Below are 288358 nucleotides of genomic sequence, written 5' to 3'. Positions count from 1 at the left end.
ACCAGAGCAACTACAATAGACCTGTGTTCTCATCCTTGAGTACTCATTTTGAACAAGCACAGCTTGTACATTGTGATGTGACACCAGAGAGCCTGCCACCTAGACACTAGTATCATTGCAGCCCTAGATTAGACAGTCATGCTTTCAAGCTTTAACGCCCATTGTTCAAGATGAAAATCAAAATGGAGTAACATTGGTTTGAAGCACTCTAAGTATCTTGGGAGGCTGTGTATGCTAGGTTGTTAAACAATCTGACTGTGTCCATGGCTCTGGGATCTTGCACATGAGAAGGCACATGGCTGGTTTGAAGCATAGATAATTGCTGAGTGACTGTGACCTGTGGGTAAGAAATACATATGAGTTTATATTTATAGCCCTGGGTCCCTGATAGCCTAGTTCTTCTTAGAAAGCTTATCCGGGCACCTCTTCACCTCTGGGCTTCTGCAGCAAGAGAAAAGGCCGTTGATTATCTCAGTATGAAAGATGGAGTGGCCTCTATGAAACAACCTCCAGCAGAAGCTGATAGCTGGGATTAATGGACTCTACTGTTCTTTCCATTCCTAGCCCCCCATTCACCCGGGTGAGCCAAATGTAATTGTGATATTTTCACCAGATGCGCGCCCTCTCTCTTTATTCCGCTAGGATGCTGTGCATTCTCAAAATTTCCATGACCCCACACAATAATAGTAATTTCATTGATAAAAACTACAACCATTAGATTACTTTCCTCCTTTCAGGGGATGAACACTGTTTTCAATTTAGCAAATACTATGCTATATGTCTTTAAACATTCTATTCCACATACTATAGTGTATTCTTATTCATCAATAAAAATGATAGCACTTTCAATGGGATTAGAAAGTAATGCTATTTAAAATATTCTTTGGTGTATGTGCTTAAACGCGCAATAAGGCATTGGTCTGGCTCGGGGTCTCTGGCGTCTGTCACACCATCAATATCGGATCCTCTTCTGGACTTCACCCAGTTTTCCTACTGTTGCCTTGTGTCCTGGAGATCCCATGGGTTTGGATCAGCAGGACCAGATCTTTAATGCACCTGAACAGTTCACTGATGATGTAGATTTGGGGGTAGGCCAACTCAGAGCCCTGGATCTGGGCAGCCACCTGGGTGGCAGCTGAGCTGGTCAGCCTGCTATTGGCAGGAGGCAGGCTCAGCATTCCCGCTCTCATGACCTTGGGCCAGCTCACCTGCTGCTGTGATGATATCCCTATGAAAGCAGTTTACCTGAGAAAGGACAGTTTATGAATCACTGCAGGAGGTGAAATGCTTCATGATGTACGTTTAAAATGTTTTTTAGCATCCTAATCACAGACTGCACTTAGATATAATAGTCCAGAGCCAGGATAGCATGACAAAACTGGAATGCACGTAGTGTTTAGTGACAGTTTTTAATAATGTTTCTCAGAATACTATTTACATACTGTGGTGGTTTGAATGTAAGCTGCTGCCCACAGACTACCTATGTGAACATTTGGTCCCAAGATGGTGGCATTGTTTGGGAAGGTAATGGAACCACTAGGAGGTATGGTCTTGCTGGAGAAAATGTCTCCAGGGGTGAGGCATGGGGTGGGATAGCCTGGCCCCACTTCCTGGTCCTTCTGCTTTTGGACTTAGGATGCAATATGATAGACCATCCTCATGCTCTGGCCACCATGCCATTTCTCCCACAATGAGCTGTAAACCAAAATAAACCCTTTCTCCGGTAAGCTGGTTTGTCAAATCTTTTTTTTTTCCTACGGGGACGATAATATTTGTTTTATTCCATTAATTTGGTTTGGCACATTTATTGTCTGTGTATTTGAACCCACCATCCCTTTTGGAAAATTATCCACCATAGTTCAGTATTATTTTCATTGTAATTCAGTTCAGCTCATTAGTATTTTTCTGAAAATTGTGCGTTATTGTTCCTCAGGGAGTTTTGTCTGTAATTTTCACTTTATGTTTCCCTCATTGCTTTTGGTATCAGTGTGTTACTAGTTCTAGTAAAATGAACTATTCTTTCCGTTGTGTTTTTGGATGTTTTGCATTAATGTTAGTTGTTCTTTAAATGTTTGGTAGAATCCAATGTAGTACAAAATATGAGTCAGAAATATATATGATATCAAATAGTATAATTATTTAATATATAATATAAATAATAACAATAAAATAATTAATGTGACTATATATCATATGCCATATGGTATGTAACACTATGTAATATATGATGTAATATAAAATACATAACATATATTATATGTATTTCTGGCTTATGTTTTATACTGCACTGGATTTTACCAATGTATACACACACACACACAACTTTTTATTATCTCCCCTCCAGACATCTTCTTCCCAACAAATCCTTCTTTATATTTTCTGTCTTTTTTGGTGCCTCATTGCATTTCATTAAGGTTGCTTGCTTGAGGCTGGGTGGGGGTTTATTTACTAAGGCCAGATAGCTCCAGGCCAAAGCTACACAGTGAAATCCTGTCTTAATCTGCCAGGCCCCCTCCCCATTAGAAAAGTCATGTCAATGCATGCTTAGAAAAAGATGCATTTTAGTTTGTGTTTCCCAAGAGGACTGGAAATGTGCCAAACTGGGAAGTCTCTGAAAATGCCCTTTTCCCATGCTTAAAAAAAAAAAAATTCTTATTTTCCCATGATAGCTTATGTTGATTGACAGCTTAATGGGACCTGAAGTGTCCCGGGATACTAACCTCTGGAAATGTCTGTGAAAACATTTTCAGATTGAATTAATTGATGCAGGAAATCCCTTCCCACCCAAATAAAGAGGAGGAAGTGGGCTGTTTTCAGCATTCTTTACTTCCTTTCTGTAGACTGTCTCAAGGTCCTCCTGCCACGCCTTCCCCATCCATAAACTGTAAGGCAATATACTCTCTTGCTCCCTTAAATTAAGTTGCTTCTCTGGGGCATTTTGTTGTAGCAAGGAGAAAAGTAGCCCCCACAGGCCTTTTAGAAACCTGAGTGGAGAGCAGGTGAATAAAGTCATAGCACCCTTCCCCCTACACTGTTTACTGTTCTTATTGGCAGCATTAACCGGGAGAGCAGGGTCTAAAGATGAGTTGGACTGGAGTCTCTTGCAAAAGCCACGTTTATTTGGAGCTCAGACAATTTATATTCTGAGGGTTAAGAAGAGTCACCTGAGTACAATCACAAGGACAAGCTGCACACGGCAAAACATGTCTTTCCATAGAGGTATAGACAAATGACAATAGCCAGCTGTCATGAGTAGTCTTAAGTATACTTGAATTTATCCTCTGTACCAGGGAGGGGAATGAGAATAGATTTCAAGAATGACCAGTGTTATGGAGTTTTCTCCGAAGGTCTCAGAACTCTCCTCACACAGCTTCATTCACGGACCATGTCCCAACACTACACAAACTCTGCACACTGTCTTCCCAGAGACTCGACCTCTACTGGATACTGCACTCTGCAAAGGTGTCTTTTCCACATTGCTTTACAGGGTCTTCCTAGTACATGGAGACCTTTTAGAGGCAGTACACAGACAGTTTCTAAAGACAGCAACTAGAGTGTGCTTTGGAAGGATGGCATTTGCACTGCTCCCCTTGCCCCTTCTGGTAATTCCCAAACATGCTAAAACTGTCTGTTATTGGGGTTAGTTCTGGAACTCCACATGTGGACCCTGTGGAAGCAGTGTCTAGGGAATGTTCGGAACAATGGATCAAAGATGCTTCTGAAAAATAGCATTCTGAACTGTCTTTGTTAATTAAATGCTTTACCAAACTGAGCCCATCCTACTAAAGTCTTCCTTGGTTGTGGTTCACAGTGGTTTTTGAGCATCAAGCCCCTCAGCGCTACCTCTTGTAATTATAAAGGATCTATTCTGTACTTTTTTCCCATGACCTGAAGGCTAACAGAGAACTCTTTGCAAAACATGTCTGTGGCTATGTGACCCTGAACTTGCATGATCTTGTCTCAAAAATGTGTTCTTTGGTGGCATTTAAGAACAATTTGTGAGACTGTATGTGGTTCCTGATGAAGCAGTCTACTAGATCTGATGGAGACATGAGCTCGGGCAAAATGACTCACCATCTCTGGGCCTCCATTTCCTTAGCTGTAAAATGATGTCGATTAAGTACAGAGTTAAAGTGGTCTGTCATATGAATATACCTTTCTTTTCACTAGCATGAATAAATGTACATTTCCAGAGAAAACTGAGAAAATACAGGCACAGATCGAAAGTAACTTAATAATGAGTCAATTAAGTTGTGTTTGTCTTGTCATTGGAATCGTTGTCATGTTTGCTCAGACTTTCTTCCTTGTTTCCTGAATGTTACAATAGCTTCTGCATGTTTCCTCAATATATTTCTCTCATCTGTCACTGCACTCCTGGTGACTGCTACTAAAACACTATACTTTTCTTAGCACATGACTGCAATGAAGATAATTTTTAGGTTATGCTTGACTTACAGAATGTCAAATCCCCTTGCTTATGCTCGGGCTCTTTTAATCTGTTCACAGGCATCTTTCTGCCCCATTTTCAGGTACTTTCTGTCATGTACTGGAGAGTCCCGCTCCCTTGGCTTATTCTCATCTGTGTCAAGGCTTAATAAACCCTTATCTTCTCTACAAGATGAAAACATCCAGTTTTCAAGGGTTAGATACATTAGGGTTTTTTTTAATCCTTTAAATTAAAAGCATGTGTATACAAGTAGCAGCATATGGACTGAGTAGATTATATTTTTATATTTAGGAATATATAGTTTTTAAAAAGAGGCCAGAGGCCATGAATTTGAATAAAGAGCATGTATGTGTATGTGTGGGAGGGGAGGTTGGGTTCATGGAAGGGTTTGGAGGTAGAAAAAAGAAAGGGGACCATAACATAATTATAATTTAATTTTTAAAAAGAATTAAAAAGCAAAAAGCCTTCATATCCCTGCTCAGACAAAGCCCATGGTAGCTCAGAATCCAAGTGGGTTCCCTAGTAAGGGGGACATGAATTGTTTACGACATGAACTCATGAGCTTCTCCTCCCCCCTGAGGGAGGAGCAGCCTTGCTAGGCCACAGATAAGGACATTGCAACCATCTTGAAGATACCTGATAAGCTAGGGCTAGATGGAAGGAGAGGAGGACACTCCCTCTCAGTAAACTCAGAAGAGGGCAGGGGGGAGATGAGGGAGGGAGGGGAGGATTGGGAGGGAAAGAGGGAGAGGGCTACAGCTGGGATACAAGTGGATGTATAAAATTATTTAAAAATAAAAATTATTAATAAAAAAGTTTTAAAAAAGCCTTCATATCAACATTCTGTCTCATCTCTCACACCCACAGATGTCCATTAAAACCATGTTTATATACATAAAGCCTTTGTTTAGTTTCCTACAATTGTGTAATCCAAACCTAGGGCTGATGTTTTTTGTTTTTTGTTTTTTTGTATCTTTCCATTTCTTTTAATGACACAAAATGTCTTTTTCTTTTTCTTTTCTTTTTTTTGTACTTAATAGGATTTTTTTTGTATTTAATCTTTGAGTCTATTTTTTTTTTCTTTATTATTATTATTTATTACAATTTATTCAATTTGTATCTTGGCTGTAGCCCCCTCCTTCATCACCTCCAGCTCCTACCCTCCCTCCTTCTTCTCTCCCTCTATGCTCCTCCCTCAGTCCACTGATAGGAGATATCCTTTTCCCCTGCCATCTGACCCTAACCTATCAGGTCTCATCAGGACTGGCTGCATCATCTTTTTCTGTGACCTGGTAGGAGGAGATAATCAAAGAGCCAGCCACTGAGTCCATGTAAGAGACAGCCTCTGTTCCCCTTACTAGGGTACCCACATGGAGACTGAGTTGATCAGAACCAAACTTTGGCCACAGTGCAGGGAACCTTCTGGAAGAAGGGGGAGATAGAAAGACCTGGAGGGAACAGGAGCTCCACAATGAGAGCAACAGAGCCAAACAATCTGGGCTTGTTCAGGGGTCCTGAAGAGACTGATGAATCCACCAAGGACCATGCATAGAGAGGACCTAGACCTCCTGCTCAGGTGTAGCCCATGGGCAGCTCAGTTTCTTTTTATTTTTACAACTTTGTATTACTTCTTTGAGAATTCCACTTACTTGATCATATTAATTTCTTTCATCCCCCAAGTCCTTCTAGATCCATTACCTCACCCACCCAACTTTGTGTCTTCTTAAGAAACAAACCAGGTGCAGTTTGCCCCCTGCACGTATCCTCGATGGCCTTGCCTTCCACTGGAGTGTGGCTGAGCTGTGAACGCTGCACATCCTTAAAGACATGGACTCCCTCTCTAGCGGCTATCAGTGGTTCATAGCCCTTCAGTTAGGGTTCCTGTTCACCTCCTCTTTCTATGCTAGGATCTGGTCTGGTTTGAATCTGCACACATGCTGTGACTGTCACGTGAGTTAATATGTGCAGCTGCTCTGCTGTGTCATTAAACACAGTTTCTTTGTAGTCATCTACCACTTCTGGCCTGTACATTCTCTCCACCCCCTATTCCACGGTGATTCCCAAGCCTTAGGAGGAGAAGGCACAAATGTCCCATATAAGGCTAAGAATTCTGAGGTGTCTTATTCTCTGTACCATGACCAGTTATGGGTCTCTGCTGTAATCGTCATCTCTTGAGGAAGCAATCTTTTCTGATGAGAGTTGACACAGGCACGAATCCATGGTAAATAAGTCATTGGTTGAACAGTGTGGTCATTTTGCAGGGTAAGTTCTCCCCTAAGGCCTATGACCTGTCCAGCTCTCAAGGCCCTTTACTTGTCTGACTTCTCTGCATATTCCAACGAAACTCACGTATTAGAAGACCCAAAGCTAACACCTTTGTCTTCATTTGTGTGTGTGTGTGTGTGTGTGTGTGTGTGTGTGTGAGTACCTGCAGAGACCAGAAGAGAGGATCAAATTCCCTGCAGCTGGGGTTGTGAGCTGCCTGGTGTGTATGCTGGGAACCTAACTCTGAATCTCTGGAAAAGCAAGTGCTCTTAACCACAGAGTCATCTCTGTAATCCCCTACCCCCTTTAAAAGATTGATTTCCGGATTTCGGCTGATGAAATTTTGTAACAGCGGTATTTGGCCTCTGTGTTCCTCATATCCAATGTGTGGTTACATCCTCTCCCCACTTTACAGGTTTAATTTGGGTTCTAGGATGTCGGTTTTTTTGAAGAAACTCTACTTTACCTCTGTTTGTATCATCTCTAATGTGTAGTTACATGTATGTTTTCATCAAGCCCCTTTTACAATTTATTCTCTAATTCCTTGTTAAAGGTGTTGTGTACACATTTTTGATATACATCAGTCTTTATATCACATTTTATGCTGATGACTTGTATTTAACTCATTATTTTTAGTTACAATCTAGGTGAATGACTTCTGAGAAAAAGAGCATAAGTGGAAAAAAAATGTGGCAAGTTGTCCCAGACTTCTTTGAGGGACAATGCAGTTCTGTACTCCTAGGGTGAGTGCTATAAAGGTGATGTGTAGCATCATTAAAAAGTGAATCTTAGTGGAGAGGTGATTTAGTGGTTCAGAGTACTTGCTGTGCTGTGCTCACAAGGACCGAGGTAAGAGTCACACACTCATGTAACAAGCTGGAGTGGGTGTGTATGCAATCCCCGAACTGTGGGAGTCAGAGACAGGGGCTCTATTTGGGTTTGCTGGCTGCCAGCTTAGCTAAAACCTGTTAATTCCAGGTTGGGAGAGATTTTGCCTCAGAGGGGTAAGGTAAGGAGTGCCTGAGGAGGACAGCAGACACTCTTCTCCTGCCTCCCGGAGTGTGTGCTCAGGTGTGCACACTCATACACACACAAGTGCACCACACACACAAACTAACAAAGATCTCAAAACAAGTAATACGAGATATGATGTATAAGGCTATTATCCATTAATCTTCTATATTGTCAGAAATTCGGTAGGTTTAGTCGTGAATAGTAAATGCTCTCCATAATCATGCTTTTTGAATACTTTGCTAAGCACACTTTTAATCTGATGAAACATTTAGGATTAGCCTCTAAATAATAGTTATGTAAATCTGATTAAATATTAGGAAGCATTTCCAGAAAATAGGATATATTAAAAATCAAACAGTTCAAGCTGGGCATGCTGGCTCGTAACAATCACCAAGGAAGTAGGATGGCTACAAGTCTGAGGCTAGCTTCCAGTTGCAAAGAGAGTTTTGGGCCAGCCTGGGCTCAGTGAGATCCCACCTAAAAAACAAACCAGGAAAAACATACAAGTGAAACTCATATAAAGCAAAACCGTAAAATAACAACTCCTGAAAAACAAAAACAGCATGGCGTATTCACGTAGGATGATTACCACATTTTGTCAGTCAAAGAAACATTAGTATTTTATTTTATTTTTGGTACATAGATTCACACGTATTAATTGTACAGCGTATGCATTTTTCTTGTTGTTTCTGGACGTTTTGGGGGGAGTACTGCAGACTCATCATGCTGCCGGGGATATCGGGTTCCTCCCTGGGATCCTGAGTCTCATTAATAAGATGATTTCAGAATGGCTCAAAAGGAAGTCTGAGGGCAGCACTGTTAGAGTTTAAAAAGAGGAACTGTTGGGGAGGCAGGGCACAAACATCAGCTGCTATCCAGAGGAGGAAGGGGGAGAGGAGAGAAGAACAAGCCTCGCACTTGGTTTAAGACAGCATGGCACTCAGTCTCCTGGTGAACAAGCAGCCTCGTGATGGGGAGGGAGCGCTTTAGCAGGAGTGTCCAAAGAGCTAGGGAAAGCATGTTCATGAAAGAGATAGAACAGCAAGAGTCATGCTTGCCTGGCTAACTCAGAAAAGCGGGCAGACTAACTGCTCGTGGTTGCAGCTCTATAAATAACTGCATTGGGAGTGAAATTCTGGGAAGAAGGTTTGCTTCATTACTGGCACAATTATTCCTTTATCTCTTTAGTGTGGCTTGTAGTGAGCCCACCAGCCTAGAGAATGGTCCCAGTTGATGGACCCAACTGGATTAATTCCTTTAAATTCTGGGACATTTGGAATGTTAGGTCTCTACGCAGGCCAGAGAAATTAGTATCCTGGAAAAGCCTCCACAGAGCCCTGACTGAGGCTATATTATGACATTTTTATATACTTTTATCTTTTCTTAGGTGCCTTTTCCATTTATCATTGTTTTCCTTCTATGACTCCACTAGTCTTCTTTCCACTGTCTTCTATCTATTTAACAGGGTTTCATGGTTATTTTCTCAAAATTCAAGTTACAGTCCGATGGCCAGGAAGTCTAGAGCTCCTGGTGACTCTTTCAGTTCTAGCTTTTCTTCTACTGTAGACTGGGTAATTAGCCAGGATAATGCCCAAGACTTCAGAGAATCATGTGGTTATGCCAGAGATAATTCAGCCATTGTGTACAGCCTTTCTAAATGACACATGCATCCTCCACCATCTACACAACATTCTATAAGAATTCCTGGGTCGTCTGCCTGTCTTAAGGTTTATTGCTGGGAAGAGATACCATGACCATGGCAACTCTTACAAAGGAAAACATTTAACTAGGGCCTGGCTTGTAGTTCTGAGGTTTAGTCCATTGTAATCATGGTGAGAAGCATGGAGGTGTCCAGGTAGGCACGGTGTTGGAGACGTAGCTAAGAGTTCAACATCTGGATTGGTAGGCAGCAGGAAGAGAGAATGACACTGGTCCTGGCTTGAGCATCTGAGACTTCAGAGTCTGCCCCAAGAGACACACTTCCCCCAGCAAGGCCACACCACCTAATAATAGTGTCACTCCCTATGGGCCTACAGGGGACATTTTCATTTAAACTACCACACTACCCATCCTGCAACTAGATGTGGCTTCTTAAATATGACCTAGAAATTTAGGTGTAGAAATGATTTATTAAATAATCTCTGTAGCATTGGTAATAGAAGAAAAGACTACAAGAGTGTAAACTGTGGCGATTTGTTTATCTAATTCACTTATTTTATTTTACTTCTGTGGCTATTTGTAAATTCAGAATTCCTCTTGTCTTATCTATTAATTCAAGACCAGGATCCAAGACAAAGGATGCGAGGCTTTTACAAGCTAGGGCAGCAGAACACTTGTGCCTTTGGCTTAGACAGAGTAGCATGTGGCTGTGCAATCATTTCATGGAAATGAAGATAAAAGCTGGGCAAAAATGCAAATTTATTCTTTTCTTGTTTGTGGGTTTTGGTGTGTTTGTTTAAAGGGAGCACAATACTGTAGAAATAATGATAAAACAGCTATATAGGTTGAGCAGCTGTTGTTAGCTACTTTTGGAATTTTGTGCTTTGGGGTCTATGGAAAGGTAAATAGCTTTATTAAGAACAACGAAGAAAACCTTTAAAGTCCTGCCTCCCCCCCTCTGTGCATCTTATGTCTATTATCCCCACAGCTCAGAATTAAGTTAGCATTATTTATTTGGTGTTTACAAACCCGTATACTGAAGAACTTCTGTCACATAATCACAATATATTCCTAATATTGCACATTATTACTACTAACCAAGACAATTGACTGAGAAATGAAGCTGCCAGAAAAATAATGCTCACCATGGAGAAAATGGCATTTTTCTATCAAAATATTTAACACTTTCACTGTTATCATCAAAACAACCACCCCTGAGCCTCATTATCTCCTTCCTGGTGTTAAATGGGTTGAAAAAATATAACTTTTGCTTTTAAATGCACAATTACAAAAATGGTCACAGTAGAAGAAAGTCATTACGGACGTGTCCTTGAATGACGCCGGAGCCCATCTGAGCGCGGTTGTTGCTGAAGCGAATCTGCATAACTGGCTTTGGGCTCCCTCAGTCTCCTTGGCAGAAATAGTGGCCGGATTGTTTTTCCAGAACCAGGATGACAATGTTCTTAAATAAAATTGTCGCTAAATTTCCTTTCACATTCTGACAGCATGATTGAATAAATGTTGCCTGCTGAAACTGGCTTTGAAGATAAGTATTTCATGACAGATAATATATTTTATATGCAAATGTTTTGGCCTCTTTTTATATTGAAAACAAGGAAGAAAAATCTTGTGATCTGTTTAATTTAAAATGTACTAACAAGTTAGACGCACAAGGTCCTGAAATTAAATAGCTGTTTTATGGTATCCTACAATGAAAATGGTACATTTTGTACAGAAGATCACTGATATTATATTGATTGCAGTATGCGTGAGGTACAAGCAGAAAACATGTTTTATTAAATATAAATTATTCAAGTCAAATTTAGAGTCATAATATACGCACAGGCATATGCACAAATCCATGTGTGTAACCTGGTCTGAGGCTTTTTGCTTGTCTTAGTTTCCATTGATGCTCTTGATTGTAAATTTTTACTCGAGCTTCTCTCTCCAACTGGAATCTTAAAGCCTCTTGCAATTTATAATAATAATTCTTGAGTTTCTTGAAACATTATAAACCTATAAATTAGTTTTTATCTTATATGGAATATGTTGATTTTTAAAATGTTATTTTAATTATACAAATATATGAGGTGCTATGTGATAATTTTATCTATCTATCTATCTATCTATCTATCTATCTATCTATCTATCTATCTATCTATCTATCTATCTATCTATCTATCTATCTATCTATCTATCTATCTATCTATCTATCTATCTAATCTATCGTGTAATTTTTAAATCAAGGCAGTAAACATTCTAATTTACTTAAACATTTCTTGTGTTTCAAATTAAACATAACACATACGGGGTAGAATTGTGGTATTGCAATACATAGGTAATGTATTGATCAAATCAGAAAGTTATCGTTTGAGAGATAGAGAGAGGGAGAGGGAGACAGCGCAAGAGAGAGAGAGGAGAAAGAGGGAGAGATAGACTGTATGAATTTGTGGACTAGTGTGTAGTATCCTAAAGTGACCGGCAGAGGGCGCTGGATCCTCTGACGCTGGAGTTAGAGATGGTTAGGAGCTACCAGGACGAGGCTGCTGGGAACCGACTTCAGGTTCTCAGGAAGAACAGCAAGCATTCTTTAAACTCTTAGCCAATTCTCCAGCCCATAAATACTTCGTATTTCTTTATCTTAAACAGAATGAGTCTGAAAGTGCAGCAGTGTTGTGCTACATACAGCCTACGTTATTTGACTTAGAAACATTAAGTCTTTGATAGAAAAAACTGGCAGTGGGGAAGGTGAAGGGTCAAGGCTCCGAAGGGTGAGAGGGAAACACTCATTTATTTATGTGATGGAAAGTGGATAGAGGGGAAGCAAAGAAAGGAATTGTCGGATGTAAACAGATTCAACGAAAACCTTATGTCAAGTGTGACAAGCTGGAGAAATGGAAGCATAAATGACAGTAAACCAAACAGCTTCATAATGTTTCTTCAGTAGTTAAGTTCTATGAAGCCCCCAAACACTGCTAACCCTTTATCTGGAAGCTGTACTCTACCCACTCTTTTCTAACCGACATGCTCTTATTCCAAAATAAGTGTGTATTTTAATACCCTTACTTTTCTGTGCTGTAAATAACTGAAAGAAAAAAGTCACATATAGTATTATGCTACTCCATTCTCAGTAGTCACAGCTGGGGTTAAATAGAAAGCTGAGAAATTAAAGGAGAATTTCATGAATGTAATTTTAAGTCACCTCAGAGTGTAGCCCCTTGCCATCATAGAGCACCCCGCGTCAGTGAGAGCCCCCAGCGAAACAGCAACAGCCGCTTATGCGGTAGCTTACCAAGAGGAGTCTGTGTGTGCTCAACAAGAACACACATGAACATCTGCTTTCAGCTCCTCCTCAGTCTTCCTCAAACATAATCTACTCTTATGAATATATCTACGAAAGGCACAAAACTCACAGGAAAATAAAATAAATATTTGGTATGCTGTAGCTAGAAGAGAAAGAGAAACTGGGGCAGATAAGGCTGAATTAAAAAATGTAATAAACAATAATTGAAGAGGCGTATTTTCAATATCTACGAAGAGATAAGGATATTGGAGCAGGAAGAAGGCAAAGAAGTCATAAAATTTAAATGGGAAATTATTTTTGAAGAGCAGCAATTGAGACAAATAACTGAGCAGATGGGCTGAGGGTTAGAATAAAAACAAGAGAAGGGTGAGTTACTGGTTTGCAACGTTTGGTAAGGTGGTTCTTACAGAGGTCAAGGAGAGAATGTTAGATAGAAAATTAAATGTTTCATCAGACTGCATACTAGTTAAAGCGGCTGTAAGGAATGATATGCTAAAATTCTACCATTGTCTTTTCTGTTTGGTAGAATGAGTACACCCCCTTCATCCTCAAAGTTGTACATGAGTTAACACCTGTTTAAAAACTATTATAAAACTTAGGTGAAAGAGAAAAATATACTTTGAACTGAAATAATTCTTGTTAACCAAACAGAAACATGTTAAAAAATAAAACCTAGTTGCTTTTTGGTGAAAGATATTAAATTCCTTTTAACTTCAGGCTATTAATTGCAAAGCCTATTTTCATGAAGTTACAACAAAAGGGTTTTGATGAAAATACTAATGTGGAACATACAACAAAACAGTGAGACAAAATAAGATGAAAGAATAATTACAGGTGTAAAATAACTTACTAAAAGAAGAAATACACATTTCCAGTGGGTATTTGTATCTGTGTTTTGCTTTCCTAGAAATGGAAACACTGGTTAAGTTAGTTACAAAAAATATTATTTCTCCTGTCAAGAAAATAAATTTTTATTAGTTGACAAGACAGTGATATAATTACCACCAGTACAAAGTATTAAAAGATGAAATTAGCCCTTTAAGAAACCTATTTAACACCCTATTTGTCACTTTCAATAGAGTAAAACATCAAAATAAAATAAAAGTCTAATAACGTGTTTATGATTAGTACAACAAGAAATTATACAATTGAATATTATACAATAATTTAAAAAGGTGAGATGGGGCTGGGAAGATGGCTCAGCCAGGCAAATGCTTGCCACACCAGCGTCAGAAGCTGGGCTTGGCTCCTTAGCAACCATGGAGAAAACATGGTAAGACTTTATTGCCATATTCAACAGATGGAGAAAACAGAACTGTTGACTACCTACATCTTTCTTTGTTCATTCCAGACTGAGTGTTATTCATAGGCCACTAGGAAATACTTGGCTGATAAGATGGTATCTTTTTTACTGCTTATTACTTTACTCTGCTTGTTAAAGTTCATCCTACTTAGAAATTAAATTTCAGTGGTGAATCATTGCTACCACTTGTCCCAGATAAATAACCATGAAACATACAACGCTATAAACTGAAGTATGCAGTATGTTATTTTTTTATCCTATTCAAAAATGCAATACTTCAAGACATTATGTCTGTATAAGCTGAGACCTGTCTTCTGTGTCTACCCAGTCTTTTTAAAAAGAAAAAAATCACAAATAAAAATGTAATAATCAAAAATAAAAATGTAATCCGTGCTAGCAGATACAAACTTGTGGTTTTGAAAACTAGCAGACAATATTAGTAAGAGTAAGCATTACTCTTCTTTAGAGTTATATACTCTAAATAAAAATTGGGGCAGTAGCCGTACATTTACCATACTCGCATGATATAATCCTGTGTGTTCCACATGTGAAAGCCAGGGCAGGATTCTTCCTGTATCACTTCAGGACAGGGTTTCTTTGTTAGATGATTCAGCTAGGCCAGCTAGCCAGTAAGCTTCAGGTATCCATCTTCCCTGTTTACAAAATGCTAGGGTTACAAGCTGAACCATCTCCCTAACAGCACTACTCCACCCTGCACAATTGCATACTTTTTTTAAAAATTAGTTTATTCACTTTACATCCCAATTGTAGGCCCCTGCCTTGTCTCCTCCCAGTCCCACTCTCCCTCACTTTTCCTCCTAATCCCCCTCCCCTAGTCCTCAGAAAGGGGAGCCCTCCTTCCTACTAACTGACCCCAGACTATCAAGTCTTTTCAGGACTGCCTGCATCTTCTAGTGTACTTTCTTAACAAGGGCCCCTAAGAGCAAGGAAAACAAAGACTGAAGAAAGGAAGAGGGCAATATTCTATTGTGTAGATATACCACAATGTCTGTATCCATTCCTCAACTGAGGGGCATCTGGGCTGTTTCTGAAAGGGTTAGACTAACTTTGTAACCTGTATGTCTTCTAAAGTCTATAGTTTTGAGTTTTAGGTACAGGTTAAGCTAAAGCCTCTTAGTACCTTTCCAGAGAATGGAAAAATGTGACCCTATCTGTGAGGGCAGATATAAAAAAAAAAGAGAGCAAGCAATGACTTTCACTCAGCAAAAAGAACAACCAGACCCTTGTCTTTGAGATAGTGTTTCTTTTTCTTTTTTCTTTCTTTTTTTTTGAAATAGAATGCACCTTTATCTGAGCTGCATATACAAAAAAAATTTCTAATAACAGAATACACTATAGGTCATAATGCAAGTCTTAATAAATACAACCAAATCAAAATCATATCATGTATCTGATCAAAATGTAGAGAAATGAAACTGAATCAATAATAAAAGAAACTGCACAAATACTTGAAGGCTGAACAGAACACTTATGAATGAAGAAATTTGAAAATCCCTTAAAATGTGATGAAAATGAACAGCTTTGCTGGAATCATTTGGATACAGTGGAGGCAGCTGTAAAACTTACAGCATGAATGTTTATAATTAAAAATCCACACCCCGAGATCTATAGAAAATTCAGGGTTGGTGGGGTCTGCTGCTGGCACCCAAGGGACCTCCGAGCAGCTCGGAGAGTATAGGATTGGTATGGGAACATTGCTTCAGCGGAACAAGAACATGTTGCTACAGAATAGGACCGGTCCTCGGCATGCATGCAGCCACCACCGCTACAGCCCACGCCAGTCATGCTGCCGGAAGAAGAGCCCGGGGTTGTGCTGCCCAGACTGCAAGCACAAGGCAGTGTAGCTGGCACTGAGGGCAGGCAGCTGTGTGATGTCCTGGAGCTTTTGAGGATCCGGCCATGTTGATGCCTGGGCAGGGGAGGGCAAATGGCATGTTCGTGTCTGTGTTGTGTGCTAAACCCTTGTGTTTCTTAGCAACCAACCCAGACGGCCCCAATTCTTCTGAGTAGCTCCTGACCTCAAGCCAAGAGCCCACAGCCCTAATCTTCAAGGATGAGCTAACCACCCCCACCTTAAATTGCAGCTGCATCCACACTTGGCAGGACTGGCCAAGCTTGAGCACCTAAGACTAACCAATTATCTTACTTTATAGCTTCCTCATCCAATCCTAAATTGCCAAAACTGAAACTTCAAATTTCCCACAGTTTTTCTTTTAAAAACCTAAGGCCTTTTGTCTCCCGGTGCCACTCTTTACTGACCGGCAGGGGTGACCCCATTGCACAATGGTTAATAAACCTCTTGCTTTTGCAAGGAGTCTTGGTCTGGGGGAGTTTCTGGGAAGGGCGCTATCTTGAACTCCTGAACTGTGAGACCCCAGGTCTTACATTTTCAGCTTCTGGCTATTACAAATAAAACTGCTACAAACATGCTTGAACAATTGTTTTTGTTGTATACTTGATCGTCTTTTGGATATATGCCTAGGAGTGGTATAGGTGGGTCTTGAGGAAGCACTATTCCTAATTGTCTGAGAAAGCACCAGATTGATTTCCAAAGTGGTTGTACAAGTTTACATTCCCACCAGCAGTGGAGGAGGATTCCCCTTTCTCCACATCCTCTCCAGCATGTGCTGTCACTTGAGTTATTCATCTTAGCCATTCTGATGGGTGTCAGGTGAAATCTCAGGGTCGTTTTGAATTGCATCTCCCTGATGACTAAAGATGCTGAACATTTCTTTCTTTAAGTGTTTCTCTGCCATTCAGCAGTCGTTTTGTTCTGATGACAGTGTCCTTTGCTTTACAGAAGCTTTTCAGTTTCATGAGGTCCCATTTATTGATTGTTGCTCTTTAAAAAAAAAAAAGGAAATCATGAAATTTGCAGGTAAATGGTGGGAATTGGAAAAGATCATCCTGAGTGAGGTATCCCAGAAACAGAAACACACACAGGCTATATCACTCATAAGTAGATACTAGACATATAATATAGGATAAACATACTAAAATCTGTACACCCAAGGAAGCTAATCAGTAAGGAGGACTCTGGCTAAGATGCTCAATCCCCATTCAGAAAGAGGATGGACATCAGAGGAGGGAGAAAACAGGAAACAGGACAGGAGCCTATCACAGAGGGCCCCGGAAAGGCTCTACCCTGCACGGTATCGAGGCAGATGTTGAGACTCATAGCCAAACTTTGGGCAGAGTACAAGGAATCTTATGAAAGAAGTGGGAGATAGTGAGACCTGGAGAGAACAGGAGCTCCACAAGGACAACGACAGATCCTAAAAGTCTGGGCACAGGGGTCTTTTCTGAAACTGATACTCCATCCAAGGACCACTTATGGAGATTGCCTGGAACCCCTGCACAGAGGTTGCCTATGACAGTTCAGTATCCAAGTGGCCTCCATAGTAATGGGGACAGGGACTGTCTCTGACATGAACTGATTGGCCTGCTCTTTGATCACCTCCCCCTGAGTGGGGAGCAGCCTTACCAGGCCACAGAAGAAGACAATGCCGCCACTCTTGATGAGACCTGATAGACTAGGGTCAGAGGGAACGGGAGAAGGACCTCCCTTTTCAGTGGACTGGGAGAGGGACACGGGTGGGGAAGGGGGAAGGTGGGATTGGGAGGGAAGGAGGGAGGAGGTACAGTGAATAAACTGTAATTAATAAAAATAATTAATAAAAAATTTAAAAAACAAAGGAAGAGGGTGTCAGAAAGAAAGGCAAACAAAGCAAGTAGAATCACAATCAGCCAAATTCCCAAACAGCTAGAAAAAATGCTCAGTCATCTTCATCATCAAATATTTGAAAATTAAAGCTCAAAACAGATCAGCCCATTGGAGAGAATTGACAAAGTAGCCCACCCTGTGCTGCAAGGGTGGAGATAAACTGTAAGTGCTTACGTATGGCGGGTGGAAGAGAACGTTGTAACCCCCCCGATAATTGTTCAGTGTCTCTCAGAATTAAGTGACACATCCACAGGGCAGGGCAGTACAGTTACAAGAGCATTTGTTGACTATTCAGTGTGACAGAAAAGTGATGGAAACAACATGGACCTTTATCAGTAAGTCCAACAGACACCCTGGGGTTCTGAGCACGTGGTGTCACATGCGGCCACTAATGTAGCCATAGGTTAATTATGGCACATTAAATGAACCACAGAGATTCCATGGAGCTGTATAATAAAACAAGACAGCGGAATGTGATGACTGGAAGGCACACCGTCGTTAGAAACAGAAACCTCCCTTCCAGTCTCTAGTTTTTTCAAAAGAACTAAACTAATGCTTGTCTAATCCTGTCCATCTCTCTGGCTCAGAAAACTCTCAAGTTAGTTCTTGCAAGCAAAGCTCCCCAGCAGCAGTGGAATGAAGAGTAAGATAAGCAGTGAGGGTTTGCTCACCAGAGCCACAGAGCCTTCTGCTCCGACAGCTGTCGCAAGCTATGCTTCAGCCCAGGCAACAATGGAAGACAGGCGTGTAACACACGGCGTCGCTTACTGTTGGCTGTTGAAGGCACATATGTGAAAGAGCTGATGCTGAGACACCAGACTGCACGCTGAGGCCCTGAAGGAACCAATGGAGAACGGTGACTAACAGGAGAGACCATATTGAAGAGGGGCTCCGAGTCTTTGGAAGGAAGCATTTTGAAGCTGTATGGGCTTGCCCTAAAATTCTTCCTCAAAAAGTTTTAGAAGTAAAACTAGTGATCATAATGAATTCTGATGCTCTTTGTTGCTGACCCATGCGGTTTTGTCATTGTTTTTGATGACATACTTAGCCCACACCATCTAGTCATAACCATGGTCTGTGGCTGCTCTACACTCTGACACTCCATTGAAGAAAATGGATTTTCCCTTTCCCAGCAGTATCAGTTAAAATAGCTTATTGGTTAGGGGTGGGGTTTTGTGTCTGTTTTCCCTTCTCAGGGTGTTTTTTTTTTTTTCTTTAAAATTTTATTTGTTTTAATTTCATGTGCATTTCGTGTTTTGTCTGCATGTATATCTGTGTGAGGGTGTCAAATTCCCTGGAATAGGAGTTACAGACAGGTGTGGGCTGCCATATGGATACTGGAAATTGAACCTAGGTCCTCTGGACAAGCAGCCAGTACTCTTAATAGCCACATACAAGCAAATACAATGTGATCTTTCTCTTTCTGGGTATGAGTTACCTCACTCAATATGATTTTTTTCTCATTCCATTGATGTACTTGAGAATTTCATGTTTTTTTCTTTAGAGGTTGAGTAATACTTTGTTGTGTAAATGTACAACATTTCCCCCATTCTTTTGCTGAGGGGCATCTAGGTCATTTCCACTTTCTGGCTATTATGAATAGAACAGCAATGAACATGGGTGAACAAGTATCTCTGCAGTAATATGAAGTGTCCGTTGGCATATGCCCGAGAATACTATAGCTGGATCTTGAGATAGATTGATTCCCATCTTTCTGAGGAACAAGCACACTGATATCCATAATGGCTATGCAAGTTTGCACTTCCACCAGCAGTGGGTGAGAATTCCTTTAACTCTGCATCTTTACCAGTATGAGCTGTCACTTCTATTACTGAACTTAGCCATTTTGACAGGTATAAGATGGAATTTAAAAGCAGTTTTGATTTGTACTTCACTGACGACTAAAGACTTTGAACATTTAAGTGTTTCTAGCCATGTGAGTTTCCTCTTTTCAGAATTCTCAATTTAGATATGTACTCCATTGTTAACTGGGTTATTTTTTTGATATCTAGGTTTTTTTTTTAGTTCTTTATATATTTGGATATTATCCCTCTATTGGATGTTTAGTTGGTAAAAAAAAATCTTTTTACATTCTGTAGAGTATTTTGTTTGAATGACGCTGCTCTTTTCCGTACAAAAGCTTTTCAGTTTCATGAGGTCCTGCTTATACATTTTTGATTTTAGTTCCTGTACTACTGATGTTCTATTCAGAAAGTTGTTTCGTGTGCATTCAAGACTATGCCCCACTTTCTCTCCTACCAGGTGCAGTGTATCTGGTTTTATGCTGAGGTCTTTGATCCATCTGCATTTGAGTTTTATTCAGGGTGATAAGTATGGATATATTTGCATTCTTCTACATGCAGCTACCCCATTTGATGAGCACCATTTGATGAAGATGCTGTCTCTTTTTCTAGTGTGTACTTCTGGCTTTCTTTTAAATAAAAAAGCAGGTGTCCATAGGTATGTGGATTTATGTCTGATTATTCAATTTGACTCCATGGATCAGTGTTTCTGTTTTTGTTCCAGTACCATGTTGCTGCTATTACTATGGCTCAGTAGTACAACTTGAAATCTGGGATAATAATACCTTGGAAAGTTCTTTTATTATTCATAATTGTTTTATCTATCCTGTGTGTGTGTGCGTTTCTGTATGAAGCTGAGAATTCTTCTTTCAAGATCTGTGAAAAATTTTGTTGAAATTTTGGTAGGGGTTGCATTGAATCTGTAGATTGCTATTAATAGGATGGACAGTTTGCCTATATAACCCCACCAACCCATTAACATAAGAAGACCATTCTGTCTTCTGATATCTTTTTCAATGTCTTAAAGATTTTATTATAAAAGTCTTACACTTGCTTGCTTAGAGTTGAAACATTTTATATTATTTGAGGCTAATGTTAAAGGTGTTGTTTCTCTGATTTCTTTCTTAAGCCATTTGTCATTTGTGTATAGAAGGGTTACTATTTTTTTTTGGTTAATTTTGTATCCAGCTTGGTTGCTGAAATTCTCTTTCAGTTGTAGGAGATTCCTGGTGGAATTTTTAGGAACACTTATATATACAATCATATCATCCAAATAAAAACACTTTGACTTCTTCTTGCTAATTTGTGTCTCCTTGTTCTCCTTCAGTTGTCCTATTGCTCTAGGTAGGACTTTAAGCACCGTATTGAATGGTTATGGAGAAGGTGGACAACCTTGTCTTGTTCCTGATTTTGGTAGAATTACTCACTACTTTGAATTTCTCTCTATTTAACTTGATATTGGCTATAGGCTTACTGTAAACTGCCTTTATTATGTTGAGGTATGTTCCTTGTATCCTGGATCTCCCCAGGACTTGTCTTAAAGGGGTGCTGGATTTTATCAAAGGCCTTTTCTGCATCTAATGGGATGATCATGTGGACTCTCAGTTTGTTTATATGGTGGATTACATTTATCCATTTATGTATACTGAAATAGCCCTATCTCCGAGATGCCTTCTTGATCATGGTAGATGGTATTTTTGATGTGTTCTTGCATTCAGTTTGCAAGTGTGTTATTAATACTTGTTTTATTTTTAACTTTTTATTATTATCATTTATTACAGTTTATCCAATTTGTATCTCGGCTGTGTCCCCCTCCCTCCTCTCCTCCCAATCCCACCCTCCTGCCCTCTTCTCCACCTATGCCCCTCCCCTAGTACTTGTTTTAAATAAAAAAAGTTCTAGTTATTCTATTTTACCAGTGAAGACTCAGGAGCCAGATATTGGGGTGAAAACCTACTAGTTCAGAGAGTCAGACAAAGCACCCATCTGACCTTCCTACTCAGCAGATGTCCCAAAAGATAAAAGCTTTTCTACTTAGCTCACATCCCCTCCAAAAAAGGGAAAAGCCAAAGACTAAAAAGTCCCTTCTCTTCCTCCACAAGGTCTTAAATGCCCCTCTCTCAGTGTCCCTCCTTTCTGTTTAATCCTTGTCACCTGGTTTCTTGATCTAGGGTTTGACTTTATTTAGCTCTTAGATTAAAGGTATGTGCTAGGACTGAGCCAAAATCACAAGTATTTGTTTACAGTAAACAAGTAAACAGAAAGCTCTTCTGTTAAAGGTATGTATTAGTCCTGAGCCACACCAAACAAGAAACAGGTGGTTTTTAAAATTTATTTATTAATTCAATTTTCATCTTGATCATAGGCCCCTTCCTCCTTTCCTCTTTTTCACCCTCTGTCCTGCATCCCCTCTCCCGTATTCTGGAGAATAGGAAAGTCCTGCTACTCAAACACCCTAGCTCATGTATTCACAAGAGGACTGAGTTCCTGTTCCTCCTCTGTGGCCTTGTAGGGAAGTCCCATCAGGGGGAAGTGATCAGAAAGCAGGCAATATAGTTCATGTCAGAGATTTCCTCTACTCCCCTAACTAGTGGGCCCACATGAGGCCTAAGCCTTGAACTCATTGGCAGAGGAGATAATTTTGTGAACAGAACACCAACAGCTCAGGCTCCAAAGATCTACAATTAATAAAAGGGACCTTTTAAAACTGAAAAGCTTCTGTAAAGCAAAGGACATTATCAATAAAAAAAATAAAAAGAGCAGTTAACAGTTGAAAAAAGATCTTCACCAATCCTACATCCAACAAAAGGCTAATATCCAGAATATATAAAGAACTCAAGAAATTAAACACCAACACACCATATAATACAATTTAAAAATGGGATACAGAGTTAAACAGAGAATTCTCAATAGAAGAATCTCAAATGGTGGAGAATCACTTAAAGAAATGTTCAATTGAAAGGGTTAGACTAACTTTGTAACCTGTATGTCTTCTAAAGCTTATAGTTTTGAGTTTTAGGTTCAGGTTAAGCTAAAGCCTCTTAGTACCTTTCCAGAGAATGGAGAAATGGGACCCTATCTATGAGGACAGATAGAAAAAAAAGCAAGCAAGCAATGACCTTCACTCAGCAAAAAGAACAACCAGACCCTTGTCTTTGAGATAGTGTTTCTTAGCAACAAACCCAGACTTCTTCTGAGTGGCTCCTGACCTCCAGCCAAGAGCCCACAGCCCTAATTTTCAAGGATGAGCTAACCACCCCCACCTTCAATTGCAGCTGCATCCACACTTGGCAGGACTGGCTAAGCTTGAGCACCTAAGACTAACCAATTATCTTACTTTATAGCTTCTTCATCCAATCCTAAATTGCCAAAACTGCAACCTCAAATTTCCTGCAATTTTTCTTTTAAAAACTTAAAGGCCTTTTGTCTCCTGGTGCCACTCTTTGCTGACCGGCAGGGGTGGCCCCATTGTGCAATGGTTAATAAACCTCTTGCTTTTGCAAGGAGTCTTGGTCTGGGGGAGTTTCTGGGAAGGGCACGATCTTGAACTCCTGAGCTGTGAGACCCCAGGTCTTACACAATGTTCTTTGCTATAGGAAAAACAAATCAAAATGACCCTGAAATTCCATCTTAACACCCATTAGAATGGCCAAGATCAAAAACTCAAGTGACAACACATGCTGGAGAGGATGTGGAGAAAGGGGAGTCCTCCTCCATTGCCAGTGGTAGTGCAAACTTGTATAACCACTTTGGAAATCAATCTGGAGCTTTCTAAGAAAATTGGGAATAGCCATACCTCAAGATCCAGCCATACCACTCCAGCTACACCATATAACAAGGACATTTGCTTAACCATGTTCATAGTAGCTTTATTCTTAATCATCAGAAACTGGAAACAATCTGGATGTCCCTCAACTGAGGAATGGATAAAGAAACTGTAGTACATTTACACAGAGGAATACTACTCAGCAATTAAAAACAAGGAAATCATGAAATTTGCAGCCAAATGGATGGAACTAGAAAAGATCATCCTGAGTGAGGTAACAGAGACCCAGAAGACACACATGGTATGTACTGATTTGTAAGTAGATTTTAGTCATAAAGTACAGGGTAGGCATACTACAATGCATAGGCCCCAAGAGACAGTTTTTTTACAGTTTATTATCTTAGGGTGCACAATGGAATCAAATATCCTGCAGCAGTATTTTTGTATTTATATTCATAGGGGAAATTGGTCTGTAGTTTTGGTGGTCTTTATGTGGTTTAGGTATCAGGATAGCTGCAGGCTCATAAAATGAATTGGGCAATGTTCCTTCTGTTTATATTTTGTGAAATAATTTGAGAAATATTAGCAATAAGTGCTCTTTGAAAATCTGGCGAATTGTGTACAAAAAGCACTGGTCCTGGGCTTATTTTTATTAGCAGAGTTTTAATGACTGCATCTATTTCACTAAGGGGTTATTGGTTTGGTCTGTTTAAATTGCTTATTCAGTCCTGTTTTAACTTTGGAAAATAGTACCTATCAAGAAAATTATCTTTTTTTTTTTTAGATTTTTCAAGTTTGTGGACATACTTGAAAAAGTATGTCCTTGTGATTCTCTGGATTTCTTCTGTGTCTTTTGTTATGTCCCTCTTTACATTTCTGGTTTTATTAATTTGGATATTCTCTCAGTCTTTTAGTAAATTTGGGTAAGGGTTTGCCTATCATGTTGATTTTCTCCAAGAATAAAAACTTTTGTTTAAGAAAATTCTTTGTTTCTTTGCATTGTTCTCTTTGTTTATATTTTATTGATTTAAACTCTGAGTTTAATTATTTCTTGCCATCTGCTCCCTTTGGGTGTGTTTTCTTCTTTTCATTCTAGGGTTTTCAGGTGTGTTGTTAAGTTGGTAGCGTGAAATCTCTCCAGTTTTGTATGTAGGAACTTAATGCTATGAACTTCCCTCTTAGCACTGTTTCCATAGTGTTCCATAGGTTTGGGAATGTTGTGTACTCATTTTGATTTGATTCACTTTGCTTCAATTCTAGAAAGTCTTTAATTTCTTAATTTCCATCTTGGCTCGTTTTTCCTTCTGTAATGGGTTGTTTAGTTTCCACGTTTGTAAGCTTTCTGTTGTTTTGCTATTGTTATTCAGCTTTATCCCCCGAGGTCTGATAGGACGCAGGATGTTATTTCAATCTCACTGTATCTGTTGAGACTTGCTTTGCGTTACAGTATGTGGTCAGTTTTGAATATTGTTTCATGTGGTGCTGAGGAGAAGGCATGTCCTTTTGTATTTTGCTGAAATGTTTTGTCAGTATCTGTAAATATTTTCAAAGAGATCCATTTGGTTATAATGTCAGTTCCAGGATATCTCTCTCTTTCTCTTTTTTCTCTCTGTCTGTCTGGATGACTTTTTTTTTTGGAAAAGTGTTATTTTGAAGTCTTTCACTATTAATATGTAAGGATTAATATGTGATTTAAGCTGTAGTAATGCTTGTTTGTTTCTTAAACTTGAGTGCCTTGTACTTGGTGCATAGATGTTATGAAGTGCAATGTCCTTTTGGTAGATGTTTCCTTTGATGAGTGCATTGTGTCTTTCCCCATCTCTTTTGACTAGTTTTTGTTTGAAGTCTGTTTTAACAGATACTAGAATGTCCATGACAGCTTGCTTCTTAGGTCCTGTTGCTTGGAATTTCGTTGTCCATCCTTTTATCTTGAGATGATGTCTATCTTTGATGTCAAGATTTGTTTCTTGAATGCAATAGAAGAATGAGTCCTATCTTCACATCCACACTCTCGGTCTGTGTCTTTTTTATTGCAGGAATTAAGAGTGTTGATATTAAGAATGATAAACATCAGTGTTTGTGTTTCCTGTTATTTTGTTGTTTTGTGGTCTATGTGTTTCCCCTCTTTTGATTTTCTGTTCTAGCTTTGTTTATTCCATGTGTTCTTTGGATGTAGTTAACATTTTGGTTGAGTTTTTGTACTAGCACTTTCTTCAGGACTCAATTTGTAAATAGATGTTGCTTAAATTTAGCTTTATCATGGGGATTTCTTATTTACTCCATATATTATGATTGAAACATTTGCTGTGTAGAGTAGTCTGGGCTGGATTTGTGGTCTCAGCGTCTGTAGAACATCTGTCCAGGCCCTTCTGCCATTTAGTATCCTGATGAGAAGTCAGGTGGTATTTTAATAGGTCTGCTTTTATAAGTTACTTGTTCTTTTTCTGCTTCTGCTTTAATATTCTGTTGTTATTCTGTATACTTACTGTTTTGAATATTATATGCCAAGGGTACTTTTTTTTTTTTCTGTTATTGTCTATGTGGTGTTCTCTATGCCTCTTCTACAATGATAGACATCTTTTTCTTTAATTAGGAAAATTTTCTTCTATGATTTTATCGAAAATATATTTTATGCCTTTGACCTGGTTTCCTTTTCTATCCTAATATTCTTAGATTTTGTCTTTTTATAATATCTCAGATATCCTGAATGTTTCTATCAGGAATTCTTCAGATTTAACTCTTTTTTTTTTTAAATTAGGTATCAATTTCTTCTATTTTGTATTCAGTGCCTGAGATTTACCCTTCCATCTCTTGTATCCTGTTGGTAAAACTTGCCTCTGAGTTTCTTATTTGAGTTCCTAAATTTTTCATTTCGCAATTCCCTAAGTTTGGTAATTCTTTATTGATGCTCTTTCCACTTTCAGGTGTTGAATTGTTTTATTTATTTTCTTTGTTTGTTTGTTGTGCTTTCATAAAGTTCTTTAAGGGAGTCATTCACTTCCTCTTTATGCATGTCTATCATATCCCTAAAAGCTATTTTAAGATCATTTTCCTGTTTTTTAGCTATATTTATTTCCATGCTCAGGACTTGCTGTGGTAGGGGTGCTGCACTCTAGTGGAAAGATATTATCTTGGATTTTATTTATTGTGTTTTCACACTGGCCTCTACATATCTGAGTTTTGGAAGATTGTAATTTGGGAAGATTGTTGTTCTCTGGTCTCGTCTTTGTTGAATGCATGCTTTGTTCCCCAGTTTCTGTTGCCCGTTCTGGATCTTAGGAGAGTGTTGGTTGTATGCTGCCTGATTAGACATTTTTTCTTGGGTCTGAATAGTGGTGACCACTGGGGGTTCCAGATAAAATGTGTTTATAGGTATTGGTACCTGACATTAGGAAGGGAGATGGGCTAGGAAGCATAGGAACCAGGGTCCGCTTAGTCCCCTGGGAATAGGGGCAGAAAATGAGAAGGAGCTGAAGCATTAGGTCTAATACAGAACTACGGATGGGACAGGGGCTTGTACTTGGAGGAGTGGAGGAAGAGGTGAAGATCTTCAATTATCCTATGTATTTAGCTGGCAGCAGTGTCCTGGAGTTTACAGGAAGACCAAGCCAGGCTTGGGGACCCGGATAAAGCAGTGAGTGTGTGAAGGGAATTTGGAGAGGAAGATCTATGTGATCACTGGAGATGGGGGTATAGAGGAAGGGGAAGCTTCAGCAGGTGGTCTCCTACAGAACTGGGGAGAATAGGGTATTGACTTTGGAGGAGCTGAGAGAGAGATGATAATCTGCAATTTTCCTATTTGCTTCACTGGCTGGAGTCAATATAAATTCAATTTTTTTGGTGTTTTTCTTTCTTTTTTTCTTGTCATTTAATATTTATTTTTTCCTTTTTTATTATTATCATTTATTACAGTTTATTCAATTTGTATCCTGGCTGTGCTCCCCTCTGTCATTTCCTCCCAATCCCATCCTCCCTCCCTCTTTTCCCTCTATGCCTCTTCCTTAGTCCACTGAAAGGGGAGGCCTTCCTCCCCTTCTATCTGACCCTAGCTTATCAGGTCTCATCAGGACTGGTTCCTTTGTGGACTTGCAAGGCTACACCACCCAGGGGGCAGTGATTAGAGAGCCTGACACTGAGTTCATACCAGAGAAAGTCCCTGCTCCCCTTACTAGGGAACCCACTTGGAGACTGAGTATATGGGCTACATTTGAGCAGGGGTTTTAGGTCCTCTCCATGCACTATCCTTGGTTGGGGTATCATTCTCTTCAGGGCCCCTCAGGATTCAGTTTTTATGGCTCTAGTGATCTCCTTTTGGAGCTCCTGTTCCTTCTGGGTCTATCTGTCTCCCCTTTCTTTCATAAGAGTCCCTGCACCCTGCCCAAAGTTTGGTTATGAGTCTCAGCCTCTGCTTTGATACCTCAATCAGTAGAGTCTTTCAGAGATGACTTGTGGTAGGCTCCTGTACTGTTCCCTGTCTTCTCCTGCTTCTGATGTCTATCACATTTGTCCTTCCAAATAAGGATGGAACATCTTTCCTAGGGTCTTTCTTGTTTAGCTTCTTTAGGAGTGTAGATTTTTTAGTATGTTTATCCTATATTATATGACTAATATCCACGTATGTGTGAGTATACACCATGCGTGTCTTTCTGCTGCTGGGCTACCTCACTCAAGATGATCCCACCATTTGCTTGAGATTGGGAAAGAATCTTCACCAACCCCATATCTGACAGAGGGCTAATGTCCAGACTGTATAAAGAACTGATAAAGTTAACACCAGCAAACCAAGTCATCCAATTAAAAAATGGCTACAGGGCTAAACAGAGAATTCTCAATAGAGGAATATTGAATGGCAGAGAAATACTCAATGTCCTTAGTCATCAGGGAGATGTAAATCAAAACAACCCTGAGATTTCACCTTATACCCATCAGAATGGCTAAGATCAAAAGCTCAAGTGACAACACATGCTGGAGAGGATAGGGAGAAAGTGGAGCCCTCCTCCATTCCTGTTGGGAAGTTAAACTTGTACAACCACTTTGGAAATCAATCTGGCTCTTTCTCAGACAGTTAGGAATAGTGCTGCTTCAAGATCCAGCTATACCACTCCTAGTCATATATCCAAAAGATGCTCAAGTACACAACAAGGACATTTGCTCAACCTTGTTTGTAGCAGCTTTATTTGTAATAGCCAGAACCTGGAAACAAGCCTGATGCCCCTCAACAGAGGAATGCATACAGAAATTGTGGTTTATTTACACAATGGAATACTACTCAGTTATTAAAAACAAGAAAATCATGAAATAAATTCAATTTTAGTATGTTTAGAAGATAAACACGAAGAATAGATAAGCTGAGAAATTTATTTATAATATATATATATATATATATATATATATATATATATATATATATATATATATAGTGTACTGTGTACACAAGTGCCTTTGAAGGCCACAGAATGGTCTCAGATCCTGGAGATCTGAGGTAAAAGCCTTTGTATGCCATCTGAAGTAGGTGCTTGAAACTGAACTTGTGTCCTCCGGAAAAGCAGTAAGTAACGAGCTCTCTCTTTAACCAATGAGCTCTCTCTTCAGCTATGAAAATAGAATTATGAAAATACTAATTTTCTTGGGTTTCAAATAATATCTAAATAAATGAATAATGTTGATCAAGGACTTTGATGATTAGATCTGAATTCTATTCCAGGAAAGAAAATAATATTACAGAAAGTATAAAGGCTTTATAATAATATTCTTAGATTAGTTATAATTGGAGAAGAAGACACAGACTATGCCCAGAAAATGGAGAAATTTGCATGAATCACTGTCCAGCTCTTTAGCCTAGATGCTGGATCCACTGACAATGGAATCATGAGTATGCATGCCCAGAGCGGTGAAGGATACCACACGTCACCCGGGAGTATTTCAGGGCGTTTCTAAGGCATTTCCCTGTCTGAGCTGAGGTCAATCTCTCTTTGCTGGGGTTTAAGATGTAAGTGTCTGGCACTTTGTTAACTGTACTCTGTAAAGACTGATGACACAGATATTCAGAAATAATATTCTACAATGTCCTCCTTTCCCTTTTTTTCTCCCCAACATTTTCTATGTATCCCTCCTTGATTTCTCTCAGATTCATGAGTTCTGGCTTCTTAGTTGTTTGTACATATGTATACATATTTCTTTTTTTTAATTTTTTAAAGTTTTTATTTTTATTAATTGCAGTTTATTCACTTTGTATCCCAGCTGTAGTCCCCTCTCTTGTCCCCTCCCAATCCCACCCTCCCTCCTTCTTCTTCTCCTATGCCCCTCCCCCAGTACAATAAAAGGGGAGGTCCTCCTCCTCTTCCATCTGACCTTAGCCTATCAGGTTTCATCAAGACTGGCTTCTTTGTCTACCTCTGTGGACTGGTAAGGCTGCTCTTCCTCTCAGGGGGAGATGATCAAAGAGCCAGCCACTGAGTTCATGTCAGAGACAGTCCCTGTTCCTATTATTGGGGAGCCCTCTTGGACACTGAGCTGCCATGGGCTAGTTCTGTGCAGGGGTTCTAAGTTATCTCCATGCATGGTCCTTGTTTGGAGTACCACTGTCAGAAAAGACCCCTGTGCCCAGATTTTTTTGGTTCTGTTGCTCTCCTTGTGGAGCTCCTGTTCCCTCCAGGACTATCTGTCTCCCGCTTCTTTCATAAGATTCTCTGCACTCTGCAGAAAGTTTAGCTATGAACCTCAGCATATGTTCTGATACCCTGCTGGGTAGAGTCTTTCAGAGTCCCTCTGTGATAGGCACCTGTCCTGTTTCCTGTTTTCTCCCTCTTCTAATGTCCATCTCATTTGTCTTTCTGAATGAAGATTGAACATCTTACCCAGCCTCTTCCTTCTTGATTAACTTCCTTAGGTGTACAGATTTTAGTACACCACTACATACCACTCACTTATAAGTGGATATTAGACATATAATATAGGATAATCATACATATTTCTAAGTATATAAATACAACCCACTCAGTCCTTTCAATGCTACTTCTATGTACATGATTTCAGGGATGATTACTTAGTGCTAAATAATTGACATGTTTTTTAAACTTTTTATAAATGGAGCCAACTGTAAACTTATGTTTTTTTTCTCCATCACGCTGTAGAAACAGGTGAGTGTCTTCATTGTGTGTGTGTATGTGTGTTTTAGACATAAGGTTGCATAACTACTCTATCCTTCTATTAAACTAATTTCCAGGTTTGTATTAATCCAACAGTGCTGCCTATGATATTTTAGTTCACTTTTCTGGTGCATAAATGTGGGTATTTTACAAAGCAAGAATGGCAAATTTCATATAAAGAGCAAACAGTAAATGTCTCAGGATTTGTGATCTGTATGGTGTCTGGCACAGCTACTCAACTTTAATACTGTGGGGCAAAAGTAGCCTTGAACAAGACGAAATAAGTGCATGGAGGTACCGATAAAAGGTAAATTAAGGCAATAATGGATTTGGTGTGAGATTTGTGAGCTCTGATGTGCATTATGTCAGAAACAGAAGATCACATCAGTTCACAATATGTAATTTATTGATAGCTGTAAATTTATAGGCCAGTTTCATAGGCAGCAATTTGCCACATGGTTCTAATTATCAGTTAGCTGAGGAAGCCACAGGTTCCTTTATTCTAAAATCTTAACTACTAATACCAACTCTTAGATCATATATTATATGTAACAGAGGAAACATTTGTATATATATGTCATAAAACATATATGTTACAAAATTGGCAATAAAGAGAAAAAAAGGCTGCAGCTCAGTTGAAGGAGTTCTGAGAGACGGGGAATGACATAAATACTGAGGAGGTATCTACATGGACGTTTGCTGAGGGCAACTCTCCAGTCAAGTTCCAGGGCCAGAGCTGAGCTGAGGACTCAGTGAGGGGTCAGGCATGGGGGCTGTGAAGGCAAAGTGAAGGACCAGGACTAGACAGGCAGCAGGAGAGGTGGCTGATAATTCAAATAGGCCCTGTCAACTCTGCCAGGCTTCTCTGAAGCCCCTGGGATAATTGAAAGTACTCTGCCTATTGGTCCTTCATGCATATATCCGGTGGTCAGATGATAGGCCAATGAGGTCATTGCCATTGCAGGGTTCAGCTCTTCATGGGGTCTAGATGACAGTGTTCATTCTTTCCCTGGTGTGGTATGTTTGATGAGCCTGGTTTGGATGATATGATTTTAATAGATTCATGTTCTTAGATGCTCTCAATTCACTTTGATAAATTTACAAAGTGGAGCCCTTTTATGGGTCAATTCTAACTGTCAAAAAGACAACCTAGAATCACCTCAGAAAATAATCTTAATTAAGAGTTATGTAGATAAGATTAGTCTGTGCTCATGTGTGTGGAGGTTTGTACTGATTATCAATGGATGTAAGAACACCCAGCTCACCGTGGGCAACCCCATTCCCTAGGCTGGGCCTCAGCTTGTGTCATAATAGAGAAAGCTAGAGAGCAAAAGTAAGCAAGGACCCGTATATTTATTTTCTTTCTACTCTTGCCTCTGGTTGTGATACTTTGAGCTCTTGCCTTGGTTTCCCCACAATCATAGACTACAACTGAGAATTGTGAATGAAATAAGCCCTTTCTATTCAAAGCTGCTTTTTGTCGGGGTATTTGTGAGAAATGAAACTAGAGGAAATACAGAGCTTCATTTTACTAGTTAAGGCTAAACTCTTTTCAAAGCTACTTTTATGAACTTATATTTTCACTAGCAATATCGTGGCAGGAGAGTAGAGACTAGAGAGCGTGGCATCAAGATCAACGCATACAAGGCAGTTGACAACAAAAAGGGAAAACCCATCCCCACCCGGGCTGTTTGCAACAAAAAAAGCATGAGAGAGAAAAGTGTGGGATAAATACGATCACTACAATCACAGGAAAGTGACGGTTCTGTGCAAATGCCCTATAAGGAGCCATGAGCCTCATATCCCTGGAATTTGAACAGAGACCTTTCTTCAAATCACGAGCTCACACCATTCTCAGGATGCTTTTTCTCTTAACAAACTGTCTCTGTTTCTGCTGTTTATTTTTACATTTAAAAAAATTTTATTACTTACATTTTATTCACTTTGTATCCCCCCATAAGCCCCTCCCTCTTCCCCTCCTGATCCCATCCTCTCACCCCCTTCTTCACGCATACCACCCCCCGAAGTCCACTGATAGGGGAGGGCCTCCTTTCCTTCCTTCTGATCCTAGTATATCAGATCTCATCAGGAGTGGCTGCATTGTCATCTTCTGTGGCCTGGTAAGGCTGCTCCCCCCTCAGGGGGAGGTGATCAAAGAGCAGGCCAATCAGATTATGTCAGAGGCAGTCCCTGTTCCCATTACTATGTAACCCACTTGGACACTAAACTGCCGTGGGCTACATCTGTGCAGGGGTTCTAGGTTATCTCCATGCATGGTACTTGGTTGGAGTATGAGTCTCTGAGAAGACCCCTGTGTTCAAATTTCTGGTTCTATTGCTCTCCTTGTGGAGTTCCTGTCCTCTCCAGATCTTACTATTTCCCACTTCTTACATAAGATTCCATGCACATTGCCCAACAGTTGGCCATAAGTCTCAGCATCTGCTTTGATAGTCTGCAGGGCAGAGCCTTTCAGAGGCCCTCTGTGGTGGGTTTCTAGCTTTTTTCTGGTTTTCTTCTTCTTCTGATGTCCATTCTCTTTGCCTTTCAGGATGCAGATTTAGCGTTTTAGTCAGGGTCCTCTCTCTTGATTAGATGTACAGATTTTAATAGGTTTATCCTATATTACATGTCTACATGAATGAGTATATATGGTGTGTGTCTTTCTGCTTCTGGGACAGCTCACTCAGGATGATCCTTTCCAGGTCCCACCATTTACCTGTAAATTTTATAATGTCCTTATTTTTTATTGCTGAGTAATATTCCATTGTGTAGATGTACCACGATTTCTGCATCCATTCTTCAGCTGTTTCCAGCTTCTGGAAATAGCGCTGCTACAAACTTGGTTGAGCAAATGTCCTTATTGTGTACTTGAGCCTCTTCTGGATATGTGCTTAGGAGTGGTATGGTTGAATCTTGAGGAAGCGCTATTCCTAGCTGTCTGAGAAAGCGTCAGATTGCTTTCCAGAGTGGTTGTACAAGTTTACATTCCCACCAGCAGTGGAGGAGGGTTCGCCTTTCTCCACAACCTCTCCAGAATGTGTTGTCATTCGAGTTTTTCATCTTAGCCATTCTGATGGGTGTAAGGTGAAATCTCAGGGTCGTTTTGATTTGCATTTTCTTGATGGCTAATGACTTTGAGCATTTCTTTAAGTGTTTCTCTGCCATTCAATATTCCTCTACAGAGAATTCTCTGTTTAACTCTGTTCCCCATTTTTTAAGTGGATTACTTGGTTTGCTGCTTTTCAGCTTCTTTAGTTCTTTATATATACTGGATATTAGCCCTCTGTCAGATAAAGGGTTGGTGAAGAATCTTTCCCAATCTGTAGGCAGTCGCTTTGTTTTGATGACAGTGTCCTTTGCTTTACAGAAGCTTTTCTGTTTCATGAGGTCCCATTTATTGATTGTTGCTCTTAAAGCCTGTGCTGTTGGTGTTCTGTTCAGGAAGTTCTCTCCTGTACCAATGAGTTCTACAGTCTTCCCCACTTTTTCTTCTAATGGGTTTAATGTGTCTGGTTTTATGTTGAGGTCTTTGATCCACTTGGACTTCAGTTTTGTGCAGGGTGATATGTATGGATCTATTTGTATTTTTCTACATGTAGACATCCACTTGGACCAGCACCATTTGTTGAAGATGCTATCATTTTTCCATTGTATGGTTTTGGCATCTTTATCAAAGATCAGGTGTCCATAAGTGTGTGGGTTTATTTCTGGGTCTTCTGTTCGGTTCCATTGATTCACCATTTTGTTTCTATGCCAGAACCACACAGTTTTTACAACTATTGCTCTATAGTACAGCTTGAGATCAGGGATGGAGATACCTCCAGAAGATCTTTTATTGTAGAGGATTATTTTAGCAATTCTGGGTTTCTTGTTATTCCATATGAAGTTGAGAATTTTTCTTTCCAGGTCTGTAAAGAATTGTGTTGTTAATTTGATGGGCATTGCATTGAATCTGTAGATTGCTTTTGGTAAGATGGCCATTTTTACTATATTAATCCTGCCAAGCCATGAACATGGGAGATCTTTCCATCTTCTCATATCCTCTTCTATTTCTTTCTTCAGAGATTTGAAATTTTTTTCATACGAGTCTTTGACTTCCTTGGTTAGGGTTACTCCGAGGTACCTTATGTCATTTGTGGCTATGGTGAAGGGTGTTGTTTCCCTAATTTCTTTCTCAGCCCTTTTGTCTTTTGTATACAGGAGAGCCACTGATTTTTTTGAGTTAATTTTGTATCCGGCCACTTTCCTGAAGGTGTTTATCAGCTGTAGGAGTTCCCTGGTAGAATTTTTGGGGTCATTCAGATATACTATCATATCATCTGCAAATAGTGATAATTTGACTTCTTCCTTTCCACTTTGTATCCCCTTGATCTCCTTCAACTGTCTTATTGCTCTAGCAAGGACTTCCAGAACTATGTTGAAGAGAGTGGGCAGCCTTGTCTTGTCCCTGATTTCAGTGGGATTTCTTTAAGTTTCTCTCCCTTTAGTTTGATGTTGGCTATAGGCTTGCTGTGTATTGTCTTTACTATGTTTAGATAAGTGCCTTATATCCCTGATCTCTCCAAGACTTTAAACATGAATGGATGTTGGATTTTGTCAAATGCTTTTTCAACATCTAGGGAGATTATCATGTGGTTTTGTCTTTCAGTTTTTTAATATGGTGAATCACATTGATGGATTTCCGTATATTGAACCACCCTTGCATACCTGGGATGAAGCCTACTTGGTCATAGTGGATGCTATGTTTGATGTGATCTTGTATTTGGTTTGCAAGTATTTTGTTGAGTAGTTTTGTGTCAATGTTCATAAGGGAGATGTGACCCTGGTGTAATTCTTGCCCAGGAACACAAGAACCAGGAAACTTCACTGGGTGTCCATCCTCCTGCTGAGAGCCATGTTTCCAACAGTATGAAAAAAGTATTGTTTCACACGCCACTAATCTTTTTTTGTTAAATGTTTCGATTTATTTCACTTATTTAAGTTAATTTGATTTTAATAGTTACATTGATTGGATTCAAATTTTTTTTTCCATTAAGTATGTTAGACATTGTGTTGATTATTTGTAATTACAACCCTGGATCTGTGGCATTTCAGTCCCTCCATAGTCAGGGGAGTTGTAATCAGCCTGTGTAGAACATTCCTGGACCTCTGTTTGCCCTCACTTTCAGTGACAGTGTCTTTCTTGTGTTATTAGACTTTTTCTGTAGGAATATTTGCTTTTTTAACTGTTACTAGGATCACATATTCTAAGTACTACTTTTCTTCCTTCACTCAGACTGCTATAACAGGATATTTTAAGTCAAGTATAAACAGGAGACATTAGTTACTATTCTAAAAGCCAATACTGAGACAGATTCAATATCCCATCAGGAGTCTTAGTCTAATTTGATGCCACCAGTCCTGTGCTGAAGTCCTTGTCTAAAGGAGAAATGCAAAAGAGAGATGCTGAAATCTCTTCCTGCAATTGTGACAGTCTTCTTTTCATTTGTAAAATTAGTCTGTTTATCAAGGATGCAGGAGACTGAAAGCAGCAGAATGCCAAAGGAGGGAGGCAAAAGTACTTATCATTTCCAGCAATAGGGAAATGCAAATCACCTCTATATTGAGATTCCATTTTATCTCAGAATGGCAGTCATTAAGAAAACAAGAGCAAAGGCTGACAAGGATGTCGACTCTTGGTGGGAATGCAAACTACTCTTTTTATTGGGGAAGTTGGATGGAAGTTTCTTAGAAAACTAAAATCATTTCTACCTATGACTAATGTCTATTATCCCTGGGTAACTAAACGAAAAACCCAAGTCAGCACATCACAGAGACACTTGCACATTGGTGTTTGTTGCAGCTCTATTCATGGCAAGCTGTGGAACAAATCTAGGTGTCCAACAGAGGAGTCAATAGAGAAAATATCCTTATTTTTCTACATGTATTATTAATATATATAAAGTATATGTGAATTATTTTCACTGCAAAAAAGAACAGTTATATCATTTGAAGGAAAATGGATGCATGTCATCGATATAATCATGTTAAGCAACTTAAACTAGTCTCAGAAAGACAAATATGAATTTCTCACATTTCTGGACTTTATATAGATCTATTCATATATATGATATTTGAGTAGTATTCCTAAGGGGAAGAGGAAGGGGGAAGAAAAAGAAGACTAGAGACTTGTGGGAGAAAATATGGCCACCATGTAGCATGCTTTTGTGAAAATGGTCTACATAACTATTGTGCTGTGAAGAATGACCATACACAGTGAACACTGAAAATAAGGGCAGAGAAGATGGCTCTAAGTGTGAAAGCCCAAGACTGATGACCTGTTAGATCCTTGGAGCCTACAAAAGGAGCCAGATGCTGTGATGGCATCTCTAATCTCAGCACTCCTGTGGTGAGATGGGAGATGGAAACAGTTTTCTTTTGTTCTCTACATGCATATTGTGACATGCATGAACCTCCATACCTCACAGGCACACAGTGAGTAAGAGTTCTTGGAAAGAATTTCATCTTATAGTAATGTAAGGTTGATGAGCTTACTAGAACTTCAACAGTGTGGAGAAGTTGAAAGGCAGCAAGTCTGTCATGGCCATCTTTGGGCCCTCTAATAGCCTTTTCTTACTCACCTCTGTACAGGGCTTTCACAAATAGACCACAAGGTTCCACCAGCCAAAAGGCTAAGGAGGAGATCTTCCTGCAGTTCAGTAACCTGACTACCTGATGATTCCACCAAAGTATTTTCAAAGTGTCCAGTTTATTATTTTTATTTCTGTTATTAAATGAACTTCATAAAACTGTTACCACATTGGGACATGAAATTTCCACTGAAACCTGTGCTCCTTGGGCCATGGCCATTCATATTCCGCTCCAGAATAAGCTAAATGAAACTGCTTTTGTATTAACAACACACACTGCCTCCCCCATAGTAAATAAACTGACCTAGGTAATCGATGAATTAGGTAATCAAACCTTTTCTGTACTAAACATGGAGGGCAAAACCATATGAAGTTTCCCTGCCTCTCCTATCAGTAGTGGATGTTTAGAAAAAAGCTCTGCCAGACTCAGAATGTGTGGGGAGCTTGTTTCTCACAATAATCCAAGATTCTTCTCTCATTCAGAAAGTGAGCAACCATTAAGAACTCATTTTCTTTAGCCTACATTTGAGTAAAACTGTCTATATCGCAGAGAACACTGAAAGCATAGGACCCAAACCCCTTTTCCCCCAGGAAAGAAGAGCTCTGATATCTCACAACTAAATTAGGATTGTATCCTTCAGCTCATGACTTTTTAAAATAGCATTTTTTTCTCTGAAAGTCCCATACGTTTATACAATCTGTTTTGATCATACCCACCCACTACTACCTCCTTCCAGCTCCCCCTACTTCCTGTCCTTTCTCTTAGTGATCCAATCTATTGCAGATTTCTTCTCCGTATTTCTGTCTTACGTTTTCATTCTGTATCATTTTTCTAGTGAATATACTCATTTTCACATTGACACATTTATGGACCTTCTTCTTGTGAGCTGAAACTACCATTAAAAAGATTCACTTGTGTTAAATATCCTGCAAGGCTGATTGACTTGTGAGAACTTTATGATTATGAAGAACTGAAATGTGCATCCAGAGCCAATTTATCTTGGATGCCCTCAACACCTAGCTAGCACCAGCTTTCTGTCCCCAAGCCAGCATGCCCGACTATCAGGTAAAAGTTTCGGAGTCTGTCCTGCTTCAATGGCTATAACAAAAAGAGGGAACTGTAGAGAGCTGCGTAATGCCGCGCCTTAAAGATGGAGCTGGTTTCCGCCTTCCACTTTCCCGATGGTGAGTCCTTTCTGTCACGAACAACTCCACATTTGGCTAAGGCCGAGTATCTGGCTTGCTTCCATGTATGTGGACCTATCCGCATTGCCCACATGGCACGCTGGGGTTGGCTACCCAGAGGCTATTTAAGCTGTGGGCTGGCTTTCCCCAGGGTCAGATGATTGTTCAAGGTTCCTGAATAAACTGCATTGAAAAAAAAAAGTTTCAGAGTGTATTCTTAGCAAATGCTGGCTTCCACCAAACCCAACGCCAAAAATGCCATTGGATAACACCTGGAACCTAAGCAGAATTTCTCTCACTTTGCTGCAACCCCACCTGCCTGTGATTGCTCCCAGCATGTTTGGTAGATCCCTTGATATGTGATTTTCTTCTGTAACTATAAAATTGTTTCCATATTGGAGTATGATTTTTCAGCAGATAGCAACCCAAATGCATGTTAATGGGTTATGGTCTCTCTTATTCTATTTGAATTGAGAGCTATGGTTTAGGACAGCACCCTTATGGCTTGTGGGTTTTATGTGTATGTGTCCTCTTTAAGAGCTGTTCTTTACTGAAGCTCATTTGATATGCTTTTGTGCCAGGTTAGAAGGATGTTATTATTTTTATTCACCCAATATTTAAGAAATACACAATACTCTAATCAGATGCCTAGGTTCTTGAAGCTCTCCAAAGCTAGTCTTAGCCACATATTCCTCAATAATCCAATAAAAGAAAAATAATGATAAAAATAGAGAAAGAACTTTTATTCAATATGGCAACATTGGGAAGAGGTACAGATAAAGGTCCAGTGACTCCCAGTTAATCTTTTGGGTACTGACATGTTATAAATATAGGATGAAATGGGACAGAACATCAGGAGGTAGACATAATTAAACAATCCTGATAAAGATGTGATCTGGTTGTTCACTGTCAAAATTTTGATTCTGTGATAATGGTCCCAAGGGGCCCTTATATTTGTCATCTTAACCCAGGCATCAGAAGATGGTCATTTCTCCTGCAGCCTCACTGTCACATGTGATTGTCCTTATGTATCTGTACGTATGCTGCAGGTTGAGTTCTGTTCTGTCAGGGTCTGTTTATGGAACCCAAGGTGACTCAAGAGGAAAGGTTGATGACAGTGAATTACCTCTGTTCCTTCAGCCAAAGTTAGGGAGACAGACAGGCACAAAATGAATGCAGAGATGTTGATATTCCATCCTGCATCTAGTTAGCCTGTGGGCTCAAGTGAAGCATAAATGCTTTTTAGCCAAATAAGCATCTAATTGACTGTTTCTGTAAGATGTTGACTATTCTCATATGTAATATCATATCAGATTGCCACAAGAGGAGAGTTTTCATTACGGCACTTGTGTCTGTCTAACTAGTCTACGCATATACTCTACAGGCTGTACTCTGATATCTTGCTTACTACTCATTTATTTATTTATTTTTTTACTAGTCATTTATAATACACTATAAAATTATTCAACTGGATTATTCATTTTTATACTTTTTCCTCATAATTCTATTTTTTTATAATTATTCTTATCTATCTATATTAGTTGTAGCAATTGAATCAAGTTAAGGAAGGGAGTTATAATTATATGCTGTGGACTAGTATATCAAGAGTAATGAAAAGTCAACTGACTTCATGTCAAAGGCAGCCCCTGCTCCCCTTACTAAGAAACCCACAGAGACTGAGCTGCCATGGGCTACGTCTGGGCTGGGAGTCCAGGTCCTCTCTATTCATGATCCTTGGTTGATGCATCAGTCTGCATTCCTCCCTGGGCCCAGATTTTTTGGCTTTGTTGGTCTTCTTGTGGAGCTCCTGTCCCCTCCGGGTCTTTCTCTCTCCCGCTTCTTCCATAAGGCTCCTGTGGCCTACTAAGGCCACAAGGGAAGAAGATCCAGGCAGTTCTGATGAGCTCTGATAAGCTAGGATTAGATAGTAGGGAGTACAACTTCCCTATCAGTGGGCCAGGGGAGGCAGTGGGGGAAAAGGGAAGGAGGATGGGACTGGAAATAGATGAGAGAGGGGGCTACAACCGAGATACAGTGTGACTATATTGTAAAATAATAATAATAATAATAATAATAATAATAATAATAATAATAAAAGAGTGATGAAAAATCAAAGGCAATTTAGAAGATGCTTCGGCAAAGTGTAAGGGTGTAAACCATGATAGATTTGAATAACAACAAATGTTTTACATTATATTTCACCCACTGAAGAGTGAGTCTAGACAACCTCATAGTGAAGTTTTTTTTGAAAGGGGAAACAGGGACATAGCACAGTTGACCAGAAAAGTAATTTTCTTTTTGCTTTCAGTTGATATATTACATAATAATTCATGCTTAACAGAATGATTTAGCAGGAAATTATTAGATTGCTGATCTTGAATAAAAAGAGAGCATTGAATTTTATTAGGATCCTGAGCAGAGGTGGAAGGAGAGGAAGTCTGTGCTTAGATTTGAGGCTCATAACTTTCAGATGTCCTTTAGTGATTTAATTAATTTTATGAAGGAGATGAGCAAGATAAACAGCTGAATCAAGACCTAATACTCCACTCGTAAGAGAAAGAAAATGAATAAAATTCTCATCTAGGTAATAAAATATGGTAACAATGTTTGAAAGGCTTAACCTTGGAAGAAGTTTAAATTCAAAGAAGAACCTGAAATCTAAGTTAATGTTACAAATATCCTGAGTACTCTGCTTTGAGGAAAACACCATGAAAAAACACTGTGAGGAAAACATCCAGCATCAATGTTATTCCCACCAAATGAGAGCAAAGACCATTATCCAGATTGTTTTAGTTTAATTAAGCAACCCTTATTTTCTGACAGACAGGGCTAGCTAGCTCCCTGAAGTGGGGTTTGAGAAAATAGTAGTGAACACAGGAGATAGTGGAGTTTATCTAGCTTAAAAAAACTGTGAGACTAGAGAATTTCCAAGGGTTGGAGAGTCTTCTGGTTTTGTGGGAATTTGGCTGAACATTAAAAAAAAAATTGGCAAAACATATTATCAGGTTATAGGGTGTGAAACAGGGTGTGAAACATGTCAAATCCGGGAAATGGGTCAAGACATGATCAAACCCCAGTTTTACAAAAAATAGGAATGAACTTATTTTGAACGTATAAGAAGATGGTTTCTAATCTTAAAATGGAGTCAGGCTGGTCCATTAGCATCTATCTCAGTTACAAGGGAAGATGATGGATGTGAGGATACAGAGATACACCAACTAGTAGTAGAATCAAAGACTTGGACACCAGAGTTTGATTAATAATAATCAGAGTTTGGGTAAAAAGGAGTTTTTAACTTGGAGAAATAAGGATAGACTGGTGGATAGAGAGTAGGTGTCTCCAAGACTGCACTATTGATAATGATTTATCCATGAACACAGGTGCAAGTGCCTGAGCTAGTGGTAAGGTAATAAACATTGAAAGTAGGAGAATTTAAAAACAAATGTATAAAATCATTTTGTGAAAATGGAAAAAAAAAACTTCAAGAAATATGGCAGCAAAGTTTGAGAATTAGAGCCTAGGGTACTTATAGGAGAAAAGTGGAAAAACAGGCTTAAGGTATAAAAGTGAATCTAGAGACCTATCACACCTCCAGGTTAATGGTGTGTTGGGTTCTAGTAGGGCAGCCCCCGTAAAAACACCAGAACTTTACAGCAAATATAAATATGATATGGGGTTGTTGATATAGAAACTGAGTTCTAATGTGCACAGTGAAAAAGACCAGAGCTGTGAAGCGGGGTTGAAGTGAATGATGAGCAAAGCACAGAACTTCAAAGGGAGTTGAGCTCCTTCAAAAAGGGGGTTCAGGGTTCGGGTCTTGCCATTCGCTGGGGAAACACAAATGGCATAGTGCTCATCTCTTCAGATAACTGTAGTGATAATACTGGTTGTGTGGAGGTTATTTTTAAGATAAACAGGAGTTGAGAAGTTGGCACAGAAGAGAAAGCATCTACTGTGTGAGCACTAGGATCTGAGTTTGGAGGCCCAGCATCCACGTTAAAAGTTGAACACGATAGTGTGTGGCTGAAATCCAAGTGCTGGAGCAATAAAGGAAAATCCCTGTGAAGCCTGACCAGTCAGTTGAACTAAAGCTGTGAGTGAGCTCTAGGTTTAGTGAGAGACTTGGTCTCAAACACTAAGGTGGAAAGCAACTGAGGACAATGTCAGGTATCAACCTCTGGTCTCCATATGTGCCCCCACACACACTAGTACATGCCGAACAACACATACACACATAACTAACTTGCTGTGCAAGTGAAAAAAATGCCAGTTCTAGGAAAGACTTTGATTGCATTGAAATGATAAGTTATATATACAAATACTCAGGAACAACCAATGCTGTTAATTCATTCTAAACTGGAAAATGAAGTATTCAAGTTTTAGTAAAAATTGCAACTACCTTAAGTCTTCTAAGAGCTAAAATTTACTTCTTCGTTTTAGCTAAATCAGAATGCCAATAAACATAAATATATCTTTAAGCTTTTAAACCCACGTAAAACCAGCAAGCATTAAGTCTAAGCAGCAGGCTATTTAGTGACTTCACTAATAAGCTCAAATGAATTATTTGGTGATTGAGTATTGTGAGCTTTGGTGCTAATTTTTAGGATAAAAGAGTATTCAATGCTTTGCTTTATTTATTTAGTTACAACCTGCCTTATTTCACGAGTGTTTGGGATTCCAGCGCATGCTATGAAGATTTTTAATTTTGTGAACCGAATCTCTAAATCCCAATGGAAAATGCTAATTAACTCAGAGGAGTCTGTGCTCATGGTATTTTTTTTTCAAAGTGGACACAAAATAGAGGTCATGTGGTGGTTAGCACATGGAAGAAAAATGATTTCCACAGAAAGAGAAGGCTGTCTGTTTCTCTAGGGGTCACGCTTGCTGACTGCCAGTGAACTGTTTGCTTGCTCAGCCATTATTAGCACATCTCAGATACTGTGTGAAATTTATCCTAAACAGTTCAAAAAATTATGAGAAGTTCTTTAAGTCATTATTTTTAATTTAAGGTATTTTTGGAAAAATATGCTAACATTCTTGAGGCAGAGAACAGGAATCTCAGAGAATGCTATAGAAGTGACAGTAACAATGCTCACCTGAGGATACAGGTGACTCCGATGTCAAGGACATACTTAGAGAGGAAAATAGAAGTTGTGATTGCTCTTTGAGCATCCACCTGTGAATTCACTGCACCTTCCAAAACAGACACCACATCTGCCCACAATTAGATCAGCCTTGTCCATCCCAATAGTGTCAATGAAGGGACCAGGTGAAGGAGCACCGAAAGCAGATCTGTCCTTCAACTTCCACAAGAGTTACATTTGCATCTTCAAGAGGAAATTAGCAGCAGAGCAGTAACAACAAACAACTTACTCTATAACCCTCACATATAAGCCAATCCTCCGCTACGCAATTGTAAGATGTGTCTGAACCCCTCAGAATCACTATGTCCTATTATGTTGAAGTCGCCCTAAACATCTGCTCTCAGGCCATTGTTGATTGAGCGCTAGCAGTGATGGCTTTTGTTTCAAAAATCTTAGAAATCTGAATTCTGATGTTGAAACCCTTGAGGCATTTTAGTTTGTCTCAGGGAATTTTCTTATCTAAAGTTCTCACTAGATGACACTGTTTTACCATTAAAACTGCTTCGGGCTGCACAGAAATACTATCCAGTGCTTTCCTTCTCTCTAATGAAAAGAGCTAGTTGCGTTTCGGGGGAAATTCTTGGGAAATTTCAAATTATACCAAATCTGAAATGAAAAATGTTAGTCTTTCAGACCCTGAGAAAGCAACTGTAGTGTATTTAGTTGTTTGCAGTGTGTGAAATGCTGTGGGCCTTTTCTTGCGTTCATCGAGGTAATATTCACAGTATTAAGTCCTTAGTCAGGCAACCATTGCTATGTTTCAGAGCTAGTCTTGTAGTTCTCATGGTAACTTTAAAACTCAAACCAATTTATTCATTAACTATTTTGACAGAACTAGTGCACAAATAGTTTTTGAAAAGTAGCATAACAAATATTGTATAAATGAAACACAAAGCAGCTAATAATTGTACATATTTTTTGGTCGATACCATCAGCTCTCTTAGTCAGGTCCAAAGGGTACCCAAATTCTCCTAAAAGAGCAGCCCCACTGACCTGCTCCAAAATTGAGTATAGGCCCAGATCAAACTGTACTATCGAAGTATTTCTGGTAATTAGATAAAAGCTAGCCTTCCACAGGAATTTGTGAAATAGATTTCTGTCAAAAAACAAAACAAAACAAAAACAAAACAAAGGAAACAAACCAGTCATTTTCTTTGCCTCCAGGAGAAGGGAAATATGGCTCTCCATTGATAAATATCTGTGGTTTCATATCAAAGGCCATGCTGGCCTCCAGTTCCCCTCAGTCCCTATTCATAAATTTCCATGAGATTCTGCCCTTCCTACCTCCTCCCCTACCCTAAACTCCCAGGCCTGCTCCCTCTCCTCAGCTATTTGTTCTCCTTAAAACACACATGATTTTCCACACCCTCTTTCTCCAGCCCTGACCATGTTCAGTCTCCCTCTTCTTCTGTCTGCTCTGGACTCTTCCAGATGCTGCTGAAGATTTTCTCTTTCTTATTCACAACAAAACCTTCCCTTTAATCATGGAGCAGACATCCCAATGGGTTATTGAGTCCACATACCGTCTATACTCAATAACTTGTAACAGGCCAATATCACTTATTCCAATTTCTATCTCATTGGTCTAATACTCATTTACACTGTTTTTGTTTTTTTGTAGACATAAAGTCAGTATCATATCAGGAACATAAAGTCAGTATCATATATGTCAAGTGTCAGACCAACTGACGTGAGATCCAAGCTGTGTCTTTTCCTGCATATTGGTCTTAGTCAAGTTATTTCTCTTTTTCAAGCCTAATCATGAGGGTCTCATGATCTCATTGACTACTTATAAGTAATCAATGACATGATTACTAGGCAACACAGCGTTATCATCTACAATATTTATGCTTAAGACATGCAGAATTGAGTTGCAAAAATTTTACACAAAATTCCCCAAATGTTTTCAGTACATGTATTCCTGGCTTATTCTGGGCTTCCTTCACATCTATCCTTGGCTGCAAACAGCCTTACTTCTTCCTCTAATCAAAACGTCTGGAGCACAGGACATGATTATGATTACCTGCGATACTGTTCAAGCCAGCTGTAATTCCTCTTAGATACCCTTCCAGAGCAATGGCAAAGGATTTACTACGGGTGAAGAATAAACTCGTTTGATGATAAAGATGCATTATGGAAAATATATTTAAACATCCATGAACCCCTACCCTCAATAATTCATTTAGTTTTAGCAGAGTTAGTTTATAGATACAGATAGATTTGTTGGTACCTCTAACAGAAAATCAAATCATTTTACTTCCATGTAATTAAGACCAGGCATTTTCCTTTTACAGGACAGGGAGTGAATAGTAACTACATTCTCAAGATGTTAAATTATTCTTTCCCTCCCCTCTGTCAATAAGCCCTCCAGAATTTCTACTTCATTCTCAGCAAACTCTCAGTTGCTCTTCTTAAGAGACGCACTCTACCTTCTGGCCTTGGAATGCACTCTTTTAAAGCAAAAGCTATTTTTGTTGTTATTGTTTTCTTTCTTGTCTATGTAACTTAGAATGAGGTTGTAGGATTAATGTCACCCTGTTCAGATCATTTCTTCATTTTTTTTTCTGTATTTAAACATAAAACCTGCGTCTCTGAAGCTCATGTCCCTATACTTTGTCATTAAAACTTCAGACATCCTATTAATTCTATCATATTTAAAATACATATACTTTATATTATATAAGTATGCAAATACTTCTATATTATATGAATAAAATAATAACATCCAACCTTTAGCTTAACATTGGCCTAAGCTCTAATGACCCATCCACTTTGCTCCACCTCTTTTCTCCCTCTCACATGCTTGGACTCCTCAGAACCTGTGCCTAAACCAAGTATGTGACTCAGACATGCTAACCAGCCATACATACCTTTTTCTTATTCTAAAATTTAGCATCTAATCTTCTATAACATTCAGCGTTATAGAAGAACATTCTTCTGTGCACTTCGTACTGCTGATTCTCCTACTTATTTCTTTTCTAACATTTCCCATAGTGCCTCATTTATCATGCAACTTATTAGGCTGAGTTTCATTATTACAATCAGTGCCCATTTTCTTCTGTCTCCCATTAGATACAGTGTGGGGGTCTCACCTATCTGAGACATGTGTTCCCATATGCATTCTCTCTCTCAATAACCTCTCCCTCCCATTTGTTCAGCATCATTTCCATTAGTAAGCAAATGCTGAAGTCTTTTAGAGTTTCATTAATTTGTGTAGTTATATCATACCAATATCCTGTAGGCTACAACATAAACCTGCCATGAATAGAATAATAATACGAAAAACATTTTAACCATCTGGAGTTTTTTAAAAGACGAAAAGCTAAACATTAGTAGGCACCAAGAAAGCATTATTCATCACAGAGCCTCTTCCTGCTTCACTGCAGTACCCATATCTCTCAAAGGAATGACACAAATGTTTTCAAGTGACAACCAACTTCATTGCACATGCATAATGTATAGATGAAATAAACGACGTGCTAGGAGCTTTAATTGCTTTGAAGGGCAGAACTAAAGAATTAGGATAAAGTACTGAAACAAGATTGCATTTTTTTTTCTATTTAGCTTTCGGTTCTTTTGAAATTGGATATTTTATAAATATATATCTTTTCAAATCAAAATAAGTAAAATACACTTTTTAAAGAACACCCCTTTTTGTTAGCAGTTAGGCTATTTCTTATCCTAAATATTTGTGACAGGTGGATAGATGAATGTCTCAGTTTTAAAATTTTGTTTAAATTATTTTGGTAATGATTAAAAATTTGGTATTTGTTAATCATTCTTTGAATTCCAACATGCTTACCATAAGCAAAATCTGGGAATCACATTATTTTTTTTTTCATTTAATATGACAATGTAAGTCATTATCCTCAATGAACTTCCTAAAAGATATGAAAAGGGTTCAGATTACTGATCACACTAAGTTCTTTTGATGATTGAGGATGAAGAGGAGGTTAATTAACAGAGTGCAAAGTGGGTTTTCTAGCTCTGTCCTGCTTTCAAGTTAAATTTGTGTCTTCAAAGACATGTTTGCTTTTCTCTTGTCTCACAAGTTAAGTAATTTCTGCTCATTTGTCTGAAATGATCCTCAGTGACTTATGTATACCCACTGTTAATTCATGTTCCCTTTTGATCTTCTGGAATTTCCAAATCTGAAAATTCTCTCAGTATTGTAGCTCTCTTTTAAATCTCTCTCTCTCTCTCACAAACACACACACACACATACACACACAGATGTCTCTCTCTCTCTCTCTCTCTCTCTCTCTCTCTCTCACACACACACACACACACACACACACGTGTGTGTGTGATGCTGCTGGAGGGCAGAGGAACTGCCAGATGCCTTGGAGCATTATCATGCGTGGACTGACATGGGTCTGGGAACCAAATCTAATCCTGAGAAGAGCGGCAGGCACTCTTAAGATAACCCACTCCTTCCATCCCAGTAGCCCCAGTTACAAACAGACTCAGCGTTCACTGATTCCCCTTTTCTCCTCAGTGAAGGATGTATCTCTAATGAGAAAGCAGACTAACTCCAGTCCTCATGTTGTCTTGCAGATTAGATGTGGTCAGTTTTGAGTTGTCTGTGACCTGTGCCACCGCCTTCTAAAGAGCAATGTGATATGATATTGTGTTTTTCAATGAAGTAAAAACATTTTTTTTTGGTACAAAAAATTAGCCTGGTTATAAGTTGTTCCAAAGCTAATTAATCTACTGAAGCTAAATTAGCAATTTACTGTGAAGAAAGAATACCACATCTACCAAGTTTTGCCAGAAAATAAGAGCATTTCAGAGTGTTTCATTAGCTTCTCCTTCAAAAGCTGAAATAAGTACAAGTCCATAGACATTGCAGCTACCCAGTGATCTGGGTTCATTGTCAAGATGTCACAGCACTGTGAGTTACCCTGCCCTTAGTAGCTTTATATCATGATAATAACTAAGAGACTGGCAGGACAAATGTTTATCTAATTTATGTGTTAGAACACCATGTTTTAATAATGACTTAATAAAAATAAGAGCAGTAAGTTGGAATTCATGCAAAAAGAAATTGTTTTGATAGTGTACTTAGTTTTAAAATGTGGCTGCAAGGGTTTCCAGATTTTTTTAAAAAATCATATTTTTCATATTTTTTCATATTTTTCTTTTATTTTAATATAGTAAAATCAACAAAATATCAATTACCACTGGCCAATACACAATAAAGATAGGACAGTACGATTTAGTCCATAAAGTATTAAACCTGAAAATCGCAAGGAGAAAGACCAGTTCCACAATTATCCAATGAAAGCAGGCTGTATTTGATACTGGCCAGGAAGATGGACACCAGCCAGACTCATACCCGGTTTTCCAGAGAACGGCCTGAGCGACACTAGCCAGATGCTTACAAGGCAAACCCGCAAGGCTGCGGGTACCCAGTCTTTGTTCACGCAAAGGCAGCCACGCATCCGGCCACGCACCTCCCGCCTGCATGTGAGCAAGCACGCCTGATGCGGCCGGGTCAGCCAATCTGAAGAGAAGAAATGTCAGCGAATTTATGCTGTGGTTTTAGGATTAAGTAAAATTTAAACTGTAAGACAAAGGTGTGTAGAAATGTCTCAGTGGAGAATTTGAGCCAAACACCCACATCAGTGGCTCAAAACAGTGACTCCAGCTCCAGGAGATCTGCTGTCTTCTTCTGGCCTCTGTATGCACAACCCCTCTCCCTAACACATACAAACACCCACTCCCCCTACCCCCCCACGTTACAAAACAACAAAAGTAAACTAAAGTATACTAAAGTATTCAGACCAGTACTTTCATTAGTAGAGAAAGGAGAGATGGACTCAAAAACTGATCTAGAGGAAGGAATCTATTCACCACAAGATGAGTGAGAAGAAAGTGGTATGTGGGTATGCGGACTTCATCTGTTAATTCAGTTAGAGAGAAAGTCCTTAGGACATTAGCTTACTCATGGCACCTGCAGTGACTAACACTTTAGAAGAGTCTCCAGATAAAACTATATATATGGGAAATCCAAGTAGTGCTCATATCATTACAGTATCACAATCCTTTTTCTTCATCATTGCAGCTACATCCATTTCCCTTTCCTTATGCTTCACTTCAACATGATTTTAAAGGAGGTGAGGAGTCAATTTGTATTTTGTTGTTTCTGTGGTGATGAGTTGGCAAATTAGTCCTCATATAGTAACACTTTAATTAAAGAATTATTATTATTATTTCAAAATAGAAAAATGCAAGATTATTTGCTTAAAGAATTTTATAAAGATTACTCCCCAAGAGAGGAATCTATACCTGGTTTCAAAAATTGAGCGGCCAATCAATATTCATTCACTCATGTATTCGTTTATTCATTTATGCATGTTTGCTTAATAGTAATAATAATGGAATAGCTGTCCTAAGACAGCCAAGGGTTACATTGGAACTCCAGGTTTTTTTTTTTTTTTTTTTTTTCAATGCAGTTTATTCAGGAACATTGAACAATCCTCGGACCCCGGGGAAAGCCAGCCCACAGCTTAAATAGCCTCTGGGTAGCCAACCCAGGCGTGCCACGGGGGCAATGCAGATAGGTCCACATACATGGAAGCAAGCCAGATACTCGGCCTTAGCCAAATGTGGAGTTGTTCGTGACAGAGAGCACTCATCATCGGGAAGGTGGAAGGCGGAAACCAGCTCCATCTTTAAGGCATAGCATTCCACAGCTCTCTACAGTTCCCCCTTTTTGTTTTAGACGCATCAGGCAAGAGTAGAGGTCTGATCTCTGATATTAGAAATAAATTGGGACTTTGTACAGATGTTCATTTAGGTGTCATCCACCCAAAGAGCATCAGACCAGTCCGATACCTTTTTCTCAGAGGCGGGACCTGGGGCATCAACCCGCATGCAATCAGACATGCTCTTCTCTGGGTCCAAAGCGGCTGACCCTGAGTGCAGTGCTTAGCCTCGCATCCTGAGCGTATCATTTTAGCTTTTTATGGTATCCAACCATGCTTGGGGAGAATGTCCTGCTTCAATGGCTGTAAAGGCCTGAATGATCATGGCTGCATCACACTGTTGTGAGACTCTAATCTTGCATATATACCACAGGCAAACCAAGGAGACCAACACCAGAAGGCCTGCTAACACTCCCATGCCCGCCCATTCCTTCAGATGATTCATGGCTGCAGCAATCCATGTTGATAATCCTGTGGCTAGTCCTGCATCCACTCCGGTAGAATTTACTGTGACAATGGCCACTCTCAGCTGCTCCATCGTAGTATCGAATTCTCCAGTCCAATTACCTAAAATATAGCTCGACAATTGTTTAGACAGATTTGCAGCACAGGAAAAATTCTCATGTTGTATGCTAGTGACACAAAGTCCAGCATAGGTTTTAACAGGAAAAAAGGCAGTTGTTTGCTGTATTGAAACTTGAATTCTACTGAGAGAAAATAGCAATGGACAGATAATTTGACATATGTTAATGCAGAGAAAGAGAATCTATCAGGGTACAGACTGGAGGGTAACTGGGAGTAGGAAGGGATGCTGATGAAACAGAGTAATTACAGAAAGGCATGTAAGTGGGAGGTGCTGGTGAAACAGTGATAAGACAGTGATGATGGAGAGATACTATGAAACAGGTTAGTGAGAAAATGGTATGGAGAAAACAGAATGCTAATGGCAGCTGCTTCTGAATAGAAAGTAACTGAAAGGATGAACTGTGAACTGAGAACCTAAGAAACCAAAAGGAGAGAGCTATGAGGATGTCTGGGAGAAGAATGCTCTAAGGTGAGGAAATAGAGATTGTTGAAACACTGAGGCAGAAGGGAAATGAATTTGGAAAGCCTGGCTAACAAGGGAGACTGGATGATAGTGAGGAAGAGAGTCAGAGGCAGACAGAAAGACTGCACCTGCCCTGCCTTTATATGGAAGACAGAAGATCCAGTTACAAAGAAGCTGCTTGCTCTTAGTTTCCACATCATTTGCTTTTTTCCTAAGTGAGCGTTTTAAGGGAGACCCCTTCCAGAGGCTGCATCTGAGATCTGTTGCATTATTAATAAGCTGCCTGGCACATTCAAGCGGGGTGGTGTGTGAAAGGAAGAAAATAGGAATAATTTAGCTAACAGCTGTTTGTGCTCTCCAAGAGTATGCCACCTGTAAGAGTGTCTGATACTTGAACAGTCTCAAATTGTTTTTATTTGGCTACAGCTAGTAAATAAATCAATGTGTTCAATCTCAGAAGCTTACCAGTCAAATTATCAGTAGTTCAGTAGTTGGTATAATTGCTGATACATACGTAAGAAAACCTATACGAGTAATCTTTTAAAGATTCTGTGTGGATCTGGTGTTAGGCACTTTAAAGCGTTTGCTGTTCTTCCAGCGGACTCACTTCTGTTTCCTAGCACCCATGCTGGGTGACTCACAACCTATAACTTCAGCTCCCAGGGGCCTGACTCCCTCTTCTGGCATCTGTGAGCAATGCACTCATGTGTGCATGATGTATGCATGTGTGTACAATCACTAGTTCATATGTGTGTGTGATGTAACAATGTAAAATTAATGTAACAATACATTAATTAAATTCTTTAATTATTGTATAGAGGATGCGAAGCAATATAAAGTTTTTATCATGTTATATATGCTAGATAGTTCTGTGATTTAATTATTTTTATTGTAAGCACTTAGTAGTTTTTTATCAGCACTTGTGCAAAATACTTCTGGCAAAAGCAATAAAATTAAGCACCATTGTTTTGTACAATACAGTGCAATGTGTTTACCTAACAAGCAATTATAAAGTCCTTTGGCTGTTTCTTCCTGCCATGAGTGAGTCGGTTTTTCTAAGTTCATCATCTAAACAATTTCAAAATGGTTCATGCATGTATGCAACATTTAAAAACTGTACATAAATTTTTGAAAAAAAATTACATTTTTTTAGGAGAATATAATGTTTTTTTTTTTTGGTAAGAAATATTTAAGGTATTTTCACTGAAAGTGGGGAAGTTAATCTGGAGAACGTTAGATAAGAATCTAAATGGGGGGCAGGACAAGATGGCGGCGCTGGGAGGACTCTCATTCTGACCATCAGCACAGCAGGATCAGCACAGTGACCAGCAATCAGAACTCGAGGCCATAAAACACAGTGATTGTGTTTCCCAGGTGAGAGGATACCCCACAGTGGGGGATTCAATCAGCTTTTAACTCACCCGGCTAAACCTCGGAAGAGATCCCTGTTCCGCTAGACGCTTGGCTGCAGGCCTCTGGTCACGGTCCCAGACTGAACCGTGTGCACCAAACTATCAGAGACTGGAATTTTCAGTCAAGAGATAACCCCACGGTGCAGGAAACAATTGGGACTGACCATAGGTCACCCAGACATCCCCTGGAAAAGACAGGCGCCCCAGGAGCCAGCCCGAGACCCGAGACCCAGGCTCCAGCACAGAGCCCTGTCTGCCTGAGCGCCTGATTCGCCGCCTGAGATAGAACTGTGGGCACCAGGGCGCCAGCGAATGAGTTTCACTGTCCGGTGCAAACAGGGAGGAAAACGGCTGGCCTGATCTCAGAGCACTCAGCCGACACCCCGAGCCTGAAAAGGTCCCCGGAAAATTACCCAGTTTAGGCAGACTCCCAGGCTCCCAAAGGCCGGAAAGGCAGACACAGACAGTTTCTGCGCACCAGACAGCTGGCGGAGACTGAGCCACCATCACTCAGTTGTGCTCCAGACACAGGCAGTTTCTGCCACCAGCCAGCTGGTGGACACTGAGCAGTGTGCACCAGGGCAAAAAAAGACACTGGGAGTCCCTCACTCCAGAGAATCCACAGGGAAGGAAGGAAACTGTACTGACTCAAATCACCCAATCCTTCCCTGGAAAAAGCCTAGCAGACCGGAGGGGCCAAGCCGCCATCACTCAGCTGTGCTCCAGACACAAGCACAAACAGTTGCTGCACGCCAGAGGTCCAACTGGGTCACAGCAGCTGATCATTAAATTTACAGCAAGAAACCCAGAAACAGGGCAGCTGTCCTCAGGACTTCCCTGGGTGAGAGAAGAACCTGTGGTCACTAACAAAGACCACAGTTACCACTCAGGTCTCTATCCCTGAGGTGAGCAGCAGCAACTCCTGAAAAAACGCCAGCCATCCAGGGACTATACCCAAAAAGCTGAGAAGATATCCTTCAGGAAAAACCAGCTTTCTGCAAAGGGGATTCTCTCCACCACAGGATCCTCAGGAACCACCAGAAAATAACCCCAAACACCTAAGATAGCACAATGGGTAGAGGTCAGCGTAAAAGCTCAAGCAACAAAAGACAGAGCAATATGGCATCTCCAGAATCCAGTTACCCAGGGGCAAGTAGCCCTGGACACCCCAGCATAACTGAAATCCAAGAAGATGACCTAACAACTATGCTCAAGAAGATGATAAGAGAGGAAACAAATAAGATCCGTAAAGACATAGAGGAAGATAAACTCAAACAGAATATTGCCATCCATAAAGAAATAGAGGAAGCTGCAGCCAAACAGTTTATGGCCTTTAGAAAGGAAATGCTTAAAGTACTGAATGAAATAAAAGAAACAGAGTTGAAGGAACTAAAAGAAAAACAGGAAAGTACAATCAGACAGGTGAAGGAAGTAAACAAAACAACTCAACACCTGAAGATAGAATTGGAAAAATTAAAGAAAACACAAACGGAGGAAATAATGGAGAGGAAGAACCTAGGGAAGAAAACAGGAACTGCAGAGGTAAGCATAACCAACAGACTACAAGAGATGGAAGAAAGAATCTCAGGTGTAGAAGATACAATGGAAGAAATCGATGTATCTGTCAAAGAAAATGTTAAATCCAAAAAATTCCTGACACAGACCATCCAAGAAATCCAAGACAATATGAAAAGACAAAACCTAAGAATAATAGGTATAGAGGAAAAAGAAGACTCCCTTCTCCAAGGCCCAGAAAATATTTTCAACAAAATCATTGAAGAAAATTACCCCAAGTTAAAGGAGAGGCCAATAAGAATACATGAGGCCTACAGAACACCCAACAAATTTGACCAGAAAAGAAAATCCTCCCGCCACATAATAATCAAAACAGTAAGTATACAGAACAAAAAAAAAAAAAAAAAATACTAAAAGCTGCAAGGAAAAAAGGCCAAGTAACATATAATGGCAAACCCATTAGAATCACACCTGACTTTTCAACAGAGACTATGAAAGCCAGAAGGACCTGGATGGATATCATGCAGACTCTAAGAGAACACAGATGTCAGCCCAGGCTACTATACCCTGCAAAGCTATCAGTCCTCATAGATGGAGAAAATAAGATATTCAATGACAAAAACAAATTTCAACAATACCTACACACAAATCCAGGATTACAGAAGACATTGGAAGGGAAAATACAACCCCAAAAAATTAGCTTTCTTCAAGAAAACACAGGAAATAATTAACCTTACTACAGTAAAACAAAAAGCAACCAAGCACACAACCTGATGACCACAGCCAACATCAAAATCAAGGGATCTAACAGCCACTGGTCATTAATCTCTCTCAACATCAATGGACTCAACTCTCCAATAAAAAGACACAGATTAACAGAATTGATACATAAACAAAACCCAGCAATCTGTTGCATACAAGAAACACACCTAAGGCACAAAGACAGACATTAGCCGAGGGTAAAGGGTTGGAAGACGACTTTCCAAGCAAATGGACCCAAGAAACAAGCAGGAGTAGCCATTCTAATATCTGATAAAATAGACTTTCAACCAAAATTAATAAAAAGAGATGGGGAAGGAAACTTCATACTCATCAAGGGAAAATTCCACCAGGAAGACATCACAATCCTGAACTTCTATGCCCCAAATACAAAGCACCCACATTTGTTAAAGAAACATTGATAAAATAAACCACATATAGATCCCCACATATTAATAGTGGGAGACTTCAACACCCCACTCTCAATAAAGGACAGGTCAACAAAACAGAAATTAAACAAAGAAACAATGTCTCTGACAGAGGTCATAAATCAAATGAACCTAACAGACATTTACAGAACTTTACACCCAAACACAAAAGAATTTACCTTCTTCTCAGCACCTCATGGAACCTTCTCCAAAATAGACCACATAGTTGGTCACAAAGCAAGCCTCAACAGATACAAGAAGATTGAAATAATCCCTTGTATCTTGTCTGATCACCATGGAATAAAGCTGGACCTCAACAATAACAGAAATAGCAAAAAGCCTACATACACATGGAAACTGAACAACTTGTTACTAAATGACAGCTGGGTCAGGGAAGAAATAAAGAAAGAAATTAAAGTCTTTCTAGAAATCAATGAAAATGAAGACACAACATACCCAAACTTGTGGGACACAATGAAGGCAGTGCTAAGAGGAAAGTTCATAGCACTAAGTGCCTTCAAGAAGAAATTCGAGACAGCACATTCAAGCAACTTAATGGCTCACTTAAAAACCCTAGAAAAAGAAGAAGCAGACACACCAAGAAGGAGTAGATGGCTGGAAATAATCAAACTCAGGGCTGAAATCCATCAATTGGAAACAAATAAAACAATTCAAAGAATCAATGAAACCAAGAGCTGGTTCTTTGAGAAAATCAACAAGATTGACAAACCCTTAGCCAAGCTAACTAAAAGGCAGAGAGGCAACACCCAAGTCAACAAAATCAGAAATGAAAAGGGGGACATAACTACAGACACTGAGGAAATCCAAACAATCATTAGGACTTACTTCAAAAGTCTATATGCCACAAAATTTGAAAATCTAAATGAAATGGACAATTTTCTTGATTGATTTGACTTACCAAAGCTAAATCAGGACCAGGTAAATCAACTAAATATTTCCTATATCCCCCTAAGAAATAGAAGTGGTCATCAAAAGTCTCCCATCCAAAAATAGCCCAGGACCAGATGGCTTCAGCGCAGAATTCTACCAGACTTTCTTTATTTTATTTTATTTTATTTTATTTTTATCAGTTACATTTTATTAACTCTGTATCCCAGCCGTGTTCCGATCCCTCATTCCCTCCCAGTCCCTCCCTCCCTCCCTCCCTCATCTCCACCGTGCCCCTTTCCAAGTCCACTGATGGGGGGACCTCCTCCCCATTCATCTGATCCTGTTTTATCAGGTATCTTCAGGACTGGCTGCAAAGCCCTCCTCTGTGGCCTAACAGGACTGCTCCTCCCTTCGGGGGTGGGGAGACCAAAGAGCCAGTCATCGAGTTCCTGTTAGAAATAGTCCCTGTTCCCCTCACTTTGGGAAACCAATTGGTTACTGAGATACCACAGGCTACATCTGAGTGGAGGTTCTAGGTTATATCCATACATGGTCCTTGGTTGAATGTCAGTCTCAGAAAAGACCCTGTGCCCAGATATATTTGGTCCTTGTGGAGCTCCTATCCTTTCCCCATCAGACTAACTCCCCTTCTTTCTTATGATTCCCTGTACTCTGCCAAAGGTTTGGTCATGAGTCTTTGCTTTGAAAACACTGCTAGTTAGAGTCTTTCAGATGCGCTCAGTAGACGCCTGTCATACGTTCAATGCACATCCCATCTGTCTTTCTAAATGAGGATTGATCATCTTACCCCATGTCCGCTCAATTGATTATCTTTTTTAGGTGTATAGATTTCATTATGTTTATCATATCTTATATCTACCAGACTTTCAAAGAAGAGCTAACACCAATTCTCTTCAAACTATTCCGCAAAATAGAAACAGAAGGAACATTACCAAACTCATTCTATGAAGCCACAGGCACCTTGGTACCTAAACCTCACAAAGACTCAACAAAGAAAGAGAATTTCAGGCCAATCTCCCTTATGAACATTGATGCAAGAATACATAACAAAATACTTGCAAACCGAATCCAAGAACACATCAAATATATTATCCACTATGACCAAGTAGGCTTCATCCCAGGTATGCAGGGGTGGTTCAATATACGGAAATCCATCAATGTGATTCACCATATTAAAAAACTGAAAGACAAAACCACATGATGTTGAAAAAGCATTTGACAAACCCTAGATGTTGAAAAACCCTAGATGTTGAAAAGCATTTGACAAACCCTAGATGTTGAAAAAGCATTTGACAAAATCCAACATCCATTCATGTTTAAAGTCTTGGAGAGATCAGGGATACAAGGCACATATCTAAACATAGTAAAGGCGATATACAGCAAGCCTATAGCCAATATCAAACTAAAGGGAGAGAAACTTAAAGCAATCCCACTAAAATCAGGGACAAGACAAGGCTGCCCACTCTCTCCATATCTCTTCAACATAGTTCTGGAAGTCCTTGCTAGAGCAATAAGACAATTGAAGGAGATCAAGGGGATACAAATTGGAAAGGAAGAAGTCAAATTATCACTATTTTCAGATGATATGATAGTATACGTGAGTGACCCCAAAAACTATACCAGGGAACTCCTACAGCTGATAAACACCTTAAACAAAGTGGCCGGATACAAAATTAACTCAAAAAAAATCAGTAGCACTCCTGTATGCAAAAGACAAAAGGGCTGAGAAAGAAATTAGGGAAACAACATCCTTCACAATAGCCACTAATGACATAAAGTACTTTGGTGTAACCCTAACCAAGCAAGTCAAAGACTTGTGTGAAAAAAATTTCAAGTCTTTGAAGAAAGAATTAGAAGAAGATTTGAGAAGATGGAAAGATTTCCTATGCTCATGGCTTGGCAGGATTAACATAGTAAAAACTGGCCATCTTACCAAAAGCAATCTACATATTTAATGCAATTCCCATCAAATTGCCAACATAATTCTTTACAGACCTGGAAAGAAAAATTCTCAACTTCATATGGAGTAACAAGAAACCCAGAATTGCTAAAACAATCCTCTACAATAAAAGATCTTCTGGAGGTATCTTCATCCCTGATACCATCCCTGGTATCTCCATCAAGCTGTACTATAGAGCAACAGTTATAAAAACTGCATGGTACTGGCATAGAAACAGAAAGGTGGATCAATGGAACAAAACAGAAGACCCAGAAATAAACCCACACACTTATGGACACCTGATTTTTGACAAAGATGCCAAAACCATACAATGGAAAAAAGATAGCATCTTCAACAAATGGTGCTGGTCTAACTGGATGTCTACATGTAGAAAAATGCAAACAGATCCATACTTATCACTCTGCACAAAACTGAAATCCAAGTGGATCAAAGACCTCAACATAAAACCAGACACATTAAATCGGCTAGAAAAAAAAGTGGGGAACACCCTAGAACTCATTGGTACAGGAGAGAACTTCCTGAACACAACACCAACAGCACAGGCTCTAAGAGCAACAATCAATAAATGGGACCTCCTGAAACTGAAAAGCTTCTGTAAAGCAAAGGATACTGTCATCAAAACAAAGCTACTGACTACAGATTGGGAAAGAATCTTCACCAAACCTTTATCTGACAGACAACTCATATTCAGTAATCTGACAGAGGACTCATATCCAGTATATATAAAGAACTAAAGAAGCTGAAAAGCAACAAACCAAGTAATCCACTTAAAAATGGGGAACAGAGCTAAACAGAGAATTCTCTGTAGAGGAATATTGAATGGCAGAGAAGCATTTAAAGAAATGCTCAACCTCATTAGCCATTAGGGAAATGCAAAACAAAACAACCCTGAGATTTCACCTTACACCCATCAGAATGGCCAAGATCAAAAACTCAAGTGACAACACATGCTGGAGAGGTTGTGGAAAAAGAGGAATCCTTCTGTACTGCTGGTGGGAATGTAAACTTGTACAACCACTCTGGAAATCAATCTGGCGTTTTCTCAGACAACTAGGAATAGCGCTTCCTCAAGATCTAGCCATACTGCTCCTAGGCATATATCCAAAAGAGGCTTAAGTACACAAAAAGGACATTTGCTCAACCATGTTTGTAGCAGTTTTGTTTGTAACAGCCAGAAGCTGGAAACAGCCCAGATGCCCCTCAACTGAAGAATGGATGCAGAAATTGTGGTACATCTATACAATGGAATATTACTCAGCAATGAAAAATAAGGGAATCATGAAATTTGCAGGTAAATGGTGGGACCTGGAAAGGATCATCCTGAGTGAGTTGTCCCAGAAGCAAAAAGACACACACGGTATATACTCACTCATATAAACATACAACATAGGATAAACCCACTAAAATCGGTACAACTAAGCAAACTAAGCAAAAGAGAGGACCCTAACTAAAACGCTCAATCCCCATCCTGAAAGGCAAAGAGCATGGACATCATAAGAAGAAGAAAACAGGAAACAACCTAGGAACCTGCTACAGAGGGCCTCTGAAAGCCAGAAGAAGAAAACAGGAAACAACCTAGGAACCTGCCACAGAGGACATCTGAAAGCCTCTGCCCTGCAGACTATCAAAGCAGATGCTGAGCCTGATGGCCAACTGATGGGCAGAGTGAATGGAATTCTATGTAAGAAGTGGGAAATAGTAAGAGCTGGAGAGGACAGGAACTCCACAAGGAGATCAAGAGAACAAGAAAATTTGAACACAGGGAACTTCCCAGAGACTCATACTCCAACCAAGGACTATTCTTGGAGATAACCTAGAACCCCTGCACAGATGTAGCCCATGGCAGTTTAGTGTCCAAGTGGGTTACATAGTGATGGGAAGATGGACTGCCTCTGACATAAACTGATTGGCCTGCTCTTTGATCACCTCCCCCTAAGGGGGGAGCAGCCTTACCAGGCCACAGAAGAAGACAACGCAGCCATTCCTGATGTGATCTGATAGACTAAGATCAGAAGGAAGGAGAGGAGGACCTCCCCTATCAGTGGACTTGGGAAGGAGCATGCATGCAGAAAGGGAAGGAAGGGTGGGATCGGGAGGGGAGGAGGGAGGGGCTTATGGGGGGATACAAAATGAAGAAAGTGTAATTAACAATAAAAAATAAATAAAAAATAGTGAAACAAACAAACAAACGAAAAAACTATCTAAATGGGTTGGCTTTGGTTTGATATTTTTATGTTTGATTACTTGTTTATAAACAATAGACCCAATGAGCTGCTTAACACCCTCCTTGAGGCAATAACTGTGGTAGCCAAACTTCGGAACACTGGCTGGCTCTTTGATCATCTCCCTCTGAGGAGTGAGGGGCAGCCTTAACAGGCCACAGAGGAAGACAATGCAGCCAGTCCTGATGAGATCTGATAGACTAAGGTCAGAAGGAGGGGAGGAGGACTTCCCCTATCAGTGGACTAGGGAAAGGAGAAAAGAAGGGAGGAGGGCAAGATTGGGAGGGGACGAGGGAGGGGGTTACAGCTGGGGTACAAAGTGAATAAGTTGTAATAAATAAAAAAAATTACACCAAGACTCTATTTTCTTTCATTACAGTTATTTATTTACTTAATGTGCTGTGTGTATGCATGTGTGTGAGACAGACCACTTGTGGAGATCAGACAACAACTTTCGGGAATCATTTCTTCTTTTCTAGCATGTGAGTCCTCCATTGAATTGAATTCAGGTCAGCAGATTTTCCAACAAGTGTCTTTATCCATTGAATCCTATGATTGGCCTCAAGTTATATTTTCATATTTATCAATTTATGAAAACATTCATTTTCTTTTTCTTTCATTTGAATATTTGCCAGAATACTTGCAGATAGGGAAGAATATTAACTATATCCTTATCGCTATGACAAGTACCTGAGAATAATAAGGAAAAAACAATTATTTTGGCTATGGGTCCCCAAATTCCTATTTGCTGGTTTCTGGGTCATGGTAGGGCAAAAGTATGAGAGAGGAAAGGCACAGGGGAAAAAATTTCTGCCATGGTAGCCAAGACACGAAGGAAGGAAACTGGGAGGAGAAAGGACAGCAGATAAGACATAGCCTTCAATGCTATGTCCCCAGTCAATTTCTTCTTCCAGTCTGATTCTATCGTCTAACCCATCCATCACCTCACAATAATATCATCAGGTTATGAATTTATGAATAGATGAATCTATTTAGGTATTCAGTGCTTTCAGGATACATCACTTCCCCGAAGCCCCACCTCTGAACACTGCTTGCATGGGGACCACAGCTTGAATGTGCAGCTTCTTATGGGGAATGCTTCATATTTAATCCCTGACAGGTTCAGCGAAGTTTACTCATGTATTATCATCATTGTTTGGTTAGTTAGTCAATTTTGGTTGGAAGTTGATGGGTTCAAGGTCTTTGACTGTGCACATAAAATTGCTCCCAAACAGCATCAATAAATAATGAAGTTTTGAAAGCTGGCTTTATTATTAGAGAGAATGGAGGGAGGAAGAAGAAAAAGGGAGGAGGAGAAAAGAAAGATAAATAGAAAGAAAGAAAGGAAAGAAGAAAAGAAAGAAAAAAGGTGCATGCATGCAAAAATGCAGACTGCAAACATTGGACTGATTTTTAAGGCATATTTTTATGTGGACTTTTTTTTTCTGTTGCAAAACACAGGAGGATCTTTTTATTACAAATTATTACAAGCTGCAGCTTGGGCTCACACCCCCCAACGCTGAAGCACTGAGAGCCAAGAGCCCCGTGCTCGGGTTAGTTGGGTGATTTAAACATTCTGGTCCCTCCCAGCGTGCCCAAAGGAGGGGGGATTCCTGCCTGGCAAACATCTATTGGTCGAAACGCAAAAAGGTTGTTGCATTTTGAAATGATTGGCTATAGGAAGGTCCCCAAACCATTAATAATCTGGTGTCCCTCCTAGGGGGATGGGCCAGTTCCTAGCAATTATATGGACTTTTTAAGGAAAGAGTCATGATAATGGTATAGCTATTGAAGTAGTAACTACTTTAAAATTTTTATTTGCTTACATAATTTGATGCTATAGAAAAATTTGCAGTGATGTTAAAGAGTACTTTCAAAAAAGAGAATATTAGTCATGTGCAGCTCTCATGAAATGATTGGCATTCTTGTGTGTAGGTGTATCTCAGTCTTTGGTGAATGCTGGAATACATGCAATTATACAAGATGAGTATAAACTGGCAGAGGAGAGACACCAGTTATTTTCCTGAAAATGATTTAAAAGTCTTTAGGAGACAGAGCCCCTAGGGACAATCATCGATTTACTTAGGGGAGGGGAACATGACACAGATCTACAATTTGTAGAATGAACTACAGATAGCTCAAAGCTTCCCTTCCATATAGATAGCCTGATGTGAAATAGCAATTTAATATCATTTTCAGAACTGGAAATACTACAGAATGCAACAATAGAGTAGACAGTAGGGAGATGAGCAATGGAGAGCCAAGGGATGCCAGATGACTATAGGTTTTGAACAACCTTTTGCTGGCGATAAACTTTGCAACAGTGACATCTTTCTCAGCATATTTGCAGTATTTATGCCATTCCACATAAGTTTAAGTTTGTTCGATGGAAAGAATATTGTATAACTTAAGGGCGTCTATAAATCTATAAAGAATATTGTATAAACTTAAGGGCATGAGGGAACACCACACCTAATGATTAGGGGTGATGGAAAGAACTCCTCAGGGAATTGGAGTATCTTGAAAAGGAATATAAAGAATGCCATGGCAGCACCCAGTGCCCTTTCTCTCTTGGCCAGCTTGCCCTTAAGATCTGAGGCTATGCTTCTTTTTTCTTCAGTGAATCCTCTTTCTCTGGCTTTGTTACTTCTTTGTCTTCTTTTAATTTATTTCCAGGAGAGCATAAGAACTGGGGCACAGAGAGCCTAAACCTGCTTTCTGTTCCTAGAAACTTCAGGAATAGTAATAGCAATGAAGAAAAATCTTTATGGATGTACAGTCCAGGAGTTCCTGCTTTGGTCTGAGACAGCTGAAGAGGGGTAAATACACTATTCTATATAAGGCATAAAAAGGAGAAAATGTATTAAATTCTATCTCTTTCTGTTGAATATCTGGTGATAGAAGGTGGCAGTCTCTGAAAGCTGGAATGAGCAATGTCTAGGATCTATCCCTTCTGATTTGTATCTAGAATACAGCAGAAGCAAGGAAGTACACACACTCCATGTTTGAGATCTAGAGATTAGGGAATCTGGGTAATCTGAAACACATAGGGCACAGCAATGGGGGAGAGAAGGCTCCACACGGGGACACTGTCAGAGACATGCAGAGGGTGGTGGAAAGTGCATGCAAGAACTTATCTACACATGTATGGGGAAAAGTCACCCAGCTTAGAAAAAAAAAAAAAAGGGCACTGTGACAGAGAACTAAGGAAATCATGCCTGAAGTTCACACAGGTGGAACTGGACAACTTCATAATTTGGGAGTATCAGCAGATGGAAGATTCATTCCGGTTTAAATGCTACCCAGAAGACTTGGAGAGGGAACACAAAAGGATTTCACTGTTAACCAAGAGACTAGCAAGACAAAGCAGAAGAACCCGTTTGAGACTATGAAAGTACTCACTATCTCACACACAGCAAATACAGTGTCTGGAATCCAACCAAAACTTACCCAGGGCTACCAGGAGGATACCGTTTATAAGGAGAAAAAATTAGTTGATCACTATGACTTAAATGATATAAATGGTAAATACAGTAGACAAAAAATTTAAAATAATTATTACATTTTAAAGAAACTGTATCATAAGCACTAAAGATGATGGAAGTTATTTTCAAAAGCACAAATGAAGATTCTGTGTATGAAAAATTATAATTTCTGAAGACAAAAGTCTACTGGAAGGAATTATATACAATTTGGATTATGCAGAAGAAAAGGTTAACAGATTTGAAGAGAGTCATTGGTAGACAATGAGACAGAAAAAGAAAAGGCACACACACATCCACACACACACACACATACACACACAAAACAAACAAACAAACAAACACAATCAGTAAGGTATGGAAAAACTCCAGATATGCTCAAAACCAAGTATGTCTTATCTGTAATTTGAAATAGGCTAAACAAAGGTAATTATTTGAACTATGGTCCAAATTTATGAAAATTATTAGCTCACAGATCTAATGTTTAACCAGGCCAATCACAAAAACTAAAGAAAAAGCATTCAAAACATACACTATGTACAAAAGAATGATGTTTTAAAAATGAGAGTGAATTTTCATTTAAAATATCTTTAAAGTGCTGAACTGAGAAATAAATCAAACACCAAGTTGTCAGCCTAAAATTCATTATCTAGAACAAGCAATTTTCTCAAAAAATGAAGTGGAGCACTTTTCAGAAACATGGAAACCAAATGAATTCAGCAACAGGCTTACACGACAAGAACGTCAAGAAAAATTCTTCAGACAGATAATAATTGGCATCAAGTATAAATAAAGAAGTAATGATGGCCAGAAATGTAAAAAAGATGGGTAATAAAAAATAATTTTACTCTCAACATTTCAAAACTTATGAAGACAATAGGACTTGGCTTATAGTCTGTTGGATAGTATAGCAAACACTTTTTCTAGAAATGGAAAATCCAACCATGAATCATCCAAGGTAATGGTCTTTCAGGATCCCTTAAGTGAACTAATTAAAATCAGATAGTACCAAGGTGATCAGGATGCAATGCTGTAAGTTAGCAGGCCATTTGGAGAGCTAAAACCCTTAAAGTTAGAAACTGAAATAGATTCATTCCCCCTTCCTCAGCTACGGGGGGATTACCACCTCTCATCCCTTCTGGGATTTGTCTGGCTTTGTCTTGCACAGGTCTTGTGCGCGCTGTCACAATGGCATTGAGTTCATGTGTCTTACACTCCTTCTCCAGTGATCCTCAAGCCCTGGGAGGATGGAGCACAGTGTGTATGTAAGGATGGCTGAGCATCCTTACAGTTCCCTGTTCTCTGCATCCTGACCAGTATGGTCTCTGCTGATCAGCATCCACTGCAAACATAAGTTGCTCTGATGAGGGCTAAGAAATGCATTAATATATGGGCAAAACGATAAGCCCCTCAGCGCAGGTTTAATTCCACGCCCATTTAGCAGAGTGACAGTGGGAGGTTTCTCCTGGAGCCCATGACTTGTCTAACCACAGGTTCAGGTCCCAATAATGGTACCAGGTATGGATTTCATCTTGTAGAGCAAGACTTACATTTAACCAGAAAGTGGTTGATTACCTCCATGACATTTTTTTCACCTGTATTAACAAAAACATGGATGATTCTCTTCTTCCTTTTTGAGGTGAAGTAGCCCCCATAAAGGAAATTTGAATGATACCCTTAACTACCAGGGTGTCTTCAGCTAAACCTTATTGAATCAAAATATTAAAATCGAAGAGATAATTCATCTGGTTTTATTTTTACTCTCACAACACCTTCAAGATTTTTGTGTGGTAGAGCTAGGTTGCATTGATTCATTATGGATGGATTAGAACAATCTGAAATGTCAAATAGCAGGGATGCATTATGAATTGGCAAGAAGTATTTCCTACCAATCAATTGTGCTTGTTAAAATTTAATAATAATTAAATGCAGCCACAAATTGGTAGAATCCATGTTCTTGGCAAAAAGAAAGAGTCCCAAAATTTATTGCTTGAATATTTCCCTTCAAGTATGCTTTCAAATTTTTAACTGTCAGAAAGTAAATGAAATGAAAGCATAGGTCCCAAATTCAGAGGACAGGGGTCTACTATTTGTGATATTTTCCAAAATGGATTTTTCTGTGTTTCAGTGAAAGTAATTGCTCATCGCCTGCTATTTTTTTATTGTAATATAGAACCCAGAGCTAGACATTACAGCTCCTGAGCAGATGTCAAGGATGGCAACTGTCATGTGACAGTTTTTCCCTTTTGGCAATCTTAAGTCAACCATCAGATCTGGAGATCAAGGAATTGATTCATATACTCAAATGTACCTAAAGTTCCTTTGATTCAGGAACAGTGAGACAACAGACAGAGCGACAATTGCATTTGGATGTTGAGTTTCTTGCCTGTGGCTCCTAAGAGGGGAAGACAAGCTTCATGCTGCAGCAGTGAAGGGAGGACCAGGGTGGCCAGGAGTCAGAAGGCATGGAGAAGACACCACAGCCCAGTGTGATGATTTCTATGCGAAAGGATGAGGGGGAGAAGAGACAAAACTGAGCCAGATGAGGGTTGGATAGCTTTTGCACTCTCATGGCTGTGGGATATAGGGATAACCAAAGCTGTCCACTTTTGGCTATGGGGTGATTTGGTGCAGGTATGATTTTTCTCAGTTAAAGAAGATAATCATGTGATAAGTGCTTTTACGTAGACAGGTTGTGACACTGAAGGATTGTGGTCCACAAAACTGGCGTGACACAGCTATAGCTAGAAAGGAAGTCCCCAAACCTAGCAGCAAGCTCTCTATATCCTTACCAGGAACCAAAGCACGAACTAAAGAATTAAACCAAAGAAATAAACTAAACTAGAATTTAAAAAAAATTAAAAAGACACTAAGCAGAAAGAACACACTTTTTCAAGCTCAGCTGGCTGCTCCTGGATGTCAGGGAATTGGGTTGTGACTCCAGAAACGATCTCCTCCATGAATGAATTTGTACCCTTCCACATTGGAGTACAACTTCCTGGAATTAAATTTTGTTGCTCTCCAGCCTAAGCTAATAATCACCTTCTCAGATAAGTAAAGTCAGAATCATTGTTAATTTCCCCTGCACATCTCTTCATGTTTCTGCAAAAAGAAAAAAGAAAAAAGAAAAAAAGGAAGCTCCCACTTCACCTGATATGAGTCACATACTCCTTCATACTTCCTCTTTGAATGAATCTAAAATCAAAGGGCAGGAGAAGGGAAAGCAAATAATTGTCTCAAACCCACCCTGGGGATTACACACAGGAAAGATTGTTTCATAGAAAACCAACCCTTGCTACAGCAGGTCCAGAAAACCCCATTTTCCTTCTCTCTTTGAACAATGGGCAAGAAAGAAAGGGCATTGTTTACTGTGGCAAAATAGGAATGTTCAAAGTGGACATAACCGACCTCGAGATGTTAAACACCTCGCCTATGCCGTTCTACCGATGATCATGATATTATCTAGAAATAACACTGTTTGGGTTTGTGTGTGGTTTCATTTGGGAAGAAGAACACCGAAATTGTTCCTAGGCAGAAAGCAGCGCAGTGAGCACCCTTCTATTAACTCTGTGAGCTTAGTCATAGCTGGCGCTAGCCTCATCACCGGGCACATTCCACAGCCTTGGTTTCATCCTCCCACCTGCCCGAGCGTGTCTGCATCAGCACCTTGTGCTTGTTCTCTCTGTCCACCTTCTTATAATGAAGTTTTATAAATGGTGGATCACTTGCTACCCTCTCACCAAGCACGCAAACCATTGTCCCAAAATGTCCGCAATCCAGGGATCCAGAGAAATTTGAATGGAAAAAGAAGACAGGGTGATAGTGAGGAACTGTGGACTGGGAAGATTTATTTTGTTTTTAATATCAGCAGCTCATGTAGACCCTCATGTTATGACAATTTACTATAATTGAGCATACTTTGATTTTACTCATCACTCACATATGTAATTCTACTATGTTATAGAGTAAGGTATCAGAAAGTTATCCATCTAGCTTCACTGACACTGTGTGCACATTCCGGCCTTCTAAAAATGATGTATTTCCTCATGGAATTTTATTTATCTTTGTAATTTCTGTTTAACTGCTCTCCTTGCTTTTTTTTTTTTAAGAGGTCTAATTATTTGTTTCTCCTAAATACTCAGTGTTCACTGGACTCAGACATAGAAGTAGAAGCTCTCCAAGAAAACAATCTATGTCTCATGAGAATATGATCCTGGTATTATTATTATATTATTATTATTATCATTATTATTATTGGTGTATTGGTGTCCTTTAACTCTCTTGGCCAAAGTTTAGCTTTATTTATTTATTTTTTTGCTGCCTCCTCTTTTTTCTCGTAGTGTTGTTTCTTCAGAGTACTATGTCAGCAGGACACATGGAATGACAAGATAATGAATCTTGGGGGGTTTGGTTCTAGGCTTCTCATCTCTTTATTTCAGGGCTTTCTGACAACATTTTGGCAGACATCATCTTCCTTAGAGAGACTAAAAAGCTTTCAGATTCTGTTAGCTCTTTTGAGGCCAACTGCTAAGGCACAATAGTATCTGTCAGTCTAGAAATATATCTTTCTTTCCTCTTTTTTTTCTTTTTTAATTTTTTTTGAGAAAGGTCTCACTGAATATTTCTGGCTGTCCCGAAACCCACTTCATAGACCATGCTGGCCTCAAATTCACAGAGATTCACTACTCCTGCCTCCCAAGTGCTGGGATTAAAGGTATGCACCATTGTGACTGATTGTATATATCTATATATTATCTATATATCTACATATCTATATATCATCTATATATCTACATATCTATATATCATATATATATCTATATCTATAATATCTATATCTATAAATCTATATATCTGTATATCTATATCTATATATCTATGTATCTATATATCTATATATCTTATATATCTATATATCTATAATATCTATATATCCATATATCTATATATCTATATATCTATGTATCTATGTATCTATGTATCTATGTATCTATATATCTATATATCTATCTATATATCATCTATATATCTATATATCTTAATATCTATCTATCTATATCTATATCTATCTATCTATATCTATCTATCTATCTATCTATCTATCTATCTATCTATCTATCTATCTGTATACGATTGGCTGATTGGCAATCCACAGTGTATCCATAAACAGACTTGTACTCTCTGTCTCCAAGTTCTTCTTGGTCTGTAAAGAGAATGCCCCTTACTTAACACCGGGCTCACTCTGCCATGGGTCAGGATGCCTTGTTCATGGGAAAACTTGCTGGCCATTGCCACCACTGAGTGAACCACACAGCCCTTCCACTCTTCACCCAGAGAGCATCAGCATCTGCTTTTGTGACCATGCACTTCTTATCAAACATATAAAGTTTGTGTTCATCACCCACTTCAGTGAGTTTCTGACAGCTCCTTCTGGGAAGGAGATAGTTCAGCTTCATCTTGACACAGCTGACAGCCTAGGAGGCACCACGAAAAAAGCTTTCCTTGTTTATTAAGGAGCCATCACCACACCATTGATTATTTGGTTTCAATAGCTAGTCAGTCTAATCTTTGCTCTTTTAATTTTTCTCTGTTTGTTCTTGCATTTCTTTCTTGTGTACGCTATAGAAATGTCAAGAAAATTGTCTCAGCATTTTTGGTCATTTTTATTACTTTTATTTTATTTTTTTAAAGGTTTGTTTACTTACTATGTATACAATGTTCTGCCTGCATGTATACCTGCATGCCAGAAGACGGCCTCTGATCTCATTATAGGTGGTTGAATTGAACTCAGGACCTCTGGGAGCAGCCAGTGTGCTCTTACCCCCTGAGCCATCTCTCCAACCCTATTGTTTTCATTTTAATGTTAGATGAGTAATGGAAAAAAGAAAATACTGACCCATTAATAATACTGACTTCTTCCTATCAAAAAAGAAACCACTTGTTTAGTTTTTTAAATGTCTTACATAGAATTTAACTTTTTAATAGCTAATTAGTTTTTATTCACTCTACATCATGGTTGTAGTCCAATCCCTCCTCCCCTCCCAGTCCCACTCTCCCTTTCTGCCTCTTTTCCCCTCACCTCTTCCTCAAAAACAGGAAGCTCCTTTTCCCATCCACCCTAGCTCATCCAGTTGCATCAGGATTGATCATGTCCTCTTACCCTGTGGCCTGGTAGGGCCGTCCACCGCGGGATCTAAAAGATAGAAAGTGAGTCTGTTCCTGATGCAGTCCCCACTTCCCTTACCAGAGGACCCACTTGAAGCCTAGCCTGCCCATCTGCCACATCTTTGTAGGGGTCCTAGGTCCAGTCCATGTGTTGTCCTTAGTTGATGCTTCAGTCTCAGAAAGACCCCTGGGCCCTAGTTAGTTGTCCCTGTTGGTCTTCTTGTGAAAGTCCTGTCACCGCCAGACTTTTCTTTCCTTTCCTTTCACTTTTCCATAAGACTTTCTAAGCATCATCCAATGTTTGGCTGTGTGTCTCAGCTCTGTTTTGAGGTGCTGCTGGGTAGATTCTCTCAGAGGACAACTCTTTCAGGCTCCTTCCTGTCTACAAGCTTAGCACAGTATCGTTCATAGTTGTCAGGGGTTGGCACTCTCCCATAGGGTAGGTTTTTTGTTAGACCAGACTTTGGTTGGGCATTCCTTCAATCTCTGCTCTGTCTGCTCTATTTTTATCCCACATCTTGTAGGCACTGTAAATTTAGGGATGAAGTTTTTGTGGGATAGTTAGAATTCTACTCCCTCTACTGGGAGACTAGACTAGTTAGGTGGCCTCTTCAGTCTCTATGGCCTCTTCTACTAGGAGTCACTGCTTGAATTTCCCCTCACGTCTTCCCAGGGGAGAATTTAACATTTTTGTTTTGTTTACTTCATGTTTTATATTGTTAAATATAGACTTTTCTTTTACAGAATTTTTCATTATTAATATAGAATCCATTATTAATATAGAATCATATAATGTGTGAATTACTGATATTTAAAGATTTATTTTCTTGGGGCTGGAGTGATAGTTCAATGGTTAAGAGCACTGGATGCTTTTCCAGAAGTCTAGTGTTCAATTCTCGGCAACCACATGGTAGCTCACAACCATCATAACGTGATCTGATGCCCACTTCTGGCATGCAGGTATACATGCAGATAGAGTACTCATATAAATAAATAAATCTTAAAAAGACTTCTTTCTTGTATTGTCAAGGTAATAAAAATACATATAGATATTGATAATTTTAACTTAATCTTCCTAATTGTTATATTGTTATAATTGCACTGGCTATTATTTAAGATAGTAAAATGAGTACTGAATATTAATATTAAATAAAGTATCAGTTAGCAATAGCCTTATCTTTCACCTGATGTTAGTGCACATAAATGTGCCCATTAAATAAGATACTGGTTTTATATTGACAAAGAGAAGCAACGTTTTATTTATTTATTTATTTATCCACTTTATATCCCAATTATAACCCCCCTTCCTCTTCTTCTCCAGATCCACCCTCTTTTCTCTTCCCTGAATATCCTTCTTCCCCCCCACCTCAGAAAAGAGGAGGCCCCCTATCCACCCCAGCACAAGAAGTTGTATCAAGACTGAACACAGCCTCCAGGCAAGGCAGCCACACCAGGGGGAAGTGATCAAAAAGCACACAAGCGAGTCCTTGTCTGAGACAGCCCCCGCTCCCCTTGCTAGCAAACCCACATGAGGATCAAGCTGTCCATCATGTACATATGTGTAGGGGGCCTAGGTCCAGTCCATACATGGTTCTTAGTTGATGTTTCAGTCTCCAAAGCCCCCCTGGATCCAATATACTTAAATGTTTCTACTTAAGTAATTATTAAATTTGAATACAATTTAAATTTTATTAAAATGTCATTGAAGTAGGGAACTGGGTTGTACTCTACTCATGATAAGAGCAACACGTAGTTTATACAGGAACTTGACAAGTTTTAAAACATTTGATTAAAATGTTAAGGGATGGAGAGAAATCTCAGTGGTATTACTGTTACCTACTTTCTGTAAGGGGTGGGCACAAGCATTCTGATTTGAATCCATTTCTTCACTTCTTGACTATTATTTGTATACATACACTCTGTTAAGTCAAAGCAATAAGACCATAACAGTTAAGCATGCAAAAACATTTCATCTATATTAACAACCCAACAGACAATGATTGAGTAGACATTCTTAGAATTATCAATTTTAATTCCTTAGAATAAATTTAATTTATGAAAATATTCTATTTTTAAAACAAATGGGTGTTTTTATGATTATGAATGATGACCATGTCTCTTTAACCCAGAAATAACATTTTTCAGGTTTTTTATTATTTTATTTATCTGATACAATTAATATGTTCATCTTCCTACAGGGTAGTGGAGTGAGCATCAATCTATTAACATTTGTGACCTTTAAAGACTCATCTTCAGACATTTATGTTGTTAGTTAAGCATTCATTTATTCCCTCATGATAACTAAGGCAAAAATTCCGGGAAACAAAGAATAATTCTTCAGCGATGGAGAAAATCCCAACTCCCAATGACAGATAAATTTAAATCTGTCTTTTAGGAACCCTTCTTCAAATGTTAGACTACTCAAGCAATTCTGTTGTGAGGTTTCCAAGACCTAATCCCTAGGATAATTCTTTGGTTCCTTGGCTGAGTTTAGTGAATTTATATAATGTTGCATCTGTTCTGACCGTGTGTGTGTGTATGTGTGTGTGTGTGTGTGTGTGTGTGTGTGTGTGTGTGTGTAAAAGAGAGAGAGAGAGAGAGAGAGAGAGAGAGAGAGAGAGAGAGAGAGAGGGAAAGAGAAATAGTAAAATGCAAATGCTCATGCTGAGATTTTGCTGCATTAGCAGGCTTGTGATCTTGGGTTAATTTTGGAAAGAAGAGTGCATGCCAAGTGACCTTGGGAGGTCAAAGTCAGAGCCTTGGTTTTCCTTTGCTTTCTGAAGTTATTTATGAGCTCATTTTCCTTTTGTTATACTCACCTTAATAACAACCTAAGACCTTATTGTATATCTATTTAGTGAATATTCAACATATCATCCACTGTAGTTTTCATGGATATTCTGAAGTAGTGTTTAGCTCACTAAGAAGATGTGTCTAAAGCTATTTATCCTGACAGGGCAACTGGTCAGTTCTCACCCAGTGGAAAGTCTGATTACCTGAAACCAAACAGATCAACTTCTCTTAGGAGGAAATACATAAGTTGTTGAGTACAAGACACTTACTTATTTACTTAAAACTTTGTTTTCCCTTAGGGTCTTATTTTCTGGCTTGGAACTCTTTCTGTAGATCAGGCTTGCCTCAGACTCACAGAGATTCACCTGCTTCTCTGAGGGCCAGAATTAAAGGCATCACCACCATACACAGCTCCTAAAAGATAATTATTTCATTATTTATTTTAATTTTAAATTGTAGCCCCTTGAGTGACTCTGAGTATGGACACGCTAGTGTGGGTGTCCCAGAAGTGGGAAGAGGACATCAGATCCATGCAGCTAGAGTGGGGTTGTGATCTTAAGTGCTGGGATTTGAATTATGTTCCTCTTCAAGACTCAAGAGTAAATGCTCTTAACCACCAATTCATCTCTCCAGTAATTAGTAGAAATTAAAAAAATTTTTTTTTGTCGTATCTGATACTTGCTTGCAGTTAAAAAACAAAAGCTATTTATTCCATAAATTATAAAAGCAAGGACTAACACTAATACATGCAATGTGGTTGGAAACAGAACAATTGCGTGACATACATAAGAGCTTTCAGTTACTACATGATGGGCGATGCTAACCTATTTACAGCGGCACGCACCGCCACACTGCGGGCACATTCTTAAATCTGTGTTACAAAGGGAAAGCTGAGCGGTGGACCGGAAGAAAAGAGGAAGTGAGGGTGCAGAAGAAGCAGAGGTGGGAGGAGAGAGATGGAAGAACAAGACGTTTTCAGAACAGATTTAAATAATGAGTGTGGAGAAGGTTCTCCAATTCCAGAGACTCAAAACTCCATTTTAGGATGAAGCTCATTTAGAACAGTGCTGTAGTTCCTTGAGTCCATTACAAGAAATTCAGGAACAAGTGACTTACCCTGGGAAAATAAACTATTTTTTGAATAGGTTGCTGAATTCTTGAAGACCTTGTAGCTCAGTGAGACTCTGTGGTGTAGCTCACACCACAGCTCCTGTGAATGCTGACACAATCCACAGTAAAATAAGTAGAGAAATGAGGGCCAATGACTGAAGCAGGTGAATCCGTGAACCAGCTGCTTGTTTGATAGAGTTTTATTAGAACACAGACACACCTATTAACTTACCTGTTATCTCTGGCTATTTCTGAGATCCAGTAGCAGAGGGTAGTGTCAGAGTAAATGGATGGTGCACAAAACTTCAAATGTTAATTATCCAGCCCTTCACAAAAAAAAAAAAAAATGCTATCTTATCTACATGACAACAACATTTAATCTAAGGTAATTTTCTTCAAGAATTTTTGCTGTGTTTCACAAGTTTAGTTTTTTGTTTTGTTTTGTTTTTTAAGAACAAAGGCTTTGATATTTTAGAAGGGCTATTTTGAACAACACAGATATCTTCCATGATGGAGCAAGTGTGTAACTTTATTTTTAGCCTGTTATTCTGATGTTAATTGCCTGGAGTGAGTCAAAATTGTCCTCTGTCTGGACCTGCTCTTTAGTTACATAACAGCCATTGATTGTTACAGAAGATGCTTTTTACACTAAGATAATGCCATTAGACAATGGATTTTCCAAGTTATATGCTGTATTTAAGAAACCTTTCTAAAGGATATCATTGTTTTATAATGTACAGACATTGACCATAAACTGTGTCATATACATTAAAAATGTTCTAAACACACATGAAATCAGTATGAAATGGACAGAAATCCATTTAATCAATGTTAATTTAAGATAAGCCTGACATGGTAGGGCACACTTGCAACCTGAAAACTCATGGGCATGGGGAGGAAAGCATGGGCAGAAAGATTCTAAATTCCAGGTTAGCCTAGGCTGTAAAATGAAATAAAATGAGACTGTCTTATAAACAAAACAAAATAAACAAACAGAACAATTGTAGTCTTAGAAACAGCTTATTTTATTTGAAACTTTACTTATTTATAAAAACAAAATCTGAATATACTTTCACAGAAAATTTAGTTTTCCCCATAACCATAGGACCACAAAATGGAAATAGAAAATATTCAGTATGGCCCAAAATATTCTATCATTACTTGAGACAACGACAACATGATGGTCATTTGATTCAGTGTATCCAAGTACATATCCAAGAATTAACAATACCATTTAAGCTGGCCTTTAAACAGGCGCTGCAGCCCTCCTTTCATTCTTATAAAGCACATTTAATGACACGTTCGATTTTGAAAGAGAATTTTGACCTCTCTTTTTTCAATATGTAATATTATATAAGTGTGCTTACCTTGTCATTTTAATGAAAACCCCCTCACTTTTCAAAAGATCTATATGAATATAGCCTTAAATTTCACCTTAACTCTCAAGTACTCTAACTCACACATGTGAATAGGTTACCATTTGAAAATAAATGAATTGAGAAACTATAGCAGTTATTTAAATGGATTAAAAAATCAGTTGTCAATGGTAGCAATATAACAGGTAAAAAGCAAGTTAAAAGAAATTGGAGGATACTTGTCCATGGATGCATTTAAATTACTTAATGTTTTATAGATAGAAGGGACAAATTTCTTTTCTCTCCCCAGTTGCTCTAATAGTTATCTCAATCTTTTATTGAATAAAACTGCCAACTTTCATTAAGTGTAGGCGTTTTTAGAGATATCTGTGTGGGTGTATTAAGGCTGGCTGCAACTTCAAAATTGTGCATGGTGTTTGTAAAGTTTGACTTATCTCTCATAAATTATGGACTATTTCATGCTATAAACGTCATTAGGTATAAATCAGGCAAATATCCTTAGCTGCCCTGTAACAAAGAACAATAAATTTCTGAGAGCCCCAAAGTAGAAGCATGAGGAGTCCAGCAAACAGGGCTAAAGAAAGAGATAAGATAAGGTCATCAGAACATTGCACACCATTTCTCTTCCACGTAGGAGGATTATCCTTTTGGTATTCCTTCGCTGAAACATTATTAACTTTTTACCTGATGCAAAGAAATCAGCCTAAATATGTTGGAAATGTTAGTGGATCAGTTCACCAAATGATCCCAGGTGTTTTGTGGGCCTCTGTACGTCAAGGATAGACACTTTTGACTCTTTGTCTCTCGTTTCACATGACCAGAATAATACCGTTCATTAACGGTATAAAAATGTACATTGGCAATAAAATATAGATTTGGATTATTCTTTTTAATTTATTTCTTAATTTTTATTAATTAGAGTTTTTTCACTTTGTATCCCAGCTGTAGCCCCATCCCTTATCCTCTCCCAATCCCACCCTCCCTCCCTCTTCTCCTATGCCCCTCCCCCAGTCCAATGATAGGGTAGGTCCTCCTTTCCTTCCATCTGACCATAGTCTTATCAGGTCTCATCAGAACTGGCTTTTTTTTTTTCTTTCTCTGTGGACTGGTAAGGCTGCCCCCACCTCAAGTGGAGATGATCAAAGAGCCAGACGGTCCCTGTTCCTATTATTGGGGAACCCTCTTGGACACTGAGCTGCCATGGGCTCTATCTGTGCAGGGGATCTAGGTTATCTCCATGCATGGTCCTTGGTTGGAGTATCAGTCTCAGAAAAGACCCCTGTACCCAGATTTTGTAGCTCTGTTGCTCTCCTTGTGGAGTTCCTGTCCCCTCCAGGTCTTTATATCCACCCCTTCTTTCATAGATTCATAGCCAAACTTTTTGCAGAGTGTAGGGAATCTTATGGATTATTCTTTTTATGCCACATTAGAAAGAAGTAGTAAGGGTTTTCTCTCATGATTAAGGGAATCTTTAACAGGTTTAAGGGAAACTGTGAAAACCACACTGCTCTTGCAGAAGGTCTGAGTTGGGTTACCAGCACCTGAACTGGGTGGCTCAAACCTGCCTGTAAGAGTCTCAGAGGATCCAAGCCTCTCTTCTGGCCTGCGCACGTGTGTGCGCGCGCGCGCGCGCGCGCACACACACACACACACACACACACACACACACACAGATACGTATTTCTCAGAAATTTAAATTTTTTATCGCTGTGCTTCTGGTGTGTGAGATAATGCTGTTGTGCTTTGCAACTCCTTTTTCTTATGGGAGCATGAAGTGACCATAAGTATATTTTAATTGTTAAGTTTAAATTTCTAAGTTTTATTGCTCAAATAAAGCAAAACACATAACAGTCACTGTTTTTCTATACCCGACGCTCTCAAACGGAAGAAAAGCTGACAATATATATTCATTCAGCTAATTTCAGCCCTGAAAAAAAAGGAAAAAAAGAGTAGAAAGTCCCCTTTTTAGGGGAAGAAAGGTTGTGTCGTAGCTAATAGGTAATGTGTTTGTTGAATATGGGAATCTCCGAGTGCCAGCTGTGAAAACTGTGAAAGTTGGCACAGAACTTTAGTGTCACACTTCACTGTGAGGAATGCACAAAGAGAAAACCAAATGGTTTTAAGAAGGTTGTTTTGTTTTTCTTTCTTCTTCTTTGTAAAAGACTCACAGAAAATCCGGGTTGGCATAGATCGGTCTCCGTGGTCAAAGACCTCAGATGCTCTCTGCAGTGTCCGTCATCTCCGCCTCATCCTACCGTAGCAATATCATGACAGCTCCCTGTTAATGCCCACTGAGTTCCAACAGCGTTTAAAGGGTTGCTCCATCCTTCTGAGACCTTCACACTATCAGCACACATTTCTGTCACATGCCATGCCTACATAGATTTATGCTGCCTTATGCAGTGTCCTTTGAAATTAGATAGAAAGAAAGAACTCAAAAATACATTTTCATTGTCTTTTATCCTGGGAGTGATTGAGGCTGGGCAAACTTAAAGATCTGATTTAAAAGCTTTTGTACTACTGTATGAAGGAGCCTTGAGACACATGCAATAATGTTAGCTCCATTCTGCCTTCTACAGTACTGGGAACGTGAGCCATTATTTTTATTACCAGCACTCAGGCAGGACTGGAATGGAGGTGAGACACCATGTTGTAAAGCTCAGTTATTACTGAGTTCTGCTATTTCTCTAGTGCTGAAAACTTTTCACTAATTTCCATGGTCTGAAAAATTTTCTTCTGACAAGTTTTGTTCCAGTGTTTTTCTTTTATCTCTCTCTTTTTTTTTTTTCATTGCTTTCATTGAAGGGAAAATTCCCAGAGGCCTTTACTGCCTGTAATTATTTTTCTTCCATGTCATTGGAAATATATTTTAAAAGAATTTATTCTTTGCTTTTAGAGGTGTGTGTGTGTGTGTGTGTGTGTGTGTGTGTGTGTGTGTGTGAATGTAAATGCTTCAGAGGCCAGAAAAAACATCATCTCCCAACAGGAGTTACAGCCAGTTGTAAACTGCCCAATGTGAGTGCTGGGAACCGAACTAGGGTCCTCTGCAGGAACAGCAAGTTCTCCTAATCACTGAGCCATCTCTCTTGCCCCTTAATAAAATTTATTACATGCCACATCCAGCTCTATTGCTCCTATTGGTTCCCAGTGGCCATATTTTATGCTAAAGAAGAAGGGGCCCAACATCAGACAGTAAAAAAAAAAAAAAGTCATTAAAGGAGAAAATCCTTGCTTCCTTATTTTCTCACATCACATTCACATTATTTTAGTGACAAATCTTGTAATCGATTCATCTACTTTATCTAGCTAAGCTAAGCTGTCTTATTCACATAGTTTAAACATGGCTATTTATGGTGTAATAATGTAACAAATTACAACACGAGAATGAGAAGTGAAATTCATCAATGATTTGCTCATGGCAAAAAACAGAAATTGGCTTTCTGAAATGATATAAATTGCATTTCAGAGAGAATCCCTTTATTAGGCTAACCTAATAACCCATGTCTCCTTTCACCCCAAGCGAGCATTACAGAAAACAAAACCTACAAGCCCAAATTAAGATTTTTCTTTTTCAATTTCTTGCTCTACCACAGTACCCTTAACTCTCCCATTGTCTTCCCTTTTATTGTATTGTATGGAGGTGATTTGGAAAGTGTGGTACTTTGTCCCTCTGACTTCAGTGTGCTGTGAAGGTTGTTGTAGGTGCTAAAATTTCATTGAACAGTTGTATTCTTGTGTATGTACGGTGTATGCGTGTGTGTTTGTTTGTGCTTTCATGAGGGTGCTCACTCATGTATGTGTGTGTTTACAGATTAGGGGTCAACTTCAAATGTCTTCCTCTGTAACTTTCTACCTCCCTTCATGAGGCAGAGTTTTTATTTTACTGAAACTCACTGTTTTGGCCATAGTGGTTGGACAGTGGGCCTTCTAGGTCCAGCTGTGTCTGCTTCTCACCCCTCACTGTGATTAAGACATGCCGTTTCCCTCCAGTTTTTTTTTCCCTTTTATTGAACATAGATTTCTTTTCTCATATACTGTATCATGACATGGTTTTCTCTCCCTCTACTCCTCCCAGTTCTTCCCTGCCTCCCCCCAATCCGGATCTACTCCCTTTCTGTCTGTGACTAGAAATGAACAGTCTTCTGAGAAGCAATTATTAGAAATATATATATAATAAGCTGGAACAAAAACTAACACACCAGAATTGGACAAAACAGACAAGCCAAGCGGAAGGAAATGAATCCAAGAGAAGACACAAGAAACACAAATGCACTTGTTTGCAAACTCAAGATTCCTTAAAACACTAAACTGGAAACCATAAAATATCCACAGAGGACCGACCTGGTGCAGACCTGTACAGGCCCTGTGCCTGCTGCTTCAGTTTTGCGAGTTTATATCAGCTGTATTTATGTCTTAGAGGGCCTATTTTCTTGGTGTCCTCCATCCTCCCTGGCTCTTACACTCTTTCTGCCTTGTCTTCTGGGGTGGTGGTGGGGGGAGGTTCTCTGAGACCTAAGGAGAATGCTTTGATGGAGACATCCCTTTATGGCTGAGTGTTCCAATGTCTCTCACTCTCGGAATATTATCTAGTTGTGTGTCTCTGTATTTGTTCCCATCTGCTGCAAAAGAAGATGAGTGAGCATGGCGCTCAGAAGTCATGCTGTAGATTTTTTTTTTTTTTAGGAAAGTAGTATTTGGTTATACCCTAAGTTCCTTGGCTACCTAGTCTTAGGTTCTTGGTCACCTAAGCAATGTTGGGTATGGGTTCCATCTCACAGAGTGGGCAAATCAGACATTGGTTGGTCACTCACCCAAGCTTTGTGCCTCCATTTTTTTTTTTTTTTTTTTTTTTTGCAGGCTGGACGATACTGTAGATCCAAGGGTTCATAGCTGGGATGGTGTTTACAGTTCTCTTTTGGTTTCGTAAAGGTACCTTCATATACCAAAGATAGTAGAACACAGAGGTGAAGGTTCTGGCTCAACTTCTTCATGTTCAGTAAGTTGTATAAGCATTGTCCTCACCAATGGGGCCTTGCTGTCAGTTTGTGTAGAGTAAGCTGTAGTTTTGACAATAACCTTCGTTGTTTGTTGATTCCTATGAGAACGATGGCTAACAACTGAATTAGATGTAGTCCTAGTCCCTTACTCTATTCCTAACTTCTTGATTCTACAGATTTTAGCTTGGTTATCGTGAACACCTAATATCCACATATAAGCAAATACATACCATACTTCTCTTTCTGAATCTGGCTTGTCTCACTCAGGATGATTTTTTTTTTCTAGTTCCATCTATGTTTCAGAAAGTTTCATTTCTTTTAATAGCTGAATAATTTTTCATTGTGTAAATGTACCACAATTACTTTAACCATTCTTCTCTTGAGAGATGTCTTGATCATTTTCAGTTTCTGGATGTTATGAATAGAGCAGCAGTGAGCATGGTTGAGCAAGTGTCTCTGTGGTAGAACGAAGCAACTTTGGGTATATGCCCAAGAGTGGTATATATGGATCTTGAGGTAGAAAATTCCCATTTTCCTTAGGAGCTATAACAGTCGGAGGAGTGTTTACTGTAATAATAACTTTTATTCTCCTTTTTCAATTATTGTCTTGGAGGCTCACTGCCTACTTCTGCTAACTTGGGCCTAGTCCTGGAAGCTTCTAGCCTCCGTACAATCTAACCTAGGCCTAGAATGTTTTCAGCCTCTGAGACTTACTGTTTAATAAGTTCAACTTGTTCTTATTGAACTCTCAGCTGGTTTTAACTTAGCTATTCCAAGTCACGATCCTCTCCAAGCTGACTTACTCAGTCTGGCTTTTCTCTAGGCCTCTGAACTGTTCTACTTGGTCTGGAGCTAATTCCAGAAATCTGCTCCAATCTTCTGACTTCTTCTCATTCTCTGACTTGTTCCAGCTTGTTCTCCCTCTGCAACCTGTCTCTCTATTACTGTCCTGGTAAAACTTCTTCATCTCTTTCTCTCATGGCTCCTTTAGTCACTATGTATTGCTTGGTGGGAAATTCTTTTTCTGAGACCTTCATCTGTATGTCTACTGGGGGTTGAAGATACAATGTATTTCTTGGCATTGGGGGCTGAAATTTAGGATTAGGGATGGGCTGGGGACAGTATGTTACTCCAGGGTCTGCTTAGTCTCCTGTTAATGAGGTCAGTGGGTGAGAAGAGGCTGAGGTCAGTGAGTGAGAAGAGGCTGAAGCAGGTGGTCTGCTACGGAGCTGGGTATGAGACTGGGGAATTCTATTTGGAGACACAGAGGAAGAGGCGAAGATCTGTGATTAGTCTGCCGGCTTAGCTGGCTGGTGTGGCCTTCAAGTTCCCAAGGAGTACCTGCTGGGATTGGAGGCTGGGATAAAGCAAAGAGTGGGGGAGGGAGGTTAGGAAAAGAAGCTGCCTGTGACCCACTGGTGCAGGAGGCATTGTGGGGGTGGAGAGTGAAGTAAGGCAGCACCAGTTTGCCTTCTGCAGCGCTGAGGACAGGCTGGGGGATCTGCTTCGTAGTGGCTGAGGGAGAAGTGACCTACAGTTGGCTTACCTGCTTCCTTGGCCTTAGTGGCCTGATGGTTCCCAGGATGCATCTGCAGGACTTGGCAGCTGGGATAAAGCAGCAAGTGCCGGTAGGGAAGTTAGGAGGCGAGGTCTACATGGCAGTTTGGAGATGGGTGCAGAGAGGAAAGGGAGGCCACACAGGTGATCTGCTACAGAGATAGGGATGAGACTGGGGCATCGAATTTGGAGGAATGGAGGTAGAGATGAAGATCTGAAGTTACCTACCTGCTCCGTTGGCTGGAGTCCCCTTTCAGCTTTTTTATGTGGGTGCTGGGGATCTGAACTTAGGTTCTCATGTTTGCACAGCAGTAATTTTAGCCCCTGAGACTTCTCCTCAGATCTATTCTTAATATTCTTATATCTGTCCCAAGTTCTATGGTAATTTAATCATGATTTTAAAAATAAGAAGTGAAAGCTAATGTGATAACTACAACACTAGTTTAAGTAACAGAACAGAGAGAGCAGAGAAGAGGCCCATGACCATAATAAGATTGTGTTTTGGGATAAAACGGGAAAAGAGAATGGGGATAAGCATCATTTAGATAAAATTTTCATCTTTTCTTACTACCCTTTTTTCCTTCCCTAAAAAAAAAGTAATATATAAACCAATTCCTTTATGCATAACCCTTTGACAGGGCCAGAAAAATAATTCAGTGGTACAACACCTGCCTAGCATGTTCAAGATCCTGGGCTCCAACCTTAGTACTGCAAAGAATAAAATAAAAATAAAAATAATTAAACCATATGATAACATTTGAATTGATTCATTGAACAAACTTGTAATTTTCAACATGGTCCTGATGCAAAACAGAACAAATGATTTCTAGATAGTTATTATGTAATACTAAACTAGTAGTGAATCTGGTTTTGGTCTACAATCTTTCTTTTCCTTTTTGTTGTTTTTTAGTATGCTGAATTGTCTACAGCTTTTCAGATTAAAGTTACCTTCTGGAACCTCACTGAATACTGGCCTGCTGATTAAGTTTTACTGATGTGAAATTGATCAAAGTTCTACAGGTTTACAGTATATAATATGATGCTTTGATACATGTGTACAATGCAAAATGATTACCATAACCAAGGCATATAATACATTTTATTCCTGCCATTCATGTTGACAAGTTACTAGTGTCTAATAGTGACATTAACTGTCATGCCTTGTACAGATAGTAACTAAAATCCCTAAAACTTACTTACTGGTATAATGGAAACTTGACACCAATTGATGAATATTTTCTTACCTTTACTTTCCCCATGGCCAATTCTTAGGAAACTGTCACTCAATTCTGCTTCTGCAGATTCATGTTTTCTAGATCCCACATATAAGTTAGACCATGCAGTATCCTTCTGTTCATGGGTTGTTTCACCAGTATGTTCTGTAGAATCATCCATGTTGACTAACTCATGTTCTGCTGTGTGTATGCCTAGGAGTCACAGTGTCTATCCATATATCTTCTGATGAGCACTTGGCTGATTTCATGTCTTAGTGATTTTATTCTTGTGATAAATGTTGTAATGTGGATGGGAGCTTGGCTCTCTTTTCAAGATTTTATGTCACTTACTTTGGATACACACACACAGATATGGCAGAACTATTTCTCTATGTGAAATTAAAAAAAAAAATCCATGCCACGTTTTATATGTACTGTGTAATTTACCTTCCCACCACAGTGTGCAATGGTTTATTTTTTAATATCTCCATTTCCTACAACTTTGTAGATTTGCATTTCTATTTTGTAATGTATTTTGAAGAATCATCGTGATGCCTTTTTTCTTGCTGAAATATATATACAAAAGTAATCCTTACGTATTTTAAAGGAGACTATTCAGGGGAAAATCCTCTGGCTCCTTTAGCTTTGAACTGTTACCCATGCATCCCCATTCCAAAAGTGAAAACACAGATGCACAGATGGAAGAGTTGGGGCATGATCTCATGGGCGATGGATGGCTCATCAGATTTATCTGACTGAAGTGATGATGAACAAGCAAAGAATAAGGCCCATTCTTTCTATGACTAACCCCTGACTTACAAGCACCTACTTTGATGGCAAAGTCTTCTATAACCACCTAACATTCTTCACAGTCCCACAACTTTGTGCTCTTTCATCTATAGTGGAAGGGACCCTTTAAAAGAAACAAACAAGGGCTATGGACATAGTTTAGAAACATATGCTTTCCTCTCAACGTAAGACCGTGGAATCAGCTCTCAACCGTAAAGAAAATAAGGGAAAACGTCTTAAGCTACACCATCCAATGACTGTCCTTTCCATCCTAAAATCTTGTAATGGATCAGCACTATGATGTGTTTTTTAGTGAGATAGCTTCCTTTAGTGACCAGTATTTGATTCCTGAGAGTCCATAACGTATGCAAAAAAATATGTAAAGAAAGTGAATTAACTGTATGTATAATTTACATTCTTCTGTCATTTCATTCTGGTTTGCTGTATTAAAGTCACTAACATCTGCATTCTGGTCCTCTCTATTAAAGTCACTAACATCTGCTCTTCCCTTTTCTTATCTTCCTTTTCTCCTTTGTTATTCTTTTTAGAGAAACTTAGAAAATGAGAAAAAGAAAACCCTTCTTTAGTATTCTAAAATACAGCCAAAAAACAAAAACAAAAAACAAAAACAAAACAGTCAACCCCAGAGGCTCTTCTTTTGGTTTGTTTTCAAATATCCATATGATTGTTTTATGCCTCATGAACCACATGCTTGTGGCTTAGGAGTATGTGCTGTATACATAAAAGCTGATAGTGAAAATAACATTTCACCATTTTTGGCCCTCCTTTCCTAATTCTTCTGAGGTTCTTAAGTAAATTATCATCGTGTTTAGTGAATTTAAATGAAACAACCTTGTACATTTTTTAACAACTAAACATGTATCAAAGCAGTTTTTAGCCTCCAAAATACTTTTAAAACTTAAGCTTCTTGAAATAAAGACTAATTGCATACTTTAATTTCAATAAATATTCTCAAAAGAGACTGCCTGCAAATCAGTGTTCATTCTAATTTAACACACATTTTTGATCCTTTGTCCTTTATGTATTGTCTTCTCAGGCAAGTATCTTGAAGACATGTCACTTGGCAAACAAAGTTAGCCTTGTTAAAAAAAAACCTTATTTTATGAATTTTTTTTTCAAATTCTTTTTCAACTTTTTGTTCTCAGACACAACAGACAGAGCAATGACATAAAATAATACATTGCTCTCTGGAGAATTATTCATTATCCATTAGACATTCATCAAGTGCTATTAAGCATTTAAAAATGCAAAAAGCACAGCCAGGCTATGACAAAGGCATTCATATAATTAGCAGAATGAGTATAATGACTTGAAAAAAAAATTAGTTCCCTCAAAGAGAAAAATGAAAGTATCTGGGAAAATGTAAAAAAACTGGGATAATTATTTGTTCCCTCAACCAACCTGTTTTGAACAGAATGGTGTTCAAACAAATCACAATTGGATCGTATCAGAATACTGACATATCAAAGTGTCATTTTGTAGACACTGGCAGCATTAGTGGTACAGAAATCCTGGATCAAAAAATGTTGGTATTTGAAGTGAATATTTTTCAGCCACTAGTCTGAGTTACAGCAAGAGTGATACCAGCAAGTTCGTATTCTAGGGCAGAGAGAGAGCAGAGCAATAAAGTGCTGGTGGTAGAGAAAGAAAGGAAGGCTAAGATTGGTCTTCAGAGGATACAGAAATGTTCTTCTCCAATGGAATCATGATCCCATTTTTAAAACGTTTTCAAGTTCCTGTTTTAAGATGTCCCACGTCGGTTCTTTTTTATTGTTGCAAAACTTCACAACACTGTGCATTGTTAAGGTTTATTTTTCAATATGTTTCCCCCCAGGATCTCGAGTTCATAAGGATCTATTCTTTTCCTTTTATTTCTTTCTCTTCAAAAAAAAAAAAGACATTTACAAGTTCAAAAAAAATGTACAGAAAATTGCTTATTCATCTGCATAATTCTACATTAAGGAAGAAATCTGGGTTGGAACACGGAAGATATTTGGTGTGTTTTCTGCTTTATTTTCTATTAGCCACATGAAATTGCCAAAATTATACATTTTTATACATTTGGGCTTGATGAAATTTCTTATAAACATACCACGCATTTACCAGTAAAATGAAAAGAAAATGGGCTTTATCAAAACTAAAAACTTTTTTTGTGTGAAGGGCACTATTAAGAATGGGAAAATACTGTCCATAGGAAAATTCTTCAGAATCACATATCTAGTAATTGATTGTCTCCCAGTACATGAAGAACGTGGATGGGGAGGACATTTCTCCACACCCTCCTTGCCCCTCACCAACTGCAGCAGGCAGGAAAGATGCTCTGAGGTCGTGAGAACTGGAGCGCTGGCGTCACCCCTCACTGGCTGCAGCCCTAGCAAGAGCAGCCCTGCACCTTGCTGGGCAGCACAGTGGAGCTCTGTGGGTGTCTGGGCCAGCTCCTATAATCGTAGAGCAGGCATGCTGGCCCCGCCCCTTGCTGGCTGCAGCATTGGGTGAGCTGGCCAGTACAGTACAGGAAAGCTTGCCCTGGTGGTGAGGGTGCAGGAGAACTGGCAAGCTCACTAACTCAGCTACCAGCCAGGCCCAGATCCAGGGCTTTGAGTTGGCTCACCCCAACATCTACCGCACCTGTGAACTGTTGGAGCGTGTGAAGGGGCTGGACCTGCAGATCCAGAGCTGCAGGATCTCAGGCACCGGGCAACAATAGGATATCTGAGAGGAGTCCCAGTGACAATCCAGTATTGATGGTGTAGAAAAGCCGGAGGCCTTGACCAGAACAATGACTCATTGCAATGAACATTGGCGGGTAAAGATGTGTGGACAAAAGGCTATACTGTGGGACACACTGTAGCTTCCACGGCAAGATGCTTTTTGTTGTTGTCCCTTTTATCTATCTATCTATCTATCTATCTATCTATCTATCTATCTATCTATCTATCTATCTATCTATCTATTTATTTTTGCTTTTATTCTCTTTTTTCCTTTTGGGGGAAGGTTGCAAAAGCAGAGGGTAGATATGAAGTGACAGGGAGATGAGCGGGATTGAGGGGCCTGATGTGAAATTCAAAGAATTAATAAAAAAGTTTTTTTAAAGACTGTGTGCAACTCAACAACAAAAGAGAAACATGAATTAAAAACATAAATAAATGCTCTAATAGACATTTATTAACAGAACATATAAAAACTAAAATAAACATATATGAAAGGAAGCTCACTGTGGTGAATCACTGGGGGAAAACAAGTGGGAGCCACACAGAAAGACCATTTCTGACTCACTAGAATGATAACATTAACATTAAACATGACCTACACAAATGGCTCTGTGATAACATGTGGAGAGTTGTTATCTTTATTCCTCTGATGCAGGGACTTAACACAGCACAGTCACTACAGCAGCTTCCACAACGTGTGACAAATTTACTACAGCATGAAGACATATCTAGATATCTGTATAAAAGATATCAAGTGTGCAGACTCTCAAAGTTGAGAACACAATGTTTATAAGAGCCCCTCCCCCCAAGATGAAAGACTTTAATGCTCATCCATTAATAAATAAATGGATGCAATGGAATACGACTCTGTCCGAAAACCTTGCTGCTAAGGTGGAAGTCTGACATCACTGGAAAGCCCTGAGCTTTCTGTGAAGTAGTGGACTCCATTTGTGAGCCTGGTTCCCTCTTCTCTGCTGGATATGGGAGCTTACATCTTCACAAGATCTACCTGAGGAATGTCATGTAGCCCTTAGGGAAATTCTCCTGGTAGAACCTGTTCAGCAAGCACCTGAGATTCTTCCCTAAGTAAATGAGGCATCTCAGTACCTTAGCCCCTCAGCTCAGCCCTTCGGTGACCTGGATTTCCCCACCGTCTCCCCAAAGGTCCAGTGACAATACATGCTGGTGAAGATGTGGAGAAAGGGGAACCCTCCTCCTGTGCTGGTGGGAATGTAAACTTGTACAACCACTTTGGAAATCAATCTGGCTCTTTCTCAGAAAATTAGGAATAGCACTACCTCAAGATCCAGCTATACTACTCCTAACCATATATCCAAAATATGTTCAAGTACACAACAAGGACATTTGTTCAACCATGTTCATTGCAGCTTTAGTGGTAATAGCCAGAATCTGGAAACAACCCAGGTGTCCTTCAACAGAGGAATGGATACAGAAATTGTGGTACATTTACACAATGGACTATTACTCATCAACTGAAAACAAGGAAATCATGAAATTTGCAGCCAAATGGTGGGACCTAGAAAAGATCATCCTGAGTGAGGTATCCCAGAAGCAGAAAGACACACACAGTATGTACTCACTTATAAGTGGATATTAGACATACAATATAGGATAAATGTACAAAAATCTGTAGACCCAAAGGTTTATATATTCCCCCCATCCCTGGAATAACGTTGATCTATCCCCCTGTTTTGCCCCCTCCCTTCATTGGGACACAATGGTGGCAGGGCAGGTGGAACCAAGTTATTCAGCGTTACAGAAGAACAATGTTCTGATGCTTGCTGGAACTTGAGCAAAGTTTAGAACCATCATGCCAAAGGAAAGAAACTAGCCACAAAGGAATCTGTTGTGTGATCCCATCCATGAATCATCTAAATACTCAACAAAATTTCTTTAGTGGTTATCATACGCACAGCGTGAGGGTTGCTGGGAGTTCTTCATAGAGTGAAGAGGGTATTCTCTAATAGGTTATGGTAGTGCTCATTTAAAATTGAACATATTAAAAGTCAAATATTTGGTTCATATGTGTGGCACGGTTCCTCTGTGCTTTTTGCTTCAAGCTCCTGCTCGAAGAGTCCCTTCTCTGAGTGTCCTTGATGGTAGGCTGTGAACTGGAAGCTCAAGCCAAAAAAATTCTTTCTTTCCAAGCTGCTTTTTGTAAGGGTGTTTTCTCGTATCAACAGAGAGGAAACTGGAATGCTGGCCAATCTTCATATCCTGTTATTTAGCCCACTGCATCCAATTAGTGCTGTGTATGTAGGCAACCGCGTTCCCATGAGGACCTATGTATGGGAAAAGGATGCTCAGCATTAGTCTTTCTGGGTGTGGTTATGTTATCCAGTATAATTATTTCTAGTTTCACCTATTTATCCACAGATTTCAGAATTTCATTTTCTTTGCAGCTGAATAAAATTCTATTATGTAAATGTACCACTTTTTCATTATCTATTTGTCAAGCAATGGATGCCTAGGATGTTTCCATTTCTTAGTTATTGTGACTACAGCATCAATGAACATGGATGAGCATCTCTCCCTGCAGTAGAAAATGGAAGCCTTTGGGGATATGCCCAGAAGTGGTCTAGCTAAGTTACATGGTAGTTTTATTTCTAACTTTTTGAGGAAACTCTGCATTGATTTCCACAGTGGCTGCAATCAGAGTAATGCATACATATTTGGTTTTTAAGGACACAGAAAAGTCTTGTGAATAGCATAAATAAGCAGAAGGCTTTTGACAATCCAAGCTAGAAGAGAGTGGAATTACCAGAGCAAGAAGCATGGCAAGCAGCACTACTAAAATTCAAATTCTTCTCATGTCTGTACTTTCAAACTTTCACTGCATACTGGTATTTAAAGACCAAGTGGATCAAAGACCTCAACATAAACCTAGACACACTACACCACTTAGAAGAAAAAGTGGGGAATACCCTTGAACTCATTGGCACAAGACAACTTCCTGAACAGAACACCAACATCACAGGCTCTAAGAGCAACAATTAATAAATGGGACCTCATGAAACTGAAAAGCTTCTGTAAAGCAAAGGATACTGTCCTCAGAACAAAATGACAGTCTACAGATTGGGAAAAGATCTTCACCAACCCTATATCTGACAGAGGGCTAATATCCAGTATATATAAAGAACTAAAGAAGTTAAACAGCAAAAAAATTAAGTAATCCAATTAAAAAATGGGGTACAGAGCTAAACAGAGAATTCTCTGCAGAGGAATATCGAATGGCAGAGAAACACTTAAATAAATGCTCAACCTTATTAGCTATCAGGGAAATGCAAATCAAAACAACCCTAAGATTTCACCTTACACCCATCAGAATGGCTAAGATCAAAAACTCAAGAGACAACACATGCTGGAGAGGTTGTGGAGAAAGGGCAACCCTCCTCCACTGCTGGTGGGAATGTAAAATTGTACAACCACTCTGGAAAGCAATCTGGCGCTTTCTCAGACAACTAGCAATAGCGCTTCCTCAAGATCCAGTTATACCACTCCTAGGCATATATCCAAAAGATTCTCAAGTACACAATAAGGACATTTGCTCAACCATGTTTGTAGCAGCCTTATTTGTAATAGCCAGAAGCTGGAAATAGCCCAGATGCCCTTCAGTGGAGGAATGGATGCACAAATTGTGGTATATCTACACAATGGAATATTACTAAGCAATAAAAAACAAGGAAATCATGAAATTTGCAGGTAAATGGTGGGATCTGGAAAAGATCATCCTGAGTGAGCTATCCCAGAAGCAGTGGGATGCACATGGTATATACTCACTCATATAGACATATAATATAGGATAAACCTACTAAAATCTGTATACCTAAAGAAACTAATCAAGAGGGAGGACTCTTGCTAAAATGCTCAATTCCTATCCAGAAAGGCAAAGAGGCTGGACATCAGAAGAAGGAGAAAAGAGGGAATAAGTTAGGAGCCTGACACAGAGGACCTCTGAAAAGCTCTGCCCTGCAGACTATCAATGTAAATACTGAGACTTATGGGCAACCTTTGGGCAGAGTGCAGGGAATCTTATGAAAGAAGTGGGAAACAGTAAGATCTGGAGAGGACAGGAACTCCATAAGGAGAGCAACAGAACCAAAAACTCTGAGCACAGGGGTCTTTCCTGAGATTGCTATTCCAACCAAGGACTATGCATGGAGATAACCTAAGACCCCTGCACAGATGTAGCCCATGGCAGTTCAGTATCCAAGTGGGTTCCATTGTGACAGGAACAGGGACTGTCTCTGACATGAACTGATTGGCCTGCTCTTTAATTACCTCCCCCTGAGGGGGAAGTAGCATTACCAGGCCACAGAAGAGGACAAGGCAGCCACTCCTGATGAGACCTAATTGACTAGGATCAGATGGAAGGAAAAGAAGTCCTCTCCTATTAGTGGACTTGGGGAGGGGCATGCATGCAGAGGGTGGAGGAAGGTAGGGATTGGGATGGGAGGAGGGAGTGAGCCATAGTGGGGATACAAAGTGAGTAAAGTGTAATTAATAAAGAAAAATAAAATAAAAATAATAATAATAAAAAAGAACAAAGAGAGTGAAAGTTTGTAACTAATTTACTTTTCATGGTTTCTCAACAATGTCAAACACTGATGAGTATATGTAAATTATTCCAGCATTATATGTATATATAAATGTGGATTGAGCAAATCCAGGTAGACTAATTTTTAAAACATCTGTGTTCACTCGTAATTGTTCATTTCATTATAAAGGACAGTTCTTAAAGTTCTACTAAACTCAAATTCTCTTTAGTTTAAAGGTAGATATAACCTCAGTTGGCCTTTTAAAAACAACAACAAAATAATATAACTTTGCTTTGATTCACTGGCTGACTATTAGTGTGTGTGTGTCTAAAATTCTGCTTTAATTTTTTTTTAATTTTTTATTACTTACATTTTATTCACTTTGTATCCCCCCTGTAGTTTCCTCCCTCCTCCCCTCCCAATCCTGCTTTTTGTCCTTCTTATCCAAGTATGCCCCTCCCCAAGTCCAGTGATAGGGGAGGTCTTCTTTTCCTTCCTCCTGATCCTAGTCTGTTAGGTCTCATCAGGAGTGGCTGCATTGTTTTCCTCTGTGTCCTGGTAAGGCTGCTCCCCTCACAGGAGAAGGTGATCAAAGAGCAGGCCAATCAGTTCATGTCTCTGCTTTAAATTTAATGTTAAAGATTCAGCTTGTTAATGATTTTCCCTGGAAAATAATTTCTCCTTTTCTTATTTAAGGATTTCATTGCTGTTAGGATATTTTAAAAATGGTACATACTCAACAGATCTGGATATGAAGAGATTTATTTGGGGGAGGTAAAGGGAAGATGAATTAGGGTAGAGGAGAAAGAGGAGAATGGTGGGGGCCTGCTGAGTGAGAAAAGTCAGTTAGGAGGGAAAGGAAAAAAAAAAACCAAAGCAGAGAAAGAGAGAGAGAGAGAGAGGAGCGGGTGGGAATGGCAGACAGGTTATAGGATTATAGCTGGAGCACCTGGCCTAGGTGATGACATAGGGCATTGTCAGGACTGTAAAGGCCTCTGTGGGAGGCCAGTTGAATTGCCTGTACAATATAACAATTGTAACAATTTGACAAGTGTTAAATTTATATTACTCTTCCTTGGTAGTTTGTATTCATTTTTCATTATCTGAATATAATATAATATAATGTATTAAATATCACATTGAAATTCTCATTTAAAGTAATGACACAAGTCATAATTTTAATCACAATAACTGGGATATGCAAAATTATTCTGAAAATTTGAAATGAAAACATTTATAAAAGGGCAGCCATGAAACAGTGTCTGTGCTCTGCACAGTGGCAATAGGGATTGGGAGTTAAAAGCTGAAGATTGCTAATCAATAAAAGTTCTAATACATTAACTAAGACATTCATGGAATCCTTCCACTAGATGTTCAGGGAAACCATCATCTTTCAATTCCTACCCTCAGTCCTGTTCAAAACATGAAGATAGACAATTATTTGATGATGATCAAATCCATTGCATCATCGATAAATTAGAACTTCCAAACATTGCAAGTTTTCATGTTTCCTTGTCTCTTTAAAAGATTTTAATGACTAATCATAATCACAACTTGCCATTTACTAACTTAGCAGACCATCTAATAAACATAGGGAATTTACTCTCAAATGCAACATGTCATTCAACCAATGCAATCATCCCATGATTTCAAAATTGTTTTAACAAATTGTATTGGTCTCACTAAAATTGCTTTAAATTATGGATACAGGGAGCTTATATTCTGAATGTATCCTTTGAAATTAGAATAAGTATCCAATTCTTTGAAAAAAATTGAATAAATTGGTGATTGTGTTTTATCTCCCTTTAAAACAAATGAGTACATTTTGTCTTAACTGCTTTCTACTTGGCATCTATTATCATGTTGAGTACACTATCATTACATCTTATTTTCCTGTGCTTTCTCCCTCATATTACCCCCTCTCCGTTCTATTGGAATGCAGCTCCAAACTGTTTACCCAGATTTCAGTTCTCTAACACAATGGAATTCCTTATTACATGCTGTTTTCCCCAGTAGTCCAGCTAATCTAAGAATGCTGTTCTTTGTCCATAAATAGCTACTTATAAGATATCCGTAGAACTATGGGAGTTTCTGTGTCAGTCAGCTTTTCATGACTATAGTGAAATACTAGTGACAACAAACTTGTAAGAGAAGAAAGATTTCTTTTACCTCCAGGTTTGAGAGATTCCACTCAGTGATGCTTCTGTAAGTTTCGGACACGTGATAATAAAAACATGATGGTGGAAGCCTGTGGTACAGAGAGACTGTTGACTCATGTAAAGAAAGGAAAGGAGGAAGACAGACAGACAGAACCAGATTTCTTTCAAAAATATGTTTTGTGTTTTAACTTCCCTCTTCCAGGATCTTTAAGATTCCAGGATCTTCTCGCATTGCTACAACCAGGAGGTTGTGCGACTTTAACATATAGACAGGGCTTTGCAGGGCGCATTCAAAGCACTCTGCCTTACACCCCCACTCCTCTTCCCATTACAACATGTATTCAGTTAATCTCTGAAGTCTCAGCTGCTTCCGTTTTGTTCCTTAAGTCTGAAGTCTCCTCTGATGCTAGATGAACTCCCCTCTGAACTCCTGTAAACACCAGTTACCATAGTGACCACACAAGATGATGGCACAAGTTCCAAAAGGGAGGGACAGGACAGCAGCAGCAAAATTAGACTAAGGCAAGGCTCAAACCCTGAGAGACAAACACTGAATTCTGGGCCACACCACACAACAGGTGGATTCCTGCGGGCTTGGCAAGTCCTGCAAACATCATGGCTATGTCTCAGGCTAATTTTTCCTGCCCTCTGCTTTCATTATAGGTGGTTCACTTCTTAACATATTTTGTCTCCTTGAAATCTTCATCATAGCTTTGGGTTCCAGCCTGTAATTCCACTCATCCTGTCAGGGACTGCTTGCTAGGGCTCTGACCCCCCCTCAACATCACAGACACACACACACACACACACACACACACACACACACACACACACACACACATACAGTTCCTGGCCTCCCAGGCTTACACTTAAAATCTGCATAGAAGACTCTCTAACTTTCTAAACAGTTTAGTGCTAACACTCTATATGGCTGCAAAGTCAGTACCACGAGTATTAAGTCCTCACCTGCTGCAGGATGTGGCTGGCATACCTATCCTCTACCTAGGGGCAGGGCTATACCTTTACCAGAGGCCCTTCACTATATAATCCAGACATTTGGTTTCTCCCCAACTCCTGCACCCTTCTCTCTCTCTCTGTCCTTCCTCTCTCCCCACTCCCTCTCTCTCCCCTCTGTTCTCCTGTCTTTTTCTGCTTCTCTCCTCATCTTCTTCCCTCTTTCTCTCTACATAATCTTCTCCTCTTCCCTCTTTCTTCCCCTCTTGCCCTACTCCTAATGAATCTGTATTTTTATAATTTAGCTTCACCTTGCCATTGGTTCATTCTGTTTTAATCAATCATCAGAGATGTGACCAGGGTCTGTCAGCCATGTTGGCTAATGCTGGACTGCTCAAATCAAGGCTGCTGCACTCTTAGTGTCTAGCCAGTTTAGAAGGTCCTGAAACAGGGTGTCCCAGGGTTTTCTTCTTAAAGGAATGATTTGGAAGACTTTGAAAAGAATAGGTACTATGCTATTCTGAGGTAGGGATGGGTGGGGTCCTGACAGTTCTGGATGCTCTCAGGATGGATTTCCGACTGGGTTCTGGCATAAATGTTTGTGTTCTTATTTTCACTAGCTTGACACCATCCTTTTTTTGTCTTTAAATGAGCTGAGTTGCAATGTTTCCCGTTCTTTCTTCCTTACCTTTTGCTCCCAATTCTCACTGTAAATTTGGCTAAAAACAACAAAAATGGCCCTTCACCTCAAAACCATGCTGCCATGGTGTCTAGGGCCTTGAACAAAAGGAAGATAAATTCCTTGCCATGATGTCAAAGGATATCCTCTTGTCTAGTTCCCAATATAGTTTTTATTTTCATCAGCAACCTCATGAAGAGTCTTTATTCTTCTCATTTATACTATCATTCTGGTCTTCTCAGCCCCCACAAAATATACCTATTCAACTCCATTTACAGTGATTCAGGCTTTATCTAAACTTCTTTTCTGAATTTTTCCAAACTCTTCTAACAAGCCAATTCCAAAGTGTCTTCCACATTGCTATAGAAGTGGCCACTCTCCTGGTACTCGATTTCTTTGTTAGATTTCAGGTACTGTAACAAAGTACTTGAGAGAAGCATCCTACAAAGAGGAAGGGATTTGTTTTTGATTCATCATTTTGCATATTTCAACAGTGGTCAGTGAATGAAAAAATGAATGAAAAGGAAAGGAAAGGCCATGATTGCTCCTAGCTATAGTGAAGTATAAAGTTTACGATTAATATGTTGGAGAATATAGCTCAAGTCAGAATATCTGAGAGAGTCCAGAGTGGACATGACCCTGATCCATGTGGGAGAGGAAGAGGGTAAGGGAGAAGAAAGAGAGGAGACCCATGTGTAGCAGCCAGACCCCAAGGTACAAAAGGGTGGGTAATCAAAATTTTGGTTGTAGAGGTCTTTCACTTTTATGATTAGATATATTCCTAAATGATTGATTTGGAGTAAATTATTTTTGTTTTTTGTTGTTGTTGTGGGTTTTTTTGTTTTTGTTTTTGTTTTTCAAGACAGGGTTTCTCTGTGTAGCTTGGCTGTCTTGGGCTTGCTTTGTTGATCAGGCTGGCCTTTAACCCACAGAGATATACTTGCTTCTGCCTCTCTGAGTATTGGGATTACAGGCATGCACCACCACTCCCAGCTAGGCAGAGTTATTTTGAATAGAGTGTTTATTCTAATTTATTTCTTGGATAGTAGACTGTTAGCATAAACATAGCTTCTATTTTAATATTGATTTTGTATTTTGCAACTTTACAATAGGTCCAAGAATTACCTATTATCTGCAGATAGGGATAGTACAATATCTTCTCTTTCTATGACTCTAGCTTTTATCGTTTTCTCTTCTCTAACTTCTATTGCTAAATATTCAGGTACTGTATCAAATAAGAAAGCACAGAGTGGACATTTTTGTCTCATGGCTAATTTCAGAGGAAATGATCCCAGTTTGTCTCCACTTACTATAATATTGGCTCTATGTCTGCTGTATTGTACTTAATATTTTGAATATGTTCCACCTATTCTTAAAGTCTAAAAGCTTCAACTACCTTCCAGAAGCTCCACGGGCTGTGGAGGGAGCCTATAACACAGCCTTTAAGGATATTTTACCATTTTTTAACCACTAAATGAATGAAGCTACACAGTTTGATAGGGATCCCCTTGTGAATGACATATGTTTGAACTCAGAAGCCACCTAACTAAAGCATGTTGTTTTCTCTTTTTTTATTCTTATTTTATTGAAATAAAATTATATCTAATGAAATTCAGCCTTCCAAAGTCTGTATTTCTCTGACCTTTGTCATGAACATACCATGACATAAGCACTACTGTAATGAAAAGATAACATTCCCATTTTTACTAATGTTATTCTTTTGTCCTTTGGTAATAGTCTTTCCTTTCACTCCAGTCCCCAGCAGTTATTGATCTTTTAAGTAACTCAAGTGCTCTCTTCTTTTCAGAATACAAATTAAATGGATCTATACATTGCATTTTTGTTTCTAGTTGCTTTTATCTACTATTCTCTAAAATAAAAACATTACTTATTCTTTGGTAATGTCATGTGGGAATGCAATGTATTTAGGTCATAACTAGTCATACATCATACCTACACAGCCTCTGTTTGACCATATCTTTTGTATTTAGCCTACATTGTTATGTTTATGACAATCAATAGCTATTACATGAAACTGAAAAACTACAACTTTTATTTCAGAAATCCAATTGTCTCTCATATGTTCAAAACTGTAGAATGAAATACAAAAGAGACTCTGAGCCAAAAGAGCATCATTCACTCCCGTATCATAACAAATTAACACCTCTTATTCTAAAAGCCTACTATACTTTTAAGGCATTCAATTTAGCAATGCCTCTTGTTTAAAAATGGCCTTTCAAACATGCTGTGATTTTTATGAGCATAGCCATGTGTTTTCCCTAAAAGCACCATTGACATGATGCTTTCAGGTAGATTGATGAATGCTTTTATTTTAATAAGGGGCTCAAGATAATGATATGAATGAATGAATGCAGTCACTAAGAATTTTCTTGACCTTGAATTTTCAAATTATGTATCTATGTATTATATATATAATATATTTATATATAAATATATATTTAAGTGCAATCTCAATTTCCAGTTATGTTTACACATTTATCAATAAAAATATTGGTGTCTTATTTTTACTTTGAAAATTTGCTAAGGACAGCTATATTTAGAAATTTAAAATATCAGATTTATATAAGCAACCACCTTATCCCAACTTAAAACCATTGCTATCTCAAAGGTTTTTAAAAAATGGGTTAATTTTCTGTGAGAACTAAAGCAAGGCTCTCAATATCTTTTGAGCTTATCTTCTTTCATGTGCCAATGTCGTCCCAACACTAGAAATACCTCTTAAAACTTTTTGGCTCTTTACTTATTGATATTTTTGAAGGAGGTATGGCAGTAACTATGCAAACATTCCCAGTGTCTTTACAATGTGTTTAGATTTTTTAAAGCCAAAATTTTATCCTCCCCAATGCATTTAATTTTTTTAGTTCTCTCTTTCTCTTTCCCTTTCTTTCTTCTCAGTCTCTTTCTGCTTCTGTCTCTGTGTGTCTATGTCTCTGTATATTTCTGTCTCTGTGTCTCTGTCTGTCTGTCTCTCTGCTATCCCCAATAGTCTTTTACTTTGGTATTATTGAGGCAAGGAAATGATATGTATCCCAGGGTAGCCTTGAACTCTCTTCTCATAACTTCTGGATATCTGGGATTGCAAGCAGGCACCAACAAGCCTGAATAAATCTTCCAAAAGATGTTGCAAGTATCAGGAATCAAAGAATTAGACCTGTTTTAGGTTGTATCTTATACTTATTCATTGTACTAGATGGTTTTTGTATTAGTCAATCCACAGATTTTTACCTTTGAGAAAGCAGTATGAACTCTAAAAGTGTGATATTTTCACACTTTTCAAATCATCTTTTTATGCTAAACAAGCTATTGCAAAAAAAAAAAAACTACAGAGATGTTACATTGTTCAAAATGTGTGTGTGTGTCTAGCTTTGTATAATTACTTACAGGTGAGGGGACATTCCTCAGTTCAGATGGAATGGCCTACGAAAGTTGTTAGGCAGGTCTTTCTACTCAATAGATTTACATGTTAGCTGGAACAATCTCATAGACATCTTCTCTATTCACAAGACATCACGGAATCCAAGATGAAGCATGTCTGAAGCTTTGGCAAGGACATGTGCGCACACCTGAGTGTTGCTGAATTTCAGGACATTGTTCTAATTGCAAGGATTGCTCAGTTCAATGTTACTGAAGTCTGTGACATAAGGACTCAAATGAACACTTGCTTCAACATAAGTGCACTATTTCCCTGTCATTTGTTGTTCAAGCTAGACAATTTTAAGCTCTCTTAAAATATTTGGACAAACATGCCCCTCACTGTGAATAAACATGGTTGGCCCTAAGGTCTGACCAAGCCTGTATTTCTTCCTTCCATCTCTCTAAACTGCCTGTTTAGATAATCTAATATATGGTGCCAAAAGATGCAGGAAGGCATCTAAGGCCCCACCTCTAGCAGGCTGCTCTAGGACCTGAGAGCCAATGGGGACACCTACTTCCTTGAGGCAGCCTTTACTTTTGGTTGTTTCCAAACCTCTCTCTTTCTGTCAGTGTGTCTGCCTGTGTCTCTGTCTCTCTCCTTGTCTCTGTCTGTGTCTCTGATTCTCTGTCTCTCTCCTTACTGTCTCATGTGACACAGTCCAACCTAGGTGGGAGGCTACCCTGCATTCTACCAGAACATGAATGCAACATAGCAAAAGAGGACAAGGTAATCCACTGTACCAAAGCCAGAGGCACCTGATTAGGTATTGGAGTTCACTGGAGCTTTATTCAGTCAGACCTGCTCAGGAGACTTTCCACTGGCTGCGAGAAACAGCCGAGAGCTTTGAAGCTCTTCCACTGGCCCTGCCCCCTTACTTTCCACATGCATTTGGTCATTTGGAGATTTAGAGGATGCTCTGAGCTACTAGATTTTGACAACTGTTTTGTTTTTATTTTTATTTTTTTTTTAATTTTATACCTAGATCCTTGGCTCTGCCATGCTTTCCTAGTTTGCCATTCCAAAGTACACACTCTTACCCTGACTGCAGGCTAATCTAAAATTTTCATTTTGAAAACAACATACTGAGTTCACTTGTTCAGCTCTTGGTCCAAATCTTGTCTCAATGTACTCTGGACACATAGCCACCACTGAGACAAATTTAGAACTTTTGATTTCAAATACTGTCTTAGTTAGGATTTCTATTGCCATAACAAAGCAACACCACTAAAAAACAAGTTGGGGAGAAAAGGGTTTATTTGCCTTATACTTTCATATCACTGTTCATCATTGAAGGAAGCCAGGACAGGAACTCAAACAGAGCAGGAGCCTGAAGGCAGGAGCTGATGCAGAGGTCGTGCAGAAGTGCTGCTTACTGGCTTGCGTTCTTGGCTTGCTCAATCTGATTTTTTATAGAACCCAGGACACCAGTCCAAGGATAGCACCACCCACAATATTCTAGATGTCCCCACACACACATTGGGAAAATGTCTTACAGCTGGATCTCATGGATTCATTTCCTCAACTGAGGCTCCTAGGATCCTTCTTCTCTGACAACTCTAGCATGTGTTAAGTTGACACAAAACCAGCCAGTACAGATACTTAAAACTGATTAGGTAACCCCATGACACAGAATGACAGTGAGATCTGAGGCACCCTCCCTCATAAAACTCACAGTTCATCTTAATTTTTCCTAGAACTCTAGCTATAACCACACCCAGAGCCGGAATGCCTGTCATTCCTGCTAGGCCTCCAGACTTGCCTCTTCATTGATCTCTTTTGTCTTATGCTTTTTTTTCCCCCTATGTTTTTGGCCTGCTTGTGTTTCTGCCTTTCCACATGTGGAAATTCCTGCTTGCATCTTTAACACCAAAGAGGTAAAAGTATTTCTGGTTGTCTGCTCTGATCTGCAAACATACACAAATAGATTATGGATATGTAGATCACTGGGTTTAGTCTTACAGAGTCAAATGTCTTTTGTGTATGGATAATATCAAAATATTTTTTCATACTGTTCTACCCTACTGAGACTTGGAATTAGGCCCATCTGCTCCAGACAAAAACATGCATTTTGAAGATCTTTCTCCAAAGTATTTGTTCTAGGTAAGGCTGACCACTGACTCTGTGACACTGTGCCAGAAGAAAGGGGAGCAAAACAGAGCATCCCAGGAAAAGACACTTTACTCTTGAGAAGAGCCAAGAAGTACAGGTTTTGTAATATTAATGAGGTTATAAATGACAAGGCGTTTAACTCTGAATTCTCCCCACTCTTCCTTGGTTTTGTTTATTATCTTTAAAGCTTTTGTTGAAACTTTAGCTTTCTGTATTTTAGGATTTGTAAGTCCTCTGAGTGTGATTTTTAAAAAGATGTGTAGGTAACCCTAATTTGCTATAATATACCATGCCTGTAACTTGGATTAAGCTTGTTTAGAAAAGGGTGTGTGCTTAATGGGCTTACCTTGATTACCTTGTGAATGTGACTAACAACCATCTTTGCTGATGACCTAGGCTCACCTTTGAGGAAATAACAACCAAATGGCTCCTGTTATCTTGGCTGATGCCCTCAGCAGAAAGCAAGCATGCTGGATGACTTTAATACCATCTCAGTTAATAGTAAAGACAATATACAGCAAGCCTATAGCCAACATCAAACTAAATCAATCCCACTGAAGTCAGGGACAAGGCAAGGCTGTCCACCCTCTCTGTATCTCTTCAACCTAGTGCTTGAAGTGCTAGCTACAGCAATAAGACAACTAGAGGAGATCAAGGAGATAAAAATAGGAAAGGAAGAAGTCAAAGTATCACTATTTGCAGATGATATGATAGTATATCTGAGTGACCCCAAAAACTCTACCAGGGAACTCCTACATCTGATAAACAAAGCCACTTCAGCAAAGTGGCTGGATACAAAATTAACTAAAAAAATAATCAGTAGCCCTCCTGTATATGAAAGACAAAAGGGCTGAGAAAGAAATTAGGGAAACAACACCCATCACAATAGTCACTAATAACATAAAATATCTTGGTGTGACTCTAACTAATCATTTGAAAGACCTGTCTGAAAAAAAAACCTTCAAGTCTCTGAAGAAAGAAACTGAAGAAGATATCAGAAGATGAAAAGATCTCCCATGCTCATGGATTGGTAGGATTAACAAACAAAAAGCAATCTACAGATTCAATGCAATTCCCATTTCCCATCAAAATACCAACACAATTATTTTTTTATTTTATTTTTTATTAATTACACTTTATTCACTTTGTATCCTCCCATGGCACCCTTCCTCCTTCCCTCCCAATCCCATCTTTACTCCCCCTTCTCCACAAATGCCCCTCCCCAAGTCCACTGATAGGGGAGGTCTTCCTCTCCTTTCTTCGGATCCTAGTATATCAGGTCTCATTAGGAGTAGCTGCACTGTCTTCCTTTGTGACAAATCAAAATGACTTTAAGTTTTCACCTTACACCCATCAGAATGGCAAAGATCAAAAACTAAAGTGACAACACATGCTGGAGAGGTTGTGGGAAAAGGGGAACCATCATTCACTGCTGGTGGGAATATAAGCTTGTACAACCACTTTGGAAATCAATCTGGCGCTTTCTCAGACAATTAGGAATAGCACTTCCTCAACATCTAGCTATGCCACTCCTAGGCATATATCCAAAAGATGCTCAAGTATACAATAAGGTCATTTGCTCGACCATGTTTGTAACAGCCTTATTTGTAATAGCTAGAAGCTGGAAACAGCCCAGATGCCCCTCAGTGGAGGAATGGATGCACAAATTGTGTTATATCTACACAATGGAATACTACTCAACAATAAAAAAACAAGGAAATCATGAAATGTGCAGGTAAATAGTGGGAACTGGAAAATATCATCCTGAGTGAGGTATCTCAGAAGCAAAAAGACACACAGGGTATATACTCACTCATAAGTAGATATTAGACTTACAATATAGGATATACCTACTAAAATCTGTACACCTAAAGAAACTAATTAAGAAGGAGGACTCTGGCTAAATGCTCAAACCCCATACAGAAAGGCAAAAAGATGGACATCAGAAGAAAGAGAAAAGAGGGAACAAGTCAGGAGCCTGACACAGAGGACCTCTGAAAGGCTCTACCCTGCAGGGTATCAAAGTAGATGCTGAGACTTATGGCCAACCTTTGGGCAGAGCGCAGGGAATTTCATGAAAGAAGTAGGAAATAATAAGACCTGGAGAGGACAGGAACTCCACAAGGAGAGCAACAGAACCAAAAAATCTGGGCACAGGGGTCTTTTCTGAGACTGATACACCAAAAGAATTCTTGACAGACCTTGAAAGAACAATTCTCAACTTCATATGGAAAAACAAAAAACCCAGATTTGCTAAAACAGTCTTGTACAATAACGGATTTTCTGGAGGTATCTCCATCCCTTATCTCAAGCTGTACTACAGAGCAATAGTAATAAAAAACTGCATGGCACTGGCATAGAAACAGAATGATGGATAAATGGAATTGAATAGAAGACCCAGAAATAAACCCACACACCTACAGAGACTTGATTTTTGATAAAGCCAAAACCATACAATGGAAAAAAGATAGCATCTTCAACAAAAGGTGCTCGTCTAACTGGATGTCTACATGTAGAAAAATGCAAATAGATCCATATTTATCACGCTGCACAAAACTAAAGTCCAAGTGGATCAAAGACCTCAACATAAAACCAGACACACTAAATCAGTTAGAAGAAAAAGTGAGGAAGAGCCTTGAACATATACCAACACAATTCTTTTTTTATTTTATTTTTTTATTAATTACACTTTATTCACTTTGTATCCTCCCATGGCCCCCTTATGCCTCTCTTGGCATAAGAGACAACGTCCTAAACAGAACACCAACAGCACAGGCTCTAAGAGCAACAATCAATAAATGGGACCTCATGAAACTGAAAAGTTCTATAAAGCAAAGGACACTGTCTTCAGAACAAAGTGATAGCCTACAGACTGGGAAAGGATTTTTACCAACCCTATATCTGACAGAGGGCTAATATCCAGAATAGATAAAGAACTTGAGAAGTTAAATAGCAACAAATCAAGTAATACAAGTAAAAAATGGGGTACAGAGCTAAACAGAGAATTCTCAATGGAGGAGTATCAAATGGCAGAGAAACACTTAAAGAAATGTTCAGCATTCTTAGTCATCAGGGAAACACATTTCAAAATGGCCCTGAGATTTCACCTTACAGCCATCAGAATGGCTAAGATCAAAAACTCAAGTGACAACACATGCTGGAGAGGTTGTGGAGAAAGAGGAACCCTCCTCCACTGCTGGTGGGAATGTAAACTTGTACAACCACTTTGGAAATCAATCTGGCACTTTCTCAGACAATTAGGAATAGCGCTTCCTCAAGATTCAGCCATATCATTCCTGGGCATATATCCAAATTATGCTTAAGTACACAAGGACATTTGCTTAACCATGTTTGTAGCAGCTTTATTCATAATAACCAGAATCTGGGAACAACCCAGATGTCCCTCAACTGAGGAATGGATATAGAAATTGTGGTATATTTACACAATGGAATACTACTCAGCAATTTAAAACAAGGAAATCATGAAATTTGCAGGCACCCTTGGGAACTAGAAAAGGTCATTCTGAGTGAGGTATCCCAGAAGCAGAAAGACACATATGGTATGTTCTCACTTATAAGTGGACATTAAACATATAAGATAGGATAAACATACTGAAATCTGTACACCTAAAGAAGCTAAACAAGAAGGAGGACCCTGGGTAAGATGATTGATCCACACTCAGAAAAGCAAAAGGGCCAGACATCGGAAGAAGGAAAAAACACTGAACAGGACAGGAGCCTATTATAAAGGGCCTCTGAAAGACTCTACCCAGCAGGGTATCAGAGCAGATTCTGAGACTCATAGCCAAACTTTGGGCAGAGTGCGGGGACAAGAGCTCCACAAGGAGAGCAACAGAACCAAGAAATCTGGGCCCAAGGGTCTTTTCTGAGATTGATACTCCAACCAAGGACCATGCATGGAGATAACATAGAACCCCTGCACAGATGTAGCCCATGGCAGTTCAGTGTCCAAGTGGGTTCCCTAGTAAGAGAAAAAGGGACTGTCTCTGACATGAACTCAGTGGCTGGCTATTTGATCATCTTCCCTTGAAGAAGGACCAGCCTTACCAGTCCACAAAGGAAGAAAATGCAGTCAGTCCTGATGAGACCTAATAGGCTAGGGTCAAATGAAAGTAGAGGAGGACTTCCCCTAGCATTCGACTTTGAGAGAAGCATGGAAGAATATGAGGCAAGGAGGGTGGGATTGGGAGGGAATGTGGGAGGGGTCTACAGCTGGGATACAAAGTGAATAAACTGTAATTAAAAATAAAAACAATAATAAAATAATAGTGTCAAATTTGGTAGCCTGCTCTTTGATCACTTTCTCCTGGTGATGCAGCCTTGCCAGGCCATAGAGGAATAGGACCCAGGCAGTCCTGATGAGACTTGAGAAGATAGGATCAGATGGCAGTGGAGGAGGACTCCCACTTTCAGTGTAACAAGGGAAAGATTTGGGAGTGGGGGTGGAGGGAAGTAGTAGATGAAGGAGTGGGCTACAATCGGGATATAAAATGAATAATCTGTAAAAAAAATTAAAATTAAAAAAAATAGTGCCAATTTTAAAAATCGTACTTTATCAAATTGTTTCTAATTGAAAGTTATGTTTTACTTGAGATACCCTGGTTTTGCTTATTAAATAATAGCTAGTATGTTACTATTTAAAACAAATACACAAAGTTCATCATATGTCAGGAATATCACTTACGTGATTTCTGTTCCGATTCATTTAGATGCAGACTTTAACTGGCTTTTTTTTTTTTTTAAAGCTTCCAGGTGCTTGTTCCTTGTGCAGAAGTCTGATGTAACAAACAGCTGATTACAGTTACAGCATCCTTCTACAGACCTCTGGTACATGGTCCAGCAAGTTGTACAATTGCATTTAACCTTATATTGACTCATGCTAATCTTAATGTAAAGATTTCCTCATGTAACTTTGCCTTTTGATGTGCCTGACAATGTTGTACAGTTACTAATGCCTGACTTATGCTCTGGATTTTTGCCAGCTATTAAGTTTTACTGTGGTCTCTGGAATAAACCCTCTTTAACTGCTGCCTTCCTGGTTACTCTTTTATGGCCTTGAAGTTACCAAGAGATCCATACCCCCAAATTCCTACAAGTAGCTCAGATAACCTCTAAAAGGGGAAGAGGTCACCTGGGCTATCTCATTCATCCCTCTTCTCACCGCTTTGGATATTGTTTTGAGACTCAGAACTGAAACAGCTGGATTGAAGCCTTCTTTACATCAATTAACCTCTCCGTCTCACCAGCTCAGATCATTTATTTCCTTCAGGCTAGGCTGACTCCTTGGCTGCTGCAATGCTCCACAATGAAAAAGGACAATCTCTCACTGCTACTAAGGATGCAAACAATGCTGTTTCCATGCCAGCGAATCTAACCGTTTTGAGATGATGCCTAAAGACAGGGACCAGATAAAAATTCCTTCTGGTTCTCTTCCACTCTGGCTTCTTCCATTGACCACTTCTTTCTTACTTATTATCATCATATTTATGTTTTTATCCTGCCTATTAAATGCTTTACTTACTGTACTTTCCTCTATACTCAAACAAAACGTTTCACATAAGCTTTCCCAATAGCTTTTACTCTACTTCTGTTACACTTGATTCTGATACATCTACAAAAAGACCTTTTTGATGCTCTGAAGAAATGGCTAAAAGAAACTTAGAGAAGAAGAGGGATATAGGAAGACCTGGAGGGGATAGGAAATCCACAAGGAGAACAACAGAGCCAAAATACTTGGGCCTGCAGAGACTGATACTCCAATCAAGGACCATGCTTGGAGAGGACCTAGACCTCCTGGTCAAAGGAAGCCCATTGGCTGCTCAGTTTCCAAATGGGTTCCCTAGTAAGGGGTACAGGGGCTATCTCTGACATGAACTCAGTTGCCTGTTCTTTGATCACCTCCTCTTGGTGGAGGGTGGTGTGCAGCCTTGCCAGGCCACAGAGGAAGATGACGCAGACAGCCTTGATGAGACCTAATAAGCTAGGGTCAGACAGAAGGGGAAGAGGTCTTCCCCTATCAGAGGACTAGGAAAAGGGCATAGGGGGAGAAAAGGGAGGGTGAGTGAGACTGGGAGGAGATGAGGAAGGGGGCTGCAGTGGGGATACAAAATGAATAAATTGTAATAAATAAAATAAAATAAAACAAAATAAAAATTTTAAAAAAGAAATCTTCATTTCTTTCATCCCAGGCCAGAAATAATTCTTATTTATGTACTTATTTATTGTTAATTACAGGAACAATTCTTTTTTTTTTTTTTTTTCAATGCAGTTTATTCAGGAACAATCCTCGGACCCTGGGGAAAGCCAGCCCACAGCTTAAATAGCCTCTGGGTAGCCAACCCAGGCGTGCCACGTAGACAATGCAGATAGGTCCACATACATGGAAGCAAGCCAGATCCTCAGCCTTAGCCAAATGTGGAATTGTTCGTGACAGAGAGCACTCACCATCGGGAAGGTGGAAAGCGGAAACCAGCTCCATCTTTAAGGCATAGCATTCCGCAGCTCTCTACAGTTCCCCCTTTTTGTTTTAGACGCATCAGGCAAGAGTAGAGATCTGATCTCTGATATTAGAAATAAATTGGGACTTTGTACCGATGTTCATTTAGGTGTCATCCACCCAAAGAGCATCAGACCGGTCAGATACCTTTTTCTCAGAGGCAGGACCTGGGGCATCAACCCGCATGCAATCAGACATGCTCTTCTCTGGGTCCAAAGCGGCTGACCCTGAGTGCAGTGCTTAGCCTCGCATCCTGAGCATATCATTTTAGCTTTTTATGGTATCCAACCATGCTTGGGGAGAATGTCCTGCTTCAATGGCTGTAAAGGCCTGAATGATCATGGCTGCATCACACTGTTGTGAGACTCTAATCTTGCATATATACCACAGGCAAACCAAGGATACCAACACCAGAAGGCCTGCTAACGCTCCCATGCCTGCCCATTCCTTCAGATGATTCATGGCTGCAGCAATCCATGTTGATAATCCTGTGGCTAGTCCTGCGTCCACTCTGGTAGAATTTACTCAGGAACAATTCTTTACGTCAGTTCTCCATTTTCTCCTATTCCGTGCTTTGATTCTCGGTAGCTCCCTGCTACTTCCGGTAGCTCATTCTGGTGCAGCAGCCCTGGCAATGGGATTAGTCACTGTCACCCTGAATCAACTCTATGCCCATTTCCTCTCACTGGCCCACTCCGTTTCTTCCACTTCTGTTCCTCTTTATCCCTTTACCCTCCCTGGGAAATCTCAGTTCTATTCTGTAACCAAATCATGTGCTTGCTTGCAGTCCTCTAATGAATATTTTACAGGTCTCTTCCGGAACAGAGGGCGGCAATCACATAATCCATCATAACCTATCAAGTTAGACTCTGCCCCTGGGCATGACTAGAGGATCCCTCTTCAACTGACCCAGAACTACGCCCTCAACAGAAAACAGCTGTAACACTCCTGCCCTGCATTTTTATATCTTCTCAGAGTGAGGAATGATAGTTTCCTGCTGAAAGACTATACTTGCCAGCTTCTTGACTGCTGAAGTCCTTTCTGCCCTTGTAAGCATTCCATCTTCTTCTGTGAGTTTTTGGCCATCCACACATGTGGATGACGTAGATGACCCTTGGCCATGAAGCAACATAGTTCCACGTTTTTTAAAAAAATTAGGTAGGTCAAAGTTTTCTGATACTCCATGTTGCAAAGATTATAATTTACATTCAGATATCACTTAAGGAAGTTAGATTCAGCTCAACTGTTTCCTGAGCATTTTTGTTGGAGATATTTTTCATATGTATGTATACATATAAAATTTGAGATTAAGAGCTATTGCTCTTCCAAGTGACAATGCCATGTCTTTTCTCCTCAGTGTGAAAAAGTTTATGAGGAGTTTGAGACCACCCTCTCTTTGGAGGTCACATGGCTAAGGAGATCCACATTGTCTTTACACCATGAAGTAAACAGAAATATATTTCTTGCTCATTGAAAAGAGGAACTTTATATTACCATGGATACATAAAGAGTGAAACAGAAGATACAGTTCTTAAATAGAATAGATGACATCATCTTATAAATTATCTAATTGCAGCTTTTGTCAATGTTTCAGTGTGAAAAGTCATTCAACTGTCAGCAAACCTGATAATTATCTATAGGTGGTCTTAGTCATAACACATATTCTATAAATGCTTCCTTAAAGAGCAAATTTACTTTAATACTTTGATTAACCATCCTGAAAACCAAACTTAAGTCCTGTTGAAAAAGGTAAACTGAGTCATGCAATCCTTTGAGAATGGTTTGCAGATAGACACTAACCCGAGTTCACTCAGCAGAATGAGACTGTAGGGCAGAGGAAGGCAGTCTTTTTTCATTGGAGATGCTATATAGGAAACAACCTAGAAACCTGCTACAGAGGGCCTCTGAAAGCCAGAAGAAGAAATCAGGAAACAAACTAGGAACATACCACAGAGGGCCTCTGAAAGCCTCTGCCCTGCAGACTATCAAAGCAGATGTTGAGCCTGATGGCCAACTCTCGGGCAGAGTGAATGGAATTTTCTGTAGGAAGTGGGAAATAGTGGGAGCTGGAGAGGACAGGGTCTCTACAAGGAGAGCAACAGAACCAGAAATTTGAACACAGGGAACTTCCCAGAGACTCATACTCCAACCAAGGACTATTCATGGAGATGACCTGGAACCCCTGCACAGATGTAGCCCATGGCAGGTCGGTGTCCAAGTGGGTTACCTAGTAATAGGAAGAGGGACTGCCTCTGACATAATCTGATTGGTCTGCTCTTTGATCACCTCCCCCTGAGGGGGGAGCAGCCCTACCAGGCCAGAGAAGAGGACAATGCAGCCACTTTTGACGAGAACTGATAGACTAAGATCAGAAAGGAGAGGAGAACCTCCCCTATCAGTGGACTTGGGGAGGGGCATACATGCAGAAATGGGAGGGAGCATGGGATCGGGAGGGGAGGAGGGAGAGGCTTATGGGGGAATACAAAATTAATAAAGTGTAATTAAGAAAAAAAATAATAAAAAAATGGGAAAAAAAAGAATCACCACAGCAGGAGGCACAGAGCAAGCAGAAAGATGGTTCCCTGGGGTGGCTGCTGGGTCTGCAGTCAAGGAGCCAACAGGCTTAAGGTCTGCTCAAAACTTCTTCCAGAATATGAGGGTGAACAAACTTTTGTAGCACTTTTGATAAAGCCACTAGTGCTACTTAAGACCCACAGCTTGATAACCCTCTAAGGCAACATGTTCTGATATGATCATGGGTGTGTGTGTGTGGGAATGGGGTATATGAACTTTGAAGATGCCCAAACATTCACATCATAACATGGGCATCTAAATTAGCTCCTATCCCATTTTCTTACTTAAACAGTGGCTCTTTTTTTCAATCCTTTGTTTAATCTTTGATCATTTCATACATGTGTACAATGTATGTTGGTCCTATCCACTCTCAACTCTGCCCTCCCAGTCTTCCTAGACATACCCTGACATGCCCCCTCCCACCTTCAAGCTCTACCTCCTTCCTCCATTAATGTTCCATATCACAAAGGTTCCACTACATTTTCCAACAGCACCACTAGCTGGTGACCATGTATTGGTGAAATGTCATCCGTGAGCCTTTGGGGGATACATCACGTCAAAACCCCAATAGAGTAAAGCTGCTTTTAAATGTCTTAAATTCGTGTTATAAGCAATTGCTATATTGATTTTGCTTTTGATTTTTCTCCAAGTGTGATTACCTGTTTTGTTTATACTCTTTCATTGTATTCCTCACTTTTATTAAGGAGTTGATATTTGGTTGAATATAATCTGTGGGAATCTTGAATATGCAAATTGTAAATATCCTTAACCAAACAGTGTTCCTCTTTGTTTCTTATGGGAAGTCAGGTACTATAGGCTCTTTTCAGAAGCCTTTAAGGTCAAATTCACATTCGGCTCTCAAACACAGTCCTAACGTAACAGAATTTCATGTTCAAATTTTACTTTCAGTACTGTATTAGTTAGGGTGTATCAAGAGAAACAGAGCCAGGAAAGAAAGATGATAGAGCTAGAGCTAGATGAGAGAGAGAGAGAGAGAGAGAGAGAGAGAGAGAGAGAGAGAGAGAGTTTAAAGGGGCTTTATTAATTTATCTTTCATAATAATCACTTTCTGTATTTGCAGGAGGTTGAGAATCCAGTAGATGAATCCAGTAGTCCAGAAAGCCGGGTATCTCTGGACCCCACACAGTGCTGAAAGCCCTGCTAGTTCCTGTAGAGTTGGTTGTACTGAGTACAGAGAATCTTGAGTGTGAGGTCTGCAGAAGACATCAGCTTGGCAAGAGCAGTTGTCGATACAAGTGTTCAGAAAAACAGGGATGACAAGCCCAGGGCAGACCTCTTTATATTCTAAACTATGGTCCTGTGGTTGCACAGTAAGCAATCCTTCCTGGTGAACCAGCTCTCCCACTTCCTATTGGAAGGAGCCACCCACTTTAAAGCTTTACCTTCGGTTAATTTTCCCTGGAAACACCCTCACAGAAATGCCTAAAGGTATCCTTTAGGCAATTCAAAATCTTGTCAAAATAAAAATTAAGACTAACCATCACAAATTATTTTTTAAAAGGAAATTATGTGTAAAGTTTTCCCTTATAATTTCAAGATATTAAAAATACCCAGAATAAAGTAATATGTTTTGATGAATCTATATGATGGTTGTAACATGAAGAATACTTCATGGCTCAGTCACAATTATGCTTCTCTTTCCTGATCTTCATTTCCTAGTCTCCTCATCCTTTGCTGTATTTACATGCACCAATTTCTTTATGTTCCTACAGATATTTTAAATATGATCATTTAAAGCTTTATTTTCAATAAAGATGTAAGACTTGGATCTTACATCTAATTGTAGATATGTAAGTTGACATTTGTTTTTAAATTCAGCAATTTATTATTTATAAAGGTTAAATATCCTTTTCTTTCATCATTTTAGCACAACACATATTAATTCTTTAGCTTTTAAGCTTAACTGCATTCTAAAATGTAGGTAAAAGGAAATGAATGGTTATAGTATAGCTGCATTCAAACAGACAGAGAAGTACATACTGAGACACACACAGCACACATTTCATTTGTGGATTCCTCTAGTATGTACAGTTTCTCTCACAGAGCTGCCTAGCCTGGTGCAGCACGCCTGTTATCCCAGTTCTTGGGAGGTAGAGGCAGGAGGATCACTGCAAGTTTGAGAACAGTCTGGTCTTCACAGCAATTTCCAGATGAGCCAGGTCTACAGAATGAGACTATTCCAAAGAAAGAAGCTAAAGATAGAAATTGTTTTTTGTTTTTTGTTTTTTTTTGCTATCATTCCCAAGTAGAAAATATTTTAAAAATTTCTGTATTATGAGATTCTTTCATTAAAGTACATACAGCCTGAACACAAAATATTCATATATACTTGATACATCTTTATCTATAGTTATCTCAAATGAGCTGAGAATTAAAGTAACAGATTAAAAATAAGTAATTCATTTTGAACTTTATATTTATAGAGGAATAAAACAATTTTATGTATTTCTCACAGAATATTCATAAGACCTGATGAATTAAAACAAAATTTTGTCTTAGTAATAGCTATTTTTGTGTAAAGGATAATGTTTAATAATTAGTTTTATGTTCAGCCACAAGTATAGATCAATACATTCCAAAATTATTATGGTTTAAATGGCAGTCTCTTGTAAAATAACCCTGGATCCAATCAGTTCAGAGAGGCATTACATAGCCCAAGCCAGAGACCTGGGTTTTTCCATTTTATTGCTCAACAGCAAAATACATGCTTTCCATTTCAAGGTCATCCAAGTATGCTTTATGCCTGCTGCGGCTTATTGCTTCATCTCCATCAGCAGAACCAGAGAAGGGGAGGGTGAAATAAGGTTTGGAAATGAAGAACAAGGCAGTCCTTTAATACATGTTTCCAGAGTTACCTGTGCCACTTCCTACATTTCTTGCTGGTCAGATGTTTGCTGACTGGCTACCTCCAGCCACATATAATAGAAGAAATAGAGTATTACCTCCAGTAGGGGAGGATTGTAGTAATTAGGAGACAGAAAAGTTAGCATCTCTCACAGCACTCTGAAGATAAAGAAAGCGCGAAATATCAGACTCCTGTAAACAGAAAACTATAATTATATTTCAGTTCAATTTTCATAAAGCATTTAAGAAACTTGTTGCCAAATTATTTTAACAACTTCTTAGAGCAGAACGTCAACTCATAAACTCTAGTCTTTGCTAAAAGTGCCCATGGCAAAAACCAAGGCTCAAATTTTATGAAATGTTTTAAGATTATCTCTATCTACCTATCTATGTATCTACCTGCTTATGTATGTATGTGTGTATGTATGTATCTATCTACCTATTTATTTATCTATATCACTATAGATATCTGTGAAGAGAATTAAATTGATTTCCAAGACAGACATTTTTGTGATTTTTACCTTGTAATAGTTATATGGCCTTTCCCCTGTTTAACCACAATACTTACAACTAAAGCTGAGCTCTGTAATTCTTCAAGTGATGAATTGCAAATGAGAAAATGTAGGAAAATTCTCTGACAGTGAGGAAACACTGAAGGTAACTTGTACCATGCTTTTTTGGTATGCTATAAATTATTAAAATAAATATTATAATGTGAAGTACTGCATACATCTATTACCTGGTATTTATACAATTGATAAATATTATTTAAATTTTAAGGCTGGGTATTTGTAATACATATGATATTTATACTTATTGATGCATTTAATCTTTGCATTATTTGTGCATGGGCTAGCTAGCCTTGGAAACCAACTTATTTTAACTTGGCACAGAAATTCAGTTTAGTAAGATAATTGGAAAGCAAAGAAAAATGAAGCTGAAAATTTTACCTTAGACTAATAATTATCTGAAGAAGCACCAAGGTATCATTAGAAAGAAGTACATCTGTAAATTTATTCATATTCTATTTTAAAGTGACAATGGTTACCATTCCATAGTTTCTTTCCTAGTATGCTCAAGTTATCTCTTCCTCTAAGGATTATTAACTACAAGAATGTTGTGCCAAGGACAGGACCTTGTGTCGAAAGGTACAAAGGTGAAGAGTGTTCTGTTTGACAGGTTCCTTGTATGAAATGTGTCCAGATGCCCATCTTTGTCATTATGACCTCACACCAGCATCTCAGATGACACTGCTCTTTGTGGAACACTGGTTCACAAGGTATGTTCTCTGCACTCAGGAAACTTATCTGCAGCTAACAAGAATACAAAGCAGAATAACCCAATAAGGAGAGATGCAAAGATGAGCTGAAACCAATCTGAAACATTTACCAGAGTTATTGCTTTTGGGAGGAAAGGGCTCATAGTTGAGGGTCAATGGGAATTATGATCAGATTTCAGACTGAGCAGAGCTAGAAAGAACACACCGAGACTTTGTAGTGGATTTAGTGTCATCTTCTAAAAATTCATGTCAACTCGAAGCTCAGAAATCAGAGTGTATATCAAGTAGACACAAGCTAGAGGCATCAGAGAGGAGGGAGCAATTAAGAACATGTCTCCACGATCCAACTGTAGGACATTTTCTTAATCAGTGATTGATATGGGAGGTCCCTGCCCAGCTTGGGCTGGTGGTCCTGGGTTCTATAAAAGAGCAAGCTGAGCAAGCCAGGGGGAACATGCCAATAAGCAGCACCCCTCCATGGCCTCTGTCTGCATCAGCTTCTGCCTCCAGGTCCCTGCCCTGTTTGAGTTCCTGTCTTGATTTCGTTGATGATGAACAGTATTGTGGAAGTATAGGACAAATAAACCCTTTCCGCCCCAGCTTGCTTTTTGGTCACGGCGTGTCATTGCAGCAATAGAAACCCTAGGACACAGAGATAATTGCATGGGTCGTTATTTAAAACAAAGCAGTACTCAACTAGTTTTACTAAATTGGATCCCCTACAACCTAATGACTGGTACCTTTAAAAGGAAATCTTGTGAAGACGCATAGGACTGATTGGAGGAATGAGGTATTTGGCAAGTAGGATCACCCCTAAAAGGACACCAATGTAAATAAATGTGTTTTAGGAAGTTACAAAGCCACCCTCTGTCTTGCAACCTCATTCTCCCAAGTGTGGGGGATCCAGGCACCTGTGGCTGCCCAGCATTTACACTGGCCGTGAGGATCTGAATTCAAGTCCTCGTGCTTGCATACCTTTGTGAGTCAACCGTCTCCCCAGCAGAGGATCTTGCCTGAATATCTAAGAGCTGTAGAGTTCATGGGACTTGAGAACAGTCTTGGTAAATGATGAAAATTTTAAAAATTAAACTAAGAATGTAATCACTAAGCATATTTTAAAATAATTGGCAAAACAGAGCCAACTCAAGCAAAGCACCAGCAGAGTACAGAATGAAATGCCAAAAAAAAAAAAAAAATAGTACCTGAAATGGAGGATTTATAGAAAAAAGTTCCCTAGCTCACATTTTCTTGAGCACAGACTTCCTCCAGGGCAGCCATGTTTTTCTTGCTTAGCTACTGTACGTTCTTCTTCTTGTATCATCTTTTCGTATCATCAGTAAATTGCTTCAACTGCTCTTTTGACTTCAGTTTTGATTATTTAAAATTTATTTATTGCCGTTTGTGAAAAGTAACACACCCATACTGGTTTATATGGTTTACATATAAAATGCCTAGATTTATGTATCTGAACTTGAGTTCATGTTCATATGGTCAGTGTAAATGCCGAGCAGGCCACAGGTGCTGTAACCCCAGTACTTGGAGAAAACAGACAGGAAGATCACTGGGGCTTGCTGGACAGCCAACCTACTTAACAAAACACACATTTCCATATTTTATATGTAATAAAATTTCAACATAGTATTTATAAATAGCACAATTGCAATAATATTATAATCAGTAATAACTAGACTGCTCTGTTAATGTTGTCATATATTGTTATAGATAGTTAACTTTATTTTAATCTTAAAATGAGCTCTAATTCAAGTACTATTCATATAGGGGAACTAAGAAATGGAGACTTTTTTTTCATTTGCCTAAAAGCCATTGCCAAAAGAGTTGATTCATGGAAGTACCTGATTTAAGACACATGCAATGTATATTCAAGATACAATAATTAAACATATATCCCATATCTCCTTTCATAGCAGGCTGACTTTCAACAACCAAAACCAGGCTCCAAAATGTACTTAAGCTATTGTTTAAACAACCTGGCAAATCAATTGTCTGTCTTTTCCCAAGCTAGCTCCTTACCTACGTATTTTTTCATATAATCTTCAATTGGTTCATACAACACAGGTTGCAAGCTGCTTATAGGTTGTCTCTCAAATGAGACCACATTAAGGACAGAGCATAAAAATTAACTATCGAAAATTAATCCTGACCTGTGGAAGACTGTCTAATTAAATAAGTACATACACGGTTTTACACACACACACACACACACACATGTATGAGGATATGTAAAATGTTCCTTCCAGCTCTACCTTCCTGGAGAGCTCCACAAATGGGTTTTTATCATTCATCTTGTCATCTGTTGAGATCAGTTCCCAAATTATCAGGCTCGCCAATAGCTCAGCAGGTAAGGACATCTGCAGCCAAGCCTGATGTTTGATCCCTGGAACCTACATGGTAGAAGGAGAGAACAGACTGCTCCACACTTGTCACATGTACAAGCACACATGCATACACACACACACACACACACACACACACACACACACACACACACACACTTTTGTGTTTGTGCCTGTAAATTCCACATGGCGAGAACAGTCTTATTAAACTTGTTATCCTTTCTCTGAAATGTTTTACAGTCTTTCTTGGGTAATAAATTCCTTCCTGGGACAAGGTTAAATTCTGTCATTTGGTGATTAGCCTTATCTGCTTTCTGCATAAGCCACATGTTTTCCCAGCTGTGTCTCACCTTGTCTCCAGCTAGCGCTATAATCCTGATCCTGCATTGATTTGATATCAGCTTAACCCTGCCCATCTTACCCCTACTCCCACTTCATCACCCTGTAAGTCTATATTGCCTTCAAAGAGGTTCCCAAACTATCCCAGAATGAGGACAGAAGCAGCACAGGGCTTGAGATTTTGCAGTTCTTATTCTCACAGTTAACTGATTCAGAAAACATCTGAAATAAAACAGAGAAAAACAGATTGCTGAGTGGCTGGTGTATATTACTTTAAGTTTTAAGATCATGTATGCTCTAATATGATTCGCACTTACATTCCATGTAAGGCAGTCATAAAAATTGACAGATACTTCTTTAGTAGAAATCTAAAATAAAAAAATGGGAACGAAAGAGGCTAGAATATTGTACATACTGAATTTACAACTGAACAATTTGAACAGTGCATGTCAAATGGGATTTTTTCCTATTTGCAGAAAATAGGAGAACCCTCACCTTAAGGAACAAGGGAATGGAATGTACAGAAGGAAAGAGAAGGATATAGAGAATGGAAAGACACAGAAGGGGATGGAGACCTGTGAACAGAAACGTGACTGCAGAGATTCATCAAAGCACCAGACTTTCCTAGCACTCTCCCAAGCTGAGCAGGAGGCTAAAGGATAAGCATTTTTTCTTTGAAACTAAATATTTCAACATTGCACTTTACATCATATTTGATGACAAAGTGATTTTTCTTATAGCTATATTGTTAAGAAACCACAGATTAATATTATTTATGAGACATCGGTGTCCTCGTGATCTATTTCCATTCTCTCTGAATTTAACATATGTGGCTCAAACCACTTATGATTTCTATCAAGTGGTGGCTTTAAGTTTTGTACTGATTTCTCCTTCCCTCAAGATAAGAGACACATTAAAATCTTTTAGTTTTATGACCATGAATAAGATTGAAGTTGCATTGAATTCCAGAATTACCTCATAACCTTGTGCTGAGACAGATGACTTTGCATTCTCTCTCTCTCTCTTTTTACGGCATTATTTTGTGGTTGCATAGGTAATGGCAGTTTTTTATCTAGAGGTCTCCTTAATACTGATCAGTGGCTGGAGGGCTGGAACTCTCTCTGGGTTATGTGCTGTGTGACGTACTACTTAATGTATTCTTTCAATTTTTGCTCAGCTCTCTGCAAGCATCTCACTATTGGCAACAATCTGGCTACTGAACAAACATGCATTGTGTTTTGACACTACATTTTTATTTTCTGTTTCTCAGAATATAAAACAAAAGGATATTTATGTTTTAAACAATACAGATTTTACCTATTGTTTTCATTCAATCTTTAGATGATATAATTTCTACTCTTTTTAACTTAAAATGATTAGGAAGTTACAGACAAATGTCCTAATTGATGGGTTGGCTCAGGTTTTACTGCTCTGTATCTCTCTAAACACCCTCACGCACATGCACACGCACACGCACACGCACACACACACACACAAGTCCAGAATCACCTACACCTATAAACATATGGTCTATGGTAATTCGCATATGGTAAACACAGTGAACTTTTCTTTGTAAGCAAAAATATTATCTAATGTAACAATAGAAATAAAGTATGATGAAATGCACAATTCACAATTTAGTAATGCAGCCATCAGTTATCCTCATTATCAAGTGCTCTGTATTGTATGTAAGTACATTAACACACCCCTCTTCCTGCATGAGAGCAAAGCATTGTGCTGTGTGACATCGTGATGGCCATGATGGCACCAGGAAAGAACTTTCCCTCCAAAAGCATTTTTTAGAGCCCCTGCCCTGTGTGCCACTGACCAGCAGATTATACATGACACACATTATAAAAATGTTCTATTGAACTTGCATCTTTTCCATCTGCTTATTGTCTAGAATAATTGTTCCTGAATTAAAACAAAATTAGGAAATATTTAGTTCTCTAAATGTGAATGGAAAATCACCTTACCTCATTGAGAGCTGAATAATGCTATCCTCAGTCTATAGAGTATATATGTCTTTGTCTGAATGCTCCATGTTCCTCTGTCATCCCAGGCTTTAGAGAAGGGATGGGAGACCAGAAAGAAAGCTGACATCCTTGTTTCCTGTCTTACATCTATTCTGACTTGTTTTAATACTCTTTATTTTTCTGGGACACGTGCCTTCTTATAAATCTTCATTATCTTAGTGTTTCCACTTTATCAATCAGATCAGTTATAAAAGCCACAAAAAAATGACTCATGGTGGAATGCTATTTATTATAGGGCCACACTTGTTTCCCAGTCAGCACCATAAAGCACATTTACTCATTGATTGCTCTACAGCCCACCTGCCACCTGAGCCAGTAATAAACTCTATTCCCTAGTTTGCTTTGAAAATGTCACGTTGAGTCTATAGTCAGTCCATGCTGAACACACCAGTCTCCTGTAATTTAAGAAAATGCCATATCGTCTCCATCAGACTGAATTGTGGACTGTGTAGCTAATGACTATTTTTGTCTATAAAACTATGTTGACCTTTTACAAAATTTGAAAAGAGTTTCTCAAGTGATCTTCAAAAGTTATTTTCATTCAATTTTTTTTTTACGTTTGTCCTGTAAGTGTAGAAAGTTTCACTTATTATTAGGATAATCTCATCTCATGCTTGGAAACAATAGCTGCTGTTTCATCAGATTTCAGGATCACCATTGTTGTTCTATGATGATCTTAATTATTATTCACCAGACACACAGAATTATTAACTATTAGGCAATAAAATGGCACTTGACAAGTGGGATTCAGGCAGCATAGTGTTTTGACTAATGGCTATTACCGCTGTGTTTAACACAGTCAGAAGCACCCCCATGTTTATTCAACTTCTTCCATGAGACTTTCTTGACTGACTTGGTCACAAATAAGCTCAATGAGAACAAATTCCAAATAAAGACAATAGAAAGTATACAAAAGAAGATGGGAATAAAGAACTAGCATTGTACAGTTTCCTTTTTAGAAAGATTGTTTTTTAAATTATGTTTCTCTTTCTGTCTCTGTCTCTTGCTCTGTATGTGTGTGTGTATGTGTGTGTGTATGTCTGCACGTGGGCATGTGCGTGTGAGTGCAGGTGCCCAGTGAAGTCAGAGGTATTGGATATCCTGGAGCTGGAATTACAGTTAGCTGTGAGCTACTCAGCAAGGGTGCTGGGAACTGAACTAGGGTCATCTTTGAGAGCTGTAAGTGCTCTTAACAGCGGAGCCACCTCTCCATCCTTGATCAATTTCTTCTTTACAAAGTGATTCCATGTACAGTTCTCAGCCTCGAAATTGAAGAGGTAGACAGCATTTGTGTCACTTATGATATAATTTATTCTTTGAGTACACAAAATGTTAGTTGTGTTTGGTCATCTGGGCAACTGTTACTGTTAGTGACCATTTTTTTTTCTCCAAACATCAAGTTTAATCCTATAATTTACCTCTGAGTTAAGAAATAAAACCTGTAATATGTCATATGAGATATACTTAGAATCCTTGATGACACTTAACTACCAGAGAGCTATCTGACAAGACAATGCATATCAGTTTAGTAGGTTTGAGCACTAATGTAATGCAAATTATTAAAAACAAAATTTTAATTAAAATTTCACAATTGTTTCAGCAATATTTCTTGTGGCTTCATTATTTAAACTCTAAGATACAAGGATTACTCATTGACTAAATGTATAGTCCTTTTCATTAGTTTATAATTGTTCCCCAGAAGTATTTGATTTTCATAAAATATGTTTTACATCTGAGAGTTACCCAACCTATTATATAATATTAATTTAAGCTTTATTTTCTTTGGTCATAAATATAACTTTTAATTAATAATTAAGTGATAAAGTTGGATTTTAGAGTCTTCCTCTTCCACTCAAAGAAAAAAGACAATATATAGGAGTCAGATCCATCCAACAAAGTGTGAAATAGTAACCAGAAAAAGAATGCAGTTGTCAAGATTGTCCCTCTATTATAGTTTCTCATGAAATGCACACCAAAGAAAATTTATAATTTGTCATATTTTAATAGGGTCGTCAGCTTAAAGAGAAAAAGACACAATTATTTAGACAGCACAGGGAAAACAGTCAAATTTCAAAACAACTGAGTTAATCTAGTTTAAAAATTTAAAAAACAATTAGGGGATCATTTAACCTTCTATACATTTAAAAATATAATATGTAAGATTGGAAAAATGAGAAATATTAATAGAAACTTGATTGAAACTTCTGAAAGGTATAAAAGAGATTATAATTTGTAACCAATGGCAACACCCCTTGTAAATTCTTCAGTCTAACTCTTTAAAATTCTATCCTTCCTGGGAACATTTTCCCACTGGAGCCTGAACACAAAATTTTCCTGACACTTAATGTCTAAAACATTTTCTATAATTGACTGTTTTTTTTAACTAATAAAATGTTCTCATTGCCAAGTGTATTAAGCAGTTCATTTTCTTTTCAAGATGGTCTGCTCTTCTCTACACAGTGCTCAATCTAGAACTTATATAAAAAAAGAGCATTGAGGTGACATTTATTAGGTGAGGGGACAGTGATGATGGACAGTGATGAGAAGCTATCTCAGACTACTCCTGGCTTAGTTAGGTTTCTATTGCTGTGATAATGACCAAACCAAAACCAACCTGGAAGGAAATATTTATTTGGCTTGCACGTCCACATTATCACCCATCATCTGGAGGTCAGGGAACAAACGGGGAGCAGAACCTGAAGCAGAAGCCATGCTTACTCCTCATGGCTTTCTCAGTTTGCTGCTTGCATACCTCAAGTCCACCTGGCCAGGGGTGGTACCACCCCAGTAGACTAGGAGGCCATATCAATCATTAATCAAAAAATGTTCCACAGACTTGTTTATAGGCCAGTCTACTGGGGGCATTTTCTCAATTAAGATCCCCACTTTCCTGATATGTCTAGTTCGATGTCAAGTTGACGGAACCAGCCAGAACAGCCTCCCAGGCTGCACTCAAACCCCCGCTGAGGAAAGCCACCACCGAGTCCAGTTCTAAGAGTCGGCTTCTTAGTAGCTGAACACGGATTTTCTGACGGAGAAATGGTTACCAGCGAACACCTTCACATGTCTCATTATGCTGTCTAGGAAAAGCACTATATGCATCCTAGCAAACATATGTCTAGAGACATATCTGGTGGGCTATGCATGGAAGCCAGAGAAGTCAGCCTCGTGTTTTCCTCTGTAAGCAGTTCTCACTAAGGTGTAACTTCAAAGGTGTTTGGTGGATAGATGACATTAAGAACAAAATCTAAAGGTTGGCCTTAAGTCTCAGCATCTGCATTGATAGTCTGCAGGGCAGAGCCTTTCAGAGGTCCTCTGTGTCAGGCTCCTGACTTGTTCCCTCTTTTCTCCTTCTTCTGATGTCCATCCTCTTTGCCTTTCATAGGGATTGAGCATTTTAGTAAGAGTCCTCCCTCTCGATTAGTTTCTTTAGGTGTACAGATTTTAGTAAGTTTATCCCATATTATATGTCTATATGAGTGAGTATATAATGTGTGTGTCTTTCTGCTTCTAGGATAGCTCATTCAGGATGATCCTTTCCAGATCCCACCATTTACCTGCAAATTTCATGATTTCCTTGTTCTTTATTGCTGAGTAATATTCCATTGTGTAGATGTACCACAATTTGTGCATCCATTCCTCCACTGAGGGGCAACCTTTGGGCAGAGTGCAGGGAATCTTATGTAAGAAGTGGGAAATAGTAAGATCTGGAGAGGACAGGAACTCCACAAGGAGAGCAACAGAACCAAAAATTCTGAGCACAGGGCTCTTTCCTTAGACTGATACTCCAACCAAGGACAATGCATGGAGATAACCTAAGACCCCTGCACAGATGTAGCCCATGGCAGTTCAGTATCCAAGTGGGTTCCATTGTAATAGGAACAGGGACTGTCTCTGACATGAACTGATTGTCCTACTCTTTGATCACCTCCCCCTGAGGGGGAAGCAGCACTACCAGGCCACAGAAGAAGACAATGCAGCCACTCCTGATGAGACCTAATTGACTAGGATCAGAAGGAAGGAAAAGAAGACCTCCCCTATCAGTGGACTTGGAGAGGGGCATGCATGCAGAGGGTAGAAGAAGGGAGGGATTGGAATGGGAGGCAGGAGGGAACCACGGGGGGGATACAAAATAAATAAAGTGTAATTAATAAAGACTTTTAAAAAAAAGAACAAAATCTATTCTATATACTTAATCAGAAAGCAGTAGGAAGCTTGCCTGGAGTTAGGGCTAGTGAGTAAATGAGAACCAGCTTGGGACACAGGCAGCCATCAGGGCTTGGAGGTGTTTCTATGCTAGGTTTAAGATTTACATGCCTATTTTGAGGCCACAGGAAAGTTTATTTCTAGCTCGTGGTTTAATGAGTGAATAGTATGGTTTGATTGATTGTTTGAATGAGAATGGCCTCATGTATTTGAAGGCTCTGACCCCAGGTGGTAGGACTGTCTGGGCAGGATTAGGAGGTGTGGCTTTTTTAGAGGGGGTATGTAACTGGAGGTGGGCTTTGAGGTTTCAGAAACCAAAGACTTTCCCAGTTAGTTCTCTCTGCCTTGTGCTTGTGGATGGAGATGTGAGTCTTAAGCTACTGCTCCAGTACCGTGCCTGCCTGCCTGATGCCATGCTATCCACCATGTGCTGGAACCCTCTAGAATCATGAGTCCCAAATTGAATGCTTTATTCTATCATTGTCTTGGTCATGGTGTTTGGCCAGAACATTAGAAAATTAACTGAGACAATCGCTACCTCAGCAACAGCCTTTACTGAATATACTCATGTCAATGCCAAGGAAAGATAGACAAGAATAACTTCTACAGTGTTTTACCTAAAATTACCCAGCCTGATAGCGCAACGGGATAGGGATTTGCTTCATTGTCAATGATAGAAACACAGCTGCTCAGGTTGCCATTGTTTTCGAAGACATTGGCCCCTGTCATTCCAATTTTCTCTAGAACATACCAGTTAATTTTTTTGTAACATATTTTACTACATAAATGGTGGCAACATGTTCCTAAAATGATGAAAATCTCTTGAGAAGGGGGATGGAGAGATGGCTCAGAGGTTAAGAGCACTGGCTATTTTTCCAAAGGTCCTGAGTTCAATTCCCAGCAACCCCGTGGTGGCTAATAACCATCTATATGTGATATCTGGTGCCCTCTTTTGGCATGCAGGTGTACATGCATGCAGAACACTGTATAAGTAATAAATAAAAAAATTAAAAAAAATAACTTAAAATATGCAATTTTCAAAAAATGACCACCAAAAGCATACAGATAAGAGCAGTCATATTTGGAAAGATTTTCTGCTTTTGGTGATCATTTTTTGGAAATTGCATATTTTAAGTTATTTTTTTCTTTTATCCAAAATAGATTTCTTCATATAATATATTTTGGCTATGGTTTCTATCCACTAATTCTTCTGAGATTGTCCTTATCTCCCCTTCTATATGCATCTACACATTTTCTCTTCTCAGAAAACAAACACATATTTAAGAATAAAAATAAAATAAAAAGTTAGAAGAAAAAGTAGGGAAGAGCCTTGAACTCATTGGCATAGGAAACAACTTCCTGAAAAGAACACCAACCGCACAGGCTCTAAGATCAACAATCAATAAATGGAACCTCGTGAACCTAAAAAGTTTCTGTGAAGCAAAGGACATTTTCACCAGAACAAACAACAGCCTACAGACTGGGAAAGGATCTTCACCAACCCTATATCTCACAGAGTGATAATATCCAGAATATATAAAGAACTCAAGAAGTTTAACAGCAACAAATCAAGTACTCCAATTAAAAAATGGGGTACAGATCTAAACAGTGATTTATCAATAGAGGAATATCTAATGACAGAGAAACCCCTTAAGAAATACTCAATGTGCTTAGTAATAAGGTAAATGTAAATCAAAACAACCGTGAGATTTCACCTTATACCCATCAGAATGGCTAAGATCAAAAACTCAAGGGACAACACATGCTGGAGAGAATGTGGAGAAAGGGGAGCCCTCCTCTATTGCTGGTGGGAATGTAAAGTTGTACAACCACTTTGAAAATCAATCTGACTCTTTCTCAGAAAATTAAGACTAGTGGTACCTCAAGATCCAGCTATACCTCTCCTAGGCATATATCCAAAAAATTCTCAAGTATACAACAAGGGCACTTGTTCAACCATGTTGATAGCAGCTTTATTCGTAATACTCAGAATCTGGAAACAACCCAGATGTACCTCCCTCTGGGAATGGATACAGAAATCGTGGTACTTTTACACAATGGAATACTGCTCAGCAATTAAAAACAAGGAAATGATGAAATTTGCAGGCAAATGGTGGGAACTACAAAAGATCATCCTGAGTGAGGTATCCCAGAAGCAGAAAGACACACACTGTATATACTCACTTAGAAGCGGATATTAGACATATAACATATAATAAACATAGTAAAATCTGTACACCTAAAGAAGCTAAGTAAGAAAGAGGACCCTGGGTAAGATGATCAATCCTCATTCAGAAAGGCAAATGGGATAGATTTCGGAAAATGGAGAAAACAGGGAACAGGACAGGAGCCTACCACATAGGGCCTCTGAAAGACTACCCAGCAGGATATTAAAGTAGATGCTGAGACTCATAGCCAAACTTTGGGCAGAGTGGAGAGAATCCTATGAAAGAAGGGGGCAAAAGGAAGACCTGGAGGGGACTGGAGCACCACAAGGAGAGCAACAGAACCAAAATATCTGGGCCCAGGGGTCTTTTCTGAGACTGATACTCCAACCAAGGACCATTCACGGAGATCAGCTAGAACCCCTGCTTAGATGTAGCCCATGGCAGCTCAGTATCCAAGTGGGTACCCTAGTAAGGGGAACAGGGACTGTCTCTGACATGAACTCAGTGGCTGGCTCTTTGATCACCTCCCCCTGAGGAGTTTGGCAGCCTTAATAGGTCACAGAGGCAGACAATACAGCCACTCCTGATGAGACCTGATAGGCCAGGGTCAGATGACCCTAGACAGGGGGAGGGGCATGGGAGGAGATGAGGGAGGGAGAGTAGGATTGGGAGAGAATGAAGGAGGAAGCTCCAACTAGGATACAAAGTGAATAAACTGTAATTAATAAAAATAAAATAAAATATATATATATATGTCCTGTGAGACAAAGAACCTCCAAAGATGCTGTTTAGTTTTTTTTTTTTTTATGTTGGCCATCTTCTGCTCGGTTTGGGACCTTCCCTTAAGACTAGTTTGTACCCCCATTGATACTCCATAGGGGAGAACTAATTTTTCATTTGTGATTGGTTATTAATCAGAGATAGCTTCTTGTATTGTGAAATTTATTAGGGCCATTCTGGAATGAATTCTAGGTGTACCTGGGTTATGAACTGATATTTTGTAAATTTTCAGTGATTGTTATCTGGGATTATGGGGTTGCTCTTCTTATGGGAATTTCAGAGCCTTTGTATGACTTCATTTCCAAGACACACCTGGCAAACCAGGAAGCCTTGCAATGGCTGAGAATTGCTTAGGTAATGGTTACTTCAGACAACTCCTCAGTCAGATGAATGTTCTACTATTCAGAAATTGACTTGCCAATGACACCTTTTGTATAACCATCAATAAAAACATTGTTGCAAGACAGCTCCAGGTTCAGTCCCCAGAGGCTGTTACACCTACCAAGCCTTACGTGTCACCCTTAATTCTCTCTCTTTCTTCAACCATCTGCTTAACTCAAAATACCAACAGCTTTTAGGTTAGGGATTGAGGTTTGTGTTCACTTTCCTCATGCTGGGTCATCATCAGGCCTGTGACAGCCCAGGGCATGCTGCCACAGTCTCCATGAGTTCAGATGTGTGTCAGCCCTGCTGGGGTTAGAATGTGTTCTTTCCTTGGTGTCCTCCACTCCCTCTGGCTCTTACACTCTTTATGCCTCCTTTCCACAGGGTTCACTGAGCTGTAAGGAGAAGAATTTGAGATAGATAGCTCATTTAGGACTGCATAATGCCTGACTGTGATCTTTCTATTTGTTCCTTCCTCTTGCAAGACAAAGCTTCTTTGTTGATGGCCAAGGAAGGTGCTGGTCTACAAGTACAGCAGAATGTCATAGGGGGTAATTTAATTGCTAGATTCCTCTAGCAGAATAGTAGTATTTAGTTTTTCCCTAGTTTTTTCAGGCTCTTGACCAACCAAGTAGCCTTTGATCTGGGTTCTATCTCATGGACTGGGCCTTAAATGCAATTACATAGTGGTTGTTTACACCTAAGCTTTGTGTCACTAGTGCATCTTGCAGGCAAGACATCATTGCAGATGGAACAACTGTAGCTGGGTTGGTGTTTATCTTTTTCCTCTGGTAGCATGCAGAGTATTTTTCAGTACCATGGATGCCAGTCCATAGAGGTGAAGGCTCTAAGTAGGTACCAGCTTATCTTCAATAAGTTGTCCAATAGTCTTGGAAATAGCCTGGGTTGTTTGAGGATTTCCATAAATTCTCTTTGACCAACAACTAAATTATATATAACACATTTCTTATACTGGAAATTTCACTTGGTGACAAGAGAAGGCCAGATGGGACTCCACATTCCTTGATATTTGGAAATTTTATTTATGTTACCTTCATATGTGTGTATATTTTTGGAAGCTTCTACTGTATTAGGTTTCCATGCTCTCCCTCAAATGATTTTTATATTAGCTGTCTCTCCCTGTGTTCCTTCCCCATCCCCATTTAATTCTCCCATTCCAGTCCCCCTTCCCTACTCCTTCTATAAGTATCTATTCTATTTCATCTTCCTAGGGGATCCAATCTTCCTATCTAGTCCTTACTATTTAACTAACTTTTGTGGTTATATGGATTGTAGCCTACTTACCAATGGCTTACAAGCTAACATCAACATATAAACAAATTAATACCATAATTCTCTTTCTGGGTCTCTGTTGCCACACACAAGTTGATCTTTTCCAGGTTTGTCCAGTTACCTGCGGATTTTATAGTTTTTTAACAGTTGAACAATATTCCACTATGTAAATGTACCACATTTTCTTAATCCATTCATCTACTGCTATTCATCTAGGCTGTTTCCAATTTCTGACTATTATAAATAAAGAAGCAATGACCATGGTTAAGGAAGCATCTCTGTGATAAGATAAAGTATCCTTAGGTATATGCTTAAAAGTAGTGTAGCTAGAACTTCAGGTATATGTAATTCTATCTTCCTGAGACCACACTGATTTCTATAGTGGCTGTACAAGTTTACATTCCCATTAGCAATGGATTAGTGTTCTCCTTATTCCATATCTTTCCCAACATGAACTTTCATTTGTTATATTGGCTTACATGATACCCTTTGGGCAATCCAATAAGTTATCTGCACAATGAAGAGGCTGGGTTCATGATAAATGCTCCATTCACAGTCTGAATGCCTCAGCAGTCCCAAATACAACACTCATGAAGGTCTGGGACATTGCTAGAGAAGGTCTTGTTCTCTGTCCATGCTAGAAAAACAAAGAAACCAGGTTCTGACGCAACTGCCAGAGCAGCAGCAACAACAAGTGGAAGTAAGTAGTCAGCGGCAAGAAGCAAAAGTTGGCAGGCACACATAGCCTTGCCTTTGCCCAGGTCTTTTTATAGCTGAGAATGCACCACCCACTTCAGTTGTTCCTTCAGGATAATACCCTGCCCAGAAGTACAGTCAATAAATCCCCAAGCCAGTCAAACTGACAACCAACATTAGATATCATGGTCAAATTCTCTGATTATATTTTTGTCAGAGTATCAGTTAAGCAGAATAATAATCACCCAATTTTGTTGTTTCTCAGTTAACAATTCTGCCAGGGTCTTCTAGTTTTTGCCATTTGATAGAAAAGGATTCAGTTAAGAGGCAGATAGCTGAAACAGAACTTTATTCTTCAAAGCAAATAAGGCATTCCAAAAGGAGATTGGAGTGCTATGCCCTAGTGGGAGGTTTCAGCAGAGTGGGTTTTATATAGTGGATTTCAAAGTCATTTTATGAATATTTATGAGGTGATAGACTATTCATGTAGTAAGGTGATCCTTTAATCCTTCCAATTACAGCAGACTGGGTCTTTATTTTGGGTATTTCATCCCATATTCTTTTGAAACGCCCAGAAGTAGAATGACAAAAAACCCTTGAGTAATGCACATTTGTGGGGGATGTTGGTTTCTTAGTTCTGCTATATCAGGACTAACATAATTTTACCACAAGGATATTAACCACAAAGGAAATTCTGATCATCAGGAGACATGGCTGAAACCCCCAGTCATATCACATCCAATGCTTGTTAGAGATTGCTTAATGTCCTCACGACTGGCTGTCAGTTAAGACATTTTTATTTGTCTTGGAGTTTAACTATTTTTTAAATGGAGGCTTTATCACAAAAGCTGGGGTCATGACTTTATTAACAAAATTGCAGGCTACATGAATAGGAAACAAGACTTAGGGTGTCTGTAGGACTTAATTCTTTCAGTTCCACTACTCACGTCTCTCTTCTCAATAACACTGTCCACATCCCATCCCATATTCCTCAGTGCTGTCTTAAATGCTTTACAATTGCTAGAATCCAATTGGTGTAGTAGAAAACTAATACAGAGCCCTAGATCAGCCATAATGCTCAGGACAGCATATGTATGGACGTCATGCCCCTCTTTATTATACAGAATTTTATCGTCTGTATTTTAAATGAATGACAATTCCCCAAGGTCATGTGTGAAGTTTGTTGTTCAACAGAGAAACATATCATTGACTATCATGCCCAGTACATTTCTGTAGGGTTGCCTATTTACTGGCCATTAGTCTGAACTCTAACATAAATAACTTGAGGTCAGATACCATGTCTCTCTCCTGTTCTTTGTTTTAACTCCAGTGTATAGCAAAAGCCATATTCCTCATAGATAATCAATAAATATTCATTTACATAACAAATAAGCTAATACAGTTTGACACAGTGACTATCAAGTATTTGGAAGTCTTTGTATTTCATTAATAAGCTAATTTGTTGTTAAAACCTCTTTAATGTATTTTACTGTGGAAGGTAGCCATCTTCTAAAGCCGTAAAGTTACATTAAAAGTTTATTTATATATTATAAACATCATCTGTCACATTTATTATGTCTTCAGACTTTTAATTTAGGCTCTTCCAGCATTGTCATCACTGTTTAAAATGTACCACTCTCTGCATTATCTGAAATGACACCATGATGAACTGGCATCTTACTAATTTTCTCTGACTGTCCAATGAGTCATAAAATATTTCCTGTCAAAATCTTCCATCTCATTTTTTGCCAGCTAAATGCTTAAACTACTGACATTATTTATGGAATGGGCTGTTGCAGGAAGTGAGTTAACTCTTAGCATACACCTACCTCATTTTACAAAGTACTTTTTTTTTTTTTTAGGATAAAATTTCCAAAGTTTAACTTAGAAAGAAAAACCAAGTTCATTCTCTTATTTAATACTACCAATATGCTCCCTTGCTCTCTCCCATATACCGTCTCTCCATTTGGGTATACATTCACATACAGGCATTTGAGTGTATGTGTACTGTGATTTCTGCCTTAACCTTCCACTCTGAAAGCCATTTCCTAACTGCTTATTCACAAACACTGAGTCCATACAGCATCTCCTTCTGGAGTTGCTTTCTCTACAGAGCAGCTGCAATTCCTGCTGCAAACTTTCCTACTGCAGAGGTCAATTCTCCTTGTGTAAACAGGCTATTGGAACTGGCTTTCTTTTGCTTTCTGTTATCTCCTGTGGAAAATTTCTAAATTCATTACATCCAAAATAGAGTCATAATTGTTTTCCAAGACGTCATCACCAGGAAAAGCTAGCCTGATGTTGTTGATGTGTGTACTGGTAGTGAAAGTGTACAAGAACCTGGAATTGGACACAATGTCAAAAGCAAATCTAAATGTATTAGCTGTGCACTAGTTAATTCTTAATTTAGCATGTAGATGATCATGTGGCTTTAATGATGGCAGCTACACCATCACCACATGCCGCAATTATCCTGAAGTACATGCCGACCTTTGCATTCAGATTTTATGTTCCATTGCTTAATGCCTCTTTGTCCAACATTTGAGAAAATCATCTTAGAAATGAGAAAATTTGATTGAGCTTTTATTTCTCAATGATGTGAAGCTTTATAATCTAACTGAGTTTACTTTGCTTGCTTCCCCATTCTCCTAAATCCAGAAGGCAGTGATCTTCTGCTTAGAGACCTTCTCATGTGTAGTGGTCATCCAACATGCCCGTCATGGTTGCAGGAAAGACTTCAGGCCTGAAACTGGCTGTGTTGGTTGAAATTCTTCTCAAAGGTCAGGAGTAATATTTTCAGCAGAATATTTAAGAGTCTGGTTTTAAATAATAAATCAATACTTTGGATAATAAAACATTTTATAGTAGTTAGATCATATATATACATACACTTGAAAGCTAGTAGTGGTATCTTAGAATTACATGTATTTCCCTTTCTGTCATAAACACTGTGCATCCTTTGGGAGCCTATTAGGATACATGCAGTGAGAGATGGAGATACAGCTAGGAGGTAGAATACTTGTTTAGCATATGCAAATTTCATGGATTGGTCCCTAGCACAACAGAACAGCAACTAGAGAAAGAGGGGAAAGAGGATAAGAAGGAAGGCTGAAGGAGGAGAAGAAAGAGGGAAAGAGGGAGAAAGGATGAAGAGAAGTGTCAGCATACGGAAAAGAACAATGGAATTCTGACGTGTCAAGGAAAGACAGATTAATACAAAACATAATTATCAGTGATATTAAACATACAAAGATACATGTAAATGAACATGGCCTGTTCTTATAAATGTTGCCTTCATAAAATTAAAAAGTAAGGTAAATATTTTTAAAATCTATATTTGTCTTCAAAATTAATCAAGGAACCAACAAGGCCCACTTTGAAATCATGCTAGGTAGTTTATGTAATTCTGATGCTTTGCAAATAATGTATTATTTTTAATATCATTAAAGTATGTATTTAAAAGCTAAGAATTATTCAGGATTCTTTGGGTTAAATAATCCTTACAAATAGGTAGACGTCTGTATTTCAAAAGTAGCTTGCATACTTCGAAGTCTTAGGGCAATAACAGCATGCTGGAAACATTGATTTGAGTAGGATCCACAACACGGGATAGAGCCACACTAACATTTAGTGAATGCTCCTGGAGAAAAACCAGAAACAATGTTTTATGTACAAAGCAATTCTATATCATTGTTTTCAACTTATTTTTACTGAGACAATGGAGCGGCACTCCAGTTTGCTCTCTGTTGCTATGCTCATTTGCTTTATACTTCCAAGTCAGTGTCCATCTTGAAGGAAGTCAGTGCAGGAACTCAAGCAGGAACCAAGGGGGAAAGCTGCCCACTGGTTGCTCTCTCTGGCTCCTGCTCAACCTAACTTTTCATACAACCAAGGACCACAACCCACAGTGGGCCAGCCCTCCATTTCAACTGATAGTCAATGCCATTCCTTACAATCATGGCCACAAGCTCTTCTAACGCTGACAATCCCTTAATTGTGACTCCCTCAGATGACTTGGGCTGAAGCTGGGAGAAGAGGTATAAAAGACATAGAATATTTTATACTGGCTATAAAATCAGGGCTAATATTTGTATACTTTTGGCTGGGGAAAAATGTCCAAGATCAAAGGGATTTATTTTAGAACATGCTACAGTGAATTTTAAATCATCATATCAAAATGTACACCTACAGTCTTGGCCCAAAACAAGCATCCCAATGAAAACATAGTTTAAGTCAGCTTACATTTCTATCTTCTGTGGCAACACAGATTTTATAATTTCCATAAACATGGATGTAGAATTTCATGCATTTAAATAAACCTTAACATTTCAAATACATTTGCCTTCCAGTTTGTAAAGTAAATGAAAGAAAAAATATTCAAATTAAATACCCACAACCACTGAAAGTGATGGGAAAACTAGAGTTGATTGTGAAGCAGGAAATGTCTTTAGGAGAGTCGAATGTTACAACAGAAAAATACTGCCCATCACTTCATAATCTTCTGTCTCTCTTAATATGCAGGACCCAACCAATGTCCGCAAGTTCACAGGGATAGCTCCACAGTGATCTATGCTGCCTGGCAGCTGACGTCCCACAAATCTGTCTACCCCTTACACTTTAGCATACAATAATTTGATTCTCCTACTATTTCATTCTTCTAGTCAATTAGTAAATGGAAATAAAAGGACACATGATCAGATCCTCTTTTGACTCTTCCTTCTGCCATAAATACATTTTTAAAGGATTGAATGTAAAAATCAGATCCAAGAATAAAGCTAAGGTATCTTAACATACTACAGTTACTTAGTATAGTTACTTGGAGTAACTTAGTGTACCATACTTACTATAGCAACCGAGTACCTTAGGGTACTCTAACTACTACAGCAACTTAGAGTCGCTTATAATAATTAGTATAGGACCCTGTCTTTGTTCTCAAGTTAAAAACATAAAAAATACAAATCAGAAAGTAATTTGTTCCATTATTGTTTTCCACCAAGATTCATATATAATGTGAGCTAATATTTAAGGAAAAAAGAGAACTGGAATTTTGGAGAAGTAATGAAGCGCACTAGGCTGATCATTTACAAAGGAGAGTGCCCTTTACTTTAAACCAGTATAATCTTGATTTCCACTTATAAAATGAGGCCAGAGCTGTGCAGAGACCTGGGCTTTGATGAGCTGAAAGTCTTATGTCATGTTGCAGGCCAGCTGGTCACTCCATTCTCAATTTTCTCACCTTGATACATAGCAGCATTTTTCTTTTCTTTTCTTTTCTTTTTTGTTCTGATTTTTAGTATATGTGTTCAGTATTAATGAAACATACTTCTATGAGTAAATTAAAAAAAAATGGGATAATGTAGCTGAGAATCTGACATTTTAAGTAATGCTCAGTTGAATTTACTGAACATCAAGAAGAGAGAAAATTAGAACAATAATCCCAGTCACAAGCTGTTCACACAGCCATGAATGAAGGTAGTTTACAAAGGAGACCCTGCACTCGTAACCAGACCTGCGGCAGAGTGCAGGGAACCATATGAAAGAAGGGGAGTTAGTATGACGTGGAAAGGATAGGAGCTCCACAAGGACCAAATATATCTGGGCACAGGGGTCTTTGTTGAGACTGACACTCCACCAAGGACCATATAGGGATATAACCTAGAACCTCTGCTCAGATGAAGCCCGTGGTAGTTCAGTGACCAATTGGTTTCCCATAGTAAGGGGAACAGGGACTATTTCTGACAGGGACTCAATGGCAGGCTCTTTGACCTCCCCAACTCCCAAGGGAGGAGCAGTCCTGCTAGGCCACAGAGGAGGACTTTGCAGCCAGTTCTGAAGATACCTGATAAAATAAGGTCAGATGAAAGGGGAGGAGGTCTTCCCCAATCCGTGGACTTGGAAAGGGGCAGGGAGGAGATAAGGGAGGGAGGGTGGGATTGGGAGAGAATGAGGGAGTGGGATACAGCTGGGATACAGAGTTAATAAAATGTAACTAATAATAAAAAAATTAAATTAAATAAAAAAAGGAGACCTTGTTTAGGACAGCCTCTGTATTTATCTGAGTGTCTTACATACAAAAGAAAGTCAATAAATATTTGTGGTTGAGTGAAGACTCTTTTTATTAGTTCTCAAAACCTTTGCTGTCATCTGAGGATTCTATTTTTATTATCTCCATTTTCTGTCAGGTTCACTTTATTGTTTCTCTATATCTTCAAACACACATTTTCCCACATTAATCTTACAATTTTGGCTTTGTCCAAAATGGAGGATTACTTTCTTTTTTTTTTTTAAATTAATTTACTTTACATCATGATAACAGTTTTTTCTCCCTCCTCTCTTCCCAGTCTCCCCTACCTCCCATCCCCATCTATTCCTCCTTCCTTTCACTTCAGAAAAGGAAAAGCCTCCCATGGATATCAAGCAGCCTTAGCATATCAATTTGCAGAAGACTAGGTACTGAGGCTAGACAAGGCAGCCCAGTAGTGGGAAAGGGTCCCAGAGGAAGGCAACAGAGTCAGAGAAGGCTGCTAATCCTGCTGTTAGGAGTCCCAAGTGAAGACCAAGCTGCAAAACTGCTATATATGTGCACAGGGCTGTCAGTCCCAGTCATGATCCCTGGTTGGCAGTCCAGTCTCTGTGAGCCCCTGTGGGCTCAGGTTAGTTGAATCTATAGGTTTTCTTGTGGTGTCCTTGATCTCTCTGACTCCTACAATCCTTCCTCTGCCCTCTTCAGCAGGATTCCCTGAGCACTTCCTAATGTCAGGCTGTTAGTCTCTGTATCTGTTTCCATTAGTTGATGGGGGAAGCCTCTCTGATGATGATTATGCTATGCTCCTATCTACAAGCATAGCATATAAATATGGCTGCCTCTTACAACAGTTTTAATAATAGTGCTATTACTGTTATATCTGTATTCATGAGGTACTTGCTGTTGTTGCTAGGGATTATGATGATAACAATGAGGATGAGAACTGGTGACAATGGGTGGTGACTGCTGATGCTAGAGTTTGATAACAGTGAGAACTAATGGTCATCTGAGAAGAAGGAACCTCAACTAAGAAAATACCTCCATAAGATGAGCTTGTAGGCAAGACTGTAAGGCATTTTCTTTCTGATTGAAATGGAAGAGCCTGCCTATTTGGAGTGGTGCCAACCCTGGGCTACGTTGTATAAGAAAGTAGTCTTAGGAAGTCACGAGGAGGAAGTCAGTAAAGAGCATTCTTCTGTGTGTTTTGTTTCAGTTTCTGCTCTCAGGTTTCTTCCTTGAGTTCTTGCCCTGAATTCCCAAGACAATGGACTGTGATCTGAAAGTATAAGCCAAACAAACCTGTTTCTTCTGAAGTTGCTTTTGGTTATGGTGTTTTATCATAGCAACATAAACTCTAACACAATAGTGATAGTGATGATGATGGTGGGATTGGGTTGACGATGATGATAATGACTGATAATGAGGATGATAACGATGATGATGGTGATGATGATGACAATATTAGCAACATCATATTTTTTAACCTGACCGGTTATGAGAAGGACAGAGCCTCCTCACTGTCTATAATGCTTACATTCCTTCACATCAACATATAGAAATCATTTCTGCTGTTATTGTTTACTATTTACAAGTCTGTGCCATGTACCCTTTGCTTCTATTGCTGATGTCTTCTTCTTCTCTCCCTTCAGATGAATGGGAGCTACTTTTTTTGTTTATGTTCCCTTTGGTCTGTCATAACAGAGCACAGATGACACATTAAAATCCAGATGATTTGAATTCTGTGTATTTATAAGACTCACCAAGGAACAAGGAAGCACACAGTTAAAGAAGTAAACAGAGGCTAACAGTGAGGTACCTATCACCAGTACCAAGCACTAAAGAAGAGGGGAGGAAGAAGAGAGGTAGCTGGCTCCATGGAGAACAGAGATCTTCAACTGACAGATACATTAAGCCAAGGTAATACCAGAAGGGAAGGGACCTGAGCATTGTACATTTATTCATTTCCATATCCTTACCTCTTTACTCTTGCTGGTGTTTCTCACTATTTCAGCCCAATGGTAAACAAGACTGTACAGGGATTCATGGATGTAATCGTGTATGAGCTTCTGGAGGACAGAACATGCTGGAGAAGAGTAGAGACTCAGTGTGAGCATCAGGTACAATCCCCTGCCTCTGTGCCAGGGTCTCCATTCTCATCCCTTATCCTCCTGGGTTATAAATACTATACTAAAGAGCAGAGTTCTTTCTTGCCTGGAGATTCATGTGTAATTGTATACTTACAATTATACCCAATAAAAAGATTGAAAAGGTATGATAAATGACATGTTTTTTATGAAACTATAAGGCAGTGTATTATTTCCTTTCATGTTGGAATCCACAAAGTAGAATTAATAGAGGAAAGGGGTGTCCTTGATAATAACAGAGACCTTTTAGCCTCTGGTTTAACTCTGCAGTTAGGGTACTTACTGATGCTCACAGCCACACAGAACGACCACTGATTCAGTGTCCTCCAGGTTCTGTTGTCATACATGAAATTCCACAGGCAGTGGGTAGGTGAGCTTTGAAATGGGTTTCACTATAGATTCATAGGTTGGAGCATATGAGAAAGATGTGGCTTCTGTGTAAAGCAAGAGTGGGTCCCAGGAAATGGACCCCAGAGAATCATTGCACTGGAGTGAATAAGGCTTTACTGGAGAAAGGCAGGAAGAATAACACAGTGGTCCTTGCAGCTGGCTCGTTCATAAAGTGCCCAAGCACCTCATAGCTTCAACCAGGCCCATGATATTCAGATCCCAGGCATGGGTGTTCATTTGGGGTAGAGAGATCAAGAGAATTCAGACCTCTCCTTGGGAATCTCTAGCCTCTGGCTAGGGCAGAACTAACACCATTTTGGTTTAAGCATTTTCATGTCTTTAGCTTCTTCCAAGGAAAGAACTGCCAACAGAGCCAACCAGATTTCTTGATTTCAGCCAAGCAAACTACTCTGTTTGGGGTTCCCTACCATAAAACCTCTTAGGCAGTTTCTATCCTGTTCTCATCAGAATCTTCATCTTTCCCCTTAGTGGAGATCAGTCAACATACACCACATTGCAGTTCTTTCCAAACCTCACAGGCTTTAGTTTTTATTTCCAAGGTATATTTTCAACCCTATTATACAGGTCTCACTAAGATGTAGAGAAGGCTAGCTGACCATTGATTATTAACTCCTATTAATGTAAAGCCATCAAATATTATGGACCATTGTGGTAGTTCATTGATCATGTTGTATGGCTGGCCAGATTACTCAAGGTCTTCCTATTCTTATTCAACACACACACACACACACACACACACACACACACACACACAGAGAGAGAGAGAGAGAGAGAGAGAGAGAGAGAGAGAGAGGAGAGAGCTTACAGAGAGAAGGAAGACAGAGAGACACATAGAGAGAGAAGAGACAGAGATACAGAGAGAGAACACAGTAGAATAACAGTTCTATGACTAGATATAGAACATGCAGTATTATTCAAGCTGTGTATAGACAGATTTCTGACTGCAATCACCGACTGAGATACAGAGGAACATGTGTGACAAATCAATTGTTTGGCACCAGGAATTAGGGTTCATATTTAACTATGCCAATAAAAATAACACACCCATCTATAAAGGGGATGTAAATTGCCACATTACTGGTTTAGTTCATGATAAATTCATATACAGAATGCCTATCAGGCATCCAGATTTTTGTTTGATGACCAGACATAAATGTTGGTAGTTTATCACCATGCTTGAATCTTTAGTCTTTAACAGTGTTTCTATTGTCAGTAGTTATTTCAAGAATATACTGCTGCTTGACTTTTTTTTTTTTTTGGTACATTAGTGATGGAGGTGGAAGTCTGGAAGCTAATAAATTGGCTATAATCTATACTACATTAGTCCTTAATTATTCAGAAAATCAGTTTTAAAACTCTAGTTACTTAAAATATGCATACCAACTATATCTTTCCAGACTGTGGAAATAATATGATATTCTATAGTCTAACTGTTATATACTATGTCCATTCTCATATTCCCAATTTCCTGAGTTTTTTTAGGCTATTTCTGTGCAGTCTCAATCATATCTAGCATACGGATTTCATTAATGTAAGCTGATGCTGACCCCAGTCTGTTGTTTGGCATATTTTATCACTCTTTGTTACCCAAGGCAACACTTTGTATCTCAAATCCTAATTGGATTGACCATTGTCCAGAAAATTGAGTTATCTGAAACTTTCATTACTCCTCTTTTTGTCATCCTTAAACCACAAATGCTCTTTGTAAATATCTCAGACAAAGGCAGAAAAATCTGATATCTGATGACTGCCTTAGAGTGCATGTGACTTGTGTCATTTTGTGCCAGGTTTGAAATATTTCAATTATAGTAGATTAAAATAGAATCAATCTCAAATACAATCCTACAGGGAAAGAGATCTCTATAGTAAAAGGGGAGCCCCATGAGAACTGATTTCAGATTGTAAGGCAATCAACTGACCCAGGAGAGGTTTCACACAAAGGTGCACCAGAGCTTCTCAAGGAGGGGGAAAAGCCAACCAACTGTAACATGAGCAATTAAGGATAATTCAGACGACCAAGTTTCTGAGTCTAAATCCTGTCCCCATTTTCTTGTGCAGTATCTTTGGTCCCACACATTCTCCATCAGTGTAAGAATCCTGTTAAGATAGAGTATAATTTGTTCTACTATTTGAGGTCTTCACCAGTCTAAGCTCAATTCCCAGCTACATCTACCTTGTGACAATAAGAAATGAGAGATTTGAAATTTGCTATAATGATCTTTTGGTTTTCCATATATGTTCTTAATTTCATATTCAATTCTTTGTTGTTCTCTACATATACCCTGAGGGTTAAAGGCCAGGCCAGTGACTTCACAGCTAATACTTTATTTTTAACCCAGAGATTTCAAAACCATCCTATTTTGATGATTTGCTAACAGGAAAACTAACTCATGATATGACATTACAACAAATGGATCTGAAGGATAATTAAGAGGAAATTGCTCACTGGATGTCCAGAGAAAGTGAGGCAGCAGCTTCCAAGAGTATTTTGTCAAGAGAGTCACAGAGGAGCCACTTAATTCCTCCAACAGCCAGCAGTGGTGACGTCCACCAGGGGAGTTCATTAGGGACTCAGCTCTCACGGGTTCTAGTAGGAACTAAGTAATCAAGGAAGGTAAATTTTCAGTCCAATACACATCAGTGTCACAGAGTAGAAAGCACTGTGAGCCACCCTCAGGAGACCTGGGAATGGTGAGGACATCTGTAAATCCAAATTATTAGACATAGCACATGAGCCAGTCTTATAAACAAAGTCTTATTGAGGACAGCAGTCTCGGGCCTACAGTGTCTAATCTTCCCCATGCACCACGGTAAATACTGCAGCTATTCCAGTTACTATAGAGATCTGAGTGTTATCCCAAGGTACAACCCACTAATATGAAATAGCCATTCTTTCTAATTCTATGTTAGTATTGTAAGTTGAGCATGTGCCTTAAATTGTCTTTTCTTGTTACTCTACTACAATGATTTCTTGGTAAAGCTGGTCACTCGTCAGAAACTTACTTCACAAATTTTCACATAATATTCTTGTCATACTGGATGGTACATTGGTTTGTAAACTATTAACAATTCAAATAAATGCATTCTGACATAACTATTTTAGGTTGTATGAGACGATATTGTTTGTGCTACATATGATTAATTGATACTTCTCACTGAGATAAAAGTTAGCATTTTTTTGTCTACTTACATATTTTTAAAAGATTTTATGTACTGAGAAACAGATTAAGCCAAACCCTGTAATAAAGCTCAGGTCTGATTTTTATGTCTGGAAGAAAATGGGAGTAGAAAGAATGGAACGGACCCAAAACAAATTGAAAAGTGAAAAGTACCACGGAAAAGAACAATATTGATTCTAATGTGCCACTCCCTCTCTACAGGATAGGAGAATGAAAATGAAGAATGCTGTTCTATAATATGTCTCCCTGTGTATGTATACAGACTGGTTTTAAGATGGTATAGAATATGTATATATGGAGCAGCACAGCTTTCCTTCATCTCTCCAGCTTTATACATTTGAAGATGTGGCACATTTGATGAGGATATAAAAGTGCTACACTGTGTAAGTTTGTCAGTCGTTAAATCCCAGCAGTTATGGCATTATATACAGCCCCTTAATTGCTTAAACAATTTCCTGAGAAAGAAGTCAGTGATCACTCAACCAGACAATAATCAGTTCATGTCACAGACTTTGCCAAATGTAAGAGACATAGTCATTAAAAACAAAATACATCCAAATAGAAATTAGCCTGGGAATGAATAGGAGGACCACAGGGATTTCAGGGAGTAAAATCGCTTTGAATTCTACAGCAGGGTATCACATACCTTACACATCTGTAGACAACTGCACGATGCTAAAACCAAGAGGGAAGTCTAGACAGTAATGCTGTGTCTGTGTAGTCACCAACTGTGGCTGAAGGAAGGCTGTAAGGCACCAGTTATAGAAGAGCAAGGGCAAGGGATGTATGGGAAACCTCTGTGCTTTTTTTCAGTTTTGCTACCAAAACTAGAGGTGACTATTTAAAAAAAAAAACACATGGGTTCAGTTATCATAACCTCTGATTATGCCTTTAAATATACAAATACTGGGTTAGCCGCTAAGAAATGTAGCATATAAGTTCACTGAGGAGGGCCCAACATAGCCCAGGAAATAAGAAAACATTACCCTGAGAAAGCACAATAAAAATACCTAGGAAAACATATTCATTTCCAGCTGAGGATATAAAAACTTTGTATTTTGCCAGTATCTCAGTTAGTCTCCTGTTGCTGTCACAAGACTCCTGCCAGGAAGAGCTAAAGGAAGGACAAGGTTACTGTGACTCGAGATTTCAGCCCACACTACTTGGTATTTTTATTTGGGCCTACAATAAAGTAGAATGTTGTGGCAACAGGGAAACAAGGAGTGTGAGGCTCTTTCCTTAGGAACCAGAAAGCGAGGAAGGAGCTGGGTATAACCTCCAGAGGCCTATTCCTAGGAATCTACTGCCTCCAATAGGCCCACCTCCTGCAGATTATGACAGCTTCCACAATGCTGCCTCCATGGGGACCAAATGTTGAGTATATATATGAGCCTAAGAAAAGCATTTCCCATTCAAACCACAATACTGGGTATAACTGGAAGAGAGAAACAGGAAGAACTTAATCTAGATGTAGCTGGAGGTTAGAATTTTAAGTCATATTTTAAAAAAATCTGGCATCACTCTAATTATCATTATTCTTTTACACAGGTCTCATTATGTAGCCCTGGCTAATCTAGAATTCATTAAATAGATCTGGCTGGCTTCATTGTCAGAGACCTATCTGCCTCTAACTACTGAGTGCTAGAATTAAATGTATGGGCTACAATACTTGACAAAAGTGTGATCTATTTTAAAAAGTTCAACAACTAAACCATGACTGTATTTGAATCTTAAAAATATTACTCTAGCTTCCCTGAAAATAAATTCTCTTAAGAAGTCAAAATTAGAAACTATGAGACTTTGAAGGTCTACCTTAGTGTTAATTTTTTTGAAATTGATTATACTCACATCTGAAACATGAAGCTGCCTGACTGAGCATATGGCAGGAAGAATGGAAGGATGTATTTGGTAAATACTTAAAACTGAGAATTTACTGATTGTGAGATCTTAAAAGCAGAGGAAAAAGTAAAAAAAAAAAATAAAAATCTCTAAGTATTTTAACTTTAACTTCTAGGTAGAAGAAAATGTCATATTGTTGACTCATTTGAAGCAGTAGAGATTTTAAAAAGAAGAAGAAGAAGAAGAAGAAGAAGAAGAAGAAGAAGAAGAAGAAGAAGAAGAAGAAGAAATGTCAAGCAACTGTGGATGAAGACAATGAACTAAGCCTGGATATAAGTCATTGAGATGGTCATGTGATATTCCAAAGTATTTAATGTTAATGTCTGTTTCAAAAACTGAAATACAAGAACCATCATCATTTAGATATAGCTAAACATTGGAACTGGATGAGTGCTAACACACATCAGCATTTTTAAATTAAATTTTTATTTCAATATTGATTACAGTTTATTCACTTTGTATCCCAGCTGTAGTCCCCTCCCTCCTCCCCTCCCAATCCCACTCTCCCTTCCTCCTCTCCTTCTAATACTCCTCTCCAAGTCCAAAGATAGGGGAGGGCCTCTTCCCTTTCCATCTGACCCTACCTTATCTGATCTAATCAGAACTGGCTGCAACATCCTCCTCTGTGGCCTGGCAAGGCTGCTCCCCTATCAGGGGGAGGCAGTCAAAGAACTAGCCCCTGAGTTCATGTCAGAGACAGTCCCTATTCCCCTTACTAGGGAACCCACTTGGGCACTGAACTGCCATGGGCTACATCTGAGCAGGGGTTCTAGGTTATATCCATACATGGTCCTTGGTTGGAGAATCAGTCTCAGAAAAGATCCCTGTGCCCAGATTTTTTTTTTCTGTTGCTCTCCTTGTGGAGCTCCTGTCCTCTCCATGTCTTACTATCTCTCGCTTCTTTCCTAAGATTCCCTGTACTCTGCCCAAAGTTTGTTTATAAGTCTCAGTATCTGCCTTGATACAATGTTGGGCAGAGTCTTTCAGAGGCCTTCCATGGTAGGCTCCTGTCCTGTTTCCACACATCAGCAGTTTATTCAATTGTTTAGAATATGAATCCTGGACTGAGGCTGACCATATTTGAATTTTGATCTTGACACTTATCAGCTAAATTATTCTGAATGAGTTCCTTAAACATTCATTGCTTCAGTGACCTCATTTTGAGAGTGGAGATAATGATAGAGGATGTACGCTAATGAGACATTGAGAGAGTATCTGCTAATACTAATACTAATACCAACACTAATGCCTAATGAAATAAATACTGCGTCATCGTCCTAGAGAGAGAGAGAGAGAAAATGCGAAATGAAATGAAGTTAGGCTGTAGTTTTTGAAATTTGAATGTTTAATAATCTTTTAGGTAAAAGGCAAACAAACTAAAAAAATCTATACAATTGTGTGGGAGGCAAGTAAGAGGGCCGTCGAGAAGATACAGGAGGCTATGGAAATGTCAAGCCTGTGTGAGAGCAGAAAACTAATAGTAGGAGGTAATTTATTTTTCACTCTGAGGCCATTTCGATGCCATTTTAGTGAAATAACAAGCGCAAACATGTAGTGGTTATTTGTGAGTATTTAATAGGAGGTGAAAACCGTGAAGGGTTATCTGTGCAAGGCAGGTTGCCGGCATGAAAAGCAGCATAAGTGGTGAGTTTAATAAAGGATGCTCTAGTGAAAAAAAAAATGTTTTAGGGGAGAGATCAGAAACAAGGAAATGGAGTCCTAGAATGATAATCGATAGTTGAATTTCCTGCCTTCAAAAGCCAAGACTGTGCAGAACAGGCAGCAATATAATTGGAGATTATGGGTTTCAACTGGAAAAAAATGTTATCTCCCTATTGTATCAGAAGGACAGAGAAAGAAGCTGACATTTGAGAACTTTCTAATAGATCCAGCTATGAAACAGAAAGTCCTATCTGATTTCCTTTTCTTACTGAAATTGGAGGTAAAAATACTGCTGACATTTTGTTTGAGAATTGTGGAAAAAAATTATTGTAGCATATACCAAGGATGAATATGAAGACCAACTTGATGTATTTTGTTGATTTTTAAGAAATAATCAACTATAGGTCTCTGATGGGTGACCATGGATTTATTGTGGTTCCTGTGTTTTCTGGTGCCTACAACTCTCTAGTTTCATGATTTTTGTTTAGGAACAAACACCGATAAAGTAAGTGAGTGCACTGGAATTGTAATCACCCATAGTAGATGTTTTTCCTGTAAGTGTTAAAATAATCCAGGAATTTAGGGGATAAAGGCTTATGCACTAATTCATGGATTCTATACTAAAAGGGAAGCGGTATGTGGGAGGTTTTGGTGAAGAAATCTGATAAGTTGACTAGGAGGTATAGATCTAGTAAGTGGGAACTGGCAAGCTTGGTGTCTTGTATTGTGCTAATGGGTTTCACATTAAGGGATCACAGGTAACTTGGAGACTTAGGTAATGGGAAGGTTGATAGGACATGGACAGGCCTTTGCTGGAGGAAGAGGTTTCCATGTTAATTCAGCCATTGTGAATTTCACCCCAGGTCATTTACTTGCCTGGTGTTTTTGTAGAGTTCAAAATCTGTGCATCCTTATGTAAGGTTATCCTTTAATATGGGTAATGGAGGTGATGTGGGGAGATTGTTATAGTTGAGATGAACCAAAAATCCAGTATGATGAATTTTTCATGTTCTTGTAAAGAATGATGTTAGGATTGAAAGCAAAAGAAAAATTATGGTGAGGATACCAAAATATCCGTAAATGAAGATGGTTTACATATAGTGCAATGAGAAGGGAGTCAGAAACATCCTTCTCAGATAAGGAAAGTTGGTTTCATGAGACAAACAATAACCTAATTTGATGTTTGTTTGGTGAAAAGTTACTTAAAATTCGGTCTCTAAAACTTTCCTAAGCAGTTTAAAAATATTAGTGCATTTAATCTTCTTAAAAATCTGTGGGGATGTAGTCAGTCATATTCACTTAACAGATATGAAACTTAAGTAAATGGTTCAAAGATCTAATAAATGGTGACATGGAGATGAGCTGTAGATCAAGAGGAGGAGAGAGAGAGAGAGAGAGACAGAGAGACAGAGAGAGAGAGAGAGGTGAGGTGGACAGGACAGGGAGAAGTGAGAGAGGGAGAAAGAGAGAGAGCTATATTAGGTTCCAAGAGGTATGGAGGTGAGAAGATAACCAGTTTGTCTGAATAGATCCTATAAACCTTGATCGGTGAGAAACGGGGCAAGGAGACAAAGGGGGAAGGGCATGGGAGGAGATGAGCGAGGGTGGGTGGGGTTGAGAAGGGATGAGGGAGGAGCTTACAGCTGGGATACAAAGTGAATAAACTGTAATTAATTAAAAAATAAATAAATTTTAAAAGATTATAAAAAAAGAGATGAGAGAAAATCAGAATGCGTTTGTTTGGGCTGGGCTGTAGCTTGATAGTGAAGTGCATTCTTAGCATGTGTGAGGGCCTGGGCGGGAGGTGTGGAGGAGCCAATCAGAGGGCCAGCCTTATTTTCCCGGTAAAACTGTAAAGGAGGAACCCGACCCAGCAGTGTCACGTGATGTGTAGGGGACGGCTGTGAGCTCTGTTTGAAGTCCTTTGACAGAAACTAGAAACTCACAACATACAGGCTTGTGTCGTGACCTAAAAAGCAGGCTCCAGAGGAGGGTTGCTGGACTGAGACACCTCCGCCACATGACCCAAGAAACTCAGTCCAATCGCTCCTGTTTCCGCGCAGGATGGCAGCTTTGGGGTCTGGCCTGGGCAGAGCGGAGGCTGGTTGCTAGCCATTAGCTGGGAATAAACACGTTATTTACCTCATAGCGAAGGTCAGATGTTCAGAGCCTCGTCAACCGCGATCAGTGCGCTGTGCTTTTGTCAGTGTTTATATTGTGCGGCAGGTGGGTTATACATTTCCGTTATTTTTACCCTGTAGAAAATGGTGAAGCCGTGCTGCGCTGCGCCAATTCCTGTGCGCTGAAGTGCCGCCAGGCAGTTGTCGAATAGCTCTGTAAGAACCCTAGTAAGAGCTAACCGTGGTGACTAATCTAGTCTAAGAGATTTCTAGCTTTGCTCTCTGCCAGTCCAAGACTTTGGGAAGTTTTTAGTTTTTCATGAGAAGGCTCTAGATTTTCCACCGCTGGTCTCTCACATAGGTTATTTATTTTTAATAAAGCGGTGAAAGCCACCAGGAGAAAACGAAACTTCAGAGTGAATACTTACAAAGGGAAAAAAAAAAAAAAAAAAAAAAAAAAACAGACAATACTTGCAAGTCAAAAAAAAAAAAGCATCACACACACACACCTGCCCTTTTCCCAATCAGGCTGCTATCAAGGGTTTACTTTCGGCTGGTTACCAGCTGGACCCTAAGCAGTGGCTAAGATACCTTCAGAAGATTTGTGTAGAGAGCTTGCAATGAGAGCACAAGAGCAGATCCTCTCTCGTTTACAGATCTTCACATCTTGCAAACCTCAAAGCCATTAATTTCCCTTCAGATCAAAGGGCAGATTTGGCCACAATAAAAGATATGGATTCCCTATATTCAGTGTTCCTCTTACCTAATGCAGTCACTGGGTGCGCAGGCGTCTTCTGGTCCTTTTCTTTACTATCCTGTGGGCATTGCATTTGGGTGGCTGACGTCAATGCTGGTTGCTGTTTTGGGTATGAATAATGTAGTGTCTTTTGTCTCTAAAAAAAGAGTCCTGTCTTCAGAATCCATGAGTCCATGCTGGTTAACTTAGCTTCCCAGTAAATGAGTAAATGCCAGCCCTTTCACAGGTCTTAATGCACAGATGTTGGTTTAGAGAATGCTCAGGATTAATCTGCTGGAATAGATCTGTGTCCACGGCTTATTTCAGTACCCTTATTTGATGGTATATAACTAGAAGCTTTGACAAAATGCTTGCACCTTACTGCTTATGAGGAAATATTTTAAGCAGCCACATTAAAGCTGATCTTTCTTCAATTGATTATTTTACATGGAATGCTCACAGTGAATAAGAACAATAGAAGCGAAGAATTTCCTCCTAACTTTTCTGTTTATGGGCAATGGGTAGTAGATATTCCTAAATATACTTTAGTAAATATTGAAAAATAACATGAGATATTGATTCTCTAAATGAAGGCCTGGGAAAAAGGATAAGTCTCTATACACAATGTGCTTAAATTATACTCATAAGTTAGTGTTTCATAAAATATGTCAAAGCTAAATATGTCCTAGAGGACATCTCTCAGTTGGTGGTTTGGGCATGGAAATGTCAGAACAACAGGACACCAAAACCAAAGGCCTTAGCTTTCTTTTCCAAACAGGAAAATGTTTGAGAATGAGCACCACTGTTATTTACAATTACTAAAGGCTGTCACAAAAATTTCCATGAAAATTATTAGGTGTTTCTTTTTCATTTAGTGACATTAAATACTCAAAGTCTAATTAACTCTAGATAAAATTGCCAGTAGGCTTTTTCCTTAATTGTATTTGGCTGTGTATCGGACTTAGGCCATAATAGTATAATATCAGAAAGTCACTCAAGTTTTCACAAGACTACTCTATATGTCAGCCTTTATATGCCTCATGCTACTTAATCCCTAAACCTACATAATACCTTTAAGCCCTCTGAGGTAGTCATTAAGGGATAATCACATCTTTCAAAGAATATTTTCAAAGTACGTTCTTCCGTCATTATTTATTGTCACAGTCAGGTAGAGGCTGAGCTAAGGAGTCTGAATGCGTCAAACAGCATTCCTGTTGGCCAGGCTTTGCCATTTCTCTTAAGCATATGCACTTGTTCGGTCATCATCATAGATCGATGGTATGGCAAAGAATTTCACAATAAACCTGACTGTGTGTGTGTGTGTGTGTGTGTGTGTGTGTGTGTGTGTAAGCAATGCCCTTATTCTACAGATTAAAGCAAAGTTTGGTCAAATCATGAGGTATTTCATATGCTTATGTAGTAAATATCGAAGAGGTTAAATGTTATATATCATGATGGATGAGAGGAAAGAGCAGAAGTATGTGTTCCTAGGAATTTTTAGGTACTTCATCACCCATCCTGTCAAAGTACTGGAAAAGACTAAGCATGACTTTTCAAACCTCGTAACACAAAACAAATGCAGTTGTCACACAAATATTGCTAAAATTTTGGAGAAAAACAAGGTACCTGACATTTGATTGAAATCACAAAGCAATGGCTTCTAGCCAGAAGAGGGGGAAGGGACAATATCAAAGTAGGTTTCAAAAGTGCTTTGCTTTCTAAGCTGCTCTCTACTCACTGCCCATGTTTTACCTCATCACATAGAGACAAGGCTCACTGTCCTCATGTAAAAGGCGGATTTTGAAGCAGTCAAATTCATCTTCGTCAACTTGATTATGCTTTGCCTTTTTGATTATTCTTTGTCTTTCTAAAATCCAATTAAAAATTACAAATCCGTGAAAGCTCCTGAGCAGAAATCAATGCAGGAAATGAGCCAGCAGGGCACGCTGCGTCTTTCCAGGTGAGCCTCTTACAGATCAAACATAGCTTTTGAAATAAAGGGTGGGAAGTGAGGACTGCAGTTCCTCAGGCACCAGCCTTTTGCAAGTTGGAAAGAAGATACCATCACTTAGTATCTGCAGCAACAAAATCCAAAAACACTCCTTGTCTTGACTGATGTGTTTATTTGGCACACTGCTGACAATTCTTGCCTCTACATTTTTCAAGGCATTCAGGTATGTACGGTACATCACAATAATTTGTTGATGACTCAAAGAACATTGCGTTACTGAGTCCCTGAAAAGACAAGAAAGAAGTGTACTAAATTTTTATTAGAAAAATGATCTACAAAAACTTTCTGCAAAACGAATTGTCTTGAGAGTGACTCATGCCTAAAAGTTTACCTGCGCAGGTGAAAAAGAACTATCTCTTAGTACAACTTGGTGCACAAATAATTTAATGATCGGTCTTTCTTTTATTATTAAATAAGACCTGTTAAGGGCACTGTAATCATATATTCTGAATTCCGCCACACAGAGACAGTAAATCCACTGTGAAATTTCTTTTAGTTTTTCTTAGAATGGGAGGTGCTGAAATGGCTCAGTGTTACCACTTTCTGCTCTGAGTGCAGAGATTCAGATATCACTGTCCACATCCAATGATTCACAAATACTTGTAAGTCTAACTCCAAAAGATCCAACAACACCCCTTTCTGGACTTCCTGTGTACCTTAATACATACAGAGGGAGGGAGAGAAGGAGAGAGAGATTTTACTTAGACCCTGAATTCATGTTTAGCAAATCATAGAAAACTGAAAATGTGCTTTGCCTAATTTTAAATGATCTTTTTGACCAAAAGATGAGTGTTTATAATTTTTAGGGACCCTTGTCTCTAAAAATGACGCTTGCCATTTGGTTGATAAGTGTGTACATAAGTTTGAAACATTAATCCTGTATTTCAAATTAATCATAAGCCATTTTCTTCTGTATTGTGTACTATATATTTTTGTTCTTCCTTTCCTTTTGGAACTCTGTGTTTTCCAAGAGTACTCAGGAACACTAATTTGTCACTAACTCAGTTACATTATTCCAACAAAGAGAAAAAAATTTCCTAATTCTCAGACTATGCATTTTAAAATTAATTAAAATTCTTGTCATTTCATAACCAACAGAGGAATTTTTCTCAACAAGTTTTTAGTGTTATTGAGTTTAATAATTTACTATTTTAATTCAAGGATCTTTAATAAAGTATTTTGTGTGAGGATATTTAATTTTTTTAATACAGAAACAAAACTATTTTTCTTTTCTGAGTTTAGTAACAAAAGCAGACTTAACTGTCTTGGGATACTTAATGCCTGACTATTAATACAGGTAAATAAGCTACCAGCCACTAAAATCTACTAAAATGTGTGTGGTGGTCTGAATAGGTTTGGCCCCATAGACTCATGTGTTGGCATGCTTGGCCCCCAGGGAGTGGCAGCGCAGCTCTGTTGGAGTAGGTGTGGCCTTGTTATAGGAAGTGTGTCATTGAGTTTCCTATGCTCATGTTCCTCCCAGTGTGGAATGAGGACCTCTTCCTGGCTGCCTTTGGATCATGATGTAGAAGTTTTGACTTCTCCTGCACCATGTCTGACTGGATGATGCCATGCTTTCTGCCATGACAATAATGTACTAATCCTCTGAAACTGTAAGCCAGCCCCAATTAATTGTTGTCCTTTATGAAAGTTGCCTCAGTCATGGTGTCTCTTCATAGCAATAAAACCCCAACTAAGACAATGAAGAAAAAACTTCTTCAGGATAAATAATTAGATTCTTGCTGACAGGGATGAATCTAGTGAGTCCCTGTTTCCCATCCCTTAAAACATTCAGCACAAGTGGCAAGACTCTGGTTTTGTCATGTGGAAATTTTCTTTTTTCTTCTTTTCTTTCTCTCTCTCTCTCTCTCTCCCTCTCTCTCTCTCTTTCTCTCTCTCTCACACACACACACACACAGAGAGAGAGAGAGAGAGAGGTGGCTATCAAGTATCTTCCTCAGTTGCTCTCCATCTTGATTTATAGGTAGATTTTTTTCCCTGGGACTTGGGTCTTGCTGATTTATTTAGACTTGCTGGTGTGCTCCAGGAATCTACCAGTCTCTGCACTCCAGCACTGGGGTTAGCAAGTATTTACTGCATGAGTCATCTCTCCCGACCCTTTTTAGAAGTTGTCCCCTCCCCCTGTGGTATATGCATGCTAACCCTTTAAAGCTGCTGATGGTTGCATCCTCTGGCAGTCAAAAGCTATAGAACACAGAGTCAGTCACTTCTGTACCCTAGTTCTCCTGTGTGGAAAAGAAGACAACACCAATGTGTCTTCATAATTCATAACTTCAAATTAACAGTTTCAAGAGCATCCTTAGTAGATGTGCCTCGGAATGCTTTGATCTCGTTTCTGTTGCTCTTAGTAAACTTTTCCTCCTAGTAAAAATTTATTGAGAGTCGAATTTTATCATCAAAAGAGGCACCATGTGCTGAATATTTTGGCTTCAGTACGGGGTTGAATTCTATCCCTTCCAAGTGTCTTAAAGGTATGTGAAGAAGTGAATTGTTTAACTACTATGCTTTTACTCACCTATGGAATAAGAGGTGTTGCCTATTGGCATTCTCATGAAAACTAAACATATTCCCATAAGCAATACACATGTCAAACATTATAAAATTTTAGGTAATATTTTTTAAATTGAGATTTTAATAAATTACTAAACATGAAGAGTAAGATTTATTGAATTGAAATGACTGAGTTAATTGAGCCATACTTCAGTTCAACCAGAAAAATAAGTGATTATATATGACTATCAAATAAACAAATACTAGAACCACCATGCTTTTAAAATCATGCTGGTGCAGCTCTGAGCTAAAAAAAATACATACTACAGTGATGAATTATCTTAGGCAATAGTTTATTTCATTTCTAGTGAAAAGCTTTTAAATGTCTCCTAGCAATCCATTTTATTTTATTTGTTTGTTCTGTTAACTGCCCATCTATTTGTATTTGATTTGCAAATATGTTTTCTCATGCTCTGTTTCCTCCTACAAATATTTATGAGACATCTACTGTGGTGGTCTGAATGAGAATGGACCCCACAGGCTCATATGTTTGAATGCTTGGTCTCCAGTTTGGTGGAACTGTTTGCAAAGGATTAGGAGTTATGGCCTTGTTGGAGGACGAGTGTCACTGGGTGTGGCCTTGGAATATTTGAATTTTAAAAGCCCACCCAGATCCAGTACCTCTTTCTCTCTCTCTCTGACTGTTGGCTTAGGATAAGCATGTAAATCTCTCAGCTACTACTCTGGTACTATGCCTTCTTGCTTCCTGCCATGATGATCATGGACTAATCTTCTGAAAATGAAGGCAAGCATTAACTGCTTTTAAAAATAAGAGCTGCCTTGGTCTTGGTGTTTCCTCTGCGATAGAACAGTAACTAAGACACCTAGTATATGCCTGACTCAAATATTCCTACATAAACTTGCTCAAAAAGATCTCACAATCTGGATGTGCAGGCTGGGAAAGGGGGCAACGCTGTACCCATGAGCTGTGATGGAAGAAAGGTCTCCTGTTTTATTGCTTTTACAGTGGGAAGAGACTATTCACTCCAGGCCTTCAACATCTATTATACAAAAACATTCTTGCATTACCATCTAAATATGAAAACCCTGGTAATGAATTTAAAACAGACATGTTTCTTATAAAAGACACATTATCTAAAGGGCTCTTTTATATTCAGAGGCATAGACATGCAAAATACAGGAGTGAGTCTTGCATATGAGCAAGAATTATATAATAGTGAATTACATAATCACGTTTTATTCTTTTTATTCATAAGTTATTCTAATTTTAAAAGCAACATTCCCACCAAAGAGTGACATTTTTGTTTTTAAGATGCATTTTTATCTTTATTTGTGTTACATGTCTGTGTTACATGAGTGGGTATATGTATGTGTATTTGAGTAGCCTGAAGAGGGAGTCGCATCCCCTGGAGCTAGAGTTAGGAGGTTGTGAATGATCCAAAGTTGAGCTGGGAACCAAATTTGGGTCCTCTGAAAGAGCACCAAGCATTCCAAACCACAGAGCCATTTTTCTAGCCTTGAGGAGGAATGCTTTTTCTTCTGGAAAGCATGTATCCGACCCTGTTTTAAAGTGTCTTATGGGCTAACAGATACGGATGTGGTTGCTGTGACTAGGCACCTTTGTTTCGGTGGCTTGATTTTGTGCAGCTCTTATGGCAGTAACTGCAGCAACCTTGAGTTCGTGAGCACAACAGCCATGTCATGTCCCAAGATGCCTTTCGCAGCAGCCTCCCTGGTCCTTGGGAGAAGGGTTGATAGAGATGCCTGATTTAGACTGAGAGGCCACAGCTACTTCTCTGCACTTTGTGAAGTTACAGGTCTCTGCATTGAGTGATGTAGAAAGCAGCTTCTCTGGCCACAGTCTCTGGGTGTGGACACAAGTATTTAGAAGGCAGTTTGACAACACAGCCATTTAGCAAAATAACAACAGTTGGTTCCACCATTGTACTATGGGTTCGTTACAAGTCTTCACCTTAGAGTAAATTAAACTAGAATTGTCAGTGGTGTAGGAACTGTTAAACAATATCCAATTAAAGTAAGAAATATAAAGCCAAAAAAAAATAATCCAAACATTGTCAGGAACCTGCAGTAGTATGTTTACATCATAACAAAGTATTTAAGACTTAAAGTACTTCTAATTTATCTTTTGCTGTAACCATTTTCTTTTACAATCATTTAACACAACTCTTTTTTGCTGGTAGCAATAGTACTTTTACTTGTATGTATACATTCAGACTACTAATGTATGTATACATTCAGAAACTTAACTGGTTGGGAGTTTGTCTGAATGGAACCACACTTGAAAATAAAAACGTGATCTCACCAACAATAAAAGATTGAGCAATAAAGCTGGCCCACCTTGATTCACATTGGTAGCATGGGAGAGTTGGCCCAAGTGCATGAGAGTAGGTGATCTGGCCCCGCCCATTGCTGGCCACAGCATTCTGGAGAATGCCCCCACCCCTAACACCTTGACTGGACAGCACAATAGAACTAGCCCTGGTGGCAAACTGTCCTGAGGGTGTAAGCTGGGAGAGCTGGCCCAGCCCTCCAATGTGGTCTTTCAGTGGCAAGGATGCAGGAGAAATCCTCTCCAACCTCCCACCCATGTAGCAGCGTGAGGGGGCTTGCCCTGACGCCATGGGTGTAGAAGAACTGTCTCCACCCTTTGCCTGGGTGGCTTAGAAGAGCTGGCCCTGCCTCTCCAGCAGCACCACTAGGGAGAGTGGGTCCTGCACTTTGTGACGGAAGCACTGTAGAGCTTGCCCTGGTGGCATGGGCCTGAGAGCTGGCTCTGAGGGCTTGAGGGCAGGAGAGCTGGCTGTACCCCTAGCTGGGGCAGTGCTGGAGTGCTGGCTCTGGTAGCATGGGTGCAGGAGAGCTGACCTTGATGACATGAGCATGAGAGAGCCAGTCCTGCCCCTTGCTCGCAGAAGAGCTGGCCATCACCTAGGCTCAGATCCAGGGCCTTGAGTTGCCCCATCTCAACATCTACCTCATTTTTAAACTCTTGGAGAGCATGAGGGGCTGATCCTCCAGAACCAAAGCTGTTGGATCTCTACAACAAAGGCAACAGCAGGAAGCCTAGTTAGGATCCAGTATTGATAGTGTAGCAGAAGCTGGAGGCCTCAAACCAGACCAGTGATTCCGTGCAGCAAGCAAAGACGTTGGGCAAAAGGGCGTGCCATGTGACATGCCACGAGACACAGTAACTTCCACAGTAAGATTCTTCTTATGTTATTTTTTTCTCTTTTTGTATGTATGTAAGTATGTATGTATTATTGTTTTCTTTGTCAGGGGAGGCTCCACGGGCAGAGGGCAGATATGGAGGGATGGGGAGATGTGTGGGATTGGGGTGAATGATTTAAAATTCACGAAGATTCAATAAAATGTTTTTTTAAAAAGACTGAGCAATAGAAACAAGCATGTGTCTTGTGCCAATAGGCCATGTTTAAATATAGGTTATAGAACACTTTAAATTGGAATTTCTATAATACAGTCTTTCATGCCAATATGCATGAAGCTTTCAGGTTTATTTCTTTGGCTTATCTTGAGACACTTTTTCTATGTATGTATGGCTCTCCTAGAACTTTCTATATAGAGCAGCCTAGGGTTAAAGGTATAGATGTCTCTCTTCCTAGTGCTGAAACACTAGCCATGAACCACCATATCCTACTACATTGTGAGATGTAGTGTTACACATTTCTAAAATATATTCTTATTTAAATCCACCTTTGAATTTGTTTCTAGGAAAGAAACAAATTAGCTTATTGACTATATATTTTTATAGAAATTTTAGCTGAGGATTTTTAGATTATCAAAGGTGGCTCCACTGACTGGTTTTGTGTGCCAACTTGACACAAATTATAGTCATCAGAGAGGAAGGAGCACTACTTGAGGAAATGCCTTCATGAGATCCATCTGTAAGGCATTTTCTCAATTAGTGACCAGTGGGGAAGGGCCCAGCCCATGGTGGGTGGTGCCATTTCTGGGCTGGTGGTCCTGGGTTCTATAAGAAGCTTCCCATGAGCAAACCATGGGAAGCAAGCCAGTAAACAGCACCATCCGTGGCCTCTGCATCAGCTCCTGCCTCCAGATTCCTGCCCTGTTTCTCCTGTCCTCACTTCCTCCAATGATGGATTATTATCTGGAAGCTGAATAAACCCCTTCCTTCCCAACTTGCTTTTGGATGATGGTGATTTCATTTCAGCAATAGAAACCCTGACTAAGACAGTGGTATTTCATTGGCTAATATTAAAAGGCTTTGTATGTTTATGTGTACGTGTGTTTTTATCACACTGAGAGACATTAAGAAAACTTTCAATAATATGTCAAAATCCAGAGCTATGTAATGGTAAACATAATGGTGTAGAATCCAAATCAGACATGAAGTCTGGAGCCAAGAACGTTGTAGTAAATCATTTAACAGTTAAAAGCAACCACCTAACCTTGTCATTATGTTTTCTCTTTGTACTAGATGATGTAAGAAAAATAAGAATAGAGACTGGAGAGATGTCACAAAGCTTAAGAGTGTTTTCCTCTCTTCTAGAAGAACAGAACTCTCTTCCCAGCACTCAGATCCGGTGGCTCACAACTGTCTTGTGTCCAATAACAGGGGATCTGCTGCTTTCTGCTGGCCTCTGAGGGCACACACACAGATAATTAATTAATTAATTAATAAGATTTGAAAAATACAAAAATAAGAGTAGAAATAATAAACTGTTAGAGACATTAATTATTCAGTGTTTAGGTTGAATATGGTTTCAATGACCTTGACAATGATAAATGTTATTTGGAAAGTCAGTTTTTCACATAAAAGGTCATGTGAAGTCTCATTTCTCCACATGTATGATTTTCAGGTGTGAATTTCCCCAACCCTGTTTCTGCTCTATGCAGTGGGACAATTCCTTTGAAAATAAAAAGAGAAAAACAAAGTTCTGTGTTGTTTTTTAAATAAATGCCAAATGTCCAATTTTACCAACAAAGCCTCAGGAGCCAGGTGCTGGCGGGAAAATCTACTAGCTCAGAGAGGCAGAAAAAGCACCCAGCCGATGTCCCAGAAGAAAAAGGCCCTTTCTTCTTCTCCAAACTGCCTTAAATACCCTTCAACAAAATGTCCCTCATCTTTGTGTTTACTTATGTTCACTCTGTGTCAAATGATTGCCTGCTCCGCCTCTTGACCTATCTTTGACTTTATTTAGCTCTTGCTTACAGAAAGCCCTTGGGTGAAAGTGTGTAGTAGGGCTGAGCTACACCAAAACCAGAAACTGGTTTTCCAGCACACAATATCAGGGTTCAGTGTGATCAGATATCCTGCAACAGTTCTCTCATTGGCTTAGTCACCATTGAAATCACAAATGAACACACTTCTAAGTAAATGAATTCATACAACCAAGTTTTCTATAAACTGCAAGATTCATTTTATTCACCCATAAATTTGAAGATTTTTGTCTTTCAAAATCTTAGACAAGTCTTGTCTTATACACTTTGACAATCTGTGATGACTTTAATTATTATTTTACTTGTCTTTTACTATTTATAAGTCTTCATTTCCATGTGGATCTGCCTTAAACCCTGCAAACTGGATTCCTTCTGCTATAACAAATGGTTTTGTACTGACAGCAGCTTTGCTTTCTTCAACATTCAACACTGGCCATTCTACAAGAGGCTGTCATGGCACCTCCAACCCCCTGGTAGACTCTGGACCTCAGAAAATTCTCCCCATAACTCATATCACCTAAAAAAGCCATTTATACCAGAAACAGCATAGCTTATCTACCCTATTCTTTTAGAAATAAAATAGTCATTTTTAGTATCTGGTACTATCAAATCCAAGTTGTGTTTCCCTAATAACTAGCTCAGATGTCACCTGATACTCCCTGTTTAAAGCACCTAATTTTCTAATTTCAAAGTCAAGTGTCATGTTTAAAATTCTATTAGCCCTCTCTCCGAAGTATCTAATATGTAAGAATATGTGTCTGCTAATTGGCAGGTATACTCCAATTGCTCCTTAAGTTTACCCTGTCTGTCCATGCCATGCTAGTTAATGCCAGACAAATATACAAAATTGGATGGCAATGTTCTAAGACATAAGTGCTCTAAGTGGCACTAAGTGGATGTTTAAGCCCCTTCACAGTTGCTAGTGTTATTCTAACCTAGATGATTCTCATCTTCACGTGCATCCTGTCTTTACGTTTGAGAGATTGCTTACAGCTTCCCAGAACACACTTGACATACCTCATATACATGTTTGTTCTCATCAATCTACCCCACGCATGCCATCCAAGTGGAAGAAATCTTCACAGGGCGGTTTTGAAGTGTTCTGTATTAGGAAACAAGGCTTACAGGAGTCTCAAGCCGAGCATGTCAAAGCCACCATTTAACTCTGTCTTTATCTGTTTCTCTTCTAGACTAAATGACATAGAGAAAAGAAAAATAAATGAAAGAGAGTCTATATAGAAGAAGCAATCACAAATTAAGCCATTGTGAGAGTTGGTATTTATTTGTAATGTTTTCAGTAACCCTCACAATGCAGAACATTACTGAGAAAGACAAAATTTCATATGAAAGGTATAATCATATATTGTTTGAAATTGTAGATTAAAATCAGTATTTTCTTGTGTATATAAGATTACTGAGTACTAAATAAGTCAAACATTTGAATAAAAAAGCAGTTGCTTTCACTCTAACGATTTTATTGACAAAGTAAAATATAGCTGCTTATGCAAATGTCTTGGCTTTTTTGTGTTTATCATTTTCTGTATACTTTTAAAGTGATTTCTCTATACTTTTAAAAGTAATTTCTTTAATTTCTCCCAACTGCTTTTCTTGTGTTTAATCCTTCCTTTCTTTTCATTTTGTCTTTAGTTTTTATCTATAATTCATCTTCTTATTTTTATGTAGACATTTAAAATACCACGTCTTGCTTTCTCTATTTATACTTAAATTTTTGTGTATTATAATTTTAATTTTGCGGTGATTAAAACTCTACTATAAACAGTATGTGTGATATTCTTTAGTTGTAGAGACACCTGTGTTTGATTAACCAAAGAAATATAGTTCTATCTAGTCCAAGCATATCTATTATAACGGTTAGTTAAATCTAGGAAGTAAAACATTTTGGAAACGGTAGGAGACGTTTCCATAATACCAAAAGAAGGGACATTATTCCCAATTTGTTTAGGCTCTAGCATTATTGAATTAGTACTGATTTTCAGAAATCCAGTGTTCGTAATTTTTTTGTATTGAAAACAAGAAGTCAGAAGTAAGCTACAGAACTGAAATAAAAATTCTGTGAAGCATATGATGCAGACAAGACCTTTAATTGAATTTTTAAGTATGGTGCTGATTTCAAAACGAATTGTCAAAGGCAGAGTGGTCTAGAAGAAGTTCCCTTTGCTCACACAATGTGTAATTTCCATTATTGCCAGGCCTCTTCACCAAATCAAAGGGGAAGGCAAAACAAAATCTCACCGTCTGAGAGGATTAATTTGTGCACCTGTCACAAAAGAATCTGTCACATATGGTTTCTTTAAATTGCTAAAGTTAATCATCTTAACCAGATAAAAAAAAGAGCCTTGGTAACTACTCAAAATAGACAATGATCAAATGTTTTCAAGTTATGTTGTTATCACCTGATATGCTAAGTTAAATTGTTATTATTAAAACTAGAATGAAGGCACTTTACCTTTTAATACTTTCTAAGACTTAAGAAATGTCATAATTGTGATTGTCATCACCTAATTAATTCAGACTATTTCCCTATGAATATTTTACTAATAACAGAATATTTCCATATTAAATAGATTCTTTTGGTAGGGTGCACCTCTGATAGTTTTTTAAATAGAAAATATGAAAATCATTCATTTTTAGATATTTATGCTTATTTTTATTTATGTACATGTGCGTGCCCATGTATGCAGGTGTGTGTGTAGGCTAACAGAGGGCATCAGATCCATCCCTTGGAGCTAGAATTACTGGTAGTTTTGAGATAGCCAGTATGGGCACTAATAAACCAAACTCAGGTCTCCTTCAAGAACTGTACCTCTTCTAAAATCTCTGCGGTCCCCAAATGAGTCATTCTTAAATTAAAGAGATGAGATAGTAAACTTTATTGACTTACTTTATCCATATATCTGCTTTTTCCTGGTTGAGTACATAAAAGACACAAAAGTGCAAGTAATCAAAATGAAGTATGAATTCAGAGTTGAGAACTGAGGACCAATGTTTTGAATATGGTTTTCAGGTCTCAGGTATGGTGTTTATAATCAAGAGAATGCTATAGAAATTAAATTAATCCAGAAAGAAAAAATCATTATAGCACACGGCAGGTGCTTGTGGTACCCCTTGCTCCTTCTCTTGGTTTCCTGGTGTTAACACAGCTGTCCAGGTGGATACACTCACAGTGCCATCTTTCCATCTCTATGTCATGTGGAATCTTTTCATGACTACCTTGGAGTCTTCACAGTCAAGACCAACCACTCAAACAGCTCAGGCACAGCCCAGAACAGTGGGGCTTTTGGCTTTTTTAATAACCTCCCTTCACTCTTAGTCTCCTTATTTTATTCAATTCTGCTTCCTAGAATTATTTGCCAAATAAACTTCTTCTGCCATAGGAGATGTTCCAAATTCTGCTTTGGGTGGAATCCAATGTCAAAGGGTATTTTAGTTAGGGTTACTTTTGCTGTGATGAAACACCATGACCGAAGCAACGTGGGGAGGAAAGGGGTGATTTGACTTATACTTCTGGGTAACAATCTACCCTGGAGGGAAGTTGGGGCATGAATCTGGAGGCAGGAGCTGAATCAGAGGCCATGGAAGGGTATTGCTTATTAGATTACTCATCATGGCTTGCTCAATCTGCCTTTTTGTAGAATTCAGGAGCACGAGCCCAGGTATGGTACCCACACTGATTAAGAAAATGCCCTACAGGTATGCATACAGCCTGATTTTATGTAGACATTTTTTTCAACTGAGGCTCCCTCTGTTGGAGTCCAAGAATTTGGGATATAATTCACTATGAAAACCAAATTTGAGCCAGAAAAAAAGTATCCTCATTCAAAAGCTGATATATCAAGGAGACAGAAAGAAGGAAAAATAAAACAAAACAAAACAAAAAATTAGGAATTAGGTGGAGAGTTGGGGTATCCAATCAGAAAACAAGCATACAATATACATTTCACACCACACTTCACACCTGGTATCTTAAGTGGCTTCCTACATCTCAAGTGTCTCAGGTAGCTTCCTTGATAGACTGGCCTAGACCCAGGCCAGCCAGCCAGAGCTCATTCAACAGTTGCTAGGTCTTGGTGCTGGCTGGATGCTAAGGAAAGAAGCATAGGTGAGACACTGTGGTCTAGGTGTGTCTGGGACATTTGATTCCAAAGCTGTTTCTGGGAAATGGGGCTGTTTCTGGGAATTTAGCTTGGTACAAGATGGAGACTATATACAAGTTGGAGTCTCTGTTGGTAAGGAGGCTTCCAACACCTCCCCTCTGTTGACCCTAGCTTAAGAGAAGTTGACATAAACTTTGTTTTGTTTTCCCAGTACACAGTGGAAAACAAAACAAAACCACCAGCAGTTTCTCTTGAAATTAGCAAGGTTAGTTACTTTCCTGTTGCTACTAATAAAATACTGCAACCAAGGCATCATACAGAAGAAAACAGGTTTTTTAGGCTTCCGGTTCATGGCGCATACCCATCATGGTGTGGAGGGAGGCATGGCACATGGTGGGTGGGGCAGGGTGTTAAGAGATCACATCTTCAAGTGCAAGCATGAAGAAGACAAGTAGGGCAAGGGCATAAGCTCTCAAAACATACCTCCAAGAAGGCTCCACCTCCAAAAGGTTCTACAACCTCCCCAAGCAGCAACATCACCTGGGGAGCCAAATGGTCAAATTCCTGAGACTGCAGGAACATTTCTTCTTTAAACTACCAGAGTATGAAACTGACCTAAATTCATAAAAGGGTTTTCTAATGTCTCCCTTTGTTGAGGGGGGCCAATATCTTTCTCTTAGCCTTTTCTCTTCCTCTCTTTAAACACATCCCTTTCTCTGCTTTCTAGAGAATACAGCAGCGAGGGGCTTCCTTAGTTTATTTTCAGTCTCTAAACCTGTGCAAATCTCATCTAGCTCAGGTAACATCTCTGCATGTGCTGTTAAACACAATCTTCCCTCTGAGAAGAAATTTAGCACCACTTATTAATTAGATGACCTTTTCAACATTTCTACACTCAAATAGAATTCTAAGGATAGAACTTACTTCTTTCAAAAATTGATTTTTTTCTTAATTTTGTCTGATAATTTTCAAACATGAAGTCCACAGTAGTCATGCCCTTTACCTGTGTTTTCATTGTGACAGGATATACTTGTGTAGAGTTGGTTCAGTTTTCTATTGCAATAACACACCTAACTAGAAGTCTTCTTCTCAGGGTAAGTCTGGATTAGCCAAAAGAATGTGCTTTGATCAGCTAATGGTATCAGATACTGAGTCTGGGAAAATGATTTCCACAAGGTATTTACTTTGTTTTTCCTTAACAGATGGGAAGAGCATGGGCTTTGATAAATAAATGTTTTCATTCTGTCATGTTTATATGACACCTTTGTTTGTCAAATCAAACAGTATACCCCAGAAAAAGGTGAAATGATGTAATGTGTGAGTATGTGCCTAGCAGAGTTGTTATTATAGAACTTAATGTGGTCAGCGTTATCTAACACATTTACATACCTAATGGCACATTATTCCCAGGAGATTACCCAGCCAAATGTTCTGATGCTACCAATAAGCTTACAGAGTCAGAATTTTAACAGCTCAAAGGTCTTCAAAAGAATTTAAACACATATTTGGCACTTATCTTAGATATAGAATTGTATTATGTCCTAAAGAAAATGTGTGCTATTTTTAAATGCTAGCATTCCCACTTAAATACCTCTCTTCAACTGACTCATGTTTTAAGGAAGCTTTCAAATTATTTCTCATCATATGGTTATATTCTTTTCATGTTTCCAGTGAAGTTTGAAATGAGAGGATTTCTATTTTGAATGAAAATACAATACAAAAATTTTGTTAAAAGTTATGTATCTATCTCTCAGCTGTTTATCAACCTACTGTTTATCTAAGTGTGAGACACAGATAATTATAGTTACACAGTTACCTTTTAGTGCCATGTATTTGTTGTCATATTGGATCACAATAAAGTAAATTTGGTGTTTCCTATGTATCATAAGCCTAGTTTTTGTGTTGCAACAACACCAATTTTTCTTTTCCTTTAGAATGAGATTTATTTATTTTTTTCTTTTATGTATATGGGTGTTTTGCCTGCCTGTATGTGCATCTGTAAATGCAGTGCCCACACAGACAAGAAGATGGCATTGGACATCCTGAAATTGGAGTTACAGATGCCTGTGAGCTTCTGTGTGGATGCTAAGAACCAAACCAGGATCTTGTAGAAGAGCACCAGGCGCTACTAGCTGCTGAGCCAGCACTCCAGCCCCCAGCTGTCCTCTTTGTTCTCCTAAGAGCTATGTACCACGTTGGCATTCCGTACTACTTAGTAAAATGACAACAAGTCTTTAACTTTGAACACTTTTTACACATTTAAAAATTTTGAAATGTTACCCAGAGGTCACCCATTTTAAGAAAAAGCAATCTGATTTTTTTTTTTAACTATTAATCACAGCTCTGTCCTTCATAAATCTAAGATAAAAGGCCTCCAGTCATTTAAGACATATAGAGTTTACAAGGTTAGCTGCCACCTAAATGCTTTACTAGCAGAATAATTTATTGAGTCCCTTCCTCCTAGACACTCTGGAACCCACGATCTGCTATCCGTTTCCATGAGCCAAGGGTGAGTCTCCATCCTTCTGCTTGAGCATATAACCACCTTGATTATCAGGGTATCTGTGGCTTCCAAACTATGGTTAGGGGTATAGACTACATATACTTTTCATCCAAATAACTCTGTCCCTGCTTAGCAGCAACCCTTCCTAGAGTGAAGGAGCCAATGGGCACTCTAATACCAACTCATTGTTGCTTTACCTTCTGCTTTTGGGAGTTATTTCTGACTGCACCACAGCAGTCCTTTAAATTTGTTCAGATGTGGGGGGCGGGTGTGGAGATAGATTCCTTTGCTTTCTGAAACTGCTTTCTGAACATTGGACATTTAACAGAAAATCATGCCTCCAATCTTCTTGGCATCTTATTATATCTGAGGCTAATTTTCTTCTTACTGTAGTAGTCACAACAGCACAGCTCTGTGCTGCCTTGCAGGCAACTACTCTTATGTAAACACTGCTGTCTTCATTTTTAAATTCCTGTGTCTATTGTTCAAGTTCAAAATTGAATCCAGTACTGAAAATGTATAATCAGCTACCTACCACCTATATGTCAGTGGGAGATTATCTCCAGGCACTCTGGAATAGATAAGCACCCCATGAACTAGAATGACAACATTCAAGCTCAGGGCAAAAGGCAGATCTGAAGTAGGTGGAAGGCTACTGAAGCTAATTGTGACTCCATTCCAAGCTTTACACTCTCTGTACATGTAGCAAAATGTTGGTGATAGGATCATGGCTGTTAGTCCATCTACAATACAGGAAATTTGAGACAGAAAAGCATCAATTAAGGATTTAAACTGAATCTGAGCCACAGAAGATTTGAGTGTTTGTGTGTACATGTGAGTGCATGTGCATGTGTGTTTGTGTACTTGTGTGTCTGTGTGTTCTGAGTGTGAGAGAGAGAGAAGGAAGATGGGAGGGAGAGAAGGAGGAAGAGGGAAAGAGAGAGGGAGGAAGAGGGAGGGAGAGGTCAGTATCTGATGAGAAATAAAAAATAAAGCCTCACCTTCCTCACCACAGCTTTGGTCTCTTGACGCCTTCTCAAGATCCAATTCACAGCCTGATCTTCATCCTCAGAAGATGGGATCCAGCTGGAACTAATTTTGTCTTCTAGCAGGGGATGAAGGCTTTGCCAAATCCCGTGGAAAAGCACCTATCTAGTAGCTTTAGCTGACAGAGATGACCCTGCAGATCAAGAGGAAGCAGATTGAAGCAGAGACTTTATTCCCAGATACCTGGTGCTGCTGAACAGCTAAGGCAAATCTGGGTAGCAATTTTTGATGTGCACTTCAGCTACATGGAAAAAGCACCAAAGTGTGGAAACCTTAACTAACATTCTACTTCATTGTGTAATGTTAGTGTCAACAACTGTCACTACTACCAAGTCACGGAACTGGCCATTGTGAACAGGCCAAATTTTGTCACTGAAAAATGTAGGTATGTCTGAGGAAGATGTCTTGGTTCATAAGCACTTGTCTTGTAAGCACGGGAGCCTGATTTCTATACCCAGAACCCACATGAACAAGCCAAATGTGATGCTGCACCCTTTTGATCTCAGTGGTTGGGAGACAGACACAGGCAGATCCCTGAGGCTCCCCGGCCAGCCAACCTGAACTATTCACTACGGCCCAGGTCAATGAGAGACTTTGTTTCAAAAGTCAAGGTAGCTAGTATCTGAGAAATGACACCTCAGAAATGTTACCCTCAGCATGTACACCCTGCACAAACACAAACACACACACAGCATACTCACACATGCGTACATATATGATGTTGGCCTGTCTATACACTAGAGTTTGTGCTTTTTCTAATTAACTTGATTATGTAATTTATCTTGTACTAAGAGGTGACAACTGCTGTCATTCCTTAATCAATGCCAAAACTGATAAGCGACCCCAGCAATCAGGCTCAAATTGGTAACTCTTTGGAAAGGGTTAATTATATTCCTAAGCCACCATATTATAGTTGTATTTATTTAGGCTTTACTCTGTGGTCCATTCAAAAATTTTTTTAACTTTAACTCTTGCATGCCTATCTGAAAGTCTGGTATGAAAGAACATGACTCAAGTGACCACCGATTCAAAAATGGACCATTAACCTTAAGAAGAGCAAAAAGCATTACAACGACATTATCTGAATCCAGTTTAGCTCTTCCAATAACTGCACTTAGGTTTGGGCAAAAACTGTTTTAATTACAGATACCATGATTTACCTCAGATTATCCTCTGGGCATATTACCCTGTCTTCACAGAAGAAGACTCTGGAATGACTCAGTGAGTCCTTCCTGATTATCAGTGTCTATTTTTCGTTCTACTTAGCAACTATCAAGTATAAATCTCTAAATCCTGTAAGACAAAATTCAAATTAAAAACAATTACCTTCTCTTTATTCATTGTTAGTAAGAGACATCTAGGTAGATCTCATTTATGAATGGTTCATGCTTTGTGGGCATGAATTCATCTCAAAAATGTCAAGTCAAAGTCAGTCTCATACACTCATGTTTGGCTGAAAGCCGTGCCAATGATTGGAACACCTTTCTCCAGGTCTTCTTGGAGAAGTACTGGCTGTCTTTTGTGGTGGGTAGATATTTCCATGTTTATCTGTCAAGCAAAGCGACTTGGAAGATAGGGATGGCAGTTCACTCTGAAATACATGCTAAGCACACAGCATGTCCCGGAAGCTCAATAATGCAACATAATATCCATGCAGTTCGTTACCCAGCCCATTTCAATCACCCTGATGAGACGTGAAGCCAAGAAAATTAGCACAAATAAGATGGCACTCACGCGGCTTGCTGTGCCACACTAATTAGGTCCTTTATGCCTGAGGCAGAAATCTCATGTCTTCTGCAGCTGCCATGAAACTTGCCTTCTATCTTCTTAACTCAAAAACGGAAGAGTAGTGGGGATAATAGACAGGTGCACACTCTACCATGCCTACAGCAGGATGCTGGCCAGTCCTGTGAGGCTTATTTTGGGACATACCTTGCACATTCCCCTGTCTTAATGTAACAAACCCATTCATTCTCATCCCTTACCCGATCAATCTCTCTGTCTTACTCTATGCCCTTCTGCCCAATCTATGCCTTATCTAGAATATTGCTATTGTTTTTGCATATTAGATTTGGTTGCTCACTATTCATTTTTGCCAATATATTTTCCTTTCATGGTTTTCAGAAAATGTAAACAATATTGTTATAAAACTTCCTTTAAATCTTCAAGAGTTTTGTGTCCTTAAATCTTTTCTGGCTTCCTGATGCTTTATTTTTCTGTTCTGATCCTTGCACTGTGGTTTCTTTATCTCTTTTCTGGCATTGATCTATTTATAATATTAGGCCCCTTATCTTGATTGTCACAGGGAGAAAAGCATGCTATATGAGAAGAATTAACAAATAGAAGATTTGCTAGATGTGGAGAAAGTTCATAGTATGACAAGACGTAGGGCATTAGGAGGTCATCTGACCCTGCCTATCATAAAGTGAGTATTTAATCATTAACCGTGTGGGTTCTGTTCCCCAACAGTGTCTGTCTTAGGCTGCCATATCCTTGGTGCTCTGTATAACACAATATGAGCATATGTATCTCTCAAGCTTTTTGGTCCAGTAGCTTCTTGTTGCATTTGGCCAATAGAAGGAGGCACCAGCTAGAGGTCAGAGCATCATAGACAGAGGAAGCTTATGATATCAAGGAAGCTTATGCTATCTCGATGATAACACAACGGCTGACAGAAGCTGCGTTTCATCCCCCTGTCAGCTTTTCATAGGACCTGCCTACAGCCCTTTGACATAGCTCCTGGGCCTTTGGGTGCCTGAGTGCTAATGGCTTTCTGCTGCTGGTGAACTGGGCCCTTCACTGCTTCCAGCTTTGAAATTACCCTGTTGTTGCTGTTGTTCTTACTCTTGTTAAGCAAACTTCAATTAACATTTTGTGTGTGTCAGCTGTTGCCCTACAATCAAATGCTGAAAAGGCATTCCTTTCTGCAACCCTTTTCCAGTGGGGAAGCTGAAGCTCACAAAAACTGACTAGCTCAGGGGTGAGGGAAACCCACCCAGCCTCCAGTGGGCAGACCTGGGACACAGACGTGGACCTATGTGTTTGCCTTTTCCAGAGTTAGAACTGTCTTCATAATGGCAGGTTGCCTTTCTAGCAATGCTTATAAGTCATTTGATTAGATTCATTTCTAAATAACTCAGAGCATGCCTTTAAACAAAGTTCCATTTCTTTTTTTGATGCTTATAAGTTGAATAATAATGAGCAATCCATTGGAGGACCCTCCAACTGAGAGACAGCTAAATAATAAGTAGCTAAACTTTGTTTCTCTACTCCAGATAGCATAAAACTACCATTTTGAGTTTCTGAATAGATCATTTATTCACAGTCTGAATAAAGAGGTGTCCTTTAAAGGCAGAACTCTGTTATCTTCTCAGTGGCTTAATTAAGATAAAATGTCAAAAGCCATTATTCACAATCATCCCTACCAGCCCATCCTTCTGCCAGGAAAATCGTGAAGACAATGGTAATGTTTTTAAAAGTACGAGCAGTATGTGCTGGAGTGCAAGAGAAAAGAAAGCATTTTCAAAAGTTTAACTCTTTCTCATATTTGAACCTCTCAAGAGTATCTTTTGTAATCTAGAAGGAAAGAAATGCTCCATCAAAGTGGACTTTGATTTCAGGAAAATGCAAAGGCCTGTTCTCCCTCGTGGCTTAAGATCCAACTAGAGCCTTCTTCACCTTCCTCTTGAATGGTCTGTTCCCAGTAGCAGGAGCACATGCTAACATTGCCTCATAGGAAAGTGCAGAATTGCAATTGGTCCTGTTCATTTCATTCCTTAATATATGGAAACTCTTGGCTTTTTTGTAATGTTTATGCTCCATACTGATTTATTATTTTAAAAGAAATTTACTTGATCAATTGTCTACTTTATAAGAAATACTGTTTAGTCCTTTCTGACTTTTTGCATATGTATCATGAAAAGAACATTTCCTGATATATATAGGGGACATGCAAGATACTTTGTTTATGTTGGTATCATTACAAGGGGTATGTGTCTGTATTTGTACAAATACAGACAAGTACCTATGAAAAACTGTCTAGATGAGATGATTTGAATAGATCCATGGCTTACATAGTTTTATGGTTATAGATAAAAATGACTAATATGTTTATTTTAGGTAAACATATTTTTGTGTTGTTGGAAAATAGTAAACCTAAAAATGTTTTCATGAATTTTCTTCCTCATTTGAAGAAAGGTTATATACCATAGTCAATAACAACAGTGATATAAATATTTTTCAATATCAAAGGTTTAAAAAAAATGACACATCTAGAGAAAAAAAATCCCAAATGCTGTTAGAGCACTTTAAAGCGTGTGGGCTGGAAGCAGTGAAACCTGAAACACTGACATTGCCCAACTCTGAGCACAGCCTTCAGGACTGGAATGAGTCACAGCTCGATCTCTCCTGTGGTCAGACTTCGCCTACCTGGTACACATTATCCCAACATCCAGCAGCTGAACTTCACAGAGGACTCAGCCAGGCTGAGTTCTACCAGGTCAATGTGACAGAAAGCACAATGCATTTATTTTCAAAAGAACCATTCCATTCCCTCTTTCTGCCTTTGGTCTTAATAGAACTGAAATTTGGGCTATTCCCAAACAAGGGCCTTAAGCTTCTAGCTTCAAATCCTCTTCTTAACACACACACACACACACACACACACACACACACACACACACACGATCATCGCCGTGTCTTCTTAGAGCATATCGCAATCTGGCAAAGATTCTTTTCTTGACCAAGCTTTCTTAGGCCCATCTGTGTTCCCTTATAAAATTTCATTTAGCAAGAACTGCCTACACTCCACACTCTGTATCTGACCACCTGCCTGGCCAGGTTTCTCGTCCTCCAGTCCCAAGTGTTGGTGTCAGCTCACCTTGGTCTGTCCTCAGCACACAGGCTATAGGTTCACTTAGCCCTAAGCACCATGAGTCTTGATATGGCTTCGCATCTGTTCCATCTCACCCTGCTCCATCAATGCAAATACTCACCTCACCATGAAATACTTGGAGTTAAGCCCAATCATTCCCCGGCGCTGCACTGCACTGGCTTCTGCCCCCATTGCACTTGTCATGAATAAAACCTGTCTTGTTGTGCTTTACAAACAATGAATGGTTTTGATACTGACATAGCGTACCTTCTTTTCAGTCTATGAGTTGGTAACCATGCATCCTGATGCTTTTGTGGGGAATTCAGAAAGTAGATGCCTTTAAAATATCTCCTGATGTTCAAATGAGTGTACATGTAAGTTGATAGGTAGACAAATAGACCTTTAGAAGACATTATTATGCATATATTTTAAAAGGTTATCAGAAATAAAACATTATGATTTACCTATAAGCATTTTAATTAAAATATGTAACTATATCAAAATAATGATTATTTTTAATTTAATTTTTACTACATTTATTTATACGGAGAGCTCTTATGTGAAGGTCAGAGCACAAGGAGGTCAGCAGACAACTTGCAGGAATTGGCTCTCCTCTTTCATGATGTGAGGCCTGTGGATCAAACTCAGTTCTCTAGGGTTGACAGCAATCACCTTTACTCCCAGAGTCATTCACAGGCCAATTCTTTGCTTCAAAATTTCAGTATCAAATTCTTCTGTTTGAACTTCTTAATTTTCACATCACTTCTTAGTTAGAAGATATACAAGCTTTATTTTTTTCTCAGTAAATTAAGTACCTGGATATATTCCACAATTTATCAGAAATCACAACTCTTGAGGTAATAAATTCAAGAAAAAAAATCAAACATACACCAGTTTCTCTCTAAGGAAATGCCATAGCTCTATAAACTGTTATTTGTTAATTTATTAGCCGTTACCCCCATGTCTAAGAAATTTACTTTATTTTTTCAGTGTACAAACTGCTGGAATGTTTCTCAGGACTCAAAACCTGTGATTATATAGAGTTGACATCCAAATCTGCTTGTTGCATTTGGTCGCAAGCATCAAGTAATAAGCACAAACACGTGTGATTGAAATAACAGCTTTTCAATCTAGAAACTAAACACTACATTCAGACATTTCATGTGAGAACATCTCTGTTTCTAACAGAACAAAAGATTCTTTGAAATTCAGAGATGTTATTCTACTTTAAAAGTTGCCAATCATTCTTAGATTTTCTAGGAAATTGATAGTAGCAGGAAACCTTGAGAACAACTAGCTTATTGCTCTCTTGGGTATTGAAATCTCTGTTCAGCTGAACTCTTACCAAGAACTACACACTTATAATCACGTGTCTATTTAAAATCATCTGGGAACGGTTGGGCTTCAGAGTGGTGAAAAGAATTCTACGCCCACACTATCCATTCACACCAGGAGGAGAACAAGGTCTCTAAAGATTCAAAGAGTAAACAAAAGGCAAACTAGACCCTTTGTTAAACAAGGTTTTACGAAGTTCCATCGTATTCCACTGAGCAGACCAACTTCTAGATATAATCTCACAATGATAGTAAATCCATAGATAATCTAAACTCATCTTATTGGTGCCAGCATTAGAACTGTAGAATGATTTTTATTCTATAACAGTCATTTTAGTTTTTAATCTAGATTTCTCTTCTGTAATTAAAATGTTACATGAGTGTTTGTGTATTTAAAAGCCATTAAATATTTCTCACTGTGAATTAGAAATGTCCCCTTCATATTATTAGACTACAATAAGGAAGTTAAACTAACCAAAGAAATGAAATTTCCATGCAATAAAAACTTTAGAACACTTCAAAAAGAAGTTGAGGGAAACTTTAGAAAGACAAAAAGACTTTCTGTGATCATGAATCATTGTGAAGATATGCATCGTGCCAAATGCAATCAATGCAGTCTCAGTGAAAATGCCAATACAAGTTCAATGCAATCTCAGTGAAAATTCTCAGGCCATTCTTCACAGATAAAAAAAAAACCCTAATATTAAAATATGGATAGAAATGAAAAAAACCATAAAAACAAAAAACAAGGATAGGCAAAACAATACTGAACAAATGAATACTGTGGGAATTATCACCATCCCTGGTTTCGAGTTATATTACAGATATGTAGTAATAAAAACAGCATAGAAAGAGACACGTAGACAAAGATAGCTCTCTCTCTCTCTCTCTCTCTCTCTCTCTCTCTCTCTCTCTCTCTCACACACACACACACACACACACACACAGCACTGGAGAAAATACAACATCTTCCACAAAGGCACTGAGAATATGAGCCATCTACATGCAGGAATTAAACTAAACCCTAACGTCTCAGTCTGCACAAAAGTGAAATCTGAAGAGATCACCATAAAACTTGACTCCGCACACCGCTCCTGAACGTATATCCACAGGACTGGATTTTCTACTACAGAGACAGTTGCGAGTTGCATATCCATGCACATTATTGTTCATTTCACAATATCTGGGACACAGAAACAGCCAAGATGCCCATCCACTAATGAGCAGATAATGAAAATACAGAGTGCATCAACAATGGAATTTTATTAAGCTGTAAAAAAAAAAAAAAATTGAATGAAAATTACAGAAAATGAAACCAACTAAAAAAAAAAATTGAGTGAAGTAACTCAGGCTCACAAAACTAAACACTGTATGTTTTTCTCTCAGATGTGGACCATAGCTTGGAAAATTTAGATTTGTTTGTTTAAATTAGTGTTTTATAGAGCTCTGGAAGTGAGAAAGAGGCCATAGTGTGGGTAGCTGGAGGAAGCAGCGCTATGAAATAGGCTTTCTCACTGGTACCTGAGGCTCACTGACTAGGGTAGGTTGGCTGGCCAGAAAGCCCCAGTTCTGCAATTACAAATGTGTGCTACTGTGCCAGGCTTTTACGCAGGAGCTGGAGAACAAAAACTGGTCCTCATCCTTTCATGGCTAAAATCTTAGTAACTGCGCTATCTTTCCAGCTATGAAATAGTTCTTTGTTTGGTTGGTTGGTTGGTTTGGTTTGGTTTGATTTTCAAGACAGGGTTTCTGTGTAGCCTTGACTGCACTGGACTCACTTTCTAGCTTAAATAGTTACTTTTAAAAATCATCTCCCAGTTCAAGAAACATAACATTAGTTGGACAGGGGTGGTTCAGGCATTTAATCCCAGCACTCAGGAAGCAGAGGCAGGCGATCTCTGAGTTCGAGGCCAGACTGGTCTACAGAGCAAGTTCCATGACAGCTAGTGCTACAGAAAGAAATGCTGTCTCAAAATAACAGAGAGACAGAGAGAGAGAGAGAGAGAGAGAGAGAGAGAGAGAGAGAGAGAGAGAGAGAGATTTTCAATAGGTCCCCATACACACCTATCCTAATTCACAATCAGTTCTCTCACATTTAAAGTTACACACCACCATCAAATCCAGGAAATCCAACATCATCCAAGTGTTTAAAATCAAAGTCATGAACTCATAATTCTAAATTACACACGGGGCCACTTAAACAGGAAATCAAGGAGTTTTATGGGTTCTCTTGGGGGTTTCCTCAATTTATAGCCACAAGGATGCAAAGTTCAGTGTTCTTTCTATGGCTCTCGAGTCATTATTTTCCATTTATATTGACCAGATATTTAGTTTTTTTTTAATTTAGTTTTCCCTATTTTTAGTTCTGCTTGGGGACAATAGTTTGATGTATCATCTATCCAACAGTATTCCTAGGAGGACACCCACGGCCCATGACATCTTATGCTCTATACTCACTGGGTCATAGTGTTTAATTAAGGTCTTCACAGAGCAATGGGATCATCTACTAGAGTGGAAAGTATTAAAAGTCTCTGCAAAGAATCAAATATTTAATGAGTAAAAACATCCATGAGCTATATACAAAAATATGAAAAAGAAATTTCAATTTGTTTTGCAAACAAACAATAAAATTTTTCCTCCAGTCATCTTGGCAACTCAGAAATGGAAACATGGAATTCAAAGGCACATTTTACCCAAAGCTGTTGATTGCTAAATCAATTATGTTATTAAAAGGGATTGAGAAAAGATAGTATCTCATATGTGTTGGTGGCAGAGCTTTCTACTGACATTTAGCTAAACAGACGTGGTATCAAACTGCCTTCTAAATACCCATGTTTGTACTCAAAGGCAATGCTAAAACTCAGCCCTCCTAATAAAGCCTGTGAACGCCCGTGAATGCAGACACTCATGGCTGCCCAAGATGCTGAAAATAAGCAATGTTTGTGGACTGAGCCCTACGCTGGGCATTTACACCACCCCTTCTAATGCTCAGGGAACATTGCAAAAAAGGGTACTGAAGGAACGTAGGAACCAGAGTTATGGAGAAAAGCTGCTAAATGCCTTCTTCTGGATACTACACAGCCATTGCAGTTATGAACTCACAGCAACTTTGCTTAATTCCACTGGCCCTGCAAAAGTGTGCCTGTCAATTGTCAGTAAAGGGTGGGGAGAGGCTCATGAGGCTCTATCTCTTACTGTCCAACTTCTGTCTAGTGATAAATCCTGAGAGAGGAAGAGCTATTGCCTTCCATTATGTGCATACTGGTGAACCCAGCAAGTTCCAACAAACAGCTCCAAACCCAGGTTCATACAGATGGCAATGGTCAAACTCAGTGCACCACACACAAAAAGACATGAATGTGAGGACCTAGCTTAGTAGAGAAGAGATCAGTGTGTTTATGGATGAGGAAGTGAGAGCCTCCAGAATTATTGTATTAACACATGGAATTGTCAAAGAACAAATTTAATCACTAAAAATAAACCAAAGAAAAGAGTTTCATTAATGCATATAGACTTATGTTAGTAATACAGGACAAATCAAACAGGGAACAAACTTATGTAAGAGGTAGGCCAAGGGCAAATCTCCAGGTGAAAATTTAATAATAACAACAGTATGAGAACAACTGAAGAGGAGAGGCTTATAAGGTTTAGAACTATAGAGAATGGGTTCATCTTCAGCAAAGAAAAAATTTGAACTCTAATTGAGTGAATAAACAAACAGAAGAGGGTCATTGAAGTAGGAGGTATCCTTTAAAGGGCATTCTAAAAATCACAGTAAAACAAATATTTCAACAATATTTTATAAAACTTCTCATGTACCACAAACTCAGTGTTTGAAAAAATATTTTGCTGTAGTAAAATAGTGTTTGTTTGTTTGTTTTTAAAAACTAGGTGATCACTTGGGTATTTAGTGTGCACATACACAAACACACTCACACACGCTTACCTCTACCTCAGGAAGTCGCCTTAACACATAGTCCTGTTCAGTACAAAAAGGCGACTTTGCGTCTGTTTTATTAGTGTTTCCCTCTAATGTTCAAACGCATGAATTCCGTGCCTCATGTCTGAAAGTCTATGCTATTCCCATGACCATAATGATAGGCTTTACAGAATTTTAATTTTTACATATTTGGTGTATGTTAGAAGAAATGATATGAGTCAATGTTTTCATTATATGGGCAAAGTAGTCATGTATTTGAAGCATGGATATTAAGTATATTTAAATAAAAAATAGTAGTGTATCTTCAATGCTGCTAATCTAAATCTATGAATCCAGTAAATGTCTAAGTCTGAAAATAATAAATTATAGCATATTGTGTCCTTAAAAGGTCTTTTTTGCTCTAGCTTATGCTTGATCCAAACTTAGAGATTTTCTTTATGCAAAAGGAGAAATGTAACAATTTCCTATAAAATATGCATGCCTTGTCCAGTGTAGATCATATGGACTATATTTAAAGATGAATCAACATATAAACTTTAACCAACTATTCTTGTTCACCCTCCTCATGCATCTAAGGTTGAGAAATGTCATGAAGTATCCAGAAATAGACATCTCAAAGGTCACATAAAAAAGGAAATAAAACATTTCTTTTGGGGATAGATCTGTGTCTGTGATGTGGTTGTATGCAACACTTCCTACTTTGAATATCGACCAAAGTTAAAATAAAGTATCTTGCCTTATTTAAAAGGCAACTTTACATATTACTATTATAAGTTGTAGGTAGTTTTCAGGTGTTATCTCGGTGAAAATGTTATAGAAGAATAAAGGGCCTGGACCTGGATTTTCAGGACAGAAAGCGTCTACATGATAAGAGTGAATTTTTTTTAAAAGATATGTATGTTTTAGCTTGTTTTTTTTTTCTTTTGCAGCTTACCAAATGGGGATATTAAAATGATCTCCTTATTAGTGTTATTAGGATATTTGAATAGGGTAATATAAAAACATTAATATTTTCCTCATTATCCTGTCCACTTATCCTCTTACTGTTTTACTCAAAAGTACATATTTAGTCCCTACAGTGAATCTTGTACTTCTTTATTCTGTGTGGATTCATCAGTGAATGATACAGAAGGAACAATTATTACCCTTGTGGAGAGAGAAATAACAAGTAAATGCATCCATTTGTGAGCAGGAAGATGATATTAGCTCATTTTCATTACTATTAAATTAAAAACTTTACACGTGTTAACTTTACAGAGAAAGTAAGCATATTTGGATCACCGTTGTAGAGGTTCAGGGGTATGAAACTGACCCAGATCTTGTTAATCTCTGCTAGTTCATCTCACATTACAATAGGGCAGTATGTAGGGGGAAAAAAAATCACATCTTGAAGGCAAGAAGACAGAAACGCTGATACCTGGAGCTCTTCAGGGGGCACGCCACAGTGACTCAAGGACTTTCCACAAAACTCCGTCACCTCTCATTGCTACCCTGAATAGAAAAACTTTTAATAGATGAATCTTCAGGGAAAGAATATCTAAAGCACAGCAAAATATCATACAGCAAAATCACATGAAGAAAATGGGTCAGGTAGGACATTAAGAGGCAATGTCATGAGTTGTTTAATAGTAAGGTAATTAAAAGTGTCTTCTCTAAGAAAATTAGAATCTAATAAAAGTGAATAACGTGAGTGAGAGAGCCTTATGGCTACTGTAGAGAGAATCTAAGGCAGAGGCCAGGGCAAAGACTTAGTCTTATGCACACCTAGTGTTCCTGAGGAAGTAGGGAAGTGAGAGATTTGGAGGGGAGAACAGTCAATAAAGCACCAACACAGTGCACCTTTGCTGGGCAGGCCCATAGAAGGATCCCGGCTCTTTAATGGAGATGTAACACTATGAAAAAAACTTGAACATGGTAACGGCTTCTTTGATTCATATTTTAAGGGGTTATTTTAAGAAATAAAATACATACAGAGGTATGAAGAAGGGGACCAATGGGGAATATAATACAGTTATTTAGGTAAAAGGTAAAGATATTTGTGTCATACAAGGCAGCAGTAAACATCCTGGAGAAACAAAATCACATTTAAGGGCCATTGGTGTGGTTCAACAGGCTATGAAAGCCTGAAGTCCCATGTTCAACTCCAATAACCCACTGAAGAAGGAAAGAACCACTTCTTAAAAGTTGTATCTGAGTGAGGATTGATCATCTTACCCAGGGTCCTCCTTCTTCATTAGTTTCTTTAGGTATACAGATTTTAGTATCATTGTCCTATATTATATGTTTAATATCCAATTATAAGTGAACATATACTATGTGTGTCTTTCTGCTTTTGGGATACCTCACTCGGGCTGATCTTTTCTAGTTCCCACCATTTGCCTGCAAATTTCATGATTTCCTTGTTTTTAATTGCTGAGTAGTATTTCATTGTGTCAATGTACCACAATTTTATGTATCCATTCCTCAACTGAGGGACATCTGTAGGCATGGCAGCTCAGTGTCCACGTAGGCTCCCTAGTAAGGGGAACAGGGACTGTCTCTGACATGAACTCAGTGGCTGGCTCTTTGATCACCTCCCCTTGATGGGGGTGCAGCCTTACCAGACCACAGAGGAAGACAATGCAGCCACACCTGATGAGACTTGATAGACTATGATCAGATGAAAGGGGAGGAGGGCCTCCCCTATCTGTGGACTGGGGGAGGGACATGGGTGGAGAAGAGAGAGGAAGAGTGAGATTGGGAGGGGATGAGAGTATGGGCTACAGTTGGGATACAAAGTGAATAAACTGTAATTAATTAAAAATAAATAAAATTTAAAAAGTTGTCTCTGAACCTCTACATGTGAACCTTGGTACACACACACACACACACACACACACACACACACACACATACACAGAGAGAGAGAAGAAAGAGAAAGAGAGTCCCCTGCTCTCTACTCCATGATAAATAAATGAAAAAACTAGAAAGTAACATCTAAATATTTTTGATAATAGAACAATGTAATTTGCTGATAGAGCTCGCAAAACTTGTGATGTAGAAGATGAAAGTTTATTTCTCTTTATTCTGTAGGATACTTTCTCTAAACATCATTAGCCTGCAATCTGTATAGTTTAATGAAATAGAGCTAAAACTTAAAATAGACTAGAGACTTTGCCAAAGAAGATTCAACTAGAATGTCTACACCTAGACTCCAAGTGTCTAGAATCAATATCTATGTTTCTTTTGTTTATATTTGCATTGATTTTTGATATCTTTTTTTTATCACTTGCCCTTTTAACATAACCATTTTGCCCCATGAAACAATATAAAAATCAGAGTTTTTGGAAGTAAGCTGAAAACAACTGCTTTGGCAGTTTGCCATTTTTGCAGGAGAAAGTACAGACTGATCCAAGACCTGTTAGACTTATAATGTACTTACTTTTGTGCTCAGGCTGGGGAATGACTAAAGTGTGAATTAGCTAACCCTTTCTTGAATGAAAAAGAATGATTCTGAGTGAAGCCACACTCATGTTTCTGTTCATAAGATCCATCACTGTATGAAGCAAATGGAACACGCCATTGAAAGCCCAGGAAAACAACTCTACCAAAGCAGCCATGTGAACTGTTCCACTAATGGTGCCACATTTGTCTCTTTCTCCTGAGAGAGCAAAATCTCTCATTTCACACGAGAAAGCAATTTGTTCTGAGTGTCCTTGAATTAAACCTTCAGAATAAGAGGAAGTGCAGGTTCTATCTGATGAGGCTTAGCAGCTGCTGGCTTTGCCTTCAGGTCAAAGTCAATTGATAAGGCAATGAATTCCTAAGAGTTCTCTCCCATGGTGGAGTCTGATTGATTGCAGGCAGCTTTCAGAGTTGAGGGGTGAGGAAATCCTAGGTAGGCAGGGGTGAGGCCAACCTGTGTGGCAGCAAAACTGCACCCACCTGGCCCAGTCAATGAGAAATTAATTGGCTAAACCTACTTCAAGCTTTGAAGAAATACATTTGGCCAAAAAAGACCTACATCAAAACAATTTCTAGGAAAACAGCCAGTGAGTAGGGTGCTGTCAAAGGGACTTGACTTCTAGGAGCAAACCAGTTATGTTCTACAATCCTGAATTCGTTAGTTAAGTTATGGACCGCTTCAGCCATTAAGTCCAAGCATAACGGTAATGATAAGATGATCCTGTGAAGAGTATGTAGCCTCATCAACAGTCATAGAGAACATCCTAAGAAAGTAAGGATGGGTGTGTGTGTGTGTGTGTGTGTGTGTGTGTGTGTGTGTGTGTGAATGGAGTGGTAGCTGAAAAGCAGCAAGTTTGGTTTTTCATGATTTTATTCATTATTCACTTACATATCTGTGAAGAATGGGAACCTGCGCTACAGCACCCCTGTGGGAGTTAAGAGGCCAGCATGCCAGAGTCAGTTCTCTTCTCCCATCATAAGAGTTTCAGAAGTTAAACTCGGGCATGGAGGAAAGCACCAGCACTGGTGGAGCCATCCTATCACTAGCTCTTGGTCTTCACATGGAATTTATAGTGACCTATTATATCTGTTCGTGACTATGCCTTGTACGTATTTGATTTGAGAACTATATTCATAGCTAATGAATGAACTCAGATTTCCAGGAATGGAAGAGATGAGGGTGAAACTCAACAGCTGTTTATAAAGCATCCACAATAAGATTTGAGATAAAAGATGACATGCCCAGTTCAATCTGAATTTCATACATACAGTGATGTTCATGTAATGTCACAATATTTTAGCTCAGATATTTTACTTCAGTATTATTTGGTACTTTTATTGTTAGACTATTTTAAGTATATCCCAAATATTGCACTCATAGAGCCTGCTTAAGCTAAAAAAGAAAAAGAAAAGAAAAAAAAAAAAAAGAAGTGGGGGGGGTGGGGAGGGGGTGCCAGTGAAATGGCTTAGCAGTTCAGAGCACTGTCTGCTCTGCCAAAGGACCTGGGTTCAATTCCCAGCACCCACAGGGCAGCTCACAACTGTCTCTAACTCCAGTTTCAGGGGATCTGACAACCTCACACAGGCACACATGCAGGCAGAACATCAATGCACGTAAAATAAAAATTAATGTGTAATTTTTGAATTGTGTCTGTGTTTGCTAAGGCTGGCACCTTAAAACTCTCAGTCTGAAGCAGCTAAGTTTTCAAAGGAATACATGCATGACCCAGGCAGAAAGAAACTTTGGACTTAGTTTTAGTATTTCTTCTAGTTAGCCATGTATCTTGAACACATCATCCAATTCCTTTGAGCCTCTGTGTCCACATCAGTTAGCGATATGTTTCTAAGTATTATTAGTTTTAATTTAATAGGAGTATATGATTAAACTTCAGCTTCCCTGCTTTCTGTAAACCTCCAATCTACAGGAAATTAGATTGAACCTTCTACCATAGCTGACCATGGTAGAAAACTAGGTATACAACATATTATTTTAATGAGAAAGGAGACTGGAAAGGGATTTTTAGAAATGAAGAAAGTGGTCTTGGGAAAACTAATGAGTGAGAGAAATGGAACTAGGAGGCAGAGAGAAGACGTGATCCGCACAGCAGCCTCAGTTCTCGGGAAGAAAAGAAACCTAGAGCTGAAAGTGAAATGTTTAGGCAGCTTTGGTGGCGACCATCTGGCAGTACCGGCCAGAGGAGCTGCGGTTCTCGCAAGCCTTCTTCCGTGCTAGTGAAGAAATTTGGTCTTGTAACAAAATGCAGCAGACTCACCTCAGAGTTAAAGCAAAGCCTCAAATAAAGTCTGGCTAAGAAATACGAATGAAGAAAGGTTGGTGCCCTGTGACAGGTAAAAACATTGGGGTTATTTCCAAAGCAATGGCTCTCGCAGCTGAAGGAACTGTACGGCTCTTGTTTGGGGAAGCTCTACTAAATCATGAAGTGAGCGCTTTGGCGTGGGGCGTGTTGTACACTCTCGGTGAAGTACATTTCAGGTCTTAACTGAAGGAGAAAAGCTGGCAGATCTATTTGGGGACACACTTAGTTCAAAGCCACAGGGACTGTGTTCCAATGGTGCAAGTAAACCAATTTGACCACATTGACTCAGTTAAAGGTGCCTGTGAGTTCTGATTTCTATGGTTGAGAGAAAAAAGCAAAGAGAAAAGGACACCTTCAAAAGTGAGTCAGTATAGAAGTTTGGTCCTTAAAAGTGCCAGTGTGCGGGGGGGGGGGGGGGGGGGGAGGCAAGATGGCGGCGCCGGGAAAACAGCGCGTCTGAGCAGCAGGACAGCACTTTTCGTGCAGAGACCAGGAGACTGAACTCGGGGCCCTGAAACTACATCGATAGTGTTTCCCAGGTGAGGGGAGGCTCCCACGGCGGGGGAATCGGTCCGGTCCACTCACGGATACCCAGCCAGAACCCGGAAGAAATCCCAGGTAACGCAGGCTTTGGGTCTCCGGGCTGAAGCTGCAAGCGGGCGGGTCCCAGCCACTTTCCCAGGCTGATCCGTGGGCACAAGGGTACCTGAGACTGGGAGTCCCAGTCACAGGGGGACCCCACAGGGAAGCAGGGTTGCGGGTCTGATCGCAGGTCACCCAGTCTCTCCCCGGAAAGTCTCTGCCGCCATCACAGACGAGCTCCTGCCGTGTGCAGAGAGCTTTGCGCTCAGCTCAGCAGTACAGACAAGCTGTGCGCCCCAGTACAACAGGGACTGGGAACCCCTGTCCGGAGAGGACCCCACAGAGAAGGAAGAAACCGTGCTGCTGGGGTCACCTAGGGAAAGTCTAGCAGACTGCAGATTGCAAACAGACAGAACTGAGTGCCCCAAGACACCAGAGTAGTACTCACCCGCCACAGATTAACACAGCTGATCACTAAATTAACAGCAAGAAACCCAGAAGGAGGGCAGCTGCCCCCAGGACTTCTCCCGGTGAGAGGAGAGCCCTCTTGACTAATCAGGACCACAGTTACCACCTAGGTCTCTAGGCCTGAGGTGAACTGTAGCAACTCCTGAAAAACAGTGGACATCCAGGGACTATACCCAAAAAGCTGGGAAGGCTTCCTTCAGGAAAAAACATCTTCCTGCCAAAGGGATTCTCTCCACTACAAGAGTCCAGGAACAACCAGAAACTAAATTCGAACAACTAAGATAGCCCAATGGGTAGAGGATAGCGTAAAAGTTCAACCAACAAAAGCCAGAGCATTATGGCATCTCCAGAGCCCAGTTATCCAGGGGCAAATAGCCCTAGACACCCCAGCATAAATGAAATTCAAGGAGACGACCTAACATCTATGCTCAAGAAGATGATAACAGAGGAAACAAATAAAATACGAAAAGAAATAGAAGAAGCTGAAGCCAAAAAGTATGTGACCTTTAGAGAGGAAATGCTTAAATCACTGAATGAAATAAAAGAAACAGTGGATTGTTCAAACAAACAGCGGAAGGAATTGACGGAAAAACATGAAAATACAGTCAGACAGGGGAAGGAAACCAACAAAATATCTCAAGACCTGAAGATAGAATTGGAAAAATTAAAAAAAAAACACAAATGGAAGAAATTGTGGAGAGAAAGAACTTAGGGAAGAAAGTAGGAACTACAGAGGTTAGCATAACCAATAGGCTACAAGAAATGGAAGAAAGAATCTCAGGTGTGGAAGATACAATGGAAGAAATAGATGTATCTGTCAAAGAAATTGATAAACCTAAAAAATTCCTGACACAGAACGTCCAAGAAATTCAAGACAACATAAAAAGACAAAAGCTAAGAATAATAGGAATAGAGGAAAAAGAAGATTCCCTGCACCAAGACCCAGAAAATATTTTCAACAAAATCATTGAAGAAAATTTCCCCAAGTTAAAGGAGAGGCCAATAAGAATACAAGAGGCCTATAGAACACCCAATAAATTAGACCAGAAAAGAAAATCCTCCCGCCACATAATAATCAAAACTGTAAGTATACAGAACAAAGAAAAAATACTAAAAGCTGCAAGAGAAAAAGGCCAAGTAACATATAATGGCAAACCCATTAGAATCACACCTGACTTTTCAACAGAGACTATGAAAGCCAGAAGGGCCTGGACAGATATCATGCAGACCCTAAGAGAACACAGATGACAGCCCAGGCTACTATACCCTGCAAAACTCTCAGTCCTCATACATGGAGAAAACAAGATATTCAATGACAAAAACAAATTTCAACAATACCTACAAACAAATCCAGCATTACAGAAGACACTAGAAGGGAAAATACAACCCAAGAAAGCTAGCTACATTCAAGAAAACACAGGAAATAAATAACCTCACTTCAGTAAAACAAAAAGCAACCAAGCATACAACCGTATGACCACAGCCAACATCAAAGTCAAAGGATTTAACAGCCACTGGTCATTACTCTCTCTCAATATCAATGGACTTAATTCTCCAATAAAAAGACACAGACTAACAGAATGGATGCGTAAACAAAACCCAGCAATCTGTTGTATACAAGAAACACACCTAAGTCACAAAGATAGACATTACCTGAGGGTAAAGGGATGGAAGACGGCTTTTCAAGCAAATGGACCCAAGAAGCAAGCAGGAGTAGCCATTCTAATATCTGATAAAATAGTCTCTCAACCAAAATTAATCAAAAGAGATGGGGAAGGACACTTCATACTCATCAAGGGAACATTCCACCAAGAAGACATCACAATCCTGAACATCTATGCCCCAAATACAAGGGCACCCACATTTGTGAAAGAAACATTGATAAAACTTAAACCATATATAGATCCCCACACACTAATAGTGGGAGACTTCAACACCCCACTCTCAACAAAGGACAGGTCAACAAAACAGAAATTAAACAAAGAAACAATATCTCTAACAGAGGTCATGAATCAAATGGACCTAACAGACATTTACAGAACCTTACACCCAAACACAAAAGAATTTACCTTCTTCTCAGCACTTCATGGAACCTTCTCCAAAATAGACCACATAGTTGGTCACAAAGCAAGCCTCAACAAATACAGGAAGATTGAAATAATCCCTTGTATCCTGTCTGATCACCATGGAATAAAGCTGGACCTCAGTAACAACAGAAATAGCAAAAAGCCTACACATACATGGAAACTGAACAACTTGCTACTAAAAGACAGCTGGGTCAGGGAAGAAATAAAGAAAGAAATTAAAATCTTCCTAGAACTCAATGAAAATGAAGACAAAACATACCCAAACTTGGACACAATAAAAGCAGTGCTAAGAGGAAAGTTCATAGCACTAAGTGCCTTCAAGAAGAAATTTGAGACAGCACATTCAAGCAACTTAATGGCTCACTTAAAAACCCTAGAAAAAGAAGAAGCAGACACACCAAGAAGGAGCAGAAGGCTGGAAATAATCAAACTCAGGGCTGAAATCAATCAATTAGAAACAAATAAAACAATTCAAAGAATCAATGAAACCAAGAGCTGGTTCTTTGAGAAACTCAACAAGATAGACAAACCCTTAGCCAAGCTAACTAAAAGGCAGCGAGACGCCATCCAAATCAACAAAATCAGAAATGAAAAGGGGGACATAACTACAGACACTGAGGAAATCCAAGCAATCATTAGGACTTACTTCAAAAGTCTATACGGAACAAAATTTGAAAATTTAAATGAAATGGACAATTTTCTTAATCGATTCCACTTACCAAAGCTAAACCAGGACCAGGTAAATCAATTAAATAGTCCTATATCCCCCAAGGAAATAGAAGCAGTCATCGAAAGTCTCCCATCCAAAAAAAGCCCAGGACCTGATGGTTTCAGCGCAGAATGCTACCAGACCTTCAAAGAAGAGCTAACACCAATTCTCTTCAAACTATTCCACAAAATAGAAACAGAAGGAACATTACCAAACTTATTCTATGAAGCCACAGTCACCTTGGTACCTAAACCTCACAAAGACTCAACAAAGAAAGAGAATTTCAGGCCAATCTCCCTTATGAACATTGATGCAAAAATACTCAACAAAATACTCGCAAACCGAATACAAGAACACATCAAAGATATCATCCACCATGACCAAGTAGGCTTCATCCCAGGTATGCAGGGATGGTTCAATATACGGAAATCCATCAATGTGATCCACCATATTAACAAATTGAAAGAAAAAAACCACATGATAATCTCCCTAGATGCTGAAAAAGCCTTTGAAAAAAATCCAACATCCATTCATGTTTAAAGTATTGGAGAGATCAGGGAGACAAGGCACCTATCTAAACATAGTAAAGGCGATATACAGCAAACCTATAGCCAACATCAAACTGAACGGAGAGAAACTTAAAGCAATCCCACTGAAATCAGGGACAAGACAAGGCTGCCCACTCTCTCCATATCTCTTCAACATAGTTCTGGAAGTCCTTGCTAGAGCAATAAGACAGTTGAAGGAGATCAAGGGGATACAAATTGGAAAGGAAGAAGTCAAATTATCACTATTTGCAGATGATATGATAGTATACGTGAGTGACCCCAAAAACTCTACCAGGGAACACCTACAGCTGATAAACACCTTCAGCAAAGTGGCCGGATGCAAAATTAACTCAAAAAAATCAGTAGCCCTCCTGTATACAAAAGACAAAAAGGCTGAGAAAGAAATTAGGGAAACAACACCCTTCACAATAGCCACAAATGACATAAGGTACCTCGGGGTAACCCTAACCAAGGAAGTCAAAGACTTGTATGAAAAAAATTTCAAATCTCTGAAGAAAGAACTAGAAGAAGATATGAGAAGATGGAAAGATCTCCCATGCTCATGGCTTGGTAGGATTAACATAGTAAAAATGGCCATCTTACCAAAAGCAATCTACAGATTCAATGCAATGCCCATCAAATTACCAACACAATTCTTTACAGACCTGGAAAGAAAAATTCTCAACTTCATATGGAATAACAAGAAACCCAGAATTGCTAAAACAATCCTCTACAATAAAAGATCTTCTGGAGGTATCTCCATCCCTGATCTTAAGTTGTACTATAGAGCAACAGTTTTAAAAACTGCATGGTACTGGCATAGAAACAGAATGGTGGATCAATGGAACCGAACAGAGGACCCAGAAATAAACCCACACACTTATGGACACCTGATCTTTGACAAAGATGCCAAAACCATACAATGGAAAAAAGATAGCATCTTCAACAAATGGTGCTGGTCCAACTGGATGTCTACATGTAGAAAAATGAAACTAGATCCATACTTATCACCCTGCACAAAACTGAAGTCCAAGTGGATCAAAGACCTCAACATAAAACCAGACACATTAAATCGGCTTGAAATAAAAGTGGGGAATACCCTAGAACTCATTGGTACAGGGGAAAACTTCCTGAACAGAACTCCAACAGCACAGGCTCTAAGAGCAACAATCAATAAATGGGACCTCATGAAACTGAAAAGCTTCTGCAAAGCAAAGGACACCGTCATCAAAACAAATCGACCTCCTACAGATTGGGAAAGAATCTTCACCAACCCTTTATCTGACAGAGGACTCATATCAAGTATATATAAAGAACTAAAGAAGCTGAAAATCAGCAAACCAAGTAACCCACTTAAAAAATGGGGAACAGAGCTAAACAGAGAATTCTCTGTAGAGGAATACCGAATGGCAGAGAAGAACTTAAAGAAATGCTCAACCTCACTAGCCATTAGGGAAATGCAAATCAAAACAACCCTGAGATTTCACCTTACACCCATGAGAATGGCCAAGATCAAAAACTCAAGTGACAACACATGCTGGAGAGGTTGTGGAGAAAGAGGAACCCTTCTCCACTGCTGGTGGGAATGTAAACTGGTAAAACCACTCTGGAAATCAATCTGGCGTTTTCTCAGACAACTAGGAATAGTGCTTCCCCAAGATCCAGCCATACCACTCCTAGGCATATATCCAAAAAAGGCTCAAGCACACAAAAAGGAAATTTGCTCAACCATGTTTGTAGCAGCTTTATTTGTAATAGCCAGAAGCTGGAAACAACCCAGATGCCCCTCAACTGAAGAATGGATGCAGAAATTGTGGTACATCTACACAATGGAATATTACTCAGCAATCATGAAATTTGCAGGTAAATGGTGGGATCTGGAAAGGATCATCCTGAGTGAGTTGTCCCAGAAGCAAAAAGACACACATGGTATATACTCACTCATATAGACATACAACATAGGACAAACCCACTAAAACCTGTGCATCTAAAGAAACTAAGCAAGAGAGAGGACCCTAACTAAAATGTCCAATCCCCATCCGGAAAGGCAAAGAGGATGGACATCAAAAGAAGAAGAAAACAGGAAACAACCTAGGAACCTACCACAGAGGGCCTCTGAAAGCCTCTGCCCTACAGACTATCAAAGCAGATGCTAAGCCTGATGGGCAACTGTTGGGGAGAGTGAATGGAATTTTATGTAAGAACTGGGAAATAGTAAGAGCTGGAGAGGACAGGGTCTCCACAAGGAGAGCAACAGAACAAGAAAATTTGAACACAGGGAACTTCCCAGAGACTCATACTCCAACCAAGGACTATTCATAGAGATAACCCAGAACCCCTGCACAGATGTAGCCCAGGGCAGTTCAGAGTCCAATTGGGTTACATAGTAATGTGAAGAGGGACTGCCTCTGACATGAACTGACTGGCCTGCTCTTTAGTCACCTCCTCCTGAGGGGGAGCAGCCTTACCAGGCCATAGCAGAGGACAATGCAGCCACTTTTGATGTGAACTGATGGACTAAGATCAGAAAGGAGAGGAGAACCTCCCCTATCAGTGGACTTGGGGAGTGGCATGCGTGCAGAGGGAGGAGGGAGGTGGGATTGGGAGGGGATTGAGGGGCTTATGGGGGGATGCAGAATGAATAAAGTGTAATTGATGAAAAATTTAAAAAAAAAGGGAAAAAATAATTTAAGAACCTTAAATGACTTTCAAAAGTGGAGGAAAATATGGAGTTAGTCAATTTACATGGAGCACGTCTCGCCCCTGGGGGCAATGGTCTCCTGAACCTACTCAGACCTCGGACACCACCACTGCTAGTTCTAGAACGATGCAGGATGTTCCAACGAGGGGGTTAAGGCTTCTCATAATATTTCCTATAAGCCCACACCTGTTTGTTTATATCCCCCATTTTTATTCATTATTAGCCAGATAGAGGCAAGTAATTGTGGTAATGATACTTGCTTTTTTGCCCAATGCTGTAATGCTAGTAAATTTACTAGCTGGTTACTCGCATGCCTCGCTGGATGCCTTTGCCCGTTGATGCCCTCACGCTATGACTCTCTTCAGACAGAAAAGGGATCTTGGAATTACAGCTGCCATTGTTACTGCCATCTCATTGGCGGCAGTTGGAGCTACCACCACGGCATTAGCCATGAGTCATACTGGGAAGACTGTTCAGACCCTGAATAACCTTTTAGCCAATGTAGCTCATGCCTTAGATGTACAAAAAGGAATTAATGCTCAACTAAAAGGAGGTTTGATGGTGTTCAATCAGAGGATTGACCTCGTGCAGGAGCAAATTGATACCTTATGGCAAATCGCTCAACTTGGCTGTCAATGAAAGTATGCTGGACTTTGAGTCACTAGCATACAACATGAGAATTTTCCCTGTGCTGCAAATCTGTCTAAACAATTGTCGAGCTATATTTTAGGTAATTGGACTGGAGAATTCGATACTACGATGGAGCAGCTGAGGGTGGCCATTGTCATGGTAAATTCTACCAGAGTGGACGCACGACTAGCCACAGGATTATCATCATGGATTGCTGCAGCCATGAATCATCTGAAGGAATGGGCGGGCATGGGAGCGTTAGCAGGCCTTCTGGCGTTGGTCACCTTGGTTTGCCTGTGGTATATATGCAAGATTAGAGTCTCACAACAGCGTAATGCAGCCATGACCATTCAGGCCTTTACAGCCATTGAAGCAGGACAGTCTCCCCAAGCATGGTTGGCTACCATAAAAAGCTAAAATGTTATGCTCAGGATGCGAGGCTAAGCACTGCACTCAGGGTCAGCAGCTTTGGACCCAGAGAAGAGCAAGTCTGATTGCATGCGGGTTGATGCCCCAGGTCCCGCCTCTGAGAAAAAGGTATCAGACGGGTCTGATGCTCTTTGGGTGGATGACACCTAAATGAACATCGGTACAAAGTCTCAGTTTATTTCTAATATCAGAGATCAGACCTCTACTCTTGCCTGATGCGTCTAAAACAAAAAGGGGGAACTGTAGAGAGCTGCGGAATGCTGTGCCTTAAAGATGGAGCTGGTTTCTGCCTTCCACCTTCCCGATGGTGAGTGCTCTCTGTCACGAACAATCCCACATTTGGCTAAGGCTGAGGATCTGGCTTGCTTCCGTGTATGTGGACCTATCTGCATTGCCCACGTGGCACGCTGGGGTTGGCTACCCAGAGGCTATTTAAAGTGGGCTGGCTTTACCCAGGGTCAGATTCCTGAATAAATTGCATTGAAAAAAAAAAGTGCCAGTGTGGCTTGATAACATCTTGACGATGGGTACTCCCTCATGGCGGGACAGCACTGGAGAAGGAATGCCAATGTATCAGCCCCTACATCTCAGGGAGCTGAAATCAGGCTTCCACGTGAAAGTGGAGCCAATGTTTGAGAAGGAGCTACCCTGGGAAGAAGAAAACAAGAAATAACCGAAGTTCAGGAAACTCCGAGGATACTATGCAGGCATGTTCTCAAACAGTTCTGAGGTCAGGAGCCTAGAACTACGGTTGACTTCGACAGTGAGTCTTCCAAGAGCTTCTGGGAATGCTGCTGCCTGGTTCTTCTCCATACTTGTGGCAGCCGGCTCTCCTCACTTGTAGCCTCTAGCTCCTGCTGCTTCTTTTCCTCTCCAAACGTCCTTCCTCTGAGTGTGTCTTAGGAGGACATGGGATTGATGGCCCACCTACATAATCAAATATGCTCTAGTCATCTGCTTAGCTAACTTAAAAAACTAGCTCATCTTTTCTAAAGCAGTGCAACAACATAAGCATCATGGTATTATAGAGTCATTTCCTCTTGGAAAAGCCTTAAAATCCATTTTCTATTTCCTTTTTCATGAGTTTAAGATTCTTAGAAAAGTTTTGGCTTCGTGGGTATGATTTGAACTGGAAAACTTCCCTGGGAGAAAGAGAATCTTAAACACACAGGCATACACATACATATATATACACACACACCTGCTTCTTTAAAAATGTTGGTCCCTATATTTTACTCACAGCTGCCCAAAATACATTTGCACACACTAATCTTAAGTTGTAAGGACTCTGGGGCAATAATAAGATGTCTGTAGATGTTCTATTTACCAAATTTAGAAGACACACATGTATCAAATAATAAAAGATCAGTTGAAGGAATTGGTGTTGTAAGTGTGTAAACCTAAATGCTCAAGCAAAGTCTTCATTATACAATAATTATAACCATTTTGTGTATAAAAATAGTTGAATATATTTACATTTGAAAGGCATAAATCATGGAGAAGCATTAAGGGCACAAATTAAGAACTGCCAACTAAACTGGCCTCTAATTTGTTTTGTCTTTAAAACATACCAGATTTCAAATCATTCTTATTATCTACTGAGACACTAAATTATAATTTCTTGGTTTGAGAAGCAGCATTGCTCTCAATCAGCACTGCATTCACAAGCCAGTCAACTTATTTACATTTCAATTTTTTTTAGTTGAGGGAAAAAACACATACCAAGTTAACAGAGAAAAGGAAAGGCCAACTTGTATCTTGAAAACAATTCAGATGTTTGGAATTGTCTAAGCATTTTTTGTTTTGTTTTGTTTTTACTTATTCAAACATTTTGGCAAACGTGGAGAGACAGATTCCTCATTGCAACTCTGTTGCTTCATTTGAACAGAGAGACCATTCCCTCCATGTCTCTCCTTCCTCCCCAAACAGATGCCTCGTGCTTGACAAAGTCTCTGTTACTACTCAAAAAGATTCATACTTTTTGATCAAATATAAGTAGGATTTGCTTCAAAGGTAACTTTCACATATTTAGAAAAACCTTTGAGCATCTGTAAATTCCAATAAATGATACAAAAGATCCATCAAATTGTAAGATCTTGTGAGATGACTCTGAACAATCACGTATTGGTCTTAAAAAAGAAATTATTACCAATTTGCTGAAATGCAGTTGTGCTTAGGACTGAACACAGGACTTTGAATACAGATGGTTAATAAAAGGAAATTTGTTATTTTTATCTTATTTCTTTCTTAAAACTGTTTTTATTAGCTTAAGAATAGCTTTATAGTTTTGAGAATTTCATACGTTTCAAATCATATTCTCCTGCTCTCTCCCAATTCTTCCTAAATTGACTTTCCTTCACTACCTACCCAATTTTGTGTTATTTTCTGTGCACTGCTCAAATAATCTTGGGTGTGTGGCCTTTCATTGGAACATAGTTGGCTTTTCAGAGCCTACATTCTTAGAGAAAACTGACTGTCCCTTTCTCAGCAGTTACCAATTGCCAACAGTAGGTGAAACATCTTTTCTGCTTCCTCTCTCCAAGCTGGGATTTTGTCTGGCTTAAGCCAGAGACCACATGTGCAGACAGTCTACTGCAACCAGAAGACAGCTTTCACATGTACTTGTCTATTGCCACTGCCTTTTAAACTCTTTCTTCTCCCTCATCCATGATAACTCATGAGCCTTAGGAGGAGGGTTTGCAGCACATACTTTCCAAGTAGGACTGAACATTCTGTGACTCTCTATGTTAATCACCAACTTTTGCAAATAGAAGCTTGTCAGATGAGGGTAGAGAGACACATTAACCTATGGGTATAATAATCAGTCATTAGGAGTCAGTTTGGTACTATGTCCATTTATTTGAATAAGAGTAGTAGGCTCTCTGCTGGGACCTGGGACCTGGGACCATAGACTTGACCTGACAATGGTGGCAGGTATGGATTTCATCTTGTGGAGCAATACTTAAGTCCAGTCAGAGAATGGTTGGTTACTTCCATGATGTTTCACTGTCTCACCACTGAGCCTGTCTTGCCAAGCCAGTCACTATTGTAGATCACAGGGCTCATTGCTTAACATAGTTAATGATCATTTTTTTTCCTCCAGTAATGTACACTGCACCTTCAAGCACTACGAAACCTATCTAGGAAGGATAAAGCTTGTACAAGGGTAATAGTTTGATTCCTCCATGTTCTATGATAAAACTATTCAGTGTCTTAAGAAATTTGGCATTACCATATATTCACAGAAAATAGCTGAGCAATGAAGAGGACAGAGTCTATTATGCGGTCACTCTGTCTCTGTCTCTGACTCTGTCTCTGTCTGTCTGTCTGTCTCTCTCTCTCACACACACACCTACACACACACACACACACACACACTTTTTTTGTCAAATTTTCTTGGTTTCTTTTAAAAGAAATCACATACATTTTCTTTTTTGTTTATTTTTAATTAATTTGTTTTTTATTAATTGCAGTTTTTCACTTTGTACCCCAGCTATAGCCCCCCTCCCTCGACCCCTCCCAATCTCACCCTCTTTCCCTCATCTCCTCCTATGTCCATCCCCAAGTCCACTGATAAGGGTGATACTCCTGCCCTTCCCTCTGACCCTAGCCTATCAAGTCTCATCAGGACTGGCAGCATTGTCTTCCTCTGTGGACTACTAAGGCTGCTCCCCACTCAGGGCGAGGTGATCAAAGAACCAGCCACTGAGTTCTTGTCATAGACAGTCCCTGTTCCCATTACTAGGGAACCCACTTGGAGACTGAGCTGCCATGGCTACATCTGTGCAGGAGTTCTAGGTTATCTCCATGCATGGTCCTTGGTTGGAGTATCAGTCTCAGAAAAGACCCCTTTGGCCAGAGATTTTGGTTCTCTTGCTCTCCTTGTGGAGCTCCTGGCCCTTCCAGGTCTTTCTATCTCCCTCTTTTTTCATAAGATTTGCTGGACTCTGCACAAAGTTTAGTTATGAGTCTCAGCATCTGCTTTGATACACTGCTGGGTAGAGTCTTTCAGAGGCCCTCTGTGAAAGGCTCCTGTCCTGTTCCTTGTTTTCTCCCTCTTCTGATGTCTATCCTGTTTGTTTTTCTGAGTGAGGATTGATCATCTTAACCAGAGTCCTCCTTCTTAGTTAGCTTCTTTAGCTGTAGAGATTTTAGTATGATTATCCTATATTATATGTCTAATATCCACTTATCAGTGATTATATACCCTGTGTGTCTTTCTGCTTCAGGGTTAACTCACTCAGGACAATGATTTCTAGTTCCCACCATTTGCCTGCAAATTTCATAATGTCCTTATTTTTAATTGCTGAGTAGTATTCTAGTGTGTAAATGTACCACACTTTCTGTATCAATTCCTCAGTTGAGGGACGTTTGAGTTGTATCCAGATTCTGGATATTACAAATAATGCTGCTAAGAACATGGTTGAGCAAATGTCCTTATTATATACTTGAGTATATTTTGGATATATGCCTAGGGGTTGTATAGCTAGATCTAAAGGAAGCACTATTCTTAATTGTCTGAGAAAGCACCAGATTCATTTCCAAAGGGGTTGTACAAGTTTACATTCCCACCAGCAAAGGAGGAGGGTTCTCCTTTCTTCACATTCTCTCCAGCATGTGTTCTCACTTGAGTTTTTGATCTTGGCCATTCTGATGGGTGTAAGGTGAAATCTCAGGGTCATTTTGATTTGCATTTCCCTTATGACTAAGGACGTTGAACATTTCTTTAAGTGTTTCTCTTCCATTCGATATTCCTCTATTGAGAATTCTCTGTTTAGCCCTGTACCCCAATTTTTTTAATTGGATTACTTGATTTGTTGCTGTTTAACTTCTTGAGTTCTTTATATATACTGGATATTAGTCCTCTGTCAGATATAGGGTTGGTGAAGATCCTTTCCCAGTCTGTAGGCAGTCGTTTTGTTCTGACGACAGTGTCCTTTGCTTTATAGAAGCTTTTCAGTTTCATGAGGTCCCATTTATTGATTGTCGCTCTTAGAGCCTGTGCTGCTGTTGTTGTGTTCAGGAAGTATACAGACACAAATTAAAATGGACTTACCTTATGATGAAGCAACAATGTTTCTCTAGACACTACAGGCTACAGAGTTCATTTTTGCGTGGGTTTTGAAGATCAGACTTGGGCCATCAGTGTTGCTGCCAAGCTCTCTTCACAGATGAACCAATTTAAGCCCGTCTGTGGACATTTGAAGGAGACTGAAGGGAGAAGCTTGTAAAGAGTTATATGTGAAATACTCGAGAATTAAGGAAATCTAGCAACGTTAGGAGCACTGATTGAGATTACAAATCTAATTATTCTTTTAAAATGTGATTCTGCGTAATTACTAACTACACAGAAAATGAACTAGAAAGACACATATGATATATACTCATTTATAAGCGGATATTAGACATATGATATAGTATAAACATTGAAATCTACAGTCCTAAAGAAGCTAAACAGCATGGAGGACCCTAAGGAAGAGGCTGAAACCTCACTCAGAAGGGTAAACAGGATAGAAATCAGAAGCAAGAGAAGACGAGGAACAGGACAGGAGCCTTCCACAGAGGGCCCTCTGAAAGACTCTACCCATCAAAGTAGCAGAGGAAATACTGAGATCCATAGTTAAACTTTGGACAGAGTGGAGAAAACCTTATGGAAAAAGAGGGAGATAGAAAGACATGGAAGGGACAGGAACTCCACAAGGAGAACAAAAGAGCCAAAAAACCTGGGCCCAGGGGGTCTGCAGAGACTGATACTCCAACCAAGGACCATGCATGGAGAGGACTTAGACCTCCTGCTCAGAGAAAGCCCATAGGAATCTCAGCTTCCAAGTGGGTTTCCTAGTAAGGAGATCAGGGATTGTCTCTGACATGAACTCAGTAGCTGGCTCTTTGATTACATCCCACTGGGGAGTGCAGCCTTGCCAGGATACAGAGGAATAAGATGCAGCCAAACCTGATGAGACCTGATAGCTAGGGTCAGATAGTAGGAGAGGAGAACCTCCCCTACCAATGGACCAAGGGAGGAGCACAGGGGGAGAAGGGAGGAAGGAAAGACTGGGAGGAGATGAGGGAAGGGGCTACATCTTGGATACAAAGCGAATAAATTGTAATAAATAAATAAATAAAATTTCTAGACACTTAGACTTTTCTCCTGTGTTAAGGTGGTCTTTGCTGAGTACATAGAAAAAAATATTACCTTCAAGCAAATGAATTTACCAGAAAAGGATAATCTATGAATTAATATTAAAATTGAAAGTGCTAATTAAGATGTCCAACCTGAAATGAATAATCATAATTTAGAAATAAAGCCTGTCTTCCAGTTAAGGTCTTTGAAATGCCATCTTTTGTGCAATATCCTCAGAGCATTCATAAATTCTCAACTAGGAATGACTAGGTGATATTTATACAAGATTAGGCCTAGATACAACCAGGCAAGAATGGAACAAGGTCTTAAAGTACCCTTTCTCTTTTTGCTGATCTATTTCCTGTATAGATCTGGGGAGAAGAGAAACTATTGCCTTCAGTTGTGTACCCACTGGGTGGCTCCAGCAGGCTCCAGTGAATAATCCCAACCCAACAGTCAAACAGATGACCTTGGTTAAAAAATTGGGTCACACAAAACCCAAAGTCATGAATTTGGGAGAAGGACAAGTAAGAGGGTATTAATAAAGTAAGAAAAATATAAAAGAGAGTATGAAAAGACAGTTACAAGAACGCATTACAGATATCTATGAAATTGGCAAAAAATTAATGTTAAAAAATTAAAATAAAGAATAAAAAAGCCTCATGCTAACTATATTTAGTGCCATAATTTAACTGTAAGAAGTTACCAAAATGTGTGTTTCAGTATTTTTCTTCAGTGGCGGAGCTCACAGGTCAGGCGCCCCATAGACTTGAGAAACATCAAGTACAGCATGAGTGTATCTTCCCTAGAAATTCAGTCTGAATAGGTCACCAACTAACTTTCCAATATGTTGTGACATAAACTAACATGACTGTAAGATTGAACCCTGCAGACATTCATAAAGAGTCAATGTACTTTTGAAGAAGATGTATTTTTCTCTCTTGCTGACCAAGAATGAAATCAGTCACTCACCTAGCCCTTGAAGCTCCCTGGGCACCTGAAAATTAGATCCAGAATTACTCACAGTTAGAAGCATCCCCAAAGGTTGAAGATACCAGTAGCTGGCGTCAATGTGTTTTTGAATCTTCTGCCTCAGTGATCTATGTGGGAAGAGGTTTGTTTGTTTTCTAATTGTGTTTTAAAACTCAGTTAAGCCAGGAATAACATACCTTCCCCCCATCTCCAAAAAAGGCTTGAAACTATGAAACTTAATATTAATTTGTGCATAATTAAAAAAAAACATATACTTATTTTTATGTGTGTATGTCAGAGAAGACTTTACACATTGCCTATAACAATATCTGAGCTATTTTATTGCCTTCTATCTAGCTCTAAAAATATTAGTATTTGTCATTATACCATTTTCTCAGAAGAAAAGATATAATTTATCTAGATCATAGAGTCATTCTTTTACATAGCCTCCATACATCCCTGCCTCATTTTTAGATTAAATCCTTGGTAATCTCTGACTATATCTAATAATATATCAATAATTGATTCAACAACAGGAACGAATGTACCATAGAACTGAAAATAAATGCTAGTAAGAGCAATTGGGAGGAGTATATATAAACTGTACTTTCCAATTTTCTTCTAAAGCTAAAATTTGCCTTAAAAACCCCTACCCTTTTTTAAATAAATGAAAACTATTAAGAGAAAGTAAAGATGAAAAAAACTTACCCTGAAGATTCAGAAGAAAAGCATAACTGAAAAAGAATCAATAGAAGAAATTAAAGGGCATTTGGGGAAGATAAGTATCAGATGTAAAACCTAAGATTAGACAACTCCAGTGATGTCAGGATCATATGCAGAGACTCCATCTGCACAAAGTGAGCAAATACAAAGTCAAAACGCAATGGTTGAAATCAACAAAGTAAAAAAGATAAACTCATTTGAGAAGATGCTTAGGTTTGAACTAACACTTCACAGTAATGACTACACTTATCGACACATGTAAACATGAAACAGAAAACTAATTTTTTTTTCAGGCAGTTCTAGATTGTTTATGCTGGGAAGAGAAAAAGGAGGCTGCCGTGACAGGTTCCAAATCACAGCACACAAAGGAGGGTTCTAGGTCCCTAATGTACCCCAGGTCCCATTAAATGAATACTTGACTTAAAGTAAAAATGGCCTAAGATTAATAAATTTATATCTTAAATATATGATGAAGCAGAGTAAAATTAAACCCAAAACAGTCAGAGGAACCATACACTAAAGGGCAAAAATATCATTATAACTCAATACAAAATAATGATATAAATATATCAGTTGAATCAGTATTTGATTTTTTTTAAAAGATCAGTACAAATGATGTTAGCCAATAAATAAGGAGAAAAATAAGTGAAGAAAGAAATGATCAGAACAAAAAATTTAGATAATGACACAAATTTTATAGTTATTAAGAGAATAAAAAGGAAAATTTGAAAGCTCAGCCAATGTATGTATGCCAATGTATAAGATAGCTTATAATAAAAAGCTATGACATTTTACTCAAAATAGAAAAGAAAGTCTGGCTGGCCTCACTTTTGTTAGAGACATTGAATTTAGAGTTGAAAACTTAGTCACAAAAAGTAAGGCTCAGGTGAGCTCATGGGTGAATCATACAAAATATTTAATGAATAATATTGATTACACAAACACTTTTCCAAAAAAAATATGAATAAAGGATCATTAGTTAAGCCAAGTTATGTGAGCAGCATTGCATTGGTACAAAAGCTAGACAATGATACTGTCTATTGACCAAATGAAAAACCTCTCAGGATCATACACAATAATAGTGCTTAGTGAATCAATTTTACTAGTTTATAAAATTTATATCACAGTGTCACTAGATCCAGGTGTGTCTTATTGTCTCACAACAGATCAATGAGGTTTAAAGACAAATACTCAGGGAAAAGAATAAGGCCCTTGGAAGGTATATTTAGGAATGAATGAACAAAGAGTATTCAAATAAAATCAAGACATTTTTGTTTTATTTTTTAATTTTTTTGTTATTTTTTAATTTATATCAAACAATTTAAAATTACATTTAAAAATACATATCTAAAAATAAGCAAAATATCAAATAATCTATTTATACGAAGAACGATGTGCAGCACCCGTACCCTGGAAGCTACAGAGCGTCGCTGAGGTACTCAGACGGAGCTCTGCCAGAAGGGATTGCACAATCTCGGGTCTGAGGACCCAAGACTGGAATGGCAATGACTTCCTGAAAGTCAAGTTCTACATTCAAAGAAATCCTAATCAAAGCCCAGCATAATTTTTATAATAAGTATCATGCTGATTATAAAATTCATATTGAGGGGTTAGAGAACGAGAAGTCTATCCCATCAAAAATGATGTACGAATTCAACCCCATCCTTCCCCCAATTTTGTTCTTCGGCATGGTAAGTTTTCATCATGGTGTCTTTTGCTTCCTTGGTTAGGCTTATTAAAAGAGTATTTATGAGATTGTTGTGGATAAAATTGATTCCTTGATTGCTTCTGTGTGTTTGTCACTGGCATTGCTTTCTCAGCTCTTCTAACTTAGTGAAATATATGCTTTACGATAAGATGGAACAATTTTCTGAATTTAACAAGTATCTCTCTTAATGACTCACTTTTCATCTTGTATCTTATTAATCTGTGTCTTCTCTTTCTTATGGCTATATTGGCTGAGGCCTTTTCAGTCTTCATTAGCTTTTTCAAAGAACCAATCCTTCCTTTTATTGTTTCTTTGTATTTTTCATTTATTTTCATTTATTTCTACTTTGATCTTAATGGTTTCTTTCTCTCTACTCATTTGTGCTCTGAAGCATACCTTTAAGTTATTTATGTGATGGGGGCTGGAGAGATGGCTCAGTGGTTAAGAGCACTGTCTGCTCTTCCAAAGGATCCGGGCTCAGTCCCCAGCACCCACATGGCAGCTCACAACTGTCTGTACTGCCAGTTCCCAGAGATTTGACATCCTCACACTAATGCACATAAAATAAAATTAAATACATTTTAAAAAGTTGTTTATGTGAGATTGCTGTGTTTTCTTGATACAAACTCCCTTCCATGGACCACTTTCATTGCATACCACAGATTTCGCAGGTTGTGTTTTCGTTCTCATTCAGTCCTGGGAATTTCTTGACTCCGTACTTGATTCATTCTTTGAACTCATTCATTAGAATAATGGGGATTTTTAGGATTATCGTTATTATTATTATCCATGAGTCTGTGTATATTCTAGTATTTCTCCTGTTGTTTTGTAGTCATTCACTTGTGGTAAAACAGAATACAGAAAGTTATTTAACTTTTCCTATATTTTTTAAGTTTCCTGTATTTATTAAAACTTGCAATACATTATCTACTTTAGAGAAAGTTCTGTGGGCCACTGTGAATAATGTGTATTCTACAGAGACTGGATGAAATGTTATATACAGGCATGTAGTTTGCTGTATATGCTATTTAATTTAGATATTCTTGTTTCTTTTCTTTTCAGGTGCCATCATGCTGTGCTTAATGCGTGAATTTATATTTAATGGCATAAGTTATACATCTTGTAAAATCAAATCCACTTGTGTTCAGGGAATACGCATTTAGAACCATAATAGCTTCTTTCTTAGTGAGCTATTCCCTCAATGAATATTTAGGAACAAATGAAAATGAAATGTTCTTCTTTATTTCCTCTCACTAGTTTTGATTTAAAATTTAATTTATCAGATATTAGAACAGTGACACCATCATGTTTCCAAGGTCCAATTTTGAATACCCATTCCTGTCTTTTCACACTAAGGGAGTAATGTCTTTTGTGATGTACATTTCTTGGAATTTCTATTTTTATATTAATTGCAGTTTATTCATTTTCTATCCTAGATGTAGCTCCCTCCCTCACTTCCTGCCAATCCTACCCTCCCTCATCTCCTCCCCTGCCCCTCTCCAAGTCCACTGATAGGGGAGGTCCACCTCCCCTTCCATCTGATTCTAGTCTATTAGGTCTCATAAGGTGTGGCTGTATTGTCCTCCTCTGAGACCTGGCAAGGCTGTTCCCCCCTGAGAGGAAGGTGGTCAAAGAGCTAGCCACTGAGTTCATGTCAGAGACAGTCCCTGTCCCCCTTACTAGGGTTCCCACTTGGAGAATGAGATGCCATTGGCTACATCTGAGCAGGGGTTCTAGGTCATCTAGGTTATATCCATGAATGGTCCTTGGTTGGAGTATCGGTGTCAGAAAAGACCCCTGTGCCCAGATTTTTTGGTTCTGTTGCTCTCTATGTGGAGCTCTAGTCTCCTCCAGGTCTTATGATCTCTCCCTTCTTTCATAAGATCAATACACTCTACACAAAGCTTGGTTATGAGTCTCAGAATCTGCTTTGATACACTGCTGGGTGGAGTCTTTCAGAGACCCTCTGTGTTAGGCTCCTGCCCTGTTTCCTGTTTTCTCCTTCCAATGTCCACCCCATTTGTCTTTCTGAGTGAGAATTGATCATCTTACCCAGGGTCCTTCTTCTTGCTTAGCTTCTTTAGGTGTACAGATTTTATTATGTGTATCATATATTATATGTCTAATATCCACTTATGAATGGGTATATACTGTGTGTGTATTCCTGCTTCTGGGATACCTCACTCAAGTTATTTTCTAGATCCAACAATTTTCCTGCAAATGTCATGATTTCCTTGTTTTTAATTGCTGAATAGTATTCCACTGTGTAAATGGATACAATTTCTGTATCCATTCCTCAGTTGGAGGACATCTGGGTTGTTTCCAGGTTCTAGCTATTATGAATAAAGCTGCTATGAAGATGGTTGAACAAATGTCCTTGTGTGCTTGAGCATATTTTGAATATATGCCTAAGCATACCTGGATCTTGAGGAAGCATAATTCCTAATTGTCTGAGAAAGTGCCAGATGGATTTCCAAAGTGGTTGTACCAGTTTACATTCTCACCAGCAGGAGGAGGGTTCTCCTTTCTCCACATCCTCCCCAGCATGTGTTGTCACTTGAGTTTTTGATCTTAGCCATTCTGATGGGTGAAAGGTGAAATCCCAAGGTCATTTTGATTTGCATTTCCCTGATGACTAGGGATGTTGAGCATTTCTTGAAGTGTTTCTCTGCCATTCTATATTCCTCTACAGAGAATTCTCTGTTTAGCTCTGGCCCCCATTTTTTAATTGGATTACTTGATCTGTTGCTGTTTAACTTCTTGCGTTCTTCATATATTCTGGACATGAGACTTCTGTCAGATAGAGGGTTGGTGAAGATCCTTTCTCTGTCTGTAGGCTGTTGGGTTTTTTTTGTTTGTTTGTTTTGTTTTGTTTTGTTTTGTTTTTCAGGTGACAGTGTCCTTTGCTTTACAGGAGCTTTTCAGTTTCATGAGGTCCCATTTATTGATTGTTGATCTTAGAGCCTGTGCTGTTGCTAATCTGTTCAGGAAGTTGTCTCTTGTGCCAATGAGTTCTAGGTTTTTCCCCATTTTTAATTCTAACAGGTTTAGTGTGTCTGGTTTTATGTTGAGGTCTTTGACCCACTTGGGCTTTAGATTTGTGCAGGGTGATAAGTATGGATCTATTTGCATTTTTCTACATGTAGACATCCAGTTAGACCAGCACATTTATTGAAGATGCTGTCTTTTTTCCTTTATATGGTTTTGGTTTCTTTGTCAAAAATCAAGTATCTGTAGATGTGTCGGTTTATTTCTGGGTCTTCCATTTGATTCCATTGAATCACCATTCTGTTTTTATGCTAGTACCATACAGTTTTTATTACTATTGCTTTGTAGTACAGCTTGAGATAAGGGATGGGGATACCTTCAGATGATCTGTTGTTGTAAAGGATCATTTTGGAAATTCTGTTTTGTTTTTTGGTTTATTTTTCCATATGAAGTTGAAAATTGTTCTTTCAAGGTCTGTAAAGAATTGTGTTGGTATTTTGATAGGAATTCCATTGACTCTGTAGATTGCTTTTGGCAGGATGGCCATTTTTGCACTCTGTTAATCCAACTGATCCATGACAGTGGGATATTTTCCATCTTCTGATATCTTCTTTAAATTCTTTCTTCAGATACTTGAAGCTTTTTTTGAGCAGGTCCTTCACTTGTTTGGTTAGAGTCACACCAAGGTATTCATGTTATTAGTGGCCATTGTGAAGGGTGTAGTTTCACTAATTTCTTTCTCAGCCCTTTTGTCTTTCATATACAAGAGGGCTACTGATTATTTTGAGTTAATTTTGTATCCAGCCACTTTGCTGAAGGTGTTTTTCAACTGAAAGAGTTCTCAGGTGGAATCTTTTGGTCACTCACATATACTCTCATATCATCTGCAAATAGTGATACTTTGGCTTCTTCCTTTCTGATTGTATCTCCTTGATCTCCTTTAGTTGTCTTATTGCTATTGCTAGGACTTCAAGTACTATGTTGAAGAGATATGGAGAGAGTGATGGAGAGAGTGGGCAGCCGTGCCTTGTCCCTGATTTCAGTGGGATCAAATTAAGTTTCTCTCCATTTAGTTTGATGTTGGTCATAGGCTTGCTGTATATTGTCTTTATTATGTTTAGGTATGTGTCTTGTATCCTTGATTTCTCAAACACTTTAAACATGAATGGGTGTTGGATTTTGTCAAATGTTTTTTCAGCATCTAAGGAGATGATCATGTGGTTTTTCTCCTTGTATTTTTTGTTTGTTTGTTTTTTGTTTTTTGTTGTTTTATAATAGTGGATTACATTGATGGATTTCCGTATATTGAACCACCCCTGCATGCATGGAATGACCTACTTGGTCATAGTGGATACCTTTTCTTTGCTCTTGGATTCGGTTTGCAAGTATTTTATTGAGTATTTTTGCATCAATGTTCATAAGAGAAATACATCTGAATTATCTTTTTTGTTGGGTCTTTGTGTGGGTTAGGTATCAAGGTGACTGTGGATTCATAGAATGAGTCTGGTAATGTTCCTTCTGTTTCTATTTTGTGGAATAGTCTGAAGAGAATTGGTGTTGGCTCTTTAAAGATCTGGTAGAATATTGTGCTGAAAATATCTGTCCCTGTGCCTTTTTAGGATGGGAGACTTTTGATGACTGCTTCTATTTCCTTGGGTGATATAGGAGTATTTAATTGATTTACCTGATCTTTACTTAATTTTGGTAGATGAAATCTATCAAGAAAACTGTCCATTTCATTTATATTTTCAAATTTTGTGGCATATAGGCTTTTGTAGTTCAACCTAATGATTGTTTAGATTTCCTCAGTGTCTGTTATGTCCCCCTTTTCAATTCTGATTTTGCTGATTTGGATAGTTTCTCTCTGCCTTTTATAACTAAAAGGCTAAGAGTTTGTCTATCTTGTTGATTTTCTCAAAGAATCAGCTCTTGGTCTCATTGATTCTTTGAATTGTTTTCGTTGTTTCTAATTCATTGGTTTTAGCTCTGAGTTTGATTATTTCCAATTGTCTATTCCTCTTGGGTGTCTGCTTCTTTTTGTTTCTTAGGGCTTTTAGGTGTGCCATTAAGCTGCTTATATGAGATGTCTCAAACTTCTTTCTGGAGGCACTAGTGCTGTGAACTTTCCTCTTAGCACTGCTTTCATTGTGTCCCATAGGTTTGGGTAAGTTTGCCTTCATTTTCATTGAATTTTAGGAAGTCTCTAATTTATTTTTTCATTTGTTCCCTAACCAAGCTGTCAGTGAGTAGAGAGTTGTTTAGTTTACATGTGTATGTAGGGTTTTTGTTATTTCTGTTGTTGTTGAGATCTAGTTTTAAGTCATGGTGATCTGATAGGATACAAGGAATTATTTCAATCTTCTTGTGTCTGTTGAGGCTTGCTTTGTGTCCAACTGTATGGTCAGCTTTTGAGAAGGTTCCATGAGGAGCTGAAAAGGATGTATACTCTTTTGAGTTTGGGTGAAAAGTTCTGTAGACATCTGTTAGGTTCATTTGATTTAGGACCTCTGTAAGTGCCTTTATTTCCCTATTTAACTTCTGTCTAGTTGATCTGTCCCTTGTTGAGGGTAGAGTGTTTAAATCATCCTCTATTAAGGTGTTGGCATCTATGTGTGATCTAAGCTTTAATGTTTCATTTACAAATGCAGGTGCTCCTGTATTGGGACATAGATATTCAGGATTGTGATATCCTCCTGGTGGATTTTTCCTTTAATGAGAATAAAGTGCCCAACCTCATCTTTTTTGATTAATTGTGGTTGAAAGTGTATTTTATTCAATATTAGGATAGCTACCTCTGCTTGTTTTCTGTGTCCATTTGCTTGAAAAACATTTTTTCCATCCCTTTACTCTGAGGTAGTGTTTATCTTTGTTTCAGAGGTGTGTTTCTTGGATACAGCAGAATGTTGGATCATGTTTCTGCAACCATTCTATTAGTCTGTGTCTTTTTATTGGAGAGTTGAATCTGTTGAAGTTGATAGATAATAGTGAGCAATGAATATTAGTTCCTTTTATTTTAGGGTTGGTGTTGTTACTGTGTTTCAATACTTGTTTTCTTTTAATTCTTTGTTGTGAAGTTATCTATATCCCATGTTTTCTTGGGCGTAGTTGATTTCGTTGAATTTGAGTTTTCCTTCTAGTATCTTCTGTAGGGCTGTGTTGCTGTGTAGATATTGTTTAAGTTTAGTTTTGTCATGGAATATTTGGTTTTCTCCATGTCTGTTGATTGAAAGCTTTGCAGGGTATAATAGTCTGGGTTGGCATCTGTGGTATCTTAGAGTCTTTATGACATTTACCCAGGCCCTTCTGGCTTTCATAGTTTCTGTTGAGAAGTCTGGCGTGATTCTGTTAGGTCTACCTTTATATGTTACTTGGTTTTTTCCCTTGCTGCTTTTAATAGTTTTTCTTTGTTCTGTAGATTTAGTGTTTTGACTATGGTGTGAAAATGAGGAATTTCTTTGGTCTAGTCTACTTGGTGTTCTGTAGGCTTGTTTGTCTGTGGACATGTGTTTAAGTTGAGAAAATTTTCTTCTATGATTTTCTTGAAAATATTTATGGACTTTAGAGCCTAGAATCTTCTTTTTCATCTATTCCTATTATTCTTAGATTTTGTCTTTTCATGGCATCCTGGATTTCTTGGATGTTTTAGGTTTGGAACTTTTCCAATTTTATTTTTCTTTGAGAGATGTATCCACTTTTGCAATTGTATGTTCAGCACCTGAGATTCTCTCTTCCATCTCTTGTATTCTGTTGATGATGCTTACCTTTGTGGTTCCTGATCTTTTCTCTAAGTTCTCCAGCTCCAGGGTTTTCTCTGTTTGTGTTTTCTTCATTCATTCTAATTCTGTTTTCATTTCCATCAACTGTTTGAATGTGGATTCCTGTCTTTCCATGATGGCCTCTATTTTTTTTGTTTGTTTCTTCTCTATGTGCCACTAGTTGTGCCTCTATTTCTGCTTCTATTTGTGCCTCCACCTGTGCCTCTATTTGTTTGGCTATATTCGCCTGTGTTTCTTTGAGAGCTTTGTTTGTTTCCTCTTTATGAGCCCAAAAACTGGATAAGTATAGCTTTAAAATAATTTTCAGTATTTCTGATGAATTAAAATATCCATTTATTTTGGGGGGTGCTGGTGAAGCCATGATATGATTTTTGTCGGATGTGTTCATATGCCAACTTCTAGCCATCTGCTTATCTGTAACCTTTGCTATTTGTTCCTGGAGTCTGTACTTCAAAATAGGTCTATCTGTCTCTGGTGTCTGGAGTATTCTTCAGGACGATGAGAGATGTCCACTGGTTTGAGAGTGGCTGTTGTGTTTCAGCTGTAGCTAAAGGAGAAAGTCCGCAGGCGCATATGTGCAAGGGCAGGTGTGTGTGTGGCAGTGTGCCCTGAGAGAGTGCGCTCGAGTTTGTAGATACTTAAGTGCAGGGGGGATGGGCAGGGTTGAGGGTGCTGGCGCTGTTCACAGGTGCAAGGTGCAGGCACTGGTGCTCTGAATAACTCTGTAGCCCATAGGCCTCGTGTACTTTCCTTCTGGTATTCAGATCTGTCTGGGCTACAGAAACTGTTTGCATAGAGCCAACTGGGAGATCCACAGAGCCAGGGTTTCAATGCTGAGATCTTGCTGTCTCAAGCATCCCTATGTTATCCGCAGCTGGGGTGTGGGAGGGAGGGATCCGATGTCTGGCTGCTATCATAGAGGGACCCTGGTTCTGGGGCTCTGCAAGCACTCACTTAAAGGGGCACTCACTCGTTTACAGGCTTAATGGGAGAGGACAGAAGATCCTCCTGTTCTCTATTCACAGATTTGGGCCTGTAGGGGCAGATGAGAGTGCAGGAGATCCATCAGCTCAGTGGTGTCCACTGTTTGGCAGCAGGACAGGTACGCCTCTATAGCCTCAGTCAGTCACAGAGCTAACAGAGGCTTCTGCTTGTACTAGCCACTGTCTTGCCCTAGTAGAAGCCTGCCTGTGGGAGGTTTGTACTTGGACTAGCTGCCATGCCCAGCAGCCACAGCCCCCTTTCTCTTCCCCCCTCCCCCAGGCCTGCCTGTGCCTTTTCAGTCACTGAGCATGGAGGCTTGTGCTTGGGGCAATCACTGTAGTCTCAGTGCTTAGGGCAGAGGCCACTGCTCGCCACCTTGCTGAGCAGGGATACCCATGCTTGATGAAAGGCGAAGTGCAGGGGGTTTAATATTCTCTACTTTCAGTCCCTGGAATGTCCACATGTGACCTGGATTCAAACTGTCCCAGCTCCTGAGTTGTCCCTTCTAGCCCAGGAAGCCTCAATGTGGATGTTCTGGCTTCAGCTGCCTCTCCACTCACCAATGTGTGGTTTCAGATCCTGTAACCCTCAGATCCAGTGCATGCTGGTCACTGCCATTTTGGAACCCCCACTGTCATTCTTGACTACAAGTCAATGAGGCTTATATTTTTCTACAACTTTTTGCTAGTTATAACAAAGCTAGCAAATGGCATGAAGCAGACAATAGAGGGTTTCTAAAGTTCTTTGGGGCTCTAGGTGAACATACATCTAAAATGGAAGGCTCTTAGTGAATCAATGAGGTTTCAGCTTGGACTGTAGACACTAGAGAAAGAGTAAGCATGAGCCAGACTGTTCTCAACTGGAAAAAACTAGCCTTTGAGCCTAAATCCATGGCTCCATGGAAGCTATTGGGAACTGGTAGGTTTTTTTTTGTTTTGTTTTTTAAGCTAATTTTGCTGCTAGAAGAAAGCAGAAAGAAATCTCTTTGAAAAAAATACAAAAATTTCTATGTCCTCAACCCAACAACAGACATTTTATTAAAAAAAATAAAAAGTAGTATGCACTAAAGCTAACAAGGTGTGGAAACCAAGACCTAACTAAAAAGCAACAGCCTAACAGGCGATAGGTCCTCATGTGGGCTAGGTAACTGAGCTACAATTAGTTATTGATGCTAAAATAACTATATATGTTGTGATTAAAAAATAAAACACAAGATTAAAGATCTGTTTTATAAGATGGATGCTGTTACGTGCCTGGAGAAAGTGCTATGTATTTTCTAGGGGGATTTTGACAATTGCATGCATGGGGGCTGAGCAGGAAAGGCAGAAGCAAAATCCCGGATTCAGTAAACACAGGTCTAATTTGGAAATTTGAATAAATCCAATTTCTGTCTAGACAAGGTATTTTTTCTGAGCGTAAAGATTTCAGTTTATTCCACAGGCAGTGAAGTTCCCATCAGGAGAGTGTCTTGATCAGGCAGTACTCTTATGAAAATTAACATGGAAGTGATTTACAAAATGGGCAAGAGAACAGTAGGTTTGTAATTGCTTTAAATTCTGAGGAAGAACAGTAAAAAGTTCTCAGAGTGACTGCAATCTTGTGCACATTATCCTAATTTCTCCCAGCTATCCTGTGAGTTGTATGTTACTTGGTTTTTACAGGAGAGGGAACTGAAGCTCAGAAATGCTGGATAATTCCCTGGACACACAGGGTTGCTCCTTGACTGCCTAGCTAACCAAAGACTGTGTTTCTTTAAAGTAACATCACAGTACCAAAAGCCATGATGATTGAAACAGAGAAAGGCTAAAGAAATACCTAGAAAAAGGTATTAGTGGTAGGGGGAAGCCCCTAAGTCATGTAAACAACCAGGAAGTGAGGGAGGACGGATAGCTCCGTGAGTAAGAGCACACACTGCTCCTGCAGAGGACCACAGTCCAATTCCACCACCCACACCAGGCAGCTCCTGGCCACCTAGAGCTCCAGGCCCACAGCATTCAGACTTCTCTGCTGGCCTCCAAGGACAGCTTCACTCACGCACAGTCCCACCCAACACACACACACACACACACACACACACACACTTAAAAATCTAAAAAAAGAAAAATCAGAAACTTGCTTTGGTTCTTAACTACTAACTTTTGAAAGGTAAAAGTGGTATTTGAAAGAAACTATTATTTTAAATTATCTTTAAGCAACATCTAACTTCTCTTATTCTACATTTTTTTCTCTTTTTTTTTTTGAGTTGTTTTCTTTTATTGCAAATAGCTTTTTTTTGTTTATATAATATATCCTGCTTACAGTTTCGTCTCTTTTTACGTACTTCCCCTCCCATCTGGATCCCCCTGTTTCTCTCTCATTAGAAAACATAGAGGATTTTAAGAGATAATAATAAAATAAAATGAGATAAAAGGACTAATATATCAGAAAAACAAAACAAACAAACAGAAGGAAAAGAGCAGAAAAAAGGCCCGGGAAACAAATAGGCAGAGACCCACTGTTTTACACACCCAGGAATCCCCCAAAAACACTAAACTGGAAGACATAATATATATACAAAAGTCCTCTAGGGTAAAAGAAAGACATATGTATGTTTGTTTGCAATTATGTATGTATATGTGTGTGTGTGTTTGTATGTATTTTTAATAAAATAAAAATAAAATTTAAAAAATCTCTGAAATGACATTATGAGACAAATAACATCCCATGATGCTGCTGAATTCATTTTCTGTTGGCCACTCAGTGCTGGGTATGAAGCCTACCCTTAAGATTAGTTTGCATTCTTTGTGAGAATCCCTTAAAGAAAGCTTAATTTTTATTGGCAAGTGGTCATTAACTGGAGATGACTTCTGGGTTAGGAATTGAGGTGTGTCTGATTCACCTTTCATCATGCAGGCCCTAAGGGCACTACCTCACTTTCTGTGAGTTAATATGTACATCAGTTGTGGTGATTCAAAGGGCCTTGAATTCTTGGTTCCTCCATTCCTTCTAGCTCTCACACTATTCCTACCTTCTCTTCGCCAAGGTTTCCTGAGCCCTGACTGGAGATATCTGATGAATTAGGGTTGAGTTAGGGCTTAGTGTTCCAGTGTCTCTCACTCGCTGTATAATATCTGTCTGTGCATCTCTGTGCTTGTTTCCATCTGCAGCAGGAGGAAGATTCTCTGAGGATGGCTCAAAAAAAGCTCAACTAGTAAGTGAAACAGAATGTCAGTAGTAGTCCTTCTTCTGCAGTTTTGTTTTAGAACAGCGATGTTTAGTTTTGCCTAGGTACCTGGCCTATCTAGCCTGAGGTTTGTGGTTGCTCGAGCAGTGTCAGGTATGGGCTGCATGTCTTGGAGTGAGGCTTCAGTCAAGTCAGATATCGCTTGCTTACTCCACAAGTGCGTGTCACCACTACCCTAGCATATCATGCAACCAGGTCACCGTTGTAGATCAAAGGTTTTGTGATGTGCTTGGTGTTTACATTTCTCTTTTGGCAGCATTTCCTGTACCAAAGAGCCGAGTAGACAAGGCTGAAGGTTCTGTGCAGGCACCAGCTTACCTTCTCTGTGCTCAGTGAGGTGATCAGGTGTTGTCTTCAGCAATGGGATCTTGCTGTCAGTTTGAGGAGAGCAAACTATAGTCCTGGCAACAGCCTGGTTGTTTGATGGTTCCCACTGGAGTGCTTTGTCCAGTGACACATTAAGATATACCACAATCCCAATGCTGGGAGCTTCATTTGGTGCCAAGAGAGGTCCAACAGGTGCTCTTTGTCCCCATTATTTGATGATTTCCTTTAGACTTATTTCATGTTTATATACATTTTACGAAGGTTCTAGTGTATTAGGTTTCCATACAGCCCCTCAAATGACCTTTAATTTTAGCTGTCTCTCCCTACATTTCTTCCTTCATCCTGCTCTTCCCTCGCCCTCCAAATGTGAAACTCCCATTCTACCCTCGACCCTGCCCATTCATCCATAACTGTCTTCTTTACCCCATCCTAGGTAAATCTACTTGTTCTCCCCTACTCCCTTATGCTCTACTTAGCCTCTGTGGATCTCCAGACTGCATGTTGGTTATTATTGACTTAATAGCTAATATCATTTTTTTAAGTTTTAAATGTATATTTATTCATTTTCCACATATATATAACAACAATGCTTAAAGAAGACGAGTCCCCATGAATTTGGGAGGGAGAAAGAAGGAGGATGGTAATTATGTAATTATATTTCGATTAAATTTTTTTTCTTTTTTCTTTTTTTTAATTTTATTTTTTTCTTATCAGTTACATTTTATTAAATCTGTATCCCAGCCGTGTCCTGATCCCTCATTCCCTCCCAGCCCCTCCCTCCCTCCCTCATCTCTACCGTGCTCCTTTCCAAGTCCACTGATAGGGGGGGACCTCCTCCCCATTCATCTGATCCTGTTTTATCAGGTATCTTCAGGACTGGCTGCAAAGCCCTCCTCTGTGGCCTAGCAAGACTGCTCCTCCCTTGGGGTGTGGGGAGGCCAAAGAGCCAGTCATTGAGTTCCTGTTAGAAATAGTCCTTGTTCCCCTCACTTTGGGAAACCAATTGGTTACTGAGCTACCACAAGCTACATCTGTCTTTATATAAACCCTCTGTTGGATTTTTAAAGCTCGGTTTGTAAAGATATTTTGCCATTCTGTATGCTGCCATTTTGTTCTAATGGTGTTGTCTTTTGCCTTTCAGAGCCTTTCAGTTTCACGGAGTCCTATTTATTAATTGTTGATATCAGTGCTTAGGCTAATGATGGTCTATTCAGAAAGACATTCCATGTAATAACAAGTTCAGGATATTCTATACTTTCCAGTCATTTTATCTGCTTTTATGTTAAGGTCTTTGATGCCTTTGAAGCTGTTTTGTGCAGGGTGATGAGTGTGATCTATTTAGATTTTCTACATGAAGCCATCCAGTTTGAGTAGCACAATTTGCTGGAGATGCTGTCCTACTTTTCTGTGTTTATTTCTGGCCTCTTTTACAAAAACCTGGAGTTCCTAGTTTCATAGATTTATGTCTGGGTCTTCAATTTGATTTCATTGATTAGCATGTCTGTTTTTATGAGAATACCGTGCTGTATTATTACTATGGCTCTGAACTACAAAATCAGAGATATTGATATCTCTAGCAGTTTCTTTTATAACTCAGAATAGTTTTAGCTATCCTGTCGTTGATTTTGTTTCTTGATTTGTTTGTTTGTTTGTTTTGGTGTGTGTGCAGAAAATTGTCTTTTTCAGATCTGTGGAGAATTATACTGAAATTTTGATAGGGATTGCATTGAATATGTAGATTGCTATACATAGGATGGCCAGCCATTTTTGCTATATTATTCTTACCAATCCATGAGAATGGGAGATTTCTCCATTTTATGATATTTTCTTTAGTTTCTTTCTTCCATATCTTCATAAAACTATATTTTATCATATAAGTCTTTCACTTTCAAGGTTAGAGTTCCCAGAAGATATTTCTATTATTTGAGGAGATTGTGAAAGGTGTTGTTTCACTGAGTTCTTTCTTAGTCCTTTTGTCATTTGTATACAGGAGAGCTACTGATTTTTGAGTTAATCTTGTATCCAGCTACTTTAATAAAACTGTTTATTAATTGTAGAAGTTTTCTTGTGAAACTTTTAGGGACACTTATGTATATACTATCATATCTTCTGCTAATAGACTTTGACTTCTTGCTTTCCAAGTTGTTTTTGACATTCTTCAGTTGTCATATTGCTCTAGCTAAGAAAGACTTTCTGTATTATATTTAATAGATGTAAGTGGACAACCTTGTCTCTTGTTCCTGATGTTAGTAGATCTGCTTTGAGTTTCTGGTCATTTAATTTATATTGGCTAGGGGCTTGCTTTAAACTGCTTTTATTTTGATGAAGCATGTCCCTGTATCCCTAATCTCTCCCAAGACTTTTATCAAGAAGGGGTGTTGGATTATGTCAAATGCTGTTCTGTATCTAATGCAATGTTCATATGATTTTATCTTTCAGTTTATGTATGTGATAGATTATATTTATCAGTTTATGTATGTTGAACCATCCCTGTATCTCTGGGATAAAGCGTACTTAATCATGGTGAACGATGTTTCTGATGTATTTTGTATTTGGTTTTCAAGTATTTTATTGAGGTGTGTGTGTTCATGCTAGTAAAGGAAATTGGTCTGTAATCCTTTTTCTTTGTTGGGTTTTTATATGACTTGTGTACCCGGTGGTAATTGTGGCCTCATAAAATGATTTAGGTAATGTTCCTTCTGTTTCTATTTTGTGGAATAGTTTGAGGAATATTGGTATTACCTCTTCTTTGAAGGTCTGGTAGAATTCTGATCTAAAAACACCTGGCTCTGGGCTTTTTTTGGTTGGAAAACTTTTGATGGTTGCTTCTATTTCACTAAGGTTTATAGATCTACTTAAATTGCTTATCTGCTTTTGACCTAACTCTGACAAGTGGTATGTATTGAGAAACTTATCTTTTATATTTTTAGAAAAAAATTTTTAAAATTTTGCAGTTTTGTGGGGTACAGATTTTCAAATATGTCTATATGGTCTACTAGGTTTCCTTGCTGTCTATTATTGCTGTCCCAGTTATGTCTCTAAAATTTTTAACTTGGATATTCTCTTTCTGCCTTCAGTTAATTTGGATAAGAGATCCTCAAGCCTATTGATCTTCTCAAAGGGCAAACACTTTGTTTCACTAGTATTTTGTATTGGTTTTGTTTGTTTGGTCGTTTCCATTGTGTTGATATCAGACCTGAGTTTGATTATTTCTTGCTGTCTACTCCTTTTGGGTGTGAGTTCCTCTTTTTGTTCTATAGAATTCAGGTATGCTAATTTTTTATGTAGGTACTTAATGCTATGAACTTGTCTCTAAGAACTGTCTTCATTGTTTTCCATGAGTTTGGGTACATTGTGTTTTCATTTCTTAGTTTTTGTCTTGACCCAGTTTTCACTCAGGAGTGAGTTGTTTAGTTTTAATGAGTTTGTCAGCTTTCTGTCGCTCTGTTTCTGCTGTTATTGATATCCAGCTTTAATCCATGGTAGTCAGATCAGATGCAGGGTGTTTTTCAGTTTTCTTTTTTTTGCATTTTTATTGATTATTATTATTTACTACAATTTATTCACTTTGTATCTCTGCTGTGGGCCCCTTCTTTGAATCCTTCTAATCCCACCCTCCCTCCTTCTTCTCCTCCTATGCTCTCCCCTAGTCCACTAATAAGGGAGGACCTCCTCCCCTTCTATCTGACCCTAGCCTATCAAGTCTCATCAGAACTGGCTGAATTGTTTTCCTCTGTGGCCTGGCAGGGCTGATCAGAGAACCTGCCACTGAGTTCATGCCAGAGACAGCCCCTGCTCCCCTTACTAGGGACCCTACTTGGAGACTGAGTCTATGGGCTACATCTGAGCAGGGGTTTTAGGTCTTCTCAAGAAGCTCTATTCAGTTTTCTTGTATCTGTTGAGACTATCTTTGTGTTCAACTATGTGGTCAGTTTTGGAGAAAGATCCATGAGGTGCAGAGAAAAAGGTATAATCTGTGTTTGAGTGAAATGTTCTACAATAACTGTTAAGTCTAATTGGTTTATAATGTCAGTTAACTTCAGCATTTTTCTTTAGTTTTTATTTGAATGACCTGTCTGTGGGATACTAGAGTGGGATACTGAAGTCTTTCACTATCAGTGTGTGAGAGTCAATATGTAATTTAAGTTATACTATTACTTCCTTTCTGAACTTGGGTGCTCTTGTGTTTGGGGAATAGATATTAAGTATTACAAGGTCTTCTTGGCAGATTTTTCCTTTGATGAGTATGCAGTGATCTTCCCTATCTCTTTTGATTAGTTTTGGTTTGAAATACATCTTATCACATATTAAAATGACTATATCTGCTTGCTTTGTAGTTCTAATGGACTATCTTTAGCCATTATTTTGCCTATCCTTGATGTTAATGTGTGTTTCTTGAATACAGAGCATTCCAGATCCTGTTTTCACATATATTCTGTTATTATATGTATTTTTATTGGGGAATTAAGACCATTGATGTTAAGAGATATGAGGATTGTTTGTTGATTACTGTTATTTTCCTCTTGTGGTATGTGTGTGTGTGTCTTTCTTTGATTTTCTGATCTGGAATTCTTAATGCTTTGTGTATTTTGGGGGTTGGTTAACGTCTTTAGGTTGGAATCTTCTTTTTAGCACCTTCTATAAGGCTAGATTTGTAGACAGATTTTGCTTAAATTTGGTTTTGCCATGGAATATCTTATTTGTGCCATCTATTGTTACTGAATGCTTTGCTGGTATAGTAGTCTGGGCTGGCATCGGTGATCTCTTAGAATCTGTAGCACATCCATCCATGCCAGTCTGGCTTTTAGAGTCTCCACTGAGAAGTCATATGTAATTATAATAGGTCTGCTTTTATTTATTACTTGGTCTTTTCTTCTTGAAACTTTTAATATTCTTTCTTTGTTCTGTACAATTAGTGCTTTGATTTTTATGTGCCATGTGAAATTTCTTTTCTGGACAAGTCTGTTTGGTGTTCTGTATGCTTCTTATACTTTGATAGGAACCTCCTTCTTTAGGGTAGGGTAATTTTCTTCTATGATTTTTCATTAAAAATATTTTCTGTGCCTTTGACCTGGCCTCTCCTTCCTCTATTCCTATTATTATTAGATTTGATTGTTTTATAAATTTCCTGCATGTTTTGAAACAGGAGTTTTTCAGATTTAACATGTGTTTTTCTTTTTTTAAGGTTGCCATTTCTTTTATTGTGTTTTTTGTTTTATTTCGGTTTTTTGTTTGTTTGTTTGTTTGTTTGTTTCTTTGGTTGCTTTTTGGTGTTTGGCTTTTGGGTTTCTCTATGTAGCCTTGGCTGTCCTGGATTTGCTTTGTAGACCAGGCTTATATTGAACTTACAGAGAACCACCTGTCCCTACCTCCCTGAGTTCTGGGATCAAAGGCGTGCGCTACCATGCACAGATAGCAACATTTTCTTTGTTGATTTTATTTTTGCTACTGGGAGACTGGATATGGAGATGAGGAAGAGTGAAGATCTAAAGTTCACCTACATGTTTTCCTGGCCAGCTGGTTTGGATGGTGGGTTCCCAGGGAACTCCCTGCTGGAGTGAGAGCCGGGATAACAGGATGAGTGGGAAGGAAGGTTGAAGAAGAATGTCTGTCTGATCTACTGTTAGGAGAAAGGAGGTGAAATCCATTACATGTGGTTTGATACAGTTAGGGGTAAGACTGGGCAATTTGATTTACAGGAGAGGAGAGATAGGTGAAGGTTTGTAGTTAGACTGCCTGCTTCCCTGGCTGGAGTGTCCTGCAGGCTCCAAGACCTGTAGGAGATGGGGTCTGGAATGAAGGGAGGAGTTGGGAGAAGGAAGTTTGAAGCAGATCTGTGTGACTCTCTGGAGGAGGAGACAAGGAGGAAGGAAAATCAGCATCAAGTGGTCTGCTACAGATCTGGGGATCACACCAAGGGGATAGATTCCAAGGAAAGGTGAAGATCTACGGTTAGCCTACTTGCTTCCCTGGATTTAGTTTATTTTGCTTTTTATGAATGCTTATGAAATGGGTACTGGGCTCAGCTCAATCAGCAAACACTTCCTTATTTATATTCATAGAAACCAATCACCCTTCATGATAAAATCAATTTCTAGTTGAATGGCCTTTATTCAATACTTTAATTAGCCTCTGAAAAGGGAAATATACTGTGAAGGCTAAGCCACTCATCTCCTCTGAATCAGGCAACATAAGAAGAATACAACTTTTGTGCCTTTGCCAAGGACCTCTCCTGAGCCCGAACTTGAATCTAAAGGCTGACATTCTGTACACCTGCAGATTTTCATTTTCTACTAATCCACAAAAACAGATCCAAAGCAAATTGGGTAGAAACTTGCAAGGCATTGTTTCTAGTCTAGGATGGGGACAATTAGAGAAAGCAGAACTAAACCTTTGCATGTAACAGGTCTATTCATAATTTTCTTCCAATTAAGTCTGTTTCACCCTCTGTACAACACTGGAACTTGTTTTAAAAAATAGCAGTAAAAAGAAACACATCATGCCTGAACTTTGAAAGGATCCTCAGCCTAGTTACACATGTTTTTATGTACAGGAAGCACACATACACAGACACTAACACATTACCAGAATTGTCATCTCTTCCTAAAAGCTCGTCAATAGATCTTATAATTATCAAGATGGCTACTTTTCAGTTTACTGGGGACTTACTAGATAATAATAACACACTATTAGATAACTTCGGTATTTTGCCAACACAGATATAAAAGTGCTAGACTGAAAAAGTTACCAAAAGACTGGTGTCGAGGAACATTGCTGCTAATAGGTTGGGTTCCCACTTACCCTAGTTCCTTCAAAGTAACGATTACAACTCTCTGCAAGGCTGTATTGTCTTGATGAACTAGGCAAATTGGAACTTCGTATAAGGATGGAGGGTGAACAATTACATAAAATTTAGTTTTACTTTTGACAAAGGGCACTTGTTCTTAACAGATTGATAACTGTTAATGTTTATGGAGGGTTCCCGCACATCACACAGTGTATCTGATGCTTCACTCAGTGTTAGAGTAAGAGACATTTTTCTGTTTTGCTGATGAACAGAGACATGGCGTCCGCTCCTAACACACATACAGGAAGTAGCATAGCCATTATTCCAAACCTAGAGAGTCTAACTCTAGGAACCATAGTAGCATTTCACATTATCTTTCCTTATGTACAATTCAGAATATATTTTATAAAATATATAAATAACAAGGAGTCAAGTTTGAGGAGTTAATCAACTTTTTTTTTAAGGTACTTTCTGGTGTCAGACAAAGTACTTCATAATTACACACTCATCCATAAAGCACAGAAATCTCAGCTATTTCCACTTAGGGGTTGGAGAAAAGAGAGAAGGATGCTGGAAGGGTGATGGGAGCAGAAACTGGTTAGTAGCGCAACAGCATTTTTCTTCTTCCTAAATCAGAACTGGGTGGCATTTCAGAGCATCCCTTGAGGTTAGTTTCGACAATGTACAAATGTTTCCCTATTAAATATGAGCAGAGGAGCGGTGTGTCATGAATGGTTGGGACATTTAAGGGTCAGCTTTGCCTTTTGTATTGCTTTTAACACTTGCCCCCAACTCGGCAGCACAGAAGCACTGACCATCACTGTGTGAATCACAGATGCACAGTGATACTGAATCAGAAATAATTATAATCAGGAGGAAAAGGCTGCCTGTAACTCAACAGCACTCATTATAGACCTTACATGAACAGGAAAGCAACGCTGACCATATTTAAGCAATTATGCATACATTAATACAGGACAAATTATCACCTCTGCTAGCAACACCTTGTTCAGATAATCTTTTTGTAGATTAGTTAAACATAAACAATGAAAACAATGATACAAAAGCAGAGACTTTAGATTGGTTTGTTGGGCTGCTTAAACCTAGCTGCACTGTGCACACAGTTTGTAACCTTAGAGTTATGCCGTGCATTTTGTTTTCAATTTTCAAATGGTGATTATAGTAGTGCATACCCCCCAAAATTGTTAAGATTGAATTAATATCATAAATCACAGGAAGCAAAATGTACATTTACTTATATTCTATATAATTATCATTTTATTTATAGTAGTGATTTTTAAATCACTAAACTAAGTCATTTATGTATCTCCTATGTTGTTCTTTAATCCAATTGTATAAGATTTATATTATGCATGTGTTGTGGCTTGAATGTAAAAAGTACCCCATAGGCTAGTGTTTGAACACTTGGCCCCAGCTGTTGATACTCTTTGGAAAGCTAATGGAACATTTAGGAGGTGAACCTTTGCTAAAGGAAGTGTATCACTAGCATAGCCTGGTCCCACTTGTGCTCTCTCTATCTCTCAGTATATGTGTGTGTGTCTGCCTCTTCTGTCTCTCCCTCCTTCTCTCTCCTGACTGTAAATGTGTTCAGCTACCCTCCTGCTCAAGCCACCGTGCTTTCTTTACCTGTTACCACAACTTTAATTATATGTCAGATGAGCACCTCTTCCCTCGGGTTGCTTTTAAAGGGTGTCTTAGCATAACAATGGATGTGTTAAGAGTGATTAAATGATAATAAAGGCACAAAAAGAACCTTAGCTCTTTATCAAACATTGAACTGAATACTCAGTGTAACTATCTTGACAGCTAAGGAGACATTTTAAAGAGGGGCACCTGTGCCCTTTCCTCCAGCTATTAAGACTATGAAAACAATGCATCTCAGGAATTAGAAATTCTTCAAGAAGCCACGCTGGCATGAGAGAAAGGCAGAAGCCTTGGAGACAGCCAGAGAAGAAATTTGCCTCTAAGGAAAAGATGTCACTCTGTACTGAACTTACATTAACATATACATGATTCCTGGATTTGTTTAATATTTTCTATAGTGTTTTAACCTTGCACAGAAAAGGGGATGTAAAGCTAAAAGTCTTTACTGCCTTTGAGCAAGCTATAAATAAATCCATTGTCAATTTATTTCCTCATTTCGTAGGATTATGAATCTAAATGTCTATTATAAAAATAATTCTTACTAGCTCTTCTTGTTATCCACTCATATTATTACAGATTTTAAAACAAATAACGAACCCATGATAGCATAAATTATATAGAAAATTTGGCATTAGTCAAAAGAATTCCAATGACTAGAAAGTTGACAAGGGTGGTAATGAAAACCAGTAGTATGTCCCAGCACTCAGAGAGGAAGAGGCAGATGGATCACTGTGAGTTTGAGGCTAGTTTAGTCTACAAAACGAGTCCAGGACAGCCATGGCTACGCGAAGAAACACCATCTTGCAAAAAACAAAAGCAAAACCCAATACAAAATAAACAAACAAATAACAACAACAACAAAAAAAACATCACCACCAAAAAGACATTGGCATGGACAGCTGAAGCTGGATCAGTGATACTATGGAACTCTAAAGAGGCACATCTCTTCAGAGAACAACTCACCAAAACCAGCCAAACAAACAACCAAAACCTTTGGAAACATTTAGACATTTAGACTTGTGTGGGCTTTCCATTCTGCATATCTGACAAAAAATAATTTTCACTTCTCACAGAAAGTTTGAAGAGCTGCATTCTAGAAAGAGTAGTATAAAATTCCAGCACAAGGGAGGCAGTTATCAGGTGTATAAGGCCAGAGAACCCATCACTAAAAACAAAGAGAACTGAGCCAGGTGTGCTGGCTCATGCACATCCGCAATCCCAGAAGTCAACAGGCCATGGTAAAAGGATAATAAGTTACAGGCTAAACAGCAAGACCTTGTCTCAAAATACCTAAAGAAAAGAAAATCCGAAGACTGTTGAGAACATGGTGAAGGTTCTAACCATTATTATCCATGAAGAATTCTTTTTTTTCTCTCTCTCTCTACTCTGTTAGGCTCATGGTGAGAGGAATGTGAATTAAATTGAAAAAAAAAAGGCAGATTAATGGGGAGAGGGAGAATACTATTCACATGTATATGAAAGTTAACAAAAGAAGTAGCTCGCTTTTAATGCTTAAATGTTATAGGTCATTTAAGTCTGACAAGAAAAGTCCAGCGAGATTTCTGTATGCATTCACTGAATAGCAAATGACCTTACCTTTAAATACTCTGGGCATCTAAATGGGTCACTGTTAGACTAGAAACCAAACACAGATGCTTCAACGCAGACATGAAATGCATGCGTCTTTTCAGTGATCAGTGAGGATTACAGTGATCAAATTATAGACAAATTATTTACAGTATGTTTTAAATTTGTCTGTTATTGCCATTAGCTTTCATCTTTATTTTGTAATGTAGAGCTAAGTTACCATTTATTGTCTGTTCATTTCAGCATAAATAACTAAGTCTAGAGCATTATGGTGACACCTGTTGTTTCAGGACTGGGGTGGGGAGCGGCTGAAGCAAAGGATTGCTATGGATTCAAGGGAAGCCCAAGCTATGAGTGATTATCAAGCCAACCCAGGTTACAAAGCAAGACTCTGTTCCACAAATGAAAGGAAAGAATTTCCGTTAGTATTTCTTCTAAGTGGGTCTATCAGCAATGGGTCATGCCATGTCTTATTTCCTCCCTCACTGCTGAAGAAACTTTATCTCACTGAGGTGAGGACTCCTTGGATAGGGTAGACTGTTTTCTTTGGTTGCTTTGAAGACTTTCTTACAGTCTCTGTTTTGTCAATCTATGCTGTGTTTAGGCATGGGTCTGTGTGAGTCATGCCATGGAGTTCATGGAGCTCCTTGAATGTGCAGATTTAGGTGTTTCAGTGCTTTGTGGAATTTTGCAGACATTTTTTTTCTTCAATTAATATATGCTCCCTTCTGTTCTTTTCTTCTTTGAAGGCACTATTATGGTATGTTTGCTGGAACCTCATCATTTCCAAATGCTCTGTGTTTTTCTTCATATTGCCTTTTCCTTAGAATATAAAATCCGTAGTGATGTATTTTCAAGTAAGTTTCTTCTTCTACTGGTTCTAGTCTATTATTAATCTCTTCAAGAGAATCCCGGATTTCAATTATTATACTTTCAACTCTGCTTTGTATTCTAATTTTTAACTTTTATTGATATCATTGCTGTTAGTTGATATTCTATGTTTGATGTGAAATAACTGTTGTACTTACCCTTTTATTCTTTAGTCATGGCAGATTTTACTTCTGAACTTATAATTCCTTTAAGGTCTGTAAACTATAGACAGCATTAGGTTCATATGTAGGTTGGAGACTGGGCGCTGGTCCTCCCCGAGCACACACAAAGCCCCAAGTATGAATGCAGGTTTCAATCCCAAGACTTTTCTCCAGGTTTCCCATGGTGACCAAATGTCTTCCTTTTAAATGTTTGAGTAGGCTTTTGTGTCTCCAACTAAAATCACTGTGAGGCAGCTTTGATGTTTTTAGATTGCTATTATTTTCTGACTTCTACACTCCAGGGACAGGACTTTTTGCACTATGTGAGCACTGCATCAAATCAAACAGCTACAACACCTGGGAATAGAACTTTTCAGTGCTGCCACAGGCATCTCACTGTCTGTGTATTGGCATGGGGATTGTATACAAGTCCAAGGAGGCCTCACTCTCAGCTTGCAGAACTGCTGCTTTTCATGAGCTGCTACATCACTGAAGTAGCAATTGGTAGGATGATGGGAATGACTCTATGTTTAACCATCACAGGGTCTTCAAGAGTTGATTGACTGTCAAAGATATCAAATAGTTAAGTTTAGTGTTTTGTTGCTCCTGTTGTTGTTCCTGCTGTTTGTGTGGGGGTGGGTGTTTGGGAACCTGACAGGGTGAAGAGGTGAACAATTCCACGAAGGTCTCACGGTTATTACTGAAACTTTACTGTTGTCTGTATCTGCGGGCTATGCCCCAGGCCCTGAAATAACAACCCTGACACTTTTCTATTTATGAATAAATGTCTACACCATAAGCTTTGGCTCATTCCCCACCATAACTTAATTTACCCATTTATCTTACTCTATGTGTGCCACGTGGCTGCTTATCTCTTCTCAGTTTCATGTGTCTTCTTCGGAGACCAGGGTGAAACTCTCTCTGACTCTATCCCAGAGTTCATCTCTTTCTGCTGGAACTCCTCCCTCCTACTTCCTGCCTCAGCTCGTAGGTCAGAAGCTTTTTATTGACAGGTGATGCTTCCATACAATACACAAAAGATTCTCTCTGTAGTTGTCAGGAAAGTTAAGCAGCCTAAGAAATAAATGTTTTGTTAACAATAGTATCTTTAGGAAATATCAGTGCCCTTCACAAAGAATTTTGTTAACAGAGAGTGATTTAAATAGGCAGACACACTGGTATATAGATAGATGGATAGAGAAAAAAATGTGTGTGTATGCATTTTCATACATAAATCATTTTATAGACAAATGAAAAATTTGCGATTACATCTGGAATATGTCAAGATGGCAGAGAAAAATTCATCCGATTTCAAGCATTATACTCTTCTGTTGCTTGAGTCTTTAGAGATGTATGAATTATACTGCAATAGCTTAATCAGTGGTAGAAAGAAATCAATGAGAGAAGGAAAGAAATTATCCTAAAAAAGATTTTGTATTTTTCCATTTTGATGGTTGTGCGACATACAATTTATTTCATTAATGCTCTCCTAAAATAGGGCTTTTATACTTTAATAAAAGTGGATAAACTGCACCATACTACCACTCCAAGTACAGTGTGAACAGTTTTTTCTCCTTTATGGCTGTCTTGTTCTCATGGCAGTTACTTCTAAAGAGTCAAGTGTTAGAACCAGAAAGTTATTCCTTTGGAAGAAACTCAAGAACATTTGGTTTTGCTCTTGGTTATTTGGTCCAAAAGCATCAATTTGCAGTTAAATAAATCACAGGGGACACATATTTAATGTATTCCATTAAAGACCTATGGCAGAGAACGTTGCCTTGTCTTACTCATGAAGTCCCGTGAGCATTTCAGTAATTAAGTGAGTCATACTGCATAGAACTAGTTGTATTTCAGGCTGTTGGTGAGACTTAATGACAGAAAGTGTGGAAATAGCTTTAGCTATATCTTAACCTCAGGCCAGTGCTAAGCTAAGATGTCAGCCCCAGTGTGTGCCATTCTGTCGCAGTCTGAAAGTGTGATTCAAAATTTATCAGTGAGCTCAACATTATTTCATAAGAGTTCTTATGCTGGGTGATTTATCTCACATACTGTGGAATTAAATGTCCTGGAGACTACATGTCCTGAGATAGAAAAATATCTTTTATAAAGCAACCAATATGAGACTCTAAATATTTGATAAATTTCCTGACTATTCATGAAACTTGATTGCTTTGCTTCATTTTGATTTTTTTTTCCACTTGACCTAACAGTCAGTATCATATTTCTTTACCATGTTACTTTTCAATGATTCCAGTTTGTTATAGTTAAGACAATTTCTCAGTGCAATTCATTACATTTCTCTTTAAATGAGAAATGATTTATTTGGCTTACAATTTCAGGTTGCAGTCTCTCAGATCATGGATGGCAAGGCAGCAGAACCTTGAAACAGGTAGTAACATTATCTTTACTTTACTTAGGAGCAGAGAGCAATGAAAGAATCCTAGTGCCCAGGTTGCTCTTTCTTTTTCATTTGCTCCATAGCCCCACATATACAGGGTAGATTCTTCCTCAAGCATGTCTAAGATAGACAGTTCCTCACTGGACTCCCTTGCCTAAGTCATTCTTGATTATGTCAAGTTAACATTAAAACTAATCAACACATTCCACCATCTCTTTCAAGAGGAGATACAACCCACCCTCCCTAAGAGAACGGGCAGAAATGTCTTTTCTCATGGACCCTGCCGGCTGACATTTTATCCATGGTTAACTGTAATCCACAGTTTGATATAGAATTTCACTGAGCCAAACTTTTCTTTTAACTTAACTTAATTTATTTTTTTTACTTATTTTTATTTTTTACAATTTATTCATTTTATATATAGAATTAAGGCCCTTTATCTCCCTCCAGTCCCACCATGCCTCCCTCTTCCTCTCCTAAGTCCGCTAAAAAGAAGTGTCCTCCTCTACCATTTGACCCTAGCCTAGCAAGTCTCACTAGGACTGCCTGTATCCTCTTCCTCTGTGTCCTGGTTGGTGTCCTGTGTCCTGCCAGGAGGAAGTTATCAAAGAGCAGGCAACAAAGTCCATGTCAGAGTCATCCCCTGCTCCACTTATTAGGGAACCCACATTGAGACTGAGGTGTCCATGGGCTACATCTGAGCAGGGTGTCTGTCCTCTCCATGTATGTTCCTTGGTGCATCAGTGTCTTCTGGCCCTCCTGGGTCCAGATTTGTTGCCATTCTTGGTCTCTTGGGGAACTCCTCTCCCCTCTGGGTCCTTTTATTCTCCCACTCTTCCATAAGACTCCCGGTGCTCTTCCCAAAGTTTGGCTGTGACACTTAGCATCTGCTTTAATCCCCTGCTGGGTGGAGTCTTTCAGAGGACATCTATGGTAGCTTCCCATCGTGTTCCCTCTCTTCTACTACTTCTAGTGTCTCTCCGGTTTGGCCTTCTGAATGAGAATTAAACATCCTTCTTAGGGTCTTCTTTGTTATTTAGCTTCTTTACGTCTGTGGATTTTAGCATGTTATACTATATCATATGGCTAATATTTGACAACACAATCTGGAGAAATATGGAGAAAGAGGAACCTTCCTCCATTGCTGGTGGGAGTGCAAACTCATACAACCACTTTGGAAATCAATCTGGCGCTTTCTCAGACAATTGGGAATAGTGCTACCTCCTAGCTATACTATTCCTGAGCATATACCCAAAAGATGCTCTATCATACAACAAGGACATTTGCTCAACTATGTTCATAGCAGCTTTATTTGTAATAGCCAGAATCTGGAAACAACATAGATGTCCCTCAACCAAAGAATGGATACAGAAATTGTGGTATATCTACACAATGGAATATTACTCAGCTATTGAAAACAAGGAAATCATGAAATTTGCAGGCAAATGGAGGAAATAGAAAAGATCATCCTGAATAAGGTAACCAGAAACAGAAAGACATGCATGGTATATACTTGAAGAGCCTGAACATAACAGCCTCCATTTTGGCACTGGCCTCTATTTTATATTGTAACCTAAAACTTAGTTCCTCTTCAGAAAGAGGTGTTTATACTTGTAGAAAGCCACATTTCTGAGAATGACCATAAAATGTGTCAACCCTGAAACCAGCAGATCAGAAAACAAGTCAAAATGACCATTGTCCTTAGGTTTCCTAAAATAATTATATGTTGTTATTATGGTTACCAAAATAGCTATCATAGATGGCTACAGCTTGCCTCTAACCAATCACTGTGTAACAAGCTCGCTCTTGTTGAATGTCACCCAATCATGTAACTGCCAAGTCTGGGAGCCCCTGCCCCTTACTAAAAACCCTATAAAGCCTAACTTCTTTCTAGGCTCAGTGTTCCCAGCCTCTGACAGCTGCAACAGTTCATGCTGGGAGTCCAATCTTAAGCCCGAATAAAGGCTCTTTGCTTTTGTATACAATTTCTGACTGCTGGTAGAGTCAGTAGTCTTTTGGGGTCTCATGAACTTGGCACAACATACTTACTTGTGAGCCAAACTTTTCTACCTACCTTAAAATGTGAGCTAAGTTATTCCATGAAAATAAACTTTATTCCCAGATAAAGCTAGAGCTAGAAGTTAATTGCTAAAATTAAGCTTATAAGAAAAGCCATAAATATTCTGAAGAAGCCAGTCAGTAGGACAAGGAAATGGAGTTGATGGCAAAAAGATATGGAACAAAAGCCTGGCATGGACAAAATCATGATGTGCACAGGAAAACACAAGTCTCCATCATGACTGACATCTTTTTCATTGGTTTCTATCTTCACAATAACCAAGTTACCCCCATTTTAGAGGTGAAACTACATGTTCATTCAGTTTATTTTAACCTCATAGTCTATGAGAGCTCTCTACAAATTGCTTCCTCTTTCATTCTGGGAACTAAATGGGCATAAACCTCATTTTCATGGTGAGATGAGGATTTGAGGGGACACACCAAGGCCTTTGGTCACAAGTGATAGGAGGATACGAAGATAGCCACCATGCCTCCCCACCAACTTAGTTATATTCAAGTTAGGAATGTTATCTTTAGCTCTTTCTTTATTTGCAACACAAAACTAGTCTTAGAAGACAAGCAGCTTCCTAGACTCAGTATTCTTTATTGCACTAGAGGGGGGGGAAATGGGGTGGGGAGTTTATATTTTCCAGATCCAGTTTATATTTTCCTTGACCCTTGAAATAAACCAGGAAATCTTGATGTTGTGATAGCATTAGAAAGTAAGCCAGAAGCTCAGTATCCAAGTGGGTTCCCTAGTAAGGGGAACAGGGACTGTCTCTGACATGAACTCAGTGGCTGGCTCTCTGACCACCCCCCTCTACCCTCTCTCCTGCCATGAGGGAGGAACAACCTTGCCAGGCCACACAGAGGAAGAAAATGCAGCCAGTCCTGATGAGACCTGATAAGCTAGGGTCAGACAGAAGGAGACGAGTACTTCCCCTATCAGTGGACTTGGAGAGGGGCAAGGGAGAAGATAAAGGAGGGAGGGTGGGATTGGGATGGAAGGAGGGAAGGGGTTACAACTGGGATACAAAGCGAATAAAGTGCAATTAATGTAAAAAATAAAAATTTAATTAAAAAAAGTAAGCCAGACATCTCTGTATGAATAGTGGCTGCTTCCAGCTCTTGTATTGCCTCAAAATTAACTTGTAAGCCCCACCTGCCCAGAAACCAGGTAACTTCCCAGAATACTGGGAATTGTAGTACTTGGCAAATAACAAAACTTCATGGGAAAATATGGTGGGCTATTATTTTTGTCCTTATAAACTCCTTCAACATATGGCTTGAGGTCATTCTCAGGTGGGAAATTTTGTGGAATGATCCTGACCAAAGTTCATCTCTTTGTCAGTATTTTATATTTAATAAAGCTTACTTTAAGCTTGGCCCAAAGTGGTGGAGTTTGTTTTTCTGAAAGGGCTTAGCACAGAAAGTTGAGGGCTTCCCTAAGAAAATTCCAGAAACACAGCTGAGAAGTACTTAACATAGTACTCGAATAAGATCAGTTTGACTTGAGTCAGCAAACTGAGTGAGTCATCAGAGGAGAGTTGTCATTCTAAGATTTTAAAAATTTATTTATTTGTGTCTGGGGAACTGGGGGCCAGAAGACTGGGTTGGAGGGGGTGAGGGGTAGGGTTGAGGATGTGGCTGTACACATGAAAATGTGTGCTTGTCTAGGCCAGAGAGGGTTGTCAGATCTCCTGAAGCCTGGGGTAAAAGCTACAGAACCATCAGGCTTACTGGGATCTGAGAAAACAGATTGTGCTAGTAATTGCTGAGCCCTCCAGTCTCCAAGATCAAATTTCATTCTCTTTAAAAACTGGTGTAAAATGTATTCTTTCTCTTAGAACACAAAGAAATAATATCTGTCAGCAAAATATATTTCTGATTTTTAAAAGTTGGTATGCAGTGAAATCAGTTTCAAATCTTATTTTAAAACAGCAAGATGAAAATCTAAACAAACCAACCCTATGACTGGTTCCCAGTAAATATTTCAGTTGTAGAAACTGCAAGCTCATACAGCTGTGACTACTGCTAACCACACACCTTAGATTCCTAGGGATTGTGTTGGAGCAATTTTCTTGCCGTCTATGGAAATCACACATATTGTATTGAGCCTCTCCTTATTTTTAACCCACATGCTATCACTTAATTTGAAAGGTGTATTTATCTGCTTTTGGATAACAAGCTCTTCTTCTTAGATTTTTTTTTCCAAAAACAAAAATTCTCCTCTCAAAAGTTGAAAATTAAAGTGTAGGTTTTTGTAAATTGCTATAAATTTTGAAGGCTTAACTACAAAGATTGTTTACTAACACATGTTTTCAACGAGTTTCTTCCACTTTATTTTATCTGTCTGTCTGTCTGTCTATCTATCTGTCTATCTATCTAATCATTTTACAGCCTGACCTAGGCTCCTCCCTCCTCTCTTCTCAGTCCCACCATCACACCTCCTTTTCCCATTCCCCTATCTCTATCTTCTCAAAGAAGGGGATGCCCCCAATGGGTAACAAACCATCCTGGTTCTTGAAGTCACAGCAGGACTAAGCAAACCCCTTCCCACTGAGGCCAGACAAGGCAACCCAGCTAGTGGAAAGGGATCCAGAGGCAGGCAACAGAGTCAGAGACAGCCCCTACTCCCATACGATGACCAAGCTGCACATCTACTGCATATGTGTAAAGGGTCTAGGTCCAACCCATGCATGCTCTTTGATTAGTGGTTCAGTCTCTGTGAGCCCCCATGGGTCTAGTTTAATTTACTCTGTGGGTCTTCTTGTGCTGTCCTTGACCCTTTAAGCAACCTCAATCCTTACCTCAACTCTTCCACAAGACTCTCCGAGCTCTTCCTATTGTTTGGCTATGGGTCTGCCTCTGTTTCCATCAGCAGCTGGATGAAGCCTCTCAGAAGACAGTTAGGCTAGGCTTCCATCTGCAAGCCTAGCAGAGCATTAATAGTGTCAGGTTAGCTCTCTCCAGTGGAGTGGGTCTCAGGTTGTGTCAATCATTGGTTTGCCATTCCCTCAATCCTTGCTCAGTCTTTATCTCTACACTTCTTGTAGACAAGACAATTTTTGGGTCAAAGGTTTTATGGCTGGATTGGTTTCCTCCTCCCTGAAGGTCCCACCTGGCTACAAGAGGTGGAGACTTCAGGCTTCTTAACACCGGATGCTAGGAGTCTCAGCTAGAGTCAGCCCAATAGACTCCCTATCCCAGAGATGAACCCCCCCCCATTGATTTCTGTGTCTCTTTTCTGCTCCTTCCCCCCCCCACTGTCCCACTCTCCTCACACCTGTTCCCCCACCCCCTGTTACCCTCTCCACCACCCACCCCCACTAATTTCCTCCCTCCATCTACCTCAGGTGTCTATTTTATTTTCTCCTGTGCACTTAATTTTTTTTTTAAGAAAATTAACCAAAGCAATAAAAGAAATACTGGGTCAACAGATAGAAAACAACATCATGTGTTTCGTTGCTATTGCTTTTTTGGTTCTGGTTGCATCTCTGTGTTGGCAGGCTGAACATTCATGCTTTTGATACCTCCTCTCACACTCATTGCATTAGAAAATAATTATGAAACTGTTTTGTATCAGCCATGGCACCAAGCAGGTCTTATTCACTTGGCCCCCTTCTGTACCACATGATCACACTTGTGCTTGTTTTATTTGTTCAGTCTATAATGTAGTGCCTGTTTTCCTTTACTGAGTACTGATCATACACCAGAGCTTGCTGAGTATGTTGGAGTTCAAAGATGGATTCTCCCCTACAGACTGTAGAGTCAAGTAAGAAAGAAAGTATGTCTAAATACCTCTAGTGGAAAGTATAAAGATATATCTCTATGGGAGAGTTACCAAGAGAAGAGAAAGGTAATAAAAATCAGCTTATCTTACCATTTCTGATAGGGAAAATCATCTTTTAGGAGGAGGCAGTTAAGGAATCCTTTTACAAACGTCATGTACATTTTTCCTTGGATGAAAATTAATGTTATGTATATTTAGGTATGCCAAAAATTCCCATTATTTAGTTTATGTGCATTAGCACAAGTGTTATTGGACATGGAGTTCTGAAAGGCAGTGTGGCATAATTGTAGCTCTTAAAATTACTCTTTTATATGGTATGTTTCTTTTTTTTTTTCTGGGTGAACCATAATTTCACAGATGGCCTTGCACATAGTTGCATTCCCTGGAATCTTGAGCATTTAAATGGATGATGTTTTTTTATCTTTGTCCAACCTAATTTCCTGGAGCTCTAATGGGAAAATATAGAGTTTGCTTTTGGCATGTATTATCTGGAATGTTTGGCTTTACTTACTCCTGCAATAAAAAAAATCCTTGATTTGGCATCACTTTGGGCTAGATAAAGAAGTCATTTTAACATGGGCAAAGCTTTTTGAAAAACTGGGGAAAGAAAAGCATAGCAAAGTGTACTGCGGACAACTGTGAACAACAATAATAACAAAAGGTTATAGCAATCTGATTCTAACAAACCCATTTCCAATTAACAAAACTTAATCTAAATTACCAGCTCCAACCTCTGCAATTCATTTCTTTTCACATATAGTAAGAAACAAATATGTGTTTTACTCATATGGGACATGGGATGGAGATATGATGAAGAATTCAATTGAATGGGTAAGATCAATTTAGCCACAGTTGTCAGGCCTTTGTGGTGACAGAAATCCACCCAGACTGACCTGAGTTCCATGCAAAAAATTTACTGTTGTGTCATCAGGCATGGAATGTGTAGAAACTAGGGCTTTTTAGGATCTTCACCCTCCTCTTCTTGCTCTGGGTTTTCTGTGTGACTCTACTCTACAATCATTTGGTTTCTTACCCTGCTTAGAAGCAAAAACATTAAAGAAGATCTTATTGACATTGCTTATTTCTGTCTACAAAGAACTGAAATGTGTTTGGTGTTAAATTCTAAAACCCTCTAAGTATTAGAATTGGTCCAACTGAGTAATCTATCTATCTCTAGGCAAATGACATTCAGAAATGTATTTAGGCATATTCTCTGGTTTATCTTCTGTTGCTTTGACAAGCATCATGACAACAGCAGCTTGGAGTGTGGTGGCCTGAGTGAGAATGGCCCTCAGGGGCTTGTAGATTTGAATACTCAGTCACCAGGGAGTAGCACTGTTTGAAAGGATTTGAAGGTGTGGCCTTGTTAGAGGAAGTGTGTCATTGAGGTAGGCTTTGAGATTTCAAAAAGTTCATTCCATACCCTGTATGTCTGTCTGTGTTTCTCTGTTATCTCTCTCTCTCTCTCTCTCTCTCTCTCTCTCTCTCTCTCTCTCTCTCTCTCCCTGCTGCCTGAAGATCTAGATATAGAACTCTGACCTATTTCTTCAGCATCATGACTGCCTGCAGGCTGCGATGCTCCTGTTCATGATGATGATGGACTATACTGCTGAAACTGTAAGCAAGCCCCCAATTTAATGCCTTTAAAAAAATAATTGCTTTGGTCATGGTATCTCTCTTCACAGCAATAGAACAGTAACTAAAATACGAAGAAAAGGGTTTATTTACTCTTACACTTCCAGGTCATAGTCTATAATGGAAGGAGATCAGAGCCTGAACTAACAACAGAAATCTGAAGGAAGGAATATAGAAACACTGCTTGCTGGATTGCTCATAGGCTCGTGCTAACTAAGCTTTCTTATGCAACCTGGACCCATCTGCCTATGGATTGATCTACCCACAGTGAGGTGGACCATTCTTCATAGTTTAAAAATCAACACACTCTTCCAGAAACAGCTTCACAAGCCAATCTGATTTAAGTAGTCCCTCGATAAAAGGGTTCTCTCAGAAGTCTCTAGGGCAAAGTTTATTGCTATGGTAGCCTCTTCCAAAGTCAGAGGTGTAATAATACTAATATATCCAAAACTGAAGGGATTTAATTGGAAAATTGTCAGATGTTGCTAGATTTTCCTCTGAAGTTAAAATGATTTGCCACTAACAGAACATTCTGTCATCTTTCAGAGACAACATCTTAAGTTATCGATTTGTTTTTCAACGTAAAATTTGTGTAGAGCACCATGAGGTTCAAAATATTTCAACAATGGGATGAAGTGAATCACAGTCAGACTTTCGAGACTCATTAGGATGGTGCCCTCTCAGAGTCTTCTAAGTGCTGAATTGTCTGCATTCAATAAAATGCCATTTTCTCAGGACACTCAGTTCGAGTGCCCTCAGTGCTCCGCCACACCTGCTGTTTATGATGGTAATTATACAAGCGTCACATAAAACCTCCGTCAACAGAAAAGACATCAGAGCTCAGCACGGGAAGACTGAAACGTTTTCCTACAATGAAAAATGAAGTGCTTATAAATTAATAGGAGCCAAATGTGGGATCTACAATGGCACAACCATTTCCCCTGAATTATGTTCAAGAAAATAAATAACACTTAAAAAGAAGTGTAGCATTGCCTGTGGAGCTTGAAATTGCTGCCTGTAACAGCATTATGCCCTGTTGTTATCAATTTGCTTCAGGGGCCAGATGTTTAACTGGCCTATCTTCTCCAGCTGAGCTCCAACACTGTCTGCTTAAGACCACACCTCTGAACACATTATCTGATTTGGGGTCAAGGCCTTGGTTCATAGTGTGGGACTATGTTGAACCTGTATTAAATAGTCTGGTCACTAAATGAGCAACTATTCAACATTGTGAAAATGTATGTGCTACTTTCATCTGCTTTAATATTCCTCATGGTGGCCTCCTTATAGAATATTTGATGCAGGCATGAGACTCTAAATAGAGTTCATGGTCCTGGGTAGAGCATTTCTGAAACAATAGCAGCCGTCCATAGGCATATACTCTGACCCACAAGCATCTGAGTCTCATGTTTGGCAAGTAGTTTAGCCAGTCTGTATCAACCACTGGTAAAGACACACTGTGGAGTAAGGCGGGGGAATTATGTTATCTTTTCAAGCCTCAGTACAGATCCTACCATATAGGAAGCACTTGATAAAACTTCATTGCTTCAGTGAGTGACACTTTCAGCCACAGAGACAAACAATATAGATGTCAAGGATAGATGACTATAGTGCATAATTAATTGTATCGAAGATGGCATGGTATTCATTATGTTAAAATATAATGGTGGTAGCTTCTATGTGTTTTTCATGCTTTGCTGTTAGCATGAAAAACAGACTGCTGTTTCAGAAGTCCTGCAAGAAATAGTGTTTCTACAAGGAGAAATATTGTTTGTAAATCAAGTTAAATGAAAACTTAAAGTTATCATTTTGATCCAGGTGAAAGACATAGGCACCTGCCCAAGTGTTTCAGAAGAGAAATGTCTATTAAGGAGTTTTGGAGGAGGAAGAGGTAGTACAGAAGCACAGTGTGGAGAGAGCTCCGTTCTCAGTGAGCAGGATAAGCAGTAGTTAAGAACTGGAGGTGAGTTAAAGGCAGGGCACTGTGGAGGCTGCCGGAATGCCAGCAGAAAAGCTAAGTGATGAAATGCTCACGGCCATGGGCATAAAGCAGGGGACAAAGTTTCAGTGGGTGTTCACAGTATTTTAGGGACAATGCCAAGTGGTCTATCTGTATCTCACTGAATGGTTGAGAGAGCCTCTGAGCAAATACTCTTAACTATTTTGGAGATGAAATGACTTAGAAAGGTTTGATGACTGGCATAAAGCCAAGCAGCCAACACAAGACAGATCCAAAAATTAGAGCCAAGACTCTTCCAAAGGTCCATGAAATAAAACTAATTTTAGCTTGAATGATGAGCTCTGTTAGCCCACTCAAGTACATCCTTTGGTTTTTATCTGATCCCACAGTCATGTGGGGCCTTCTCAGTCATCAAGAATTGTTTTCAACACAAAACACAAGCCCTTAGTTAATATCAGCTTTCATGTGGCATACATATTAACATTATACTCAAATTTCCACCAAGAGCAGTACATTGTTTAGAGAAATGCACACACAGGTGAAGAAAACTTAGGTATTTATTTCCCAGAATTCTTTTCAAAATTATGGTCCAAGAGAGCAAGGAAAGACTAAATCATTTTAGCAGACATAAAACCAGAACCAGAAGAAGGAGGGAGGAAATCATGGGAAAATTAGAATAAATATGTTTTTCTTTGCCAGCTCAGGGTGTTATATGCCATCATTTTGAAAAGTAAAGAGACTGAAAATACACTCAAACCAAATAAAGTTGGATTGTTGAAACCTACAGAAGCTGTCAATTACCAAGGGCTATATTGGCTGTTATCAATAAAAAAAAAAAAAAAAAAAAAAAAAACTTGGACCATAATGGATAAATGAATGTGTGAATGATCGTGCAGAAAGCTCAAAAGACTGAGAGACTTTGACATAGCAATGCTGCTTTCAAAGCCACCTGCTCACCAGGCATGTTGCAACAAGCCTGTACTCCTAACATTTGGGAGGTGAAGGCAGAAGGATAAAGAGTTCTTGGCCTTCCCTTGCTAAATAGAAAGTCTGAAGCCAGCCGAGGTGATGTGAGACCACATCTCATGTCTTATCTCCCACTAGGAAAAATGCACATTCTCAGACACGAATTCATCTAATTCTAGAATTTTGTTGTTATCTTAAGAATCACTGATAAACTCCGTGTGCAAGAAAATGATAGACTTCAGTATAATCTCAACACCAAAATGAACTCTTTATTATTCAAATGTAAGATGTTATGTGGGAATGAGGAGGCCTTCTCTATTTCGAACAGGACACAACAAATAATTTCTTCTTTAATTGCTTAATAAGTTTGATGAAATCTGTCTCCCTAACAAAGCAGTTCTTCCTTCTGCACAGTCTATGCTACTGACAGAAGAATAAATGGAAAATTCCAAAAATATTGCATAAGTTTCAAATTGCTCACGATTTCTGAGTACCGTGCTGTACATGTGTGTTGTCCTTTTCGGAAATATCCACCAGCATGTGAATCATTCCTTTCTTCAGTGTTTCCATGCTGTATATTCTACCTGGCAGTTTATTGCTTACAAGCCTTCTCAGGAACCAGATTAAACTATACTATCAAAGTGCCGTGTTAAGTAACCCTTACCATAGTTTTTAAAATGTCCCCAGAATACAACAGTAATGACACTAACACTTTAGATGTGACCAAAAAAAAGGCATATAGTGCTTCCATTGAACATTCCTAGGTTAAGAAAAAAATCATATTGCTGAAATCTCTTAAACTATTTGTTAGTTTCTCAATATGCCTAATTAATCTTCATCATACATGTGATATGTATATAAAAACCACACTATGCAAGGATTTGGTATTAATCGTGCTTTTGGGTATCCACTGTGGGTCATATACCTTCAGGGGAAAAAAATTATTTTATAATAGTTTACATGAGGAACATTCTAAATATGACTCTTTATTTCCAGAGCAAAAAATAACTACAGCAGCTATTAGACACAGATGTGCATTTTAAATTCCTTAGCAGAGTATTGTATAAAATATCCATTTAATGAAACAAACTAAACATTTTCCCTAGTATTTTACGAGTCCATCAGGCCGTAGAGGTAGGTCACTAATGATTAATACACAGCTTAACTTGATAAAGTTTCATGAAATTTGCAGTACTCTTTGACCATACTTTGTATCTTAGGGTTAAGTTACTAAGAATGTTTAAAATTACACAGTAGCTGAGAAAAAACAGCAAGCAGATCTGGTGGGCTATCATAAAATGAGTGAGTGAAAGAATAGAAGTTTTTATCTGATTTGCTTCCCCATTTTCTTTTTTTTTAAATTAAATTTTTATTTTTATATTAATTACAGTTTATTTGTTTTATATCCCAGATGTAGCCCCCTCCCTAATCCCTACCAATCCCACCTTCCCTCCCTCATCTTCTCTCATGCCCCTCTCCAAGTCCACTGATAGGAGAGGTCTCCTCCCTTCCCTCTGACCCTAGCCTATCAGGTCTCATCAGGACTGACTGCATTGTCCTCCTCTGTGGCCTGGTAAAGCTGCTCCCCCATCAGGGAGAGGTGGTCAAAGAGCCAGCCACTGAGTTCAGTCAGAGACAGCCACTGTTCCCCTTACTAGGGAATCCACTTGGAGGCTGAGTTACCATGGGCTACATCTGAGCAGGGGTTCTAGGTTATCTAGGTTGTATCCATGAATAGTCCTTGGTTGGAGTAGCAGTCTCAGAAAACACCCATGTGCCCAGATTTTTTGTGGAGCTCCTGTCCTCTACAGGTCTTAATATCTCCCCTTTCTTTCTTAAGATTGGAAAGCTTGCCGGCTCTGCTCTCACCTCATTGTGGTACATTAAATTGTTTTGTTCAAAAGTCTAACTGTGCCTGGAACCGATGTTCTATATCCATTCGGAATTAATTTCTCACACCTTTCTCGGCTTTGTTTTCTCAGTAGAACTTACTTGTCTCACATTATAAATGACCTCAAATCCAGCCGAAGGCACTTGATTTTCACACCATTTTTTCACACCATGTCATATAAAGTTTGGTTTGAAAATGCCTCATTAATCTAATAGGTCTCTATAGACTGGGAAAGCCTCTGTACCTCTTATTGCTGGCTCTGTATATGACATGCAACCAAGAACACACTGGAAAAATGCCATTTCTACTATTCATTAATAATCCTATTAAATAATTTTCATGTGTGATTTTTTTTATGAAAAATCTCTCTAGGTAACTGTTTCTTCCATCATCTATTAATGAAATACCATATGATATCTGAATTCATATCATTATTTCATGACATGAATTTAGAGATTCATGTCTAAATTTAGAATTTTCTCATTGCAATTGGCACCGTTAATGTTTTCCAAGCTCTGCTCTAAATTTCAATAGTGCTTGGAGCCCAGGTAGATAACATTCTATACTATTGACTACTAAGTGGCTTAATAATTAATAAATACATTTTCATGGCTTGTACATACTCACCAGATTTTTTATGCTTTAGCTTGGTTATAGGAATTTTTATTTTTTATTTATTTTTATATTTGTTTTACTTTTCTTTTCTTTTTTTTTGAACTTGATGTATTTATTTTTCTTTTGTTTCAGAATTTTTTTCTTTATTAATTACACTTTATTCGCTTTGTATCCCCCCTGTGGTTCCCTCTCTCCTCCCATCCCAATCCCTCCCTTCCTCCACCCTCTGCATGCATGCCCCTCCCCAAGTCCACTGATAGGGGAGGACTTCTTTTCCTTCCTTCTGATCCTACTCAATTAGGTCTCATCAGGAGTGGTTGCATTGTCTTCTGTGGCCTGGTAATGGTGCTCCCTGCTCAGGGGGAGATAGTTAAAGAGCAGGCCAATCAGTTCATGTCAGAGACAGTCCCTGTTCCTATTACAATGGAACCCACTTGGATACTGAACTGCCATGGGCTACATCTGTGCAGGGGTCTTAGGTTATCTCCATGCATAGTCCTTGGTTGGAATAGCAGTCTCAGGAAAGACCCCTGTGCTCAGTTTTTTTGGTTCTGTTGCTCTCCTTGTGGAGTTCCTGTCCTCTCCAGATCTTATTATTTCCCACTTCTTTCATAAGATTCCCTGCACTCTGCCCAAAGGTTGCCCATAAGTCTCACCATCTACATTGATAGTCTGCAGGGCAGAGCTTTTCAGAGGTCCTCTGTGTCAGGTTCCTGACTTGTTCCCTCTTTTCTCCTTCTGATATCCAGCCTCTTTGCCTTTCTGGATAGGAATTGAACATTTTAGCAAGAGTTCTCCCTCTTGATTAGTTTCTTTAGGTGTACAGATTTTAGTAGGTTTATCCTATGTTATATGTCTATATGTGAGGGCGATCTGGCTGCAACATCTGTCACCCCATTGATCACCAGGGTTGATTCGGCTGATCTGGCTGGCTAGGCAGGTGTCCCCTTCCTCCCCCACTGCTCCATGTACCTCCCTCCTGAATAGAAGAGGACCAGTCTTCGGTCAAGGGTATACCAGTAGCTGCGCTCCCCTGCTAGAACCTCCAAACAAGCTCAAGGTCCACTTGTTTTACTTTTCAACACAGCCTAGGCTGTCCTGGATCTGCCTGCCTCTGCCTCCCCAAGTGCCGAGATCACAGGTGTGCATCACCACATCCATCAGTTATAGAACTCTTAATTCTATAATTTTGTAATAATGTTTAACCCTTAATGTGTTACTAAGGTTTCCATTGACTGTTAAGAATGTAAGCAACCTCCTTGCATTGTACAAAATTTACAATTACATACAAAAATAAAATGCTTCTTATCTGCATCACAAAACTACTGTGGTAGTTTCTATGAGAATGCCCTCTGTAGGCTCATGTATTTGAATACTTGGTCCACAGCTGGAACTGAATGGGAAGGTTGAGGAGGCCTTGTTGGAGATGTGCCACTGTGGAAGGGCTTTGAGAGTTTTAAAGCCCATGCCATATCCAGTTAGCTCTCTTTCCCTCCATTGTGATGGTGTCTCAAGTGAGCTCCAGCATCATGCCTGCCTGTCTGCTATCATACTCCCTGCTGTGATGGCGATAACTGTAACCCTCTGGAATGTAAGCCTCCAATAAACTCTTTCTTTTGTAAGGTGCCTTGCTCATGGTATCTTATCACAGCAATACAAATATTCATGCTGTTTTTGCTATTGTGAGCAGTCTTTCTTTGTCAGTGTGTAACATATATAGAAAGCCACTCATATATAATGGAAATTAGTGCAGCAACTATCCGGGGAAGTGACATTGCTTTAACTGTCTTTACTCTCATGCTTGTGTTCAAAGGAAACCTTAAATTACTATTACCCCAGGGGGTGGGCAATGGGGGCCTCGATAATGAGATGGCAACTTTCAAAAGTCACAGAGTGTACACAGACATAATAGAATATGGTCATTTTGGTATTTACTTGTTACAAAACAAAATTTATATCTACCATAGGAGATGAAAAGCTTGCTTTGTACTTCACTTCTGTCTTAGACCTAGAGGCCTTCAGATATATGTAAATTTAAAAATAGAGCCAATGCAATACAGACACCAAGATTTCAATCATTAAAAGTTATAGATACAGTAAGAAAAATTCCTAATCACAATTTTGACAAAATTATTTTAAAAGTAATCAATTCCAAAAGCTTCTAGGAAAAAACACTGGTCATGAAAATATTTAAATATATGAAAGGATATACAGGAAATTATATTTTAAATAAATTTAATTGCATAACAATATTGACTTTTAAGCATATTTTATCTGATATAGTGAACTTTTGTTTATATCAATGAAAAACTAAGTGTATATTAATTTAGGCATAAACATGTGTTTATGTTATGGTTTAATTGGGTATGGTAAGTTTATACCAGAGAAGGAAAAATAATTTTTTAAAATATTTATTAGTTCCATAAATTCTTCAAGATATTATCATAATGTTAAAATAGTTTCAAAATATAACAAACATTGGGGAGATAAGAAAGGGTAAGAAGTTAGAGTAATCAGAACATATATGATTTATCATGTTAAATCATCAAAGAATGCATTTGTTTAATAAAGTTATTTTTCTAAGACAGGAAAATACAGTGTTTGAAAACTCTAATAAGAAACACTTTAAAAACTAAAGGTAAATGGGTTTGTCTATGCCCAAGTCACGTTCACAGCTCAATCGTACAGCTGAGTAATGAAGAGCCTCCTTCCATCAACAAAACAACAGCATAGGAGCTGGAGCTACTTCCTCCTACTGGATCTTTCTCTTCATAATGAATCCCACATCCTTTATCAAAGCTGTTCCACTATTCTATCTTGGAAAACTGCCTTGGCACCAGTGTATGTGACTCATTACCTGGCCAACTGCTCACAGAGACACATGTTTCCCTTCCATCAATCTGAACACCAGCATGGGCGCCAGAGCCAGGTTTTCCACGATCATCTTTACCTTGTGTTGAAGCATGGTCTCTGATGAGGGTATTTATTTATTTATTTATTTATTTATTTATTTTTCTCAATGCAGTTTATTCAGGAACCTTGAACAATCTCTGACCCTGGGGAAAGCCAGCCCACAGCTTAAATAGCCTCTGGGTAGCCAACCCCAGCATGCCACTTAGGCAATGCAGATAGGTCCACATACACAGAAGCAAGCGAGATCCTCAGCCTTAGCTACATATGGAGTTGTTTGTGACAGAGAGCACTCACCATCGGGATGGTGGAAGGCGGAAACCAGCTCCATCTTTAAGGCACAGCATTACGCAGCTCTCTACAGTTCCCCCTTTTTGTTTTAGATGCATCAGGCAAGAGTAGAGGTCTGATCTCTGATATTAGAAATAAATTGGGACTTTGTACCGATGTTCATTTAGGTGTCATCCACCCAAAGAGCATCAGACCCGTCTGATACCTTTTTCTCAGAGGCGGGACCTGGGGCATCAACCTGCATGCAATCAGACATGCTCTTCTCTGGGTCAAAAGTGGCTGACCCTGAGTGCAGTGCTTAGCCTCGCATCCTGAGCATAACATTTTAGCTTTTTATGGTAGCCAACCATGCTTGGGGAGACTGTCCTGCTTCAATGGCTGTAAAGGTCTGAATGATCATGGCTGCATTACACTGTTGTGAGACTCTAATCTTGCATATACACCACAGGCAAACCAAGGAGACCAACACCAGAAGGCTCCCATGCCCGCCCATTCCTTCAGATGATTCATGGCTGCAGCAATCCATGATGATAATCCTGTGGCTAGTACTGCGTCCACTCTGGTAGAATTTACTGTAACAATGGCCACTCTCACCTGCTCCATCATAGTATCGAATTCTCCAGTCCAATTACCTAAAATATAGCTAGACAATTGTTTAGACAGATTTGCAGCATAGGAAAAATTCTCATATTGTATGCTAGTGACACAAAGTCCAGCATACTTCCATTGACAGCCAAGTTGAGCGATTTACCATAGGGTATCAATTTGCTCCTGCACAAGGTCAATCCTCTGATTGAACACCATCAAGCCTTCTTTTAGTTGAGCATTAATTCCTTTTTGTACATCTAAAGCATGGGCTATATTGGCTAAAAGATTATTTAGGGTCTGAGCAGTCTGCACAGTATGACTCATGGCTGATGACGCAGTGGTAGCTCCAACAGCCACCAATGAGATGGCAGTAACAATGGCGGCTGTAATTCCAAGATCCCTTTTCTGTCTGAAATACTCCGTAATGTGCTCAACATGAAATCGAAGAGAAATTTTTTCCTGGTGTTGAATTTACTTCTCAAACTGGTGCAAGTAAGATGCATAGTTTATCCACTATCAATTTAGTTACTATTTCATGGCAATCACAGTTAATAAAAAATTTAAAATCGATGTAGCCTATTAATTATGTATATGTTACAGTAGAACCAATCTTACTGGTTACAGATTTGAGACATATTCCAGGCAATGTTGGTAAAAACTTTACCAGCTGCAACACATTTTTAAAGGATATATATTTTAATCCCTCAAATAATTGAAGAATGTGTTTTTGTTATGACACTTAAAAGAAATATGATGGCAAACTGGAAAAGCAAGACACAAGAAAAAAAACCAACGAAGCAAACCAAACACAAGAGATAAGACCCAACTATATGCTTCCTACAAGAGACTCACCACATACATAAGGATGTTTATAGGGACAATGTAAACATATTGGAAAAGGTATTCTGAGCTTGTGGAAACCAAAAGAAAATATAATTAGCTATACACCTACCAGGTAAAATAAACATCTAGTCAAAAGCCATAAAAATGAACAAGCATGGCCTTTATGTAAAGACAGAAATATAAAGAGAAAAATACAATAGGAAATAACAACAAAGGCAAATTTATACATATCTAATATTTTAGCATGGTAAGCACACATTAATTGACTTAAAGAGACACAGACTACCATACAATAAGAAAAGAGGGTTGCAGCAACTAGTTTTAGCCATTGACATATCATCCAGGTTTAAAAAATATCAATGTAAGAAAGAAGGATTTAGGCTGCACTTTAGACCAAATAAATATGCCAGACATTTTCCGTCCCTATCTTTTGCCCAATAGCAACACAATATAAAATTTTCTCACCTATACATGAAACACTCTCTAGAATAGACCATATGTTATGCTAAAAAACATAGCATGAACAATTAAAACTTAAATCATACCAAATTTCTTCTCCTAGGAAAACAGAATGAAATTAGAAACAAGTATCATTAAAAACCAGGAAACTGGAATTATGTATACATTAAACAGATGTGTTCCAGAAGAGAAATAAAACAACAAAGAATTTAAAACTCTTCTTAAAACAAATGAAATGGAGACATGCTGGACTAAAGCTTAAGAGATACAGCAAAAGCAGTTCTATGATAAAGTTTATATATACAGAAGCTTTTCAGTTTCAGGAGGTCCCATTTATTGATTGTTGATCTTAGAGCCTGTGCTGTTGGTGTTCTGTTCAGGAAGTTGTCTCCTGTGCCAATGAAGTCAAGGCTCTTCCCCACTTTTTCTTCTAATCGATTTAGTGTGTCTGGTTTTATGTTGAGGTCTTTGATCCACTTGGATGTTAGTTTGTGCAAGGTGATGCTAGTGACACAAAGTCTATTTGCATTTTTCTACATGTAGACATCCAGTTAGACTAGCACCATTTGTTGAAGATGCTATCTTTTATGCGTTGTGTGGTTTTGGCTTCTTTGTCAAAAATAAAGTATCTGTAGGTGTATGGGTTTATTTCTGGGTCTTCCATTTGATTGCACTGATCCACCATTCTGTTTCTATAGCAGTACCATGCAGTTTTTATTTCTGTTGCTCTACAGTACAGTTTGAGATTAGGGATGGAGATACTGCCAGAATACTTGTTATTGTACAGGATTATTTTAGCAATTCTGGGTTTTTTGTTTTTCTATATGAAACTGAGAATTGTTCTTTCAAGTTCTATAAAGAATTGTGTTGGTATTTTGATGGGAATTCCATTGAATCTGTACATTGCTTTTGGTAGCATGGCCATTTTCACTATGTTAATCCTACTGATTCATGGAAGAGAAACACTTAAAGACATGTAGTCATCAGGGAGATGCCCCTGAAAATTCACCTTACACCTCTCAGAATGGCTAAGATCAAAAACTCAAGTGACAACACATGCTGGAGAGGATGTGGAGAAAGGGGAACCTCCTCCATTGCTGGTGGGAATGTAAACTTGTACAACCACTTTGGTGGTCAACCTGGTGCTTTCTCAGAAAATTAGGAATAGTACTACCTCAAGACACAGCTATACCCACTCCTGGGAATAGACCCAAAAGATGCTCAACCATACAACAAGAACATTTGCTCAACTGTTCATAGCAGCTTAGTTTGTAATAGCCAGAATCTGGAAACAACCAAGATGTCCCTCAATCAAAGAATGGATACAGAAATTGTGGCACATAAAAATAATGGAATACTCCTCAGCTATTAAAAACAAGGAAATCATGAAATTTGCAGGCAAATGGTGGGAACTAGAAAAGATCATCTTGAGTGTGGTAACTCAGAAGCAGAAAGACACTCATGAATCATACTCATATATGTTAGCCATATTACATAGGACAAACATACTAAAATCTATACTCCTAAAGAAGCTAAACAACAAAGAATACCCTCGGGAAGATACTCAATCCTCATTCAGAAGGATAAACACAATAGACATAGGAAGTAGAAGAAGAGAGGGAACAGGACAGGAGCCTACCAAAGATGGCCTCTGAAAGACTCTACTGATTGAGGTATCAAAGCACCTGCTGAGACTCATAGCCAAACTTTGGGGAAAATGCAAGGAATCTTATGAAAGAAGGGGGAATCAGAAAGACCTGAAGGGGGACAGGAGCTCCAAAGGGAGACCAACAGAACCATAAAAACTGAACCCTGGAGGCCCTGAAGAAACTGATACCCCAATCAAGGACAATGCACGAAGAGGACCTAAAACCCTGGCTCATATGTAGCCCATAGAATCAATCTCTAAGTGGGGTCCCTAGTAAGGGGAGCAGGGACTTTCTCTGTCAAGAACTCAGTGGCAGGATCTCTGACCACCTCCCCCTGGAGGGTGCAGCCTTGCCAGTTCAAAGAGAAAGACAATGCAATCAGTCCTGATGAGACCTGTTAGGCTAGGGTCAGATGGAAGGGGAGGAGGATGTCCCCTATCAGTGGACTAGGGGAAAGTCATAGGGGGAGCAGAGGGAGGAAGGGTGGGATTGGGAGGAGATGAAGGAAGAGGCCACAACCAATATACAAATTGAATAAATTGTAATAAGTGATAATAAAAATAAGGAAAAAAAACTTAGAGAAACTGACAGATATTAAGAACAAAGAATGTGATGGAAGAGACACAGACAGAAAAAGACAGTGGGCAGGAGAGAAAAAGATTGAGAACTTCACTGACTAGTCATTTTCTACAGAAGGGAATGTGAACTACACCTGCAGTTTCATAACCAACACTCTTCTTTCTGGACTCTCTTTAAATGTTCTATTCATCAGAAACAAAGGTCAGCTCCCCCAGGACATGGTATTACTGTGTTTTTCTCCTTTAAGCTAAGCCCTTGAACACTTGAATTTTGTGTTTCCTATTGCATTTCACTCTTCCCTTCATGTTTTATGGATGAAGAACAGAGAATGGCAGAACCGAGCAAGTTCTCCTTCATTTACTTCTCTCTTCAGGTTTTCTTCTCATGAGAAAAACCAAACCAAACCAAACCAAACCAACCAAACAAACAGACAAACAAAAAACAGAGCTAAAGAGGGACATTATTAGTAAAATATGATAGTGTCATAGATAAAATATTTCAATCCTTTAAGTTGCTAGACTTGAGTAGTTTATCAAATCAGGCATGTGACTGTCTCTGCCATATTTGAATTTTTAGTGCATGTGTAGTAAGGCTTACATGTGTAGTACAGCCCATTTAGCTACCACCAGTGGCCATTTTTAGTGGCTGGGCATAAATTTAAATATTTAGAATAAATCTTTTTTCTAATGATGCAGTTAGAGGTGCATACACACATGTGCATTCATGTGTGTGTTTGTGTTTGCATATGTGTCTATGTGCCCGTGCACACCCACATGCACACATGCCTACAGGTGCACACACACACACACACACACACACACACACACACACACACTGACTTGTCTCAGCAAAGGGGAAAAACAGCAAAAGAAAAACATTCTTGTGTTTCTAAATTCCTCAAGAGAATGGTGTGTCCATTTGCAGCCTTCCTAAAATGGCAGAGTGGAGAGGAGAAGAGAGAAGAGAAGAGGAGAGAGAAGCGAGGAGGATAGAGAAGAGAGAGAGAGAGAGAGAGAGAGAGAGAGAGAGAGAGAGAGAGCCCAGAATTCAGAACATAAAACTGCTGCTAATTCCCAGGCAGATTATTGTGGGCAAATGCCTGAAGAGCTGAGCCCTTGGTCCCACAAAACAACATCGACTTAAGTATAACTGCTATGTACTCTCTCACTCCCTTTTCTGCCTCTTCCCCTACTCTCAAACCTTCTCCCTCTCTCCCTTTCTACCTTTCTCTCCCCACCTCCCTCTCCCCCTCTCTGATCCCTGCATGTGGATGAAATGTGACCAACCGACTTCGTGTTGTTTGGGCCATGCCTTTTTCTCTAGGATGAACTGTATCTCTTCTGGAACTATGAATTAGAATAAGCCCTTTCTCCTGTAAGTTGCTTTTGCTCAGTATACAGAAACATAAATGTCACTACAACAAATTAGCAGGCTTAAATTCCATAACATACAAGTGCATGAGAGAGCCAAGAAAACTACATTGTATATAATAATGTCAAAATAATATCAGAAGAAGAGTTAGAAATGTAAAATCTGTTCTGTTGCTCTCCTTGTGGAGCTCCTGTCCCCTCCAGGCCTTCCTTTCTCACCTTTCTTTCATAAGAATCCCTGCACTCTGCAAAAAGTTTGGTTATGAGTCTCAGCATCTGCTTTGATCCACTCTGGATAGAGTCTTTCAGAGGCCCTCCGTGGTAGGCTCTTGTCTTGTTTCCTGTTTTCTCCCTCTTCCAATGTCCATTCCTTTTGCCTTTCTGAATGAAGATTGAGTATCTTACCCAGGGTCCTCCTTCTTGATTAGCTTCTTTAGGTGTATAGATTTTATTATGATTACCCTATATTATATGTCTAATATCCACTTATAAGTGAATATATACCATGTGTGTCTTACTGCTTCTGGGATATCTCACTCAGGATGATCTTTTTTAGATCCCACAATTTGCCTGCAAACTTCATCATTTCCTTGTTTTTAATTGTTGAGTAGTATTCCATTCTGTGAATGTACCACCATTTCTGTACACTTTCCTCAACTCAGGGGCATCTGGGTTGTTTCCAGCTTCCACCTTTACAAATAAAGGTGCTACAGGTCTTTTCTGAAACTGATACTCCAACCAAGGACCGTTCATGGAGATAACCTAGAAACCCTGCACAGATGTAGCCCATGGCAGCTCAGTGTCCAAGTAGGTTCCCTAGTAATGGGAACAGAGACTGTCTCTGACATGAATTCAGTGTCTGGCTCTTTGATCACCTCCCTCTGAGAGAGGAACAGCCTTGCCAGGCCACAGAGGAAGACAACGTAGCCAGTCCTGATGAGATCTGATAGACTAGGGTCAGATAGAAAGGGAAGAGGACCTCCCCTATCAGTGGACTGGGAGAAGGGCATGGGAGGAGAAGAGGGAAGGAAGGTGGGAGTGGGAGAGGATGAAGGAGGGAGCTACAGCTAGGATACAAAGTGAATAAACTGTAATTAATAAAATAAATAAATTTAAAAAAGAAATTTAAAATCCCATGAGTAGTGATGAAAATCATTTCTTTATATCCTCAGATAACATTTGAAGGTTTGGGGACACCAATCATTGTCAGCTATGTATAAAGCAAATGTCATTCAGTTGAAGCTTGCCATTTCACTCTTATAATAATAGTGTGTTTTGATAAACAGGAGCTCTTTGGCTTAATGAGATCATTTATTAATCTTGTCTGTGATTGGTACTTTTGGAAATGAAGAATAATGGATTTCTCTGTGGTTTTCAATACATTATAATTAATGCCATTGTTATTAAATTTTTAGTTTTCAGATTTATCAAATGTATCAAGCTTTGTGAAATTTTGGTTGGCAATCATACATATAAAAATGACATCTACATAGTTGTAGTTTTAGCATTTCTTCTTGTGACAATGCAACTGAGATTATTTTCACATGTATAAAGACTGTTTATCTATATTTCCTATCATAAACCTGTTCATGTTTTCTACTCATTAGTTAATGGCATTTATGTTTTTTCTTCTTTATTTTTAAGTTATTTTTTTTTAAGGAGATTAGCCCTCTGTTTTGAGGTAAGCTGGTTGTTGCAAACTTTTCTTAATTGTGATTTGAGTTCTGTTTTGCTGGTGATTTTGTCTTGTTGATCTTTTTGTGATGTGACTAACAAGCAGTTTCTGTATTTTTTTGTAGTTGAATTTTCTGATCTTGTCTTACATTTGAGTTGCTCTTTGAAAGGCTTATGGGTTTATGGGAGCTTATTTTGGTATGAGTTAGGGACTCAACTCACTTCTTATCTCACCTTCAAAAGGTTACCTATTGCATTAATGCCACTTATTTAACAGACCCCTTACATGAGGGATCTGAGATGCTTCCTCACTATGAACAGAGTATCCACACGTGCCCAGGCCAGCCTTCCACACCCTGTTTGCCACCTGCTCATATCCTTTCACTCCATTTTAATGATATAAGATATTAGTTTGTTTTAAAAGAAATAGCTTTTGCTACTGTGATATAGTCAACACTATTTAACTTACCTTATTAACCTCAAAATAATTTTCATAACTCTAAGGAAACAACTTGGTCACACACACAAACACACAGACACACACACAAGAGTAATTGAAAGGCTCTTTGTGCTTTTAGGTTTTTAATGAACTATATAAAACATGGGTGATTTAGCCTTTGAAAGTATTGTAGATTTCCCCCTGTGAATTATCTGGGATTTGAACTTGTGGGGAAATTTTTTGTGTGTTTGTTTGTGACAGAATCTTCCAATGCTGCCAGGCTTGCCTGGAATTCACTGTATAACACAGGTTCATTGTACCTCAGGTTCTTGAATGTTAGAATTTTAGGTCAACCTCGCCATACCTGGCTAAAGTTTCAGTGTCTGATGAAGTTAGTTTTAATTTTCTAAAAAGATCATTCATATCTTCCAAATTGACTTGCATATTTTTCTAACTTTTGAGGTGTATATTATTTAACTTGTGGTCTTAAAGCATGGAGGTATGTACTTAAGACTATGTATTTTTTTTCATTGCTTCAGTTATATTGTATTGTACTCTTTAATACATAAGTTCTTTAATTTCAGTTTTACTTACTTTTCCATAAGGCTATAATAATTATTTTAATTACCAGATGGAAATAACATTGTATGAATTATTTGTTTCTAGTTTTGCAATGAAGTTAAACTTTTACTAAGTTTTAATTGGTGCACATTAGTCTATTACTTCAGCTTGGAATTTGTAAGGCTTTGATCTATGATAGGATCAGTTTACATAAATGCCCATGAGTATTTGAGTGGAGGTTATTTTTCATTTCTGAATATTAATTACTGAAGCAGAATACATAATTACAGTTTTAAGATGAGGCTAAGTGATTAAATTATTTGGCTTACTGAAAATTCATATAATTACAGCTATAACATAATTGATTTTACTTGTCTAACTGTCATGCCTTGGATTAGAATCTTTGTTCTACTGTGTTCTATTAACTAAATTTCTAGCCTTTCTGTGTTAAGAAGGCAGCTCCCACATTGTTCAGAGTAGGGCATCCCTTTCTTGTCTTATTAATGAACTGTGCCTTCATCATTACAAAGAGAACTTTCCTTGGCTTCATATAAATATGAATTCAAATATTTATCAGCTGTCCTTTTTTCTAAAGATTTATTTTATGTACATGAATGTTTTTTCCTACATGTATGTATGTGTACTTCATGTGTGCCTGGTGTACTCAAGGCCAGACTAGAGCATTGGACCCCCAAGAGTTCCAGATGGTCATGAGCCACCATGTCAATGTCGGGGAACAAAACCTTGGTCCTTTGGAAAAAACAAGTGCTCTTAACTACTGAGCAAATCTCTCCAACCCCTTTCCTTAGTTTTGACAAAGTATCTGGGTGTTATAGTTTGGATCTAAACTGTCCCCCAGGGATCATGTTGTCATGATACAATCATTTCCTCAACTTTCACCTATGAATGCAGCTGCACAGGTCCACGGTCACTTGACTCTCTTCCTATGTACCTGTAACTACCATGAGACCTCATCATGGGGGACAGTTGATAGAAAAGGATTACACTCTCTATAAAAATGAAAAGGTGGGGGTTGGAAGAGCTAAGTATTTTTGGAAGATATGGCTTCAGTGAGCCATTTTCTCTAATTAGGTCCAAACTCCTTAAGTGCCTGTCATGCTCTAGAATTACCCTAAACTGGGAACGAAGCCTCAACACATGAGCCTCTAGGAGACATTATAAATCCAAGTGATGACAGCTTGTATCTATAACAACTTTATAGCTTCGATTTCTTACTGTTTGATTTCTTACTGCTTGGAGAAACCTTTTATTTTTGGTCTTTTGATTTATACAAGTATATCTTTTACATACAACATAAAATAGGGGTTGCAATGTGAATGAACATGAAAATAATTTTTATTTAATGGGTGAGTTAAGTCCACATATAATAATTAATATAAATTTTATTTTATCTTCTACATTTTCATGTACTTATAATTAGTGTGGTTTTATTTCTACTGTGTTTGTTTCCATGCATGAAGCAGACCTAGAAGCCCTGCTCAGATGTAGCCTATAGACAGCTCAGTCTCCAAGTGGGTCCTCTATTAAGTGGAGCAGGGGCTGTATCTGACATGGGCTTTGATACCTGCTCTTTGATCATTTCCTCCTGGCAGGGTGGCTTTGCCGGGCCACAGAGGAAGAGGATGTAGGCAGTGCTGAATAGATTTAATAGGCTAGGGTCAGATAGCAGGGGAAGAGGGAATCCCACTTTCTGAGGACTAGGGGATGTGGATAGGAGGGAAGAGAGAGCAAGGGTGGGACTGGGAGGAGAAGAAGAGGGGCTACATTCAGGATGTAAAAATGAATAAAGTATAAAAAATAAATTTAAATTAAAAGAGGGTTCATGTATTTGTTCTGAACCTGACTCTATGTAGTTGTTTACACATATAACTTTCTGTAATGTCCCAGCTTTTTATTTTTTAATTTCTATTACCACAGGTCTCTTTACTTTACTTTCCTATATACAGCAATCAATGAAGGCATTAGTCTATAAAATTACATACTGTACCAGTGTTAGATCTTAGATCTACATCTCAAGTCCATTACATTCTTTTTTTTTTTTTTAGTTTTATATTGTTATTCACAAACTTCAAAAGTGTGAAGATGCCAATACTGTAAGGACTTTGTCTCTATATTAAGAGCACTTTCCCAAAAGTACTTAGGGAAAAAGCAAGTCTCCTGAGCAAAAGAAGGTTGCGCCCTGACCCGTGCAATCCACTGCAGAAAACCGGAACCGTGACAACATATTACACCAGTCAGAATCCACATACAGAATCCACATACAGCTGTGCAGTACCACCAGGCATATGGCTGCTATATTATACAGAAAGAATGATGAAATACTGAGGGATGGCCAAAGCATTAAGGATTCCATAGCTTTTCAAAGTTTTTTTTTTTTTTTTTTTTTTTTTTTTTTCAATGTAGTTTATTCAGGAACCTTGAACAATCATCGGACCCTGGGGAAAGCCAGCCCACAGCTTAAATAGTTTCTGGGTAGCCAACCCCAGCATGCCAAGTGGGCAATGCAGATAGGTCCACATACATGGAAGCAAGCCAGATCCTCAGCCTTAGCCAAATGTGGAGTTGTTCGTGACAGAGAGCACTCACCATCGGGATAGTGGAAGGCGGAAACCAGCTCCATCTTTAAGGCGCAGCATTATGCAGCTCTCTACAGTTCCCCCTTTTTGTTTTAGACGCATCAGGCAAGAGTAGAGGTCTGATCTCTGATATTAGAAATAAATTGGGACTTTGTACTGATGTTCATTTAGGTGTCATCCACCCAAAGAGCATCAGACCCGTCCAATACCTTTTCCTCAGAGGCGGGACCTGGGGCATCAACCCGCAAGCAATCAGACTTGCTCTTCTCTGGGTCCAAAGCGGCTGACCCTGAGTGCAGTGCTTAGCCTCGCATCCTGAGCGTAACATTTTAGCTTTTTATGATAGCCAACCATGCTTGGGGAGACTGTCCTGCTTCAATGGCTGTAAAGGCCTGAATGGTCATGGCTGCATTACGCTGTTATGAGACTCTAATCTTGCATATACACCACAGGCAAACCAAGGAGACAGACCAACACCAGAAGGCCTGCTAACGCTCCCATGCCCGCCCATTCCTTCAGATGATTCATGGCTGCAGCAATCCATGGTGATAATCCTGTGGCTAGTCCTGCGTCCACTCTGGTAGAATTTACTGTGATAATGGCCACTCTCAGCTGCCCCATCGTAGTATCGAATTCTCCAGTCCAATTACCTAAAATATAGCTAGACAATTGTTTAGACAGATTTGCAGCACAGGAAGTTTTTCTGTTTAAAATTTTATCTGAAACAATAAATATGTAATTAAAAAAAGAATTATCTGGTTACAACAACAGATACCTTAAATTAGCTCAGTTGGTAAAAAGTTCTAGATGAAGGGACTTATCTTCAAGAAAACTGCCAAAGACCAGGAGGGCCCTGCCCCTCCTTCTGTTGCTTGTATTGTGTTCTTGTGTCTTGTGTTAACTATATTCTTCTTTATTTCTCTGATGCTCTTCATGACAGTTTTTATTCTGAGGTTTTTAGAGAGAGAGCATGTGGTTGACCAAAGTTACAAACCCCATGTTTATAAAGCCTTACACCTGCCGTACCCTCGTGTATATACCTGTCTGACGTTCCACCTCTGCCTCTTCTCCAGCAGTCATGAGGAGTATGGACTGTTACATGATACCCTAAATTACCTCTTCAAAGATACAGGGGATACAAACAGGAGGGAAAGAGAATCTTTTCATGCTAAAAGAGCATGTACTTTAAAGTCAAAAAATGGAGCCGCCTGTGTCTTATTTAAATTGGCCACCAGAAACTAGTTTTTATTCTTCTTAGTCCTAAGGCTTTAAACCTTTCCACAAAGTAATATTAAATGCAGCGTGTTAAATACTTACATCAGTGTTTCACTTTATTCTCTGAGTTTATGAGAAATGTGCCTGTATTCATTTGTGTGGCGCCTCATTGGGCCCCACGACAGCTTAATGGCATTGGCAATGGCAAATCTGTTATCACAATCCAGACTCCCTGGCTGACAAAGCACCAGCATTTCAATCTCTTCACAATCATAGAGACACAGGGTTTTGAGCAAACTGCACTTAAGTTTAAACTCTAGTTTTATGTTTTATGCAAAACCAGAGACCAACATGGTACTTATGAAGAATGCATACCATAAAAGTTAAAAGTAACTGACCACAAATGTAGCAAATATTTTAGTATGCTTTTAAATTTATTTTATGTTTTGAGATTAAAATTACATTATTTTCCTCTTTTCTTTCATGCCTCCAAACCTCTTACTCTCCTGCTCTCTTCCAAATTCATAACCTCTTTTTTCATTGTTACATACATATATATTCCCAGATATACAAACACAGGCTTCTCAATGATCACTACATTTGTATGGCCTATTTCCCTGTATTTGGTTGGTAAAATTTTTCCCTTCCTAGAATCTTCAGTAAGAGTTTGCCTGTACAAAATCCTCAAAGTTTTTCTTGCTTATTTGCATACACCTTATGGGGTTTTTTGTTTTGTTTTTGTTTTTGTGTGTACAGCTTCAAAACAAGAACAATTTGGATTCAAAATCGTTAATTCACATTTTAATTTAAATACCTAGGAAGGTTTCTCCTTTTCTATTTTACTTTGTCGCTCGGAAGTGCAAGTCAAATCAATTTTTCTTTTACATAGAATAGTTTCCTCCTAATCATCCACAGGATATTGTCTGCATACTTAAATCAGCAGAAGATTTTTAGTCTAAGTCTCAAAGTTAACCATCCAAGGCAATATCAGCTGGTAAATAGTGAGTGGGCTGTCAGAAAACAGACTTAGGCCTCACGTGTTTTGGACAGTCTTGTCAAATGGTTGCTTTTTTTTTTCATTTTTTTATTTTTAATTTTACTTTATTTATTTTGTATCCCTCCTCTAGGTCCCTCACTTCTCCCCTCTCAATCCTTCCCTTCCTCCGCCTTCTCCACATACTCCCTCCCCAAGTCCACTGGTGGGGGAGGGTTTCTTTTTCTTCCTTCTGATCCTAGTCTGTTAGGTCTCATCAGGAGTGGCTTTATTGTCTTTAGATCTGGAGAGGACAGGAACTCCACAAGGAGAGCAACAGAACCAAAAAAATTTGAGCACAGGGGTCTTTCCTGAGACTCATACTCCAACCAAGTAACATGCATGGAGATAACCTAGAACCCCTGCACAGATGTAGCCCATGGCAGTTCAGTGTCCAAGTGGGTTTCATAGTAATGGGAACAGAGACTGTCTCTGACATGAACTCAGTGGCTGGCTCTTTGATCACCTCCCCCTGAGAGGGGAGCAACCTTACCAGACCACAGAGGAAGACAATACAGATGATGCCTTTAAACAGTGGCTTTGACTGCTTTTACAGACACTTTGTCTGATAACACAGTTTTCTTTGATGATCTTTTACCTCTAGCCAGTCATTTATTGCCAGTCACTTCTGCCTTTTAAACATGTTGCTGGGGTCTTAGCAATGTTAATCTTCTCTTCAAAAGTCTTTGTTACACTCCAAGTAAGTATATTCCTCCTTTGTCACCTTGTACTATTCACTTCAGAAATGATTTTTTCAATTGTGCAAAATAATCTTTTTACACATTCTATTCTGTCCTTGAACATTCAAATTTTAAGGTTATTTAATTCATGTTGGAATAATGCACTACAAGTTTCAACTGTATTTTTTTCACTTTGTGGGAAATACTTTTATCTGATGAAAATGTTAATTTTCTACCAAATACTTTTACATGAAGAAATATCTATATTAAAGTGTTTTAAATGTCCTAAAATCATCTAAAGTGTTTTAATTTTTCCAGGGTTAGCTCAGTTGCAATTAGAAAATAAATTGCAATTCATCATAAGCAGTTACTATTCTTTTTAATCATTTTAAAATTAAAAGTTAAATTATGTTCTATAGGAGCTGATTATAAATATCAAGTAGAAGTTCTGTTTTTATTTCTTGATGAATCAATTTTCATGCATGATGTAATTGTTAAATTATGCATGATTTAAAATAGTGGAGAGTCTTAACTCACGTTTTCATTCCTATTGTTGAGAGTGGTTTTTTTTTTCTTTTAATCTCAATGACATTCTGATAGGTTTAGTTGTTTAAATTGTTAAGAGTCTATTCCTTTGAGCGTCTACAGTCTTTAATTAAAATCATAATGAGAGTTGCATAGCTTTCACCAGCAAATTGACTTTTTATCTTCTCGTAAAGAACAGTTTGGAAGCTATTCTGCTTAGAATTACTCTTAAATGAGTAAGACTAACAGTCAGCTATGAATATGAGGCTTGATGGCACTATGGCAATGAAACTGCTAGACTCCTTACAATATGCATAAAAGATTCCAAGAGTTTACTTTGAACTTCCCCCTTTCAATAATTTTCATTTATAAATAAAAGAATGATAGAACGTAAAAGAATATTTTAATAGAAATAAAAATAAGTAATTCCCCCATGTCATTAAGGTCTGAAGCAAAATAAATCAAGCCAATTATAATTCCAGCATGGACCAAATGGGGGAGGGTGTTTATGAGGTCCCATCAAGGATGAGAGATTATCAGCAACTGAGAGAGCAGGGGGGTGTCAGTGTTCTTCAGGGATCTGGCCTGAAAGGCCTGCTCAAGTTCCAGTAGATGGGCCTACAGCACTGCACATACAGGCACCTCAGGTAGACTCACTTTAGGGAGTGGGCATGAAGCCGGTAGGAAACATAGGGATGAGTGATAAGAATTGGGGGAAGAGAATGGGGGTGTATTTTATCAAAACATAGTATATCCATGTATGAAATTCTCAAACAGAACAAAATAAAAATAAACTACTCTTTGGTGATTGTCATAAGAACATGTGAGACAGTTTCTAAGCAAAAGGATAAGAATAGATGAAATTTTAAGAATAATTTCCAACGTAAAAGTTTAAAATCTAATTAGTCCCAGAATATTTTCTAGAAGAGGTGTTTATGTCATTAAATATCACAGGTTTAGCTGATGTCTGGTTAAACAAGCATATTAAAAAGAAAGCCTGTGAATGACTATAGATTTATGTATGTGAACAATCTGAAGATCATTATAAAGAAATTACATATTTAATCTCTTTTAGTTATCAAAAGGAATTTACACAATCTTGAGTATAACATGAATAAAAATATGTATACTATTGCTTATAGAGTGTTTATTTCATTTTTATTGAAGACACAAAACTAGAAAATTGGACCATTGTCAGAACACTGACTATAATTAAGTGACCTTATTATTTCTCCATTGCAAATGGTTACCAGTAAATGATACTTTTCCATAGTTATTTTGTTTCATTACTAACAATTTCATTCATAGTTGATTCATCTTTTTTTAATTTCTATGTTTTTAAATCAGCCATTTATGAACTTTCTGTTTTTAAAAAGTTTGTTTTAATTAATCAAAGTAGTTACTATCTTATTTACCTCACCTCAATGGACTAATTTATCAGTATATTACCATTTGAAAATGGTAACAATTTCATTCAACATTCCCAAAGCCAAATTAACTCTACACTCCAAAACAAAAATAAAGAAAAATAAAAGGGAAGGAAAGAAGGAGGAAGAGGAGAAGGAAATTAAGGGCCAACATTTTAGAAGCTTATTGTTTCCTGGCGCTGATTCCTTGTCTCTCTACGCTTTCTGCAATCACAGCCTTTACTCTTGATGATCACTATATTTGTGCTGAAGCTCTTCTCATACATGGCCCTCTCTATTCCTGGCTATTCTTACCTCCCAAACTGTTTTTTCTTCTCTAGCGCAACTGTATCATAGATCATATTGTTATTAAGACATTATTACCTTTAAAACCTTCTAAGTATCCTACTGAAAGTGGTATCTTTACCATAGTTCTAGAAAATGGGTCTATTTCTCCCTCTAGTTTAAATGTTTGAGTTCATCTGACTTCCAACACATTTATTCCAATAATCAAACATAACACATTCTTGACCTTACTTATTATTTTTCATTAATTTATTTACACGTTATAGCGTGACCTCATCCCCCTCCCTCCGCTCCTCCCAGTCTCACCCTCACACCCTCCTCCTCTTCTCTTAGGGGAGGCCCCCAGGGGAGACCAACCCACCCCGGCACATCAAGTGGCAGCAGTACTAACTAAGCACATCCTCTCCCACAGAGGCCAAGCAAAGTAACCTAGCTAGGGAAAAGGGATCCAAAACCAGGCAACAGAGTCCCAGACAGCCCCTACTCCAGCTGTCAACGGACCTACATTATTTTCATCAGCTGCTGGATGAAGCCTCCCAGAAGACAGTTATGCTAGGCTCCCATCTGCAAGCAGAGCAGAGTATCATTAATAGTGTCAGCCGCTGGCTCTCTCCCATGGGGTGGGTCTCTTTTTGAGCCAGTGATTGGTTGGCCATTCCCTCGATTTATGCTCTTTCGTAATCCCTACACTTCTTGTAGCAAGACAAATTTTGGGTCATAGATTTTATGAATGGGTTGGTGTCCTGTTTCTCTAGTGGAAGTCCCACTTGGCTACAGGAAATGCCCACTTCAGTCTCCTTTATCCCATTACTAGGAGTCTCAGCTAGGGTCACCCCCAGGGACTCACAGGAGCCTTCCCTGTCCCAGAGATGTCACCACCAGTAATTTCTTTTTTCTCTCCCAATCCTCCCCTGCCTCGGCCCATTTATCCCACACCTGATCCCTACCCCCGTTACCCTCCCCAGCCCTCTCCCAGCCAGTTCCCTCTATCCATCTACATCATATATTTATTTTATATCCCATTCTTAGATTCAAGCATCCTCACTTGGGCTCTCCTTGTTACTTAGCTTCTTTGGGCCTGTTGGTTGTAGCTTGGTTATTCTGTACTGTATGGATAATATCTGCTTATAAGTGAGTATATACCATATGTGTCTTTCTAGGTCTGGGTTACCTCACTCAGAATGATATTTTCTAGGTCCATCCATTTGCTTGAAAATTTCATGATGCGTTTGTTTTTAATAGCCGAGTAGTATTCCATTGTGTAAATGTACCACATTTTCTTAGCCCATTCTCCAGTTGAGGGACATTTAGGTTGTTTCCAATTTCTAGCTATTATAAGTAAAGTTGTTATAAGCAAGAGTCCTTGTGGTATGGTGGAGCATTTTGGGGGTATATTACCAGCAGTGGTATAGTTGAATATTGACGTAAAACTATTCCAATTTTCTGAGGACCCACAAGATTGAATTCCGAAGTGGTTGTACAAGTTTTCACTCTCGTCAGCAATGGGAGAGTGTTCCACTTGTTCCATATCCTTGCCAGCATGTGCTTTCTCTCTTGAGTTTTTGATCTTAGCCATTCTGAGGGATGAAAGATGGAATCTCAGAGTTGTTTTTATTTATATTTCCCTGATGACTAAGGATATTGAACATTTCTTTAACTGATTCTTGGCCGTTAAAGATATCTTAGTTTAGAATTACCTATTTACCTCTGTACCCCACTTTTAATTGGGTTATTTGGTTTGTTGGTGTTTAATTTCTTGAGTTCTTTATAAATTTTGGATATTAACCCTCTGTCAGATGTAGGGTTGTTAAAGATCTTTTCCCATTCTACAGGTTGACATTTTTTCCTAATGATGCTTTTCTTCACCTCACAGAAGCTTTTCCATTGCTTGCAGTCCTGTTTGTTAATTGTTGATCTTAGTGCCTTAAGCTGTTGGTGTTCTGTTCAAGAAGTTGTCTACTGTACCATTGCGTTCTGAGCTATCCCTTTCTTTCTCTTCTATTAGATTTGGTGTATCCAATGTTAAGTTGAGGTTTTTGATCCAGTTGGACTTGAGTTTTTTACAGGGTGATAAATAAGAATCTGCTTGCAGTCTTCTACATGGAGACATCCAGTTAGACCAACACCATTTGTTGGAGATGCTTTATTTTTTCTATTGTATAGTTTTGGCGTATTTGTCAAAAATCAAGTGTCCATAGGCATGTGAATTTATTTCTGGGCCCTTGATTCAACTCCAATGATCAAACTTTCTGTTTTTATGCCATTACCATGTGGTTTTTATTACAATTGCTCTGTAGTACATCTTGAATTTAGGGATAGCGATATGTCCAGAAGTTATTTATTGTGCAGGATTGTTTTAGCTATCCTCTGTTTTGTTTTGTTTTTTTCCATATGAAGTTGAGAATTGCTTTGTAAAGCTCTAAAATCCTTTCAAAGAATTGTGTTGAAATTTCAATATTCTCTATATTAAATGTGTAGATTGCTTTTGGTAAGATAGGATATGTTATTCCTACGAGTCCATGAGCAAGGGAGATCTTTCCATCTTTTGATATCTTCTTCAGTTCCATCCTTCGAAGACTTGCAGTTCTGTCATACAGATCTTTCACTTTCCTAGTTAGAGTTACCCCTTATTATTTGTGGCCCTTATGAAGGATATTTGCCTAATTTCTTTCTCAGCCCATTTATGACTAGTTAAAGGAGGGCTACTGATTTTCTTTAGTTAAATTTCGATCCATCTACTTTGCTGAAGTTGTTTATTAGCTGTAGGAATTCTCTGGTGGAACTTTGGGGGTCATTTATGTATACTATCCTATAATCAGCAAATAGCAATACTTTGACTTCTTCCTTTGATCTCCTTGAATTTTCTTATTATTGCATTAAATAAAATTTCAAAGACTGTGTTGAATAGATACTGAGAGAGTGGGCAGACTTTTCTTGTCCCTGATTTTAACAGAATTGCTTTAAGTTTCTTTCCATTTAATTTGATGTAAGCTATCGGTTTGTTGTGTACTGCCTTTTTTGTATTTAGGTTTGTGACTTGTATTCCTGATCTCTCGAAGACTTTCATCATGAAGGGGTGTGGGGTTTTGTCAAAGGCTTTTTCAGCATCTAAGGAGAGATGATCACATGGCTTTCTTTCAGTTTGTTTATATGGTGGATTACATTGGTGGATTTTCATATATTGAACCACCCCTGCATCCCTACAATGATGCCTACTTGATCATTGTGGATGATTTTTTGATGTCTTCTTGGATTTGGCTTTTGAGTATTTTACTGAATATTTTTCCATCAATGTTTGTAAGAAAAATTGGTCTGAAATTCTCTTTCTTTGTTGTGTCTGTGTGGTTTACGTATCAGTGTGACTGTTGCCTCATTGAATGAGTTTTGCAATGTTCCTTCTTTTGCCATTTTGTGAAATAGTTTGAGCAGTATTGGTATTAGCTTTTCTTTGAAAGTCTGATAAAATTCAGAGCTAAACCATCTGGCCCAGGGCTCTTTTTGGTTGGAAGACTTTTAATGGCTGAATCTTTTTCCTTAGAGTTTATAGATCTCTTTAAGTTGTTTACCTGATCTTGATTTAACTTTGGTAAGTGGAATCTATCAAGAAATTGTCTAAATTCATTGGATTTTCCCAGTTTTATAGAATACAGCCCTCTGAAGTAAGACCTAATGATTCTTTGGATTTCCTCAGTATGTGTTGTAATGTTCTCCTTTTCATTTCTGATTTTGTTAATTTGTATATTATCTGTTCAACTGTTGTTAGTTTGATTAAGGGTTTGTCTATCTTGTTGATTTTCTCAAAGGACTGTCTCTTTGTTTTGTTGATTCTTTGCATTATTCTCTTTATTTCTAATTTATTGATTTCATCCCTGAGTTTGATTATTTTCTTCCATCTACTCCTCTTGGGTGTGTCTGTTTCTTTTTGTTCTAGAGCTTTCAGGTGTGCTTTTAAATACCAGTATGAGATCTCTCCAATTTATTTATGAAGGCACTTAGTGTTATGAACTTTCCTCAATGAAAGCATTGCTTTCGTTGTGTCCCATGAGTTTGGATGTGTTGTGCTTTCATTTTCATTGAATTCTAGAAAGTCTTTAATTTCTTTTCTGATGCAGTGGTCATTAAGTAGAGAGTTGTTCAGTTTCCATGAGTTTGTAGGCTTTTTGTTGTTTTTGTTGTTGAAGTTCAGCTTTAATCCATAGTGGTCTGATAAGATATAAGGAGTTATTTCTATTTTCTTTTATCTGTTGAGGTTTGCTTTATGACTGAGTATATGGGAAATTTTGCAGAAGGTTCTGTGAAGTGTTGAAAAGAAGGTATATTCTTTTGTGTTTGGATGGAATGTTCTGTAGATATCTGTTAGGTCCGTTTGTTTCATAATGTAGGTTAGTTTTGTTATTTCCATTTTATTTCTGTCTAAATGATCTCCCTATTGGTGAACAAGGGGTGTTGAGTCTCTCATTACTAATATGTGGGGTTCAATGTCTGGTTTAAGCTTTATTAAATTTTCTTTTACAAATATAGATGCCTTACAAATGTGGGACATAGATATTTGAGATTGAGACAACATTTTGGTAGATTTTTTTTTCTTTGATGAGGATGAAATGTCCCTTTTGATTAATTTTGGTTGAAAGTCTATTTTATTAGACATTAGAATGGCTACTCCAGTTTGTTTCTTGGATTTATTTGCTTGTAAAAACTTTTTCCAGCCTTTTAATTTGAGGTAATATCTATATTTGTTGCTGAGGTTTGTTATATGCAGTAGAATGATGCAACCTATTTTAATATCCATTCTGTTAGCCTGTGTCTTTTTATTGGGAATGGATTCCATTGATGTTAAATGATATTCATAACTAATGACTGTTAATCCCCACTATTTTGATATTGGTGGTGTTAGTGTGTGCTTCCTTTTTTTGTTTTTTGCTGCTATGGAAATATTTATTTCCTGTATTTTTCTCGGATGTAGTTTTCACATCTTTGTGTTGGAGTTTTCCTTTTAGTATCTTCTGTAGGGAAGGATTTCTGGATAGTTTTTGTTTAAATGTGATTTTGTTGTGGAATATCTTGTTTTCTCCAGTTGTGGTGATTAAAAGTTTTGTTAGGTATAGTATTCTGGGCTGACATCTGTGGTCTCTTACAGTCTGTAATACATCTATCCAAGCCCTTCTATCTTCTAGAGTCTCTGTTAAGAAGTCAGGTGTAATTCTGATAAATCTGCCTTTATATTTTACTTGGTCTTTTTTCCTTGCTGCCTTTAATATTATTTCTTTGTTCTGCACATTTAGTATTTTGATTATTATGTTGCAGGAGGATTTTCTTTTCAGGTCCAATCTCTTTGGTGTTCTGTAAACTTCTTGTATGTTTGTTCACAGGCATCTCTTTCTTTAATTTGAAGAAGGGTATTTTGTTTTTTGTATTTTTTTCTCCTATGAGTTTGTTGAAAACATTTTCTGAACCTTGGAGCTAAAAGTCTTTTCCTTCTTTTATTCCTATTAGTCTCAGCTTTAGTTTTTTCATAGTGTTCCAGATTTCTTGGGTGTTTTGTGTCAGGACCTTTTTAGGTTTAACATTTTCTCTCATTGATGTATCGATCTCTTTAATCATAGATGCACTGAAATTCTCTCTTCCATCTTTTGTATTCTGTTGGTGATGCTTGGGTCTGTAGTTTCTGTGCTTTTACCTAGGTTCTTGATCTTCAGAATTCCTTTAGTTTGTATTTTCTTTATTGCTTCTATTTGCATTCTTATCTCTCTTGAACAGCTTTATTCATTTCCTTCACCTGTTTGGTTGTATTTTCCTGTATTTCTTTAAGGGATTTATTCATTTCATCATTAAAGGTTTCTATCATCTTTATAAGGTTGGATTTAAGGTCATCTTCTTTGCTTAAGCTGTGTTAGGATATCCAGGGCTTGTTGTAGTGGGATAGCTGGGCTCTGGTGGTGCCATATTACCCTGCCTCTTGTTGATTGTGTTTTCATGCTGGCCTTTAGCCATCTGATTATCCGTGGTGTTGGCTGGATGTTCCTGGTGATGGCAGAGACTCTACTTTGTTACCTGGCAGGCAGAGCATTGGGCCTGACAATGGGGCACAAGGAATAACCCCCTTCTCACCTCTGCTGGCTGTGCCCCAGGGAACCTGCAAGTCTCCCTTCCCTGCAGGCCCCCTTGGGAAGGGAAGCAGAGCTGTGGGCCTGACAATGGAGCTTAGGGGACAGAGCACAACTCACCTTTTCAGGATTTGCCTTTGGAGGACCAGGCAGGCAGGAAATAGGCAGGGAGGTGTCTAAGCTGGATACTGTGTTGTACCCAGTTCGCAAAACCCCAAAAGACCACCAACCGCATCAGGAGTAAGAAATCGACTGCAAAAGCAAAGAGGCTCTATTTCGCGATTAAGCTTGGACTCCCAGCATGAACTGACACAGCAGTCAGAGGCCAGAAGCCCCTAGCCTAGAAAGAAGCTGATTTTTATAGAGTTTTAGCAAGGGGAAGGGGCTTCCAGACTTGGTTACATGATTGGGTGAGATTTAGCAGGAGCAAGGCTTGTTACATAGTGATTGGCTGAAGGCAAGTTGGAGTAACTATTTGGCCAACCACAAGGAAAACACAATTGTTTTAGCAACCACGAGGACAACAGTGTAATGTTATTATTAAAAAGCATGAGGCTGATATCAACCCATATTCTCTGCAAGAAGTTTATTAGGAGGGAGGGGGAAAGGGGGAGCAGGACATGGTGGGGAGAAAGAAAGGGAAAGGGAAAGGGGGGCGCCCCGAGAGAGAGGGAGAGAGAGAGAGAGAAAGAGAGTGTAAGAGTGTAGGAGAGAGAAAGAGAGAGAGTGTAAGAGAGAGACCATGTGTCAGGGTTAGCCCTTTAAGGGGCAAGGTAACCACGCCTTCCAGGTGTGGCCACCTGTCTGGCGATACATGATGACATCATAAGTTGCTGGGTAACCCAGGAGCGGGTTGTGTTCCAAAATACTAACAAACAGTCCTTTCGACCTGTTTCCTGATTGACTGGTGTCAGGGTGGGCACACTGTGTCTTCTGAAATATTAAGGTTTCCCGGCAAGTACAAACAGGTTCTTCAGGTTCTGGGGATGAGAGCTAGGTCAATTACAAGATGGAGGCCAGTACCAGAATGGAGTCTGTTTTGCTCAGTTCCTGGTCCACATATTTCTGGGGCTCTGCACACCTCCTCAGGAATGGAGGTGGTGAGGCTTGGGGTGAGAGCATGCAGCTCATCTCTGCTGGCTGTGCGCCAGGTGGACCTGGCAGGCAGAGGACTGTTGGAGACAGAGTAGGGGTGTCTAACCTTAATGTTTCTGAGGCCCAATAGACCTGGATGTTCCTGGGGCCTGCAGGCTTCCTCAGGAAGGTGGATGACTGGGCTCAGGAGAGAACATGCAGTGTATCTCTTCCAGCTGTGCTCCAGGTAGACCCTGCATTCAGAGGATTGTTGGAGACAGAGTAGGGGTGTCTAACCTCAGTGTTTCTGAGGCCCAACAGACCTGGATGTTCTTGGGGCCCTGCAGGCATCCTCGGGAATGTGGGTGATTAGGCTCAGGGGAAAGCTGCAGCTTTGCCCCAGGTAGACCAGGAAGTCAGGGCACTATTGACCTTACTTCTTTTTTAAAAAAAAATAAATTATTTGCTTAAAAATAAAAATTGGCCCCACAATATTGATGAAAATTCCGATGCTCATTTCTGTGCCCCAAGATCTGGTTGCAGTCTAAACATGGGCACTGTCATTTCTATGAAGAATTGATGTTATATAAACAATGATTCCTAATTATCTCTGATTGGTTAATTAAGAAGCTGCTTTATCCAATAACTGGGCAGAGGAGACAGAAGGCGGGACTTCTGTTCCCAGTCAGGTTAGAGAGAGTGTTGGGATGGGCCTAGGGAGCCAAGGGGATGGGGTGTTTGTGTCTCAGGTAGAAAAAGAAAGGAGGAGAAGGAGTTGCCGTGAGAAGTAGCCGTAAAGAGTACGCCAAAGAAACAGTTACAGCACAAGGCCAAGGCAAGACAGCCGGCAAGAAAAAGGGCATGTGGCTAGAGCGTAGCCAGGCCAGCGTGACTGGGTTAGACTAACTGAATATCTGACCAGTTTTAGAGCTGAAAGCTTGTTGAATAAATCTAATAGGTCTCTGTGCCAATTATTTGGGAGTGGGGGTTACAAAAGGCCACTATTAATACTGTATTTCAACAATCTTGTTTGCTCCCTCCTTTCTAGTGTTCAGTCTATCTATAAGCCATATCCATTTGCATAAAATTATCTGTATTCCTACTGGCATCCAAGAAACTTCACAGTAACAGAGAAAAGCATACCAATAAACTGATTAAGTTTACACCTATGATCACAAATTACAAGTGGAAATTCATGACAGCCACTGTTCTTCTTTAGCAAGATTGATCTTTCAATCTCAAAAAAATGTCTATTCATTTCATATGTGACCCATTCTCAAAGTCAGTTGATTGTTTCAAAGTAAAGAAAATGAAACAGAAACGCTATTATCTCTAGATAGCAACTATTTCATCCACTTGTGTATTTATCATTTGTTTGTGCTGTTGAATAAAAACCAAATATGACATGTAAAAGAAAACTATTCAAATGGATGTTTTGTGATAAATGGAATAGAGATTATTGCAATAGGAAGAATGCTCAAGCTATTGGATATGCAGGTATTTGAAGAGTCAGACTGAGTGGAATTTTCTTCTATAAAGGCTAGAAAGAGGCAGGTGCCATGCAACCTGAGCAAGAAGAAGGAGGAGAAGGAAGAGGAGACAAGTAGGAAACAGCAAAAAAAGACTAAAGACATCGAGGTGGAGTGATGGTATACCTTCAATGGATCATTTGCTCAGCTGAACTTTTTTTTAATTTTTTTATTTATTACAATTTATTCACTTTGTATCCCAGCTGTAGCCCCCTCCCTCATCTCCTCCCAATCCCGCACTCCCTCTCTCTTCTACTCCTATGCTCCTTCTGCAGTCTACTGATAGGGGAGGTCCTCCTCCTCTTCCATCTGACAATAGTCTATCAGGTCTCATCAGGACTGGCTGCATTGCCTTCCTCTGTGGCCTGGTAAGTCTTCCCTCCCTCCTCAGGGGAAGGTGATCAAAGAGCCAGCCACTGAGTTCATGTCAGAGAAAGCCCCTGATTCCATTATTGAGGAACCCACTTGAAGACTGAGCTGCCATGGGCTACATCTGACCAGGGGTTCTAGGTTATCTCTATTCATGGTCCTTGGTTGGAATATCAGTCTCAGAAAAGTCCCCTGTGCCCAGATCTTTTGGTTCTGTTACTCTCCTTGCGGCACTCCAGTCCCCTCCAGGACTTTCTACATCCCCCTTATGAAAAGATTCCCTGAACTCTGCCTAAAGTTTGGCTATGAGTCTCACCCTCTGCTTCAATACCCCGATCAGTAGTCTTTCAGAGGCCATCTGTGGTAGGCTCCTGTCCTGTTCCTTCTCTTCTTCTACTTTCTATGTAGAAGAAGTGAGATGCAATACTAAAGCTTATATGCTGTTAGAGAAGACAGTACATAGAATTAGCATAGAACCCATCTGTTACATTAGACAAAGATTATTCTATAAAGGAAAGGAAAGCAGACTAGCTCAATAGGGAGTCTTGGGATGAAGTCGTCAATCCCAAGAACACAGCACACTGCTTTCATTAGCATTCTTTATCTGGTTTATTCAGTATGGAATCCCACTCCTATCCCTAGCAGACTCACAGGAAATGCTTCTTAAGATTTTGATGCTTAATGAGAACTTGGAGGAATAAAATACACAGTCATTTTGGATTATTACAGTACACTAAAAATAATTTTAAATTATTTAATATTTCACCTTCATAAAAATTTTAAATGCAGATAAGAAGCTGTGCAAACACTATACTGCTATTATGTTTGTTTTTCCTGACATCTTTTGTTTAATCATGGTATTTGACTTCCTAATTATAGAAGAAAAGTGGCATGTTTTAGTGATGTTTATAATAAAAATCTGAAATGTGGTGAAACAATTTTATTTACATGTGAGTAAAAATATTTATTTTTTTAAATATACATAACTGATTCTATAAAGAAATTCTTAATTGTTTTCTTGGGTAAGTTTTGGTGTTCTTTCTTGAAATGAATCTTCAGGGGATGAAGGAGAGAGGTCAAAGTAAAGATTTCAAATGCATGGTCTATTTTAATTTGTTTTGATTTAAGTAAATCAATTCTTATCATAGACAAAGCAATTATTTGACTGTAATGAACTTCATATGCTCTGATGCTAATTTTCTGAGAGATTAATGCTATGTCTACAAAATGATGAATGAAGCCAATTAAATTGTCATTTATTATCAAACAATGACTCATTGACTCATCTCATTAAAAACAATCACTTTAACTAGTTATTAGTAAAAAATTTAATAAATCTCTAATTGGTCAATTTAATAAAATAATTAAAATTGAAATTCATCTGAGCTTCTCTTTTAAAGCCTTATTTAATTTTTGAATATTATGATAATGGTATCCTTGACAGCACAGTCATTTTGCTATTTCATTTCACATAGCAATAGTCTGAATCAGCCTTCTTCTGATCATGGTTGAATTCACCAAGCCTTCACCTTATCACACAGTCAAAATGAGTTTTGCTGTTTTTCTTTCGATGTGTAATGCATTTTCTTCAGCAAGTATAGCCAACTTGAAATTGGGCTAGTGGTATGCGTTTAGTTGACATTGTTTGCAGAGTTGTAAGGGAAAATTTCGTAGAGGATGGATAAAACGCAATGAAAATGCCCAATATAGGAGACAAGTCATGCAAAGTTTTGAAAATATTGACTAAGTTTACATCATCTTTTTAACACAGAAAATTAACAACTAATATCTATCTGTAGCTTAGAAACAGGCATTTAAAATTCCATCCTTTAAGGGATTTGTGGTTTCCGTGCTTCAGTGGCATTGACAGTCACATCACCTACCTTGTTTATCTCAGTTCAATTCTGCTGTTCTTTCATCTTTCCTCTAGAATACAAATCTAAGTTGGACTAGACTTCACCACTTCCTCACAATTTTGTATAAATGTCTGCCTTCTAGGTTTCACATCAATGAGCTTATCATCTGCATCCTATTTTTAGACAGTTAAAGAATAGCTGTTGGAAATGGATAAGGTTAAACAGCACAGCTAACGCTGAAGACCAGTATCCAATTACTGTATTTTCAGAGATGGCATATGAGCCTCACCAAGGTTTGACAAAGACAGTCAGTGTTGTAGTGATTTAAAACTCAGATTCATTAATTACCTATTCTCCTTGTTTTTTTTTTTTCTAAAATTAGTTCCTAGAGCAGATAGCCAGAAGACACGGACACTGAAAGTAAAAGTTACTACTTTCGCTACTAAGTCTCACCAAAAATGTGAAAACCTTACATACCTTTTTAGTACTCGAGTAGTCAGGTTTTTCTAGAATAATGGAGAGAGAAATTTATTAGAATTTATTAAATTTTATTAGAATGGCTCACAGGCTTGCAGGCTATGATTCAGCTGGCCCAGCAATGGCTATTTACCAACAGAAGGCCCAAGAATCCATAAGGCATGATGTCTCATCTGGTCTTCAGTATATGCCAGACTCCTGAGAAACTAGGCTGTAATGCCAGTAAAGAAATGGACTTGCCAGTGAGAGTGAAGACAAGCAGGCAAAAATATCGCTTCCTTTTTCCGTGTCCTTTATATAGGCTGCCAGCAGAAGGTGTGGTCCAGATTGAAGCTATTTCTTTCCACCTCAAAAGATATGGAATAATGGTGTGTCTTCCTATTTTAAAGATCAGAGTTTCCCACTGCAAATGATTGGGATAATACACCCACTGAATGAACTAAGCTGGGCTCATATGTCTCACAGAGACTGAAGTGACAATCACGAGCCTGCATGGCCCTGTGCTAGGTCCTCTGCATGTAGTTATGATTGTTGGCTTTGCTGTTCTTTTGGGACTAACAGTGGGAGAGCAGGGTGTCTTTGAATCTTTTGCCTGCTCTTGCAACCCTTTTTTTTCTCCTACGGGGTTGCCTTGTATAGCTTTGATGAGAGGATTTTTGCCTAGTCTTTTTGCATCTTGTTATGCCTTGTTCACTTGATATTTTTGGGAGGCCTGATCTTTCTGAAGGGAAACAGAGAAGTGTATCTGAGGGGAAAGAGTCAGGGGGTGGAGGCCTGGCAGGAGTGGAGGGAGGAGAGGCTGTGGTCAGGTTATAATGTATGAATGAGGAATAAAAACAAACAAATAATCCCTCACAGGTGTGCCCAGCCATTTGGGTTTTAGTTAATTACAGATGTGGCCAAATTGACAACCAAGAATAGCCATCACAAGTACCAAAGCATATACTTCATTAAAAAATGGTTTTATTGACCTTAAACATTTGCTCAATGACTAGCAGTTATATATGTATGTATATTGATTGCCATTGTGTAGAGAATAAAATCCAAACCTACTAGAGTATGATAGGAAGGCATTCTATTTTCCAGCCTTGTTTTCCTTTTCCTTTGAAGGAAACTTGATTCATTGCAGTCTTTTGGACCTTTTTTTCCTCCTTTCTCCTAGCACCTGCTGTTTGGTGATGCTCAACATTAGTTGAAAAGTACGTACATTGTTAGTGATGTATTACTCCAGGTCATGATTTCCACTGTTGCCTCTGTAACACAAATTAGATATGTCCTTTCCTTTCATATGCCAAACCATAACATCAGAATAATCATCTTCTAATTAGATAAAATGCAAGAAAGCAGGAGTATTGCTTCTCCTTCAATTTCTGATTAGCTACAAATATAGACCATGCACCCTGAATTCTGTGGATTAATGCCTCTTACACATCATTCCTACAGTGACCTTTACTTTCTTTTTGTGGTTCTTGTCCCTCTGGAAGTAAACATTCCTGTCTACAAATAATTAAATGCAAAACCAAGATTTTCTAACAGAATACTTCTTTCCAGAAGCCAGGGGAAGAGCTGGTGGGAGGCTTTAAAATACAGGTAGAAATAAGACTCTTCAGAGAGTTCATATATACAAACTCTCCACACCTTTCTCCATATCAGACTGATTTCCATTGCCCTAAGTTCTCCTGCCTTTCCATTGCAGTTTTTTTTGTACTTTCCACATGCCCACTATTCATATTTCTCTGACTAATTACTGATTTCTCACAATTGCATTCACAATCATAGAAACTGGTTTATCCCTAGGACAAGTGTTCATCCCAGAAGAAAAGCAGGTATAACCACAGCTTCAAGTGAATTTTATAAATAGGCTTGGGGGAGTAGCTCAGTGGCAGAACACCTGACGAGCATTCACAAGTCCTTAGGTTGGGTCTCTAGAATTACAAAAAGACTAAGAAACAAAAATGACCTACGCTGGTTTCACAGCAAAATGCACAGGATGCAAATAAACCTACAGTCACATGACTGAAAATGTCACACTCACACAGACCTTTTAGCATGTCACCTCCTAACATAGTGATGGACCAAACAACCAAGAAACTCTGCAAGCCACAGCTAGGAGCTTTAATGGAGATTCCATTATATTACAGCCCTTCTGTCCTCCTTAGAGGTCAAGGGCCTATAAAAGGTCTAACCTTCTAATTTCAAGATTGGTCTGTTGGCACTCACTGCACATCATAAAGGCATGTGGGGACCAACCAGAAGATATTACTAGCCCAAACACAAATATGCAGATTCTAGAACTCTAGAAGAATTAGAGACAGATAATTATTTAATATTTTGTTTGCTTTTTAAAAAAAATACTGATGTAATTGTTGATAGAGTTCAAAGTGCAGCAGAAAATAAGATACAAGCTTTTCTTCAGATGCCCCAAGAAGACAAGGAGATGTGCTATGGCTTGGATGTGTTTGGAAGAGACCCAAGGCCCAGACAACAGCTCCAGCCTGACTAATACCTTTTGTTTTGTTCATGAGACATAAACAGACAGTTCAGACATATGGAAGCAGATTTCTAAACTAAAGAACTGTGATATAAGATATTTTTCCTTTATGCTACTATATATGCAGCTAAATGTTGTGGAAGCAACAGAAAACCAATGTAGATGGCAAAAGAGAAATACAGAACAAGGATGCAATCTTCTTGAATGGAAATTGATGTAATTTTTTGAGATACAAGGGAGGCTAAAAAACAGAGAACAAAAGGGCGAGAGTCCTAAGTTCATTGTGGGCCACTTCAATTTGAGTTCTTTTGTAAGGTCAAGCTTAAGAAAAGAACTGTTTTCTATGTAGATCTGAAGCTTAAAGGGTGGATCAGGGACAAAACACACAAATTTAACACTATATGCTTGCTAATTGAAGCCAAGCAGATATAGACTACTGCCTACAGGTAGAGTATAAAATGAGGAGAGGCAATTTTCTGACGCTGGTTTGTCTTAGACTTCCAGGTACAATCTCAAACAAACTTTAAAAACAACATACTTGCTTTGCTCTCTTTCCTCCACCCTAATATAGCTGTTTGGATGTTGAAGCAATTTGTATTTCTCACAGCACTTCAGGGAGTTAAAGCAGAAAACATATTCCAATATCCTGACATTTTGCTAGCAGATATCTTGAAGAATTAGAACCCACCCAAATAGGACCTTCACTCACACATTTCCAGAATGGTTCCTTCCAGACCGGAGCTGTGGAGCCTACCACCTCACTGTCCTTTCCCACTCTGTAGCTCAGCTAATTTTGCATTTTATGATTGACCATTAAAATACCCCACTTCTGCATTTTTAATGTTGGTGTTTTCTAAGTCCCTATTTGAAAGACACAGAAACAACTTTAACTTAGGCAGAAAAAAGGAAAAAAAGTTGACTAGACTCAACAAATATTTATTTTATATTAATTATGAGGCACAGACACATTAATCAGTAAATATTTAAAAACCAACAATAAATCCCTGATTACCAGAACTCTGAACTGAAATTTACTGGGGTTTGGAGACAACTGGGTGCCTTATAAAATGAAGAGAAAAACTGAATAATCAATGTGAAAAGGAGAAAGAGAGATCCCAGCGTTAGGAACTGCTGAGGCAGTGGTGTCAAATCACATAGGGAACAGTAAATACCATTATATGGGTCATTTTTATATTCATACTTCCAAAAAATGAGGAAGTGGCACTAAAGATATGCAAAACCTGTGACAGCTTCCTCTTTCAGAGGCCACAGAATTTTAAGAGATCTGCTTTTCTGTCTTTAGCAATTTTCTTCACAACTAACTCTATGGCCCCAAATAGCAAGAAAACAATGGATATTCAAACTTTTAAAAATTCAATATTATTTCTCCGTTGACAACTTTATAATTATGTATCTTGTTCTTAGGTTGCTGTGGTGTTATTCTGTTTTATTCAGGTATCACTACATAACCCTGACTGGTTTGGAACTAGTATGAACACCAGATTGTCCTTGAACTCACAGAGCTATGACTGCCTCTACCTCCCAAATGCTGGGATTAAAGGTATGTACCACCATACCAGGCTTAACATATCTTGATCACATCCATTCCCAGGTCTGCTCTACCTCTTAATACATGTTCTTCCTACTTTCATACCTTCTTTCTTTTTTCGTTTCTTAATGGACTGAGTCCAGTTAGTGCTGTTTGCATGAACACAGGTCAGCCTTCCACTGGCCACATCATAAAAAAAAAAAAGACCCTGACTCTCCCTCCTTAGCAGTCTTGAATTACCAATAGCTCTCAGATAAAAGTAGGGATCTTATGGCCTCTCCTCATCCTTGGCTTGAAGTATTGACTTAAACTTTTTTTCTTCCTTCTTCTTCTCCTCCTTCTCTTCTTGTCTTTTTCCTCTTTCTTCCTTTCTTCTTCTCCTCCTCCTCTTCCTCCTCTTCCTCCTCCTCCTCCTTCTCTTCTTCTTCTTCTTCTTCTCCTTCTCCTCCTCCTCCTCCTCCTCCTCCTCCTGCTTCTGCTTCTGCTTCTTCTGCTTCTTATAGTTTTTTTCTTCTTTTGCCTCTGCCTCTTCTTCTATTTCCTGAGGTAGGGTCTCAGTCTACAGGTATGGCTGACCTTGAACTCCCTACGTAGATCAAGCTGACCTCAGACTCATAAATCTACCCACTTCTGCCTCCAAGAATGCTGGAATTAAAGGTGTATGCCACCACACTCAAGTGACTGGCTTAATTTTGCACATATAACTGTAGCTCATGAGTGCAATGACCCTACCATGGTCCTGAAGACAGCATTCTGCGGCACTCTTTCCCATATCTTTTTTCATGTTTCATAAAGTGGTTGCTATTGATGTCTTGGTTAGGGCTGAGCACTCAGCAATAACTATCCTCAGCACTTTGATTGCTGCATTGTCTCCCACCCACTGCAAAACAAGGCAGAACTAATCTATAGGTATACACATAAATATTCAGAAAGCAGTGCAACCACACATTTAGTGGAGCAACATTAGTAACCCCTCCCAATGGGAAGTATGACCTATGCACAGATGTTCAACCTTAATCTGTACGTTGAAACTGATGTAGCCAATGTTGCTTTACCCATAGAAGCTTTTTTTAAAACACCAAGTACAAATTTACATCTGAAAATAACAAGGAAATGTAAAATTTATTAATAGATTTTTTTTCTAATGGTACGTTAAAGTTAGGGCATCGTACTCAAGTAGCACACTGCAGTGTTGTTACAGTTTAGATGGGTGTTATTGGCAAAGGATAAGAATTTGTGGAAATCAACCCAGTCAGACATACCTGCTTTTTTTTTTTTTATAGCACCTCACTGACTTGACTCCTGAAAACGAAGCCTTTTCAGGTGTTTCAGCTTGGGACAGTGTGCACAGCCATCTGTGACAGGGTTGCACCAAATCCTTCCAGAAAGGATATCAGAGAGGAGAACATGACTTTGGAGGAACTCTCATGATAGACACATAATTCAGTAAAGAAACCTGGAAGAATTTGAAAAGGGATCAACTTTATAAATACAGAAACAAAGTTATTGCTGTGTTGATCTATGTCTTTCATTTTCTTTTGACAGCTATGCCAAGCACTGAAAGTCCAGAGTCCACCATGAATAATTCATAAACGGCACACAGGTTTATTTCGAGATCTTAAAAATCCTTGGCTCCAGGTTGACACTTCATCCATTACAAGGGAAGGAAAGATCTTTTATTTTCTAGTGCAGTGAACTAATTTAACCTCCCCATCTCTGAAGCACAAGGCAGGCACACTCACTAATACATAGGCATAGATAGACTGCCGCCCACATAACACTGGAACGACAAACATCATTATTTCAAGCCATAAAATTTAAATTCCAATTTGTGAGCGATTAGCAATGATGTTTCATGACTCACTGGATACAAGATAAGATTTATGTAACTTCATGAAAAGAAAATCATCATCCAAAGTAAAGATGTCATTTGTAATATACTGCTTTTACTTAAGCATGTTTTCCTGACAAAGATTTGCATGGTGTTTGTTTAAGTTAACAGATAACTCAATCAGAAATGAGGCTTGTGCCTGAAAGATCCTGCATCCTGAAAGCTCTAGAAATAAATTATTATGTAAGTAACTCGGGCCTTTCATCCTCTGAGGTTTCTTTTTTCTTTGAAAATAACGTGGTTAATCTCTTTTCATCCATGTTTCTGTGGTTTGGATGTGAATCTTCACCTAACAGGCTTGTGTGCTGGAAACTCAATCCCCAGTGTAGTGACGTTAGGGGATGGTGGGAACTGTAAGTCATGGGAGTCAAGTGGGTAATCAGTGGGGATCCTACCCCTTGGAAGATTCAGGTACTTCTGGTGGAAACCCCAGTTAATTCTCTTTCTCCTTGCTTTGGTTTCTTCAGTCATGTGATCTAGCCTTCCCACGGGAGTTATGCTGCCATCATAAGGTAAGACAACCAGGGACCCTAACCAGACCCAGCATTCAACTTTTAACTTTCTAAATGGTTAGCACAATAAATTTAGTTCATGTATAAGCTGCCTAGCCTCTGGTATTTCATTGTAGTAATAGAAAACAGACTAACACAACTGCTCAGGATGGTTGATTTCTACTCTTGTATTGATTTCTAAAGCTTTTGAATGAAGACTCTTAAGCTTCCTGGGTCACATTTATGTTTGGAATTAAACTCAACTTATTATTCTATATTTTCTCCTGGCTAGAAATTCAATAGTGAATCATTTCTTTCTTTTCTTCCTGTCCCAAAACTCTGTAAAAGCACCTCATCCTTTGAACAAAGAGTTCAAGCCTCCCCCATTAGAATTCTTTGGTAGCAGAAGGGGAGATTTTTCAGTTAGTAATGTACTTGCTACATAGGCATGAGAACCTGAGTTTCATCTCCCAGAACCCATGTAAAACAAACAAACAAACAAAAAAACAAAAAAACATTTAGCCTGCTTCTATAATCCCAGTGCTAAGGCAGTTTCCCGGGGCCCATTGGCAAAGCAGGTAAACCCCAGGTTCCTGAAGAAAACTTGCCTCAAAAACTGAGGTGGAAAGTGAGGGGAGAAGACATGTTGTTGATTTCTGGCTTCCAGTCCCCCCATACACACTTGAAGAGATGGGGGGAGGAAAATAAGGACATTCTTCCTATCATAGCTTCACCTTGATATTTTCCCTTCTTCACACTGTCCATAAATGAGTTCTTCAGGTTACGGAATGAATCTTCTGATCATCACAGGGGTCCTGGAGTAAGCTCTTACAGTAAAAGACAGATTTATTTAATGTTTTATATAACATCCCAGAAATAGAGTGAAAGATGGTTGAAGGGATAGACTAGTGTTAGGTTACTTGCTTAATGCAATTGTAGCCCTGGAAGACAGGGAATTTGCCTTTATTGGGTGTAGCTGGACGGACCTGTAATTCCAGTGCTTGTGGGTGCCGAAGCAAAATTTCAAGACTAGCCTGAGATATACCTAGTAAATTCCAAGGCACTGCATGGATATAGAGTTTTCAACGCCACTGTGTATAATGCTACAAAGAAAGAACATGTCTCAAAACTGCAACAATCATCAAAAAAGAGAGTCAGTACAACAGGGCTGAATGTAGATACTTCTGCTGAGTTGTCAATAGCAGAGAAATGTGTTTAGAATGCAAAAGAGATGAGTGAATGTAGCAACCTGGGGAAACCTATCCAGGGTGTGGTTCAGATTCACCCTAGCGTCTCTGGGTCTACCTCTTAGGATATAGGGAAGCACCTGCATTCATATACCCGAGCCCTCCCGGGAGGAGCTCAGGTCTACTTTGGGGAGAAAGGAAAGATGAGATCAGTCTTGTAAATCTTCTTACTTTTATGTCCTCAAATGCCAAAATGCCATATTTTGGGATAGTGACTTTTGGGCTCCATCAACACAAATGCCCAATTCTGGTTTGTTTGTTTGTTTTTGGTTTTTTTTTTTTTTGTTTGTTTGTTTTGTTAAGCAATTAAGCAGAATTTTTTTTTATTTTAAATCTTTCTTGTACTTATACCAAAAGGGATACTAAAATGTTTCCTTAAACCAAACCTATTGCCTACGGCCTCCAACCCCAAACACAACACTGACAGTTTTTCTCTACTATAAGATAAAATCTATGGAGTCAAACTCTATCCCACAAATAGTATCTAAAAACATAAAGAAAGCTTTGGAAAATTAACTCTACATGGGTCTGAACAAAGTATGAACAAAAATTATTATTTATAATAATTTTATGCAAAATTAAATAAGAATTTCACAGTCCTCCTACCTCCACAAATATCTTTCAGAAGCAATGACATGCAAAAAAACATCTTAGAAGAGAATTATTACAAAAAGGTAAGGACGACAAATAGGTTTGTTTAGTGATAAGATCAAAGTCTGGCTTTCCTGGACAGAGGCAGAATTTCCTCTGGGACCCGGGCCCAAGGAAGGATATGAAATCAGTAACGGATTCCTCACACAGTCAGTGTTGCAGTGTCCCTTCTACCTGAACCAGCCACTTTAGCAACAGCCAGTCCTTCCTGAATAATTATTTCAAATGTAGCCATTTCAATTCTGTTTTCTTAAAAGGAGGAGGAGGAAGAAAAGAAGAAAGAGGATAGGAAGAAAGAAAGAAAGGTGAAAGAAAATAACAGGAAAAAAGAAAAAGAAAAAAAAGAAACGTCCTTATTTTTGTTTAGAGGTAGGGAAAAAAATCTAATCTCCTGAAAACCTTTTCTTTTCCATTTCACAAAATATACAGCTGTGCTAGAGACAATGGAGCAGACTTTTTTCTGCCTTCTTGGTCAAGTGCACTGGGAGGACACTGCAGTTTGTTTGAAGCAACAGCATGTAAGGCTGGGACAGTGTGTGTGTGTGTGTGTGTGTGTGTGTGTGTGTGTGTACCTGTATGCATGTGTGTGCGTGCTCCTGTATGTATGCACACATTGTTTTTCTAATGTTCTTTTACGTTAATTCCTCTGCTTAAAGTATAGAATTATTTAAACTGCTGCGTATCCTCCATGTCAGAAACCACATGAAATGAGTCACAACACAATACAACACAACACATCTTCATGCAGACGCAATGGAATGCTTTAGAGAGAATGGCCACCAAGTCAGTTCCCGTGGGAAAGGTGCTCCCGTGGAGCCTTGAAATCAGCATCAGTTATTCCCATTTGTTCCTATTAGGAAATTTGAATATTGCATGAAGGTTATCACTGAAAAAAAAGGACCATTGTTGCAGTCACAGTGTTCCCTCCATATGGAAACACCGTTAGAGATGAGATTACCATAGCTTTGGCAAAATCCTTCAATATACCATTGGTGAACTGATAGAAAAAGACTTGAATAACTTTCTTAGCAAATAAAGCATATATATATATTTGGTAGTCTTGCATCATTCCAAATTCAGAGTTGAGGAATTGAAAACTGTCATTCCATTAAGCCCTCTTTAAATGCGGACATGGGCCTTTTAGAAGTGAACTAATTCTGTAACCCCATAAGAAAACAGAAGATATCACTATTCATATGCTCACTGAATGTCTTAGGATATATATGTGGAAGCTCATCAACTGTGGGAAAGAAATTAAGTCTCTTCTCTCTGTTCTTATGACGTAGAAGAAGTTACAACTGACTTATATTTATAGCAATACATCAGAGTGTTGCTCAAAACAGCCTACTGATTCATACCATCCAAGCTGGTATCTGACAGCACTGGGAATGGAAGGATTTTGCTTATGGGCTATGCACTGGTTGTTATTTATTATTAAGCAAAAAGTGATTTCAAAGTAAATCTCACTTACAACATTGCTAAGCAAATATGGCGAAGCTCTTCCAAGTTTAACAAATGGGTAGAGGAGCATTAGAATTATTAATTAGTAGACATAATTAATTTGTCACATCCAAATATTAATTTATATTTTGGAAGAAGAGAATGAGTGTTAGGTTTTGTATAAGTAAATGAGACTTCATGTCATTAGTCAAGATAACATCACTTTCGTCAGGTACCGTCTAAGCCAGCCTCTGCTGGCCTCCCTTTCTACAGACTCATACCTTGAAAGCTTGGGCTCCTTTTCTGTTTTCTTCTTCTTTGGAACTTGTTACTGAATAATATAGTATGCATTTTTTAAACTTTTTTTTTAATTCCCTGGCTCCCCAAACATGTATTTCATGAAGACGGCCTTCAGTAAATGTCTGTGAGTTGAATGGGTGGATCTAGAGATGCCAAACTTCTAAAGAATCCCCTTCATTTTTAATTCCTTGCAGTGAAGAAAATTGTTTTTCTCTGCAGGGAGGAAAATTGCTTTCCCCTGTCATAGCCTTGTGTTTGCAGCGTCCCGTACTCTTCTCCATCACACTTGTCTACATCCTGTCCAATAAAAATAACCCTGGAACCTGGGAAATCGTGCTGCATCAGACCCAAGGGTACAGATCTGTTCTGTCTCTGTCACTTTGGAACTATTGTATCTGATCCAGTCATCTCATTTGTGAGGTTAGTGATACAAATGACCCCTGTTCACAAATATGGCAATAGGTACTTTATAACCTACCAAGCACTATATAAATACAACTAAAGACCAGTGTCTATAAAAATGAACTACAACTGTTCTTTTTCTTCTACAAAGTAATATTTATCCCTCAGTTTCTCTATCTCTCTCTCTTTCCTTGAACCCCTTCTTCACAAATGAATAAACTGTCAGTCCTGTGGCTCTATTCCATGACACCACCTCCCTTTTCAACGGTTTAGGCTCTAGCTGATTACAGGCATCTGATAACCAGACTGGAGCCAATGAGCCACTTGAAAAGGTAATAATGTATTTAAGTGTCCAGCTGCCAGAGAAACATCAGACAAAGCAAATCAACCACATGCTTGGTAAATAGGGTCAGCAGTGCAGTGGGGAACAATATTAGAAAGGCTCTAAAAAAATCTTTCCTAATTTGCTCTGGACTTTGAAATTGCAAAATGAGATATTGATTTCTTTTCTCTATATCAATTTTCATCAGAAGTATTATTAATGAACTCCACCTTAGGAAAAAAAAAACACCTAAGAACAGTGCCCTTCTTCAATGCTTTCACAAACTTAGATTTCAGAGAGCATGATTTTAGATTGGTGGGGAGGAACAAACATGTGGAATGTGATCTCTACTGCGTGGTGGTCTTGGGAAAATGAGTCCCGGAGCACTTCTTTGGAAAAAATGTATGTGGTAGCTTGCAGTGAGGTTCAGAAAGCTTTTTCCATGAAGATTAACCATTCGAGGGTTTGCAGGCTGCACAGTCTATATTGGGATGGCTCATCCTTGACACTGTAGAGCAAACATGGCTGCAGAAAACTCATGAGCTAATAGGCACAGTTGTTCTAACACTCATTTTATCTACAAAACAGGCAGTGGGCTAGCCACAAATACCAGCCCTTTTCCTATCCACCCCAGGAAGGTGAATTTCAATCATCTGTGTGGCAAAATAATGAAAGCAACAGATCCCAGAAAACGGGCCAACACACTATACAAACTTACCCTAAGGCTTCTTAATGTTGCCAAAGGTTTGTTCTGTTATTAAAATCAACACATAACGCTGAGGATTGCTCCATTCTCATTCTTTAGTAAGGATTCCACTTAGCAAGTGAAAAGGGAGGGTTGTGGCCAGTTGTTGCTTTATGTCAGGACATGCTCACCCAGAACAGGGTACGTGTGTAGTTGGAGTATGGATTTTGAAACCGTGTTTCCAGGCTTTGACTTATTCTCTCATTTACCGCAAGTGTGTCCTACAAGCCCAAGTTAGATTTGGTAACTGTTAGATTTAGTAACTGTTGACCTTTTTATTTTAACTTCAACAAAAAGGCATTTGGTAGAATTCAGTTCTTTTCTGCTGCTGTGATAAAACACCATGACAAAAAAAAAAAAAAAAAAAAAAAAGAACAAACAAAACAAACCCTTAGGGAAGAAAGTTTATTTTGGTTTATGGCTCCTGAGGGAGGGAATTCAGTGGGACTAGGAGATGGTTGGAGTAGAAGTTTTTCGACTTCCTTGGGAGAAAGCTTTCTTCCCACTTGTAGGAAGCAGCATGAGGAGGACAAGAAGAAGGGAGACTGTGAACACTCTAGCTCACTTCCAGTGACCTACTTCTTCCATCAGGGTTTCTCTAGAGAAATGTTTTAAAATCAAAATCAATGAGCTACTCCTTATAAAAATTCTAAAATGCAAATAAAAACTATAGTGTAAAAATAGCTTAAAAAGAGATAAAGTAATATAAACTTTATTAAGCTGAATGTTGAAATATATATACCATCATTATTTTTTCTAATGAGATTATGAGTTCATTAAAGTATAAGTTTAATAGCTATTTAAAATATTTAACATCATCTAGGATTTTAAAGGAATGGATATATTAAGAAAATAAATTTTCAACAGTCCTCATTATTGATAGTAAAAGTATATATTTTTAATTTTTTTTTCTTTTTTTTTCTTTTCTATTTAATTTATTTTTTTTTCAATGCAGTTTATTCAGGAACCTTGAACAATCCTCGGACCCTGGGGAAAGCCAGCCCACAGCTTAAATAGCCTCTGGGTAGCCAACCCAGGCATGCCACGTGGGCAATGCAGATAGGTCCACATACATGGAAGCAAGCCAGATCCTCAGCCTTAGCCAAATGTGGAATTGTTCGTGACAGAGAGCACTCACCATCGGGAAGGTGGAAGGCGGAAACCAGCTCCATCTTTAAGGTGCGGCATTACGCAGCTCTCTACAGTTCCCCCTTTTTGTTTTAGACGCATCAGGCAAAGAAGCAGGACATTCTCCCCAAGCATGGTTGGATACCATAAAAAGCTAAAATGATACGCTCAGGATGCGAGGCTAAGCACTGCACTCAGGGTCAGCCGCTTTCGACCCAGAGAAGAGCATGTCTGATTGCATGCGGGTTGATGCCCCAGGTCCCGCCTCTGAGAAAAAGGTATCGGTCGGGTCTGATGCTCTTTGGGTGGATGACACCTAAATGAACATCAGTACAAAGTCCCAATTTATTTCTAATATCAGAGATCAGACCTCTACTCTTGCCTGATGCGTCTAATTTTTTTTATATATTTAAAGGCTGTTGTTGTTGTTGTTGTTTTGTAACATAAGAAATCAAACTCAGGGCCTCAGACATGCTTGAAAAGCACATGACCACTGACCTCAGTCCAGTCCTTTCATTAGTAAAATGATTTGCTAAGGAAGCTGAATGGAAGATGGATTTACAAAACAAATAGCTATCTGCTGGCCTAATAATGAGCACTTTCAAAGTCAGGAAAACTTGTATTTAGAGTAGTGGCTGTGCCTAAAATACACTTTAGGATAAATCTAAGAAACAAGTCAAGAAATTTGTAGGAATTCATTGAAGGTTCAAGACATGTGTCACTGTCTTCACTGTACTGGACCATCAGACAAACAGGAACAGCATAGTGAACACAATAAAGGAGTAAAGTTGGCGCCACATACGAGCAGCATTTCATAAAGTTAGGGAACAAGCCAGGAGCCATATACGAACAGCATTTCATAAAGTTAGGGAACAAGCCAGGAGGCAAAAAGATATCAAACACAGTGACAGAGCTGCTGTCCAGTGAAAATAAAATTGATCATTTACACTATTTATAAAGAAAGAAAAGATGTAACAAAAAACAAAAGCAAGTAAACACTCCAAGAAAGTTTAGAAAGCCTTGGTGCAATCCAGAAGAGTTCTCATTCCAAGTCAAAACACAGAGTTTTTAAAAATCAATACAAAGTATTGATTAATACACAAGAAACTCAAAAGATTAAACACCAAGAAAGCAAACAACTTTAAAAAAAAAAAACACTAAAATGTGGGCTATCCCATTGGAGAGATGACTAAGCAGTTAAGAGCTATGGCAGCTCTTCTCCATAAAGACCTGGGTTCAGTTTCCAGCATTATTATGGCAGCCCATTAACGCTAGTCCCAAAGGATCTGACACCTATTCTGTTCTCCTTGAGCACCAGGCTTATGTGTAGTGCACAGACATACAGACAGACAAAACATTCAGGCACATAAATATACATAGTTAATTTTTAGGTCAGTTATAAAACTAAACACTTCTCAAAAGAAATACAAATGGCTAAGAAATATTTTTTTAAATGTCCTTAGCCATCAGAGAGAGGCAAATTAAAACTAGTTCAAGATTTTCTCTTATCTGAGTCAGAATGGTTAATATTAAGGCAAGAAATGCTGGTGAGGACATGAGGGACGGGGACATGAGGGTTGGTGAGAGTCCAGACTGTGGCAGCCATTGTGAACATCAATGTGGTGATTCCTAGAACACCAGATTCAGGCTGCTATGAAGCCCAGCTTGAGCACTATGGGGCATGTTTCCAAAGACTCCCTCCAGTTTCAGAGACACTCCCTCACCCATGTTCACAGTTGCTGTATTCATAATAACTAGAACATGTAAACAGCCTAGATGTCCATCTACTGAGAACTGGGTAAATAAAGATGTGGTATTTATATGCAATATAAACTACAGAGATGAAACTGTGAAATTCCAGGTAAATAGATGAACTTGCAAAACATTTTGCTGAATGAAATAACCAAGGCCCTCAGAGACTGAGATTGAATCTTCAGAATTGTGTGCATCATTGTGTGTTTCATCTTACCGGTAGAATCTAGGATGCTAGAAAGAAATTATTGGTGAGGAAGGGGAAAAGACTTTAAAGGTGGAGATATTAGATCACAGGTGACACGAAGGGAAAATGAGGAATGGTGGGAAGCAGTTTAAATGTAGAGAGGGACTGAGGGTAGGGCGGAGGTAGAGGGTTAGGGTGGGAATAACTAACTCAGAATGATTGAAAATCCATGTGGAAACCTAGTATTTAAAAACCTTTATAATACATGTGTGTATGTATGTCCACATATAAATCTATACATATACACATATATTCATATATTTATATAAAGGGGTTTAACTGGATTTACAGTCCATAAGAAATTACGCTTATCCCAGAAGGCATAGGTTGACAAATAAAAAGCCCAGCACCAGGCGTAGAACACCTTCCCTCGAGTTTTTGGTGGCAGGTGTCCTAGAGACATGCCCCCCCACACACACAAATACAGGCTGCGGCCATTGCTCCATGTTGCCTGCCAGAATTTGACGAGAAGACCATGGCTAATCTTGATTGTCAACTTGATTGCCCCTGGAATCAACTAAGGCTCAACTTTCTGGTCACTCCTATGAGAAATTTTCTTGATTAGATTATCTGAAGCAGGAAAATTTTGGCACCTCTTTAGGTGATAGCCCAGATAAAAGAGGACAGGAAAGAAGGGAATTTAGCTGTTTGCCTGATTGCCCTAGTTCTTGCTGGTAAGCTCATCTATCCTGATGGAGCATTGTTTCACCGATATTAGAGCCGACTTCCCTAGGTTCCACCGTAGACTGAAGATCAACAACTCTCCAGGACTCCTTCAGGACTTCAGCACCAGAGTGGAACTTCGGAGACACCCAGCTTCATGGGCTGAACGTCTACCCGAGTCTCAGCCTTACGAGTGTGAGCACTGTTGGAACAAATATACTAGTGCCAGGCCAACTACCACACTGAGAGTTGTTGGGTATTTCTTTGCACGTGAATGTGTGTGTAGCATGGTGTGCGTGCATGTGTGTTCACACACAGGTGCAGGTGTACATGCACATGTCTGTGCATTGTACATGGAGGCTGAAAGCTATTTCAGGTGTCTTCCTCCAGAGCTCTCCACCTTACAAACTGAAATAGTCGACCAGTTGAACACAAAGCTTGCTGATTAGCTAGCATAGATTTCTTACTTTGTCCCTCCACTGTGTAGATTATCCGCTATGACACACTATGCCAGGATGAGAGGCACGCTTCTGTGCCCATCCAGTTTTCACATGGGTTCTAGAGATCCAAACTCTGTTTCTCAGTCACAAATGAGAGGCAAACGCTTTATCCACTGAGCCATCAACCCAGCTGCTGCCTTGGGTTTTGAAGGCACTAATCAACAATTCCTTCTCACAGGCAATAGAAAGCAACTTTGGCTGCTCATGAGAATCACCTAGGGGCTTTTAAGCATTCTAATTCACAGCCATGAACCACAAAACAATTAAAACAGCATCTCTGGAGGTAGAACTTGCATATCAGAATATCTGAAAACTCTCGGGTGTTTTCAGTGTGCATCTCAGTTCTTTCTCCTGTGTATAATAGATTCAGGAGGAAATTAAATATAAAAACAACCTGCTTTATTATTGAACAGAGTTTCATCTCTGAGGCCCAAACCACTTTCTGTTTCTTTGAGCATAAATTGAACCATTAGCCATAGAGGGATCAACTAGACAATTGCAGGCCTGTACAGGGGCAGAGCTGGTCCAGTTGACTTCTGACACTTGGCCAACCAGATGTAAAGTCCTGTGAGGAACAGCAGAAAGGCTATGCCAGCACACGCATTTTCTCCATTTCACTCCTCGGCTCTATGTCTTATAGAAGGTAAAGAGAGGTGGAAAAAATAATGAGAAGTCACCAATGATTAAAATTCCTTTAGGTTCTCTTTCCCAAGGAAAGTCAATATAACTTCCAATTTGAATTGAATTAGAATTAAGTGATTATTCTCCCATAAAACCCAGCTGACTTAACACTGAGTTTACTGAAATATACCATTTTATTTCCTACTGTCTTCCCCTTTCCTGTCCACTTGAAAGATTCTCTGATAATACTTCCTGCATAATATGAAACATAGTTATATGTATTTTTTTTCTAACCCTTTGATTAAACTTTCAAGCCTATCAGAAAAGTCAGATCTAACAAGAAAACAAATGAACGGCTTAAGTGGTGGTAGATACACCAGAGAAAAGTTAAAGCAGAGTAAAGATAAGAGTGTGATGGAGTCCAGGGCTCATGTTCAAAGTGCTGGCACTTTTTACGCAGCCTGGCTTCTTCTTGACCTCCTGGTTACACAAGTGATGGAAGAGAATATTTTAGCATTCCTAATGCTGCAGTGAGATCTGTGGCAGAACATGAAAATGGAAGACATTTTTATCTTACCTCATGTCTTCAGTGGGCTCAGTCCATTATCGGTCCATGTTGATGCAGAGCCTGTGGTAAGGAAGGGCATCTTGGAGGGGAGTATGTGGGGGAGTGAACAGCCATCTATCTGATATAGCTTAAAAACAGAGAAAGGCTGGGGTGCAGGAAGGAAGACTTTCTCATTCTACCTTTGAGCTCTCCAGCCTAGGGGTGGTGCTACACACAACTAAAGAATATATTTCCCAGAATCCCTTTTTCCTAGGTCATTAGGAATTGGCTAAATTCTCCCCGTGAGATGCATAAAATGTGGGAAATTCAAAAGGATCAAAACCATTTTCTTGTTCTTTGCAACTGCAGAAGATATAAACACATAGTATGACCTAAAGGCCAAATCTAGGAGTTATTCTCCAATTTTCGTTGTTTCCAATTATTTCTAAGCTCTTAATTTTTAAATTAAATTCCTTTATGCTTGCAACATCAATACATGTGTCTCTTTCTCATATGGGGCATATGATTGTAAAAAAAATCTCCTGGATAAAGTTAACCTTTGATTGAAGAGATGCCTGAAAAAAAAATATCAGGGCTTCAGTCATATAAGCTGAGGAAAAAAGTGCTGAGCAGCGAGAATAAAAACTGCAAAGAAGAGGACAAGCTCAATGTGCTTAGAAAACAACAAGAACTATAACACAGCTGGAGAACAAAAACTGAAGAGGAAGAGAGTTGCTGTATAATTATGGAAATATAGACAGATGCAGGATTACTTCCAGCTCTATAGGGCAAGGCAAAATGTTCAGATGTAATCTAAAAGGGGAAGTCAGTAGACTATTGTATCAAATGACTGATATAAGCTTAGCCTGGGCAGAGTGCAGACTATAGGAAACAGTTATAAAAGCAGAAAAACAGCTGCTGGCTGTGTTCATAGTTTGAAAGACAACAATAATATGGACTGTTACGGTATACTAAAAATGGAAGCAAGTGAATGGATAGTGTGGACATATTTTGAAGGTAGTACCAATAAAAAATTTAAGGCATTGCATAGACTACCACCTGAAATAAGATCTGAATGAATATATAATTTGTTATTCAAACAAGAACCTTTTGCAAATGAATGAGAACCTTATTAACATTTATGTCAAGAAAATACATATAATTTGTGACTGTCATATGCAAACTAAACTTACAGGTTCCCATGAGTAGGACGAAGAGAGAAAATTCAAGACTGCATAGTCTTCTTTCTCTTGAAACATTGAGTGGAAAAAGAAGCCGTCTTGCCAGCTGACAATGTGAGAGATGCAGGTAGAAGTCAATAGGGACGACTTCATGGATATGTGCCCAGTACAGGTCCAGAGTGCTGTGTATTTAAATGCTCTTAGAAAGGGACTAAAACAAGAAAAAGCCATTAACCAGTGAGAAAGAAAGTCAGAGTAGGGATAAGATGTGGCAAGGGGATGGAAATTCAGTTGTAATTATCTGGCAATTACTGTAAGTATAAAGCAGCCCTGAGTGTGTTTCAGAAGGGTGAGCAGGTGATTCTTTTTATTTGAACTCAGAAATGGTCTTGGTATTAGGACTCAATGGAGCCCATAGCCAATAGCCAATGGCCCTCCTTAATGGAATGAGAAAAAAAAAAAAAAAAAACAGAAGAATGAGAAGTACTTAATACAGAAGCAGCAGTAGATACCCCTTTTCTCAACTACCACATACATAAACACACAAACACACACAGACACGTATGTACACATACCCATGCAAACTAGAGAAAGGGCAACTGAGATACATTGAAACCCCTGTGGATACAAAACACTAAAGATTCCTACTTCAGTTTTTGTAATAAATGTAGAGATAGGCCTTAATTCTGATTTGGAAGATTGTTAGGTAATTGGTTAAAATATCACTTAAACTGTTTAAGTATAAGTGATCAGTTTAAGTATAGTTACATTTTAATTTTTCAACTTGTTCAATTTTTGCTTGTGGTTCTTTAGCATGGTTGTGTTTTTTCATTCTTTTCTAGGTTGTGAGCTTTCATCTTTATAAAAAGTGTGTGACATTTTGACATTGCTATTGCAAAATAAGTATGATCAATAATATTTTAAAGGTCTGGAAGTGTAGCACTATGGTAGATTACTTGGCTGGCATGCATGAGACCCTACATTTGATTCCCTACACAGAAACAACACCTACATCTGTATTTTCATTTATACATTGCTTAGCTTGTCATAAAATTTAAAATCTGGATATAAAAAGTAAGTACAAGAAAACTGAAGACATTATATTAATAATTTATTCTTAAATAGGTCTTTATACAAATATCATCTCAACAAATCTTTAAAGAAAAATAGAAATGAATTGTTTAATTATTTCCAATCATATAAATAACATGAAAGCTTCAATATTTCTGTCAAAATATTATCTATCTTGAAAACTCTGTCATTAGTTCTATTTTATCATAATTTTATCATAAATAATACATAATTAGCTAATTTGTAACTATTCAAGTTGTTTCTTTGATTTTCCTAAATTAATTTCAATGAGTTCTGGCCTCTTTTCCTGCTGAGTTAGTAAGAAATGTGTGTTCAATCTGTAGGGTCCAGCTGTATTGCAGTATGAAGGCCAAACTCCCCATGATTGGAGGAGAGGAAAGCAGAGATTTGGAGTTTGGTGAGTATAGGACAACAGATCCCCATCTTGATAAATAGATGGTATGAGGACCAACTCAAGTGCTGCCGTTCAAGCATGAAGACCTGAGTTTGTTCTCCAGAGCCCACACAAAACAGCTTGGCATGGTGGCTTCTACTTGAAATTCCAACACTAGGGAAGTAGAGACAAGAGAGTTCCCTGCGGCTCTGTGGCCAGACCCATTCAAGGAAGCCATAGGCCAACGAGACACATTTGAAAACAAAGTAGACAGTGCTGCCTGATGCTGTCCTCTGGCCTCCATTCACATGCAGGCACACATGTGAATGTACATCTACATATGCATATGTCCCCCACAGAAACACCATGTATGCACACAACGCACACACACATACATAAAAAACACAGAAGTAGGAATTCACTTTGATATACATGTCACCTTAAACACACAACGAAACATTTTTTAAGCTGTTGAAGGGGAATGACATTCCTAATTAGCAAAGACCCATCAGCTGATGAATTTCAAATGGGCCCAGCAGAATAAAATCCCTCAAACTCAGTGCGCTCCAGACGTCTGAATTTATAATGGGTGCTATTTTTCGCAGATGTGATCCACTCCATGTACTGAGCCTACCAAGTGATGGGGGTGCTTCGTCGCATGAATGGCAGCTCCTTTGCCTCCCTGGTGTACCTTATCATCTGAATGATGACATTTTGTTCTCAACAAGTGATGCACGGTAAGCCACGGGGTCCATGTCATCCTTATGGTTTACAAGGTTAAAATAAGGAGAAAAACACCGTCTTAAAATAATTAGTTTCTCAAGTAGTGTGGTGACAGTGCCTACAATAAGCCAGGCATGTAGACCTGACCAACGGTCAAGACAGCAGATGTGGAATGATGTTCTTAGTAGCTTGTATTTCTCTTTAAAAGAGGTGACTGGGCGGCTGAAAAATGAATGCACTCCAAATTCCAACCAGCTCTGAAAGTTCTGCCATCCATGAGATCTGCCTTTTGAATATTTTAATATGCTGAAAAAGCTTCTGTACTTTGGGGGCCATAAAAGGGTCATAAAATGAAGTTAATGCCATAAAAAGAAAAAATGGAGATGGGACAATCTTCAGCTGTGTCTCTTCTGTGGGGCAGAATCTCCTAACTGCTCACATCTGTTTTCCCTAATTGCCTCACTCTGGTGCTTAGTGATTCTTATTCTAGAAATACACAATGTCCTTTCACTCCACTTACACCATTATCAGCCTCCTTAATGTCACCAAATTGGGGGGGGAGCAGATTTAAGGCACAAGAGAAGGAATGAAGGGCAAGCTGATCTCAACTGAGATTTTTATCCTATCTCCTTCATCAGTTGCTATAGCCATGGGTCTTATTTTTTTTTCCTGTTACTGTGATAAAATACTCTAAATGAAGCAACTTAAAAAAAGAAAGAATATATTTGGTATAAAATTCCACATAACGTTTATCGCGGCAGGAAATTACAGCAGAAGCTCAGTCGTATTGCAACCACAGTCAAGAACAGAGGGCAGTGGAGCAATGCATGCTCAGATCACTCTCCCCACTATTACACAGTCTGGCACCTCCTGCCTAGGAAATGGTGTCACACACCATGAGCAGGTAGGTCTCCATACTAAACAAGATCATCCCTCACACAGGTGCCCACAGGCCAACCAACTAGGAGACTCCATGCCCAGGTGACTAGATTGTACCAGCTTGACAATTACAACTAACCATCTTGTCTGCTTGATACACAAACACATCACTTTAAGCCACAACCTCTTGTCCTCAAAGTCTCATACCGTAAAATACTGTATAACTTTTAAAGGCCCCATAGTCTTCCAAAATCCTAACATTTTAAAAATCCAAACTTTCATAAGTGTGACCTGAATGTTATCATCCAGATGATAAGGTACATAAAATTACAAAAAAAGTCACATACTTTCAGCCTTTTAATGACACAATTTTAAACATTCTTATTCCAAAGAAGTAGAACCAGAGACTAGCTAGAAACAATCACCTCAAAGCAAAAGCAAAACCAAGCAGAGGGAATATTAAATCCTGTAGCTCCATTCCCAGGGTTTGATGTTGCAGGATAGTTGATCACACAGTGAATCCCGAGATTGTGATGTTTACTGAAAAAAACCTATTTCTAGGTGTGGTCTGACTTAACCCTCGTATACATCTTTAATCCAAGAGGTTTTTTTTTTTTTTTTTTTTTTGCTTGAGTATTGTAAACAGGATTAAGTAAAGTTAACCCTAGGTCAAGAGGCAGAGCAAGCAACCAGTCGACAGGAAGAAAACATCAGAAAACAACAGAGTAAGAGGAACCCAGGAGGATGAAGAGAGAGATGCACAGGAAGTAGAAGGGAGGGGCATTCAGTTTGAGAAGTTTTTTGAGACAGCATTGAAAGGGAGAGTTTCCTTTTCCCTTCTGGGATGACAGCTGAGAAGGAAGGTCAGATGGGTGCTTTCTCTGCCGAGACAGCAGGCTTTTACCCCAGCATCTGGCTGCTGAGTTTTCATTGGTAGAATTGAACATTTGGGTTTTGTTAAAAACAACAGTTCAAAGTCTTTAATGTTATCAACCAGTCCTAAGAAAGCTTGGGCAGCCCTACTCCCTCCGCTTGCTGCCTGTAACACACTCAATTTCTCTCTTGAGTTGGATCCACTCTCTATATACAGGTCTTCTTGACAGATGTCACATGGGCCTGGCATCTTCAATTTTCTAGGGTTTCCCCTACAACTTAAGCTTCACATTCATAGCTTCACACAACGGCTCAAAGAAGGCTATCTGTAATGACTCCAGTCTCAATACAAAATGCCTGGCTTCAATTTTTCTCCATAACCCTGTCAGTCTTGCATTTACTATGTCTTCAATACCAATGTCACACGGATGCAGTTGAAAAGTTCTTTTACCAATAGCCTGGCCCTGGGGATCACAGCTGTAATGGCTTCTGTGTGCTGCCCTGGGGGAATGCATTCCTGTTGCCCCAGGACTAAAGAGCAGGCTTCTCTTTGTCACAGCTTCTTTGTTAATTGTACTCTCCTTGTCCAAACTTTATAATCTTCACACACCATTTCTTCATCAAACAAATTAGTCCATTATTATTCAATGAAAATTCATTTAAGTTCTCAGAACATGGGAAGAATGACAGTTCCTGTACCAAATCCGGTATGAAGGGCCCCTAACCCAGTAACCAACAGAACCTTTGTTCTTTGTAATCTTATAGGCAGGGCTTGGTCACTCAAACTCTCCTCTGAATGCTTTCTTCTAACAGTCCATTAAACTCTGCTTACCTCATTCAGGGGCTTTTCTGGCATAAA

This window comes from Meriones unguiculatus, chromosome 4 (assembly GCF_030254825.1).
Source record: "Meriones unguiculatus strain TT.TT164.6M chromosome 4, Bangor_MerUng_6.1, whole genome shotgun sequence".
In the NCBI taxonomy this organism is placed as follows: domain Eukaryota; kingdom Metazoa; phylum Chordata; class Mammalia; order Rodentia; family Muridae; genus Meriones; species Meriones unguiculatus.
The sequence above is the reverse complement of the archived record's forward strand: the minus strand, read 5'-3'. Positions refer to the sequence as shown.